At 38.8% G+C, this 288,358-nt stretch overlaps 1 protein-coding gene across 3 annotated transcripts; it reads left to right on the forward strand.

Annotated features, from left to right (window-relative positions):
* Nucleotides 1-58,113: 58,113 nt before the first annotated feature.
* On the forward strand, nt 58,114-191,637 carry ADGRG6 (adhesion G protein-coupled receptor G6). Of its 3 annotated transcripts, XM_040965314.1 has the most exons (24): nt 58,114-58,213; nt 114,734-115,075; nt 117,137-117,760; nt 126,995-127,063; nt 129,706-129,789; nt 138,856-138,941; nt 140,972-141,024; nt 141,919-141,981; nt 153,030-153,172; nt 154,954-155,065; nt 155,995-156,059; nt 156,656-156,866; nt 157,758-157,929; nt 159,316-159,456; nt 161,921-162,040; nt 163,641-163,686; nt 164,795-164,901; nt 168,400-168,527; nt 169,532-169,800; nt 170,976-171,072; nt 173,239-173,522; nt 184,889-184,990; nt 186,431-186,583; nt 189,066-189,079. In XM_040965314.1, the coding sequence occupies exons 1-24, from the start codon at nt 58,114-58,116 to the stop codon at nt 189,077-189,079; spliced, it is 3,585 nt and encodes a 1,194-aa protein (XP_040821248.1). The 3 variants fall into 3 exon arrangements, with proteins under 3 accessions (XP_040821248.1, XP_040821247.1, XP_040821249.1); XM_040965313.1 differs by lacking the exons at nt 129,706-129,789; nt 189,066-189,079 and adding an exon at nt 191,459-191,637; XM_040965315.1 differs by lacking the exon at nt 129,706-129,789.
* Nucleotides 191,638-288,358: the final 96,721 nt, after the last annotated feature.

Below are 288,358 nucleotides of genomic sequence, written 5' to 3' on the forward strand. Positions count from 1 at the left end.
CTTACTTCTCATTTAGATCATTTCTAGAATGTTCTAACTTGTTACAGTGTCTGAAGTCTCACCTTCAACTTCCTCTTCTTTCCTTACATTGGGAACATAAACTTGGGGCAGTACAAGCCTAAGATTCAATTCTGTTTCATCATTTTTTTAGTCTGTGAATTCAACCAAGTCTGTAAGCCTCTGTTTTCTCAACCATATGAGGTTGTTATGAGAATAAAGATGAGAGATGCAGAGTGCTTACCCCGATATTTAACTAAGGCTGAATACTGCCAATCACTGCTATGATTATTGTTATACTCAAAGTTCTAAAATGTTTCAGGAAGTCCATGGATGAAAAACATACTAGAGGCAAAAAAGCTTAGCATTGTGGAAAGGCTAAACCTCACGTGAGGAGACAAAAAGCACAATCCAACCAGGGGCAGTTAGTTGGTCAGGAGCAGACAGTGTCATGAAGACAGCAACGGAAATGTCGACCAGGTAGGTAACTGAACATCAAGGACAATCATGATTTCCAGGCTAGTGACGTGTATTTTATTTTATAGAGATTGAAGTAGTTTTTACATTATACTTTTACAACAAAATCCTGTAAATTTTTAAAATAAAAAAGATAAAAATAGAAGATTTTTTGAAAGAGTGAAAATTAGCGTGATTCTGACTGTTAAGTGTACGTGCACACATTTGATGAAAATTTGCTTCAGAATTTTTACAGATAAATCCTGGCAGATAAATCAAGTCTTATAATCTCTACCTCATTCTGTTTGCAGAGTATATCATCATATTTGCATGTAACGTCTGTTTGCTATCATATATTTTTTAATTTTAGCTTTGTAGTAAGCTCTGTCTGTGTTCAAATGTATTTAATGTGAGAAACAGAGAGAGACTCGAGAGACAAGGAAAAATGACCAACAGACTTGGAAAGTCTGAGAATAAAATCTTGAGGATGAGGATCATAAGAAGAAAAATTACTTAAACACAATGGTAATCAATAACCACATAGGTCAAGAGCAGACATTTGATAACTGCTCCCTGCAATAAATAACCCAGAGGGATGATAGATATAATTAGTTAAGAAATATTGAATTCATTTGTATCAAAAGACTCCATGGGAGCACAGTCATGATGGTAAGAATTCAAGAGTCAGAGCTCATCAGGTGACTCATGGGCAAACTCTTCCAGAAAGAAGCTGTTATCTGTTTTATTTTATTAATTCCTGTTACTCACATGCAATTGGTCTCCAATAAACATCTTGAAATGAACTCAAACGAACACCCGGGGGTTGTAGAACATGAAATTTGGCAGTAGGGTTGGGCTGACTTCTCTTCCGCCTGGGAACAGGTCCTACATTCTCCTTCTGCTAGATTACACCTGGCCTGCAGGACTGCTGAGGTCTCAAGTCCAGCTTCGTTTTTCATGTTGCTGGAGGAAAGTTTTGTGGTTCTTTTTTTTTTCTCTTAATTTGATTTCAATGTAAAGAGAATTTCTCTTTCATAATTTAACCTATGGTCATGTTCCACTCTCTTCTTTCTGACTTGGTTATAAGAAGCTATGTAAAATGGGAAAGTATTTGACCACTGTGTTGTCCCAAAAGGACAATGTATAAGTAGGGTCTGATCATCACAATTTCTCTTCCTAGTAGGTGAATCCAGGAAAACCATCAGATGTTCCGCAGGAAGTTCAGAATCACTAATGATACCTGAAGAAAAAGGTGAAAGGCTAAACATACGAACGTAGGTGGACTAATAAGAAACCAAAACCTAAAATAACATTCAGTACCCTTCGCCCCATGTCTTTGGGGATCTCATTTACCCCTTTCCATGTACAAGAAAAATAAGACCTTAACTCCCAGTGGATGACCATTTCTAAAACCTTTCTAGTGAACTTGGATTACAGCTATTAATAGTGAGATCAAGGAAGAATGAGTAAGAAATTCCTACTCATTAAAGTTCTCCCAACGGATACATTCAAAACTTTATGTTCCTGATGTAGCTGTAATTTTCCACTAATAATGAAGAAATATTTATTCTAAACTTTCTAGGAAATGAGACCTTGAAACAAACTTACTCTAAAAAAGTTCAATTCGTTTGTTACGAGTTTTCTAATATATGTCTTTCTCGTTTCTTCTTTCTTACTGTTTAAATGGAAGAGAAGCATGAATAGAGCCCTTTCCTGTATTTCTAGGTCTTCCAGAAACTTGGGTGAAAGAGTGAAGACTATGTCAAGGATCACAAAAATCTAGAGATATTTAAAAAAATGTATACATTATTACTTCCTTTTTTTTTTTGGTAATTTATCTGATCCTGCTAACTTCTTCATTTGTCACCATTCCATTCCCAGTCCATGGTTTTATCCTACTCAAAACTATCAGTTTATTTCAATGTTTGTTACGTATCACATAAACTAAAAAATTGAATTTAGATGAAAACAGAAATAGATAGGATCAAGATGGCAGAATAGGGTGAGAACCATTTAAGCAGACTGAGAAACATTACTCATGGTGAGGCAGAGAAGGCACATCCCAGGAAATAGGAGAGGACAGGCCAACGGTGGAGGGGCACCTGGAGACTGACGGATACGGGGAAGATTTTTGGTTCATATTAGATTCCTGTCTGACATATAGGTCATAAGGTAGCAACATTTTATTCAAGAACATTCTTGATTTTCATTTCTTCAGTGAAACATTAGACATTCAGTAGCATGTTATTTAACTTCATGGCATTATCAATTTCTATTTTTCTTCCTGTTGCTCATTTTGTTTTTTGTGGCTTTTTATTTAAGGGGATGTATGGTAACTGTATAATGGAGACTATTATGTCCAGATGAGAGGATACAATGCAGTATGCCTCTCTACTTCCAGATCAAAGATAGATTCTCAATGAAGTATGTCTTTTTTTATTTCTTTTTATTATTATCACTTTATGATACAGTTACATAGGCCATGGGATTTCCCTTATCCCCCTCCCCAAATCCCTCCCTCTCACTGAGTTCCCCTATATCATTACTATAGTATAGTTCTTCATACACAAAGATATATACATCATTACAGACACGAACAGTGGCAGAGAATCCAGTATCCTAGTGTCAAGATATAGTAAACAGTTCCACAAATGAGTTCACTCACAGCTCAGTGCATGCCCAGTATTGTCCATAGCCCTTGCTTCCTTAAACAAAATGGCACCTGATACAGCTCTTGGGGGCAGACTGGACTGTGAAATCCACCCTACTCCTGTACTGCTTGTCTGGAATCTCCTGCTCTGTCTCTGCTCCTGTTCAAATCATACAGACCAACAGGCTCCTGGCTCCTGGTATAATTCAAATCACCACTTGCTGAGGGCACTGGGGTATCAGTCACTACAACACCACACCGTTGTATCTGGTGTTTTCTTGTGTGTCAGCCTCTGAGTACCCTTCTGCAGTTGTTCTTTCTTTTCCTATCTCCTGGAATGTTCCCTCTCTGGTTCACACTGGCCAATATTTCTCTATCTGTTTAAATGTGTTCTTATCCTATTCTACCATCTTGAGTCCCTATTAAATATGTCTTAACAGTAGGATGGCGGACTGTCTGCCACTGACCATTCCCACAGTAATGGACGTATGACTGAACTATTGTAATAATATAGGGGAACTCAGTGTTGGAGGAGGGGTTTCGGGGAAGGGGGAAGGGAGATCCCAGAGTCTATGGAACTGCATCATGAAATAATAATAATGATAGCAACAACAATAATTTTTTTATTAAAAAAAATAATAGAGAGGGAAAGTGGGGCCAGGTTTTTGAGAAAATACCAAACACATTTTTGGGCTGTCTCCATTCCCATACAAGTCCTATTAACTGAATCCTTTGTAAACCAAGCTTTCTTTGTAGACCAGTCACATATTTTTACTATTATTCTATTTGTAAACCTGGAATCACTTTTTTTTTCAAAACAATGAAGATTTTCTTTTTTTTTTTAAGCCAAAGACACCATGCTTTTAACTTCGTAATCAGCCTAAATATTTAATTTTAAAAACTCCATTATCTTAAAAGAACCCCAATTTAATTTGTTTTGTTTAGTTTTTCTGCAGGCAGCTGAGATTCGAACAGAGAAAACTATGATGGGAAAGGAGAACTTGGCAGTTTTCTTTTTGTGGGAATTCCTGATTAATTAGGCTGCTTGACGCACAACTGCGAGGAGCCAGAGGTGAGGCTGGACATTGTACTAGTTAAGAGATTCCTACAGGGGAATAGAGGAACAATCAGACAGTAAACCAAACCCACATGTCCTCTATACACTAATCCTTCTGAGTCTTAAACATATATTAAAAGTAAATGAATAGCTCTAAATTCCATCATAAAAGTTGTCCTGTGGGAAAAGGCAATAAATCCATTCAAACAAACCACAACAGGGATTATTGACGGTGGAAAACATTACCAATGACTTGAATGCTGGCAAGAAATTATAACTAAGTGCGTTCTAAGAATAGTAGACTGGAGGAGGGAAACTACCTACAGCACAAGATTTCCAAGGGAAATTCCAGTTATTACAAAAAAGGCCAGCAAAGAGGCGGAGATGACCTTCGTCCCAGCGTGTGGGCCACTGCTTCTCCCCACTGGCTTCAGTTAAGAGGAAAGACTGTTTCTTAACCACCCCATGAAGAGTAATTCCCATGCTACAGTACAAATAAGAAATGTATATGTTTTCCTTACTGCGCGAAAAGGAGCTTCATTCTTTAAGAAGAGGATAGGAATTACATCCTAGCATCACTGTGTCTGGGAGAGTTCTGTATTTCTCTATCTTGAAAATACATTTGCAGAATTTCAGAGGAAAATAACAGGACAATAAGTGTCAGTCCTACACAGGATGTGGGTATGGAGACCACTGTTGTGAATCAGCCTACTAAGCAGTTGCTTGCAAGCTGGCATCCCATACCAGAATGTCAGTTCAAGGACGGGCAACTCTTTCCAACCCCTGATGAAGCATCTCAGAGGGCTGCAATGACATAACAAGCCAGTCTTCTTCCCAAAGCAACAGATTTCCATACTGATGCTAGTTCCTGTACTGGCTGTTCCACCTCCAATCCAGTTCCTTGCTCGTGAGCCGGGAAATCAGCAGAGGATGGCTTAAATCAGGGTCTGGCACCTGTGTGAGAACCTGAACAACTTCCTGGCTCCTGACAGCTCAGCTCCATAGCAGCCATTTGGGAAGAGAGCCAGCAGATGGATTTCTCTCTTTGCTTCTCCCATACTCTCTCAGAAATTCTAAATTTTAAATAAAATAAATAGATCTTTTTTTTTAAGATTTATTTTTATAATTTTTTTATTGGAAAGGCGGATATACAGAGAGGAGAGACAGAGAGGAAGATCTTCTTCCGTCCGATGATTCACTCCCCAAGTGAGCACAACGGCCGATGCTGTGCCAATCCGAAGCCAGGAGCCTCTTCTGGGGACCCAAAGCTTTGGGCCGTCCTCGACTGCTTTCCCGGGCCACAGGCAGGGAGCTGGAAGGGAAGCGGGCTGCCGGGACAGAACTGGCGCCCATATGGGATCCCGGGCGTGCAAGGCGAGGACTTAACTACTTGCGCCACCGCGCCGGGCCCAAATAGATCTTTTTTAAATGTAATTTTTGTTTTGAAATTTCAAAAACGTAGCTATAAAATGAAATGAATAAAAGTTTGCTCAATTCATGAAAATAATAGGAAGAGTTGAAAAAGGACTTTAAAGTAATAACTTTAAAAGATGGGAAGAACAGGGGCCAGCATTGAGGCACAGTGGCTAAGCGGCCGCCTTTTCATCCACCAGCCCATAGCAGAGTTCCAGTTGGAGTCTCTGCTGCTCAGCTTCTGGTCCAGGAGTGATCCACTGGGAAAACTGCAAAAGATGGTCCAAGTACTGGGGCTGCTGCCATCCATGTGGGAGACCCGGATGGAGTTAAAGGCCCCTGGCCTCAGCCTGGGCCAGCCCTGGCCTAGAAGCCATTTGGGAATGACTCAGCAGTTGGAAGGTATTTTTCTGTCTCTCCCTCTCAAGTAAAATGAATCTTAAAAGATGGAAGAAATAAATTGAGTACCTGTCTTCCAAGTAAATATCAATAAACTGCTTTCTGCTATATTTTTTTCATGATTTGTTTTATTTAATTTGAAAGGCAGAGTTACTAAGAGAAGGAGAGACCGAGATCTTCCATTCACTAGTTCACTCCCCAAATAGCCACAATAGCCATAGCTATACTGATCCAAAGCCAGGAGCCGGGAACTTCCTGGGGCTCCCGTCCAGGCGCATTCTCTGCTGCTTTCCCGGACCATAAGCAGAGAACTGGATGGAAAATGGAGTAGCCAGGACATGAACAGGCACCCAGAAGGATGCCAGTGCGTCAGGTGGAAGCTTAGATTGCTATGCAACAAAGCCAGCTCTTCTATTCTTACATTTTGGAACAGACAGGAAAAACTCAGTTGGCCTACATGTAAGGAGTTATTCCAATATCCCAACCTGGACCCGGCGCCATTTCTTCTTCCTCACAGCTCACAAAATTTGTGCCGGTCTAGCCCTCCACCAATCAGATGTAACCTAGCATTCCACCTGAGAACCCCACCCCCAGTCTCCCAGCCCCTTCCCGAACCCCGCCCACTCACCAATCATCCCCAGGCACTAATCCCCTGGGGCCCACCCTCAAACCCTCCCAATTCCCACCTCCACACCTGGCAGACAAAAGGCCCCCAGGTGCAGTTCTCTCTCTCCTTTGCTCTTCTCTCTCTCCTCCTTCCAGCCTCTCCTCCCCACCCACCTTCCCCTTTTCCTGCCCGCTGGAATAAACCTCCTAAGATACCTCGTTGCATCTGGTGTTTTCAGCTCACGGTAAAGAACTAGGTTGTGGGAATTAGCTGCGCATAGAATATCGTAATATCGTATGAACTAGAACTAGAACTAGAATTCAACCACTGTTTTAAATAACTAACACTACAGTTGCTTAGCCTGTGCCTTCCTAGTCACGCTCCTGATTTGGCTTTTCCTAGACCTCACTGGGTCAGATGTAGAACTGTTATTCGGGATTTCTCTGCTCACCTGTCCAAGATTTTTCTACTCTTCAATTGTTAATACATGGCTTGTTAAAGTTATAACTGTGTTGATTACCCTAAAGTGCATGAAACTCTGTAAAATCTTGCTTGAATACTACAAACTGCTAAGTTAAAAAAAAGTTCACTAAGTTACATTCTAAAAAATGACCAGAGCTTACGAAATACTGGATAAGTTTCTTACTAGCAATATGTAGAGATACTGTCAAAAATATCCTTATATGCTTAAAAAATACTTCAAATGCATTTTGAATTAAATAATTCTAGATTTAAGACATTGACTCTAACTCTGAATATGAATACCCAAGAGCCTAGAAATACAAGAAAAAGCACATATGTATTACATAATACCTTTCCCAGATTAACAGTTGATCCCTACAGAGTAAACATAAAATAACAATTTCTCAAGAAAATCTGGAAGTCTTTAAATAACACAGAGAAAACCTTCCTCAGCAATATTGGAAACTCAGGACTATGTAATATTTTCACCATTAAAAACCTTTATATGGAGTCTGGCACAGTAGCCTAGTGGCTAAAGTCCTTGCCTTGCACACGTCAGGATCCCATATGGGTGCTGGTTCTAATCCTGGAGGCCTCACTTCCCATTCATCTCCCTGCTTGTGGCCTGGGAAAGCAGTTGAGGACGGCCCAAAGCCTTGGGACCCTGCACCCACATGAGAGACCTGGAAGCGTCTCGTGGCTCCAGATTGGCTCAGCTCTGACCATCGTGGCCACTTGGGGAGTGAATCAATGGACAGAAGATCTTCCTCTTTGTCTCTCCTCCTCTCTGTGCATCTGACTTTCCAATAAAAATAAAATAAATCTTTAGAAAAAACTTTTATATGACATAAAAATAATGAGCTCATATGGTAATAACAACAAAATATTTTCAGTGTTGATGATAAAGAATATATGTGTACATATACCATGCAAAGAGGTACTAAAAAATGACAAGCAACTCAAAGACTATCAGTTTAGCCTAATTATATATAAATCAAAGTAGAATCCATCTAAATGCGTAAAAACTATTCTAAATAAATTTTATTTTTTAAAAAAAGCACTTATAAAAGCTGAGACATATCCCCTTGTGCCCATCAGAGCCCTAGAATTTCACTGAGCTGTCGCACCTAAAATTGAGAGTGACCGAAAAGATTGCCTTCACACATTTTTAGTAGTGGAAATGTCAGATGATACAGCCTCTTGGGAGGCAATCTGACAAGGTCTGCTAAAATTAAAGCCTAACGTATCCTTGAACTTCATCATCTTTCTCCTGGGACTCTGTGCCAATGAAACCCAGGTACCCACATGCAGCAGATATAAAGCTGTTAGTTGCAACTGTGTTTTAGTGACAAGAAAATCAGTAAAATGTTAAGAGCTAATACTTTCTGGGGGGGGCGGGGATGAAGGAATCATGGAGCATTTTCTTTGCTTAGTGTTCTAACACTTAGCCTTATTCATGTATACTTGTTCATATAGTATTCAGCCATTAAGATCAACTGTTACACCAGTTTATTTACAGTCGTTCCTCTGATGTACTGTTGAACAGAAAGAAATCACATACTCAAGTAATGTCGTAAAGCAACAGTTTTTTAAAAAAAATTTGTCTGTATATTTTTGTTTACCCCATTTTTTTTAAAGGGGAAAGAAAGGCCAGTATCACTTTTTCAGTTCACTCTTCTAGTCTAAATTCCCAGTACAAAATGAGAACATGATGTATTACAGGTCAAAGAAGTTGTCAGTATGTATGACAGGTGAATGAGGAAGCAATGGATGTTTAGTAAATGATTCTGGTTACACTGGGAAGAAAAAGATGAAACCTGTAGTACATAAAAATGCCAAAGAAAATTCTAAGGAAAAAAACCATGATTAAAATTTTCTAAATTAAAAAAAAAATCATTTTCCAGGAATGCAAAAAGTGTATGATTTTATTAGGTCAATGATTCCTTTAGTTTTATTTATTTGGCATTTGAAAAGGCAACATGACAGAGAGAAGGGGAGAGATAAAGATCTTCCATCCTCTGCTTTGCTCCAAAAATACTAGGTCAAGTCAAATCCAGAAGCCTGGAACTCCATCCGGCAGGGACCCAAAGAACGTGGGCCATAATCAGATGCCTTCCATGGAAAATTAGCAGGAAGTTGGATCAGAAGCAGAGAAGATGGGGGAGAAACCAGGCAAATGGTATGGGATGTGAGTGTTCCAAGAAGTAGTTTAACCCATGGAGTCAGAGTCTACTCTGGAAATCTTTTAGTAAAAAGCAAAACAGCAAACTTTTAAAAGAAAAATATTAATAAAATCACTATGCCATCAAGAGGTAATTTGAGGTTAGAAAAAACAGCTACAAGTTGAGAATAGATATTTGAAACTTCACATACCCATCAGATTTTAAAACAAACACCTAAACATTAATTCCAATAGACAATCCACAGGGAAAATATGTAAAGGGTTTTTACTCGATAAGCTAGTGATTCCTATTTCTGTAAAGTGAGAGCACTTAAAATCTACTGTTTTAGCAAATTTCAAGTAATGCACTGGTGTCAGTGTCACTGTGCGGTGTGTTAAGCTGCCACCTGTGAGGTGTCTCTTACAGATTCTGGTTCATGTTTCGGCTGCTCCAGTTCCAGTTCCAGTCCAGCTTCGTACTAATGCATGTCCTGGAAAGGAACAGATGACTGCTGGGAAATGTTAAGGCGAGCATTGTGGCATGGTGGCTGAGGCAGCTACCTGCAACATCAGCAATCCGTGGCTCTGATTCAAGACCCAGCTACTCCAGTTCTGACCCAGCTCTTTGTTAATGGCTTGGGAAAGCATTGAAGGTGGTCTGAGTGCTTGGGCCCCCGACACCCATGTGGTGACTGAGTCAGAGTTCCTGGCTCCCTGCCTCGTCTTGGCCCATGGCCAGGCCTTTGTGGCCATTTGGGGGAGGGAACAAGCTGATAGAAGATTTCTTTTTCTCTCTGCCTATTTCTTCCCCTACCTCTCTACTCCATCTTTCAAATAAATAAATAAATAGTTCCACACAGAAAGAATGCAATTATGATTACTATGCTGTACAGATCTTGAAGTTGTTCCTATCTAACTGTAATTTTGTATCTTTTGACATCTCCCTAACAGACTCTTCTCTCTGCCCTCCCCAACCAGCTCCTGGTAAACACCATTCCACTCTCCTCCTCCTCCATCTTCTTCTGCATCTTCTTCCCATTCTTATCTTTTTTTCTTCTCTTCCTCCTCGTTCATTTGTACAAACGCCAGCCCCATGCAGAAAGTAGCCCACGGTCACATCAGCCCTTTCTCTTTACATTGACAGGCAAAGGCTGTCTCCAAAGAAACTTCCTCAGAGCTGGACATCTTTTGGAGGAAGTAGGGGACAGCAGGTAGGTGTGGGTCTAGGCCCAGGCCTTGATTTGAGATGCGGCATGGACCTTTACCTTGGCCTCCTGCTTTACAGCCTAAGACGTTTGCCAACCCGAGTTCTAGCACCCTGCCAGCCGATTCAGCTTGCAGCTGATACTGTGGAGTAGTGTGTGTAACAGTCCACACTTTATGACAAGGCTCAGCACGTGACTCACAGCTTTGGCGTTTTGGGATTGCATCTTCATCAGGCCCTTCCAGTTGTGCTTCTTTGCAAAATGTATGTTCCTCAGGAATGCTGGAGTCCAGCTCCAGCTGAGTTCAGAAGTCGAGAAGGGTGCATGGATGAGGCATAAAGAGGAAAGAAATGGATCATTACAATTTCATGATCATAATGGACAATGCGGGGAAGCTGTCCGCTTTATTTATACAGAAACAGTCAAACTCTGGCTCAGAGTGGGTCAAGTGGGTGTTTCTAAGGATAATTCTGCCATTTGTTTTACCTAAAAACAATAGACGTTCCTGCTACAATTTTTATTCTACAACTCAATCTTGTATCACAAAGAAAAGGAGAACCTAAAGCTCAAGGAGAGAATGAAGTCCTAAATACAGATCACTTATTAGCATAAGGTCAGTGGGGACAGCCAAGACAGTATGAATAATAAAAGGCCCTTTTACAAGACATTATTATTGACATTAACCTCCAAGCTCACATTGAATAAAAGGCCAACTCCACAGCAACAAACAATGCCTGAATTTCTGTGCCACCTTTGGGGCTAGTTGTGTGTGGTGTGTTTCCTGTCTGCACTGGAACCTGTGGATGCCAGTGACCAGGACAGGAAAAAGAAGAGCTTATTCTTTGTTTCTCAAAGTTCACATGTAAATGAATTTTAAAAATAACTGTCCTTAGGATTGTCTTTCTTATCTCTAACCTCTTTATTTTTACATTTAAAAAAATTATCAAGGATATCTCAAAAATGTAAAAGATATGATGAGAAGATGAAGATATTGAACTTCCCCACAGTCTTAGGATCCTGGGTGATCCTTTTTGCAGCATTCCCATAGCGGTTGTCAAGGCCACCAGCAGTATGTGGAGTCTGAAAAAGCTGGGCTTGCAGAACATGAGTATACTAGTGGTTGCCAAAGAATACGGAGAAGAAAGGAAGAGGAATGAAAATATCAATCACTGGGTTCCAAATTATCCCTAGATACAAGTAAGGTGCTTTGACACTCTGGTTAGAGTAGAGTTACTATACATAATAATATACTTTATATCTTATAAGAAAAGAATGAACTAGAAGAATTTTGAATGTTTTCACCACATAGGAATATTAAACATTTGACGAGATACATTTATCATGATTGATATTGCAAAAACTATGCATATATAAAACATTATATAACAATTCAAAGTGTCTATAACTTGAAAAAATAAATAACTTGGTACTCTGTTAAAAAAAAAAATAACTGTCCTTCAGTGCTGTTTAATTCACTCTGCAGAGTGTCATCCAGGTTTATCTATGTTGTGGCATCTGACAGAATTCTGTTTTAAGACTGAACAAAACTCCATTATGTATACATAAAATATGTTCTCTTTTAAACGTATTTATTCATTCATTTGAAAGGCAGAGTTATAGAGAGAGAAGAAGAGAAAGATAGCTTCTGTCTGCTCATTCATTCCCCAAATGATGACAATGACCGATGCACCTATGTGGGTGCAGGTACCCAAGGACTTGAGCCATCCTCTGCTGCTTTTCCAGCTCATAAGCAGGGAACTAGATCAGAAGTGGAACAGTAGGGACCTGAACCAGTGCTTTTATGAAATACCAGTGCCACGGATGGCGGCTTTACGTGCTATGCCACAATACTGGCCCCACCATATTTTTTATATCCATGTATCCATTGATGAACACTCCTGTTGATCTCATTTCTGGCTATTGTAAATAGTTGCTTAATGAACATAGGGGTGCAGATATCTCTTTAACATACTGATTTCATTTTCATGTATACCCTAATAATAGGATTGATAGATCTGTTTTTTTTTCATGTAATTGTGTTCATTTATTTACTTCTTATTAATATAAAAGAACAGATCTTATGTATTGCATAGATACAGTTTCGAGAAGAGTCGCACTTTTCATGCTCCCCTACCTTCCTCCCTCTTCCCCTCCCTTTGCACAGTAATGATTTTATCCACTCTATAGTCACAGGCCATTAAAAATAATAATGTTAATAATTTTCAAAAAGTAAGAAGATCAAAAAACACATTTCCATTGGAGTATATATATGGGCTAAAAATGACAGTTCTGTCCAAAGTGACCAATCTTAAAGATAAGTCTACCTTTAGTTTACAAGGAAAGAAGCGTCTGTCCTGTTTTCTATAGTGACTGCACTGGTTTACATCTCCACCAGCAGTATATAAGGATTCCTTTTCCTCATGTCCTTCCTAACATTAATATTTTCTACTGTTTTATATTAGCCATAATACATTTTTGTTTGATCATCTTTCATCTACATGTTAACCATTTGAATTTTTTTTTTTTCAGAAATGTCGATTCAGACCCTTTGATTCTTATTAAGTCATGTATTTGATTTTCTTACCATGGATATGTTTGAGTTCCTTATCTATTTGGGATTTAACTCCTAATTGGTGAATGGCTTGCAAATATTTTCTCCCATTTTATAGACTGCCTCTTTAGCCTATTGTTTGTTTGCTTCAATGTTACATATCTTTGTTTTAATTTGATGTAATCTCATGGATCTATTTTTGTTTTTGTTGCCTGTGTTTGAATTCATATCTAAAAAAAGAAAAACGACTCCCAAGACTTAAGTTATAGGGTTTTTCTTCTTTTTTTTTTTCTGAGAATTTTTTATAATTTCAGATCTTACCTGTAAGTTCTAATCAATCTTGAGTAGATTTTCATATATAGTATGATTTTTATGTATTGTTTTTCCTGTCCCCCTTTACTTTCTAGGAACCGAAAGACATACATGGGTTTGGGACATCTCTAGGCTACTATGTTTGTTTTGAGTAGACCTGGAAAGAAAAAAAGACTCACAGTCCACAAAACAACACTAAGGAAGCATTTTGGTTTAATGAATATTTATACTTAGAAATTGGCAAACACTACAAATCAACTTCTCCCCTGGGCATTTTAGTTAATATCACATCCGTGCTCTTAAATATCATTTTTAAAACTTCTCAATCTATTTCTTTCTATTTCTTAACAATTTATTTGTTGCAAATACCTGGTTATCTGGTTATTTGCTGACGATGACAATCTACAGTTTGGTTCAGTTTCTATTTCAAAGAAATAGAGACATAATAAACCTGGCGTTTATGAAGACTGCTCCACCGGCGTTACACTCGTCCATCAGGAAAAGCTCTTCCTTCTCTTTACGATATCAATGGCTGCCGATGCTCAGGACTCAAACCTAGCAATTCCAAGGGGTTAGAATATCAGTTTTTCTTCTTTGCTTAATTGAAACACATCAGTCAAGAGAAATCCTTCTTATCTTGGCTGTACCAAGAGGCAAAAGGCATGTCTGAGTAGGCTGCTGTTTACCAGTTCTTAAAATACTCAGCTCCACAGCGTCCTCTAATGGTAACTGCGAGATTTTTCTGGAATATTACTGGAACTCGGGGCTTTTCATTCCTGTTGTGTTTCCATTCAGTGCAATTATTACCTTTGTGAAGATACCCCATCTTTAGTAAGTGGAAACACTTTGGAACACGATTTTTTTTTACACAGTTCTAGCTTTTGATGGTTCATTGCAATGTATACTACCATAGCATTGCTTGTTATCTTTGCCATGGATTCCAAGTTCAACTTGTGTACTTCTTAATCTAAACCTTGGAATTAACACATCTCTCAGACATAATGATTTTAGTGAGAGCTATTATCTAAAAACCACAATTCATACTCTGGCGGGACTATCATCACAACTTTTCAGCAAATATTTCTCTTTTCTCCAGTACCCAGACCCTGTTTTTCAAGAACACAGGGCATGGGCATATTAAATTTAAATACTACATAATTCCTCATTTGATTTAGTATGCCCAACTAACAAAATAAGACACTGCAATAATTGTTTTATCGTTCCAACAATATAAATCCTAAAATAATTAAACATTTAGTCATTCTTTCGTCTTTGGCAATCCCAATGAAAAACTACATAAATTCCTATGCTTCTAAAAATTGTATTCATTTATTTATTTTGCAGTTTGACAGAAATAGAGATCAGCAGAGAGAGAGAGAGAAAGACTTTTTTTTTCTGCAGATTCACTCCCCAAATACTTGCAATAAACCAGTTGAGCCAGGCTGAAGTTAAAAGCAAGGGTTCATTCCACATCTCTTATGTGGTGGCAAGGGTCATAACAACTTCACCCATCACCTGTTGCACATTAGCAGGCCACCAGAATTGGTAGTAAGGATGAAACACAAACCTTGGCAGTGCAACACGATATTCAGAAATCCCATACAACATCTTACCAGCTAGACCAAACAGTTTCGCTAAATTTCTGTGTTTTGATGTCAGTTAGTAGAGTTGTGCCACCAACTAGTATAATTGTTTTCATATTTTGAATTGTTAAAACATTTTCATTTTGTTTTACAATTATGATAAAAAATAATTTAAAAGCAAATCTACACATAAGAATGTTTAAATGTTTAGCTCTCACACCAATTCCTTTACCCTATTTCTTCTCTCCCTTGATGGTAACCATTAAGAGCATTAAGGTTGATTCATCCATTGTATTTGTAATTAAAAGGTGTGCATATAGTTCCTCTCCCTCTCTTCTTTTTAAACAAATAGTATTCTGTAGGTATTTTGCCTTACAGTTTAGATGTAAGTCTTAGAGTTCATGCCTTAGTAGTACATATAGATCATTCCCACTTATTTTATACATTTGTGTACGATTCCACTTTTGTTCTACACTCAACCAGCTTCATTTGGAAATCTAAAGCATTTAGAGTCTTGTTACAGTGATAGTCTAACAAAAATATTCTAGAACATATTCTTTTGTTTTTGTGGCAGTATGGCTGCTGGATAAATTCTAATTGCATAGGTGATTTCATTAGGCATTGTCAGATTCCCTAGAATATAATTGTATCATTTTTATGCCACCACAAGTATTTGAATTCCTACTTAGTCACAGTCAAAATTTTGTGTCTTTTTCCACTATGATCTGTAATTATATTAAAAGATTTTGCTTCAGGTCACCTGTTACCACAGAGGATATGAGTCTTTTTTTTTTAAATAATAATTGTTTTTGTCAATCTTTACATAGTTAATTTGGGCAAAAAGGGTGAGGATATGAGTCTTTATATAGAGAAGAAATATAATGGCTTGAGTAATGGCTCAATTGGGTAATTCTCCCCTTCCAAGCACCAGGATCCCATATAGATGTGGGCTTGTGTCCCGATATTCCATTTCCAAATCAGTTCCCTGCTTGCAGTCTGGGAAAACAGTGAAGGATGACCCACGTGGGAGGCCTGGAAGAAGCCTATGCCTCCTGATTTTGGATTGGTTCAGCTCGTGCCATTGCGGCCATTTGGAAACTGAACGAACAAAATGAAGATCTTTCTCTGTATCTGCTTCTCTTTGTAAATATGCCTTTCCAATAAGTAAAACTTTAAACATTTTTCAAACTGACTAATGGATATTTAAATTTGATTTATGACCCTAAGATTTTAATGTCAATTACCAAGTGGGGCATAGAGACTTACGTCATGGTGGTTTGTGTGAAACGACTGCCTGAGATACCCACCTCCTGTGGTGGAGAGTCACTTGTGAGTCCTTGCTACTCCACATCCAATCCAACTTCCTGCTAGTGCACACCCTGGGGGTGGTGATGGTGGCCTAAAGAGGTGGGTCCCTGCAGTTATGAGACACTTCATGGAGTTCTGGACTTCTGGTCTCAGCCTGGTCCAGCCTGAACTCTTGCAGGCATTTGGTGAATAAATCAGCAGTCAGAAGACTCTTTTTCTCTCTTCCTTTCTCCCCCCCGCCCCCTTTTTTTTAAAGATTTATTTTTATTTTTACTGCTAAGTCAGATATACAGAATGAGAGACATAGAGGAAGGTCTTTGGCCAAAGATTCACTCCCCAAGTGACCGCAATGGCCAGTACAGTGCCAATCCAAAGCCAGGAGCCAGGAATGTCCTCCAGGTCTCCCATGCAGATACAGGATCCCAAGGCTTTGGGCCATTCTGGACTGCTTTTCCAGGCTACAAGTAGGGAGCTGGATGGGAAGAGGGGCCGCCAGGACTAGAACTGGCAACCATATGGGATTCCGGAGCATTCAAGGCGAGGACTTTAGCCACTAGGCCACCAGGCTGGGCCCTTTCTTCCCCTTTCAAACACACAAATAAATTTTTGTATACTAGTGTAATAAAAAGAGCATTCCTAATTTTCAATGAGGAGATATAAGGTTTAACAAAAATGAAGAGACAAAAATATGATGACTTGGTTAAAATTTTTATTTATTCATTTCTTTTTTTAAAAGAATGTTTGAAGAAAAATCTTCCTTCTGTTGGTTCACTCCCAAATGGCCACAATAGCTGAGCCAATCATAAGCCATGAGACAGAAGATTCTTCCAGGTAGTGCAGGGTCCCAAGGCTTTGGGCCTGCTTTTCCAGGCCATGAGCAGGTAGTTGGATGAAACATCTACATTTTTTTTTGTTTTAGCATGTGAACTTACGATAAAAAAACCCAAACTGATTCTTCTCTGTATTCTTTAATGAATAAAAATAATGTGAATATTTGGCATGATTTGTAAAGTTCATGCTTGGAGCCAGCACCAGTGTCACTGCTGCCAGTGGACCTAGGCAAACTTCCCTAGACCCGTTAACCTTCATCTTTGCTGCAAACATGACTTTTTACTACAGCTCCCCAGCAGAGAGATATGATGGGCAATGCGTGCTCTGACTCCTGTGTTGCTTCCCTTCTGTTACTGGGAAGCAAAGACCCTGTGCACTGGCTAATTTCTGGCGAATTCCAGACAAGCCTTCTGTTGGTCAGAACTATTCTCCCCTGGGTTCTAGCCACTACAGGAGCTGAAGGGATAAGTAGTTCAGGCCCACAGGTAACCCATTGTAGCTGAGAAGAGCAGTCGCGTGCCTGAGTAAAACACATCTGAGAGGGAATGCCATTGCTAAACCCTCTCTTTACTACACCATGGTGGGTATCAGAAAAGAAGTGAAAGTTTCTTTTTTTTTTTCACATTTTATTATTATTGCTATCATTTTACGATACAGTTCCATATTCCATTATCCCCTCCCCAATTCCCTCCCCCCCATTTCCTTTATATCATTATTAACATATAGTTCTTCATATTCAGTCATATGTTCATCATTGCGGGCATAGACAATGGCAGAGAGTCCAGAATCCTATTGTCAAAATATAATATAAACAGTTTCACTGTAAGTCCATCTTTGTCTGGAAACAGAGATGCCGACCACACTGCATCCTAAGAAGTGAAAGTTTCAAACAGTTGCTTGAAAATACAATGCTTCTGAAATTTAAAAACGAATTGAAAAGCAACTCTGCAGTAGATTTTATCTTATGAATTTGGAAACCAACTATTTTAGGTAGGGAAAAAAAGGGGCCTATAAAAGCTGTTTCCTGGCTTGCTTCTCAACCAACTTTACTTAATCGATTATGACCATCCCAGCTGCCACCTGCACGGGGCAAGCATCCACCTCGCTACAACCATGTTAGATAATTATAGAACAAGGAACGTCATCTTTCAAATGTGACTTTCTCACACAATGGGCATAAAATTATCCGCAGTAGTCATCTTTGAAGAAACGTCGTAAAAACAGTCACCTGTTGAATACATTGAGATCATTGGATTTATAGACATTAAAACTTTGTAAATTGTTTGAATTTTTGCCTTTTCAGACAGATGCAAAGTAAAACATGTAGAGTTGTGACTATGAGTGTTTGTGAGCGTGTGTGAGAGCATGTGTGTGGGTGAGAGTGTGTGAGTGTTTGTGAGAGCATGAGTGTGTGTGTGTGCGTGCGTGTGTGTGTGTGTGTGTGTGCGTGTGTGTGTGTGTTGAGAGGAGGGCTGGTAAAGTGAGGGAGTAGTGCAAGGAGAGGGAGAGCAAAGCCCGAGCGGAAGGCTGCAGACGGGAATGTGACTCCCAGGGAGAGAGGAGTAAGCATGTGGTTAGAGGTGGACAGAGATTGTTATTATTGGCATGGAAGCATACCACTTACACATTATTACTTAATTCCAGAAAAATACGCTAAATGCCTACTGTACAAGGAGCTGGGATAAAGCAGTGAACAAAACCAGATTAGCCCCTGCTGTTAATAGTTTATGCTCTTGCAAATTCTTAGCAGCTGCCAAATATAAGTGAACAATCATTCCTTAATGTATTCACTTCCCTATGAATGTGTTGAGCAAAAGGAAAGGCATTCTGTTTTCCCTTTAAGCAATTTTTTATTAATTGAAAGGTAACATTTATTTATGGGGTACAATGTGATGTTTTGATATAAACATTGTGGCACTATTCAGTTAAGCTTAACACTGCACACACTTGTTCTTTGTGTGTGTGTGTTGCGGACATTCTGATGTTTAAAATCTCTGTCAGCAGTTTTCAAATGTGTAAAATGTCATTGCTAACTTGAATTACCATATGTTGTAATCGACTTCTAAACCTTATTCCTCCTGACTGACTGAAACCGTGTCCACTTGCGTCAGCATTTCCCCACTCTCTTCTGTCCACCACAGAAGCCTCTGCTTGCGACCATTTGACTGGCTACTTCCACGAGTCTGGCATTTTAACTTCTGCATGTGACTGAGGTGATGTGGTGTTTGTTGTCGTGTGTTGGGCTTATTTTATAAGCAGAATGTCATCCAGGTTTTTGTAAGGCTGCATGGTATTCTATTGTGTTTTTATATCACGTACTCTTTATTACTTCTACCCTCAATGGACAGGTGGGTGGATTCCACAGCTTGTACATAGTGTTGTAAGGAACTTGAGAATAGAGAAGCCCTTGAGGACAAATTGGTTGTAATTTCTTTCATACAAGTACCTTAAAATTAATGGATATCATAGTTCTATTTTTATTTTATTGAGGAAATTTGTCTCCCTTAATGATTTTACTAATTTTATTCACACTAACAACATAAAAGAATTTCCATTTCTTCTCCTGACCTGTGACCTGTGACCTTTGTTGCCTTTTATTTTCTGACAGCCCTTGTAATAGGTATTTTATTATCTCTCATTGAGATTTAATTTACATTTCCCTGATGATGAGGGAGATGCACCCATTAATAATTTTGACTTCTAATCTTGAGAAATGTAACAGAATATAAGTTTGGGATATATAGTAATTTTAAAAATACATTATGCACTACAAATAAAGTTAAATTAGCAATGTACAAGGGCAAGACAAATTCCCCTACTTACTACTTTTTGGGCTGTTTTACCTTTCCCTGAGGCCTTCCAGTTACTCTTGCGTAAGCCAAACAATAGACTTAGGTGTCCAGTTGGCACAGTGAGGCACTATAGCAGCTGGGAGGGGCGAGAATGTGGAAGCTGCTGAAGGAAGACCAGGAAGCCCCAACAGCTCACTCTTGCCTCTATTTCTTCATCAAAAGGCAAACCACATGGAACAGAGCCATTACTGGTTCAAACATACAGGAAGAAATGTATCACAGGGGAGCAAAGAGTAAAGCAAAGCAGAGTTGAGAAGAGTTGGGCATGTGATGCCCACCCAAATATACTGACTTGCACCATGCTGTGGACTTTACGACTATCTTTCTGCCATGGCAGCCACGGATAAAGTTAAGGCATTTTGCAAATGTTATTGTTTCTGTTCTTGCTACGGTACCAGACTCTGCATATGCCTCTTTCCCACACTCCTGCCATGCTATGGATGCCCTCCCTCAAGACTTAAGGACTACTTTTCCTGTGTCTCATCAGGAAATGACCACTGGGGTCATCATGGGTGCTATCGAGTAGCAGTCCAAGCCCACATCTTCATGTCCAAAAGAAGGAAGGAGGAAGGCATTAAAAAGCCCTGGGTGTCCAAGGACTAGGCTCCTTCTCACCCCTCCCTTTGGATTGTTCCTGTGTCTGTTTTAGCTGCTTTCAATTCAGGACAGAACTGTAGGCTGTTGATTATTTCTAAATAGCAACTACTCAATGCAGACATGTGAAATCATTGACCAAGGACTACATGCTAGATGATGCACTTTTCTCCTTTAATACTAACAATATGGGCCTGGCAGGACGGCTCAATGGCTAAATCCTCACCTTGCATGTGCCGGGATCCCACCTGTGCCCTGGTTCATGTCCCAGCTGCTCCACTTCCCATCCAGCTCCCTGCTTGTTCACTGGGAAAGCAGACCTAAAGCTTCAGTAACCTGCACTCATGTGGGAGACCCAGAAGAAACTCCTGAACCCTGGTTTCCAATCAACTCACTGCAGCCTTGGCAATCACCTGAGGAGTGGACCAGTAGATGGAAGAGCTTTCTCTCCATCTATTTCTCTGCAAATCTGCCTTTCCCAAAAATTATTAGCAACAAAACTTCCTATTATTTCTCTTCTTCTCCCTCCCCCCCCCCCCAGTTTGGAGATTAGGAGAAATTCAGAAAAGTTAAATGAGTGGCACCTTATCACAATTGCTAGCAAATGGTAAAAAATGAATCCAGACTTAAATCTATCCAATTCCAGAGACAGCATCCTTTGTCATTTCCATCTCCCTCAGAGGCTGCTTCTTTCTCTGGTGGATGTGAGCGTGAAGTGCAAGGATGTAATCTTGCTGTTTGGAGTCAAGAAAAAAATCTGTGTTCAGTGACTCTCACTCCCCATTCACATGATTTTTAGTCTACACTTTTCTCATCTGTAAATTTGAGTTAATAACCACATCTACCCATGAAGACACTCTTTTTTTTATAAAGATTTACTTTCTTTTTACTGGAAAGGCAGATATACAGAGAAAAGGAGAGACAGAGAGAAAGATCTTCCATCCAATGGTTCATTCCCCAAGTGGCTGCAACAGCCAGAGCTAAGCTGATCCAAAGCCAGGAGCCAGGGGCTTCTTTCAAGTCTCCTACATGGGTCTGAGGTCCAAAAGATTTGGGTTGTCCTCTACTGCCTTCTCAAGCCACAAGCAGGGAGCTGGATGGGAAGCAGGGCTTCTGGGATTAGAACTGGCGCCGATATGGGATATCGGATCATGCAAGCCTACTCTAGGCTATTGCACCAGACCCCATGAAGAAATTCTTATGATTAATGTAACAATGTACATGCATTGATGGCACAATATATTTTATGGCAGTCACAATGGCTGAGTGAGTCTGCGGGGAGCAGCATATGCCTAGATCAAGGTACCAGCATTTAATTTTCATTGCCAAAAGCACCTATGTGGATTGTTATTATTTTTTTTAGGAAAAAGGTTTTTATGTTTTTCTTTCTATTCAAAAAGTTATAATTTCACTTTAGATGGTTTTCTTCTGGAAAAGATAATATTCTTAGAAATAACAACCTTGCCATGGCTTTGTGCCATTCTAATCTAGCCACATAAAAATGGCACATTTGTAGGCAGTGATGATAGCTTCCTACCTCAACTTTCCATGTGAATTTGTTTTCCTTTTTTCTTCATCCAGGCCACCAAAAGCTTAAAATATTTTAGCCACAGGTGTTGATCTAATGTGTATCAGGTGTCAATAATGTATACTTGTTTAAAATATGCAACTCTGTCCTGAATATGGGAAGAATTCAATTGTTAATCAGGAATATCCCTTGGGTGACATATTCAGCCAACTACATACTTCCTTTTGAAATATTTCTGTGTGAGTGGATTTGTATATGATATAATTAATTAGGAAATTTATCGATTACAAATTTTGAAAATCAGGGACCCGGCATGGTGGCCTAGCGGTTGAAGTCCTCACCTTGGACGCGCCGGGATCCCATGTGGGTGCCAGTTCTAGTCCCTGCTGCCCTGCTTCCCATCCAGCTCCCTGCTTGTGGCCTGAGAAAGCAGTTGAGGACGGCCCAAAGCCTTGGGACCCTGCACACACATGGAAGACCCAGAAGAGCTCCTGGCTCCTGGCTCCAAAGCGGCTTAGCTGCAGCCATTGCGCTCACTTGGGGAGTGAATCATTGGACAGAGGATCTTCCTCTTTGTCTCTCCTCCACTCTGCATATCTGACTTTGCAAATTAATTAGTTAATTAAATTTTGAAAATCAGTCCCAAAGAGGCCTAGCTTGGGTGAAAACTAAGACCAAGATATCTTCAGAGATTCCTAAGAGTGAAAGTGGCTGCCAGATGTCCGGTCAGCTTGGTGTAGGAGGAAAACAGATCAAAAGATTTCCTCAAACTTTTTAAGTTCTGAAAGGCCAGGGGTTCTGTTTCCCATAAGGAGTGTCTGAGCTCTGTGTCTTATTCTCATGAATATGTCCTTCACCTTCTATTTAGGTGAAATGGCCAAGTCCTTTATGTACGTGCTTAAGAGATCTTTTATTTACTGTCCTCGTGTTCTAAGAGGGCAAATAGGCAATCTGGAGACTAGAAACAAAGAAAAGATGATTCATGTGCCCTGCTCTGGATTTACATTTGTGTTGAATTAACATGATATTTCTATGCCAGGCTGTAAGGATCATCTCCTGAGAGCAAACAACAGTTGTTAGCACTTACTGTGAAGCCAAATGCACTTGGAGTCTTGCATGAAAAAGAGTGGTTGTAAGATATGATTCGGAGGTTCATTCAGTATGTTAGAAGTCTGTGTACTCCAAGTCCTAACTTGTCTCTTACTTTCTAGACCGTTAAATTCTATCATTTTATTTATTCTAACCTTTGATTCCCTCATGGCTAAGGCCTAAATAGTTTAAACAGTATTGAACTCTCTTTCAGAAATACGTTACTACGATTCAAAGTTGTGATGATATAGACAAAGGCATCCAAATTGTCTTCAGATATCAGCAAGTGGTATCCAATGGCCCCCTGGGTATTGCCTGAGCCGTTAGTTCTATGGATTTCCATGGGGAAAACTGGACGTGTGTCCGATGTGAAACTGTGCCCATACAACAAGATAGACCAAGGCTCTAACAAAGGTCCGAGAAAAGTCAGCAGTGCTTAGCTTTTTGTGCTTTATTTTCTACTTTATTTGCAGTGTTTAATTTGTAAGGTAGTGGGAAAAGTCAAAAGTCCTCCCAGACCAGATGAACAACTTCTCTATAACCTGAGCCTCCGCTGGCTCTTGCTTCAGTATAAAGATGTCTTTTATGCACACACTCTCACAGTCACATTGTACGGCATGTACAAAATGTGTTTGAAAAACTTTGTTGTTGTATTAACCATGGTCTAGATGCACTAGGGAAACTGGCGAAATCATTAGGAATTTTCAGTGGGAAGCAATATAAACAAGGAAAAGGGAGTTAATTATTATAAGTAGCTGTGTGAATTGATAAAGGGGCAGCACAAGCCTCAGGAAAAGAAAGTGCAGGAAACAGCTAGTTCCAGGGGGTTCTGAGGCAACAAAAACACTGTCGCCTTCCTCAGTAAGCTATCAGAACAGGAAGATTTGAGTTCCGACCATCTTTTTCAACTTAAGGCTCAAGATTCACACTCCTGCAAGAGAAAATAGTTTAGCTTTGGCTACTGGCAAATTAAGGGAAGTCTCCTTGATTTTTGATGCTCCAAAATGGCACACAATAGGAGGAAAGAGGAAATTGGCGATTTAAGTGTCCAGAAGGAAAGAGAACATTGGTGTCGAGTAGTCATCACAGACTATGTTATAGTAAGCTATTGGAAAGAAGTTGAGTCTTTGTTTGGAGAGCGCTCCCACTTAAAATCTTTCTTCCAGGCTAAGTTTCCATTGATATCTAACTTACTTTTGAATTCTCATTATTTTACTATATCTGTGCTTTTTTTCAGGTTGATTTTGGAAATGAGACAAATGTTTTTTGGAATATATACCATGATTACTGTTTGTCATAAGAACTCCTGACCATCAGGTGCTGAGAACAGTCATAGCCATCAAAAAATAAAAGCTTGGTGACACAGAGTAAGTGTTTGGATCTGAATTTCCCATCACCGATGTAACTTTAGACAAATCATTTGACTCTTCTGAGTCTTGAATTCCTAAAATGTAAAAGGACATAATCTGGAAGTAATGGCCAGCGACCAAAATCAGAGAGTGAGTTGGTTTGTGGGATTTCAGTAACTAGTAAGAGAACACCCTACAAAGAAGAAAATTGGGAAATAACTATATTCAAGGAGTCAGAGAACTCGGTACTTTCCTGGGCATTTTCTTTTGTAAAGCAAACCAAACCTGAATGTCTCTCACTGCCTTCAACGGTGTTTATGGGACAGAGATCAGAAGTGTCGTGGCAGTGGCCAGCACTTTTCAGCATAAGTCCTGCTTCAGGGGAGGTGGACTCCTTGAACTCGCAGGATCCCATCCCTGTCAGCTCTGATAAGGAACTATAACTTCAGGGTCTTTGGAAGAATTCAGACCTTTATTTCTTCTTGCGTAGCACTTCAAAGGAAGGAAACTTAGAGCTCAGTGAACACACAGTCAAACCCAGAAAAGCTAAATGGGAATGGGCTGGTGCAAAGGATTTCATGATCTATTCTCAGATTGTTCCTACCTTTAAAAACACACACGTGAGTCTACCTCTATCAGTAATTCACTTGCCAATTTGAAGATTCAACTTGATGATCCGTATGCTTTCCTCTGCCACTTTTGGGTGCTATTGCTTATGTCTGAAGACCAACTACTAGGAAGCTTTTCTATGGCTACATTAAATTTATTTTACTTTTAATGTAGTAGCTCAAAAGGAGTCTTTACCCCATGTTTTTATCCCTGAGTGTACACATATTGTTTTTCACAAGGATGTTTTCAAGTTGTTCTGGTTTCCATTGTGACCCTAACATTGTACTGACCACCCACCAGTTCCTGGTTTTTCATTTGTAATAAATTTAACAACCACATGTTTCAGCCAACATTTCTGGTAGACTCTTACCTCAAGAGGAGGAAATCAGACATTATTTGGAATTATAAATTGGCCATTTGAAAGAGGTGTTTAAATATATGTAGAAAAACAAGTGTTACAATGAAGTCTAGAGCTCAAATAATGAAGTTTCCTGTAAACAAAATAAAAATGAAACAAAGCAATCCTCATCCCCACCGAGAAAGCCTGTATGAGGTTTTGGAGGGCATGTCTTTGTTCGCCTCAAGCGCAGAGGCAGCACAAACATTTCTACAGGAATTCTAGGCACTTATCAAAATATTCTCCTCACTAAACGAAAGGGATATTTCAGGGAAGAATGTAATAATGGCTTGGCAAAGACATTTGGACTGCAGGGCTTCCAACTCAATACTCAGCTTTCCAAATAGTTCAAAAATGAAATGTGCGTGATTTACATTTCTATACACCTCAGAGGACTGCGATATTCCTCTTTGACTAGCATTCCTCAAAGATTTAAGATTCTGTCCTGATATTGTTATGTTGCAAATAAAGTACTGCTCTCTGTTGATCTTTTTAAAAGATGATCAAAAAATGTCATGTTCCAGCTCCCATTCTGATGTTTTTCTGATACACACTAATTAAATGAGGCTGCAGGTGTTGGATCATCCAAAGATCCATTAGAAGAACTGATTTTGGAGATGCTGGCAAGATCCTTCTAAGAATTACCTCTACTGTTCTCAAGTTTGAAAAATTCTTCCAACATATATTTATTGTTTTTTTTTTTTCTTTACATGTTAAACTAGAAATATCTGGCAGAAGATACCTGCAATCTTTCTACTTCTGATTCTTGGGTATAACTATCAAATTTACAGTTGCAAGCACATTTTGATGGTGAGAGTGGAGAGAGAACAGAAAGACAATTACCGAGCCTGAACCTAAGGGGATGAGGCACAGCAAAAGAAAAAAGGTTGGGGTAGGGGTCTTTTAGGAGAAGAGAGACATGCCAGGGTCACAATGTGAACTTATTGTCACTTTTCTGTCTGAAGTATTCCTCGTGTGCCCCAGGCTGAAGCAAGGATGCCCCATCCTTGCCAATGCTAGTTAGATTCCACACCAGTGTACTGAGAAGTGCACACACTGCATTGCATTGTGGTGATTTCATGTTTAATCTCTTATTTGGGGTACCGTTTGTCATTCATAAATCTCTCTCATCTCATCTTGTCCCACCCCCTTAACCGGGGGCAAATCATTTTACACAGTAGTTAATTCTGGAGTGTGGAGGGAAAACAAAGAGTGTCTTCTTTCATGAGAACAAATGCTCCTACTTTCATCTAACGCCTTTGGCTATAGGGGAAAGCAAGCGGTAAAATTACATAGCAACCTGACTTGAGCCAATGACCTATGTGCATAGAGTACATGCTATTTGAATAATAACAGTAATATTCATGTTTTTCATAGGTTAAGTCTTCATCCGGTTTATGGCAATACAATAATTCTGGGATATGTGATGGTTTCAGGTTATTGTTATGTTCTGTCTCTGTCACTCTCACTTTGAGTAGAGATGAGTCAGCTAAATAAGAGAAGCTAAATGACTTCCCTAAAGAAACAGAAGTTTCACTTGGTACTGAGAATGCTTTATTCACAAAGGAAGGAGCTGGATCATTCCACTTGAGTATCATAAATATCTTACAATCTTTTTCTAGAAGAGAATGTCTACAATCTTCTTCCTGTACCATTGTGGATTACATTCATTCTACTCATCCAGATACAAATCCCAGAATCATTTTATCTCCTCCTTCATGTTCAGAAACCAAGTTCCCTCAAGACTATTTTGTCAACATGTAGCACATGCATTTTCACTGAAAACATCTTTGTGCAGATTTCCCTGCCTAGACTATTGCAATGAACACATAAATATTTTGACTACTCAATCAGTTTCTGCATTGTTAACAGTACACTTTTTAGGTAAAGTTTTGAATAGTTTACTACCAGCCCATTGATGGAAATAGAGTGAGATAGACTATGTAGCGTGATGTTTATTGACTATTGTTACTAATCCATTTCCTTATCTCACACATTATCTTTGAAGGAAAGAAAAATCTTAGTTTCTTTCTCCTAAAAAAAAAAAAAAACCTGCCTGTGCTTTTCTAATTCCTTGTTTCTGTTTATTCTGACTGTGTTATTAACATCTAAGACGAATTGCGTTTATTCACTGCTGAGGTTCTACTGTAAGCAACGTGTATCCATCACTTCATTTATTCCTTGTAACGAGAACAAGAGAAGAGCATCCTTGCCATTTTATCACTGGCACACAGATACTTAGCCGTCTTCCAGGGGCATGAAGTAAGTGAAAACAGAATGCGATCCCACATCCCTCTGGCTTCAAGCAGCATTCTTCATTCCTCCTTCTTAGGGTTTGGAAAATTTTCTGACATTCATGTTCCATCTTGAAAGAAAATATTTTCCTTCCCCCTTCTTATATCCTTTATGCCATGCTATATTTAATTTCCTAATAAATTTTTGCAATTATGCTTATGTGGAATATTGCCTGCAGTTTCTTTTCTTCTAATTTCCTTTTCCTTCTCATTTTTGCTTCAGCCTAACAGTGGCCTCATAAAATAAGTTCAGAACTATTTCCTTTGTCTCTATTTTCTGGTAGGATTTTTGCAATGGTTGATGGAATTTAGCAAACAAGCTATCAGAGCCCAAAATTTCTTTTGTAGAAAATATTTTAATTTAAATTCTTTTTTTTTTTTTGAGTTAGCATAGGACTATTCAGTTTTTTTTTTTTTCCTGAGTCAAATTTGGGAAGTTTCTTTTAGAACCTTCTCCATTTAGTAAAAATATTCAATTTATCATCATAAAGTTTAAGATTCCCTTTTCATCCTTTTGATACTTATATGATCCTCTCATTTTAGATATTCATCATTTTTCTTATTGACTAGATCAATAAGAGTTTTATCAATTTTACTTGACTTTTCAGTTAGCTACTTCTTTATTTTTTTCTATTGTTATATTATTGCTATACTGATTTCCTTTTATTTCATTAACCCTATTTGCATAGGCTTTCATTTTATTACTTTTTTAGATTCTTATTACAAATCTATATTATTGATCCTAGATCGTCTCTCTCTTTTAATTTAGACCTCAATCTATGGATTGATTTCAGGGGTTTCTGTTCTTTTCCATTTATCTAAGTTTTTATTTTGTGCTTTTGTTTTTCTTATTACTGCCTTATGTCTTCAAGTCTGGTTTTATGCTTCTGATCCTTATTTGGGGTCTCTTACATTTCCATATTAATTTTAGCATCATCTTTTTAGATCTGAGAAGAATATCATTGGTATTTTAATTGAGACTAGATTGAATTTAAATGAATTTTTGTCTGGGTTCATGATCATTTCTCTTCAGAAAGTCTGATTTCTTCTTTGGCCAATGTATTACTTATGTGTTGTTGAATTTGAAAAAATTGGGGGAAATTTCTAAATATTCCTGTTTCAAGTTCACATGTATTTTTATTGGAGAGTACGCTATGTAAGATTTTGACCATTTTACATTGATTATGAATTGTTCATGGCCTGTGGTGTACACTAGTTGACTCATGTACCTTGAAAGGATTGCATATGGAACCAGCTTTGTACAGCACATTAAGCCATCACTTTCATAGTATGGTGGAATGCAGATTCAAGTCCCAGGTACTCCACTTCTCACTTAACTTCCTGATACTGTGCTAATGTACCTGGGAAGGTATTGAGAGATGGCCCGAGTGCTCGGGTCCTTACCACCTATGTAGACATCTATCCAGGACAGTCTTTGTATCCTTCCTCTGGCTTGGAGCAGATCTGATTGCTACAACCATTTAACAGGAGTTAACTTGTGGGAGTTAACTAGGAGTGAACCACTGGGTGAAGGTCCCTCTGTGTGTCTGTTTCTCTCTCTTTCTGCTACTCTACTTTTCAAATAAATAAATCTTCCAAAAAGGGAGAGAATTATGTATAATGCTGCCTACTGCGTGATGTCTTCTATACAAGTGAATTGGTTTGTTGGTAGTTTTGTTCAAATCCTTTATACTGGTCATGATTTTCTTATAAAAGAATATAAACTTACACTGGATTGGCAAGATGGCATTCTATGGTAAGTATAGGCTTAAACTGATAATTAGCCAGAGTGAAGCAGAGAGGACAGATTTCAGAAAACTGGAGAGGACAAGCCAATGGTAAAGGGGTAATGGAGACCCACAGCTGCGGAAAAGAGGAGAAACAATGGAGTGGTGTTGCAGTGACCAGAGAGCCCAGGGGTGGTCAGCTACTGGAAATCGGTGATCAAAACTCTACCGATGACCACGTGGAGAGGTGAGTAAACTAGGTGAACAGGAGGTCAACCAAGACAATGAATTGCCCTTCCTGTGATTTGTTCGATATGATCATGAGCAGAGACAGAATGGCAGATCCCAAGCAGTAGTGCAGAAACAGGGTTGATTTCATGGCCCAACCCAGTACCATATCGGGTGCCATTTCGTGCACCATAACAGAGGCTAAGGAATCAGAGGGACAACAGTGAGCTGTGCATGACATGAGCAAAATCAATTCTGGTTCAGTGGATTGCATTGGTCCCACAGACAACTATCCACTTGGCCTTCTGTGGGTTCCAGCCAAAATAGGTCCAGGTGTCCCTCAGACCTAAAGACCAACAGGTTTCACCAAGACGAGCACCCAGTGATTTAGAAAAGCTGACGTCTGCCTAATCCCCAGCTTTGCTCCAGCCTGGAGTGGGAGAAAGGCTGTGCAGGCAATGGTGGGGCTACAACATGGAATGACAGGGGCTGGAGAGTGGTAAGCTCTGGAGACCATGGCAGAATTTAGCACAAAAGCCTGGGACTAGAACTCACTGGAGGGCATAGCTCAACTGATTGCAAAAAGCCAGGTACCAAATATGGTCAATAAAATTTACCTGTAGACAAGTGAGCAATATAGCTTAGAAGCCAATCCTAAGCAAGCAATCTACTAACCAGAATAGCAATGACTTAGAGCAAAAGAGGAGACAGAGGCACAATGCATATTACTGATGCGTCCCTGCAAAGGCACAAAGCCTTTGTCAAACTCACAGTTAACTGAGGAAGACACTGAGAAAATGCGGGATAAAGAATTTTAAATACTTGTTATTAAGCTTATCAACCATGAGAAGCACATACAGGGGTACAAGGAATTTAGGAATATGATATACAGGAAATAGCAGTAATGAATCAAATGAAAGCTTATATGTTATAAATTAATAATGCAATAGAGCAAATTAAAAATTCAGGGGAAAATCTCAATAATAGAATGAGTGAAGCAGAAGATATTCAGAATTGGAAGATATTTCTTGCCACAATGGAGAAACAATTAAAAAGCTGGAAATGGATCTGCCTGAAGCTAAAAAATGTATTCAAGAATTATGACACATTATTAAAAGATTAAATATAAAAGTCATGGGAGCTCCAGAAGGTGCAGAAAGAGAATCTGGGTTTAAAGGTATATTTAATGAAATAGTAAATGAAAACTTCCCTAATATGAAGAAAGAATTGGGAAACAGAATACAGGAGGGGCACAGAACTCCAATAAGATAGACCAAAAGTGATCTACACCATGACACATGATAATCAAGCTCTCTTCAGTTGGACATAAGCAAAAGATCCTTAAATGTGCACATGAAAAAAATCAATTAACCTTTAGAGGACCTCTCAGAGGTCTGACAATATTCCAAATTTTAAATATTTCAAATTTTAAAAGAGAAAAATTGTCCACCCAGAATAACTTACTCAAACTTTCTTCTATCTTTGAAAGTGAAATAAAAATCTTCCACAGTAAAAAAAAAAAGAAGCTCAAAGAATTTGCCTCTTTCACACCTGCTCTATAAATATCCTCATGACAGACATAAGCAATAGAACCCACCAAAAACAAAGGCAACCTGGAGAACATTTCCATAAAGGAAAACAGTAGACTTACATCAAACAACAAACAACCCATTGCTAAAATGAGAAGACTAAATTATCACCTATTCATATTAACCCTGAGTGTAAATAGTTTAAACACATCAATCAAATGTCATAGTTTAGTGGACTGGATCAAGAAATAAAACCCATATATCTGTTGCCTACAGAAAACACATCTCACCAAGAAAGATGGGGAGAGCTGTAAGTGAAAAGGTAGAAAAAGATATTACAGGCTAATGGAAAGGAAAACTGAGGTGGCATAGCTAATGCTCTATCAGATAATATAGGCCTTCCCATGAAAAACATTAAAAGAGATGAAGAAGGACAATACATAATGATCAATCTAGCAAGAAGAGACCACCATAATAAATGTATCTGCACCAAATCCCAGGGTACCTAGCTATGTGAAACAAATGTTAATGGATTAAAGGGGAGAAAGAGACTCCAATACAAAATAGTGGGGAACCTTAATACCCAAAAAACATTAATTAACATATTGACAAGACAGAAACTCAGCCAGGAAATGACAGAACTCACCCACACACTAGAGCAAAAGGATCTAATTGATATCTACATTACCTTTCATCCTACACACAGAAAATACACCTTTTTTTTTCATCAGTACATCAAATTTTCTCAAGGATTGACCACAAAACAAGCCTTGTTTTAGTACACAAAACAAGTCTTGGTAAATAAAAAAATTGAAGTTATACCATCTGTTCAGACCATCATGGAGTGAAACTGGAGAGCAATAAGCCAAAATACCCAGGAATACATGCAAATACCTGGAGACTGATTAATATGCTGCTAAATGAACACTAGGTTAGAAAGAAAATTAAAGGGGAAATTTAAAAAATTCTTGAATCAAATGAAGGCATCAACACAACACATCAAAATTTATGGGGCACGATCAAGGCAGTGTTAAGAGGGAAGTTCATCTCAATCAATGCCTATGTTAAGAAATTAGAAAAGCACCAAATGAGCTAACCATATATTTTAAGGAGCTAGAAAATCAGCAGCCAAACAATTGCAAGATTAGCAGGAAAAAAGAAATATCCAAAATAAGGGAGGAAATAAACCAAATGGAGATTAAAAGAACAATACTTAAGATCAATGAATCAAAGAACTGTTTCTTTGAGAAAATCAACAAAATAGATTCCCCACTAGTCCAACTAATCAAACAAAGGAGGGAGACAATACATATCGATAGTATCAGAGATGAGACAGTAGATATAGCAACAGATACCTCAAACATTCATAAAATTATTAGGAACTATTATAAGCAACTAAATACCAACGAGTCATATGAACTATAACAAATACATTTTTGGACACTTACAATCTATCAACATTGAATCATGAAGCAATTAATAATCAAAATAGACCTATAAAATGGACTGAAATCGAACTGGTAATTAAATCCCTCCCAACCAAGAAAATTCCTGGACCACATGGCGTCACTGCAGAATTCTACAAAATGTTTCAAGAAGAATTTACCCCAATTTTCCACACCTATTCCAAAGAATAAAAAGGGAGGAAATCCTTCCAAATGCTTTGTGTGAAGCCATTATCAACTTATTACCAAGCCAGATAGAGGCACAACAGGAAAAGAGAACTACAGAACCATATCCTTGATAACATAGATGCAAAGATCCTCAACAAAATACAAGTCAACAGGATCCACCAGTACATTAGACAGATAATAAATTAGGTGAATTCAAATTGGAACTGAGGAATTAATATTAACCCTGTTTGCAGATGACATGATTCTTTACATATGAGAACCAAAGGATTCGATCAAAAGACTTTTTCAGGGTATCAGCATACAAAATTAATGGACATAAATAGATGGCACTAGTTTACACAAATAACTCCATGGCTGAAAAAGAAAATGTAAGTACAGTTCCCTTTAAAACAGCAGAGAAGAAACTCAAATACCTTGGAATTAACCCAACCAAAGATGTGGAAGATCTCTATAGACAAAATGACAAAACATTAAAAAAAGAAACAGAAGACATTAGAATATGAGGAAAACTACCATATTCTTGGATCAGCGGGATCAATGTCCATATTACCAAAAGTAATATAGATTCAACATGATTCTAATCAAAAATCCTAACAACATTCTTGTATGGAGTTCAGTTGTTAGTTACTGAGGTCCCACAAAGTTACATAGCAGAGGCCAGGTCCCACAGAAAGTTTGAAAGAACTCGAAGATATTGCATCTTTCACAAACATGTTCTTTTATCCTGTGGCCACCCTTCTGATCACGAAAACAAACAAACAAACAAAAAAAAACCAACTTGCTCAAGTTTTATTGATATTTCCAGAAATTATTTCCAGAGATTATCCAATTAGCTCCATTGAAATAGACTAAATGTTGTGTATCCCTCCACCTATGGCTTAACTTCCACTAAGATATAATTTTAGCATATTATTTGGCATAAGGACAAGGAAAATATGAACTATAAATATTTATATGAGATTTATATTACAAAATGAAGGGCAGTCAAACATGAAAATAATATTGTGTGATCATATATAAATGACCTATAATACTTGGCAGAAATAGCAATATTTGATGTGAAGAAAAGAAGCTTCCCATTTAGAGAAAAATCAGATGCATGGAAGTGAATGAGAAATATATGACAACACTGTAGTCATTTATTTTAATGACAGATACTGGTCACTTGTAGATAAAACAATATGAAAAACTGTGATTTTTTTTTAACAATAAGATTGTGGTTATTTGTTTCATACTTACTGTGTGCCCGGCTATATACATTATCCCCTTTGGTTATATCTAAAAAGGGAACTTTAATACATTGTAAAAACCTTTGTTAATACATTTGAATATTGATTGTACACATGACTACACATAGAAAAACTAGTTTTTCATTCAGGGATTGTACTTCCATTTCCCACAGGACATCAGATCATAATTCTTACAGAGCTCTATATTTACGGTTGGGCTCAGTGAATATTGATTTCATAATAATTAAAATGAAATAAACCCACAAGGGTTTATTAATCTAGCTCTGAGCACTATGAAACAAAGAATCACAGCAAATAATTTCACAAACTGCTGGCCTGTTTTTATAATGACTCACTGCAGAGGAAATGTCTCCTTTGAGAGACAGTAGCCAATTCAAGTATGTGTGAATAACTGTAGTCATTAAAGAGTATGGCTTTGTTCTGTGCTAATTGTATTAGAGTGACAGATAAGATTCCTGGCGCAACAATGTCTACCAGGAATGGCACAATAGTTTCTTGAACTGTCTAAGAATTAGTTCTTACCAAAGCACCTTGCCCTGATTGCAAGGGCAAATATTTACTGAGTCCAGCTTAACTGAAAAGCAAGATCATGATTTAGTTTCACCACAAAAAAAGTTCACTTGCTTATAGACATAAGCCTTATTGATTTTGGCAAACATGTTCATTTAAATCAATGATCACCTATAAAAATAGAAGCATCTAATGGAGTAACTCTGTAGGTCATAAGCAGTATTTTGTATTTACATAATAACTACATTAAATTTAACATGTCCTTTGTGGTGTTGATAAGGTGAAAGAAAAAGCAGATGGGTATCATGAATAATGATTTCTTTGTTACCAGCCATAATTTTTACATGTGATTAATGAAAAACTGATTATCAAATACACTAATAGAGTATGGAAAGAATTTTAAAAAAAGATCAGCATGGGTACTGTTTAATAGACTGATAAAAGAGCTTTTTTAATGATTCATTTTCTAAAATATTTTGTTGGTTGGATCAGTTTGGACTCTATATAGTTGCCCATGCCCAAATATACTAGCATTTTCCATGTCAAAATATTTTTTTTCCTGAAACTACCTAACTATTTGCAGCTGTCTGTGTGAGAATAGAGAGAGGATTGTTTCACTGCACTCAAAGATTGATGATACTCTACGGCTTCAAAGGAAGGTTCAATCCTGGCTTTCACGGCAGGCACCTCCTTCTCGTTTCCCTTAATTTTACTGCCACTTTTAAAACAGAATCATTCATTCTGTGGTATATTAAAATAGTCTGCAACGCACAAGTTTTGTTGGAAATCTGATTTTACTTGCTATTAAGTACAAAATTCCACTTTTCTTGCTCTGCTTTACCAGGTATCAATGCAATCATCTCAGTATTTATGTTTGCTTCTGCTCAAATCTTTACTACTGTCTGAGCTATACATATAGGATGTGAGGGGTGTCTGAATTTATTCTATTTTTCTTCAAACTTCATCTATTTTGATCGTCAAAAATCAATTATAGCAGAAATCCAATGATGAAACTAATTATAATGATGGGATCATTATGAGCATCTGCAAGATTCTGACTCTTCTCAGAGCTGAAACTAGTTAGCATGAGAGGTATAAACCTATTTTGGAAATAAGCTAAGCCTTGATCAGGCCTCATCTGATTCATGACCATTCCACTTTACTCTCTTTGAAAGGCTTGGGGTTATTGGTTTCACATTGTATAGGATTCCAGATAGTTTCAAAGGTGTAAGATACAAACTTTTAAAAGTATGTGTAGCATAACCTTAAAAAGAAATGATACAAGCTACAGCAAAGGATGATCCTTGGAGCTATTGCACTACGTGAAATAAACCAGACACAAGAGCACAAATACTGTAGAGGGACCTAGAATAGACAAATGCATGGAGACAAAGTAGAACAGAATTTGCTAAGAGTGAGGGCCAGGCAAATTGGGGAGTTATTACTTAATATGTTTCAGTTTGGCATGACGAAAAAGTTCTGGGCATAATGGTAATGGGTGACAACAATGTGAAGGTACCTCATGCCACTGGATCATAGGCTTAAAAATTGTTAAAATTGCAAATTTATGTCACTTACATTTTGCTATATTAAAAAATTAATAAAGCAACTGATGTATCATTTTAACTGTAACTTGAAAAGGTATTTTGGATTGTTTCAATAAAATATATAAGAATTTCCCCCCAGAATTCTGTTAAGTAACAGAGATGGCAAATGTACAAATGGCACCCTACTGAAGTTCTAGCAGTAAGTGTCATATAATGTTCTCTCAACCCAAAACGGGACTGGTTTGTATAAGTTCAGAAAAGTTAATTTTGATGATGGTACTTCCCAGGAATTTATTATGCTTTCAGGGTTTCTGTTGAGGTGTGCAGAATATCTAGTTTATCTGAATTGTGTGTTTGCACTGCAAATATGGAAACACCCGGCTGTAGAAGCTGGTCCAATCTTTAGTGACCACACTGAATCCTCACCATCCAAGATCTGTGTCCTTAATCCAATGAGGGTCAGCCAAACCATGAAAATCTGAGATGGCAAATCTTTTATACCACAATTCAAGGAATGCTGGTTACAGACTATTTCCAGGATTGGAACTTACAGACATTCTACAGAATCACAGGATCCAACCTGATTTAAATAACAAGTAAGCTATTTATTGTTCATGAATTTTGCTTTATTCCCTGGGGAAAGGTTTTTAAATATAAAAATCTGATCTTATTTTCAGGCTAATATGAATAATCATCACTCATCATTTTAAGCTCCAACTGTGCTAAACATTTTCATAAATATTAACTCTAAATTTAATAACAATTAGCAAAGTTTGTTATGATTTATTCCAACATACAGATATGGAATCCAGTTCCGAGATGTCCACCTTGACCCAAAGGCAACCACTGTGTGACAGTACCTATTTTTGTTTCCATGATTTTGTGTCGCTCGGATTGCGTTTTTCCAATTGGGCTCAACTCTTCTATTCGTTGCTCATTCTAGAGGCTCCCCTAGAATCTCTTGATTTCTTATATTCTAACTCCTCTACTCCAAGCTTAAGCTTCATGTATGTTTATTCTATGTGCATCAGTTCCAACACATTTGACTACTCATTGCTATTTCTAACAGTTCTTCTTTCAGCTCTAATAGGCATATCTTATTTTCATCATGTTTGCTGGCGTGGGCTTTTGCTTTTCTGTTTCCAATTGTTCTGACCCCATCAGACAATTATAACTAACAATTAAATTAGTTCTGTGAGATCAGTGGAGATATTATTAAAATCATTATTAAAAACAAGAAAAAGATGAAACTTGGCACAGAATACCAAATATCAAAGAAAAACAGTGATTCAAGTCGAACTTCAGCATGCATGAATTTCTTAGTCATTGTTGCTGTCCTTTTACTCCTTTAAAGGTTTGTCTCAAGGACTGTCTGAGGTCCCCTCTCCTCTGTTTTGTTTTTGAGTAGTGGCATGACTCATACTCAGAGTGTTAAGTACCACCGATGGACTCAGTGATGGCCCAGTGGCTAAATCCTCACCTTGATGGGAAAATCCCATATGGGTGCCAGTTCCTGTCCTGGCTGCTCCTATCCAGCTCCCTGCTTGCAGCCTGGGAAGGCAGTGAAGGATGGCCCAGAGTGTCAGGACACTGGATCCATGTGGGAGACCTGGAAGAAGCTCTTGGCTCTTGGTTTTGCATTGGCTCAGCTTCGGCTATTGCAGCCACTTGAGGAGTAAACCAGAGGACGGAAAATCTTTTGCTCTGTCTCTCCTTCTTTCTGTAAAACTGTCTTTCCAATGAAAATTAATAAATCTTAAAAAAAATATGCCAATTGTATACTGATTATTCCTAAATCTGTGCTTGAGCTACAGATATATGTGCTAATTTACAATTGCTATTTCTGCTCAGACTTCCAGGGGGCATCTCATATCTAATCTGTTCAATGTCCATCAAAACCACCCTTGTGTAGCATTTAACACTCTGAGAATGAGTCAAGCAACTGCTCAAAGACATATTCAAAGAGAAGGGGCCTCAGACAATACTGGAGGTTTCTTTTTTGTTTGTTTGTTTTTTGATTAAAATTAAGGCCTTAAGGGACTAACATCATGGTATAGGCTAAGCTTTCACCTGTGGTATTGGCATCCCATATGGACAGTGGTTCATGCCCTGGCTCTTCTACTTCTGATCCAGTTTCCTGCTTATGGCCTGGAAAAACAGAGAGGATGGCCCAAGTCTTGGGCACCTATAATCCCAGGAGATATCTGGAAAAACCTTGCTCCTTGGTTCAAATCAGCCACTGAAGCCCTTTGGGGAATGAACCAGTAGATGGGACCTGACCTCCCCTCCTCTCCTCTCCTCTCCCCTCCCCCTCTTCTCTTCTCTTCTCTTCTCTTCTCTTCTCTTCTCTTCTCTTCTCTTCTCTTCTCTTCTCTTCTCTTCTCTTCTCTCTATAGCTCTGACTTTCAAATAAAAGAATAAATACATCCTTTAAAAAGTGAACATTTTTGGTTCTATTAAGGCTTCGACCGACTGGGTAGGACCCACACTCATTATACATAGCAATCTATTTTACTCAAAAAAAAATTTTTTAATGGAGGGCAATGGGATACCCCTAAACACATTTTATTTTATTTATTTATTTTTAAAGATTTATTTATTTATTGGAAAGTCAGATATACAAAGAGGAGGGGAGAGAGAGAGGAAGATCTTCCGTCTGATAATTCACTCCTCAAGTGAGCGCAATGGCCGATGCTATGCCAATCAGAAGCCAGGATCCAGGAACTTCTTCCAGGTCTCCCACATGGGTGCAGGGTCCCAAGGCTTTGGGCCGTCCTCGACTGCTTTCCCAGGCCACTAGCAGGGAACTGGATGGGAAGTGGAGCTGCCAGGATTGGAACCGGCACCCATATGGGATCCCGGGGTGCATTCAATGCAAGGACTTTAGCCTCTAGGCCACTCCGCCAGGCCCCTACTCAACAATTTTTATTAAGCTCACAAATATTAATCTCACTCCCCCCCCCCCAAAAAAAAACATCTTTGCAGAAATATCCAGAATAATGTTAGGTCAAATATCTGAACAATTCTTGATCCAAATAAGCTGACATATAAAACTAACCAACATACCATCCTTTCCTTATTGCTTTCTCTGTCTGCAATTTAACATTCAATTGGCAAGTTCCTGTTGCAATCCCTCAATAACATTCCATAGCACTCAGCAGAGAATTCCATTCAGTACTCAGAATTACAAGACTACATAACCCTACCCTGCTGTATTTCTGCCTTCCTTTCTTAATTCTTTTCTTATACCCGCTAAGCCATAGTTGCCTTCCTTTTCTCCCTAGACAAGTCAAATGTTTTATTGTTTCTGATTTTTATAGTAAATGGAACTCATGCCCTAAGTTTAGGCATGTCCCTTTTGCATCAGATCTTATTTGGAGTGTCACCATCTCAGAGGTGCTTTCTAGAGCCACTCACTCCGAAACAACACATCCCATCTCTGGAATTATTCTTTTATTATGTTAAAGCTGTCCTCTCAGTTCAGCCTGGATAATTGATTCTTTATGAATTCTCATTGCAGTTCCTATTCCAGAAAATCATTGAACTATGTCCCACTAAATATGAAACTTAAACTTGGCTGTTTTTTCATCTTTTACCTTTCTGAGTATATGATTCATAGTTCTAAGTGGAATGGCATGGAGTCCTTTGCACTAAGTACACCTATCCTTTTAACTCAACTGGCCCTTTCAACAGTTGTAGAGAAGTTTTCTTGATAAATTCTGCACCAACAGCCCTCACATACATGATACTTAAATAGGTTTTACAAAGTGTTTGTTTTTACTCCAGTTTCGTCATTCTTTCACACAGTGCTTGCCTTTCCCCTCCATCATACACATATATAAATACACACATACAGAGATGCACACATACTAGTCCCTCTTTCTGCCAAATTCTTGGAAAACTGCTATGATACGTTTTAAAGAAGCAAATTTTGAGAAAAATGCATGGAATTAATGTAGTAAATACATCATAAAAATTCCTTATTGCTCATGCTCTCCTTTGCTCCAGACTTATGAATATCCTTACACTATGGCAATATATCTGGAGTATACATGGCCTGCTACTTCCAAAATATGAGAAACTCGAAGCTTCCTATATAAATAGTTTTAAATTATGTAAATACTTTGGTGATAATATGCTGCATTAATTACTAGCTAGATAAGTGTTGTATGAGCATCAGCTAGATTATGCCTGAATAATGAATAACCCTCAAACCCTAGCAGCTTGTGAAAATAAAAGCTTATCTGTGACTCACACCATGTTGCTCTCACAGGTTTGACGTAGAAGCTGTGCACTATCGTCCCATTGAAATCCATGTTGATGGAGTCTCCACCATTATTCCAAATGTCAGTTATTGTGTCAAGGAAGAAAAAGTGACACATTCCATTACAGTTCATAAAACTTTTGCCATAAAATAATGCATGCTATTTATACTCACATCTTATTTGCCAAAGAGACTCATTAATGCTATGCTTTACATTAAAAGAACACAATTCTACCATGCAAAGAATCAAGTATGATCATACAAATGATCAAGTACTTGACACTATCTGTATGATCCCAGGCAGCAGCAGGATGCTTCAATATTTGGTTGTAGGGCTGAATTACGTAAGAATCAGGCTACCTAAATCTTGACTGCAGTCCCAATATTTCTCATCTCAATTATTGTTGGTCCTAACCATAAACTTCTCTCCTTGAAGACATTTTCTCTGATGCAATGCACTCTGATTGGTTTTTTCACAGCATTGCTTTATTTACGTGGCTTTTTTTTCAAAAAACCAAACAAACAAAAACAAGACACGGTTAATGTTTGATTACTTCTGTGTGTCCTTTAAGATTATGCCAAACTCTTCCCTGGTCTTCCAAGCCTTCCACAAACTACTGTTCATCAATTTTACTGTCCCCCTCAACACCTAAATTGTCCCACTGTAGTCAGAGGATTTGTTAAATTTGTCTCAAATGTTTCTCATTTTTATATCTTTTCTGTTTCATGGTCAATTTAAACTGCTCTTCAGCACTTCATTAAAATTCCGACTTACCATCAAAGCACATTCTGTAGCCAACCATCACGGAAACCTGATGTTGACTTTAATCAAAACCTCAGAATGCAGCGCTTACTTCCTCAACTAATAACTTTTATCAAGCATATCAAGCACGCCATAAGTTCCAGGCACTGTAGTGGCTACATGTGTTAGAACGTCTGATATACAATACAGATTTAATCGGTCCAAAACTGAAGTCTTTAGTCTCTTTCCTCAGTCTGTTTTACCATTACTTTTCTTTAATTTAGTTCTTCATCGATTCCATTCACTAGTTCCTTTGCTCCCATTTCCTTGGAGTCTGTTTTCCTCTACCCTTTTAAGCTGAGTATATGAATTTGTATTTAAGAAATGAACAGTAAATAAAGGCCCTCAGTATTTATGCACATAATGTGCATACATATGGGAATACTCTGATGACCAAGGTGGTAAAAATTTGGTGCTTTCCCCATGTTCATAGCAGCTCAGTTCACATTAGTAAGAAATGGAATCCACCCAGATGCTCATCAGTGGATGCCCAGATCAAGCAAATATGGTATATACACTATAGAATACTACTCAGCAAACAAAACAATAAAACAAAAACCAAAATCTTGCTCTTGCTATTAAGTGGATGCAATTGGAAACTATGATGCTCAGTGAAATAAGCCAGTCCCAAAAGAGAAATGTCACATGCCTTCCCTAATCTTCAGTAACTGATATAAAGAGTACAAAAAAACGTAATCTCTAGGTTTGAGAGTGATGCTCAAAGATTTATTATGTATAGTCTTTGTTTATCCTTCTGAGGAATCACAGATTTTTTTAATTTGGTTATTTTTTTCCTCTTCTTTAATTATTTTCTAATTCCGATTTGTTATCATTACCTAATGGTGTATTATACATGCATGGAAAATAAAAATATAAAACAAAAGTTAAATTTGGGGGGGTTTACATGCAATGGAATTTAGGGACATACGTTGTGGATAATTAACAAGCAAAAGAAAAGGTATTTTGGCTTCTAGGGGAAATCTTGGGAAAATAAATACAGGCTGAGTGGCTATGGAAGATAGTGGTGGTTTCTGTAAGGTTTGCTTGTGCAGGCTCAGCTGTGCTGGCCTTCCTTTCCCAGTGATAATGGCCATTTCCCTCCTCCTGATATGGGAGATGGAGGGGGAAAAACCTTCACAAAAAAGAGAGTTGTGTTCTGCTTTTAGGAAAATAGGAGGAGGACACAAAGCTCTTTCTGTGTTTTCTACTTTCTAACTGCCTTCAGATCAAAATAATCTTTGTGCTAAAGTGGCACATCTTGAGGTGGCATATTCTGATTCCTGTATCTAACTTATCTTACAATAAAATCATAGCCTTGTTCTCTTCCCATGTGACACGTCACTAGGGGATTTGTAGTCTTTCAGACATAATTCCTTTCTCCTTGCTCTTGCATACAGCCCACATCCATGCTACTTCAGGGCATTTGTGATTGCATGTCCTTGTTTCACAGCCCTTTTGCTCGTAATTGCCTGGTCTATCCTCCAGTTAATTTGAATGTCTTCAAGGGAAATTTCTTAGAGAAAGCTCCATGACCACTCTATAGAGCATAGCTCCTGTCATTCTATCTCCTTCTAATCTCCCCTTGCTTTATTTTTCATGGAACATTAAACATTGACAAAAATTACCATCATTTATTGCTTTCTACGCGTAGTGAACTTTATTAAGATAATTTCACTTAATATTTAGCTTTCCATGTTTCCCAAGTAGGATTAAAGAACTTTGTGAAAATTTAATCCTTAAAATTCAAAGCAGTCTATATTCACCACCAGCCCAAAGATTTGGATTTATAATACACACATCAACTTTAAAGTAATCTATAATTTGTTCTATTTTCTCATAGGAAGGGAGACTTTGTGGGAAATAGAATGAAAACAGGAGACAGGTTTCAAATACTTGAAAAAGAATGAGGTGTTATTGAGAACTGGCAAGCATTCATAAGAAAAAGTCATGTTCTCAAACTGGTGTTTTGGGTGAATCACTAAGCATATTTATAACATAAGAACACTATAAAAACCATATGATTTTCTTAATGGAAATCATCTGTTATAATAATTTCGGGCTCTTGTTATGGAAAAACTATGGGATAACAGTAAGGTAATGTAAAATAACAACTGATTGAAAACGGGCGCCCCCTTGGGGCAGGTGTTCTGCATGATGGCTAACATACTCTTGCCATATTGGAGCTCTGTTTGGGATTTCAGCTTCCAACCAGTGCACAGCTGGGAAGCAACAGGTGATGGGTCAAGTACTTGAACCCTTGTTACCCTTTAGGGAGATCTGGATGGACTTCTAGGGTCCTAGCTTCAAACATGGCCCAGCCCTGGCTGTTGCAGGCATTTGGGGATTTAACCTTTCCAGCAGTTGGAAGTTCTCTTTGCCTTTACATGAAAAGAAAACAAATTAAAAAGTTCGGAAGAGGAAATGGTGCCATTCTGATGTTAATTATTGGATCAGTATCACTAGCAGAACTCTTACAGTTCTTCACAGGGTTAATACTGTATTTATGATCCAAATATATGGAACAGCATGATTACATTTGTGTGCAACAAAAAAATTATAAGACTTAACAAAATTAGTGGAGGAATCAAATTTCATTTTGATTCTGATAAATTGGTACACTGGACTCAATGCTACAAAATTAAATATATATGGCTCCGTGACTATGGGTTCAGATACTTTATGTATTAGAGCAGTTTGAGCATTCTGCCTGGGTGACATTTCATGTGAAGACATGGGGCTAATAGTCAGGAAAGGTCACAGAGAAAAGCACAGCACTGGTAATTACTCAGCCCTTAATGTGTGCTCAGGATCCATTGTGTAACTTTGGCTAAGCCACACTGTCATTTGGAACTTCAACTTTCTTTAAATTAAGACATAATTATTTACAGGCATGCTAAATTAGTGAAGGCAGCATATTTAAAAAAAAAAAAAAAACTTTTAGTTTTTCTTTTCCCCTTTCTCCTCTCCATTGTCAAGTCCAAGCTCTGTGTGCTCATAGCTTCTGAGAATGATAAAAGGGGCAGACAGAAGTACTCAGAATATCTGGTTTTTTTTCCACGACTTGAAACACAAGGAAGTGAATGGAGTGTTGAGGTTCATCAATATTAAGGTGCAATGATAAGGAGGAGCTAGCTCACCTTTTTCAGGCTGGAAATGAAGAAAGGTTAAACAAGGAGGGATAGTTTGTAAGATCTCGGGAGAAGGGGTTTCCAGCAGGAACCCTGCATTCTGTGTCTGTTGGAGATCCAGGGAAAGGCAAAGGAGCAGCAAGAGAATGGCTCCTTGGAGGATCTAAGTTCATGAAGCCTGTGACTGTCCATTAAGGGAGTTGTGGAAATAAATGTCTAAGGGCTGGCACTGTGCCACAGCCCTTGGTTAAGCCTACACTGGAGTTGTTGGCATCTGTATTGGTGGCAAACAACTGACTGCTTGGCTTTCAATCTAGCTCCCTGCTAATGCCCCAAGCAGCTGAAGATGACCCAGGGATTTAGACTCTTGGCACCCACATGGAAAACCAAGATAGAGTCACAAGCTTCTGGTTTGGCTCTGGCCACCAATGGCTGTTATGGTCATTTGAGAAATGAATCAACAAATGGAAAGGGGCCCAGCGGTGTGGCTTAGTGGCTAAAGTCTTCACCTTTAACACACTGGGATCCCATATGGGCGCCGGTTCTGATCCCAGCAGTTCCACTTCCCATCCAGCTCCCTGCTTGTGGCCTGGGAAAGCAGTCGGGGCGGCCCAATGCTTTAGGATCCTGCACCCGTGTGGGAGACCTGGAGGAAGTTCCTGGCTCCTGGCTCCGGACTGGCACAGCACTGGCTGTTGCTCTCATTTGGGGAGTGAATCATCAGATGGAAGATCTTTCTCTCTATCTCTCCTCCTCTCTGTAGATCTGACTTTGTAATAAAAACAAATCTTAAAAAAAAAAGACCTCTCTCTCTCATTTTGCCTTTCAAATAAATAAATAAATAAATATTGGGTGGGGACAGGCAGAGAGAGGAGAGAAAGAAGGAGAGAGAGAAAAAGAGAGAGAGAGAGGGGCAAAGGATCTCCTTGACCAGACTGGTATCCATGTGGACCATCCTGAGACTGTACAGCTTGCATGCACTCACATGGTAAGCCAAAGACCTTGTTTCTTCTACCCTCTTTGCTGAAGAAAGTCATCAGCCTGGTTAAAAAAGGAGAGCTGAATGGATTAAAGCAGAAATTTCTAATGGAGTTGAATTATTTGCCAGTTAACCTGATTTGTGGAATAAAATTTATATATCCCCTGGCACGGAAGATCAATTTATTTTGGCTGCTCTAATGCTTCTGTAGATATTTTATGTGGCTGCTCAAAAAGTCAATATTAACTTTTATTTACATAAGCATAATATCCAGTTCAGGAAAGATAAGAATCTGTTATCTTGGGGTGAGGCACGGAATTCACTTTGACCCTTTGGAAAGCGGATTGATGCTGACTCACTTGTGTATAGGAAAAGGCAAATCCCACACAGAAAGGAATCCGTCACTGAATGGTTAAAATAATGAGGGCTGTGAAAACCAAATAAGGGAAGGCTGAGGAGAGAGATGAAAGCTGCCTTGAAATATTTCAAAGGTTTATTGTAGGAGATAGAATGTCCTTGTTCTGAATGGAAGTTGAAGGCATGACTGCTTGATTCAATCATCAGAGAGGAAGTTTCTCATAGTGAGTGTTCATCAATGTTACGGGTTTCAAACAGATGTTCAATATTCATTTTGTGTGGAATGTTGACAGAAGATTCCTGTATTCAGAGGAATGCGGCTCTGGCACTTTTCGTTTTAGCAGGATATGATATGTGGGGCAGGCAGAGGCCACTCACATTATACCAAATTCCAGAAACTATGCTGAGTTCAGCTCACTGAGTCTAACAGTGCCAAACATTGTAAGTAGGGTCACTCTTCATTTTGCAAGCCAATCCTATATAGCTTACACAGTGACCCGGAAGATTGAGTGTTGCTGAGGGCCAGGTTTCTATCCAGGTCTATAACATTTAAAACCTGCATCCTTTCGTTTATATATTCCACTTTCAAAGAAAAGAACAAATTCTTAGGTTGACAGACTATCCAAGCACACAGAGGTCATTAGCATATGGGACCAATGGCAAGCATTCATACATAGCTAAAATGAGCTATGACACATGTATTTATATAAAAAAATCAGTACCTGTGAAGATAATATGTTATGTTAGTACATAGCAGCATGTATAAATACTCTTCTTTGGTTTTGGTTAATGTGATTGTTAATTTTAAGTGCTAACTTGTTCTGATCATGGTGGTGAAATACTGATCAGGTTTCCCAGCCCCCACACTCCTCCCCTCCCCCCAGTGATTACCATTTAAATCAGTGGATTTTGCATCATGTCCTCCAGGTTCATTCTCACTGCAAATGGTAGCATTTCCTTCTTCCATAAGGCCAAACAGAATCCCATTGTATGTGTGTGCCGCATTCTTTATCCACCCATCTGTTGGTGAACAAAAAGAAAATAAACCCACAGTCTCAGTTAAGAGGGGCTCAAAACTTTTCAGAAAAGTCGTATTCTAAAAGCCTTACACATGGATATCAACCTTTTTGGATTCATGAAGTTTTTGAGCCCCCACATATGTGGACTATTAAACCAATTCAAAGAAAATAAAATAGTAATCAATGGGATGCAAGGGGGTAGGGACAGGGAGGTATTGATCAAAAGGAACGAGGTTGCTGAGAAGAGATGTAAGCTTTTGAGATTTGCTGCACAGCATGGTGTTTATGGTCAGTGTACTGTATGTTCCAAAAGAGCTAAGAGCAAATGCCAAGAAAATTTGATCACCAAAAATGTGTTGAATATGATCATTGCATTCATTATTCCACATTGTATACTATAAAAGAATTACATTATACGCATAGATACATACAACTATGAATTGCCAACTAAAGACAGAAAATACACTTAACAAAATATCTTTTAAAAATCAGTGGATTTGGAATGAAACCAATTCTCCTCTATAATGTGGGTGTGACTTGTGGAATCCATTCTAGGCCTTACACATTCTAGGCCATCCCCCAAACAAGCAGGAATTCAGTCATCACACTGCCTCTGGATCTGAACTACACCTGTCCCCTGCAGGCCTTTTCAGACCTGTACCTTCTCAACTGCGTGGGCCCATACCTGCCAAAAAACAAATTATATATACACATTGCTAATTCTGTTTTTTGGGACACACGGGCTAACAGAATTATTCAAGTTTCTTTGTATGCCTTTAGGTGTCCTGGTTTTCTTTTTGTTTGTAAATTCCATGGCTGAAACTACGGCATGCCACAGCCTGGAAGGAGAAATCTTAGTCTAACTTCAGACCTGGCCACAGCTTTCCTCATTTGATCGCAATCTGGTGAGAGACTGAACTCAGCTGCAGGCAGATTCCACACCCACAGACCTGTAAAACAACATAATGTTGCTTCACAGAGAAATACTGCGCATGGAGCTTAAACATTTTATGTGCGAAAATCTGCCGTGATGGTCTGACTTGAGCTGAAAGCGTGGGGACCTTGGGCACTGGTGCCCTGTGCAGCTCAAGCCAGCGTGTACAGCCCTCCCAGGTCTGGGTCTCCTCTCTCTACCCCTGTAACATGAGAACGCTGGGCACAGGAACTTGAGTTTCCTTAAAGGCTACCATTCAATGTCTCCATTAATCCTACTGTTTATTGATCAAAATAAATACTGATAAAAGTCAGAGGTAGGACACGCCCTGCAGTCAGAACTCCCCATTTGGTGGCTGTGGTCCAGCTTCCTTTCATCCCTATCTGTGCTGGTCTTGTTCTGCTTTTTATTATTTATTTATTTTTTCTTTTCTTTCACCCCAACAGTTCTCTATCAGCGGCCTATCAAGGTGAGTCCTGTGTGAATCCTATTTCCCGTAGTCCTGTGTGGAGGCCTGCATCTGTGGATTTACAGGACAGGCTGGGTGGCCAAGGAGGACACAGCACTGGTCCTGGAAAGTTCTGGAAAGGTCGCCTGCAACATTTCGTGTATGTTGGTCAGGACACAGCTGATCAGGAGGAGCCTCCCCCTTTTCCTGGTCTCATCTCCAGGAAGGTGGTGGGAGATGTCCCTTTCTTGTCATCAACATTGCACAGAAGCACACACAGCATGCAGCCCACTTTTCCCAAACTTGCTGAAGGGAATGTTAGGTGACACAGAGGGAAAGAGAGAAGTAAAAAGCAAGCAGCATGGGAACTTAGTGAAGGAGCCCCCAGGAGAGGCCCCGCGACTCAAAGTGACACAGGGTATCCGGTAACTAAGACCAAAGATGCCCCCCTGACGCCTGCATTCCGAGCTTCTCATTCCCTTCACCAAGGGTCTTTCCGGGTTCAGGGCTCACTGCTTCCCGGTGGCCTCCAGGACTACTCCGTGCCCTCCCCGCCTGGGAAGCGCGCCAGGCCCTGCGCCCACCTCTCCCCAAGCCCTGCCGGACCCCACCGCCTCCTCCTCGCTGCCCGCTCCAGGGGCGCCCGTCCCATCCCGCGGGCCACTTTTCCCTTCTTGCCCTCGGCTTGTCGAGCCTGGGTGGGGCAGCAGCGCCTACGGGAAGGGCCCCGCCGCCTGACTTCGCCGTGACCGCGGCCGCCCCAGGGCCGCTCGGAGCCGGGGCAGCCGCACCTGAGCCCCCAGCTGCGGCCCTGCGGCGGCGCCGGAAGCGCGGGCGGCTCGCACGGGCTCCGGGGGTTGGGCAGCCGGAGCCCGAGGTGGTGGGAGGACCAAGAACCTCACCGGGGCTGGCCGGGTCCCGCCTCGGGCCGGACGACCTGCTGCGAGTCGCTTTCTCCAACCCGCCCCGCCATCCTCAGAGCGCTCCCCAAGCCCCGGCGCACAGGCGGACCCAACTTCTTCCTCAGCCTGGAACTCCACTGCAAGTTCTGGGCGAGGAGGAACCTGCCGGCCGGTCGGCCGCCCCCTCGCGCACGGGGTCCGCGCTGGAAGTCGGCGCCGTCCGGGTCCACCTTGCGCGACTCGGAGCGCCGGCGAGCCCCATGAACTCGTCCGAGAGGGCGTGAAGCAGGGGGGCCCGGCCGCCGCGCGCGCCCCGGACACCCGGACACCCGGAGGGGATCCCAGCGCCCGAGCCAAGGAGAGTGGCTGAGCAGGACCGGACGGCCGCTGGGGACGTCTGGCAGGAATGCCAACATGTAAGTGCCACCTCTTGGCTCACACTTCCTTCACACCTTGAGCTGCTCCCCGCATCCCCGGGGCCTCCCGCGTCCCCTCACCGGAAACGCTTTTCCAAGGGACTTCGTACACTGCTTCGAAGGCAGAAACCGGTTTGTCTTCCCTCAGCCCCTCGAGGCACTGGGGAGAGTCTTGCCAAACGCAGCTGGGACCTGTGTACGCCGCTGTCTCTCTTTTCTCTCTGTCTTCCCGTAGCGAGAGGGTGCTGTAACGCGTAGTGTAAAGGGGAAGGTTTCCAAAAATGGGGAAAACGTGTTTCGATTCAAGCTGAGCAGAAGTAGCAGGCACCGCTGCTCCTCCTGAGGCCCCTGGCCCTGCCAGACCAGCGCCTTCCACGACCAACACCTGGGGCTTTCGAAGGTACCGGATTGCTGGGAAAAGTTTCATATTTGCACCTTGCCGCCAGTCTTTGTTGAAGGTGTTCTCGGCCGGTCAGCTGCGGATGACTAGCCTCCCACTCTAAGACGAAAGGCGTGTGCTGATATGGAGGGATTTGAGGAGAATGTTCGGCGGGAGACTGGGGAGGCTGGGAGAGGTAAAGAAATGGCAAGGGTTTTACTCTGTGGATCTGTCAGCAAGAGGTGAGGTGCCTCGGTGAAGCCGCGCAAGGATGGCCGAGCACCGCCTGACCTTCTAGAATGGAAAACATAAGATTGCTCTTGAAAGGGCCAAGCTTATTTTTGTGGTCAGCTGTGCGGTTGCTTTTTCTTGCACTGGGTAATTTTCCTTTGGGTATTTAAACTTGGGCAGATACCCCTTCCGTCGGTTTACCCACTCGCACTAGCTCATGTGCCCGAGCTTGGAGAAATTGATGGTCACCTTTGCTCCCATTACTGCCGGATCTGTTACCCTCCAGTTGAGTTTCCCCTGTCAGTTTAATGTTGGGAGATGTCCTGTTTTGGTCGGTCTGCTCTGCCTTGCACCCTACCCCAACATGTACTTTAAACCTATTAGAAAGAGGTGGCCCTGAGCTCACCCTGTAGTTCTGTGCCTGATAGCGGGCAGTATAGCGGCCCATGAACCATTCGTTTTTATTAAATTGCATGCGAAATAATCCCACACCTGTAAGTCTTAAAGTCACAGTAGTGCCAGTGAAATCAGCCAGGTACGACATGGAAGAATTTGTTTTGGGATCAGGCCAGCAGTCTTCTATAAGACTTGTTCTCTTTCAGGGGCAACATATTTTGAGTGAATGTAAGTTTGTTTTCAACTTCACTTTTCTGAAAATGTAGTGGAGTTTTGACCAGCACGTATTTGTCCAACTTCCTTTGCGCTTTGCTGGGTATTAAGATCTTATGAAAAAGGGGCGTGTTTTCACTTTTACAGGAATGCCAGTTTTTAAGATGTGACAGTGATTAATAGGTAATATAAAATGTCGATTCTGAAACTAAATTATAGTGCATCTGAATTTGATGTACTTTAAAAAATCATGTTAGTATAGGGTAAAAGTGTGAAAATTCAGCTATGCAGTTAACAGTTTAGTAGCTTCCTTTGATTTTTTTCGCTGAGTTATTCTGACAGAAAGTTTAAATTTTTTGTCAGATTGTGAGCATATGTTTTCCACTCGCTTTTTATGGTCACCTGGAATAGTTGAAGCTGTTATGAATCATATGGGATATTAGTACAATAGAAAATATACAGATAACAACCTTCCCCTTAATATTCCTACTTGCTTGAGAGACAATTTAAAGATAGCAATATCTTGAATTTTAATAAATTTATTTACACAAACTAAGTATAAAATATGTTATTCTCATTCTGAAGTTACAGACGTGGCATAAATAAGTTTTGGAATTGTAACTGCATGTTTTTCATATCTTAAAACATTTAATAGATTTTATAAGACTTGGGATAGTTGGTCTCACGTTGGATGAAGCTACTATTGTGTTTATGGCTTATATAAATCACGTGACATTGTGCTTTCCACGTGAATGGTGAAAGGGGCTGTTGTCCCACCCTGTGGGGAGTACCAGATGCTAGCATTTTTGCTGCCTCACTGGACATGTTACTCTGATTTTTCGAAGTAATGATTTGAAAAAGACTGTTTAAAAATAGGCTGACAACTTCTTCCTTAACTTTGTCTCTTTTTCTACTGTCCGTATACCTTGCGGAACTTACATTGTGGATGGGATGATTAAAAGCTGCTATAAACTACCCAGATTTCTATTTAGTTAATAGAAAAAGACTTTGTTCACGTGTGTAGTTTACATGGGCAAAACGGAATATTATCTTTTTCGTATTTTATTTGGATGACCTCATTGCATTATCTACATCAGATGACATTAAGATGCATGCTAGATGATTAGGGGGAGATATTTGAAGGATAAATCAGGCACAACTAGAAATGCCAGCAAAATTTGAGTGTCGTTACCTAAGTATCATTTTACTTTGCTTTATAAGCATTAGTCAGGATAGAATAATTAGAAATGCTTGAAAGAACTTTTTACAACATTTACAGAAAGGATGACAAAGGTATACTAAAAATAGCATCGGGTTCATTTTAAAAATCACAAATCAGTAGGAAAAATATTTATCTTGTGATGGAAAACTGCACTAATTACTTGAACATGCCATTCCACATAAAGGAAATCCCCATGGACACTGCTACTTGTATCAAAGTGGTCATGATTAAATAATAATAATAGTGACAAAGGGTATTATGAAACAGGAATAATAATAATAAGGGCATCATGTAATATACATGTGTGCTAAACTTTTTTAGGAATAATTTTAAAGCCATGTGAAATTTGTGAAAATAAAAATGATACAAAGAAAGCCTTTATTTAAAATCAAAATGTTAACCCCATTTTTAGTTTTCTTTCTTCCATTGGGTCTTTGCCTGCCACTCCTGTTCCCCAATACCCTCCCAATACAGGGCCAACTATTTTTTTGTTTTTCTGAATCATAGGAGCATAAGTTGTACACACCAAGGATTCAGAGTGTACCTTCTCAATGAAAGTTTTTTAGACATTTGTAGATTAAGTTGGAATTGCAAAGCAGCCTGCTCCAAAGTTGATTTAGTCTACAGAGATATTTTTACCTAGTTCTTTCAATGCTAATATTTTGTAAACTATACTACAAAATCAAAACCAGGATTTGATATTATCTTCTTTTATATATATATATATATTTCTCCATTTTTGCACATTTCCTTTTGTGGATTTTTTTAATCTTACCTATGATATAAGCCTATTATGAGGTTGAGATAAACACAACTTAATAAAGGAATTTCAATTGAGTAACTATATGGCTGTTGCTTTTTGTGTATATTGTTTAGGCTCAAGAATATGACCTTTAATCAAACTCAGGAATAGTATTATGAGCAGACTGTAATAAACCAAGCTACCATATTTTTTTTTCCATCCTGGAAGAATTAATGCATTCTTTATGTCACTGCAAAATTTCCTTTTGGAAGAGACTTGCTGTTAAAACGCATTTGAGATATCAGAAACAAAGTTAACTTTGACTTTTGATGGTATTGATAAAATTAGTACCATGTCAGTTTCTTCTCTACTTCTCTTTAGAGTTGTGACTTTTTGGGAAACCACTGAGAGTAGAGAGATGAAAGAGAATAGATTTTAAAGATTATTTTAGTGATACATTTTATTAGAATTAGGTCCACAGGGGTCATTTCCCCATTTAAAACAATTCCTAATAAAAAAATGTTAACATTCTACAGTTTCTCAAAATAGAAATACATATTTAACTCACAGTCATACAAATGTAAGAGAGAAACTCGTTTGCCATAGGTGGCTTGGTTTCTTTCTGAGTTGAGTTGGAAGCCAGATGACACAAATGCCCTTTGACTGAGGTGCCACTGATCACGTGATCTGGGGCAAGTGTTTGGTGCCTTCGTTTTTCCATCTGTGAGACTATAGCTTTTTGTGCACCGCTTTGTCTTTCAGTTTACAGACACATACTGTTCTCTGTCTTACCCTCTTTCTCCTTCTCATTTGCTTAAGATGTTCTTTAATCTCTTTAGTTCTTCAGATGAACTTTGAGATGACTCTCAAAACGGTACAGGGCTGTGCTATTTTTTGTAGTTCCTCTTTAGGCCCTTGGTAACCCTGTTCAAGAGTTTCCATCCTTGTGAGAAAGTTTTTGAAATCCCAGGGATATGTCTTTGCTAAGTGATCCCCTGAGGAGCCACACAGTGCTTGCCTTCCTCTGTTCTATTCTTAATTTATTTGTTTCTGCCCTTCAGTAAACAGTAAAGTGGATGAAAGTTGGCTTGTCATATGGTTTATGTTTGGTTACAAGTGCTTGCCCTCTCCTCAGTTCCTTTTTTGTCCGAAGTGATGGAGTCTTGAGACCTGGAATGCATCAGCCCTGCTCGTCATCTGCAGCCGATTACCTGATAGGACGACAGGAAGGTTTGCTAAGACAACTTTAGGAACGGATATAAGATCCTTAAATATCAGAACCTTTTATAGCAAAGGACAAGTTGCCTGAGCTTGTAAAATAGATGGTGTCGAGTGTAGCTAAGCTAAGGAGCACAACACCCTGTGTGTTGTTGAGCGAGCACATGAACTTGAATAGGAACCCTTCTTCACATATGGAGAAAGGAGAACTGCCTTGTGCCACAGAGTAAGCCCTGGCAATCCCCTAGACAGGATACTTCCTGCTGCTAGCATCTGGAAGGCAGGCGGCCAGGTCGGGTTGATTTGACCCTCTATTACTCTGGACTTTAGTTTCCTCCATGGTGAAATGAGGTTAGATTTCATTTCTGGTTCTTCCAGCTCTGAGAACTCAACATTGAAAGCATAATTGTTCTTTTGATTTAGAAGCAAATTCATTCATTCTCAGTATGAATGGGAAATATGTTATTCATGGAGCATTAAGAAGAAATGCACCTCTTCTTCAAGTGACGTTTGTATGTGATGAACACTTATCACTGACCCAAACGCAGTGACTGTTACCGCTAGTACTTGTGATGGATAATACTCATTTATAGGACAGGAATAAGGATTTGCTCCCAAACCACACAGTTAATGGAAGAACCACCATGTGGCTGTGTGCTACTTCAGAGTTTAAATCCATTTGTATTGTTATTATTACTGAAGTAAACTACTCGGGCTTGGCGCTGCAGCCTAGTAGCTAAAGTTTCTGCCTTGAACACGATAGGATCCCATATGGGCACCAGTTCTAATCCCGGAGGCCTCGCTTCCCATTCAGCTCCCTGCTTGTGGCCTGGAAAAGCAGTTGAGGACTGCCCAAAGCCTTGGGACCCTGCACCCATGTGGGAGACCTGGAAGAAGCTCCTGGCTTCCTGGTTTCAGATTGGCATAGCATCGGCCGTTGTGGCCACTTGGGGAATGAGTCATTGGACAGAAGTTCTTCCTCTCTGTTTCTCCTCCTCTCTGTATATCTGACTTTACAATAAAAATAGATAAATTCTTAAAAAATAATAAAAAACATACTTCTCAGTAGTGGCCATGACTTGTAGACTCAATGCTTTTGAAATAATGTGTTTGAAAACATATCTTCCGGGCCAGCCTAGCAGCTAAAGTCCTTGCCTTGAATGCACCGGGATCCCGTATGGGCGCCGGTTCTAATTCCCAGCAGCTCCACTTCCCATCTAGCTCCCTGCTTGTGGCCTGGGAAAGGAGTCGAGGGTGGCCCAAGGCCTTGGGACCCTGCACCCATGTGGGAGACCTGGAAGAGGTTCCTGGATCCTCACTTCTGATTGGCATAGCATCAGCAGTTGCGCTCACTTGGGGAGTGAATCATCGGATGGAAGATCTTCCTCTCTGTCTCTCCTCCTCTCTGTATATCTGACTTTCCAATAAATAAATAAATTTAAAAAAAAAAGAAAGAAAATATATCTTCCATGCAAAAAAACTTGAATTCATGTCATAGTTTTGTCCTACTTTCCATAGGAGAGCTGCATGTTGTTGGAGCTTGTAATGTGGATACAGACTTGTGGCACGTGTTTCAGGCATGACTTACAATTATTGTATTCATAGCAGACATGAGCAACCATTTTCATTTCTCTTCCCAGGTCTTTCCAGAAATGGCCATGAAGTCAATTGATTAGTGTTGACTTATGAAATGAATTCGATATCCATTCTTAATTCTGTTCATTTGATTCCATTGTGGACACAATTGCCACAGTTAGATTAGAATACCCATCATGATGGGAATGGCAGTGGCTGAGAATCATTGATCTCTTGCTGAGTATCAGGCATGTCTTATTGAACCATTTCACACACACTGTCTTTGAGCTGACAAATTGGCACAAGATGGTTAATTGAATTTCGCATGGATTGAAAAATTCATAAATAGCAATCTCAGGCCTGTCTAACTCCAATTCTGTTCTCTTTGCAGTGAGTTGGTCTCTTGTAAAAAGATTCAAGAAAGCATGCTTAAGGCAAATGTAGCAATCACTTAATGCCTGCTTTGCTCAGCGGGGTTACTTCTGCTGTTTTCCCAGTTTTCAGTTTACTATTAGACATTTTTCTCAAATCTGCAGGATCTCGGGACTGTTTTACTGTGGCTCTAAGCTGTGTTCTGAGTTGTCTTCTCACTAACTCTTAGAGATTTGAAGCTCACCTGGAGGTTTCTTAGTGCTGCTCACCCACCAGAGTACCTCCTAACTCTTCTGCTTGCCAATCCTTCAGTACGGACTGACTTGCTGCTCCCTTCCGGCCTTGTTTTTATTTTTATTTAAATGGAGCTGACCCAATGAGATTACCAAAGTGTTGTTTTAAGCCCAGATAATAGGGACATTCCATTCTAAATCATTGTTAAATATTATTTAAAGATGAGATTCTTATGTGGAACTATTGAGAGTTTTCAAAAACTCTATTTCTTCATCTATTGTCATACTTGATTTTTATTTTCAATTTAGAAACATTGATACTGATTATTATAAAAGAAAGTTAAAATTTTTTAAAAGATTTATTTATTTATTTTTGGAAAGCCACATTTACTGAGTGAAGGAGATACAAAGAGAAAGATCTTCTGTCTGCTGGTTCACTTCCCAAGTGGTGTCGATGGCTGGAGCTAAGTTGATCCAAAATCAGGAGCTTCCTCTAGGTCTCCCACGCGGGTGCAGGGTCCCAAGGCTTTTGGTTGTTCTTGACTGACTTCCCAGTTCACAGGCAGGGAGCTGGATGGGAAAGTGGAGCTGCCGGGACACAAACCAGTGCCTATATAGGATTCTGGCATGTGCAAGGCGAGGGCATTAGTCACTAGGCTACTGCTCTGGGCCTGCTAATACATTTTTGAATGTTAATAATATAAGGCTCCATTTTAGGAGGAATAAGAAAATGTGTGCAATTTGATTTTTATTTTAAGTATTTTCATATGTAAAACTGGATGACAATGGCATTCTTTCCATTTTCTTTATAATCATAAACTCAACGCTCCAGTAAAGAATTTTATAAATAGTAAGTAGAAAAACTGTATGTCATTGTGAAAACTAAAACAAAAAAAAAAAAAAAGAAAAGAGAAAAAGATGTGGGAGAGAGAGAGAGGGATAGAGGGTAAGATAAAAGATACTATTCTCTAAAACTGTTTATGTGAAATACGTGAAAATTGTTTCCTTTATATAAAAATAAAGTGTGAAGAAAAACTAGATATCATTATTAAGTTAAATGTTTATACAAAGCCTAAGTTTCCAAGAAATATAGGGGAGATTGATATGAATATTTTCCTATTGTCCAGATGGGCATATGTCTGATGCAGCTGAGGCTGATGTTTTATTTACTAAGGTAAAGGTAGAGTTGTAGGGAAAAAGAAACAGAGATCCTCTGTGTGTAGGTTCACTGCCCAAATGCCTACAACTGCAAGGGCCAAGCCAGGCTGGAGCCAGGAGTCCAAAACACCATCTGGATCTCCCACATGGGTGGCAGCGACCCAGTTAGCCTGAGCCGTCAGTAGGTGTCTCCAGGGTGCACGTTGGCAGTAAGCTGAACCAGAAGTGGAGTGGGAACTTGAGTCTGTGCACTCCAGTATGGATGTTGAGGATCCCAATCAGCAGTGTAACGGAGGCACCAGATGCCCACACCTGAAACTGCTGGGTTTTTTTGTTTAAACAATAGTTTTTTTCTTTGTCCAAATATATACCCATCTTATGTGGAAATAAGGAGGTACCACTAAGTGGCAAATAAAATTGATGAATCTCTTTTTCTTTTGCTAATTAACATGAAGCAGGTGATGAAGTTTTAAGTTTCTTCTTTGGGAGAAAGGTTGAAGAAGGCTGCTATTTTCCTGAGCCTGGTGTGAACCTGCACTTTTTTTTTAATAAACATCAGTGTTGGGCTGATACCAGCTTTTTTTTTTTTTTTAAGATTTTATTTATTTATTGAAAAGTCAGATATACAGAGAGGAGGGAAGGTAGACATGAAGATCTTCCATCCGATGATTCACTCCCCAAGTGAGCACAACGGCTGGTGCTGTGCCGATCCGAAGCCAGGATCCAGGAACTTCTTCAGGGTATCCAATGCGGGTGCAGAGTCCTAAAGCTTTGGGCCGTCCTTGACTGCTTTCCCAGGCCACAAGCAGGGAGCTGGATGGGAAGTGGAGCTGCTGGGAATTAGAACCGGCGCCCATATGGGATCCCGTTGCGTTCAAGGCAAGGACTTCAGCAGCTGGGCCACCTTGCCAGGCCCAAACTTGCACTTTTATGTTGTTTGTCCCAGAACTTTCCTGAATGCAGAGTGATGTGATGGCAACTTCCTTCCATTGCAGGATGTTTCCCACAGGTCGAATGTGGAGCTGCCATTGGAAGTGGAAGCCGGGTGCCTTTCTGTCCCTAATTGCTGTGTGCATCATATGTACTCCTCATGCAGGTAAGACTTCTCGCTTAAAAATATGTTACAGAATAGTTATTACAAAATCTTTAGGAAAAGTTTAGTAATGATTTCAAAGTTACCTCATTCTTGTCCCCCACCCCCAAAACTCCCAATTTTTACAAGATTCATTCTGTGTATGGCCTCTGTCCTCTATGAGTTGAGTGTGAATACTATTACTTTGATCTTTGTTTTGTTTTCTAATGAGTTTATTCCTTTAATCTCTGCTGTCTCTTAGTTTTATTTATTTATGTAGTACATATTGAGTGATGAGATAACTGCATCATTCACTTTAGGAAAGTGCTAGTTACTTATTACTGAATAAATATACAACAGTTCTTTCAAGTTTTCAAATAGCTATTTATAGCTATTTATAGAAAGAATAAACTGCTATTTTCATTCATCTTCATTTTATAGCTGTGTTGCAGTATGGAATATGATTTTGAAATTAGGCTACACAGTTTATTTCATTTACTTAGTATAAAGGTTAATTTTAATTGTTGTCTTATTTGAGTCACAACATTTTTGTAGTTCCAGTTTTTCATGATCTTTGAAATGAGAGCATCATGGCTATTGAAAATCAAATTTCTGTAAATAGCTAATTATAGCCAATCACAGACTGAAGAATATGGTGTCTGAAAGTAAACTATTCTTTATTTGGTTTTGTTGCTGAGAAAACTTTTATTTCTTATGGACATTCTATTTTACTATTTATTTTCTCCTGTGTTTAGTAAATTTATTGCATTTTCTTTTCAAATAAAATGTCAGTTAAGGAAATCATTATTCTTGAAGTCTTATGCATTGTTCCTTGGGATTCAATCAAGATTTATAAATTGCATATTTATGTCTGGTAGTAAACGTGATATAGCTAAAGAACAATGGAAATAGTTTGTCTGCTAAAATTGCATATGCATGACTCAAAACAATTCTGCTTGTGTTTAATATGCAAATACTTTTTCTAGCTACCAAATGATTTCAGAGTTAAAAAATCTTTTAAAAGTTGGTAATTTCTCTGATAGTTATTGATGGCTTCAAAACAGCTGATCCTCAGTGAGTTTTTGTGTATTTCTTAGAATTTCATAGTGAAGTCACTCTTCCTGGTGCTGTCATTTCCAGAAAGAGGAAACATCCCTGGAAGGAGACCTTTCACTGACTATTCTTTAGGTTTATTGATGTTCAGAGTTGAACTATGTTCTTGACTTTCAGAAGTGATCCTTTAAATATCTCACACAATTTAAATGAGTTGATATTAAAATTAGTTGAGGTCTGCTTACTTTCATTTTTGTTTGCTCAACCATTTTTGGATTTTCATGGCTTTTTCAAACCAAAGTTCCTCAAAATGAGACTTTGATTTTAGAGGTCAATATTTTAATTGCTATATGTGCATTCTAGATCTTTGGTCATTTGTGTCAATGAAATGGAACATATGTTTTGTGGCTTATTAAAAGGAATCCGTTGGATTGGGACCAGTTGAGGCAAGAGAAGCACTGGGTGCCAAGTTTGCAGAGGCATGCTTAGGTTGTGGGAACAAAGTGTCTACATTGGTTATTAATTTGTTCTCTCATTCTCTCACCTGCAAATTTCCTTCATTCTTCTTAAAATTTCCTTGGCTAAGCAGCTCTTTCTGTGCGTCAGGTGATGTTCTGTTTTGATAGTTTTACTATTTGCCCCTGAAGCCAAGATGCCTTGTACCTTTATCTCTCTTAGATATGACTCACTGAAAATGTCACCACCTCATACATTGGTATCCGAACAACAAAAACAGTTCAGAGGTTACTATTGGCATTTCCATATCAAATTTTTGTGTGATAACTCAGCATGGTGTTTCATAGGATGAACTCATGAGACATTTTAACATAATGAGTTTGCATAGATCTAGTTTTTCAAATCTTGCGAAAATCAAAGTAAAGTACTATTGCAGGAGTATTTCTGAAGAATAAGTGTTGTTTAACTCTGCTTGTATAGCATTACGTATACTTTCTTTGATATATTTTTACTGCATGATTGGCCCCTGGAAAAAGTATGGTAACTTGAGGTGGCATCTTGATGCAGATGTTTCCTGATCCTTTATACTGCATTCTGTTCCCTTGCTGGACCCCAGGTCACCATGGGTCTCACCTAGCCTTGGGTGTATAAGAGGTCTCCAATTTCACGTGTGTAGGCAGGACATTGGTTACTACATCTTATCACCAAATGAAGTTCTCAGTTTTTAGAGTTCATCCCCCATCCTAATGTTCTAACTCTATTTGTTAGTCACATGATCCTTTCTAGTCCTTGACCACATCTTCCTGGTACTGTCTTCTGACTGATGGCTGTGTGTTAATCTTCTTCCTAGGAACATGCTAATTGCTTTTAAATCTCTGACCGGTTCATTATTATCACTTATGAAATCTGTCCCTACCTTGCAGAACACAGGAGTCCCACTCTGACTCTTTCATATAATCCTTAGTGGAAATCTGTATATATTTTGGATGTTCCCTTCATTGTTAATGTTTTTGTTTTAATTGATTTGACTGTTAGACCAGGCTGGAGGATTGACAAACCTTTTGTGATTAAGTTTTGCCCTTAGTTCTGATGACTAAAAGTTGGAATCCTGTAGTTCAATTTGGACAAATCCAGAGTTTAATTCATGTAATAGAATTTCAATTTTTTATCTCCAAGTAAGTTAATTTTCAAGATTTAATAATATATAAGATTTGTTACTTTCAGAATTTTTAAGAAAATAGTATAGAAAAGCAACTCATTGTGTGTTGATTAATACAATTTTCAGTAAGAACTACAAAATAATTGAATATTTAAGTTGGTTCAGGTCAAGTGAAATGGCTCAGTGGCTAAATCCTCACCTTGCAAGTGCTGGAATTCCATATGGGTGCTGGTTTGTGTCCTGGCTGCTCCACTTTCCATACAGCTCCCTGCCTGTGGCCTGGGAAAGCAATGGAGGACAGCCCAAAGCTTTGGGAACCTGTACCTATATGGAGACCTAGAAGAAGCTCTTGACTCCTGGCTTCAGATTGAAGCAACTTTGTCCATTGCAACCACCTGGGGAGTGAACCAGTGGATGGAAGATCTTCTCCTCTGTATCTCCTCTCTACAAATCTGCATTTCCAATAAAAATAAGTAAATCTTTTTTTTTTTTTTTAAAGAAAGGATTCTACAGAATTGTAACACAATTTGCTGATAACAATCTAATTGAAGTTGTTGGAGAAAAAGGACATTTTAATATATGGTTGGCTTTGTCTTTAGAAGAATTGGGCAATATGTTTTAAAAGTTAAGAATGCGTATATTGTTTCACGTGTCTCTCCCATATGCAGGCATTTATCCTATACAAATAAAAACACTAATGTAGAGAAAATGTCTGTTAAATGCAGCATTGTAGTAGCACAAAATTAGAAAAGCCTGTTTATTAGCAGGTGAATTGTACATTCCAGATTTTGGTCATTTGTATCAAAGAAATGGAACACATTCTTTTATTAAAAGGAATTACATATTCATACTCTGAAATACCCTTTAGTTCTTCCAAACAATGTGGGAACACTGCATATTATGTTGGGAATATGTTCATAATGATGTTAACCTAAGCAAATTGTCAAACCATTGAAGGTAATTTCAGATTTGCAGTAGGTTATATATACCATGTATACTTGTTTACAAAAGACTATAAATTATATGTATGAATAAAACATGGAATGGTACATGCCTGGTGTTTAAAATGGATTTTCTGCAAGGGCGTTTTGCAGAGTGAGAAGGGGGAAGACAAGGGGACTTTATTCAGCTGTAAATGTTTGCTATAATATCAATAGTATGTGTTATTTTAGTACTTTGAAGAAAGAACCTTAGCCAGTTGTTTGTGTTTTAAAGAAAGGCACATCAAGCATTGGCTGAACAGACTATTCAGATGGATGCTTATATTAATTTTCTGTTAGTTACATAACTGTTACTCTGGTTGTTTCTTTATATGATCAGAATCTCTAAAAGTTGTTTTCATAATAATCTCTTTCTGTGTCAAGACACTCCATTGCTGTAGATGCACCGTGTCTGCAACAGTTACAACTTCATGCAGAGTGGGAAACAAATGGTCCAGAGCCAATGAATTCCCAAGCAACCAGGCGCCTGTTTTCCCACAGATAGCCTTAGTCATGAACATGGAGGGAGGAGCCTCCACTCTATCCTTCTCTCCTGAAAATCAGTGATATCAGCAGATTGTTTCAAACACAGTGTCATTCTGATATCCATGAGCTGTCAACAGCTAAAAAGGCAAATGTTTCCAAAAGTACAGTCTGGTCTGAGTTATGTGCTTTCTAATATGGAGTAGAGCATATTTGAGAAGGCCAGTCATTGGGCAGAAAGCATTTTCTACCTTTTGTTTTGTGTCTGTTGGTTTTTGTCATTATAGACTGAGTAACGATTATTTAGTATCAGTGATATGAAATATGTGTTTAAGTGTTAAGTAGATACTTTGTGCATGTTTTGATATTATATCAAAAGAATTTCAAAAGCCTAGGAAAATAGTTCTTTTATAAATCCTCAAGGCTTTTCCAGCCATTTTAATATTAATGTGTGCTTAAAATGACTAAATAGATCCACAAGGTTAGAAAGGAAACGGAATATTTTACATTTCACAACGAATGTGTGCATATATGTGTATATCTGCCAAACGTTCCATATCCCTTTCTGAAGCTTCCAGCTGAAGGGCTGCTTTCCCTGAAACCCTTCAGATTAAAGGAACCAATGTGATGGAAATAATACAACTTAGAAAGTTGGGTAAAGATGTTTATTGGAGGCATCTTTCCAGATCATTTCCTTTGTGTACCTTTGGGTGATCTAAATTAAATGTGGCAAAAGGTAAATTCTTTCATTAGGAATCTGATACATAAAAATTGACTGGGGGTCTCACCTACAGAGTAAGTAATCATCTTGAGGGACCTGGGGCCATGTGTGAAACTGAAACTTGGTACGAATGTACAGAGCCACATCCTCAGTGGTCAGATAAGACTTGCCTCCACACTTATCTTCATTTAGATAGAATTGATGCAGAGAGAGCATGGGGATGGGTCTTGGACAGTCCCAGGAAGGCTTCAGGGCTGATCCTGTCTACACAATGTTGTGAGAATGTGAGCTGCCTTGGAGTCTTTATTTCTTAGCCTCAGCTCCCACAGCAGTACTTTTCTCACTTTGTTTTGAAAGCTAAAGTCCTGTTGAATGAAAAGTCTGTGATGTAGAGAAATGGCAGATTGATTTTGGGGTGGTGAAATCAATAAGGCACAGTAGGGGTTTTCAGATAGCTGAAGAGAGGTGGTTGATGGTGTTAACAGAACTCTAAGTACCTTCAAGAGTGATCGGTTGCCAAAAAAGAAAAACCAGGTGTCCTTAAGGTTCCTGTTGCTGGAAATTGCACATAACGAGTCAGAGTATTGAGAAGGAGCTTGTACTGGAAACCTTGAAAGATTCACATACCTCAGCTTAATCATGAATTGTAGAGGTATGTTTTGCATAAGAGGAGTTCAAAAAGTTTATGGAAAAATGCAATTAAAAATGATGTGAAATTTTCATGAACATTTTCAAGTATCTTTAGAGTCTATACACATAGTTTTGCTTCACTTTAGTAGTTTCTTCTATGTTTATTTCCTTTCTCTTCTAATGGCCAACTCTTACCCTCATCTAGAACTGAAGGTGATTCTCATACAGCTCTGGACTTTTGATGGGTATACAATGAAGGTTGACTCACTGAGACTCTGACAGTGCCAAATTCCAACTTGTACTAATTTCTAATTCACTAGGAAGTTTTCCTTTCCTGTTAAGTAGGCAGAATTTTTTTGGCACTATTCTTATTAAAATTGCAATATTATACTGTTCAGTACAGAAGTAACGAGGAAATAGCAAAATAGTAAAGAACTGAAAAAGGAAAAAGAGCACAGATGCACTGCAGATTCATTGAGTAAAAAGGTAAATTGTGGATGGCAGAGAGGAAATTATGAAGGGTAGGTGAAAAAATAAAATTCTGGACTGAACATGAAGACATGTAAACATACTTTCTCCTTATTGAACCAAGACTATTAAATACCTGAGAAGAAGAGAAAAGTTTTAACTTGTATGTGAGTGGTAGCTGTCACCAGCTCAGAGAAACTTTTTAAACTATCTCTGAGAAAAAAAAAATAGAGAAGAAAAGCACAGTGGCATCCATGTGGCCCCCACATTTCATGACTCAGAGCTCCGTTGGTGGATTGCTCTGAGTCAACCCGTGTTCAAATCAGACCTTTACTTTTCACTGATGAAGAAAATTATACTGATCATTTTATTGATTTGGATCAAGCTACAGCAATTATCCAATGCTCACAAATTTTGAATAAGTCCCTCCCCCCGCAAACCTTTTATGAGTATTCTTTTCCTGTTCAAAATGTAAAGGATATTATGAAAGCAAGATATGAATCTGGCAGAAGGAAATGCTCTGGGAATTTAATCCCTGCTTTCATACATATCCGTGTTTTCTTTCTTGTGTCCTGCTTTCCTTGATTAGTTTTACGCCTAAACATATGGTCTGAAATATGGCATGGTATACAGTATTTGCCTTTAGAGTGTCAATGGTAGTTTTGATTGCTTTAATGAACAGCAATTTTTAATTTTTTTAAATTTATTTTTAAAAGTAAGTACTACATGGTTGATCAGGGTGGGAAGGATCAAGGTTTAGGGAAAATTTGGTGAATTCGTTGCTTCCTAATTTGCCATTTCTTGTTGTTGTTCCTGAGGGAAGGGAGGAAATAAGGGGGGATACCATTCATAACTTTCCACACATCCCAGTACCCAGGGATAAGGAATGACCACCTCATATCAACCCAGAGTCTCAATGTGTACTTATTCCAAGGGTCCTGCCCAAGTGGATTGGATAGTTCTGAAATGCTGCTGATTCACGGATCCAAAGATGATGTCACCCTCCCAATGTCCACTGGTTCCATTCACCAAAATTATTTGCTGTCTTTGTTTGCTTGGGGTTGCTGTCCAGTTAGTTCTATTCTTCTGTTACAGCCCCTAAAGTGCTGCCTTAATGTCATTTTACATCAGGGCCTGTGTACACTGCTCTACCTTTTTCATTAAACAGGGTATGTTCTCCCAGGCAAGTCCAAGAAGCTGGGCCATGCACATAAGCATCACCAAATCCCCCACCCAGGTGGGTTTCATGAACCTGACACCCACCTATTCTACGGGCCCTGAGACCCAGACCAGGAGACCCAGGCCCCACCAGATTCCCCACCCCCACAAGATTCCCCACCCTGAGGTTCAAGGAACCAGCATCCACCTAGAAGGTGAGTCCCAGGATCTGGGCCAAGTGATCCACACCCCACTAATTTCCCTGCTCCTGGGACTCAGGCACCCATCCCCCACCACACATGTGGGCCCCATGACCTGAGCCAATCTACCCAACCCATATCAGATCCCCTGTCCCTGGGATTCATGTACCTGGCCCCTGTTTTGCCAGGCTGGCATGACTCGCCTCACCTGAGCTTCCACAGCCACCTAGCCTAGCGTAGTGTGCCCCCTGTTTCAGCTACTGCTTTATGTATTTTTATTGGAAAGACAGATTAAATAGAAGGAGAGAGCGAAAGAGAGAGATCTTCTATTTACAGGTTCACCCCCCAAATGGCTGCTTCGTCAGGAGAGGCTCCAATCCAAGACCAGCATCCAGGAGCTACAAATTTATTCTGGGAATCCAACCTGAGAGTAGGGACCCAGGACCCAAGGGGCCATTCCTCAATGCCTTCCCAGGCCGCAAGCAGGAAGCTGGATTGGAAGTGGAGTAGTCTGGACTTGAGTTGCTGCCCACATGGGATGTCCATACTACAGGCAGAGGCTTAGCATGATATACTACTGTGTTGGCATTTATTGAAAAGAATTTTAAGGCAGATAATGAGAATTTCTGGTCATGGTGGTTTCAGTGGCTACATAATGTTGTTGTGGGTGGAAGCAGCTAGATTTCTGGGTAGAATATGCCTCAATGTAGCTTTGCTTTTGTTGTCAGATTTATTTATTTATTTATTTTTAGGCTAATGGATTGCATTTTTTTCTTGTTTTATTTATATAAGGAGAACAAATCGTATGTGTTTCACAAGACAGATATAGCCGTGAAATGATGCATCCCCTCCTGCTTTCCATCTACCAGTCTTCCTATCTGTCTCCTTCTTCCATATTTATTCAAAATTTTTGTAAATTTTTACAGTGATGTACTTTGTTCACTTTGAAATCACTGGCTTAACACTCTGTTAAATTACAAACTCAACAAACAGCAAGTACAAACAAAAAAACCACTGTTGTTCAACTGTATAGAAAAAAGATGGTTTTTATTTTGTGTGCTTTAAATATATATGCAAAGTTTATAGAAATGAGGTATCCACCTCTTGTTGAATTTTCTTAATCAGAATGCACACCAGAGCCTTCTGGTGGCTCAATGGAACCAAGTGTTAGTTTTTTTGCTTGGGCTGCTGACTTTTCTCTTTGGAATGGTAACCTGAAAACCTGTTATTTGTAGGAGGCATAATTTGTTTCAATACTTTAAGGGATAGATTTCAATAAATGGTAAATGTGGTTTTTCTCTGAGCCTTTGTTAAATTGACATGGGACTTTTCACTTCCAGGATGGTAACCTTTAATTGGTATTTTCTTCAGTCTTTCTTCACTTCTCATTGTTGGATTTGCTTACCTATATTATACCCAGGTGTATTAGACGTTTCTGCCTCTTTTATTATCCATTTCAGAAGAGAATTCTTTCTGAATTGTAAGTCATTTCTTATTATTTAAGCTGGTGGCTGCTCACATATGTGACACTATTCATTGATCTTGCCACCAAAAACCGTTGTCAGCAAATGATCAGTGAATGAATTGAATTGCCTTCTAAGCAGTCCTGCTGGGTTCTGGATTTTCTCCAGCAGGGTGCACAGCCTAGCACAGAGGTCTACAATCTAAATCAGCCCTTCTTACATTATGTTAAAATGCACTCAACGTTTGTTTAGGAGAGCATTAAATTATTGAGAGGAGTACAGAGAACATGGTATTAGTATTGCTGCATTTAACCTCATTTAAAAGCCAATGATCGTTTTATAATAGTATAATAGTATATGAGAAATATTTGTCTATTAATGTAATTGAAAACATTTGCGGAAAACATGTATAATGAAAAAACTGTGCTTGGATTCCAGAATTTTTAGTGCCAAAGCAAACTTCTTTTAATTCCAATTTCCAGGGGTTCCCCCCCCCTTTTTTTTTTGTTATTGTTTTATTGTTGTTTCTTAAGTACCCTAACTTGTACATGTGTAGATTAGGCTGCTTTTAAAGGCCTAGATATACAAACATACATTATAACATCAAGGAGTTTTTAGTGCTTTTCTTTTTTTGGATGTACTTATTTATATGAAAGGCACAGTTAGTGTGAGAAAGAGAAAGCAAGGCATAGAAAGAGAGAGGTGGAGAAAGAGAGAGAATCTTGAGATCTTCCTTCTGCTGCAATGCCCAGGGCGAGGCCAATACAAACTAGGAGTTTGGAACTCCATCTAGGTCTCACACACGCATACCAGGTACCCAAGCATTATTTTCTACATCCTTCCTGAGAACATTAGCAGGGAGCTGGTTTAGAAGTGGAGCAGTCAGGAGTTGAATCAGCACCTATAATCCAATGCTTCCAGACTGTCAAGTGTATTTTTAACTATACAGAGAAGTAAATACATCTGTAGAATTTGTCTAAAACACAAATTCTTTTTTATGGTTGCTGTGTTTGCCAGTAGGAAGGCAATATTTGATTTTACTATATTTGTGTTAGTTATGTTGATTCAAATACTTTCAGTCCTTAAATATTGATCATGGCAGAAGATACTTCTGCACACATCAGCTCCATTCATCTCAAGTATAAATTTCATCTTACCTTTTTTTTTTGACTTCTACAGGTACTTGAAAGTTAAGGTTGTTATTTAGGCATTTGTGGGCACCTCTCTTTCTTGGAGAGCATCTCTCCATTTAATGAAATCAAATATAATGATTGAGGTATTATTTTCTATTAAACTTTCGATTCACATATTGGATTCTTTTTTGTTAGCTAGAAGCCTATTGTGATGATCTTTTGGCCTTGTCACCGTTAATGAAAGTAAACACCAAAAAATGGATCAGGAAGTCACTCTGTTGGTAGTCATCATGTGCTTGTTTGTTGTTCTGATTGCTTTGTTTAGTTTAACCAAGAGGTTTACCATTTATTTACTATAATGCAATTTATTTTTCTTTTAAAAATTTATGCTGTTTGTGAAAATTACCACAAATCTCTGTAAATTGGATTGCTGAACAAATATAAAGCATGAATCAGAAAGTAAATTCTAATCAAACACTTGAAAACTCTGACCTGTGATAGAATGAGTATGCGGTGAGAGGCTTCTCAGCGGTTGTTTGTTCTGCTCTGGTTACTGAATAGAGCAGCTATTTGCCTAAGTAGTACATTGAAAGCATCCATCAAGAAGGTCTCATTTTTGAAGACACACCTGCTATGGCTGGACCCCTGCAAAAGGTCACTTTTGCTTTTTCTGACTTACGAAGGCTAGCATGAGAATGGGTCTGTTGATTGAAGCAAAAATACTAGGACCTGTAATCATCAGTTGCTAATATTAAGATTCCAGATGACTCACAGGTTATACAAAAGCGTCTCTTGAAAACAATACTGTTCAGCCCAGTGCCAGGATCCCATATGGGTGCAGGTTCAAATCGCAATGGCTCCATTTCTTATCCAGCTCCCTGCTTGTGGCCTGGAAAAGCGGTTGAGGCCAGGCCAAGGCCTTGGAACCCTGTACCCGTGTGGGAGACCCAGAAGAGGCTCCTGGCTCCTGGCTTTGGATTGGCTCAGCTCCGGCAGTTGCATCTGCTTGGAGAGTGAACCAGCAGACAGATCTTCCTCTCTGTCTTTCCTCCACTCTGTGTATCTGACTGTTCAATAAAAATAAATAAAGCTTAAAAAAAAGGAAAACAATACTGTTTCCTAGTCCATTGGATGAATAATTTGTGGAAGTGCTATTTGGAAGTAAGCCCAAAGGGTGAAAAGTAGAGTAGTCTTGAACTTCCATGAGAATTACCAAAATGTAAGGCTCAATTTTTACGTCTTGTGTAACTTCATTACTGAATTCCATGCACATTTAACACTGAAATGCTGCAGTAAACATCCCAGTATGATGTTAATACATTTAGTATCATTGGCTGTAGCCATTGAACAGGTAAGCATTTGAAATTTGTGTTATGAAGATACCAATGGTATCTTGGAATCAAGTCTAATTGATAATGATGTAGGCAAAATTTTATGGGTCTTTGATTTTGTGCAGCCATGTAATTGCTTCGACAGTACCGCTAAACAGAAAACCAAAGTTAACTACAGTGAGACTCTCATGTCTTTATTTTTTCTAAGGATTGGGTGTTGTATGTGTGTGTGGGGGGGTGTTTGTGTGTGTGTGTTTAACAGATTTGTTAATTTCATTGTTTGAAGATTTATTTGAAAGACATAAAATGACAGAGTGAATAAGTGAGAGAGAACAAGGGAGGGAGAGGATAGAGGGAGAGAGAGAGAGTGAGCGAGTGAGCAAGAGCTGTTCCATCCACTGGATTACTCTTCAGATGGCCAAATAGCCTTGGCTGGGATGGGCTGGGCTGAAATTGAAAAATCTAGTGCTCTATCTAGGTCCCTCACATGGACAACCAGAAACCAAAAACATGTGCTTTCTTACATGCTGCTTTCCCAGGTGCTGTAGCAGGGAGCTGGATCTGAGGTGGAGCAGTTGGAATTTGAACTGGCACTCTGGGGGATGCCAGGATCACAAACTGTGGTTGAACAGAGGCCCCCTGATTTAGGGATCCTTTTCCCGTTCATTTTCCCATAACTGGAAGCATGTTGCTTACTTTTGCAATTGCTCATGATGGAATGGGGAGTACAATACTTGGTCCTTCTCTGTGATGGTAGTCAGGAGCTTGCAAGCTTGTATCTATTTGCCAGTCATTTCATAGAGACAAGCCCTTTTTTTTTTGAAGGTACAGAAGGAGTAAACTTGAGGATAGAAGTATTTATTTTATGTGTCAGTCTTTTTCTCTGACTCTGATACCCCATCAAAGTAGAACCGGAGAAATAAAGTCTTTTCTCAATCACCAGCTTTTCTCTACCTTTCCTTTCAAATTTTGTAACAGTTTCTCTTCATTCTATGTTTTGACAGTATTATGTTGTATAATTACTAAGGTTTGGCCTTTGTCTAATATTAGTTATTAGAGTTTGAAGATGCATGAGTTGTGTGGTTTTATATTTTGGATAAAACAGAGAATACCTATTACAATATGAGTGGATTAAAACACTAATAAAGGAAGACATTTGTTACTAGGGTGACCCATTGACTACACTCACTGAAAGGTGGAGAAGGATGATTTATGATCAGATTAAACAGAGTATAGCCTGTCCTTATTATTATTACTATGTTCAGAGCAGCTTTAATTGTTCTGAGTTCTGTAAATCTGGTTGTTTCTTTTGTCTTTAGGAATTTTTTGTTGGGGTATTCCATCATCCTCAGTCTCATGGGTTATCAGTTTTAGAACCTCCACAGATACCAAACAACTGTAGATGTCACAACTATTAAATAAGACCTCTATCTGTCCTTATGTATCTTTTAAAGAATTTCTGTTACTTATATATAATTTAATGTAAATAGTTATTTTTTATGAAATAATGATAGGAAAAGTTTACATACATTCAGTATCAATGCAGTTTTATTTTCTGAGTATGTTCAGTCCTTGACTGATTGAATCTGTGATTATTAAACTTGCCCGGAAGAAAGGCAAGTGTACCCCAAATTATACTGGACCTCAGAAACCCTTCCTAGGCTCTTTGTAAAATCCCAGTCTGAGAGGCAGTGCATCTGAGAGGCTATGAGATTTGCATTTCCCTGTCTTTTCTTGAGTTGACAGTTCTTGTGGCATTATGTGTGTGTGTGTGTAGCTTTCCACCACTGTCATCCATGAGCCTTCTCTTTTGCTGGGAGGAGAGGGGGAACAGTAGGGTCTCTACCCAACCCCACCTTCATGTTTTTTATGTTTCCCAGGAGGCTCAGTTTCTTGGACTAAGACCTTGGAGTACTAAATGATTTAGGATTTTGGCTGCTCTTAATTTTGCTTTAGCCATGTTATGAGTTGGCCTGAGATTATAACTAAATTGTATAATGCAGTTTCCACGAGAAAAAGAATTCTGACATCCAAATAACCAGCTTCTTTTGAAACTTTTTTTCCTATGGAACATAATGGATTAATGCATTTTTGTGGAATGTAAATTTTGACTTTTTAATGCCTAAATGTTTCTACCTTCCTTATATGCATGTCTTAGTGTTTCAGATAAAAATGAGGCATGTTGGAGTATACTCAACAAATTATTTAGAATGTTTTAGACTTTTCCATATCTCTGTATACTTTCCCTGTAAATAATTGCTTATAGATTAAAAAAATAATCTGTAATTCTTATAATTAGTGAATGTGTTATACTTAAATTGAAGTGTTGATGTTCTGCAAAACGTGCTTGTCTAAGAATGTGTACCTTTTTAATAATAGTTACAGCAAACTTAAAAGAATAAAATATATGTCAAATTTTACATATAAAAGTATTAATTTAATACTGTATCTGGTAGGAAAAGTAAGGCCTACCTGAAATTCTGTATAATACAAAATAATTTTATGAATTACGGCAAAATGACCACAATAACAGCATGGAAATACACAGTTTGGGATAATAAGAGACCACTACTAGATATTAGGTTTTATATGTTTGCAAAATACTCATGTATGTAGATAACTGGAAGGTGGGATGGAAATATTAGAACAGGAAAAAGCAAAGTGGAAATAATGGCTTTATTGTTTTTGTAAAAGTGTATCTTCAAAGCAATCCTGTTTAAATTTAAACAAATTGCTCTTATACATAAAGCAGGTAGATTTAACTCAGTTTACTTCAAGATAAATTCACAGCTATAGGTTTTAACTCTTTGTTTTTTCTCATAACAACAAAAATATTCTCAGTGAAGAATTGCCAGTTATATTTTCTGTTCCCCATCATTGCTGCAAATTACCAATTGTCAGATTTCCCATACACACTCACATACATACAAACCCCAATGAAACACGCCGGAAATGAAAAAGTAACTGGGACTCAGATGACTGGCTTATCTAATGAGGCCTGACTATTTATAATATACATTACAATCCTAAGCTTTCCGGCTTAGCTTTGTTTTCTTGGTCTTGAATGTGATTGAAGGTGAGTGTCACGCTGAATGCTGACTGCCTGCACAGAACTGAGTTGTTTTGTTCTTGTGTACCCCTTGACTGTGCACTGTTCTTTTAAATTAGTGATGCAGGGACAGATTCATTCTAGAAGACTGAGATCATCTGTTATCAAAACTGTTATTAGGTGGAGGCAGAGGCCTCGTGTCTGAAGTGATCACAGAGGCATCTGTAGAAAGAGCCGCACACTCCGTGTGAGGTTAAGGGTGTGTGTGTGTCAGAGGGACAGGGTGAGTGGTCAGTTGGCTGTGAATCATTTTTGGTAGACTTATGGGAATTAATTTCATGTATTTTGCTTTGTATTTAAACGGTTTTTTTTTCACTTTAAAAATCCTTTTAAGTTTAATTGATATAAATCATTCTTTCAGAAACTGATAGCATCCAGGAACTCTTAGCACGTAATTTAATGATTTAGTACCCAATCCTGGTTATTCTGAAAGTAATATTTCTCATCTTGGCCTGATCATGAAAGACTCCGATCCCATCTTGCTCCAGTGCTATGTTTGGGTATTTGTCCTTTGTTGTTTTCAGATGTAGCACAGTCAATAGGATATTTTGACTTTTCCAGAAATATTTGTTTGTAAAGCCTTGTTAAATAAAAGATGGGGCTAATGAACTGTGTTTTCAACTAAAATCAAACCAAGCCAAAGCTAAGCAAAAGAAGAATTTCTTTTACTTTTTTTTTTTTAATTAGCCTTTGAGGATTAGGTGGAACTGGAAGTACCTCAACAGCAACTTTGCGTGTAAACTGGCAGAACTTTTCATTCAAATTTCACACATGGAGTCCACTGTTTAAATTAGGAATGCTGTTTCTAGACTCAGTATGAAAATCAGTGCTAGTCGCAATAGAGAAATAGTTGCAAGACATACATTTAGAGTGGATCCGACCCTTTGTCACTGGCACGTTCGCCCCCTCAGTCAGTGGGAAGTGGTCAAAGAGACCACGGGCACCTAGCCACGGCCCTGAAGGCTCCTGCACTTCTAATTCCATTTACTTTATCTGGGTGACCTGGAGTCAGGGCATGCATCTGTAAATCCAGTTTTAATTCTCTTATTGCACTCAGCAACATTTCTTCCATAATGCTTGCATTTTCAAGTAGTGGCCAGAGTGATATCAATGCTTGCAACCAGCGGTATAAATGCATGTACTTATAACCTGTCCCAGACTCAGTGATTCAGAAACCCTCAGAGCAAGCCAACCGATTGGTTGTGTTTGTGTAAGTCTTCCAGGTGATTCTTGTGCAAACTAAAAACTCTTTCCATTGCTGCAATTGAATTTCAGGTTGGTTGTAGTTTAACTTTTTCTGTCATTCCTAAGGGCCCCACCAACTTGTATCACATTTTTCTAATTTATGAGTGCATCCACAGTGTAATGGTTCAGTAGGTGGGTTCTGAAGATGAATTATGAGCTGCAGTTCTGGTCTCATTATGTGGAAGTTACTTCTGGGAGATAAGCTCTGAAGAATTCCTCCCAGTTATGGCTGTTGTGGCAATTAATAAGACAATCCATACGATGCTTTTCGCACAGTCTGCACAGAAATTACCTACGCAATATCAGCTGTCACTGTGTTTATTCAGCACAGTGATTTACTTAGTCAATGAGTAAAAATTATTTTTGGAAAATGGTTAAGACTTTAAGTTTTAACCTAGGACTTTGAAAATTGACTTTCAGAGAAAAAACTGATTTAGAAGTCTTTCTAGGGATGTATTTTGATCTCCATGATTCATTGGCAGGTATTTTTAAAATCCTTCTGTGTTATTGTTTATAATTTCATCTCCTCAATAGATCGTTTACCAGGATTACAGTAGCATTAAGAGAAAAATTACTTCCTCCAGTTTTTTGAATATGATTTTCTTTTCTCTGATATTACCTCTTTTGAACAGAAAGAAAATCATTTCACCCAGAGTCGCCTTCTCCTCATTACACCCGGAGTTGCCTTCTCCAGCAGTCTTTACAGTTTAACAGTTTTGTTAACCTATGCTTATCACTGTCCTTTTGAAAAAGGAAATTTCTCACAGAGTGAATTTAATAATTAACTTCTTAGCCTTTCCTCCCACCTCCAGTGAATTAGCTTTCAGAAAAAGCTCCTGCCTGGGTCACTGCTTGTTTGGGATCAACCCAAAAGGTAAATGAAAAGCCCTTTAAGTGGTGAAAGGATGTTTTTACACCAAGGGCTCCAATACTTTGGCCATTAAGGCATTCTCAGTTAACTCCTTGAAATGCCTTCCACCTCGCCTCCGTTTACATAAGCACTGTACGTGACAGAGGTCTTGCCTCTTCCATCTGCCATTGGCAGAACAGGGACGTGCAGAGGGCAGAGAGAGGAGCAGCTGTGAGGGCGCTGTTCTCTGTGAGTGCTGCTGCTGAGCTTCATGCTTCACTGCAGCCTGGAGCCAGGAGCTGTTTGCTCCTCTTTATAGGCCCTGCTAGGCTCTGTGAAACACACACACACACACACACACACACACACACACACACTCACGCTCACTGTCCACAAGGAAAAATATTTAAAAATTGCTACTACAATTATTTTAAAAGCAGAAAAGCAGAGTATACGCTAAGAATTAGATAATGAAGAGGTTTTTTTTTTTTTTCAAATGGTATTCTCAGCAAAAGCGGTTTTTGCAAGCCAGAAAGATGTGACAGTAAATATAGTAATGTCATCGATTCATCAGGAAAATCATATTAAGACAAGGTATTCCTCTGGTTCTCAGTGTTGTATGCTAGGTCACCGAATACGTTCTTAGATTCAGAGATTTCTGTTCCCTGTTCAGATCTAAGGAGTGAATGATACATCAGTCTTCATAGTCTACTTTTTCCTTTAGAAAAACAAATGAAATCTTGAGAAGAACACATATTTAATTTTCTGTCCCTTTGATACTGAATGCATATAGTCTATGAAAGGTGAGAATATTCTGTTTTCTTTCTGTAATGAACATTAATTTGGGGTTTGAGGATGAATTCACAACTTTCTTTTTTCAATCCTAAAGTATAAAACACATACTCTTTGTATTTTGAAAAATCAGCTCTCAATTGATTATGCAACACAAGAGCTACAATCCTAGAGTTTTAGAGTTTAGAATTCTTGGGCCTGGCATGATGGCTCAGAGGCTAAATCTTTTTTTTTTTTTAAAGATTTATTTATTTTTTTATTTTTAAAGATTTATTTATTTATTGTAAAGTCAGGTATACAGAGAGAAGGAGAGACAGAGAGGAAGATCTTCCATCTGATGATTCACTCCCCAAGTGAGTGCCACGGCCGATGCTATGCCAGTCCGAAGCCAGGATCTAGGAACTTGTTCCGGGTATCCCACATGGGTGCAGGGTCCCAAGGCTTTGGGCCGTCCTCAACTGCTTTCCTAGGGCACAAGCAGGGAGCTGGATGGGAAGTGGAGCTGCCGGGATTAGAACCGGCGCCCATATGGGATCCCAGTGCATTTAAGGCGAGGCCACTAGGCTACCACACCGGCACCGACGCTAAATCTTAATCTTGCTTGTGCTGGGATCCCAGATGGATGCCAATTCATGTTCTGGTTGCTCCACTTCCCATTTGGCTCCCTGCTTGTGTCCTGGGAGAGCAGTGGAGAATGGCTCAAGGCCTTGAGATCCAGTACTCCTGTGGGAGACCCAGAAGAAGCTCCTGGCTTCAGATCAACTCAGCTCCTACCGTAGTAGCCACTTGGGGAGTGAATCAGTGAATGGAAGATTTTTCTTTCTCTTTCTCTCTGTAAATCTGCCTTTCCAATAAAAATAAATAAATCTCTAAATACCTATGGTAAAAACAGAAGGTCAAAACTGCTTTTCCAAAAAGGCTTTTCAGATAGATCTCCATTTATGTAACTAGCTGGCTGAACACTTGTGTCCTTGGGAACTCCAAAGTGCAACAAGCCTTTCCATTTAATGGAAAAGTGAAATTCAAAGTGTGAGTTTAGAGGCAGGTGTTTGGAGCAGCCACTAAGACACTGCTTGGGACGCAGGATCCCATCCTCAGGGTGCCTGAATTCCAGTCTCCATCCTGAGTGCAGCTTCCTGCTGACATGCACACTGGGAGGCAGCAGTCCATGACTCAAGTGCTTGAGTCTCTGCCACGCAAGTGCGAGATCTGGGATGTGTTCCAGACTTAACTTTGGTGTGGCCTGACCCTGGTTATTGTCATTTAAAGGGTGACCAACCAATGCAAGACATCTCTCTTTTCTTTCAGATGTATTTTTTTAAAATTATGACTATTCAGGCTCAAATATTTTTCATAGAGGATAGAAAAGAAATGTGTATTATAAAACACTGATTGGTGGATTTCCAAGTTTTCCTGTTAAAAAGAACTTGTGCTTTTATTTCTTCAGGGACTTTCTGAAGTGTCCTCATATTCATAAAATGACAATAATATTTTACTCTTTTTTTTTCTCATGGAAAAGAGCTAAAAATTAACTGTCAAAACAAGTGCTTTACAATTGTTCTAGTCTTCGTTATGCTTCCTCACCAACACCTAACCTTTGCTATGCTTGTGGCTCTCTCTGGCTCTGGGAAGATAAACTGCTGCTTCTTTGCCTTGCCTTCTGTCATTCTTTCCTGCCCCCGCCGAGTCTTCTGGCTCCTTTACAGTGTGTAGTTCAAAGAGAAGCCAACGTGAAAGAGGGCTGTGTCTTTTTAGTGAAGCAAGTCTTGCAGCCCATGGGCTTTGTGTGAGGCTTTCTGTGATCTCATCTTGCAGAGTCAGAAATGAAAAGAGATTCCCTGTTCTGTGCTGGCATATCTCATGCTGTGTGACGAAAATGCCGCGGGGATCCAGCCTCTGACATGGCCCTCTGAAAGCGATGCTTAAAAAAAAAAAAAACCTTTTAGAAACATCGATAACTTGGCTTGTAATCCTAGATGAAAATAGTCTCAAAATACAGCAGAATATACAAAATACAGATTTTAGATTGTCGTAGTCTTGAATGTTTCAAGGACAACAGTATTGATGGCTGTTGGCAGAATCATTGGAATCAGGCAGATGGTGAAAACTGTTGCCCTCTCATCCTACTTTTTGTAAATTGCTCTTTTATTTTTAGTATACTTTTGACTAAGTTGGAAAATATGTATCCCTGCTGTCGAGCGCCCTCCCCATTAACTAGTCATCTTAATTCACAGCTTGTAGGATTTGGCATGTTTTCAGTTACTTGAAAAAGCTAATTGCATTTTTATGAATCAGTACTGTATTGTTGTCAGTGGAACAATTTGTTGGAGATCTTTGGGTTTGTAGCGTAAAATCCTGTCAAACCAAAATTGTGTAGCAGCAGTGTGTAAATACTGGTACAGTGCACAGTTCTTTAAGTAGATGGGCCCAAATTTGCTGTCAAATCTGGATGGCTGCCTATTGTTGATGGCTACCTTAGAAATTGTGTCTCTGTAGTTTGTCACACATTTTCATCCTTGTGAATGATTTAAACACAAATTGTAGCAGAGGATGTACTTGCCAACACAGGCACAAGCAGGTGAAATGTTTTGGAATAGTATTGATACCTTTTCTAGGCCAATAGGCAAAACAGTTAAACCCAGGAAAGTTTTAGATGCTAACATTTGGGCATTGATTATGTACAAATTAATAAATGTAAATTAGATGCCAGTGTTTGGGAATTAATTTTATTTTTCATAAATGTAATTTTTAGAGCTATTGGATCAATCATTTTAGGCTCTGTGTTCTCTGCTATACTGGAATGTGTTTAACTAAGATGTTTTTTGTGCCTGTTTTGTGAAGGAAGTCTGGGTTAAGTAGAGTTGACACTCTGCTGGCTTAGATAATGAGCCACCCCATTCCAAGGCAGTTTCTGTAGGAAATGATTTCCTTTCCTTATAAATCTTGCTGTGGGGCTTGGATGGAATATGAATGTAAAACATTATTGTTTACCAAGCCAGGAAAAGATAATTTTGTAAGAGAAAAAGAAGATAAGTTATGCTTATTTTATATATGACAGTTTGCATGTCTTCGAGGTTTTCAGTTAGTCACAGTGTCCTTTTGAGTCTGTTCTCCCAGAAAAACAAGCAGTGGGCCTTAAGGTGGACAGAGGCATCAGGGTGGGGGTAGCAGACTGGCATGCTCTGGCTTTCACACTCAGGATTCAAGCTCTGGACATTTAAAAGTAGTACCTTTCAAAATAGCATTTTCAATGTTAATTTGTTTCTGTTTGTTTGAAAGGCAAAGACAGAGAGATCTTGATTCTGCTGTTTCACTCCCCAAATGCCCAAAATAGCCAGGGCTAGCTAGGCCGAACGGAAATCAACCCAGAAACTGTCCAGGTCTGGCAGTGGGTGGCTATCACCTGCTACTGCCCAGGGTGTGCACGCATCATCAGGAAGCTGGAATGGGAAGCAATGCATGAGCACAGGCACTCTGACCTGGAGTGTGGGCATTCCAAACAGCACATGTCTTAGCCACTCTGCCAGGTGGCTTCCCTGCCGTTCTTTACCTTTTGTGTTCAGATTAGTAATGCCTGTGTCGCACTGTGATGAGGCTAATACAATACAGCAGATGTCTCTAGGACATTTCATTTATTGTTTCTAAGGGTAACAAAGTTGAGGCACAGGAAAGGTAATTAATTTGCCGTGGCCACTTAGGGCGTACGTCCAGGGAGCAGCATCAATTCAGATCTTCCATCTCTGGTTCCTTTGTCTGGTCCACGGGTGGTTGCTTTTAATCCAAGTTGATTTTGGGAAAAAAAATCCTTTCCAAGGGATGGTATGTGGGTAAGGTCATGATATTCACTAAAGCTAGTGTGAATTGCTGCTAATTAGTGATAACACGTTGTTGCCTTTAACTCCATTGAAAGGGTTTGGCAGTCTGTTCGGTGAAAGTTGCAGAAAGCTTCCAAAGTGATTCCCAAGATATGCCAGGTCAGCTGGAAATTCTTCAAGTATACTTACTAGAGAATATACAATATTTCCAGAGAAAATTTGAAAGAAATAATTCAGGGAGGAATCTAGAAAGAAAGAAAGACATTTCATCAAGAGGCAAGGAATCAAAACAGTGAATTTGACTAATGGAATAAAAGTGATAAAGAAAATAAGCATCTAGCCTTCAATATTACCACTTAGACTTTTCATATTTCCCTTCTAATACCTTTTTGTAAAACTCCTTGCCCAGTATTAATGTGTCTGTCAAAAAGCTCATATCATGTCCATGTGTATTTAAAAAAATCTAAAGAAGGCTGGCACAGTGACTCAAAAGACATCCTCTCCCTACAAGCGCCAACATCCCATAAGGGCACCACTTTCAGTCCCATCTGCTGCACTTCCAGCGTCACTCCCTGCTTATGGCCTGGGAACCCAGTGGAGGATGGCTCAAGTTCTTGGGTCTCTGTACCCTTGTGGGAGATCCAGAGGAAACTCCAGGCTCCCAGTTACTGGCTTCAGACTAGCTCAGCTCTGCTTGAGTCCTGGAAGAACTCTCTCTTTGCCTCTTTAAATCTGACTTTCAAATAAAACATAAATTTAAAAAATCTGAAGAAATTAAGTGTTCACCAAAGATCCAACATCCAAAGCTGAATTCTAAGTCTGGCTTCCTCTATGACTTGATATCATTTCTGTTTTTTTTGTTTGTTTGTTTGTTTGTTTTGTTTTGTTTTGCTTTTTGTCAGTACCATCCTACAGTTAGCTATAGTGAAGGAGAATATTTTCATGAGGAACTCTAACATTCCCTTTGCTTTGTTATAATTACTGTTCCTGGTATAATGCTGATAATACCATATAATCCTGAAAATACAACATACAACAGATAACATTTTCTAGATGTGGATATGTCTATTCTCAATCACCGTAGAGTTTTAAATGCGTCTCACATTGTGGTTTTATTCCACTTGGCAATGATGAGGGGGCCTTCAGGAATATCCATCCTAATAGATTTTTGACTTCAAGGATCTTTCTGTGCCTTAGTAGAGGTATAGAATAAAAACCACTATGAAATTACACATTAATCTTTTCATTACAACTGTTGACATATAATGCCAGCTAATCGCCTTATATCATGGAAACTAGAAATTAGGTAATTTTCCCTCTCTCATTCTAGTGGATTGCTCTTTGCCATAATTGGATGCGTACTTCCTTCATAGTGCATTGATGTGCATGTGCCCTGCAGGTGTTGTTGGCCTTGAAAATTCTGCCTCCTGATACACAGACAAGAATGAAATAAAAATAAATTTATTTTATGTAATATTTGAAGCTCATCGAGTGATATGATTTCCTAAACACAGAGCGGGGCATCCTTCACCTTCCTCCCCCATGAAGGTACCAAAGCAGAAAGTTATAACTCTGAATAAGTGAAGTTATTGGAACTTAACAAGTGAGTAACTTTTTAAGCTTAGAGAATTTATTTGAAGTTAAGATTAAGTGTTTCTGTTAGCGTCAAGGTCTCTGAGGAGAGTTTTCATGGTTATGTAAGTAGAGGACTGACCTTCTATATATCCGTTCTGGTTATTGTGGACTTTAGGTATTTGAATATTATGTATATTGTAATGTTTTCATATGTAGAGAAAATTATTGTCTTGTGAAATGCTGGTGTAAGAATTGAATCAAGAAACCATGAGAAAAATATTTTGAAAGAAATTGAAAAGGAGTGTGACTAGCGAGTCAGTTAGCAAGTTCAGTAGCAAGGGGATATTGAGAGTAACAGAAATCTTTTTTTTTTTTTTTTTTTTTAAAGATTTATTTTTATTATTTTGTTATTGGAAAGGCGGATATACAGAGAGGAGAGACAGAGAGGAAGATCTTCCATCTGATGATTCACTCCCCAAGTGAGTGCCACGGCCGATGCTATGCCAATCCGAAGCCAGGAGCCTCTTCCGGGTCTCCCACGCGGGCGCAGGTTCCCAAAGCCTTGGGCCGTCCTCGACTGCTTTCCCAGGCCACAAGCAGGGAGCTGGAAGGGAAGCGGGGCTGCCGGGATTAGAACCGGCGCCCATATGGGATCCCGGGCGTGCAAGGCGAGGACCTTTAACCACTTGCGCCACCGCGCCGGGCCCAGAGTAACAGAAATCTTAGAGGTGGCTAGAGGTGGCTTCTGTATTCCTATGTAATTAATAAAGGTGTTTCTAGCAGATGGGGAGACAGTATATGCAGTGGCCAAGACAGAGGAGCTATTGATTCTGGATTTCGTGAGTTTAATGCTGGCTCTACTACTCTTGCTAATTGTGCATTTTGGCATGACTTGATTCTTTTTAAATGTGAGATGTATTAACTGTTCAGCAATGTTATCTGGTACCTTCTGTTACATTGGGCTGCTTAGAGTATTGCAAGAACTTAATACCTTTTATTCATGAGAAATCAAGATATTTGGTTATTTCTTGCTTGGAAAAAAAAATGCATGGATTTCAAGTTTCTTAGGGCAAGCATGACACTGAGTAACAATTTGACATTGGAAAGTTTGTGCCTCCACTTCCCCTTCCTCCTAAACTATAAAATGAGAAAGTGGAGTGTATATTTTAAAAGAATTATAATGTTATTTTTTTTTAAAGATTTATTTATTTATTGGAAAGTCAGATATAGAGAGGAGGAGAGACAGAGAGGAAAATTCACTCCCCAAGTGAGCGCAATGGCCGGTGCTGTGCCGATCTGAAACCAGGAAGCCAGGAACTTCTTCCAGGTCTCCCACGCAGGTGCAGGGTCCCGAAGCTTTGGGCCATCCTTGACTGCTTTCCCAGGCCACAAGCAGGGAGCTGGATGGGAAGTGGAGTTTCCGGGATTAGAACTGGTGCCCATATAGAATCCCAGTGCATTCAAGGTGAGGACTTTAGCTGCTAGGCCACACTGCCGGGCCCTAACTTTATTTTTTGTCCTCAAAATTTTTATTTACTTCCATTAATTTTCAAAGAGCAAGTAGAAAGAAACAGAGACAGAGTTCTCCCATGTACTGATTCACAACTCAGTGCTTACAAGAACTAGAATTTGTCCAAGCCAAACACAGAAGCAACCCTAGTTTCCCATGTCAGTGGTATCAGTGCAAATCCATGAGCAATCTACCTGCTATCCACCAGTTTTCAGGTATGCAGGCAGCTGAATCCAGTAAGAAACGCTGGAACTTGAACAAGGTACTGAATTCTGGGATGTGACTATCCCAAGCAGTGTTGCAGGAGTTGTGCCCAGTGCTTTCCCTATAAGCTATTTCATTCTATTCCAATTAAAATTGTGTAATTCTGTGAGCATTTAAATAGTACATTTTGATTTTTTAACCTGAACAGCATAATTGATTAGTTCAAATACATCTGAAATTTTTATTTCTGCGAAGCAGAATTTAGAGTCAGTCCCCTTGCCTAGAAAGCTGCATGCTAGGCATTAATCTGGAACAAAATTTTTTTTTTTTTCCTGCAGTCCATTCCTTCAAATAATTCTAGTTCCAGCCTTTGGAATAAACTGAGTGTCCGAACCTGTTACAAAGAGGGGGTGGAATGCAGTAGAAGGCAAGCAGATCAGTTATAGGATTGGAAGAGACGCACTGTTACTAAGGGAAAAAGAAAATTCTGTGGGAGTTGGATATAACTGTTGAAAGGAAAAACAAAGGAAACTAAAATTATCTCTGGGATTTACTCCAAATGAAACTTGAGGAGATCCATTTCCACAGTGATTTTCTAATCCATACTGATGCTACGGCATCATCATGATTATTACTGAAAATGAGAAATTGTGATGCCCCAAGTAGTTAAGGAAATATGAAATGATTTGCATTATTCCTTAAAAACCATTTGATCTTTTCTCAAGATCAGGAGATAACAATCCTTGTGGGTAACTTTGAAGGGATTATTATAAATCTCCTAATTTCTTGATATGATGATGTTTTATCATCTAAATAAAGTATATAGATATTTCTCTTTTAAGAAAAGATTTATTTATGTATTTGAAAGACTGAGCTGATGGGAGGGAGGGAAAGAGGGAGGAAGGGAAGGAGGGAGGAAAGCGAGGGAGACTCATGTGCTGAATCACTCACATGGCAGCACTGACTAGGACCCAGGACCAGGACCAGGACCAGGACCAGGAACTTGAGTATCCCACATGGGTGTAAGGGCCCCAGGATTTGGACCAACCTCCGCTGCTTTTCCAGGCACATTGGCAGGAAACTTGATTGAGATTGGGGCAGCCAGAATTCAATCCAATGCCCATATTGGATGCTGGCATTGCCAGGAAGCAGCTTAATGTACTTTACCATTGCACTGACACCAAGCATATAGATATTTCTATAATTAATGGGTTATTTAGGTTATATTCTACCCAGATTAAAGTTAATAAGCCAGTAGCATATTTTTCTTCTATTGCATCATGTGTTACTGTGTTTCTTTAATTATTACTACAATAAATGTTTAAAAAAAAACCAATCCAGTTATATAACAATGATCAGACACATATAGTTAAAAGTGAATGAAAGCTATTTATTTAAGTGTAGTGTAAATAGTTATCTCTCATTGGTAAATATATGTATAGTTATTGATAAGAAAAATGATGAAACATTTTAATATGTATGTGATTGAGTTTTTTTATGAAAATATAGGGGAAATTTCCACTTCCCATTATTTCTTATACCTGTTATTCTTTCCTTTTTTTTTTTTATTAATTGTATTGCATTATGTGACACAGTGTTATAGGCACTGGGATTCCCCCCACCCTTCCCGTCGGTTATTATTTCTTGTACATGCCTTTCAGCATAACTCTCTGCTACCCATGAATCGATGCTATATATTAAACATGTTAAATATAAGTCTACAAAATATATTCTATGCAAAATGGGATGGATGTGTTTTTTACCAGCATCTAAAATACATTACTCATGTTTCCTGTACTATTAATAAGTTTAATGTCACCTAAATAAATGCCCATGTATTCTTCATGTTCTTGAAGAACATAAGACAATAATTTGCATAGTTGCTGTTAATAAAGGGAACACTTGGAAGAAAGAAAACAATGTAATATATTATTTAAAATTTAGTAACTGAAATAGTAAACCATCTTTAAGCAAATAATTAGCAACCTTTTTATTTACAGTTAATATTCAGAAAAACAAATCTTTTATTTCTTTTAATGCAAATGAATTAGAGTACAAACATTTTTGACCAAAATCCCTTCTCTCCTGTTTAAATTATGCTTTTTTTCTCACGGGATAATAGATAATATTTTAAATAAATTTTCATTATCTGCAAGTTTGGCTTTTTCTTAATATTGTAATGAAATTATGAATAGTTTAGATTATGAGTTTTAAAAAGCAGATTATCAAATGAGAGCATCAGAAGACAGCAATAATATTTTAATTTCCATTGGAACGGAGAGCAGGAGTCAAATTATAAAATACATTTAGCCTCCAAGCATAACAAGATTAAATCATGCGTAACTTTTAGATTAACTGAATCTAAATCCATGAAAATGTGCAGCTTACTTATTTATTTTAGTATGATACTAAAAGCCAGGACTTTTTTCTGTGTCAATTATGAAGCAAATGAAATCAAAATTCAATATGAGGAAGTCCTCAATTTTGATTGTCCTTGTTGAAACCTCAGGATTTGTAACAGCCCATACCACTTAATTAGATAGGTTTCACTACTAGTTGACATTTACAATGCTGAATTCCCTTTTCTAAAGCTTATCTAAACACTAACTCAAATGGATGAAAGATATTTCCAGTGAGCAATAGTTTCAGTTCGTACTGGATTTTCCTTTGGTTGGAAGACTAGAAGAGTCCTCAGGGAGAAACCAGGAAGATCCAGCTCACATGCTAATATATGATTTATTATTCTGGATTTATTACTCTGTAAAATGTGAAAACCCTTCTCTTGATGGTGTCACTGATTGCTTTGTTTCCAAAGTATTAGCGATAAGAAAGCTATTATGTTAGCTCAAATTGTAAAAGAACTAAATATTTGAGAGAGTACTGTTTAGTAATGCAATGGTCAGTATAAATGTTTCCTTGTAGTATACATTTATAATAAAATGACATTTCAAGTGCTTTTAGTACATGACTTTTAGAACATAATACAGAACTCTTCCCAGGTCTTGTCTACTGTGCTTTATATGTACATAATGATACATTGAGCTTTCAGAGAAAAATGTTCTTGATCTTTAATACTGTGAAAGTAACCTGATCTGCTTAAAAACACATGTTACAGGAAATAGTGTGGAAGAGTAAGAATTTCTTATTGCTAAGACCTATGGGGGGGGGGGCAATTTCCAATGCAAGGTTAGTTGAGAATTTTTGACATGTCATACTGCATGCACCTCTTCCAAAAATTTATGTTCAAGTAACTGATGCCTTAAAACTGTGAAAAAAAGGAGAAAAGGTTTCTGCTTCCATTCTGTGATTGGGTTGGTAAGCTTTTATGGAAAGGATACACAGAGGCTGTGCAACTTTAAACATTTTTAACAGTGATATTCAGTGTCAGTCCAGAATCACAGTGGCCAAGTTATGACCACAGGACTTTGGGGCATCTCTTTAGACATTTCAGATACTTTCAAATCCCGGAGGGTAAAACATACAAAGGATAGGATATGGGATTAGGAGAACTGAAATTCTAAACAGTCAAAGATTGGATAATGGTCCATGTAATAATTAGATTATAAGAAAATGTCGATTATGAAATTCAGAGATCTAAGGATCTAACAAAAATCCCTTTGGTTTGTTAAAGCTTTGTGTGATGAAAAGTTTCCTACAGAGTAGCAAATGAGTAAAGAAATATGTGCTGCAGATTCATTGTTGAATTCATAAGATTTTGATATAAAAATGTAATTGTCTTTAATATCTCTTAAGTCTTCAATCACAAAATAGCCTAGAGGCAAATACAAGTAGTTTGAAGAAATGCATTATCATCTTTGGCAGTCATCTACTTCTTATACTTGACTAATCACTGTAAACACAGTTTACATAAAAATATGCTGAAGTTTGGTTTGTAAATATAAAATTAAACACTGTATTAAGTTTCTTGTTTTTCAGTTTAGGATTCCTGGGCACATCATGAACAATATGTTTGAATTTAAAAAAATTGGGGGTTTACAAGAAGTTAAATATGTGAATTGTTAGCTGGTTTTTCTGAGAAGTAGAAGGAAAAGGAATGGAATATCATAAATGTTTGGCTTCCCTCTTTTCTGCAATATGTTCCAAATATACCTTTTGTGATGGCTTATTTCATACTTCATGTAACTTTCTGATCAAATAGTTTGTCTCCCATCCAAGTACTAACCAGGCCCGACGCTGCTTAGCTTCCAAGATCAGATGAGATTGGGCGTGTTCGGGGTGATATGGCCGTAGATGATGAAATAAATTGTCAATTAAAATATATTTTCCAAATTGTAGCATAGTTAATTATATGGGACTGAAATGTTAAAAGAAAAAAAGGCTTGTTGTCTTATGGTTCAAGTTGACTTTGAATAAACATAGGGTTACAAACTAGACTGTAATGTGCAGCACACTTGGTTTGTTATAATACTAAATTAGTTGCTGTGTCTTAGATTTATGTTACTATCATAAATGCATATTCATTCTTAGGAAAAGATCACGCAATGCCTTTGATTTGAAAGATTAGATTGACGGGGTGAACCAGGTCTACTCCTCACACTAATTGTCTCACTGTAAAAAGTATAGGGTGAACATTCCCACTTTGGGATGTTATTAAATATTTACTTGACTAAATGTTATTAAAGTTTTTTAGTATGTGCAGTGTTAACTTGTTTATATCCCCATGACAGATCTCTCTCTGTACTTGGGGAACCAGTTTGTTGAGGTGTAGTATGTCTCAGAGGAACCAGAGTCCAGATGGCTTCTACCTGTGCAGTCAACCAGTGATCTGAACGTGAATTAGAAGATCTTGAAGAATCCATTGTTGAGTCCCAAAAAGCCCAGTGAGCTTCTTGTGTCCCTCTGCCTTGGCCTTATCAGTGGCGTAGAGAAGGTTGATCAGTTGCTGGATTTTTTTTTTTTTTTCATATCTTAGTCTTGGCTATTTTACTGTTGAGCTTTTATTCTATTTTTTTTTAAAAGAGAACAAATTCTTAGTATTTCATATATGCAGTCTTAAGACATGATACTTCTTTTTTTTTCAAAGATTTATTTATTTTTACTGGAAAGGTGCATATACAGAGAGGAGGAGAGACAGGAAGATCTTTCCATCTGATGATTCACTCCCAAGTGAGTGCAACGGGTGGAGCTGAGCCAATCCAAAGCCAGGAGCCAGGTGCCAGGCGCCAGGAGCTCTTCCGGGTCTCCCACGTGGGTGCAGGGTCCTAAAGATTTGGGCCGTCCCCAACTGTTTTCCCAGGCCACAAGCAGGGAGCTGGGTAGGAAGTGGGGCAGCCGGGATTAGAACCAGCATCCATATGGGATCCCAGTGCATGTAATGTGAATTTAGCCACTAAGACATCAAGCCAGGCCCTTTTCTTATTTTTCTTTTAATATTTGCAATGAAATTCTGTGAGAAATTCTTTATTTAGTGGACGGTTGAGCTTTTCTTAGATGTTAGTTTTACTTTAATATGTTTCTCTGCATTTAGTCTGATAGCGGTCATATCTTATTCGGATTCACTTTGCTAAGATGTCCATGTGCGTTGATACCAATGCAAAAGTTAAAATTTAGCGCTTTGAAAAACAATCTGATTCCTGAGGGCCTGGGGGAACTCTTCATTATAGATCCTAAGTACTGACAAGACGTGCTATTTTAATAAAGTAGCTAAACACTTTCCTGGATTCCTATGTTATTTTTTTTTTTTCCCAAATATTCTAGACCAAACTGCCATGTTTTTTCTGGCCAACAGGTTTAAAATCTAAACATAAAGGTTTATTTTCTTAAATATGTTTTGAATTTGACCTTCACAGGGAACATTTTAAGTAGTAATCAATGAGGTTTCAGGTACCTCTTTACAGAGAGCTACTGTGATTATGTTTTTGTGGTTGGATTTTTCTGAACCCATTAGCTACATGGTAATGGAGTGGTGGAATTAAGGTTTTCAGAATCATCACACCACCGGCTTACCAGAAATCCAATAAAAAACAAACATGAGTGATAGGTTTATGATCTAGTGCAGTATATTTTTAAAATGGTGTTTGTTAAGCCCTCCCAAGTATATATCAAAGAAAATGTGAAAATCCAACTTTGATCAACTGAGCCTTCAGTTATGCTGCATCAAATGTTAAATGATCATCTGAAAGGGGCAAAATTTAGATCTAGGCATGAAGTAGGTCATTTTTCTAGGAGAAGTAGTGTATACTCATGTGATTATGGCAGAAATAGGATAACAGGAAAATGCCATTTTCCAATCCTGTACATTATTTAAAACTGCCCTTCCTTTCTTACATCCAAGGTATCTTAAAGGCATTTGTTTTTTTCAGTATGAGCATCAAATATATTAAGAAACTGACTTTTTTCCATGTACTTCAAAAATAACCATGGGTCATGTATAAAACAATATTTAAGTGTGCAGTTTAAAAAAAATATTCAGTTTTATTTAAAAGGTAGATTTATGGAGAGAAGGTGAGAGAGAAAGCAAGAGAGAGCAAGCAGGCACTTTTATCCGCAAGCTCCCAAGTGGCCACATTGGCCAGAGCTGAGCCTATTTGCAGGCAGGAGTCAGATACTTCCTCTCAGTCTCCCACTTGGATGCAGGGATCCAAGAACTCAAGCTATCCTCTGTTGTTTTCACAGGCTGTAAACAGGGGTCTGGATTGGAAATGGAACAGCAGGGATACAAACTTGTGTCCACATGGGATGCTGGTGCTGCAGTTGGAGGACTAGCCCAATATGCTACCAGTTGGCCGGGGACATATTTTCTTTTGAATTATTCATACCTCACAAAAACAAAACAAACAAAAAACCACACCTTATTTCTTAATAATTGCTTCACTTTTAATGGAATGCAGGGGATTTTTTTTCTAAATTACATCGTATTATGTGACACAGTTTCATAGGCTCTGGGATTCCCCCAACCCCTTCCCAAACACTCCCCCCATGGTGGATTCCCTCACCTTGGTGCAGTATTAGAGATCAAATTCAGTATTAGATTCTTTCATTGCAAGCATATACCAAGCAAAGAGTTCAGCGTCTAATTGTCCAGATACATTCAATGGTTTCTTGGGTAGAGCTGACAGAATATCATCCCGATCAATTAAAAGCCCCAACATAGCATCAACAACAATTTACAACGTTATGTTGTTAATTGACATGGTATTGAGTAACCAGTATGTTAAAAATGTAAGTTCGTAACCACATCCTGTGACTACTTCATTGACATTTCGATTTTAGTTTATATACAACCAGCTTCTATGCATATTAATGGCTATAGGGTACTATTCAGCTGTCTCGTGTCTATCCTAACTTTAGTTTTTAGCAGTCTATTGTGTTGAAGCGTAATGCTACTGAACTTGGCAGATTTTAGGATAGTCTAAACTGGCTTATAACTCTAGCAAATCATATGTCAACAGTTGAGGTATAGAACTATTTTAGGAGGGGCGTGCAGAGAAATCTTCCATTCCCCAGTTAGGAGTAATTAATCTCTGTGTCCTACCTAGTAAGGTATATGCAACTCCACGTTGACCATTTCCTGTCTGGTTCTAAGCTTTCCTTGTTGTCCTCTATCTATTCTAATTTTGTTTCTTTGTTTTTTGGGTGGAGGCTCCAGAGCAACCCTGATGGTCATTGCAAGAGAGGATGGGGATCCAAAGTTGGAACTAAGTAAGAACCAGAGAAAGCTCCTCTCCCTAGTCCCAAAGGAAGTTTACTGTTCTGTGTCTACGGATCGCTCAGGGTTCCTGGATGCTGTTCCGATGACCTTGGATCCTGCGAGGAAGGATTTGGGCTTTTTCCATCCCATGTGGTAGATCCAAGCGGGGGGTGGGTGACCTCAGAGTTCTTGGCCTCCCAAGGCACTCCAATTTCCAGTGGTCTCCTTGGTCATTGGGATGTAGTCCTTAGTGCTCGTACTGATGGTCCTTGATTAGGATCCAGGGGTCTCCAGGATTGGGAGGATTGGGATACAAGCCTCCTCTTGCCCTCCTGATCCACTCTGGGGTCCCCCTTGGAATGCAGGAGATTTAAAAAATTTTTTAGGGCCTAGCTCATCTCCGGCTATTGTGGCCAACTGGGGAGTGAATCAACAGATGGAAGATCTTTCTCTTTGTCTCACCTTCCCTCTGTGAATCTGCCTTTCCAATAAAAATAAAGGAATCTTAAAAAGAAATTAGTAAAAAAAATTTTTTTTAGCAATTTCCTTAGTTCCTTAAGATTCAATATATTTATTCTTGGCTAGATTAGTCTAGAAAGCTTTGCATTCCAAATTTGAAAGGAAAACATGACAATCTTTAGTTATCTTTGATCTCTAAATTGATTAGGATTTGATTTAAAAATAAAATTATTTTTTTGGTACAGGTAATTTCTTTTTCTTGACCAGCAGTATTTGGACCAAAATAAGACTACAAAATGAAGGCAACTAATATTGTGTTAAAGTTAGACGGCCATTATATATTTGAGTGTGAGTGAGCAACCTGTTTGCATAACAACCAGAACCAGAACTGACTCTCAGTTCTCCCTTCAGGCATGTTTCCTGAAAGTTGAATAGCGATTTCCTTACAAACCATCTTTGGTGTCTGTAGTTTCCACAAAACTTAAGACAATGAAATGAACATATTTCGGGTCAAGATCCTGTAAATCTAGCCTCTGCGATAGAAATTAGAGTTCTTGAAGTTAATTGGCAATCATCTTGCATCAGCCCTCTGAGGAAAGTGAGGAAAGAATAGGACAGGCTAAGAAGTTACTTGGTAACAGTTAGAACCATGATAACTTTGGAGCTGGGATACACAGAGTGGTGCCCTGTCCTAAGGCGAGGGAGCAGGACCTCAGACTCATTGTGATTAGTCAGAGGGCGCAAGCAGCTACCCTGCAAAGCGAGTATGACTTTGGTTCATTGTCTGTTGACTTCAGTCTCTTGAGGGAGATTGAGTAGCAGGCAGCTAGTAAGTAGCAGTCAGCAGTTGAAAGAATGATCATAATCTTGAAGGAGGCTCTGGCCCTTGTCTTTAACAACCTACTATACAACATTAATGAAGTGATGAATTTTTGTTTTATTTTAAACAGATTCAATGTGGCTTTTAGTTGCAATTGTAAGACTATATTGTTGGTCTCTTCCTCTCTCCATCTCTTCATTTTCTCTCCTTTCTGTCTCTTTTTTACTTTGTGAATGGATATATCTTAAATTTACATTACAGAAAGGCTGAGTACTTCACAAAAATAGATTTTTAGTAAGGAGCAAAAAGACTCTTAGTGGGAATATAGATTGTGGCTACACACAATAGTGAATGGAAATTTTTTCCAATTGATGGAAAAATGTCACACATATGCAGTAAATATATTCTTAAGCATTGTTTTGACAAAGATAAAAGTTCTGTGAAACTGTATTTAATGTAGGTCTGATACACTCAGCTATTTCTTCCTTTCCTTTTTGATTTTCGTTCCCATATACAAGGGAGAATACACAATATTTGTCTTTTACTCAATATAATTTCCTACAGTTGGGGCCTTTTGCCACAAATGACATTTAATTTCTTTTTTATAACTGAACTATTTTCAATTTATATATATACCCCACATTTTCTTTATCCATTCATCTGATATGGACACTGTGGTTACAAATCTTGGCTGTTATGAACAGAGCTGCTATAAAAACGATGGCACTGGTGAATCCAATAGACTGTATTCAAGTCTTTTGGGTCTATACAAAGTAGTGGAATTAATAGATAATATGGAAAGTCTGTTTCTAGTTTCATAAGACATATCTACACTATGCTCACTATAATTGCAGCAATTTACATTCCTCCAACAGTTTATAAATTTTTTCCTTCTCCCACATCCTGGGCAGTACTTGTTCTAACAGGGATGAGGAGGTGTCTCATTGTGGGTTTGAGTTGCATTTTTTTCTGATGGCTAGTGATGTTGAGCATATTTCATTATATCTGTTGATCACTTGTATTTCTTACTTTGAGAAATGTTGCAGTCCTTTGTTCATTTCTCAATTGAATTGGTTGTGTTTTTTGAGTGGTTGTTGTGCCTTTTAAGTTTCTGTTATATTTGGGAAACTAATCCTTTGCTGGACAAGTGGTTCGAAGCCATTTTCTCCCCATCCTGTTGGATATCTCATCACTCTGTCATTTTCTTTGCCATGAAAGACTTGTGAGTTTGATTTGGTCCCATGTGTTTAGTTTTGCTTTTGTTACCTGAGCTTTGGGGATCTCGTCCCTTCCACCAATGTGCACTGTGAATAAGTCACTTTACATGATGTTTCATTAATTCCTAGTTAACTATGAAAAAGGAGATGACATTCCTCCCCCCTTTTTAAAAAGAAACATAGGTTGGATAACTTGCTTCAAGATGATATACAAATGACAAGACAACCTGACTCCAAAGCTTGTGCTCTTTTAGTAAAGCTGTTTCCTACGTTATCTAAACTCTAAACCTATTCACGGTCCTTTGATTTTGAAGGATTTTACGACTGAGATAATTGTCAAATGAATGTAATTTCTCTTACCACCAGTTGAGATGGATGAAGTACTAATGTTAGCAAAACTAAATAGTATGACTCCTGACTTTGAGAAGCTTAGAGACTAGATCACACAAGTGGAGTCATTCATTAGAATGGCAAAAATATCTCAGTTCTCTCATTGATAAAATTGTTTATTAACCTTTATAAGGTGGGTATAAGAACTTATATGGAGAAAGGAAATTATGCGTAGCTTAAGACATCTTAGAAGCTCTAAAATTTACTTTCTGTATATATTAGTAAAATTAGTAAAATTCTGTAAATATTAGCAAAAAGTTTCCTTAGTTAAGTGAACTGGATAGAAGAAATTACTCTCCCTTTTGTCCTGTTGGAAAAGTCCATTTATTTTCCTGAGCTGTATTAACACATCTGTAAAATGGAGGGCATTACTTAGATAAACTGGAGTTTTACCAATAAAAAGATCTTTAAGAATTCTACCATGAACAAATCTTGATTATTTAAATATCTTGTGATATACACATATTTAAGCATATCTTTATAGATGTGAATAATGTATAATTTCTTATGTTAGTGTTAATATTTATTTCGAAGTGAGGACATATATTCATGTGCATGTGTGCCCGCACGTGTCTATGTGTGTATCTGTGTACGAGAGAGAGAGAGAAAAGAAAGAGGCCTTCTATCTGTTAGGTTATTTCCCAAATGGCTAAACTTGCTGGATCTGGACCAGGCTGAAGTCAGAAGCTTAGAATTCCATCTAGGTATCTATATGGGTGGCAGGGGCCCAATAATTGGACCATATTCCTTTGCTTACATCAGTGTATTAACAGGGAGTTGAATCAGAAGTGGAACAATAGGACTTTAACCTGCACTGCAATATGGCATGCCAGCATTATACGCAGTGGCTTAATGTTCTCTACTACAATGTGGTCCCTGTTTCACATAAAGAAGAATTATTTATTTTTATTCGAAAGGCAGATTTATAGACAGAAGGAGAGATAGAGTAGGAAAGATCTTCACTCCCCGGATACATGTAAGAGGCCAGAGATGAGCCAATCTTGAACTGACGGAGCTGGGAGCCAGGGGCTTCTTCTGGGTCTCCCATATGGGTGAAGTGTCCCAGTGCTTTGGGACATCCTCCACCGCTTTCCCTTATCAGAGCAGGGAATAGGAAAGGAAATGGAGCAGCCAAGCCAGCACACATGCTGGCACCTATATGGGATGACAGCACTTGAAGGTGGAGGATTAGCCTATTGAACCATGATGCTGGCCCCTACATATATTTTTGAAAAAACAGTTTATTCTCAGTTTCTGCTTATTTATGTGATACATCTGTGCTGTGTATGATGATGAACAGTGGAGATTTGGAAGTGAGTAAAGTAGTCATGCTACTAGAGCTAGAATTTGTATATATGCACAAAAGACTTTACAGACTTTGTGGAAAACAAGAATTCAAATATAAGTTGATTTGTGTGCCAAAACAAGTTGAAATCCATGCCTAAAATGAAGTCTTCAAAAGCTAATAGGTCGTGGATATGGTGGGGTAGGCTTGTGCTTGGGGTGCCCAATCCTGTATTTGAGCGGCCATTTGAGTTCTGGCTGTTCTGCTTCTGATCCATTGTTCTGCTGATGGGTCGATATTTAGGCCCCTGCTACCTGCATGGGATGATACTCTGGGCTTATGGGTTTGGCCTGGTCCAGCACTGTCTGTTGGTGTTCACTTGGGGGGAATGAACCAACAGGTGGAAACCCTCTCTCTGTTTATCTGTTGCATTGACTTTCAAATAGATGAAAATAGCTATTTTAAAAGTTTATATAAATACATACACATATTTATGCATGTATTTCAAATTGTGTGCATCACAAACTTACTGTTTAGTTCAATTTTCCATGAACTCTTTAAAGCCCTCACATATTTCATGTATTCAAGTATATCCATAAAAATTCACACATATCTTCTGTGCGTGAAAAATGTACTCATTAACCCTTTTTTTTAAGCCTAACACATTTCTATGAATTTCTGATATTTAATCAAGGAAAAAATCTGACAAGGAAAGCAAGCAAATAAATTCAGTGAAGCTTGAGGAAGAAAATAATCTTAATTTTAGTAAGTACACTACAAGATGTCCATCTCTTTAACCTCTGTCCTCCTACCCTTCAGAAAACAATCCCTAGCCTTTCTTTATGTTGAGAATCCATAATTCTGTGTCCTAGCATTAGAGTATCACAGGATGAACTCAAGGTAAGTGGATCATCTTAATGATACAAACTTTGTATTTTTTTTTCTTGCTCCCTCTCTACTTCCATTTTTATTGGATAACAGCCAAAAAATCAGAGAGGAAACAGACAGCAGAAGGTTCTCACCCAAGCTATGAAGCAACTAATATTGTATTCCACCAATTACCAAATAAAGTCAAGTGGAAAATATATTTTACTCTTCCATAATGTCATTCTGATTGCATGTAACAAAATGGTATTCATCTTGCAATGATTTAATTTAATCCTAATTCAGATCAAACATCATTAGCATATTAGTATATGATATTTTCCTCCCAACCTTCCCATAAAGTTCTAGATCAAGTCAATTGAGCCTTGGTGTTTGTGTGTCTGTGTGTGTGTGTAAAACAGAGAGAGAGAGAGCGAGAGAGAGAGAGAGAAAGAGAGGGGCAAATGGACAGAGAGCTGCATCTGCTGCCTTACTTTCCAGATGCCCACAGTGATGAGGACTGGGCCATGACTGGAGTCAGGAGGCAGGAACTCGGCCCACGTCTCCCATTAAGCCATTACCTGATGCTTTCTGGGATCTGAATTGGCAGTAGGCAGGAGCTGAGCCAAGGCACTGTGATGTAGGTTATAGATAACCATTAGGCCAAATTGTGGCCCTTAAAATGTTTCTTTTTTTTCCTAATCCATAAAGGGAAAAATGATCAACAGAACATTCATCTTATTTTGTTATTATGACAAGAGAGTAGAATTGGATGTACTTTGCTAAAATATTAACAATATGAACAGATGTTTCTTTTACATTGCAGATAAGATCTTGGTTATGATGACTGTGTTTGTCCCATGTTGGAGTTCCTGGGTTTGGTTACTGCCTCATCTTTTGATTCTGTGTTCCTACTAATACAAGCCCTAGGAGGCAGTGACGATTGGTCAAGTGATTGGCAGTCATAGGTCAAGAAGTGGTAGTTTGGATTTGTGCCTGTTATATGAGAAACAAGCTCTAAATTCCTGTTTTCTGGACCTGTCTTAGTCCAGGACCCTTGTAAGAATTTGGGGAATGGGGCCCAACGCGTTGGCCTAATGGCTAAAGTCCTTGCCTTGAACATGCTGGGATCCCATGTGGATGCCGGTTCTAATTCCAGCAGCTCCACTTCCCATCCAGCTCCCTGCTTGTGGCCTGGGAAAGCAGTCGAGGACGGCCTAAAGCCTTGGGACCCTGCACCCGCGTGGGAGACCTGCAGGCAGTTTCTGGCTCCTGGCTCCTGGCTCTAGATTGGCACAGCACTGGCTATTGCGGTTACTTGGGGAGTGAACCATTGGACAGAAGATCTTCCACTCTGTCTCTCCTCCTTTCTGTATATCTGGTTTTGTAATAAAAATAAATAAATCTTAAAGAATTTGGGGAATGAACCGTCATGTGAGAGTGCTCACTCGCTTTCTCTGCCTCTCAAATAAATGAAAGAATTAAAAATTTAAGATAATTATTAATGTAAGGAGAACAGACTTTGTGCATTCCATTGGTACAATTCCAGGAAGATGACCATACCTCCTTCTCTGTTGTTTGTCATTACCCTTCCCTCTCCACTGTCTTTATCAGTTTTTGCAAAGACAAAAGTTTAATCTGCTTTATATTCACAGGCTTAATTTGTCACTAGTCCTAATTTTCAAAAGTAAAAAGTCAGAACACCACAGTTCCATTGGAGTATAAACACAGGCAAAAACCAACACTCATATCCCAAGGTGATTATTTCATTTCTGTACATTATTTTGTTTCCTGTGTTACCTGCTACACATCAGAGCTACACTACAAATCTGTAATGATTTTCAGTGGCATCCATTGTGTTTTTAATTGTCAGTCTACTTTATGTGATTTTCTAACTCTAGTCCTTATAGTTTGCATTTCTGAAAAGGGTGTGCCACAGAGTGAACAGTGTATTTTTCCACATGGTTTCCACATTACTAGAATCCTTGTTAAAAAGCAAACTGTGAACTGAAAGTCTGTACCTAAAAATGGCATCAGTGAGGCAGATTGGAGGAACACGATAGGATATAGTACTGCCTTTGTTTTTCACTTCAGCAACCGAAATCTAATTGTTGAATAATGTGCTTTGGAGGACAGTAGCGCCTTTCATTGACTTACTCTGCAAAAAGTTCCAGCCAGGCAGTGTGCTATTTCCAGTCATGGATTCGGAGACTTTGCATGGTGTGAGCAGCTGTAAGGATGCAGGATAGGAGCAAGTTAGAAACCAGCTCAAAGAGAGACTTAGATGTGCATCCAGAATAGGTTATCTGAGTTGTGGTGTTCAATTTTCAACTCTCCTATGAACCGGTATTTAAACATAATACTGAAATGATAATGTAGGCTTTCTTCAAGATTCTTTTCTCATTTTTTCTATGCAGTGTGTCATGTTTGAGTTGTTAATGACCAAACATGATGCTTAATTCGCTCATTACACATCAAGTCTTGTATGCAATTACTTACAAAATTCTTTTTTTGTGTGTTCTGGCCGAAGACTTTGGCCTGAATTTTAAAGTCAGTCTGAAACATATATTTCTTATGTTGATTACAGGAAGCTTTACATACAATGTTTGCTTTTGAATAATGATTTAATTTTATTTAAAAATTACCAAAATATCATTAAATAATACTACAAAAGAGATATATTAGAGAAAAAAAGTAGCTAAAAAGCGATTTTTTTTTTCAGGAAAAAAGCATATTTGTAAGCTAGTAACATTTTTATAATAAAAATTATTTTATTAAGTTTTTTTAAATTATATTTTGGTAATCTTTACATTGTTGATTGGGGTAAAAAGTTACAAAGTTTGAAGGAAAAATTGAGGAGAAGCCCCACCTAATTTCCCACCCACCAATGTCCCAGATGTAGGGCATGCTCTGAGAACCTTGCTCAAGTGGTCCTGTATTTTATTAAGTTTTCAATTAGCTTGATTCTTTGCTCCATTTGACTTAGAAAATTTCGCAGCCCTGTAAACATTGCCTTACCAAAAAAAAACTTTTATTCTGTTCATCTTAAAAACTGCAAGTTAATGGATTGTGAGAATACTCCAAAAATTGTGGAAATTAAATGAAAGCATAAATTTGTTTGGATAGAATACAGTTTTGAAAGCCTGACATAGTTTTTTCATTACACACAATTTCTACCAGCTTTTTGATCATTCCTGCTGTGTCAGAGAAAAAAAAAATAATTCATTTTCTTTGAATAGAAATTCAATTCAAATTGTCCAGGGCAAATAACTTTCATTCATTATTAAAGTATTCTTGGGCCTGGTTCAATCACTAAATCCTCATCTTACACATGCTGGGAGCCCATGTAGGTGCTGGTTCATGTCCTGGCTGTTCTACTTCCCATCTATCTGCTTGCTTATGGCCTGGGAAAACATCAGATGGCCCAAAGCATTAGCACCCTGCACCCACATGAGAGACTCAGAAGCTCCTGGCTCCTGCCTTTGGGTCAGCTCAGGATCAGCTCAGCTCTGGCCATTGCTGACATGTGGGGAGCAAACCAGGAGATGGAAGATCCTTCTCTGTTTCTTCTTTTTATAAATCTCATTTGCCTTACCATTAAAAATAAATCTTAAAAAAAAGTTACAAACCTGTGGTTTTTCATCTTTCCTTGTGTGAGTAGATGACAATGTTGTATATAGATAGTCTCCCAATCAGATCTTGCTTTCTAAGACAATGATCTATCTTTATCTAAGTCCTATGCTCATGCTGAATTACCAAATTACTATTTTTTGATGTTTCCCTTTCAGTTCTGCAGTAAGGTGAGCCTCCTTTTATGTCAGTAAGCACTGGCTTGTCTGCCACATGGAAAAAAGGGGGACTAAGCTGTCTTACGGTCTAACTTGAAACAATATAATATTATGTGTAATTATTATTTTGAAATCATTCCTGGAATGATACCCTACAGAGTTTTCTACTTGATGTTCTGCGATCATGAAAATCTTCCACCTATTAAAATAATGTGGTTTTTTTCCTCTCAAAGATCACTGCAAAGCTGAATATTCACCAGCAGCACTGAAGCAGTTCAGCAGACATTTCTTTTGACTATTGCAATCCCCCGATACAGAGTGGCACAGATGTGCGCAGCTGCACACACCCACACTCCCAGCGGCAGAGATGCTCACTGCAGTCCACACCTCACCAGGGACACTGACAAGCTTCTGTTTTTAGGTTTTACCTCCTGTTGGAAACATGCTGCCGGCACTGTTTGCTCTGTAGATCCCCCAGCCCACCCACTTCTGGTGGTTTTTCCTTCTCCCAAGCTGGCCTGCAGGTGTGACCTCGCTGACCCACCTAGGACAAGTCATTCTCCCCTTTTTCTGAAGTTTTAAAAATATGACTGACTGAAAGAAGGCAGTAAGCAAGGCGATTTTTATACTCTCCTGGAAACTTATAATTAAAGTTTGGTGAACTTCATGAACTTCTTCAAGCATGTTGTTGCTGCAGACTTATGATTGATGTGGAGGATCCCTGGGCACAGGAAAAGCAGTTGAAATGGAGGAAAGTTGAACTGTTTGCCTGCTTGTCTATAGCTTTGCAAAGGCTATGCAAGGTTAGCACCTACATCACCCCTTCCTCAGCCCACTGTGATTTCAGATTAGATAAACATTTTGCAATGGTGTGGCAAAACAGCAACCAGCTTTGCCCCTCAGTGGCATATTAACTTTATGAAAGTAATTGACTATTTTTTTTTTCTGTAAAGTAAGCTGGTAGGCATTAAGAGCACACTGACACAGCTTTATTAAGGAAAAAGAGGCAGTTTTTTCTCCTGCTGTAACCACACTGTAAATCTTCACAATCTGTCACAGCTTGCTCTAGAATTCGAAGCCAGCAATATTCAAAGCACACAATAAGTACTGTTAACAAGACATGGAAATTTTTTTGAACAGGAGGAACCTGCCTCACAAATCAGCATGTGAGCTGACCATTAGCTGTAGTTGTAATCAACCTGTCTTGGCTGTGCTTAAGAGACTCAGACTTTGGACTCACAGGAGCCAACAAATGGCAACAGACCGAGTCTCACGACCTCTCCACAAGACCAGCTTGCCTCCTGTCTCTATACGTCAGGATGCTGTCCTTTGGGGATGCCTCAGATACAACTCTCATGGAATTCTTTGTCTGACGCAGGGAACTTCAAGTTCTGCTGTGTATGAGAACTCAAGCTGTCATTCAACAGAGTTTTGGAACCAAAGGAGATTTTTTTATGATAATGATTTAATTCTTTAAAATTTTTTTTGTTTTATGATACAATTCCATAGGCCCTGAGATTTCCCTTTCCTCCTCCCTTAATTGCCTCCCGCAACTGATTTCCCCCACATTACCACAATAGTATAATCCTCCATAAGCAGTCGTAAGTCCATCAGACTGCTATTCAACTATTCCTGACATTGCCAGTACAGACAATGGATGTTTCATTTCTTCGTCAACACATTGATCATTCTGTAGCATCTTATTTAATTCCATGGTGTTATAGATTTTGTTTTATGGCTTTTCACTGAAGGGAATGTATAGTAACGGCATAATAGAGATTAGCATATCCAGATGTGAGGATGTGATGCAGTATGCATCTCTGCTTCCAAATCAAAGGACTCCAAGCAAGACTGTTGGATGTATCTTGACCATAGGATGATGGACTGTCTGTCAAGACTGTTTGCCATTTTTTTAAAGATATGGAAACCAAGGGCTTAATGGTCTATGCTTATCTAAAGGTCACATGAGTAGTTCATAGAAGAGGGAACACCAGAAGCTACTGGAATGTGACCGAATGGTTGCAGTGGTATGGCCTACTGAAAGTTTCGAAATGAGTTAGTCTTCTTCCATATTACAGAGAGTAATAATTCACTAAGTACTAGTTGCTGAGTTATCTTTACTTTCTTTTCTGAATGTTGGTGTGTTTCTGAGTAGTATGTTCTGTGGGTTTATATGTACTCAAAATTTAACACAAACACCTTAACAGGTATAATTTTAAATCTAGAAAGATCTCAGAAGAACTTCTGGTTCAGCTTCCCACAATGATTACTTTTCCAGAATAATATAAAATCTTTCTTATCAACAAAATCTTGTGATTTGACTTAAAGGGAGTTAGAAGAGACTTTCTAAAGTTCTACCTCAGAGTTTATTGAAAAAAAAAACTTAATTACCTACATCTCTCCACCACTTATCACACACAAACTCCTTTAATATATTATGTTTTAAATGTTCCTATAAATATTTTGAAAACTAATTAATTCTGATTAATTAAGGCTGTGAGATGGACAGCAAATTTACGCAAGCTGTAATTTCTAAGATGGAGAGTTACTGGAAATATACTTCTATGTTAAGTCTATGTTATAGAATTTTTATTTTTATCTTATTACTAAGATGTTTGCATGAAGAAGGTATTCTATAAAGGGGCAAAATGATGTCAGTTGCGTTTATAATTTGCTTAGCTCTAAACCTTGACTATTTAAACTGCTTCTATTTATGTGCACAGATGTGAGAGTTTTTATTTTACTACCCTCTAATTAAAGGCTTACTTGGAAAATTTGAGCAAACATGCACACTTATGTGCTTTTACCATCTTCTTCCCAATATATTCTCTCAACTTATTGGGAATGTTAGCTTACAAACCCCAAATTTTCTGTAGCTATTAATTTTTGGTTCTTCACCTACACCACATAACGTGAAATACACAGGAAGCAATAGCCTTCCCTGACTCAAAGGTTATTTTATTTCCCACCCCTTCTGACCATCCCCTGATAACCAAAGGTAAAATACCCAAAAGGAAACTGAAAATGAATGGCTATGGAGACCCTGACAATGGAACAAATGAATGAGAAAGCCAAGCATGACTGTGTGATTAAGGAACAGCCTGACTGACAGTAATTCTGAAAACTAAGATTTTAGCCTTCTACTTTGAGTAGATATCTACTATGTGGGTATCTCATTAGCTGCATTCATGCATTCCAGAAGTCAGTCAGTAATACACTCCTTAGCATGAACTGACATCACTGTCTTTATGGGCATTACAAATATAGTTAGTTTTTTTTTTTTAAAGATTTATTCATTTTTATTACAAAGTCATATATACAGAGAGGAGGAGAGACAGAGAGGAAAATCTTCCGTCCAATAATTCACTCCCCAAGTGAGCTGCAATGGCTGGTGCTGTGCTGATCTGAAGCAGGGAACCAGGGACTTCTTCCGGGTGTCCCGCATGGGTGCAGGGTCCCAAAGCTTTGGGCCATCCTTGACTGCTTTCCCAGGCCACAAGCAGGGAGCTGGATGGGAAGCGGAGCTGCTGGGATTAGAACCGGCACCCGTATGGGATCCCGGGCGTTCAAGGCAAGGACTTTAGCTGTTAGGCCATGCCGCCGGGCCCAATACAGTTAGTTTTTATGAGACTCAGGATTCGCTATGTAAGATGATTCTACTTTGCAATATTTTCCTGGTCAAATGGCCAGGGTAGTGTGCTGTCTTTTCTCCCCCCCACCCCCCCCCCTTTTTTCCCTTTTTTTTTTGTTTTTTGTTTTTTGTTTTCAGTAAAGTCCTCAGGGTGAGGCTACAGCAATTCTTACAGTTATATTTATTACTAGTGGTTATGTGCTGTTCACATATAAAAATGTGAGTTTTAAAAAGTGTCTGTAATAAACATTTGTGGTTTACTTTCCCCTGTGGAGAAACTTAGTATTTCCCTAGTATTATTTTAGTTTTTAATTTTTCTTGACATAGATTGCAAGCTTTTTCAAGTTGCAGTCTTGCCTTGCCTTTTTGTCCTTGCTGTTTTTCCCTATATCACAAATGATGCTTCAACTAAACTTGCAGGCCTCTGCAGCTACTAACCCTACCCAGAATGCTCTTCTTTTTCTCCAGTATGTTCCTCTGTACTTGGACCACTTCTGTGCTGCATAGTGATGTCTCCGTTGTTTTCCTTATCAGTTAGAAGTGACCCCATCTCTGTGAGGTTTAAGTCTAAGTTACTGCTCTCAGAACAATGGTTACCTTACCTATCTAATTCTGATTTGCATTCTCAATCATCTAAAAATTCCATGAAATCTGGAGTTGTATTTTCTATATGACTATTTCCATAGAGGCTGGTGCTGTGCTACAGATACTGATAACTAAGAAGCATTTAGTAAGTGATTGGATGTAAGATGATAGTAAGGGATGAGTTAGAAAGTGTGAACAAGGCAACTATTGAGTGCTCTGTGTATCCTTATAGTGTTCTTTTGATGCGGTATTCCAAAGAGTTCGAGAAAGTATGCTTTCATACTTGATTTGAAAGTTGACATATTCCTGGCACTGATATGAAGAATGCGATGATGGTTAGCAGTGTGAGGTGGTGGTGAGGACAGCTGAGTAGTTACTGAGTTTTTGTGCAAGAGGTGAAGGATGAGAAATTTAAAACTGTGGCCATAAGAAAGAAAAGGAAAGACTTTGTACTTTATTGCATTTATTCTAATAAATATAATAAATGTTCTGGTCTTGACGAGCTGAAATGATATGAAAGAAATAAGAGCAAAGGGATATTCTGAGTCCTGGCTTGGGTGAGTCTCATGGTACTGACAGTTATGAAAGAGATAAAAACTGAGGAATTGTGTTTGGATTGAGGAATCTATGTAATGGAGATGTTGAGTTGATATTTGCAAGCAAGAATATGGTGCTCACAGGGCAAGCATCATGATGAAACAAATGAAGCCACAGCTGTGACACCTGTATCCTTTTTCTGAGTGCCTAGGTTTCAGAGTCACTTCTGCTGTCATTCATTTTCCTGCTAATGTGCATCCTGGGAGGCAGCAGATGATGGCTGGCTCCCTGCCACCTACGTGGGAATTCTGAGTCGATTTCCAGGCTCTCCAGTTTGGTTCAGCCCTGGCTATTGCAGCTATCCAGAGACGGCGAACCAAAGGATAGAAGTAATCAATTAATATCTCTTTCCCATCCCTTCCTCCTTCACTCCTTCCTCTCTTTGTCCTCCTTTCTTTCCCCTCTCTCACTCTCTCGTTCCATGCACCCCTCCTCACTTTCTCTCTCTCATTGTATTAAAAACAAACATGCACAGAGTGTGCCACTCAGTAACACATGTATATCATGGCTATTTGGTTAAAATGAAGGCCTTTCCATTTGGATTAGATCATCCATAGAGAAGGTGTGGAGAAGAGCTTCATAGAGTCTTGACTTGAGACAATCTTAGTTAGTAAAGAATTCCACTAAAGCTGGACCAAGTAGTGGAGTTGTAGGTATGTTGCTGAAATAATATCTTGCCACAAAATACAAAGATGAACCGCAAAGAACTTATTGCCTGTTAAATATCTGACATTAACATGTCAACTTCTCAAAGATCTTTTTTCTTACCTCTCTGTTGTGTAAATTTTCTTTTTTTTCTATTAGCTTATAACATTTCATTTGTTTGCAAGTTGCTAAGTAGTTTCAGCTTTTGAGTAAAAATTCATTTATAATGATTTTTTTTGATTAATTTATGAGAAAGGGGAAGAGCCTCCTCACCCCCATCTGCTGGTTTACTGCCCAGTTGTCCAAACAGAATCTGGGCTGGAGCTGGACTAGGGCCAAGGCCAATCCAAGTCCCTATGTGAAAGGCAGGGAGTATCAGTGGGAAGCTGGAGTCATGAACTGGAGTTGGGAATCAAACCCAGACACTCCAAAGTGAGATATTAAGTGTATTAACCACTAGCATTCATCATTTTTTTGCTTCATCATTCTCTTGCCCATCATTCTCTGGATAAACTCTCTATGTCTCTAACTTCAAATTTTCAAAGGGGCAGAGAGAATTCAACAAATTCTTAAAGCCCACACTGTGTTTTCCTCAGATTGTAGTTCAAGTATGACAGCAAGATCTCAGAGGGAATAGATACTCTAAGGAGATGTGTACCTAGAGATGCTGAGTAGTACGTTATTATTTAAAAGAACACTTCTAAAAGGTTCATGAGCTCATGAATCATCTGAAAATCTTGTTAGAAATTCAGGGTTTTTATTTTTGGTATTTCTGGATGAATCTGTATGTCCAGTAAGTTCTTATGTGATGCTGGTGCTGCTGGATTGAGAACACACTTCAAATCACAGGACGTGGTAGAGTAAGCATGATGGCAACTGGCCAGATAGGGCTACAAGGGCATGTGGGGCAATGAGAATGGAAGAGTTGTGCTTCGAAGACACTCAGGGGGTAGGGTGTGTTCACTGGCATCAAACAATGTGAAGGGTTAGTGTCTTCAAAATGGAAACATCTTTAGTATTGAATAACCTGCATGATTGTGATTTCCTTTTCTAATGCCACGGATTAGAGAGCAAGAATTTTCACAGCCAGATCAATTCCGAATTCAGAGTTTGCAGGAACTAATGTGGAGGGTACTCTGGATGGGGCTTGAGTGAGTATATTATGCAGATAGTAGTAGACTCCGTGATAGATGATGCAGCTTGGGATATTTCAGGTCATACATTGCCTTTATATTGTTTCCCTAAGAGATGGAAAGGAGTCAACCACTGCTTCAGAGAGAAGGATTTCCCATTGGGGGAAGGGGGTCAGGGGAATGTGTGTGGGGTGTGGATATCTGCATGCGCATGCACTTGTGTGTTTAATCCTCTTGCCAGAGATGCATATTTATACAACAAGCTAACTCTAGAAGGAATTTACAACAGTTCATTTGTTAGGATCTTATGAAAGTATTAGCTTTTACATCTAAATATGGACTGTTTCCTTGCCAGGGTGATTATGGAAAGACATAGTTCAATGTTTAAACATTAGCAGTACTGCAGGGGACAGGGACATGAGAATGTGTTGCATGTGACTATCTCTGGAGACTCAAAAAATTGTCAAATGAAACAGTGCCTCATGAAGGAGCCTTCATTTCACCATCCTGTTAGTTTTCTAGCTGCGTTGAACTTAATTGAACTCATTCAAATGAAATGGTCCCCTTTTGAACTCAAGCTTAAGTCATTGCGGTAGCTTCGGATTCGTGATGCTTCCAGAGAACGTTTTGAGGTTGAACCATCACACAGGAAAATGAAACAATTAACTGGCTAACTCTGGGGAAACCAGTATTTTAGGAGGAATGTAGGAGTGAACTGATATCCTTTACATGGCTGCTGGAAGTTCCAGGAGGAGATTGGCATGATCAGTGTAACTCTGATTCAAGAGCGACCCTCACCAATTTGGAAATGCTGTCTTTGAGTGCAGAGCTGCAGTGCTGAGGGTGGGTACAGATGCTTGCCAGGTCTGTCATATTAACAGAATCACAGATGTCACGGCCAGATTGCCTTCAGATTCTTTGCTATCCTGAAAAATCTGTGCTGTAGACTGAAATCACTTACCCAAAAATAGCTACTTTGATGAACTTGTCCAGGTCTGTATATTACCAGTCATCAAATACAGGCCCAAGTCTGAAGTGTTGTTTATGTTTTTACATGTCAGTGATGTTAAATTTGGCAGTACTTGACTTCTGGAGAAATGCTATGTGGCTATCCTGGTTCTTTAAAGATTTCAGTGTTAGAACTGGTCCTAGAATTCTTGGCTTCTGGCTTTTAGATTTCATCTTTAGAATCTACTGAAGCTACTAAAGAAGTTGAACCTTTTAAAGCAACACATGATGAGCTTTTAACTCTATGGTGCTTAGTGTGTTCACATGGCTAATTCCAGAGATGATTTCAAGCAGATGCAAGCAAACAGATGACTTATACTGAATTTTCTGGGAATAATTTTCACCAGCCAGATTTTCCAATGAATACATTTTATATACTTTCAAGAGAAGGTTTAACTTAAATGTAGCCATTTTGTTCAGCATTAAACACACTGCAGAAAATAAAAAGCACAGTACCACCCACAGAGCTGCCGAAGCTCATATTTCTCTTAGGATTTGAAATTCTTTGTTTTAGAGAGATTTTTAATGATTTGGTATTTGGGTTTTACAAAGATGTACTTGCTGCAGGGGTGAGGTAAACGTCCAAATCTGAGATAAAAAGTACTCTAAGATAATTGTTATTAAGTGTGTGCTTAAATGTTAATTGAGTCAGGCTTTTGCCTGCCTGGGCAGTTTCCCATCTTGATTTTGAGTTTCATTGAAGATTAAATGTCTATGAAAATGTCCACAAGCAAATTATATCTAACTTTTATAAGCATAGGAAAGAGCTGAGGGTGAAATTTGGTTTGTTATTTGTTTGGATTACCTAATAACTTTGCTTTCATAAATTAAGATAGTAAATGTGTTATTATTTCTGCCATCAAGAGCCAGGGCTCTAAGTTACATAGCTCATAGAAAATATTTTAAACCTGCTTTTCCTTATTTAATCTTAGTAGTTTCTCAGTAGCCTTTTTATTTTTAATTTAAAAAATTTTAATTTTTAATTAGTTTTCAATACATTTGAAGTTGTTTGTAGATACAATTCAGAGAACATATGCTACTACCTTCCAACTCTCCTTTTTTACCCTTCTTTTGTAATTTTTAAGATAACATACTCTAAATTTACATTGCAATAAAAGTCTTACTGCCTCACTAAGTAAGAAGTTAAACAAGTAAAAACTAAAAATAATCTAGTTTAGAGTTCAGTCCTTGGGCTTGGGGGCAACTGACGCTCCCTGCAGTGTGGCGACTGTGGGGGGTGCCCCTGCCGGGTCGGACCCAATGCGGGGGACTCACGCCAAAGACACTGCCACAAGGCAGTGAACGAGTCCTCGGCCTCCCCCAGGACCCAAGAGAGCTCTTCCCTCAGGGTAAGTCCGCCATGAGGGAACTTGGGAACTGGGTGGAAATTCCTAGCTCCGCCCAGCTGCTAAGACCATGCGGCTGGGGGAGTTTGGGAGGAGTTCGGTCCTTGGGCTTGGGGGCAACTGACGCTCCCTGCAGTGTGGCGACTGTGGGGGGTGCCCCTGCCGGGTCGGACCCAATGCGGGGGACTCACGCCAAAGACACTGCCACAAGGCAGTGAACGAGTCCTCGGCCTCCCCCAGGGTGGCCAGTGCACCAAGTGGTGCCAGGCTTTGCCTGCTGGCCGCCCGGAAGGGCAAACTCTGGGGTTTTCAAGATATGTAATTGCTGCCTGGGTCACTCATGACTAAGACTAGGTTGAGTGTAGGTGCAAAGTGAATTTTCGGGTATTCTCAGTGACAGTGTCATGAAAGATATAAGCAAGCAAGGGGACCAAGACCTAGTGGTTTGGGGGAAGTGTCCAGAAGATAATTTTAGTAAGACAGATGCAACAGCTCAATTATGAATACAGAGATGGGATATTAGTATAGAATAGTATAGAACATCACTGATCACCACACACTAGCCCACACCGAAGCTATGGATGGGGGCCTCTTTGGCAGTGTTGGGTACCATTGCCCGACTGAGTGTTGGAGTTGTGGAGTGGTCACATTTGGCAGGATCAAGACACTCTCCAGCACACAAGAGAACTTGGGCTGGGGGTAGGCTCTGTGGGGTTGTGTGGGCCCAACCCTTTGGAATACAAATCCCCCGGGTTAGTTCCCAAGCTGGGGTTGCAATGGTCTAAGCTAGGTGTGACCACGCCATCTGCCATCACTCATGGGTAAAGGAATCCACAACAGTCAGGGTAGGTCAAGGCAGCAGCACCCAAATGTGCTTCTTTAAACAGGATGTGGGGTGGGCCGGGCTGCCACTGGAAGGGGACAGAAGGGGCAGGGCTGAACAAACCTTAACTCACAAGTAACAACAGAAATAAGGTTGGAGCACAGCTCATGCCAGGTAGGTCCTTGCACATACTGATCTGTGTGAGGCAGAGGCACTAAGCCACAGCATCCAAGGGGCCACGACAAGTGAGGGGCTCTGCCAAGCGGAGACAGAACAACCACCGGCCTACACCTGCTCTATGGCAGGGCAGAGGCCCGGTTGGGGAAATAACAGGACACCCTAGCTGGGTTGAGTTTCCCACCAAGGAGCGCATGGGCTGGAACTGAGGCTACATTCTGATCAGGATACGATCGTAATCTCACTTGGCACAATTGTGGACTGGGATGGGAAGCACCAAGCCAGGCCAAATTCCAACACCATCTGGTGCTCTGGAGGACCGGGGAGGGTTGTGTGACAGACTAGGTTAGGTCTCAGCCCTGACTGAACCATGTGTGAGCTTGGTAGGGGTATGGAAGAGCCATGGCTGGGTTGAAATATCCAACAACAAGAACCAGCTTGGGTCGGAGGCCAGGCAGGAAAAGCCACTGTTCCTCCTAGGATAGCAGGCGAACTGAGTAGTGCTGGCTCATGGACCCACTGGTATGCGCGAAAACTGGCATTGGGACAGGTTCTGGTGGAGGAGCCCGGGCAACTTCTCTGGCAGGACACAGTCCCATGCAGGTAAGCGCAAGAAGCACAATAGGGAACAACCCAGAACAGGCCATGAAAATTATCCCACTGGCATACACATGGCATGGGTTGGGGGCAGACCAGCCTGAATCTGTTCACATTACCTTCTGGTGAATCCGAGCACCAGAACAGAGTGTGGGTCGAGCCAGGTTCGGTTGCAACACATACCAGTACACAACAAGTAATGCCAAGGTGAGATGAGCCATACCAGATGTGGCTGCAGCACACAAACAGCACATGTGACAATCAGGGAGGAGGCAAAGCCAACAGGGGAATGTGGGCACTCCTGCAGGATAACTACTTCCATTGGAAAGTGTGAATACGGATGGGGGCAGTTCAGACTAGGCAGGGCTATAGCACCTGTGGGCCTCACGGTGAGCTGACTGTTCTGACTGGTGCGAGTTAAAATTAGAGTGGGTTGAGGGGTGTTTGGGCTTAGCCACAGCGTTAGCTGGCAGAGGCTGGTATTAGGAGCTAATTCTGTCAAGCCAAATGCCAAAACCACCTGGAGACTGCATACTCTGGGAGTGGGTGTGGCCTAATAGGGAAATAGTGGGCACCTCCCTCAGGGTTACCACCCTCACTGGACAGCACGAAACCCAGGCTAGGGGCAGGGGTAGCTTGACAGAAAGGCACCTGCCAGTGGGTGTATGGGCTGGATAATAGGTTGGTTGGGTTGAACCAGGCTTCAATGTCCATTGACGTGTGCGAGAGCTAATTGGGATGTGGGACAGACTGGACAAGCCTGCAGTGCATACTGGCAAGCATGGGAACTAGGGTAGGGGGCAGAACTGGTAGGGGTTTTGGGGAGTCGCCTCAACTAGGCTGCAGCTCCAACTGGTTTGCATGAAGACCGAGTATGAAGTGGGTAGAATCGAGCTGGACTACAACACCCATTGGTTCACAAGGAAGACAGGGCTGGAAGCCGAACGGGACCCAGTAATCGCAACGACCAGCATATGCATAAGCTGATTGGTGTGACGCACAGTGTTGGAGTCTGTACTAGCAAACTCACTCAAGAATCAGATCTGGGATCAACTCAGATGAAGTTTCTTTGGATATTTCTCGAACTGAACTGCTGATCTTGGAACCCCAACCATCAAGAGACTGTCAGCCAGTGGACTCTGAATAGGTTTCATTACGGTTGGGACGGAGAGATTGGCAGCAATCCAGAACTGATGAACTATCAAAACTGTATGAGCAGGACCCTTGGAGCGCGCCTCATGTTGGGGATGGGGGATGGGTGGGAGGTAGGGTGGGGCTTTCCCCTTTGTTACTCCCCTAACCCTAGATACAGGGCAAAATGATTATATTAGTGTGGAAACAATGATATTACCCACTTTCACCCTGTAGCCCGTGACCCTTTGTACCCTAATAAACTAAGATTATTTAAAAAAAAATAAATAAATAAAAATAATCTAGTTTAGTGGGAATACAGAAAATACCTGTGTACGGTAATCAAATGCAAAAATGACCATTTCACTTATATAATAAATTTTAAAGTCACAAATTACTAAAACTCTAGCAATAACATTTTTAACCATTGGTTTGGCAAAGATATAAAACAAAGTTTTCCAAAATTAAGTTTTCAGCAATACTGGCACACAGAGATATTTCTTTTTCTGTGGTCTGTAAATATGATGAGCATGATGATACATATTTTATATGACACTTCATGCAGTTAGGATATTTACTTAGCTGCTGTAGCTACTGTAGCTGAATCTTATGGAAGAATAAGGGTTTACTTGTAGTATGTGTTTTTTTTTTTAAAGATTTATTATTATTTTTATTGGGAAGGCGGATATACAGAGAGGAGAGACAGTGAGGAAGATCTTTCGTCCGATGATTCACTCCCCAAGTGAGCGCAACGGCCTATGCTATGCCGATCAGAAGCCAGGATCCAGGAACTTCTTCCGGGTATCCTACATGGGTGCAGGGTCCCAAAGCTTTGTGCTGTCCTTGACTGCTTTCCCAGGCCACAGGCAGGGAGCTGGATGGGAAGCGGGGCTGCCGGGATTAGAACTGGTGCCCATATGGGATCCTGGGGCGTGCAAGGCGAGGACCTTAACCACTGTGCCATCACGCCGGACCCCGTGGTATGTGTTTTAATGCATGTTATGGAAACTTTATTGTATTTTCTCTGACCTAATAAATGCCTAAAGGGAAAAGACATCCTACTCTCAGCAGTGCTGCCCTATCCCTTTTAAATTAATGATGCAAAAATGTTGGTGTTAACGGAATGATTGGTGAGTGCCTACACCTACCTAGCTATTTATAAGCCAGCTGTAGTCTATGGAAGTTATTGATATTCGTTCAGGTGGTCTCCTGAACATCCCTGGGAAGTGGGTGCTTTACTCAGTGTGAAGATGGTAAAACCAGGGCATAGAGATTAACCTGTAAAGACTGGAATATTCAAGGTTATGGACCAGATAATTTTCCACTATTCTTCATTCAGACCTTATGAAAGAATTGGACAAAAATAGTGTATCAGGATAAATAAAGTCATGGACATTACTTGGGTTATGAATTTAGGAAGCATTAGCTCGTTTTGGAACAATGATGCTATCTACATGTTAGAATGACACTGAAGTTGTTTTCTTATTTTTTTCTCTATTTTAAATCTCCAGAGACTATTTTTGAATAATCAGTTATTAATTGATAAACATTATTTTTCTGTCTGAGTCAAATAATAAGAAGACATTTAAGATGTCAGGGAAGCCTCTGTGTTATGAGTGAAATGTTTGCAAGAAACAGCCCTAAGGCTCATGTAGAAAGACAGGTCAGAACCCACACACTGTTCCAGGCTTAGGATTTGTTTGCTGTGGATTCATGTACTACACTCAGTCATGCTTTAATTTAGGGAGGATCTCAATCAAATTTACACTCATTCATGCATCCATTTCTCCATTAATTTAACTATTGAAAATCTTGGCCCAGCAGCATGGCCTAGCGGCTAAAGTCCTCGCCTTGAATGCTCTGGGATCCCACATGGGTGCCGGTTCTAATCCCAGCAGCTCCACTTCCCATCCAGCTCCCTGCCTGTGGCCTGGGAAAGCATTCGAGGACGGCCTAAAGCCTTGGGACCCTGCACCCATGTGGGGGACCCTGAGGAGATTCCTGGATCCTGGCTTCTGATTGGCATAGCATCGGCCTTTGTGCTCACTTGGGGAGTGAATCATCGGTTGGAAGATTTTCCTCTCTGTATATCTGACTTTCCAATAAGTAGATAAATCTTAAAAAAAAAAAAAAAAAGAAATAAAATCTGTATGTTCTAGCAAACATCTGCTATGTTTGAAATAGTAGGGTCAATATGGTCAATATCTATGCTTTACTAATTGAATTTTTGGCTAGTAGGAGAAAGTACAAGTAAACAAATAATTTTACTGAGGGGAGAATGTAACTGCTGTGAATAGTGCCATAATGGAGAGTAATACTCCGGGGATGTGAAAGGGAAAGCATTTTGCAGACATTTGGTGATCACCAATTTGTTTTTGAGTTGTCCATCTTTTTAAAGATTTATTTTTATTATTTTTTATTGGAAAGGCGGATATACAGAGAGGAGAGACAGAGAGGAAGATCTTCCGTCCGATGATTCACTCCCCAAGTGAGCCGCAACGGCCGATACTATGCTGATCCGAAGCCAGGAGCCTCTTCCGGGTCTCCCGCGCGGGCGCAGGGTCCCAAAGCTTTGGGCCGTCCTCAACTGCTTTCCAGGGCCACAGGCAGGGAGCTGGAAGGGAAGCGGGGCTGCCGGGATTAGAACCGGCGCCCATATGGGATCCCGGGCGTGCAAGGCGAGGACTTAACCACTTGCGCCACCGCGCCGGGCCCTGAGTTGTCCATCTTTAGCCCTTCACAAGGTGTCAGCATTCAGGAGGCAGGGACAGAAGGAAGGCAAATTAGGAAAAATGGGTGGAGAGGAGTTGGTAAGGCCAAACAGTGGTACATGGTGACCATAGGGTAAGGACAGAAGGAAAATCCAGCATGAGCCCTTGAACATGTCACTGTATAAGAATAATAATATTTGCAGTAACTGTCATTTTCAGAAAAGGTTACTGCAGTCTCATAATGTCCAATTCAGTAAAAGTGCGAGGAATACACTGAACTTACAGTGACTTCTAAAAATATATTTGAAGCATTGTAGTAGAAATTTCAATGAAGTATTTTATTGTTTGAAAGTAAAGTTTTTATGGTGTTTTTAAATTTAAAATGTTGGATTAACCATAATTCTGTCTTAATGTATATAAATATTTCTTAAATAATCTGGATATTTATTGTGGGAAGATAGTATACCTTACTTTCTGCTTCTAGCTGGCAGTCAGGCCATTGGTAAATAATAATTGGGAATAGTCTGCCTGCTTTAGTGAAAAATGGAATAACTCAATTTCTTTTGTCTGCTACACATATTCATCAAATTAGTATTTGATGTGAATTTACCCTGCGTACTGTGAATAAAGTGATGAGCAAAGAAAATATGACACTTGACCTCATGGCATTTAGAGGTAAAAGCGAAACCAGTCTTCCTTTAGTGTTGGCCTTGATTCTTGCTGTATTGCTGTTCCCTTCCCAGACTCCTTCACTTCTGGTGGATCTCACTATGTCATTATTTCTCTATTCTTTGCTTTGCTTTTTTTCCCATATTTTATTACTTATTATTAGGCTATGTTATGTTAATCTTCAAATCCAAAATAGAAGTGTGCTAATCCTTCACACAAAGACTGTCTTGCTCACTGGTATGGACTATTTGGAACAATACTTAACAGTGAACTGGTACCCAGTGAACATTCAGTGAATTAATAAATGAGAAGATCATAAAGTATATACTTTCCAACTCTGATAAACAGGTGGGGTAAGTGAAAGTGTTGTCAAAACTATGAGTTTATACAATGTGTGTGTCCTTTGTGCATTTGATGGAGAACTCCCACAATTCTCTTCCCATTCTCAGGCCATATGACCTCCCAGGTTTAAGATATATTGCTCTCTCTTTTTTTTAATATTTGGCACATCATTGGTATTTCTTTTTCTCCTTATGATGGCTTCATTTTCCTCTTAATTTTCATCATTGTGTTCTGATATTTTTAAGTATTTACTATTTGGTTGCCCCTGGTGAATGGTATTGTTGGTTTATTAAGCACATCTAATCCCAGCTCTTCTCTGTCTCTCTTGTTTGGCCAACAGCATGGGGATGCGCCAACTGCAGGGTTCTCCTGTCCAGTCCTTCTGGGACCTTCACTTCTCCATGTTACCCTAACGACTACCCTAATAGCCAAGCTTGCTTGTGGACCCTCCGAGCCCCCACTGGCTACATTATTCAGATAACCTTTAATGACTTTGACATCGAAGAAGCTCCCAATTGCATTTACGACTCATTATCCCTTGATAATGGAGAGAGCCAGACTAAATTTTGTGGAGCAACTGCCAAAGGCCTATCATTTAACTCAAGTGCGAATGAGATGCGTGTGTCCTTTTCAAGTGACTTTAGCATCCAGAAGAAAGGTTTCAATGCCAGCTACATCCGAGGTATGTAAACCAAAGGCTGTGCCAACCTTCTGCTTTCATTTACCATGTGCTACAATAAACACAAAGACCAGAAGACAGAGTTATGCTCTTTTATGTGAACATGAATGATTAGGGTTAGGATTCAAGGGCAAGAATCTGTTACTGTTCTCTGAGCATTCTCATTAGCAAACTATAATGACCAGATCCAAAAGCTGGTTACAGTAGAGCTCGAATCTTTTATACTGTTTATACATAGAATCTTTTAAAGCTGCTTGGAAGACACATAGATATTCCATTGCTAATAATTAAAACCTATAATTCTGATTTCTGTCTACTGAAAATTTAAAACCTCTCTATTTAGAAATGACTTCATTTTGAATTTTAAGATGTTGCTTTTTAAAGGAACTATGCCAGGGAACAAGCAAGATTAGTGTGTAAATTTTAAAATAATTATTAATAAGTTAGGCTAAAAGCAGCTTAGTTTGATGAAAACATTGCTGGACTATGGCTGATAGAAATAAATAAATAAAACATACTGTCATTCAGTGTTTCCGTTTCTGGAAGACTGTAACGTCGAATTATTCCATTATCTCTAAAATCAGTCAAGCTTTAGACCTGAATTTAGATAAAACTATGAAAATGACTTGCCTTCCTTATTGTAAATTATGTTTTCTAGTGAATTTTTTTAATGTTTGTGATTGACCTTAGGTAAACATGTGACTAAGTAAAAACATAGATCCTTTAATAATTCTAAATCGCATTTAAAAATTGCACAGATTTGGAAATAAAGAAAGAAATTAGAATTACCTACATGTCTCCCATGTGCAGCCAAAACAACTAACTAGGCTAATGAGCTTATTTCATTCCATGTTTTATCTTTTCACATATATAGGGAACATTGAATTCATGTTTTGTTAGTATCCCTACATATGTAATACACATAAATGCTTCCTTATATTTTAAACATAGGCTAGAATTCATAATTTCCTTCAATTCTACCATGGGTTTTATCAGAATATTTATATTAAAATGATGTCTTAAAATAGAAGTGTTCAGAAAAATGTATTCAAACTGCCATTCATATGATATTAAAAATAATTTTTTTCAGGAGAGGTAGTACTTTATCAAATGAGGTTTACAGTGCCTGTGGTATTAACATAGGGTTCCCCTATTATACTTTTTAGTTATGTCACATAATTATTAGTCTACTGTATTTTAGTTTTTAGTTTCTTGTGTATGTTATAGTGGTAATCCCTTGCTGTTTATTGCTATCATACAAGTACCATTCTGCCTGGTGCAGACTGTACTGAATTCTCGTTACCCATTTGTGTTTGAGTGCCAGTAGGCTTTCTGTTACCCTTGAGGATACCATGGTAGGGAAAGGTGAAGGAACACATCCAAGTTCATGTGACTACTCCCTAGAAAAAGCATTTCTAAATGCTCTTTCCTATTCCTCAAAAATTAGCAAATTTGCCTAGACGTAAAGGAGCAATGCTTAAAAATTTCACTTTTGTTAGGCTTTTCACTAGAGTCATTTGTTCAGTAGAACTCTTTTTTTCCATTTTTTGCCTGAAATACCCAGGAAATGGGAAGAAAATACAATGTCTAAAAGACGAGGGTAGAGTAAGAATAAGTATAAAGAATAAAAGGCAACTGTTTATTAAAAGGGAACTACTTGTTCAGAAGTTATTTGAAAAATTGAAAATCTGTATGTGTACACTCAGCCTTTTGGGAAAAGTTACTGATTTTCTTTTTCAAGTAAACAAATTGTGTGTCTTAATTTTTAATTCTCTAGATCAGAGTTTAAAAAGTAGTTTTCAACTTGGTTATCACTCAAATGTTTCGATGTAATATCCAATCATGGCTGTAGCTAAAATGCGTGAATTTCTTAGTGTTGTTATTGGTACAATATAATTGGATAAGATTTAGTGATTGGGGATAAACAGAAAGAGAAAACTAAAGGAGGAAATAGAGGGGCTAAAAAATCAATTAGTAAGATGAAGCATATGAGATATTTTGCATCTCAGTGGTTAATGTTCTACAGATCATATGTTTCTCTCTGTTTTTGTGTTTTCATCCTAGTTGCTGTGTCCTTAAAGAATCAAAAGGTGATTTTACCCCAGACACTAGATGCCTACCAGGTGTCTGTTGCGAAAAGTATCTCCATTCCGGAGCTCAGTGCCTTCACACTCTGCTTTGAAGCAACCAAAGCTGGAAATGAAGACAGTGACTGGGCAGCTTTCTCCTACTCAGATGCTTCCTTTGCTCAATTACTCAGTTTTGGAAAGACCAAAAGTGACTACTTTCTGACTGTTTCTGGCTCCAAATGCTTACTGAACAGTGCACTACATGTCAAAGAGAAAGAAGATATTTTCACAGAAAGCTTTGAGCAGCTCTGCATCATTTGGAATAATTCATTGGGCTCCATTGGTGTAAATTTCAAAAGAAACTATGACACAGTTCCGTGTGATTCTACCATTAGTAAAGTTATTCCTGGAAATGGGAAGTTGTTACTGGGCTCCAATAGAAATGAAATTGCCTCCCTGAAAGGGGACATTTATAATTTTCGACTTTGGAATTTCAGTATGAATTCCAGAATCCTCTCCAACCTCAGCTGTACTATGAAAGGAAATGTGGTCGACTGGCAAAATGACTTTTGGAATATCCCAACCATGGCTCTGAAAGCTGAAAGTAACCTAAGTTGTGGTAAGTCTGTGGCATGGCAAAGTCACTCTGTTTTTCAGCATTGTTCCTATTAATATATTTGTTAACAGAAATTATGCATAAACACATACATATATATCTGTATATATGTGTATGTGCATACCGAAATTATAACATTCTCGTTGTGCCTGTATTATGTACGGAGGCCTTCTTAGTATACATTTGAATATGAACTATGCTTATTCAAAGTTTTGACTCACCACTTTAAAATTTTATATATGTCATAAAATATCCCAAATGTAGTAGTAATATAGAAACAATGATCATGAACTTATCTTATGAAAATGTCAATCCTTGTTTCAAACAAAAGGAATTAATATATATTATTTGTCTCAATCACAGAAATGATGCATTAACATACAAATTTATCATTGTGGAATGCTGTTTCAATAATATTACCTAAGTAAAAAGCCATCATCTTTGAGAATAATGTTGAACATTACCCCATCTACTTTATGGAAATTTTTTTAAATATTTATTTTTTATTGGAAAGTCAGATATACAGAGAGGAGGAGAGAGAGAGGAAGATCTTCCATCTGCTGATTCATTCTCGAGGTAGCAGTAATGGCCCTAGCTGAGCTCATCTGAAGGCAGGAGCCAGGAGCTTCTTGCGGGTGTAGGGTTTTAAGGCTTTGGGCTGTCCTTGACTGCTTTCTCAGGCCACAAGCAGGGAGCTATAGGGGAAACAGGGCTGCTGCAATTAGAACTGGGGCCCATGTGGGATCACAGCATGTGTAAGGCAAAGATTTCAGCCACTAGATTATTGTGTCAGGCCTTGGAAAATCTTGGTCATTAGGGATTATCAGTTTTCTCTTTGAACTTCTTCCTTTATCTGCTTGAAAATGAGCGTTTATAGTTGTTGCTCTCTCTTCTGCGGTTACTCTTCAAGAAACTTTAAATGTGGTGCTGGCAGAGGTAGCTACATGCAAAACATGTAGGAGATATAATCCTGTGTAAAGAATGATATTGAAATAGACCCACATAGAGAATTCTCTAGGTATAGAATTTTATTCTGTAAGTCCTTATTATAATAAATGATGGATTGAAGCACAAAAATTTTGTGATCATTTCTAGATGTTCTGTGACTAAATCTGAGGCACTGTTAATATATGTTTCAGTTAACAGTGATGACTCTGAGTAAAGGAGGGAAGAAGAGGCCTGGTGGTGAAAAATAACTTGTTTATGACTTGGGAGGAAGTTTTATCAAAGGTAGCAAAGTGGGATTCATTATGTAAACTCACGATCACCTCTTCAAAGTTCCTGGGCTGTTGCCCACAAGCGTACCCCCTTTCCCACATTGGTCCATGCACCCTGTTACGGAAGGAGGCTGTAGAGCATCCTAAGGCGTTCCATGCAGTGCTCTCTCAGTCCAAGCTTAGCTTGAGACTAACCTTCAGGAACAGCTGAGAAGTCCCCCTTAGCAAAGATGCTGAGAAGGTCAGGTGCGTGTGTGTCTGTGCTTGGTGTGGGATAATGCAAAGCAGAGTGAAGACTGGTACCCTTCTTGTACTCAGAGTGATTATCTGTCTTTGGAGGCCTCTTTTTCACCATATGCTTTGACCCTTAGTAGAAAGTTGTAACATGGACTTTATAATATTTATCTTCTTGTGGAATGATATTTGAGGGATGTTTTAACTCACAAATAAAATTTGGTTAGGTATATTAATAATTGATGATACTAAAATTCTAATGCATGCCAATATGTGAGAAAAATACACTTTGCATATATAGATCCGTTTCTTGCTCCCATGAGTCTCATTATGTGGGCGCTGTAATTATTTTCATTTGCCAAAGAAAAATCAAAGGTCCTAAGGAAGTTAAATTTCTTATAGAATATTACTTAGTTTTTGAATTCAGAAAGCTTGGAGTTAGAACTCACCTACCAGTGTAAATTAGGCTGATTTTCAGTAGAAGCAGGTCTAGAAGAAGTGACTTGGACCAAAGAAGAGCAAGGCAAGCTAACTTTTGCCCAGGAAAAAGCACGAAAGTCCATGGTCTCTCAGGCCAGCAGCGTGTTCGTGAGAAAACACCAGCATTATAGAGTGTTAACAGAGCATTTGTTTTAAACAAACTTCATGAGATTTCCTTCCTGCAATGTTTCTTGGACAACTCAGTATGATAAAATGTGAGGGATGTAGTGTTACAGGGATTCCTACGCTTCTCTAGGAAATCCTTTAGACGAAGAGTTGGCAAGCCAGGAAGGCCTATGGCAAGACACGTTTTTGTAAATACATTTTCATTGGAACATAGCCATTCCCATTGGTTTACTGGATGTCAGCAGCTGCCTTTGTGCTACAGTGGCTGACTTGATGTGGTGGTAGGTAAAGTGTGGCCTACCATCCTAGAATATTTACTGCCTAGCTCTTTAGGAAAATAGTTGGAACCCCTTGAAACTCTTCTAGAGAATCAGAAGGACCCAGCTGACTGAAACCCATACTTTGGACGACAGTGGAAAGCTGCAGTTTCTACTGGGCCAGAGAAAGCAAGTCGATAACCGGTAGGATAGTTTAGCTCTTAGCCATGGATGGTAGTGCTAGTCTTTATTTGTTCTTGTTTATTTACATTTGTTTCACACAATGCTTTTAAATGGTATGTTATTAAAAATATTATGAAAGCTCATATTTTATATTAAAACAATTTTTTAGATTTTATTGACAAACAAAAAACGTATGCATTGCTACTGGTTTTCACCTGGCATGTGTCACCGGAGCTAAATGGTGGCCACACTTTGGAAGGGCATTCCATTTCTTCTCAGTCCTTAGCACTCCCTAAATTCCTCCCACTCCTTTACACTGCCTGCTGACCCTTGTGGGCATGTACCTTTAGAGATCCTGATTCAGGCTGCTCTGTTCACTTTAACAGGGTGAAAAGCAAGGCTTAGAAAAAAATAGATTGCTAGGCTGGTTCATGGCTTACACTTGTTTCCCTGTCCAGTGTTTATTATCCAGATGTTCTCATATTTTCCTTTTTAAAAATATTATGAGTTATTCTGAGAATTGACAATTGTTTAATAAAAATTGTATGTCATGCTGCTTTGATATACAAGAGTACTTCAAAAGGTTGTGAAAAATTAAAAAATAACTTCGTTTCAGTGCAAAAATATTTTAAAAATTTATCCATTTTTTCTCATGATATACATCCTGTGAGCTTTTCACAAGTTTGATTTTGTGTTAGAAGCAGGAGAACGGAGAGACAGACACACAGTGTTCCTGTCCACTGGCTCACTCCCAGAATGACTGCAGCACCTACAGCTTGGCTAAGCTGAAGCTGGAAATCAGGAACTTACTCCATGTCTCCCTTCTCAGCAGCAGAACATCACTTGCGCCATGACTGTTGTCTCCCAGGATTGGCTTTAGTTGGGGGCAAAGCTGGAAGTCAGTCTAGATGCTCTTAGGTGGGAAGCAGTATGTTCACTGCCCAGATGACCACAATAGCCAAGGCTTGAATAAGCCAAAGCCAGACACCAGGAGCTCCATCCAGATTTCTCAGGTGGATGGCAGGAACCCGAACACTTAAGTCACCGTCTGCTGCCTTTCCCAGGGCATTAGCAGGGGGCTAGATTGTAAGGGAAATAGCCAGGACACCAATATTCGAATTTATTTATTCTTTTGTTTAATTGAGAGGCTCAAACAAGAGAGAACTCCTGTCTGCATCTATTTACCATGTATTAGTGAGATTATCACGCAGTTTTCCTGTTTTCTTAAACACTGCTTGAGAGTTAAGATTACCAGAATGTATTGAGTTCATTTGCCTAAGACGTTTGTCAGTTTTCAAAATGACGTCATTCATGCAGTAACACAAGTTTGCAAGAGTCTAAATGTTTGCTTCTCCTTAGCTTAGGTGGTTGTCTTCTTGACCTTCCAGGATGATGTCACGAGCCCTCCCCTGGCATGCTGAGATGCCTGGAATGATGCGTCAGCAGTCAGGATAACAGGGAATTCCCGACTGCTTAATCATCAGCGTTGGGAATTGAAGAACCTAAGTCACTTATTAACCAACAGGAAATACCTGTAACAGATTTTATATCTAGGCTACTTAATGAAACAAAACTTCAGTGAGTGTGCTCAATTGATATTTTAAACTTTTTTTTTTTTCTGGAAAACATTGTGTCTTGCTGCTTATTTATGGTTATCATAATTTCTAACAAACTAATTATTAGTTCAAAAACCAGTGTGAAAATGGAATTCATTCCTAACATTCCATTGGACAGGCTGTGTAAGTTAATTGTACCTTCTGGGAGAAATTAGTGATGGAGTATAAATGGCTTTTTTTTAAAGATGCATTGCTAAATCAATTTTCACACAAAAGTAAAATAATAAGACTGACTGCAATTAACATTAAAACATCCTGTCATCTTTTTCACATACAAAATACTCAAATCTCAATAAAATCAATGTAAGTGAACATTGCAGCAGTTTCAGAATTAAAATTTTAATTTCCCCTGCAATTTGTAGGTCTTTAGAAATCATGCTTAGGGAGAAATGGCATATTTAGCTATAATCTTTTTTTTTTTAGGTTTAATACCATCTTTATTTTTTTAGGACAGTTTTATGACCTCCATGGATAGATTGATTTCCTTAGTGGACATTTTAATTATAGGTGCTAGTATTTGCTTGTGTTATGATTCACATTAGGTACTGGCTAACATCCATCAGTTTTCACAAAGAACAGACAGTGCCTTCTCTACTAGTTTTGTTTATTTTACTGATTAATGCTCTTTCCTGAGGAGTGGTACAGTATCACTCAATGAATAGCCCAAGTTCATTTTAGTCACATTTATGTAACAAGCATTTATTGAGCACTTCCATTTGTTAGTCACTGCGAGTATAGAGGTAAGACACAACTTACAAGTATCCAGCTATGATCTTTTCAGGAAATATCTGAATTTGTGCCAGTTTTGGTTTTAATTTCCAAAGTTTTACACCTGGTGTCTACTACTTTACCCAATCTTGGATTCACACTCTCATTTTAATTATTTATGTCCTCTAAGCAAAAAATGAATTGTTTTTTATTCCCTTCCTTCCATCACTAATGAATTACTTGCTATCGGCATTTTTAGATTGAGAGCTCATTTTTAGGAAAAAATAACATTTTTACAAAAGACTTTATGTTTTCAGGATGCTCAATATTTTATGAGTATTATGGCCTCAAATAATTTTTCTGTTAAATATATGTTTATGAATAAGAATTGTAAGCATTAAAAATTTTATTTTTCCCTGTTTTACAACTTATGCAGATTCACTGTATGATTATTATTTGATATATCATTAAGTGAGGTACAAGAAGATTTGATGTCTGTATATCAGTCTTTTTTAGCCCGTTTGTAAGTTTTTAGTGACTTTTCAGTAACGATTTTCACTGAATAATAATATAGAGAAGAAAGTAATCATCTTACAGCTTTCTGTCAAACTGCATGCTTTCAGTGAATTCATTTTTTTTTTCCGGAGAAATTAGGTCTAAATTTATTAATAATATTGAGTGTAAGTACTTTTCTGGTAGTTTGACAAATCAATGCAGAATGGACACAATCTAAGAACAATCAGAACAGCATGGCAGGTCACAGATTCAGCACAGAGGAATGTGTCTTTCTTGTATTGTACTGGTTTGTAAACCCATCAGCCTAGGAAAATTGATCATTAGATTGCCTTTTTATATGCAAGAAATAGAACTGGATCCTCTTAAAACTTTTGTGTACGCTTTTTATATTTCTTATATTTGTTTCTGAAATTTGGTAGATTTTTAAAGGAAGGTCTTTTTAATGTCCTTCTAATAAACTTGCCTCTTGTATTTAAATCATTTTTGCCAAAATAATCTTCAAATGTAAATTCTGTTGTTGCATTAGATCATCATAGAATAAAGTTTGAGTACTCATGAAGCAATGTTAATTTGCTGAAACTAGAAATTCTCCCAAAGGAAAAGTTACTTAAAATATTGAGAAGCAAGTATTACAGTTTCCAGTGCAATGATGCCACACTTTGAAATTCATACTTGTTGCACAATAAAACCGTGAAATGTTCAAGAACATTGTTAAATATCCTATCCTAAATCCTAGTTCTTTTGATTTGCTTTCCTTTTCGCAGCTCTAACATCTTTTTATATACTGTAGTGCAAATTCAGTTGGCCCAAACAGTTCTTTCCCACAAGGCTGTCCTCTTATCTTTGTCTTCTAGAGATACTGTATCTGTGCCAGCAGTGGCCTAAGGAGCCTTTGACTGCCAGCATTGTGTGTGATTTGAGAACCACAGGAACTCCGTCCAAGGGCCTCCTCTGTGAAGTGTTACACTAAGATTACATCAGTCACAATGAGTTTTAAAGACCTGGTAGTTTTCAGAAATCCCTTTCTAAAATATAAGGGCACTGTGGAAGTAGTGGAACCTTAAAATAACTGAGCAGTCATTATCACGGGAGGAATAATGTGCAGAAAGCATTCATGATAAAAGTCCTCTCAGTTCTGTCTCAACATCTGCTTCCTCAATTGCTCTTTTTCCATAGCACACTTTCTTAAGTTTTCAGGCTTCCAAACCCTCTTTTCCTATCTCTGCTTTCTTTCACAGCCAAGCTTCCTCTTTTGGCATTCAATCCTCAAACCCGGGTAGTTTGGATTTCGCTGTTCCCACGCTGCTGAAACTAATTTCTTTGGAGCCACTAACACAATTACAATACAAAGTTAAAGGTCTTCTCAATCTTTATCATTCCTGCTGGTGCACTTGATATTGTCACATCCTCTATTAATCTTATTCACTTCAACTCTGCAAATCCAGCTTCTGAAAGTGTCTTCTGTAAGACTGTCTTTACCTCACACCTGTAGCTCTTTTATTCATATTTGATATTTAAATATAGACATAATTATGGTTATCTCCTATTTGCCCCTCAAACTAACAGTCTGGGTATACTGCCTGTATTCACACCCACAGCTTCTACCGAGTATTTCCTGGCAAGATCTCTTACAAACACACACTCAATTTTCCATATATATAGATGTTACATGGGGTCTGTTTTCATTACTGCATGGAATGTTTCTTCCACTCCTCTTACGATATTCTTCCCCTAGTACTTCCTAAACTCCTTTTATGTAATCATTATGTACCAATTTCTCAAGCTGAAAACTAGTGGAATGTCCTCAGTTCTTCCCTTTTTTCCCCACGTCCTATTTATTAAAAAACCTATATACTCTAGCTTCAAAATTTTTAAAAAGATTTAAAGATGTGTTTAGAATAGCAACACAAAGAGAGAAGGAAGGACTGGGTGAGAAACAGGAGAGAGAAAGAGAGACTTTCCATCCCTGTTTCTGACTGCAGATGATTGCCTTGCCCAGGGCTGGACCAGGTTGAAGATGGTGGTTTCATCCAGCTTCGCATGTAGGTGGCAGGAGCCTAATCATTTGGGTCACTTGCAGGCCACAGGGAGCTGGATAAGAAGAGTAGCAGCAGGGATATGACCCAGCACCCATATGAATGCTGGCACTGCAATGATATTCATTTCCCCCTAATTTCTCTTAAAAATTCAATATTTTACAGTCATTCCTACTGTGTTAATTAATTTTTCAGTTATGTATGAGCACCTACTCACTGATTATGGAATTCACTGATAGAAAAAAAAACCCACAAGGCCCCTTTTCTCATTGGTGTTCATTTTAACAAGCCCTCTACAGGCAACTGATTACCTATTGCTTACAGGTGCCCTACCAAGAAATGCCACATCATTTGGGTCCCAAGACCTCTTCAGCGTCTACTTAGTATGGCATGGTTTAGAAATGGTCTGCCGATAATATCCATCTCTATTCTGCTACCCTAGATCCTATGGCATCACATGCCTCATGAGTCTCCTTCTTTGGAATGGACTTCCTGTTGACTCTTCTCATCTGACTGCTGTCCTGGCCCCCTTTGGACTACAGCAACGTCAAAACTCTTGCCCTGCAGCACTCAGAACTCTAAAGCCAGTTCCCATGCATGGCTGGCTTTCAGCCATGACATTGCTTCAGGCATTATTCTGCACTTTTGCCTCTCACTTTGTAGGGAATGAGTAAATGTTTGCAATGCGAGTTTGTAAATGTTTGTGGTGAGAGATTCTTGCAAATTAATGTCACCCCTCAGACATGGCTATGGGGTTGGGTCTTTTAGCATGTGCCTTTTTTGGTGCCTAAGGGATATTTTGAAAATGTGAGATAATCTCTTCTTACGCACACTCTTTAACTATATAGGCATCTAGGGTTACCTTATATCCTGGTCCTGCCTATACATGATGTTATTCCCATGGGAAAATTTAGAATTAGAATGAAATTACTAGCATGGAAAAATAAAAGCAGGCAAATAATATGTATCATGTATATGTGTGTGTGTTTATGACTTTTGGTAGTATACACATACATATGCAGGAAAACACTTAAATAAATCCATGGAAAATTGAAGTAAAATATGTTTACTTTGGGGCCCAAATGTTTGAAATCCATACATAGTTTTTGTAACGTGCATATTCATGTACTTTTTGAACACCTCATAACTGTATACATACATATATGTATGTATATTTGCATGTATTCTCTTATCTTTATTCATGGTGAATTATACTTTGCCATAGTCAAAGTAGCCCGTCTTCTCCAGGTTCATCTTGTTAGAAGAACTGTTAATTGCCAAAAAAGATTGATTGAATGCAGAAAATCCTGTACTTCCACTGACAAATCAGCTCAAAACTTGTTTCCTACCAAGGATGGTCAGGAAAAATTTTAAATAAAAAGACTCAGTTCCTAACTTGAAGTCACAGACACATGTTCCTAGAATTACAAATACCATGTGTTACTACCTGTGAACCCAAAATATGCATTTTATGAGTGGCTCATAATATCAAATTCATTTTTGAATAATTCTTCTTGTTAATATTACATTTGTATGAATTTCTACCCAGGCTCTATAATTTATTATACAAAAGGCCTTGATCTTTTTACACAAATCCTAAAAGCAGTAGCTCTTCTTTACATTTTATGTGAGTTGCTAATAATTCAGACTTTGAAGGCAGTGTCACTAACATGATTCTTTACTTGGGAAACCTTAAAAGAATTTCTTCCTATTGGAGTATTCCTGTAGGAGTCTTCTAATTCATATTATATCAACTATATGGTTCAAATTATACCAACTATATGGTTCTTGATTTTTTTCTGGATGATATCAATGAATAGAATTAATTAAGTTAAACTAATGTATTCTCTTTGTGTTATCAAAGGTTCTTACTTGGTGCCACTCCCAGCACCAGAACTTGCCGCCTGTGCCGACCTGGGGACTCTCTGTCAAGGTAGGAAACCCACAAAACATTACTCTCTTGAGCTATTCTGATTTGTACTTCTTCCTTGAATAATGACATTGTCATTGCTTTGTTGTTCATCTTAATATTTCACTAGGAAATCAGAAACCAACAAAGCAATAAATTCTGCCCGTGTTTTAGTTGCATTGGTGTGTAGTGCATACAAGAGTGAAGAATGAGTGTGTTCACACACCAGATGAGATCATTTGTATAAGGCTCCGTGATGTTTTCCCCTTCCCTTCCCTTCCCTTCCCTTCCCTTCCCTTCCCTTCCCTTCCCTTCCCTTCCCTTCCCTTCCCTTCCCTTCCCTTCCCTTCCCTTCCCTTCCCTTCCCTTCCCTTCCCTTCCCTTCCCTTCCCTTCCCTTCCCTTCCCTTCCCTTCCCTTCCCTTCCCTTCCCTTCCCTTCCCTTCCCTTCCCTTCCCTCCATCTCTCCATCCCTCCATCCCTCCATCCCTCCATCCCTCCATCCGCTCTCCTTTCTTTTCCTTCCCCAGTTACACAGAGAAATGGGGATGGAAAGAAAGAGAGAAATCTTCCATCTACTGCCTACTCCCCAAATGGCCATAATAGCTTGAAGCCAGGAACAAGGAATGTGCTAGTCTCCTATGTGAACATCAGTGCCCAAGGATTTGGGCCATCCTCTATTACTTTCTCAGGTGCATTAGCAAAAAGCTGGAATTGGTGTGGAGTGGCTGGGACCCAAGCCAGTGCCCGTGTGGGATGCTGGAAATGAAGGCAGTAGTTTAATTCACTACACCATAGCTGTGACCCCAGCATGGAGTTTTGTTTTGTTTTTGTTTTTTTTTCAATTGTAAGTTATTATATGCAATTAAAAAGCATTAATTTTTCTTTTTCATTTCTCTTTTTTCTTCTGAAGAATATTGTAGAGACACAATACAAATATAACCATACATTATTTTGAAGAAATATTTGTATTTATAAAGCAAGGAAGAAGTCAAGTTAAATATTTAGTTAAGACCATGAGTCAATTTATGATGTTATATAACCTAACTCATAAGGGAAAAATGCTTAACTGTGTTGGTGCTTTGTGAATATATTATGTCAGTATTCTAATTATGTATTGTATATTAGGTATACTTGCATGCTAAGTAATACACCAAGTGAGTTTAAAACAATAATATATCTTGATTTAATTTTATCATTGCTCCTTCTAACTACTCCAAATCTGTTTTCATCCATTTGTCCTGTTGGATGCAAGGTAATACATTCTATGTATCACATTAAGAATCACAGCCATACCTTATGTAAAGCCTGCATTTTGTGTGCAAAGGTGAAAGGCTAAGAAGTTAGAGTTAATGAGTGTAAATCCTGTGGTTCCAGTGTGGGATCAGAACAGGCAGGCAAAGGGAGTGTATTTCATTAGTGTACCTTCCCTTTCCCTTTAGGAATGTTATGTCTTTGAAATTATTATCAATCCTGAATGAAAACTACAATCTTAGTTTCTTTCTACGAACTCAGTAGTTTTAAAAGTTATATGAAATGAAAAAGAAAACTAATTTTATTTAGATCAAGATCTGCAGGTATAAAATTGGAAAGTTTTTTTGTTTTTCATTTAATCTGAGATAACTATGGTGTTGATTCTTTGACTCAAAGAATCAGAAACCCAGCTTTCTCAGGTTTTGTTCTTGTATTCTAAATGACCAAAATTCCATTTTCATCGTATAACTGATTGTTCATAATTAAAAAGCCATTCAAAAAGAATTTCTATTTCTTCTTAAAGAATTCTTATTACTAAGTGTTATATACTTTGTAATGGAAAGTTATTTTGGTTTTAAATGGTACTATTTTAAATCAAGAAACTATTTTATTAAGGGCTTTTTGGAAGGTTAATTCTTTTAATGATCATCTTGACATGGCTTATATTTAGGTAATTTTAAAGATACGTATATACATACATATGGGCATTGCTGCGTTTGACTGCCCATGGAACACAAGCGTATCCTCATAAAAGGTAAAATTTTGTGTGATGCTTATTTTATTCCTCAGCTCCTGCAGCATCAAAGTTTTGCATAAAGGTTTAATCTTCTGAGGTTTTAGTAGTGTCAGAGTTATAATGCTCGGAAAATGTCTCTCCTGTGTAAGACTTGCCCCTGGGAAATACATTTTCCTCTAACATTCAGTGATTAGAGCCTGTAATTGATTGATGAAATCTATGTTCTTCATTTTTTTAGTTTTTTTTTTTTTTACTTAAGAGATTTTATTTCTCTAGTTTCAGTTTTGTAACATGCATTCTAAAGGTCTGTAAAGACTACACACGAAAACGTTATCCACTGACAAGTTCAGAAATGGAGATATAGAAAAGTTTACTAACATGTTAGGCAACCATCAACCTGTTAATGACAGATCTAAGCCTCCAATCTGTCATTTCTCGACTTTCATTGCGCAAGTGCAAAATGACACATGACACCAAAGGTCATATGATCTGATTCTTAATGTGCCATGGAACACATTGCTTTGCTTTCATGCATTATAACCTTGCAGTCTGTTGTTACTGTCAAAATGTTTTTATTCTTCCCTTGTGTATTTTCATGCAATAATTATAGCTTAGTCTTCCATATTAACCTTCCTGTACTCCTTGCAAAATTATATCTTTCTTATCTTTATTAGCAGCTACTGTAAACTCTCCTAGTACTACATCACCCATTGCCATCACTAACATGACTGTTACTAATAGAATTGATAGACCAAAGAATGGTAAGAAATTATTACCTTTTATATTTGTGGTGTGTCTGACACAATAATATTATGTTTTAAGGGTGGGAATATATAGTGTTCCAATCAAGTTTCTCTTTGAAATCAAATGATCCATCAGTACATTTGCAGTACAAGTAAAATAACTCCCTGACCGTTTGAGTTTTCTGTGTTAAGTACCAATGGAATGGGTAGATTTCAAGGTCTCCATTTTTGCAGTTTTAGCTAAAGTTTCTTTTGAAGAAATTTTTAAGAGAAAGGCATTTTAATTTTTTAAAAAATAATTTGTGCAATAGTGGACATCTGGTGGGAATAAATGCTACTATTTACATGCTGCTTTCTCAGATAACTCTATTCAGGAAACTAGTTTTGATGGGAATTTGTAATTTCAAAAAGCAAACAATTTTAGTAATTTGATTTTTTAAATTGTAACCAGCTTTGTGTTTATGCATGTGTGACATTTAAATAGGTTTTTATTTTACCTTGTTGAGTTTGCGTGTTGGATACAGTTGGTGAGAATGTGATTATGTCAAAAGTTATAATTACTGTTTTGAATGACAAAATTAGCTTCTAAGTTTTCCACATATACTATTATTTTATTTATTTTTAAGGGCCTATTTCTTTAATTTTTATTATTTTTCCATCATGCCGTTTTGTAAATAAAGGATTCCCCCCTTTCACTCACTCCTCTCCCTCCTCAATTTTCCCTTCCACTAATCATTCCCATATCATTACAGCAGTGTAGGCCTGCAGCAAGAGTTGTAAGTTCAGCATTCTGTTACCTGCATGTACCATGGAATTATAGGTGTAGAGAAAGGGTAAAAATCTAGAATCATATTATCAAGGTCTAAGTAACTTCATCTGGACATAGAAATGCGTTCTGCAAAGTGTCTTCATTTCCAGGTATGCTAGCCTCCATTATAAAGTTCATCTATGAGAAACACACACACACACACATACATCCACATATACTTGTTTACCTAGAGATTTATTTATTTTATATTTTGTATGAATGCTGCATTGCATCAGAGGGAACGTATGATATTTGTCCTATTGGGACTGGCTTATTTCCCCAAACATAATGGTCTGCAGTTGGAACCATTTTGTTGCAAATGGGGGAATTTCCTTCTTTTTAATGGGTAAGTAGTATTCCATGGAGTTGATGTACCAGTTTGTTATGCATTCCTCTTTCAATGGAAATCTGGATTTTTCCCATGTCTTCTGTATTGTGGATTGTGCTTCTATAAATATGGGATTGCAGGTCGTTTTCTCACATGCAAATTTTACTTCCTTTGGATAAATTCTCAAGAGTGGGATAGGTAGGTCATATGGTAGATAAATTTTCAGTTGTCTTACCATTCTCCATACTGTATTTTGTAGTTTCTGCACTAGCTTACACTCCCACCAGCAGTTGAACGGTGTACCTTCTCCCTTACATCTATACCAGCAGATATTATTAGTATATTTCTGAATTAGTATATTTCTACTAGAGTTAGATGGAACCTTAATGTGTTTTTTATTTGTATTTCTCTGATAGCTTGGGAGCTGGAACATTTTTTTTGTACATCTATTAGCCATTTGAATTTGTTCTTTTGAAAAATATCTGTTCATTTCTTTGCCCATTTTGCTGTCATTCAGTGTCTGAAGCTCATTGTAATTCCTGGACATTAGTCCCCTATCTATTGTATAATGTGTGAAGATTTTCTTTAATTCTGTTGGTTTTTTCTTTGCTTGATCATTTCCTTTCTGTACAAAAACGTCTTAGTTTGATGTGGTCTCATTTGTTTGTTTTGGCTTTGACTGCCTGTACTTTTGGTGACTTTCCTAAGAAGTGTTTACCAATTCCTATATCTTGGATAGTGCTTCCCGTTTTTAATTCTACTAGTTTAATGGTTTCTAGGTGAAGATTTAGTTCCTCAACTCATTTAGAGCTAAAATATCTTTCATTTTATATTTTCTTCAATTTGCAAATTTGTGTAACTTTCTTATATAGAATAAGAAAAAAAAGTAGAAAAGCCAAGTAAATTGAGTTATTAATTTACTTAGTACTAATATGGTCTATGTAATTCAGTGTTAGTGATTCCAGTTCTTCTATTAAAGAGAAATTCAATTCAGGTGATCATTTTATGGCCTCAAATACAGTAATATTCTCCAACATGTGATATTGGAAACAAAGGAATTTTGTAAATCCCAATCATTTTGCTTGTTAGGCCAAGACATCTATAATATATCATCAGAGGCTGCAAACTCAATGAAATAAAAAACATAATTCAGTTTTTCTTTTGATTTCAGGGTTACAGCAACTTCCTCTGTAAGGACATTTAAGTCGGAAGTATGGAACATTTTATGTGAAACATAGATGTAAATTTCATTAGGGTTATAAAGACATCAATTCAGAAACATGTTTATAGTTGTTCTGGTAGTTACACCAAGGAGATTTATGGTGGAGCAAAAATTCCAACCACCCCCAAAAAGGCAAGAGCAGCTGAAGTTTCCAGTGCATATTTCACATGGACTCCAGCCAGCAGATGGGAATATTATAATTCCAACTAAGCATTCCACTCTTTGTATGCACATACAAAGAGCCTCTGTGGCATTCTCCCTCCAAAACTGGCACATCCTTTACTGCCCAAGAACATTTATAGTATGTTTCAGAGCCCTTGACTTGGTGGAGTGGAGCCGCATTCATTCAATCATGTCATTTCTGACATTCTTGAAGAAAGCCTTGTTCAGTCTGTCTCTCTCTGCGTCATAACCTTCAATGGAGTTTGAACAAAGGAAGCAAATGCTAGTTAAAATGATTTATCTTAACCTCATTAATGAAAAAACATGATTGAGATGAGTTTTAATCAAAAAGTAATTGAGAATTTTCACATATCCAAAACTCATCACATGGTAGAAATTTCTCAAAATTGTGTATTTGATATTGTGTACAAGCGTAGACAGTTTTACTATATCCGTGACTCACCTATGCCATTGAGATCTTTTACTTATTAACATTTTACTGAAAACATTTGTATTTACATTGCAAAATTAACTCAGTATTGTAAAATGAACACATAGTACTTATTATAAAGTATAAATGTGAAAAACCCAATTCTTATAATATCCTGTTGGCTTTAGAGCCTATGCTTTTATTTTCTCACTTCTTAAAATATCATTTATTTGAAAAGCAGAGAGTAAGAGGAAACCAAGAAGCAAGAAAGAAGAAAGAGGGAAAAGAGAGAGCGAGAAGAAGGGAAGGAGGAAGGAAGGAACAAAGAAATGGAGGGAGAGGGGATAAAAGGGGAAAAGATAACAAAGGTGAGGAGGGAGATAGAGGGAAGGGGAGGGAGGAAGGAAAGAAGAAAGAAAGGGAGGGAGAGCAGAGAGGAGAAAGGGGAACCTGAGAAAGAGAGGGAGGTTAAGAGGGAGAGAGAGGAAGGAAGAAACGGAGTAGAGAAGAGAGAGGGGAAAAGGGCAGAGAGAAGTAAGATAAGGAGAGAGAAAAAGAGAGAGAGGCAACAGGCTTCATGGGGCTGAGTCCAGGGGTCAATAGATCAAGCTGGGTTTCCCACACAGGTGCAGAGATGCAAGTGCTTGAGTCACATCTGCTGCCGCTGGGATACACGTTAGCAGGAAGCTTGAAGAGAAGCAGAAGAGCTATTTTTTTTTATTGGATATAATCAAATTTGATGTCATTGAGAAGTACTTTTTCACCTTGGGAGTAAATGCCGTTTAATGTCTTATCCCAGATTATCTAAAATTATTCATGTTCTGTGAACTGTTCTTATTCTTCAGGAAACTAATACAGTAAACACTCTCAAGGTAATGATCTGATATAAATTCACTTTGTTCACTCACTGTAAAAAATATAGGCACAGCTGTCACATCTGTTATCTGCCTGATCCAATTCCTTACACTCTTTGCTGTCAGAGTTTTATTGATGCTTTGTGCCTTGTCCATTAAATTCCTAGGAATTTATGATTATTTTGATTTAAAATCATGTCTTCTATGCCAGAAATATCTATGCCTCTAGAACTATTAAATAATAAATTTAGATGAGGTTGACATAGATAAGGCTTAAATAACTTATTAAGTAACTTACTTGAGTTAATTAACTCAAATAAGGCTTTAACTTCATTAGTTTTTATTATTGTTCTAGAACCTAGCTTATACAATATAAATTGTGCAGCAGTTTCCTGTCTATCACGTATGATAAGCTTTTCAATTAACAATAACAGAGGATATTGGTATAATCCCAATTATATCTGCAGCTTTACACACCATATACATTGAAGAAATAGGATACAGTAAAAGTCAAATGTAATTAACGTAGCACCTTTTCAAATAATCTCATATCCAAAATAGTGTTGGGTTTACGTTTTAAAATATGGCTTTCAAAATATATTTTCAAACCTATCATTGAGAATTTCACACTATTGAATATATAATCGATAAAACACTCTCATTTCTTTTAAAATATCTATTTCCATTTATTATTATTATTATTATTATTTTATGATACATTTCCATAGGCTCTGGGCCTTCCCTTAACTCCACCCCAAAATCCCTCTCTCCCACACTGATTTTCCCCTATATTGTTAGAATAGTGTAGTTCTTCCTAAACGGTCATAAGTCCATTATTGCATCCATGGAAATGGCAGGGGGTTCAGCATCCTATTGTCAAGATATATTTAACAATTTCCTTAGGGGTCCATTTTTGATCTGCAATTGGATATACATATTGCATTGTATCCATCCATCTGGATATGATATTCTCCATTGCATAGCTACTATACATGCCCTTAAATGAAAAGCCATAAAACAAAATCAACAACTGGAAGAAAAACCCAAATTTACAATGCCATGCAGTTTAGTTACATGCTAATGAATGTCTTTGGAGAAAGGAAAAAGAAAATCAAGAACTTTTTAAAAGAAAATGATGCTACTGTATGACTTAGAGACTCAGTGAAGAATTTTAAAGAAGTGAAAATGAAAATAAAAACATCAAAAGCCATGAGGTATAGTTTCCGCTGATCTTTGTTGGTGAAATGTGTCTCCTATAGACAACAAATAGATGGGTTTTGTTTTTTTCAATCCAGTCTACTAATCTGTGACATTTGATTGATGGGCTTAAGCTATTTGCATTCAGGGTGAATATGAATAGGTGTTAATTTGGTTTTGTCATTTTAGCAATGGGTTATTCATTGTTTGATTTAGCCTTCTGTTATTTCTGACTGAGATGTTCTTCACATTTCCCATTGGTTTTGGTGGGTGCTATTTTCTCTGTCAAGAGAACATCTTTAAGTATCATTTGTAGGGCAGGGCTGGAAGAGGCATACTCTTTGGGCATTTATTTATTCAGGAAGAATTTTGCTTGGTTTTCAAAGACAAAGGAAAGCTTTGTGAGCAAATTATTCTGGGCCAACATTTTTTTTGCTTTTAGAATCTGGAATACGTTGTCCCATTCTCTTTTGACCTGTAGAGTTTCCTGTGAGAGGTCAGCTGTGAGTCTCATTGCCATTCCTTTATATGTCAATTGATTTTTTTTATGTGCACATTTAAGGATCTTTTCTTACGTTTAATTGAAGAGAGCTTGATTATCATATGTTGTGGTGAAGATTGCTTTTGGTCAAGCTTATTCAGAAGTCTGTGCCACTCCTGGATGTTGTTTCATAATTCTTGCTCCATATTAGGGAAGTTTTCCTTTATTTTTTCATTGAGTATACCGGGAACTCCCATAGGTTATATTTGGCCTTTTATTAGTGTCTCTTAATTCTTGCATACTTTTTTTTAGCTTGTCCCAGTTCTGCTTCCAGCTTTTTGATTGTTTCCCCATTGTGATAAAAAGTATCTTCCAATTCTAAGATCCTTTATTTTGCCTCCCTCATTCTATTAATGTGACTTTCCACTGAATTTTTAATTTGCCCTATTTTGTCCTTCATTCTCAATAATTTGGCTTGATTTTGTTTTAATGTTTTTATTTCCTGTGTGACATATTCCTTAAGTTGCTTGAAATGCTGTCTGGCTTCTCATTGTTGATAAGAAGCTTTAAAACGAGTTACCTGAATTCTGTTTCCTGCATTTCCTCAATGTATTCCTAAGCTAACTCTGAGGTTGGCAAGATCTTTTGCTCCTTTGCAGGGGAATCTTCAGCAATATTCATTGTGCCTCTGTCTCTTCTTTTGCTCTTGGTCATTGTACTTCTGGTCAGCAGATTCTTCTTCTTAGAGCAGGTTTCTAAGCTGTGTCACTCACAGATCTACAGTTCAATTTTACTGATTGCAGTTGGTACCTAGTTCTTTGTTTACAGTCACTTGTGCCACTCTCTCCAGTTTCAGGCCTGGACTCTTGTGTTAGACTTCCACCATGGTTTCTGGAACCCCATCTGCTGGCTCACCCCTCTCTACCTCCTGTGGTCCCATGCTGAGGTTGCACTGTTTTCTGTGCAACCTTTCTCCTCCTACTGGTTCAAGGAGTTCCCAGGATTAGGGAGACAGTAGGTGTCCTGAATAACTATGTTGTTGGTGGTGCAGATCTTGCCAGACATGCTGGCTATTAAATCTGTGGGCCACCCAGACCTATTTTGACCTGCAGGACGCCAAAGTCAGTATTGTTTTCCTGTGGGACCAATGCAATGCACTGAGCTGGAAGTGAGTTTGCTCCAAGCTCAGTGCATGCACTATTGTCACTACAATCTCAAAGCCTTTGCCACAGTGTAGAACATGGTGTCTGATATGCCATAGGTGGAATTCTATATCTGCTGGCCATTAGGTCTGGGGGCTACCTGAACCTATTTTGGGTGGAATCTGTAGGATCCCACATTGATGCAATGCACTGAGTCAGAAATAAGATTGTTCCCAGTTTAGTACATGTGCAGTCCTATCCCACATCACCTTCGCCTCCCTACACAAAATAACATCTGATTTTACACTGCTTGAGGATTGGGCTGCAAAATCCACCTTGTTACTGGTCTGCCTCTTTGGGATCTGATGCTGCTCTCTCAGCTACTAGACAAATTAAACAAATCAACAGGATGGGCATTTCTTTGCCTGGGTTCACCTGCTGAGCTCTGGTGAACCCCTGTCCTACCTGGCTGTTGATGGAGCTTGGCCCACCGATAGAGTGCAGACACTGGCCACAGGTGTAGCTCAAATCTTCACTTGCTAATGGCCACTGGGGTATCTGGTCACTGTGACACCATACCATTGTGTCTGCTGCTGTCCCATGTTCGTCAGGCTCCAGGTAACCCCCTGTTGTCGGTCTTGTTCTCTCTTGTTTTCCTGAAATGTGCCCTCTCTGCTTCACTCTAGCTAATGATTCCCTGTTTAAATGTGTCCCTACCTTACTTTGCCATCTTGATTCTTTCTAACACTGCCATTTCTGTATCATGCAATAAACTTAGCAGAGTGTAAAATATTGAAAAAAAAAAGGCTGGGTTGAAGAAAGACGTGCAGAAAGGAATACTGTTTTGTTACTGCATCTATAATGGAAGATAGTAGATTCTACTTTGAGCTCTACATGATTAGAAGGGTGATGAAATAAGAAAATAGATACTAAATGCTTATTTTTTTCTAGAAATATCTCAGATTTATTCATTTGACCTGGATGTCATTATTAGGATAATAGATACATCTTTTGAAGTTTCTGGAATGCTTGACGATTTATAAGTATGTTTAATGTTGAACTGTTTGGGCCTGCATCAACCTGCATCACATTGGCTTAACAGCAGTCCACTGGGGGAAGTTTTTCGATACTTACATAAAATTTCCAGAACCATCAATGATTAAAAATACTGAATTTTAATACTTTCCAATATTTTTTTCTGGAAAGGAAGTGATGCTTACTTATGTCACAAAAGTGTGCTTTAGGTCTCCATCTAGTGGTAGTTTCTTAGATCCTTTACAGATTCCAGGATGTATTTGCAGAATATCCCTAAGGAACCTAATTTAACTCTTGGTCTCCTATAATTTGAATTTAGTCCCATTCAGAAAATCTCTGGTTTGACGTTCCTCTGAATCATTAGAAAATACACATTTTTATTTCCTCTCAATCATTGTGAGCGTTCACAATATGAAGAATATAAAAAAATCATTAAAATTTCTTAAATATTTTAGAAGTTGAAATAAACTAGCTTGCCTAAATAAAACATAGCCCTGGAATTGTAGCAGTTTTTTTTTTTTTTTTTTAAATTTTATGACCCAGTTACGTACATTCTGGGATTTTCCGTCTCCCTCCCAATTCCCCTCCCCATTACTACGGAATGCCCCTTTAGTATTACAATGGATAGGCTTTCATAAACAGTCATTAGTTCATCATCCCTCTGTTGAAGTGTTTCCCGACATTGTAGGAATGGATATGTCAGAGAATCCAGCTTTGTACTGTCAGAATGTATTCAACAGTTTCATTGGGAGTCCATCATTAGTCTGCATATAGAGAGGCATACAGCACTACGTCCCCACATCTGGACCTGTCAGTGTCTGCAACACTTCTATTATTTAAATATTTATTGTGTTACATGGGGCAAAGACGATTATTCTGTTGCTTAGGCATGAAACTACTCCTTCACTGGAATGGCATTCTTTATGTAGTGGGACTGGAATGTACATTTTGTATGGGCATACTTTTGTATCCTCTGTGCTGCTTGTATATGCTTTCATTCAATGTATTCCTCAATATTATTTTAATTCCATATTTCTATATATTCTGGATGTTTTTGTTTAAGACGTAAAACATCATTATCATTCTTTGTGCAAAAAGTGTAATTTCATGTAAGAGATCAAATTATGTGCAAAGTCGCTGCTTTGGAAATAGTGGGTATCAAATATCCATACCAGTGTAGAAATATGAAACATTACAGTTGATAATTTAGGAACAATGCATTTTCTCTACTAGCAACCTAGCTGATAACCATCCCTAAGTTACAAAGGCCGATAACCTTCCCTTAAAAAATAGCTTGGGAATTTTTCTGTGCTTGAGTAGAAGGGATGTCTTATAGTTTGTGTAGCATGATATCATTGTAAATCTAAACCATTTTGAATGAATATCAAATAGAATTAATGGGCTAATCTTATTTCCAATGGGCAGATGGAATAATGTATAGAATATCTGTAGTGATTCAGAACAGCCTTCATCACCCCGAGGCCAAAGTACAGAACAAGGTGGCAGAATGGGTAAGTGAACTTGGGACATTTCTTTTGTATTGTAACTCTTCAACTTCTTAAAATCTAGAAAACATTCTTTGTAAAAAGTATGCAGGTCATCCTAAAACACAAATACTGTTCTTTATAAATATAGGAATAGCTACAAAAGATTTTGTGTGTTTTTGAAAAGAGAGGTGCATTGTAATAAAGAATAATAAACAACCTAATAGAATATCAGTGTCTTGAGTAAAAAAAGTACTATGCAAATGGAATGGTTTTGATAGATATCCTTACTTATCATCAGATCAATACATTATCATCTGTATTTTTAAAAATGAATTTCTTACTCTAATTTATTGGATTGTTTGATGAAAGTCAGAGCATAAAAAACTAATTTCTGTCACCTTATAAATCCCATAGATGGATTTTTTCATCTTCTCTCTATACTCATTTTCAAATTTTCATTTCATATCTCCAGTATGCTGTGAGATTTTGTACTACTTTTCATTCTTCTTTCCATTATAGTTCAAATGGTAATATTTTTATGGAAAAAGCCATTGATGTTTGCATTCTGATTTAGGAAAGGTTACTTTTCTTATGTGTATGTATATATGTAAAAAATAACTGACTGGAAAACATTGTCTTATTTTTAAAGACAGTGTTCAGAAAAAATTTGTAATAAACTCTGCTGCAAAACTGAAGTCAAGATTAAATACAGATTTCAGCATGATGTATTAATAGCAACAATTGATTCAAATACTAGCAGATGTGTTCAGTTGCTTGAGTTTTACAGAGACTATATTCCTGCATCCCGCTTTTCTCTGCTGCATTGTTTTTTTTGTTAAAATCAGGATGATTTCATAATTAGATTTCCTTCAATAGTTCTCTATTTTTGTTTTCGAGTAATACTCTGGTAATGTTATTAATCCTTAAAATTGACATCACTAAATTTGTGCTAGCCAAAAGTGTAATTTCACATTTTTCTCGCACTTCGGATGGGACTTTCACAACGTAATATCATGTTCATCTAAAGCTAAGCTTGACGGGATTCTTTGCATCTTAGATGCAGGGTACTAAAGTAGATATTTATTTTGTCATGGAGAAAATGTAAGTGGTATCCTTGTTTCATTAGCATGAGCATTCAAAAAAATCGGCATGCTTTTTATCATAGTGCTCCTAAAGGTTTTTAAATTTAGAACATTTCAATGATTGGATTTTCAGGTTAGGGGAGCCACATTTTTAGTGTATGCATACAATGCAAAATTTTTAGGGAAAAATTCCTGAAACATTCTGGAAAGGAATATTTACTCTATTTCTACTTGTAATTTAAAATGATCTGATACTTTTTTCGAACATTTCCCGAAATTTACATTGAATTTCAGAAGTGCTTACACAAAAGTGTAAATGCATATACATAATAAGATCTGAAATACTTTTCTGAGGTAATCAAAGATAGCAGGATCTGTTGTGAGTGTGGAAACTCTGACAAATACATGTGAGAAGCTTGCTATTTTTTAATTGAGAGAAGTCCATTGCTTCCTGAAAAGTCTCATGCTGTGACCCAAAGAGGCTGTGAAGAGCCAAATACAAATTGTATTTCCAATAATGTTGAACTTACTCTTCACCCCTTTCTAGAGGTTTGTATTTTTAATTTTTTCCTTATTATTATTAATATTGTTGTCAGACGTTAATTGCTTGAAAATCTATTTCAGGTCAACTTACTGTTTATTAAGTGAAGGACAAGAAGATATTATTCTTGTTAGTCTTATTGTAATAAGATTAGAGAGGAAATGCTGGAACAGTTCTAGTCTACAACCTTCTGTTGCTTGGTTGTATGACCTTGGTGGAGCAACTTCACCTCTCTGTGTATGAAAGAAAGAACATTTGTCATTATTAGCATAAAATTATCCAGTAGTTACTGTATTTGCAATTCACTCATTCAAGATTTCCCCAGGGTTTTATCCAAATAACAACTTACTTGGAGAGGGGTAAAAGTAAAACTTCACTCATTTGTAAAAATGACATTCTAAAAACCTGGGCTTTTCCATTGTGTTTTTCAGCTCAATTCAACTTTCCAGAATTGGAACTACACTGTGTATGTAGTTAATATCAGGTAAATGAAACATTATTTGAGATACTAAAAATAAGTATTTAATGTTAATCTTTCTCCTACTGTACCTACAAACACATTCACACATGTAGCATGTTTATTATCTTAATGAAACAACTCGTTATAATGTTTCTTTGTGCAAAAAGCCTCAATTCTGCAGAAATGATTTTAAGCTTTTCAGAATCATGCATTCCGGTTTTAGCCATCCGTCTGAGAATTATGGTCCAGAAATTTAGAAGCTGACTGGAATATGTAGTGTCACAGATTGGCGCGCATAGATTAAACATTACCTCTGCTCCCAATTCCTGCCTCCTGTTGGTGTGCACTGGGGAACAACTCTGATGGCTCCAGCTGTTGTATTCCTACCGCGGCAGTGACCCATAGGACAACTGCTGATCTGGTTGCAACAGCTTTGCAAAATTAACTTTCTCCATCTTTTACTTCACTCCTCCACTGACACCTCCACAAATTGTTTCATCCACTTACCTGTGTTTAGTCTTTGTTTTCAACATTTTGTTTATCCTTGAGGCAAGGTTTCTAAAATGTATTTTTGCGACCCTTAAACCTATATTCTGTGACCCTGAGAGATGTAATAACACTGAAAAGAAGTCAAAATGGCCACAAGTTTCAGACGTATGTTGTTCCCTGACCACAGCAGGTTGCTTTATCAGAATGCCTCTGGTTCTTCTGTCCCTAGTGGGCAGGGGTACTTCCTCAAAGAGAGCAAGAACACAGGGGTGCCAGCTTTCTGAGAGAAAGAGTCCTTCCGCACGTACCCAGAAAGAGCAGATTGCAGTACCATTCTGCCTCTCTCATTTTTCCAAGTTTTTTGTTGATGATGCAGGAGATAAGGTTGTTAATCAAGATATGTAATGAATAATATGTTTATTTTTGTAGTTTTCACCAGAACATGGGCGAAGACAAGATTAAAGTGAAGAGAAGCAGTGTGAATGATGAAAGGTAACACCGTGGGGTCTTACAGAAAGGGTCTCATTTTGTCTTTGTGTGCTGCCTTTACTGTCTGCTAGATACATGAAAGCAATGGACTAAAACATGCACATTCACATACCACATTTAAATTGTTTCTTTAGAACTGATGTACACGCTGCCCCCGTTGTAGCCAGTAATATTGTAGGTTGAGCGGAAATCTCTAGCTGATGAAATCTAGCTCAAAAGGAGAGCATTTAAAATGTATGAATTATTTTTTCATTGCTAGGTTTTTAGTTTCTTGTGATCTCTTGAAATATCGAAGAGACCCTGATGGAGGGGATCTTTATTGAGCAAAGTGCTTCTATCTAAAAATGTGGATAATAGGCACAAACATGATCTCAGCCTTTCCAGCCATCAGCTAATTTTCTAAAGCATTCATTTTTAAACTTATGACAGAATTATGACTTAACCATTTAGGTAAGTTAGTGAACATGTCTAGCATATACAAATAGCTGGCATAATAAGAACCAGCTGTTCAGAGTGCTATAAAATGAAAAATAATTTAAACTCCTCAATGGAATGAATTGAGTTATATTAGTTGATTGCCTCTCCAAAGAATTTCTTTAAAAAATCAGCTGAGAAGCAAAATCCTTATAAGTCTTGCTGAGTTTCAGTTGACTGAATTGATACTATGCATGTGCAAGCATAATAGTAAAGAACGTTTCTTTTCAAATTACTTACTACAAGAAGATAAAAATACAATTTCAAGCTAGAGCTTTTTTCTTTTTACTTTTTAATCAACATTGGAAAAATCAAAAGTTTTTAAAAGTTGCATTGGAATTTGCTATTTCTGTATGTGTTCAGCTGACTGAATTTAGCCATCTGATTAGGAGAAGTTCTTTGTTATGACGTTACTCCTTTTCCTTTATGTTCTGAAAACAGCAGTATTAGAGTACTTAAAAGATTATAGGAAAAAGTGAATTTAAAAATGTTTGAATGCAGAAAAAGTTTTTGAGAGTCACACCTATGTAGGTTTTCAAAATGTCTGTAGAGAAATGGGTAGTATGAAGAAGTTGGGGCTTGTGGAATGTCATAACAGGTTTATCATCCATCCCTGATGCTGGTATCCCATATGGGTGCTGGATCATGTCCTGGATGCTCTGCTTCCAGTCCAGCTCCCTGCTTGTGGCTTGGGACAAGCAGTCAAGGACGGCCCAAAGCCTTGGGACCCTGCACCGGCGTGGGAGACCTGGAGGAAGTTCCAGGATCTTGGCTTCAGATTGGCTCAGCTCTGGCTGTTGCGGTCACTTGGGGAGTAAATCATCGGACGGAAGATCTTCCTCTCTGTCCTCCTCTCTGGATATCTGCTTTTCCAATAAAAATAAATAAATCTTAAAAAAAAAAAAGAAAGGTATTTGAATTCATGGAATCTCAGGTTGTTCATCTGTCAAACCAACAAGTAATTTTACAGATAATTACAGTGAGAATGAGTTAACTATGTATGTGGAGGAAATGCACACTGTAGTTTTCTTTGGCATGAACTCTTGGCAATATTTTAATATTTATTTACAGTTCCTTTACTCCCCCTCTCTACACTTCTACTCATTGATGAGTCTTCATTAATCTCGCAGCTTTTTCAAACTAGAGTTGATTACTTTTACACACATTCTTTTTCCCAAACTTTTTCTGCCAATTCAAATGTATCTCTGTAGCTTCAGATAATACTATCATACTCTATCGCCTGGACAGACAGGAAACCAAAGCCACTGAGGCTGGTCTATTCAAATAAAGAATGGCTGATGGGGACAACAGATAGAATTTGACTTTGTTGAACCATTAAATAGTTTCAGTTTTCAGGATGGGAGAGGAAAACAACAAAGATAAGACCCATGAGCATGCACAGTTACCCTTGAGTTGCTGGATCTGGGTATTTAGTACCATCAGCTTACATACATTATGTTGATTATGTTCTTTTTTTTTTTTTTTTTTAATTGTTGCTTACACTGTATTATGTAGTACAGTTTTATAGGCGCTGGGGATTCCCCCCACCCCTCCCCCCATGGTGGATTCCTCCACCTTGCTGCATAACCATAGTTCAAGTTCAGTTGAGATTCATTGCTTGCAAATACATGCCTAGCATAAAGTTCAGCGTCTTATTGTCCAGATAAGTCCAGTGGCCTCTTGGGGAGACCTTCTATGGTCTGAAGATAGGTCTAACAGAGTAAAGATCCGGTCAGTTAAAAGCCCCAACAAGGCCTCAGTATCAATATACAACATTATGGAATTAATTGACATTGTATTGGGTAAACAATATGTTAAAAATAATGCAAGTTCCATTCTTCGAAACATCTGGGTTGAGACAGCATCAATGACACGTTCAAAAAATAACAAACAACCAAACAATAAATTACAGGTTAAATCAAGGCAAACATGTGGTATCTAATCTTTTGGGATTCGCTCATTTCCCTTAGCATTATAGTTTCCAGTTGTGCCCATTTAGCCACAAAGAACTGCATTTTGTTTTTTTTAATAGCTGAGTAGTATTCCATGGAGTAGATGAACCAAAGCTTTCTTATCCAATCTTCTATTGATGGGCATTTCGGTTGCTTCCATGTTTTTGCAATTACTGATTGTGCTGCAATGAACATAGGGATGCATGTTGGTTTGTCGTAAAACAGGTGTTTTGGATATATTCCTAGGAGTGCTATTGCTGGGTCATATGGCATGCAGATTCCGAGTTGTTTGAGTGTTCTCCAGACTGATTTCCATAAAGGCTGTACCAATTTGCAGCTCCACCAGCAGTGGAGTAGGGTTCCCTTTTCCCCGCATCCTCGCCAGCAAGCGTCGTTGGTGTTCTTGATTATGTGGGCCAATCTTACTGGTGTTAGGTGGTACCTCATCGATGTTTTAATTTGGATTTCCCTTATTGCTAGGGAGCTGGAACATTTTTTCATATGTTTGTTTGCCATTTGGACTTGTTCCTTTGTGAAATGTTTGCCCATTTCCCTTGCCCATTTCTTGAGTGGCTTGTTTGTTTTGGTTTTTTGGTTGTTTTGAAGTTCTTTGTATATCCTGGAAATTAGCCCCCTATCGCCTATATCGTGTGCAAAGATCTTCTCCCACTCTGTGGGTTGCTTTTTTACTTTGTTGATTGTTTCCCTTGCTGTACAGAAGCTTCTTAGTTTGATGAGGTCCCATTTGTTTATTCTGTTCTCAACTGCTGTTGCTTTTGGTGTCCTTCTTAGAAAGTCGGAACCTACTCCTAGGTCTTGCAGTGTATTTCCTACATTTTCTTGCAAGAGTTTGAAGGTTTCTGGATGTAGGTTTAGGTCTTTTATCCATGTAGATTGGATCTTAGTGTATGGTGATAGATGTGGGTCTATCCTTTTGTTTCTACAGGCTATCAGCCAGTTGTCCCAACAACATTTACTAAAGAGGCCTTCCCACTTGCTTGAGCTATCATTGGTCTTTTTGTCAAAGATTAATTGGCTGTATTTGTGTGGGTTCCCTTTTGGTGCTTCTATTCTATTCCATTGATCTTCCTTTCTGTCTTTGTGCCAGTACCAGGCTGTTTTGATAACCACTGCTCTATAGTATGTCCAGAGGTCCGGGATTGTGATTCCCCCTGCTAACCTCTTATTTTTCAGGATGGTTCTAGCTATTCGTGGTTTTTTGTGTTTCCAGATGAACTTTTGAATCATTGTATCCAGTTCCGTGAAGAATGTTTTGGGCAATTTGATTGGAATTGCGTTGAAAATGTATATTGCTTGTGGTAGTATAGACATTTTAATGATATTGATTTTGCCTATCCAGGAGCACGGGATGTTATTCCATCTTTTGAGGTCTTGTTCAATTTCCTTTTTAAATAGTTTGTAGTTTTCTTCGAATAGGTCTCCTACGCTTTTGGTTAGATTGATTCCCAAATACTTCATACTTCTCTCTGCTATTTTGAATGGTATCCTGTTGGTTAGATCTTCTTCCATCTTGGTGTTATTTGCGTACACTATGGCTGTTGATTTTCGTTCGTTAATTTTGTACCCTGCCACTCTGCCAAACTCTCGTATAAGTTCTAGCAGTTTCTGTATTGAGTCTCCTGGTTTTTCTATGTATAGGATTATGTCATCTGCATATAGTGAAAGCTTGACTTCTTCGTTTCCTATACGTATGCCTTTGATTTCTTTTTCTTGTCTTATGGCCTCTGCAAGTACCTCTAGGACTATGTTGAATAGCAGTGGTGATAGCGGGCACCCTTGTCTTGTTCCAGATCTCAGTGGGAAGGGTTCTAGCTTTTCTCCATTCAGTATGATACTGGCGTTGGGTTTTTCATAAATTGCTTTAATTATGTTGTGGATTTTCCCATCTATGCCTACTTTGGCTAGAGTTTTTAGCATGAAGAGGTGTTGGATTTTGTCGAAAGCTTTTTCTGCATCTATTGAAACTATTATGTGGTTCTTGTTTTGCAGTTTTTGGATATGGTTTATAACATTTATGGATTTCCGAATGTTGAACCATCCCTGCATTCCAGGGATGAATCCTACTTGATCCGGATGAATGATCTGTCTGATGATTTTTTGAATTCTATTGGCTAGGATTTTGTTGAGAATTTTAGCATCAATGTTCATCAGAGAGATAGGTCTGTAGTTTTCCTTCTCTGATGGTTCTCTGTCCGGTTTTGGGATTAAGGTGATGTTGGCTTCATAGAATGAGTTTGGGAGGGTTGCTTCCTCCTCTATTGTTTTGAAGAGCTTGTAGAGGATTGGGGTTAGTTCTGTTCGGAATGTTTTGTAGAATTCTGTAGTGAAGCCGTCTGGGCCTGGGCTTTTTTTCGTTGGGAGATCCTTGATGACTGTTTCAATCTCTACCTCGGTTATGGGTTTATTTAATTCTGCAGTTGCCTCCGGACTGAGTTTTGGTAAGTGGTGGGAGTCCAAGAACTTTTCTATTTCTTGGTGGTCCTCAAATTTGTGGGAGTACAGTTCTTTGTAGTAATTTCTAATTATTTTCTTAATGATTGCAGTGTCTGTTGTTATGTTGCCTTTTTCATCTTTAATGCTATTGATTCTCACTTTCTCTTGTTTTTTTTTGGTCAATCGGGCCAGTGGAGTGTCTATTTTGTTTATTTTCTCAAAAAACCAACTTTTTGATTTGTTGATTTTATGTATAGTTTTTTTGATTTCTATTTGGTTTATCTCCTCCCTTGTTTTGATGATTTCTTGTTTCCTATTGTGCGTGGGACTCTTCTGCTGCTGTTTTTCCAGATCCTGGAGGTGTGTGGTTAGTTCCTGTATTTGGCGTCTTTCTTGGGCCTTGACATGCGCTCCGATTGCAATGAATCTACCTCTTAGCACTGCTTTGGCGGTGTCCCACAAGTTTTGGAATGTTGTATCAGAGTTTTCATTGGTTTCCATGAATTTTTTGATCTCATCTTTAATTTCTTCTCTGACCCATTGTTCGTTTAATAGCATATTGTTCAATTTCCAAGAGTGCCTATACTTCCTGGGGAGTTTTGAGTTGTTGATTTCCAGTTTCATCCCATGGTGGTCTGAGAGGGTACATGGTATGATACTAATGTTTTGGAAGTTGTTTAGATTCGCTTTATGTCCTATCATGTGATCGATTCTGGAGAAGGTGCCATGCACCGCTGAGAAGAATGTATAGTCTGTGGCCTTAGGATAAAAAGTTCTATATATGTCTACTAAGTCTAGTTGTTCTATTGTTTGTGTGAGCTCTGTTGTTTCTTTGTTGAGTTTTTGTTTCGTAGACCGGTCCATTGTTGTTAGAGGTGTGTTGAGATCGCCTACAAGAATTGTGCGGGTGTCTATGTCTTCCTTTAAGTCTGTAAGTAATTGCTTTACGTAACTAGGTGCATTAAGATTCGGTGCATAAACATTAATGATGGTGATTGCTTCTTGATGGATCATTCCTTTCACCAGTATAAAATGGCCTTCCCTGTCTCTTTTGATATTAGTTAGAATGAAATCTATTTCGTCTGAAATTAGGATAGCTACCCCAGCTTTTTTTTCTCGTCTATTGGCGTGAAATATCTTTTTCCATCCCTTCACTTTCAGTTTCTTTGCATCCTTTCTGGTTAGATGCGTTTCTTGTAGGCAACAGATGGTTGGGTCTTGTTTGATGATCCATTCTATTAATCTCTGTCTTTTGATTGGTGAATTTAGACCATTTGTGTTGAGAGTTAAAATTGAGAGTTTGCAATTTTGCCCTGCCATGTGATTGTGTTGTGTGTGTGTTGTTGCCTATGTAGTTGTCTTGTTTGTGCAACTTTTAGTTTGGAGACCTTCTTATTTGCCAGCTTTGTTTGTGATTTGCCTCCTTTTTGTCCGGGACTAGTGCATTTCTAAGGAGACTTTGCAGAGCTGGTTTTGTGTAGACATATTCTTCTAGTTTTTCTTTGCTATTGAAGTATCTGATTTCGTTCTCATATACAAATGAGATCTTTGCTGGGTAGATTATTTTTGGTTGACAGTTGTTTTGTTTCAGGACTTGGAAGATCTTTGTCCATTCTCTCCTTGCTTGTAGGGTCTCTTCGGAGAAGTCAGCAGTGATTCTGATGGGTTTTCCCCTGTATGTGATCTTTTCTCTACTTCGTACTTGTCTCAGGATTCCTTCTTTGTCTTCATTGGAGTAGAACCTGAGCACCGTGTGTCTGGGTGAAGATCTCTTTGGATCATGTCTGTTGGGAGTTCTCTGTCCATCCTGTATGCGGGGTGGATTCGTGTTCCAAGTGTTTTGGAAGTTTTCCTGTATAATTTCATCAAGCACTGCTTGCATCCCAGATTCTCTTTCTACTCCCTCAGGGAGGCCGATGATCCGAATATTCAGTTTTCTAAGGTAATCCTTCATCTCTTGCATCATTTTATTAGTTTTGCTGAGGTTTGTCTCCAGCTGTTTAATTCGCTGGGCACTTTCATTTTGTGTGTCTTCTGTTTCAGAGATCCTTTCCTCTGCCGCATTTATTCTGTTGATGAGGCTTTCAATTTTATTCTCTTGGGCATCCAGTTTGGTTTTGATTTGTTGTATTTCGGTGATTATGCGGTTCTGGTAGTCTTCCAGCTTTGTGTCCACGTCTCTGAGAAATTTTAGCATTATTTTCATCAATTCCTTTGCTGGTAACACGTCCATGTCTTCATCTCGCATCGCCGATATTGATAATGGCTTTTGGCCCATGTTTGGTGGGGTGCTGGCTCTTTCATCTGGAGCACAGCTCTTTCTGGTGGTTTTTCCCATTGCGTTGGTGAATTCTGGTGAGGCAAATGGACCCGTGTGTTGAGGGGCTGTCAGGTGCTTTCCTGTAGAGATTGGAGCCTGCAGGCGTGGTGTTGCCGGGCGTGGTAATTTTCAAGGCACCGTTGGTGCGTTCTCAGGGCCCGGGGCTGTAGAGCACCACCTTGGGGGCCCAGTGGATTCCAGGCACACTCTGGGCACCTCTTCTACAGGTGTGACACCCCAGGGCGTGGAGGGATGGAGGCGCTCTCTGGGTGTGCCCCCTGCACGGGAATCCACAGGACTTAGAAGGTTTTATGTGCTTTCTCCCTGCGTTCTCCGTGTCAGGGACTGCAAGGTTTTTCAGAGCCCACCTGGTGCGTCTCCCACACACGGGACTGTGGGTGAGGCACTTTCCAGGCGTGGCTCTTGTGCAGTGAATCCACCACTCGTGGTGTGTGGGTGTTCAGAGCCCCTGCTCCTGTGTGGCTCCCCCACACAGGCCCTTAGCGGAGGAGTGGCCCAGGCGCCCTGTTATAATTTCACGGCAGGTTCGCACCTTGTCAGTGTGGTGCAGGAGTTTTCAGGGCTCTCCTGGTGGGTCGCCCACGCTCAGAACTGCGGGGTGGGAGGCGAGGGGTGAGCAGTTCACCCTATGGGAGTGGTACCTGCGTGTCGGGGACACACAGCGCTACACTTCCCAAAACTGGGAGCTCTCCTGACACCTGACACCTGCGCTGTGGAGGCGGCTGCTGCAGGCGGGGCCGCCTAGTCCGCTCGGCGCAGCGACCAGGGTCTACCTGATGTTATCGCGCTTCCACCAGGCAGGATGTGGAGGACTCCAGATCCTCGCAAGCAGCCTCTGCGCACTGAGACGCACTGGCCCCCTCAGTGTAGGAACATCCGAGGCGCCTTCCTGGGGCCCCCTCAGCCACCAACACCACTGTGCGTAGTTCCCTAGGCACAAACCCAACAGTTTCAGTCTGTCTGCCCCGCGTTCTCAGAGGCTGGAGCCTCAGTAGGGGTCAAGGAATGCGGAGGCTGCCACGTCAACCCCCCGGCTCACCAAACGTCCGGCCGCTGCAGTCTGCCTCCGCCTCCCGCCGGCGACGATCCGCCCGATCTCCCCGCCTCCGGGCTGTCCGCGACTCCCGTCAGGCTGTTTTCAAAAGTGACTCAGCAGGTCTGGAGTGGGATGTCGGTTTCTCTACCTTTGCCCTGCTCCGTTCTCGCTGTTCTTCCGAGTTGTGTGGATCTTTTTGGCTCCACACTGTCCCAGGGAGCCTCACGGACCTCTCCCTGCGATTCCCTGCTGTTCCTCTTTGCTGCTTCTGTAACTTTCTATCCCTCTTTCACTGGACGCTCCCTCACAGCCTTCCTCCTACGTCGGCCATCATCGTGCATTTCCGATTATGTTCTTAATATTCAAGTGAGGAAATATCAAGACCATAGATAATCCCATCAGAAATTTCTCAGTAACTTCAAGGGCAATGTTTATTTTTCAGCATTCATTTAATCTAGAGACGGTTTTTCATAGACCATTTTTAAATTACTCAGTTATCACATTTCACCCTTATATTCACATCTGCTTGTATCATCTTGCAAAAACAATTTACATATGAACAGACAGTAGTAGATTATTTTTAGGGAATACAGCTTTTCATAATGAATTATGAAAATATAAAACTTTCATTTTTGAGACTAGCACAGATATTGAAAGGCACAAAATAGAACTATTTTGTAATTCCACCTAATGCTGAATAGAAGGTATTTCATTTGTTATTTCTTCTTATTATGATTTTATAATACAATTCCATAGGCTCTAGGATTTTTCCTCCTTCCACCCCTCCCCCAACTGATTTCCTGTATATTATTACTACAGTATAGTCCTTCATGAATAGTTATGAGCCCATCATTCTGCTTTTTAAGTGTATCCTGACATGGTAGGTATGGACAATGGCAGGGAGTCTAGCATCCTATTGTCAAGAAACATTTAGGAGTTTCGTTTGGAGTCCATCTTCGATTTGAAAGTAGAGATGCATACCGTGCTGCATCTTCACATATGCATATTAAACAATTACTGTATATTCCTTTAGATGAAAGCCATAAAACAAAGTTAACAATAGGAAAAAACCCGGAAAATTTATAACATGAAACCAAATAACATGCTACTGAACAACATTTCATAATTGTTTTTATCACCAAAAATATATTCATAGTCTAACTTATTTTCAGATAATTCTATGAATCTGCTTATATCTCTTCACTGAGTACTCTGAGTTTGTAAAACAAACAAATGAGTAATAAATGAACAGATAAGTAATAAATAAAAATGCTGCTGCTTCTTTGGATATAAAAGTAGTTGATCTTTTTTTTTTTTAAAGATTTATTTTTATTATTATTTTTTTTATTGGAAAGGCGGATATACAGAGAGGAGAGACAGAGAGGAAGATCTTCCATCCGATGATTCACTCCCCAAGTGAGCGCAAAGGCCCATGCTATGCCGATCTGAAGCCAGGAGCCTCTTCCGGGTCTCCCACGAGGGTGCAGGGTCCCAAAGCTTTGGGCCGTCCTCGACTGCTTTCCCAGGCCACAGGCAGGGAGCTGGAAGGGAAGCAGGGCTGCTGGGATAGAACCGGCGCCCATATGGGATCCCGGGCGTGCAAGACGAGGACCTTAACCACTGATCCACCGTGCTGGGCCCAGTAGTTGATCTTGAAGCTAAAATGTCTTAGCAGTTGTGTAACATTATTCATTTCTCATCAGAATAAAAAGAACAAGGAAATTTTGCTGCAAACTCGGTGATTTTTCATACAAAGCAGACATTTTTCTTCGGTGTGACAAAATAATGTAATTTAATTTTACTTCAATGTTAAATCGGTAGTTTTGATTTCTCTTATTATAGGTGAGATTTCTGGTAAATGCAAAATTATATGACCTGAAATTGCGAAATCAAAAGTTTTTCCAGGGCTTCTAGGACATGTCTCTTTGCTTTTCAAAGATATATGTATTCTTTAAAGATCTTCAAGGTCAGCCATTCTATCACGTTCTTCAGCATCACACTGACTGATCACAGAATATACTGTAAAAAATGGTTCACAGAAATGGAGAAATCATTTGTCATTTTCCTGAAAGAAATTTTACCACATTTGTGAACGATAGCAGTTTTATAATTTTGGAAGTCAAATGATTCATTGAAATTCTAATCTTTCTTTCTTTTTTTCATGATGCACCTACATAGGCTCAGGGATTTTCCCTTCCACCCTCGCCAGTTCCCTTCCCCTGCTGCCATTGTTTTCTCCTATATTATTACACTGGTAAAGTCCTTTAACAGCAGCCCTAAGTCCTTCATTCTGCAATTTAAGTGTAGATCATGGCTAAGTATTGACAGTAGTGGAAAGTTTAGCATCCTGTTGTCACGATGTATTTAATAGTTTCCTTGGGAGTCCATTTTTCTTTAGAAATTTTGTTTTTGACCATTTAAAAATAATGTAAAGTTTATTATAAGTTTGGCTTTTTCTTGATGTGTAAACTATTATGTTATTGTATGTGATATATTCTCACATTATATAAAGTATTAATAAATAATATAACATTACTGCTAATAAACATTTAAACATTTATGAAAAAAATAGGGTGATGTATTTGTACATTTATTATTCTGCAAAATATATCCTCACTGAATTATTTTTATGTTGTAATTTATGTAGCAGCAGAGAAAGTTCTAGAGCACTCTGACCATCTTTTCAGTCTCAGCACTGCACTACCAACCTTCCAGATCTAAGTGTTCTGTTTCCCAGTAGAGCAACTAGCCAATCCACAGTGTTAACAACAGTTCTATTTGAAATGTTTCCTAGGATGGTGATTTGGGCCCTTCTAGTTTACAATGCTACCAACAATGCCAATTTAGAAGGAAAAACCATTGAGCAGAAGCTCTTAAAAAATAATGAATCCCTGGATGAGGGCTTGAAGCTATATACAGTAAATGTGAGGCAACTGGGTAAGTGATTTTAATTCTTCTAATACATTTTCTATGTCTAGAGTCAGTTTAACTAAACAAGACAAATGGCTTTCCTTTTTCTTACTTATGTGTAATTAACTTTTTCTGATGATTAATTCATCATATTGGTGACAAAAGGATGCTAGAAATAGAGGTCAGTGTTGAGGTGTGGCTGATAAAGAGGCCGCTTACAATGCTGGAGTCCAATATGTATGATCCTTGGTGTCCTGGCTGCTCCCTGCTAATGTCCCAGGAAAAGCTGTGGAAGGTGTTCCAAGTTCCTGACTACCCGTTGTCCATGTGGGAACTTCAGAGGAGCTCCAAGCTCCTGTCTTCAGCCTGGTCTAAATTCCTGGCCGTTGCAGTCATCTGGAGAATGAACCAGCTTATTTTGACTTGTAAAAAAAAATGTGTATGTATATGTTTCCAGCAGCCTTATTAGTCTAAGTAGAGGAATAACCATGTGGCTAGCTAGGAAACAGCATAGCTGAGCCCAGTGCTCTCCTCAGAACAATCTTCTAAGAATGTGCTGCAGTAACCTCCCACTGGGTCCTCAGACACTTTAGTAGGGATCAAACACTGGCTTTATATGTGCTATAAGGCTGAAGTAGGGAAATAAGGCTGAGGCGTCCAGTAACACCGTGGTAACCACTGGTGCAGAAACAGGATTCTTCAAACAGTCTGGCATCTCCTCCCTTGTGACAGGGAACCACCCTTCTCTACTGTGTCAACATATGCAATTACGGGAACTCTAGCGGTAAATGAGTGCAAATAATCGTGGTAATCATGCTAATAACAGTTTCTGAGCCTTTGTGGGAACATATTTGTTTCCCAGTATGTGAAGTTTCTTGGGCAGGGTGAGTGCGCACTATTGTCTTTCTACACATCGGGTGTACACAGAAGTGGAACTGGACAAGTGGTAATTTACCTGGGACCTGGAACCTGGCAGTTCCAACCCCATCTGTGCCAAGAAGCTAGGAGATTCCCAGGACAACCCTGTGTACATATGTCATGATTTAACTTACACCCTGCATTTTATTGTTTTTCTAAAAGTGAGTATGAGGATGATTTTATAGCACTTTGAAAAACTTTAAGACGTAAGTATGGTAATTTTAAACTCTGCTCTATCAAAGGGATAAAACACTGGAATTTTCAGTGACTCTAGAATGAAATTTTAGCTTGTTTCTCAGCATTGAAATATGCAGTGTTGTTGTTGTTGGCATATTGATGTCACCTTCATATTTTATAAAACAGTAAACAGAATTCTTTATGTCAATACTTATACAAATAATTTTCAAGGAAGGAGTGGAATGATTTGAGGAGGAAAATGTGGAGTTCCGTGTGTGGAGATGGCTTACATATGCCTTCTTGATTCTAGGCAGTGAGTGTTATCAGCAGCTGGAAATTTCTCTGTGAAATGTACTCACAATTTAGCAGTAACCCATTGATTCACTATTCTGTAAACTTTTCCCTTTTACAAAGATTAAATTACGTTTTGACTTTTTCAGGTTTGTTTTCATTTTCTGTAGTGTTTATTTCTTCATGCAACTTAGTAATATTATCTGCTCAAGACTTACATCAATAATGTGAGTTTTACATTTACACATCAGGAGTGAATAAATTTAATGGTGTTCTTTTAAGATGTAATCATTTTCTGTCTGAAATGTGTTACCTGTTTAAATTTCCCCAGTGTTTTAGAATTACATGAGATGAGTACCTAAGTGCAAGTATTGTTTTGAGTTTAACATGCACTTCGCCTGTTGGCCCTCATTTCCTCCTAGGTGTGTGTGCTGCCCTGGAGGAGCCCGAAGGCTTTCACTGGCCATCCATTTCACCCTCTGAATACAGCCTCGCCTGTCCAGACAAGCCTGGCTTTTTTGTTTCACGGATGTGGTAATTCTTTTGTTGTCTGTCATTCAAAGCTCCTCTTCATCTGTTTTCTCAGGGTGACAGGTGCTGCATCATAGTTCACATTCATTAAATTGACTGGAAAACAGGGTCAGAATCGCTGCCTAAATTAGATTATTCTGGGGGTTAAAAGTCAGATAGATGGGCTACCCAGATGTGGCATTGTTTTGCCAATTGAGTCCTCCCAAGAAGGAAAAGGAATTTAGAAACCAGAAGGGTGGTGCCAGAGCATATCACCTTATACACAGATGAACTCCTCTAGTTTGCAAACTTGGGACATCTGAAATTCCAGGTTTTTAAAATTATTTGGAGGGAGGAGAATGATAAATAGGAGCTTCTGGGTTGCAGGAGTTTGCTGTTAGTTACTGTCAAGATACAGGTGTTTCACTGTTCTTAGAAGACCATTGCAGAGAGCCACCAAATATCAAGTCAAATCCCGTTGTTCACTATCCATCCTACTCCCTGTTAGATTTTTCAGGGGCCGGGGCGGGATTCAGGAGTGGCACTTACTCAGGTTTAAATATTCTACGCCTACTGTTGTTTGACATCTCTTAAGGAAGGAGTGTTTTCAAGGTTTGTGGGCAAGAGTTTGCAGCATGACCCTGCCTCTTTCTGGCTAAAGACCTTGAAAATTTTGTTGACTTATTTATGTCAATGTCCTCCTCTATAAAATGTAAACTTTGGGAGTTGTATGAAAGAAGAATCAGATATTTCCTGTAGAATACTTAAGCAGAAATTGACCAAAATAAATGCTTAAAGGCAACAGATAATAGAGATAATGCTAGTATTTTGTTTCCATGGTGTATGTTGCTAGTTTTGTTTTTGTGGGTTTTTTTTTTTTTGCAAGAGCTATGGGTTGTAAGTTATAAACTCACTTATGCAAAATATTTGAAATATCTTTGTTTATTTCACAGCTATCCCAACTCTTCCAACACATCTCTGGCTTACTGGGGGCCTCTTGATATCTCCAATTGTTCAAGTAAGCAGTTTTTCTTCAGTTCTCAGTGACATAATGAAATGATCTCATTCTTCATGATTTTTTTTTTCTCTTTAGACATGTTCTTCTGCTGTGTGATACTATTTAATTATAAACCTTGGGGAACTGCTTCTTTCATTTACTTCAGATAGAAGATTGTTTTTCTGAATCTGACTTTCTATCTTACTAATTCTGTGAGAGATTAAAAAGTAGTAATTATGTTCTAGAGAAGAAAATGAGAATCATATGTAAGTTGCTGTAATTAAAACTTATTTTTAAGCAGCAGATACATGCTTATTGAATGATTCTGGGGACATTTCTCTTAGAACGTGTGGGAACGCTGATCTCTCCAAGTTGTATCTCACCAAAGAGTAAACACAATAACATGACTATAAGGAAAAATTGTTTGTCACACGAAGATGGTGATAAGGGAGTAATACACTGAAACTCTGATTTCCCCTGGTAACTACAGCGCGCGCACACAGACACACACACACGCACACACATACACACACACATCATACTGTGTTTTGGATTCTTGCAGGTATTCAAAATCAGAGGCCAAACTTTGTGTACCTTTTTTTTTTTTATCTTTATAGGGGAAGCAAATGAAGTTGCCAGTGAGATTTTAAATTTAACTGCTGATGGGCAGAACTTAACCTCAGCCAATATCACTAGTATTGTGGAACAGGTCAAAAGAATTGTAAACAAAGAAGAAAACATTGATGTAACACTTGGCTCAACTTTAATGAATATATTTTCTAATATCTTAAGCAGTTCAGACAGTGACTTGCTTGAATCCTCCTCTGAGTAAGTACTTTGTTGTTAATTTCTTTCTGGAGATTTTTGGAAAAAATGTGTTATGTAATTTCTCAATGTCTGAATGCTTTGTGCTCAGACTTTACCGTTCACACCTCTGGAGGGTGCATTGATAGTTCCCAAGGTCAAAAACAAATTTCTGTATATAAAATATACATTAGAAAATGCTTAGAGTTCTTATCTGGAAAAATATATAAATAGCCTTTGAAAAACATAGTTGCTATTTAATTTTTCATTCGAAAAATTATAAAAGCTTAGTTAGCCAGGGTTCTGCATACGTTGGTAACAATAAGTCCATTGTCATATGAACTGTGACAGGATGCCACCACCATGTGAATGCTGTTCTTCTGGAACTAAAATGCCTAGGGCAAGTGTTTTATAAATACCAACTATTTTATTTACCGTATTAAGATTTTCCCCGATTTCCTTCCTTTCAATCACATTTTTAAATAAAAATTTATATTGGTTAAAATGTATTCTCTAATGTACTTTATCTACATAATAATAATGATTACAGATATGTTTACTATCTTGAAGTTTAGAAAACACTTTAACACATTATGGTCGTATATATTTAGTAAGTAATGAGGTAGGAAAGGTATTTCCCATGTGAGAAAAAAGATACTGAGATAAATATAAACAGTATTTGTTCAAGATGCTTCAGTTACTGATTTTCCTTAGAGCAGATATTCTCTTGTCAGTACATCCATCTCTGTGGTTTTATGTTTTAACTGGCATAATTATGATTTGTGGTCATTTTTACATAATTAACATCAGAAAATTTTAAGGACAGTTTGATTTGTATTTTACCACATAGCAACACATGGATGTTCAATGTCAAAACTGTTGTATTAGTTACCAGGGGTATTGTTATTTCTTTAGAGCTTTAAAAACAATTGATGAGTTGGCCTTCAAGATAGAACTAAATAGCACACCACATGTGAACATCATGACACGGAATCTGGCTCTTGGAGTATCATCTCTTTCTCCGGGGGCAAATGGAATTTCAAATTTTAGCATTGGGCTTCCAAGCAATAACGAATCCTATTTCCAGGTAATAAACCATTATTCTCTCTCATTTAAACTGGTTAATTGGAAAAACTAAAACTTATTGATCATGTAACAGTAGCTCCTTTAAAGAAATATCGATCTAGATGGCAGTACACTGGTTTAAACATTGATAAAGAATAGCTATAAGTGTAGCCAAGAGGCCTTTTGGAAACCAAGAGGCGTACTCTTAGATGGAGCATTTACGTCCTACAGAAGGTGATGCTGGAGCTCAGTATGAGCATTAAACCAGGAAGAGGGGCTGCCCTGTTGGGAGTGGGGATGAAGATTAATGCAGCTGGAGGAAGGAGCTTAATTTAAGGCACAAAGTTGAGATGGTACATGCACACTGTTTTGGCCAGTGGTTCTCAAACTGAGTAGTAGAATCTCCAAGAGGACTTATTGAGAAAGATTGCTTGGCCTTGCCTCCAGAGTTTATAAATTAATAGGTCCTGAGTTAAAGAGTTGCACTTTAAGCAAGTTTCTAGGTATTGCTGAGCCTGCTGGTCTGAAGCCCATGGTTTCAAAATCCAAGAGTGTTGAGCTCTGGGAATGGTAGAGTGAGTTTTGGCCAGATTAACAGAGACCCTCTGGGCTTCTTAAGGTGCTGTTTAGCATTGGTTTTCAAATCTGTGTGGTACTGCAAGACAGCACTGGCCACAGAAGCACACAAAATGAAGGAAGTGTAGGCTGACCAGGGAGAGAATATGTGTGTAGTCTAATACGTCTTTACCTGAGCTGTAGACAAAACATTATGTTACAGTTCCGGAACGGGGATATGTGGAAGTGTCTTTGAGGTACTCTTTCATGTAGTTGTGTTTTACATTTTAGGAGTGATAACTTTGTCGTCTCAGTTTATTCCAAGCATGTAAGCAAACACAGGCCTGGGCTATGCTTTCAGGAAAAACAGTACTTGAGTGTTCATAGCCTTTCCACAGTGAGAGCTCAATCATGCAGTCAGATTAACTTCTGTGTCTTTCTTTCATTATGTTTTTTTTTTTTTTGTAAAAATGTTACAGTCTGATAATGTTAAAGCTAATATTTTAACTTAAAAGGCAGAACCAAGAAAACAAAACAAACAAACAAACAAACAAAAAAGGCAGAACCAATGTAAGTTTTACTTACCAGTGTAGTGTAAGTTTTCCTGTTGTCCTTAGTCAAAACTTAGTGCATTTTTCTCTTTTGCCACACTTGCAAATATTAAATGAGGTTTCTGGCAATATGTTTAAAGGGATTTGTCCAGGAACTGCAGGAACTACTCTGAGGTCAAGGGGAAAGCCATGGTCCTGGCTAACCTGAAACCAGTAGTTGTTCTCTCTACTTAATATATGAAACAAATTTGTCATTATCAATTTCCTTGATGATTTCATCAACATATCTATGTGTGTGACAGATGGATTTTGAGAGTGGACAAGTGGATCCATTGGCTTCTGTCATTTTGCCTCCAAACTTACTTGACAATTTGAGTCAAGAAGATGCTGTATTAGTTAGAAGAGCACAGTTTACTTTCTTCAACAAAACTGGACTTTTCCAGGTAGGTGTACATTACAATGTTATTTTTCAATTGCAAATGAAATTTCCTTGCACAAAGGTAAGAGTGAAATTTCAATATGCTTTGAATTATATCAGGAGTTACAGAAAACTGACTATTTTCAAAATTTAAAACCTTATGTCTAATTCTTTTAGACATATACTTCAGGCAATAATATACGTTAACTGCTGATATTCACTGAAGTTTTTGAAGTAAGTCAATGATAAGGCTGAAACTTGCATGATACCATCGATATAGACTTAGTGCAAACATCACTGTTATTCCTTCTCTTAATATTTTATGCTGTCCTGTCACGTAGATCTTTGAAGAAGTTGTACTCCGAAAGGAGATTTTTTTTTCAATGTAGCAGGAAGCACTGTTTACATAATGAGCTGCATTCTTGGCTTTAATCAGTTTTCCATTAGTGTTCCAAGTGACCTTGGACCTTCACACATCCGTAGAGCAGAGTGGCATTGTACTGAGCACAGATTATCATTTGTATTGGCATCATTTCTAGATCTTGGAAGCTCTGCTGCCAGCAAACATTGGTGACCTCCAGTTGCCTTTGTGAGCGCAGTTCCATCTAGAAAAGTTTCATTGAGCCCTTTCTTAAAAATAAAAACCATTTCTTGAAGTCCACATATCAGTGTGTGTCAAGCAATAGAGCCTATATAAGACAAGAAAGCAAGATTCAAGGTTGCAAGAATTGCTTCTCAGAGGTTGTCCTTATACATCGGGTTAAGGGAACTGGCTAATAAAGCTATAGGAAAGGAATGGGTGGAATTATTTGGCAGTAATTAATTCCACAGAAAAATAAATCAAAATTTCTCATCAGTAAATGTTTGCAGAGCAAGCAACATAAAAATTATGTACTTTGTATAAAAGCGGTTTATATATAGAAAAGCCATGTAAATTACCCTCTTTTTTTAAACCTATGGATACTCATAACTGTGTTTGTTCAGATTGCTGTGATTCGAGACTTATAACAATGTCACCATTTAAAAAATATGTCAATAGCGTGGTAGGTGTCGTAAGGTGTGAATGGTAGAGAGACGTTTATTTAGACGAGGAGTTTGGCCTGTAGGATGAGTTTGGCAGAATTCTTAAGGATATGCTACTGTTTTATATCGCTCCTTCTCCATGCCATTTTCCATTCTTCTTTGTTATTAGGGAGCATATGTTTGGCTTTTACAGTAAATTTACAGTAGTCAAAAATGTTGCAGGTTTTATGATATCCCCATAAAATAACAAGTAATAGGACAAAGTTAAAAATATTCATTTGTGTATTTGAAGACAGCATTACAGAGAAAGATGGTCCATTCCCATGCTCTTTCTCCACATGTTCTCAACAGCTGGAATTGGTGCAATAGAAAGCAAGAATTCTGGAACTCTTTCCAGGTCGCTCACCTGGTTGGTAGGGGTCCAAGCACTGGTGCCATCCTCTGCTTCTTTTTCAGGGTTTTTGGTGTGGGGCAGGATCCTAAGAGGAACAACCAGGTCTTGAACTGGGGCTCATAAGGGATGCCTGTGTTACAGGTGGTGGTTTAACCTACTGTGCCATAACACTGCCCCTAGGAATACATTTTTAGTAAAAGACTGGTTTATCACCAGCTAATAACTGACTTTAGTGATATTGACTGACACAGAAAGTCAGTAAGACAGACACAAACCAAAACAACAATAAAAACCAGAAAACTGCACTCTAATGCTGAGACTTGCTTGGAGTTGAAACAATCCTGTAATTATTTTCCAACTGATTTATAAGCTATGAAATAGAAAGTCAGGAGATTTGACAAGAAACACAGAAGCAGCAAAAATAGAGATAAGCTTGCTGGCAAGACAGTCCATTGCCCAAATTGTTTTGTAGCACAGATCCACCTAGTTGATTTCCGGATGGCCTTATCATGCAGTGGAATCTGCAGATGCTGGCAAGGGTATGACCTGCAAAGAAGGGACAGCTTCTGGATGGGACATTAATCCAGTAAAACTAGATTTGTGTGTGTTAGTCAACCTGTCGCATGTTGGCATGGATGTGAAAGATGAATGACTTTTTATTTTTCACACACTTATTTCCTTCATGTTTCTGTGAAGGAACAACTTCATCTGTTTTCTAGAGCAGGGAAATGATCTAAGTGTTTCACAGCTTTTTATGAGTTTATATTGTTTATGGCTTTGCATTGTTTCAGATATTACCTAGCTGACATCAGTCACAGCAATCAAGAATGGAGTTTTATGAACATTGCCTGACAATATTGGCTTGTTACGCTCCCTCAACGTATTTATTATAATAAGGGAAATAGCAGAGCTCCTTCAGGAAAGCCAGCAACTTGATGTTATAAACAGGATGTTCTAGAATTGAAGATCTTAAGTGTAAAAGTTGCTGACTGTTTGCTTATTTTGGATTCCCCAAATGAAATGAAAGTGTGTACTTCTAACTAATGCATGCAACTTTTCTGTTCTTTAAAAGGATGTAGGACCTCAAAGAAAAATTTTAGTGAGTTATGTGATGGCATGCAGTATTGGAAACATCACTATAAAGGATTTGAAAGATCCTGTGCAAATTAAGATCAAACATACAAGAACTCAGGTAAGAAAGTGCTACCAATAGCCATTGAAGAGAGGCAGATCATTTCAGACATGATAAAAGTAAGTGTTGTGAGGGTGTTGGCTGCCTTCTTCTGGAAAGGGAGAAAAGCTAACTGGGCACTGCTCTCTAGCTCTGATCTGTGGCAGTGAGTTGGGGAATTATTCTTATTTGGGATCCAATAATGTGAAAGAGAATGCAAGTGAGGAAAAGCACTACAACCCTTAAAGATGGAAATATGCCAGTACTTGTCGATGCAGTGCACCATTCTGCCCCAGGAGGTTTCAGTTGTTTACATTTTTAAAGTCAAAGCTAATTGCGCTTGGAGAATAGGAGAGGGCGGACTTCAAGAGGTTAGCTGTTGGTTAAGATCTTGGCAAATGGGGCCTTGCTTATTGCTTCATTACCCTTGCTATCATCTGTTTATTTGATAAAAGGAGAAGAGGGTTTTGTCCCAGCTGGCCCAGGTACAGGCTCGTCTCACTTTTCCAGAGGCCTGTGCATGATGCTGCCCTTTATTAGGCAGGCAGGAAGGCAGCAGGAAATGAGCACAGTAATCTGGGCAAAGGATTGGAGTTCGGTCATCTAAGAGCTGGCCTTCCCTGGTCGTGGACCTTGAGCCTTCCTTCTGCCCTACGGCCTCTCTGTTTCTCTCTCCTCATCTATAGACCATGATTTCTATTTGTTTGTTTTGTTTGTTTTGTTTGTTGTTTTCTATTTTGGTGAAATATTCTTAAAATTGGTCATTTTATTGCTGTTTTAAGAGTCCAGGTAAGTAGTCATAATCATATTTAAATTATTGGGAATTCATCAGCCTCATCCACCTCCAGAACTTTTGTCTTCCACAGTTGAAACAGTCTTTGTTAAATATTAACTCCCCATTCTTTTCCTTCAAACTGCCCCCTAAAAGCGGTGTTATGGAAGGGGTCTTGTTAAAGTCCAAGGAAAATGTGTATTCTCTTCTGTGTCAAGTTTTTTTCACCATGCTTTTGAAGTTCCTTCCTACTCTCCATCTCTATCCATCGGAATACTCCAATCTCATGTAAATGGCATCTTATGGTATTTGTGCTGTTGGCACTGGCTTATTTCACATAGCGTATGGTTTATTCAGGCTGCAGCATATGTCAGATCCGTTTCTTTTTAGAGTTTGAATAGTATAAGTTTGTAGGTATGTACCCATTTTGGTACTGTGAATAATGCTGCTGTGAGCACCTATGGGGTCCATGTTTTTAATTTGTTTACTATATACTGAGATATTAAAGGATAATTTTGAGTATAGTGTAAAGTTAGAATTTAAAGAGCTTCACTGAATGCTAAGAATGATAAAGAACTTTGTATTTAATTATGGAACATATATCATAACCCACAGTAATAGGATAATAGGATTCCTCATGAAATTATGGTTGATTTTTCACATGGGGCGTTTCTATAAGTAAGAAGAATCCCCTAACTTATGTAATATTTTCAAGCTGTGTTAGAATAGCTAATAAATCCATTTCTATGTGAAACCCTTGTCATTATTATGTATTTGGCATATTTAAATCATACCATTTCTAAGTTATTTAAATCTCGACTTGTCATGCTTATTCTTATGTTAATACAGGAAGTACGTCATCCCATCTGTGCCTTTTGGGATCTGAACAAAAACAGTAAGTTTTAAATTTCTAGTTGTCTTAATATAGATAGCAACTGAATTTTAAATATTGTTAAACACCCTCATTTCCTTTAATTCCTGTCCAAGCGAGAGTGAATCACAATGTGAGTGTAATGTACAAAATGCAGTTTAAGTCACTTGGAAAATCAGTTTTAATTTCTGTAACTTCTCAATCATTGCATGCATCTAAGGTACATTTAACTCTATTTTGTTTTTCTTTTTAAGTGAAGCAATGTTTTTTATTTCAGCTGTTTGTAAGATGCAATGTTTGGTTTTGTTACCACGTTCAGATTGTAGTTTTCACTTGACCCATTCTTTAAGGACATATACAATTTGAAATCCAGTTTTCACACCTCAGATGGGACAGAAGGAGAAACATGCTAAAGGAGCATCCATATAGAAAGAATCGTGAAACACACATATTACTTGAAAGGAATAAGCAGCTTCCAAAATGATGTTTAACATTCAGTAAAGGAAGATGAAATTAAGGATAAAGAAGTCATTAAACCCAAGGTAGAAAAATCTTTTTGAGTAGCAGTACAAGTGAGGGAGCATCCTGTCCCCTAAGGTTCTCCCCCCACCAGGGTCTCTGCTCAGAATTACTGTGGCTGAATCAATTCCAGTATCAATACATGTTGCCCTTCTGACATGTGACTGCCGAATACCTACTAGCACATTCCAAAAAAACAAACTTCCCTGTTCTTGTGTATTTACAAAAATATAGATAAAATAGGGGAAAATCCTAATCCTTAGAGAATGTATGAGTTCAAAGCACATTTGGAAAAGAGTATTCTTTTCATAGAGGTTTATTTAAAGATATGTTAAAATTAAAACAAGCACATGCAGAAACCCTGAGCACCACACCCCCATGGTAAGCACATTGAAGGCTCTGTAAATAGATAGTCCTTCACTGCCCACCGACAGTCGAACTACCTCAGTCCAGGAACTGAAGCAATTCTAAATATTGGTAGCTTTCAGAGTGATGTGTGCTTCACAGATCAAGTCAGTAAGACAAAGCAAATTTCCTAAAAGTAGGTAGCATCCATTACAGAGCAGACACTGACCTGCTGCCATTGTCCGCTGTTTGTCGATTCCCCCTACAGAAAGTTTTGGAGGCTGGAACACATCTGGATGTACTGCACATAGAGATGCAGATGCAAGTGAGACGGTCTGTCTGTGTAACCACTTCACCCACTTTGGAGTTCTGATGGTAAGGAGGGGACGCCTGCGCTCATTTAACAGTCTCTTGCAAGGCATATTCCTTTATAAGTTCAACATTTTAAACTGTTTGGGAAATTGTTCTTTGATCATATTCATCTGGACCCTAAATCTTGATTCTTAGAGAAGAATCTAATTGGCAGAGATTGTAAATCAAAAATCTGGGATACTGATTCTAGAAAGCATTTCTACCAAACCATTGAGTTAAGAGAAGAATGGGGCTAAGGAGACAAAAAGAGAAGCTGAGAGAGGAAGGACCAAAAGTGAAAGTAGTAAAAACATTAGCTGTCGCTGACCTGGACGCCAACTATGAATAGTTTCATCAGAACTTGTCTTATCTCACTACTCAATGTGTTTGAATGGCACTTGGTACTAGGTGCTGTACCAGGTGCTATCCCGTGTGGAGGCTGTATACTGTCCTAACACACCAGTGATTGTACTTAGAATAGAGACATCAGTTGGGCAAAAGATGATGTGTGTGCCTTCCTGCCTTCATGCATTTTCCCTTGCTTTCTTCTGCTTTCCTTTTCCCTCCTGTGCGGTTCTTTTTCTCTCATGAGCCCACCAGGCAAACAGTTTAAACAAAATTTTCATCATATCTGTAATTTTATTATTATTCCACTGAATTTCAGGGGTCATTGCACATGGGATTTACCCACAAACCTAGATCTTTACCATTTTGATCAATTCACTTGCATTTTATGAAGTGCAGGACATGCTTCAGATTGGGATTTAGCCTTTATTTCTGTGTAGCTTCTGTGGAAGCACCAGACCGCATGGTTTTTTTTTTTTCCACTGGAGATGTGAGTAATGTGAGCTGAGGCAATAAAGCTTTTTGAATTAGAATCACAGAAAGCAAGTTGTGTTTATCCCCACTCTTAAATCTCACACCATTCTTCCTGTGGGGACAGGGAGGAAGCAGTGAGGAACTGTGGACTATAGCATTTGGCTGCAGAAGCCACTTCGCCTATGTAAATGGTCATTGTCATGTCACATCTGCAAGCTGTAATTTTCCTGACAGTCTATTACATAAATACTCTAAGACATGAGACCAAGACAATCACAATGATGACAAATCACAGAAAGTAAACTAACTATTTCAAAATATAAATCTAACTATTTCAAAATATAAATCTAAACTAACTATTTCAAAATATAAATCTTTTCACTGTCAGGGCATGAACAATTGTGATATGTTTTCTCTATGTAGTTAATAAAAGGAAGTCTGTGTTCTTCCATTTTCTCTTTTCTCCAAAATTAATCATAACGTTCTTTCAGAAAACACTGATTTTGCATAATTATTTACTCAGATATATGTTTTAGCTTAATTCAAATATTTCAACTGTGTATGTACACATGGGTGATTGTGTTATGTCAATGTGAAATAAGCAACAAAACCCCATTTCTTTCAGTAGCCAGTTCATTCATATATTAGGTACATTTTTGCATTTTTGAGTGCTGTTTTTCCATTTACCACGCTGGCTGCCTTTATAGGACCATAAAGAGCTGGAAGAAAAATCTAAAGAATTTATTCTTTGTGAAGAGACACCCATATCCTTTTAACTATTTCAGACCACCAAAACTTGGTTGAGAGTTTTTTCTTACTTACAAGCGCTTCATTGACTTGCCCAGGGTATCATGGGGTCTAAATTTCCTTTCATCCATAATTATGTCTTTGCTTTTGTGCATTTAGTTGCTTCCTTAAATGAGATATGAGATATGAGCTACCACAGATTCTCTCCTCAGATGCCCCTCGTGTTCAGACCCAGGAGGCAGGAACTCATCCTGGGTCTGCAGCATGGACGGCAGGAGCTCAGTCCTAGGAGCCTTCACTGATGCTTTCCAGGGTCTGTCTTAGCGGGAAGCTAGAGTCAGGAGCCAGACCTGGATGTTAAACCTAGGTGCTCTGAGATAGGGTGCATACATTGTAACCACTAGATCAAAAACCTGCCCCATGGTTGTGTCTTCTAATCTATAAATGCATGAGGAACTTAATGCCCTCCCTAGCTAAATTTGTTTCAGTAAACATGACTTTCTTATTGTTAGCACTAGCAAATTTTTGGTGTCATGTTGGTTTATTCAGCCAAATATTTTCATTGTCTCAAAATAACAACAGAGTGTTCGTGTCTATCAGTGAGTAGCAATATTTAATGATATTTTTACTTTAGATACTGAATTTAACTGCAGCTTACAATCCAGTAGCCTTAACTACATGGGAGCCATGGAATTTTTTTTGAAGCAGTGATATATCTTGGAAATCCTTCAAGTATGTGATGGACTTTTTTGTCCTATGAAATCTAGTAGCGACGGGAATGTTGGTTCATACAGCCTTTGTGTGAGTTAGTGCCACTGACATGAAGCCCGTCCCATGATTCTTGGGAGAAGACTCTGAGGCCCTGATTCTGCTGAATTCCATCATTCTATGCAATTTTTGGTGTCACAAATGTCTTCTATCTGTTCCTTACTTTATCAGTCATACCTGAAATTGACTCCCATGTTTTCATTTTACACCTATGCATTTCTTTTCACACATAAAAATGCCACTTACTAGGGGCCTATTTGTGAATAGCAGTTTTTTTTTTTTAATATTTCGGTAAAAACTGGAAGAATGGTAACAAATAAAAGGAATAGCCTGTAAGACAAGCCATTTTCATGATCGTAGACCTGAAAGTTCCAGACCTTCCTTCTCCAGGAAGGCTCCACTTTTAAACATCTGCATAGTGGAGGTGACTTTCTCCACACATCTGGATTAAACAGTTGGTCTTCCCTCGTGATTCATTCCTATTCCAAACGCTCCTTTAACAAGCAGGATTCTCCTGTGTGGCCCAGACACTTGTGTTCGACACAGCACATTGAAATACATGCTTCCTGTATGAAGAATAGTGTTCACTTCTTTTTACCCCACTATACCCCTAGTACTTGAAATTGTGAAACAGGGATCAAAAACTGGGCCCAAAAACCTTTAGTGGCTTCTAAAAAAAAAGGCCAAAATTATTCATCCATCTTAAATGGCAATGGCTTGGAGTCTAATGCCATCCATTTTTTAAGTAGTTCAAGCAGCAACACCTGCGTCCCTATCAGATAAGGAATCTCTGTGTCTGGGCCCAAGTCCCGCGTGGCCACTGCACTGACTGCATTGGCTACCAGGCACTAGCCCTGCAGACTTCGACATGGATGTGCTACTTTATTTCACGAAACAAGCTACGTGGCTTCCTTTTTGTATTTAGGAGCCCGTAATATTGATCTTCAAGTAATACTACTTTTGGTAAAAGAGAGAAATAATAATACTGAAGTCTTTCTGGCAGGAATGGTGCATTTTTGTTCATCTATTGAGCCACAAGAGTACAGTAAATTCTGTGTTGATTCACACGGTTGTTGTTCAACCCCGAGGTGGAGCAGCTCCAATGTTAGCAGTAAACTTTCTAGTGAGACAATGTTCTGTTCTCATGAGAAAAGGAATTTTTATGGTTGCTTCCCATGTTCTGTGCAGGACCTTCCAAGAAGTGCCTCACAAATCGATGCAAGAAACAATAAAGTCCTCACTTTCATCACCTATATTGGATGTGGAATATCTGCTATTTTCTCAGCAGCAACTCTCTTGACATATGTTGCTTTTGAGTAAGTGTTTTGCTTTCTGCCAAGCCCAGCACGGGCTGTTCCAAATGTAAATAGGAAAATTGCTTTGGCTTTGAAAACTTTATGCACTTTGTGAATCCTGTAGGATGGCTCAATTTCAACGTTCATATTTCTCATAAGATATATCATGCAACATGGCTTTTCCAGCTATAGAATCTTAATTTATAGTTCCTGTGTTTCTTTTTCTAAATGCATACAAATCTGTGTATGATGATTGCCATTGAAGTATATTAAAAATTACATAAAAAGCTTTCTGCATTATAAAAAATGAAAATGTTTGCTTCATAGATCATATAAAATAAGTCCTAAAAGAGAAAATTGAAGAAAGATTATCCATAACTCAGGGAAAAATTTTCCAAAAGAGCCTGGGGAAAATTTTAATTCATTTGTTTATTGAATGGCAGAGAGAGAGAAATCCACTGATTCACTCCCAAAATGCCTGCAACAACTAGGATTAGACCAAGCTGAAACCAGGATCTGAAAATATAGTCTAGGGTCTCTCACACAGGGGGTGGTGATCCCAAGGACTTAAGCTTCACCTTCTAACTCCCCTGAGGCACACGTTAGATTCAAGCTGTGACAGAAAGCAGTGCCAGGGCTTGAACCCATGCTCTCCAGGACGTGATGTGGATGTCCCAAGAAGTCAGTGCTATGCCAAATTCCCACCCCTAGAAATTTGTTTTTAATAAAAATGTCATTCCTAGAACTCTAGAATTTTCCTGGATTAAAAAATAATCTGTTGAAAACCACTGGAGGCTTTGTAAGTGATTGGAAACATTTTGAAGTAAAATTAATGTTTAGAAGATCTTTACAACTTAGCCAAATACTCATAAATATGCTTAGTCCTCCCCATGGTGGAACTGTGTTGAAAAGATAATGTCCCCTAACCTATTACAGGGTTGCATAAGATGTGAATTTACTGTCTGTGCTGAAGTGACTTATTTACCATATCAGTTCTTATATTTCTTTCCTTCCTGTGCCTTTAGGAAATTGCGAAGGGATTACCCCTCAAAAATCTTGATGAACCTGAGTACAGCTCTGCTGTTCCTCAATCTCACCTTCCTCCTGGATGGCTGGATCACTTCCTTTGATGTGGATGGGCTTTGCGTTGCCGTGGCCGCCCTGTTACATTTCTTCCTTCTGGCGACATTTACCTGGATGGGACTAGAAGCCATTCACATGTACATTGCACTGGTGAAAGTGTTTAACACTTACATCCGCCGATATATTTTAAAATTCTGCATCATCGGCTGGGGTGAGCTCTTTTAAATGTAGGGATGTTTATTTCTTTTTCTGATGAGTATTGCCGGGATCTACTATGAAAATCTTTATGTCAACCTATAATGTTGTTCGGAGTAATTTGTACAAGTGTTAACAGTCTACATTGGGAACATTTACTGAATAAACTTTTCTGAAAACTGTCTCACAGTAACTCACTAAATTGAGGAGTAAAGGAATAGCCCTAGCTCCTGAGTCACCAAAAGTTTATTTCCTGAGCCCAGAGCCAGCCCACCCAAGTCCAAAAGAAGCAGCAGCTGGCAGCCAGTGATGTGTTTCCATTAGGCTGGCAAAATAAGAAGGGCGGTTGAGACTCCGTGTTTTACTCATCCCCAGACACTTGACCAGATCTTAAAAAAATGATTTGTATTAAAAATAATGAGTGTTATTTTTGTGTATGCAAAGAGAGGAGTTACAGAGTATTCGCCTTGAGCTATCGAACATGAGTCCTCAGTTAGACAGGGACAGTTGTATTGGCCTGTTTGAAATCTGTTCCTTGAAATCCTTTCATTATGTGGATTTCCTATCAGGGCAGGCAGGCACTGTAGATCTTGCCCACAAATTTTTTTTCAGATGGCAGTGTTGAAGTATGAGATATTTCCAAGATCCTTACCAACACATCAGGAAGTAATAAATTAAAAAAATATGTATTTCAAGGAATTAGGATTTTAGGTTGTAGAGCATCTTCCCACCAAAACAGCCATGGAACCAATTTTTGGCTCTCTTGTTGTGTTTTGCTTATAGTTTTTCTTGAGAAGCTTCCCTTTTTAAAAAATTTATTTATTTATTTATTTATTTTTGTGTAGAAAAAGACAAAACTGGCTGTCTGAACTCTTGCAGTTTGACACGGTGTCATTGATAAAACCACATTTGTTTGTGCTAGATTTAATATAAATCCAGCTCGGGGTCTCTGGTGGATACCACTAAGCAAACAAAATATTTAAATATCTGTCTTCTAAGAGTAAAATTTGACTGTTGCCCATTAGAAATGGGTTTTCTATGCTAAGAAGGATATTTTGTTCTTGTCTTTAAAATGCAGACTTCCATTTCGATGCAGTTTTCATCTTTCTTCTCTGCCCTTGCCCATTGTCAGTCTTGTAAAGCAGTTCCCTTTGCTTCAGAATTTCTCATGTCATGGTTCTTTTAAAACAGGTTTACCTGCCTTAGTGGTGTCAGTTGTTCTAGTGAGCAGAAACCAAAATGAAGTCTATGGAAAAGAAAGTTATGGAAAAGATCAAGGTGATGAATTGTAAGTAGTGAAAGCTTTGTGGAAATTGATCTGCAAAGAATATGTTTCTTAAAAGGTTTAATGTAAAGCGTCTGTACCAATCATGAGGCTGTCATTTTAAAAGGTTGAAGTTCACTTTCATGATATGCCAACACCTGTAATGTACCACAGGTTGAATCAGTTCAAAAATTTGAATGTTTTAGCTGCTTTTTCCCGCTAACCTTGTGCTTTGTCGTTGGAGGCAATCCAGAAGGCCAAGTTACTACCTCTAGTCTCAGGAGACACATTTTGTATGAGGACGTTCCACAAAACTTGTACTTTCTCAAGCCCACACATATTTTTCAGAAAGTTCAATAGTATCTGTGAGTGACTCAGTGCCCTTGTGAGTGCAATGTGGATAAGTAGAGAAATTGTTGCATGCTTGAGCAGTGGAGAAAGTGACTCTCAGTATAGATCAAGGTTAGTCTCTTTGTGCACTTGTCCTGGCTGAATAACTTCTCTATCCAATCAGTTGTCCAGGCTGTAACATCCTCTCTTGGTTTCGCTTTTTCATGTTTCTAGAACAGACTCAAAAGGAGGAGAACAGCATGGATCTAGGTCATGAATTCCCAGACTTTGGCGAATCATCAAGGTGTAAAGAAAAGTTATCTATAGGGACAAATAGCCTTATTTGAGGAACATTTTTTTTTAAAATAGGATTTATTAAAATGTAAGTCAGTGGATTTTCTTAAGGCACTTTTAAATGTATGTTCTTTACTCTTTAGTAAGTCTTTGTGTTACGGACAAGTCTTAATAACTGAGCCAAGAGTCAGGAATTCAGTTAGATAGTAGAATTCCAAGATATGCAGGACAACTATTCTCCTTGTGGAGGTAATGCTCCATTGTGGAATGTTTGAAAATAAGATTCTTTTATTCTAGAATATCTGTAAGTTTTGTTTTTATTTAATTTGAAGGAGTGGGGCTGTGTAGAGAGAGAGAAAGAGAGAGAGAAAGAAATCTTTGATCTTCTGGTTCACTCCCCAAGTGGCCAGGGCTGTGCCAGGAGCTTCCTCTGGGTCTCTCCATAGGTGACAGGGACCCAGGCACTGGGTCATCTTTGCATTCTTTGCCCAGGCTATTCACAGAAAGCGTCATCAGAAGTGTAGCAAATGGGACATGAAGTAGGATTGCCATGGGACATTACTTTCTTTAAATCAGACTCAGTTTTTGAGGAGTCTAACAATTTGTAGTGCATTAATAAGGTAATACAACATCTGAAAATTACAAAAGTGGTTGTCAACTTTGCTTGTAGTGTATTTTCCCAAAGTAAGGTTTCAACTTTTTGACATTTGTTATCTGAATATCATGTATATATTTCTGGCATCTCACAAGCATAATTTTTATTCAGTATATATTTATAATCATTGGTCAGTAGTGTCTATAAGAATTCCATGTTCTCTGTTGTAATATTGATGGCAGTTATTTTGTGTACAGTAATGAACCCAAATTACATTTGGCTTAAATGAGTATCAGTTTGCTTTTTGCCTAGGACACAACGCATGGAAATAGACAACCACTGACATGAATTTTCTGGCTAAAAATGCAAGGACCAACAGCTCTGCAGCTGATGTTGACTTCCTTTGGCTTTGCATTAGATGACTGTTAGAGCTTTGGCACTGTTGTGTTTGAAGCATGCAGCAGGGATAAGGGAGTTTAACAGGTCCATCAACAATAGCTCTCTCCAAAATCTGTTGGGTAGATTTCTGCTTCCATATTATTTTGTAGGACACCGTTTAAATTAAAAGAAAAAAATGTGGCTAAATTTTCCTTTCTAAGAGAAAAGGTGCTCATATATGGTTTGGGGTGAGCAAGAGTAGTTTGACATCAAGTCAGAATTGAAAAAGCCACCTGATTTTCCTTTTGACAATGACCTAGATATTAAATGACATTAATATTAAAACTACAGCTAGATATTAAAATGACAGTCATCTATGAAGAAACGCAAACCAAATACCTCTGAAAAGATGAAAGATGAAATTGAAGGCCAGGGATGCAAAGTAACTTTTCAAAAGGCATTTGAAAGAGAACTCTACAGTGGTACAAACTAAGTGAATGGAAGTCCTAATAGACAGAGTACAGCATGACAATGAATCTTTTGTTTCTTCTTTTTCAAGCTGTAAATCTCTTTCCCATTTCTTCTTTTTCAAGCTGTTGGATTCAGGATCCAGTCATATTTTATGTGACCTGCACTGGGTACTTTGGAATCATGTTTTTTCTGAACGTTGCCATGTTCATTGTGGTCATGGTGCAAATCTGTGGGAGGAACGGCAAGAGGAGCAGCCGGACCCTGAGAGAAGAGGTTTTAAGAAACCTGCGCAGCGTGGTTAGCCTGACGTTCCTGCTGGGCATGACGTGGGGTTTTGCTTTCTTTGCCTGGGGACCCTTAAATATCGCTTTCATGTACCTCTTCTCCATCTTCAATTCATTACAAGGTAAGAGAAATGGTGATTATTTTCCATATTGCAATTTTGTCCTGCTTGTGAACAGCTTCCTTTCCAATAGATGCCATGCCAAGTTTCTGCAAGTGCAGTTCCAGGCACAGGGTGGGTACCTTTCCAAAAGGTCTTCACTCAGAAAATGAAGTAGAATGTCAGCTACATTTGTTTTTCCCCCAGGATGTATTATAAGCACTTACAACAAAGCCAAGCAGGTAGTAGGTGTTGCATAGATTCTTGTGTGTGTGTGTGTATATATGTAACATATATTAAAAAGTATATACATGTACTTTATGTATATATATAAAAGTATACATTCCTGAATGAACATTCTTGTGTGTGTGTGTGTATGTATATGTATGTGTGTGTATGTATGTATAATCTTGTATGAGTGAGTGAGTATGAGGCAGAGTGCCTGGTTGAGAGACCAGTGGGAAATTTTAAAGGATGTGCTGTTATCTTATTTGAAGTATGACTGAGTGTTGATAACCTTCATAGACCCCATCCCCATGTAGGTGTGCCAGTCATGACCAGAAGAATATCTTGACTCTGTACAAGGACAGAAACAATCCACCTTGATCCATTGGCTCTTTGCATTTTAAATTAACATGATGCTGTAGTTAGAAACTCATCTTTTCATGAGACTCAGAGTTTTCTTCAATTTAACAAACACTCTCCAGTGGCCAACTTTGTAGGAAAAGGCTGTGGTTCCTTCAGGGAGCTTACAGCCATACTGCTGATGACTTTCATCCCCCAGTACACTCTGTAATGGATTTAACTGTGAAGCTGAAGTGGGTAAATATTACTTTTTCTGGAAATTTAAAAAACTTTAAGTTATTGGTTCTTCCCTGTGTTCTGTTCAAGCTCTCTGCCGTGAGGAAGCGCCAAGAGGCCAACACTCCAAAAGCAACTGGATAACAACGTTTGGAATAGTTTTTAGCAGAGCAGAACTGTTGGCTTTAGCTGAAGCTGCTGGTGTTTCAATTGAGGTGTGCAGGGATCAAAGAGCTAACTAAAGCTGAGCAAATCTGAACTGGGCTGAGAAACATGTTTGAAGTGCTTAAGTGGGTGTTTTCCACAGTTGTGGTCTGAGAAACGTCTGTGTTTACCTGCCTGGGAGTGCTGGACTAGCTGCTGTCCGTCTGTGTCCTCTCCTGTTGTATGAGCTTGGAAGCCATTTTTCACATAGTAGGAGTTCAGTGATTGGTACATGATTGGATTGTAGATGAAGAGACTTTAGGGATACTCTCAATTCAATCCTAGACCCCTCTAACACTGATATGGATCCATTATTTCTATAATTTTTTTTTAGAGTTAGTTTTCTATAACAGAAGAAATGCATACACTCACTGTCTTTAGTAAATAGAATAACAAGCTTCAGTTGCCCCTCCAGAAGTTGGAAATGGAGTGGAAAGTGTATGAATACATCTTCCCTGGGATCGAGATTTGTAAAGTATTTCTCTGATCTCTTCAATAATATATAACAAATAAGTGCCTAAATCAATATTGACAGAAGTGTCTGTTAACATTAGAAATCCCATGGTTTTTATATTTCAGGATTGTACATGAAAGGCACATTGATCTGCCAGCCCAGCCTTGGTTTTGCTTTTAGAATTTCCTGGCAGCTTCAGTATCCTTCAGCAGCTACAGTTGTCTGTTCAGCTCTGTTTCCATTAATGAGAATTGGGATGTTTTATTCCTCCCAGCTTGGGTCTCCTGTCAGGAGGAAAAAATGTTGTAAACCATCATCAAGTCCGTGTATTCATAAATCACGGGCTTTTAAGACTGATTTTAAATTATATAAATTCAGAACAGACTTTGCACATCCAGTGATATTAAAAAACACCTCTTAAAAAGAAATTTTAAATTAAAAGCAGTGATACAAAGCATATGAGTCCATGAGCTGTTGCTTGCTGGTTGGGCTCATACAAATTGTTCTCAGGACCCCTTAGAAAGCCATATAATGGTTTTTATTACGAAGTTGTTTCCTGCATCTTCTGAGAGAGGCTTAGTTGTTGGAAGTTTATGCTTTATTAAAAGAGGTGTGTAGAATTTATACAGTTTAAAGAACAATTCAATTAATGCAACATTAATGCATATGATTCTTAGGAAAACAACATCTTGTGTGTTTCTGTAGTTTTTTTTTTCTTTGTGACACTCTTCATTTCAGCAAAACAATTTGACATGGTACCGCTACTTAATGGAGTTTATATTCTAGGGGAGGATAATGTTGAAAAAGTACCCAAAAAAGCATGGTGTTGAAACATAGTAAATAAGACACGATGTCTAAGCTGAAAGCGGAAGGCTCAGTAGGTCTAAAGGAGGTGACCAGTAGATACCTGTGGGGGAAAGACATTTCTGGTGTAAGGCAGTGTATACGGTACGGGCATGCAGTCTTTAAAAGGCTGGAGACATGGCTTTCTCAGATGCACATTTTATAAAGATGAGGCTAGGTATAATATGGAGAACAGATGAGAACAGCTCAGTAGTGTTTAGAGAGAACAATAGAAGACTTTGACAGTGAGTTGATTTAAGGTGGTCTAGTACTTTAAACTGTGATGGAAAGGAAGGAGCTAAAAAGAAATACACGAGTCGAAAGAAACTTAGATTATACAGTGCGATAAAGCAATCCTCGGCAGCCTGAACACTGCACTTTTGTCTCTAGAGTTATTAGGGCAAGTGGTCATCCTCTTAATGTGCTAGTACAATTAATCAGTGCTTGTCATTGTGGGACTTACCTATGGGTGAAAATTTAGAATTTAATAGGGTAGTCTGAAAACCAAAGCCGCATTACACTAACTTAGCTCAGCAGGGAAGGGTTTTGAATGCCCCAACTCAGGAGTCAGCAAGGGTTTGAGCTTAGTCTGTGGAAACCAGGGCATACGTGGAGAGGAAGGCATTCTGAAATGCTTATTCTCACTTTCATTCACTTCTGTAAAAATGTAAGTCAAACGTATTTTTAAATCTTCAGCTAATCTTTCAGTGTTCTTAGAAATAACCTGTAGAGCTATGTGTGTATGCAGATGAATGTTTGTGTCATTATTATGTTAATAACTGTATATAGGCTGCAATTTTATATATACTTTATCTTCATATTTTGCCTGTATTTTAAGTTTAGACATGTTTGTTTTATATGCGTTTTATATAAACAGTATAATTTACTCACCAAAATCGTGTTAAATGGATAACAGAAGATGATTATGATCTGGGTGGATATGAGAAAAGTTTTGCTTAAATGAGCAACTGAAATTACAAAGTGATCAAGGCTGAAACAAGGACTGTTGTCCAACTTTCAACATCAAATGGCTTTACTGTTTTTATCAATCTGCTTCTTCTAGTTATATGGTGTATCAGTCATTTCATTAATTTTTCCCTGTGAAATGAAACAAAAAAATATACATTCTTTTTATTATATTTTGACAATCTTTACATTAGGGTAAAAAGGTTCAAGGGCTACAGGAAAGTGGGTGAGACTATTATTTTTCCCATATTGTTTCCTTCATGTTTAAAGGAGGGTATTAAGGGAGAAAGCCCACCCAATTTTCCACCATCCCCAGGCCCCAGATGTAGGGTATGCTCTGAGGTTCTTGCTCAGGTGGTTTGATATTTCAACAGTTATGAATCGCTGCCAATCTTGCCACTCCAAGCACTATGAGGTCTTTGAAAAATCCATCATAGAGTCACTGTTTGCCCCATAAAATATGCATTCTTAAGTTGGTAGACATATATTTCCACCTGCTATTATTATTTTCACTGCTCTCCTAGGATTCAGCTGGCCAATCATGATATTAACTATGTTTATTTGTTTCTGAAGAATACATCCAGGAAAAAATTGGGCACTCTGGACATTGTTATCACATGAAGTATTTTGAAATTTTTAAAAATGCAATGTGAAAGGGAATCTGTGCGTGGGAACATTGGACCTGCTTCTGTAAATGTGCTAGAGTTCATTCTAGAGAAGCAGTTTTGTCTGGTGACGGAGTCTTGCCCTTTCTCCCTTGGTAACACCCTCTGTGGATGTGCAGGCTGGAATTACTGTCCTGAGATGTCCACTTGTTACACAAGAGCAGAACAATGTCAGAATGCCTTCTTTGTTCACTAAGGAAGAAAAGAATTTGACACTATTAATTAGATTAGGCTTCTTCCCCATATAGAAAGACAGTTAACTCTATGCCAGGTTCTTTTTCAAGTTCTTCAGGATGTCTGGTTAACTCCCTTCAAAGAGATGGATGCTTAAATTTACTTTCTAGGAATTGAAAACAGTATCAATTAATAGTTCAGGCATAATCAGCTTGACTAATATACAGATATGTGGCAGTATCACACCAATTTCAAATAAATGATGCAGTGGAAAACACAAATGGGTATTATCATTCTACTAAGAATGTTTGCATTAATAGAGAACCAAGGAAGAACAGGTTAAGCTTATTTGTATGATACATTGTGGTATAAAGAACTTTTGCCCAACATCTGTGATTTTACTTGCATTCTTGCATCAAGTCTGGGAAATAGATATCTAAAAAAGAGGCATTTTGTCTACTTTTAGATCAAGAAATTGCAGTTCAGAAAAATCAGTGGCTTTTCCAAAGTCAACTTCAATCTAAAAAATGTATTATTTGCAAAATAGCATATTTAGTATATTGTTAGGAGGTAAACTATAAAGAAAAAACTCAAATGTACTTTCAGTGTTTTGTTTCAAGCTTTCTGAGATGTGAATATCTATTTCCGCTAGAAATTTAATAAATGACCATTTAAAGAATATATGGGAAGAATCATCTCATATCTTTACTCAGCAAAAAATCATTTATGAAAAACTGTTATTCTGTTGGTAAACTAAGGAATCAAAGTTAGAGGTGAGTTTTTAGCCTGCTAATTAAGACATTGATGAGGAATGCCTTAGCAGAGTGCCTGGCATGGCTTCTGTTCCTGGTTCTAGCCTCTGGCTGACATGGACCCTGGAAAGCCATAATAATGATGGCCAGTAAGTTCTTGCTGCTTGTATAAGGGACTTGTGTTGAATTCCTGGCACCCAGCTTCGGATTGGCTCAGCTCCAGCTTTCAGTGACATTTGGGAAGACGATGAGAGAGCATTTGCCCTGTCTCTTAGAAATAAAATTTAAGAGAGAAGAGTAAGCCAAATTCTCAGGTACAATCTACTCAGTGTCAGTAGTCTCCCTTGCCACTGTCTGTTTGGTTAGGAACCTCATGCAAGCGAGGTGGTTACATAATCCCACACACAATACACACATTCAACTGGTGCCAAGGGAAAGAGCTGAAGCACCTTTCAACCCCTGACCTCTGAAATGATGTCATATTAGCTGAATCATTACACAACGCAAGGAAATCACTTACTCATCCTTGGTGGAGCAGTTTGTGCCATTGAGAAATGATTTTTCTAAAGGGTAGCCTAGTTGTATGAAAGGAAGATTCAAGAAGTTTCCAAGGAGCGCTCTAAGTCTTGAAAGTTCCCCAGTTTAACAGCTAGCTGGCCATTTCCGGTAGCAGTGAAACACAGGAACTGTTTGAAGATTTGAATGCAGGCTTGCTGTGCAGCCCAGAAATAATTTAGACTTTGCTTGTCATAAATCAATTATCTAGAGTTCCTGACCTCCTCTACCCAAATAAAAACTTGATTAAATTCTTGACCAATTTCTTTCCTGTCAAAAATTCCCAAACAGCTTTATCCTCGTGGCCTAATTAAGATATGAGCCATTTATTAACTACGTGCTCTGATTCCATCTTACTTCCCTACATTTATTGATGATTCTCAGCACACTGTCAGTGGTCTTTACTTGTTAATGAACTTAATGAAATGAGGACCCGGTGTTTGTTGTTTTCTCCCCTTGACAGCATTTTCAGAACAGCTAAAGGGCCTCCATATAAGCTCCCTAAAATTCTGTTTGCAGAAGTACATTTCTAAGAGGACTGTTTTTGACAGTTGTTTAGACTTTTGAAAATCAGGCCAAAGATCTGAGAATATCTGTATGACCTACATTTTCTACAGAGGACACACATAATGTTGCCTGAATCAAGCAAAAGGTGTGGATTCCACATAGGAGCCAGCTTTCTAGCCAAAATTTCTACATGTGTTTTTTTTTTTCCCCCACCTTATTAGTAAAATAACTCTTGCAACGACCAAAACTAAACACCATCTCATTTAATCTATAGTAAATGCAGTGTGAATACTTAGGAGATTTTTTCCTAAATGTGTTGCTTAAGCATATAGCACATATCAAAAATAAAATCCACACGTTGATGAGACTTCTCACCATCTTCAGCAAATATTTGCTGAGTGAGCCTGGCTTGTGTCTCCTGTTACAGTGAATGGCCTTACTTTTTCCACCCTAAAATTATCAGTAACTGACTCATTTTGCCACACAAGAGGGTACTTCCAAAAGCCTGTACAAAATAAGTTTAAAAGCTAAGTTTACTTTGGTGCTAACCAATTTTCAGTTGATGCATTGAAGGGAGTAGTCAGAGTTCATGAAAATGCGTGCTATGGGAAAATTATACATGGAGATGAAAATAGTCCTGTACCAAAATTAAGCTTAGCTTTTAATTCAGTTTTCCCGACAATCTTCTTAAAGTACCTTTGTCTTTGCAACACACTTGTTCCAACAAAGTTGGAAATCTTGTGTGTTCTAAATGAAAAGATTGTAATTTTTACTGAGAATTAAGATTAACTTCACCTATCGTAATCGTAAACCTCAAGTTAGTGAAAGGAGGGAATAAAAGGAAGACAGGGGTGAATGTGGGATAAGAGGGCAGGGGACTGGTTTCTGCCTGGTTTCTACCTGTTCATTTAGGGATGGGCATTGTAGCACAGCAAGCTAAATTGCCACTTGGGAAACTTGTATCCCCTGTTGGAGTGCTGATTCATACCTCAGCCATTTGACTTCCAATGAAACTTTCTGCTAATGCATCCTGTGTGGCAACAGATGATGATGAAGTTTTTGAGCCCCTGCCACCCACATGGGAGACCCAGATGAAATTCCAGGCTCCTGGTTCAGCCTCGCCCAGCCCTGGCTCTTCTGGGGCATTTGATATTCTCTCTCTCTCTCCCTCTCTTTCTCTCTCCCTCTTTCTCTCTCCAAGTACAAGACTTCTGTTCATTTAAAGATGATTAAAATGTGGTTTTGCTTACTGTAATATGAACTGGCTTCACATGAGCAGTATGCAAAACCAAGGTAAATCTGAGGCAAAAAGAACTATTATTAAGGCACTCTGGCTTGGATTCATCAAGGTGGTAGTTCTCCAGGCTCAAATTCATGACTTCTCTTCCAGTGTGAGTCTGTCAGTATGCTGTAAAACTTAAAACTCTGAGTTCAGTTTTGGTTCTGGTTAGCTTGTGGCTTCTATGGATAACAGTCCTTATTTCTTAATCCATGAAATAAAGCCTGGTACTAGGAAGAGTAAAGCCTAACTGTATTGGTCCCAAGTCAAAGCTGGAAGCTCTTTCCAGAATAATAGTGGAGCATATTACTCTGTGGTAGGGTAAAGATCCTATTTTAAAGGGAAGAAATTTGGATGCCTAATGTAGAGTCTATTAAAGTGTGGTGATTTTAGTTCTGTTTCTCACACCAAGAACCACAAATACATGGGTGGAGGAGACTTGGCATGGAAGCCGAAATGGTTCTCTGCTCATTTTTGTGTCCGAATGCCTGTGGCTGTCATGTGACCCATGTTCAGTCACTGCTGCCAAAAGTGTTTGGAATGCGGATTTCAATGCCTCCCACCCTTTCCATAACTGAACTCTAGAAGGAGCAGTTTGTCCAGGAAGAAATTTGTTATGTGATAACAGACTAACTTAAGTTCATGTGAAGAGAGCTAGTAACTCCAAAGTATTAAAAAACCCTTTTTTGAGACTCAATTTTATTTCGAAATGGTAATGTATTTTAAGACCAAAGGATTTGCCATATTTACGCTTTTAAACATAATAGCCTATAACTAAATATGCAATCATTTTTAAGAATTCTAATTTCTCACATTTATTATCTTATTGCATCCCAGTGCACAGTGGAAGAGGGCCCATTGACGTGGCTTCTCCAATATCTTAGAATTTTAGAGTATGTGACAGATTTTGAATCTGGTGCAGACCAGTATCCGTTAAGCACATTGGATTTCATGTATCTATGGCCATGTCTGGTTGGTAAAAATTAGGCAGTCTTCTAATATTACATAGTAACAATTTACAACAGTCCCATTTCTTAAGTCAGTTTTATCTTTGGTCTCATCCTCTCTTTGGCAAGCATCTAATTCTTCCAATAGTTGGCAGTTTAGTACCCCAACAAAGCCACAAAAGTGGAACAGTGACCTTGTTTTCTTTTTCCACTGTCCCCAGACACCAGACACAACCCCCGAAGTTTTTGTATCCTGAATGTGTGCCATCTACCAGAACAGCTGAGTGTTACTGAAGAGTAATAGAGTATTATTATTAAGGAAAGCAGTGCCAAGTGATGTTTATCTACCATCTTCAGCTAAAAGAAAAATCATTTCTTTAATGTGAGGACGTGTACTCAGTAGTCAGAATACTTACCTGGAGATGAAAGCCCTTAACTGAATTTTATAATCTCTTCCAGCTCCAATATACAATTCTATTAAGTGATTATTTAAGAATATGTAATACTCTGTATTTTCAGTTGTATAACAAAAATGTTTCCCCAAATGCACTCAGTCCCAGGTAAAGGGACATAGAGTCAATATGAGGCGGTGGGTTTCGTCCTCTGACACTGTGAGTTCCAAACATAAGTTGTCATCTACGGGCTTGCCCCCTCTCTGTACTCCTTGCTCTGGACCTGCCATCACCTCTTCGAATCCTAAAATGACCCATTCACCAATGCAAGTTTTGGGACACTTGGGCTTGTTCACACTGCTGGTGATATAAGGTGGTTTTCCTCATTAAAGTGATTTCCTGTACAAAGCAGACTTGTTAGAGTATTTGGTCATTGTCTGGAGGCCCTGAGTGGCAATCAGATCTAGCCAGGTAGAGTGCTGAAAATGAAGTCAAACCCAGTGGTGGCTACCGACTGTTTCCTGAAAAGGTTAAGCCCCAGAGGCCTGCCTCCAAGAGTTTGTGAGCCTTGAAAGAAATCTTTTCTAACTTGAGAGTTTTATTACACTCTCATAGACCGGTTCAGGGTGCTCACGTGAGTCCTTCCTCCAACTCCAACTCCCCAGCCTGCAGCGTATGAGTCTTTAGGAGGGAGTCTGCGTTTGTTCAGTTTTTAAATTTGATTAATATTTTTGGCTCATCTGTATTGGAGTGTCTTTGTTTATAAATTACATGTAACAAGTAATAGCATTTTAATCAGAAAACTGCATATTTATGTAGCTGCATGTTAAATGATATAATGGCCATGCTGGTACACTGATTACTACGCTGAGTTCATTGTGATAAACGTATTTGAATTTCCCAGGAATTTTTAAATATGCTGATCATACACTTGAAATCAGTGACCAAGATGTAGTCTGTATTTTCATAGTGTTCAAGTCAAAATATGCAATCAATTTTTAATAATCTCAATAGAAATTTCTGCTTGGACCTCACTGATGGCCAAACGAGAAAGTAAATCCCGGAAGTGAATCAACCCATAGACATTTGACTGTGCTAACGGGCCATCCTGCAGACATCCCTCAGGCTCCTCCTCTGATATTTCTGGAATAACGTATGGGTCATTATGGGTCATTTTGAGTGAACACATTGGAAACCTAAAACATGTAGACAAGACCTTAGACACGTTTTACAAACTTAACTACTTACTTAAATGACAGTACAAACAGTGCTTTCCCCAACCTTTTCAATTGGTGAAGCTTCCATATATTTAGTTTTCTTGATGAATACTCTACATTCAAAAGAAACAGGCAAGTTTTAAAAATTGTTTGTGTTTGTACAACAGGAACAGATTTCATGGCGTTTCACCTGTACAGTTTCCTCCCCACTCCTGCCCCCCGCATACATCTCCCTCTTTCACTCTTTCATTCCTGCATTCCTGTTTCATATTTCCTTTTAATTTTTGCAGAGGGTTATTTTGCATTTACTTTATAATCACAAGCTGAAGTATGCATTAAACAAATAATTCTACAAGCAGTTAGTAGAGAGACCACTGTTACTCTGGAGTATAGTTAAGAACTATAAATAATAATCAGATCTCAAGAAGTCCGTTTAATTGACGCTTAAACGTAATGCAATGATTTTTATTTTTATGCCACTCCGTGCCAGAATGAGTTCCTATAACTCCTGAATTTGTGTGCCATTGACTCCTGTGTTTAAATGTTATAGATTAAAATCAGAGGCTTTTTTTTTTTAAAAAAAAAAAAAGTGTTTCTAAGACGTACTTGTTAGATAATGGAACAACCAAATATAGAGGATTAGAGGGAGAAATTGCTGAAACTTTCTGGAGAGGGTGAAATGTTAAATAAATTTCCTGAAAGTTCAGCTGCCAAAGCACAAATAACATGATTGATAGGCACAGGAGTAAGTGCAAATACTAAGACATGTATTTGCTTGTTAAAATACTGATAAACGGAACTAGGCCAGTTGGAGCCACATAATTTTGTTGATTTTATTTGGCCTGATAAGATACCTCTTTTTTATGGCCTAACCTATATGCTATAATTATAGGTGTAATCATGTACATAAGATAGCTAGTATTTGCAGTCCTCTCCTTCCCTCTTAATCTTTTTTTTAAAAAAGATTTATTTATTTATTTATTGGAAAGTCAGATGTACAGAGAGGAGGAGAGACAGAGATGAAGATCTTCTGTCTCATGATTCACTCCCCAAGGGAATGCAACGGCCGATGCTATGCCAATCTGAAGCCAGGATCCAGGAACTTCTTCCAGGTATCCCATATGGGTGCAGGATCCCAAGGCTTTGGGCTGTCCTCGACTGCTTTCCCAGGCCACAAGCAGGGAGCAGGATGGGAAGTGGAGCTGCCGGGATAGAACCAGCGCCCATAAGGGATCCCGGAGCGTTCAAGGCGAGGACTTTAGCTGCTAGGCCATGCTGCCAGGCCCTTCCCTCTTAATCTTATGGATGCTTTTTTTTTTAATGTAGTTTTAAGTCAAATGCAACTAATAGCAAAATATTAAATTCTTCTTAAATATTGCTTCTTTCAGCCTCAAATTTTGGCTAAGTCATATTAATTGCTAAATAGAACAAAGAGAACCTAATTTATGCAGTTATTCTAGTTTTATCTGAATCTTTGTGTCCTATAGGATATAATTGTAGAATACATATTACAAGACTGCTTAAGATCTTTGTTACTTAATGACATAACTGCAAAAGTTTGAAATCTAACTTGCATATTTTGTAAGATTCATCTTGAAAATGAATGTCATTGAGCGTTCGTGTCTTTGTGACAGGTTTGTTTATATTTATCTTCCACTGTGCAATGAAGGAGAATGTTCAGAAGCAATGGAGGCGACATCTGTGCTGTGGTAGATTTCGACTGGCAGATAACTCAGGTAAAGGGGCATGTTGTTCAGTGAAGTTTACACTTGAGGTAGCTGTCATTCATTCTTCCCTGGGAGAGCAACACAGTCCCAGTGGTGGCAAGGGGTAAAGGTGCTACATGTGAAGATGCTGACTTGGAATCTTAGAATGAGAGAGCTGGAAGAGATCTGGACTCTGGACTCAAAATGGCCTAATTCAACAGCTCAGATACTCAGAATCACTGTTACATAGTCTTTTTTTTAACCGTAAGATGTGTTATTAGGCAGAGGGATGTTCCTCAATATAGAAAAAAGCCAAAGGAAGATATTTCCCACTTACTCACATAGAGCACAGATGGCATGTGTTTCACATATACAGTTTTAAGAACATAATGACACTTCCACTTCCCTTTCACCCCTTCTGTCTAACCCTTCTTACTCCTCCCTTTCGTGTGTTTAATTTTAACTTTTACAATGACAGATTTTCAATTTGCTTTATTAGAACAACCTTAATCCTCACTGAATAAACAATTCAACAGGTAGTAAGTAGAAAGACCACCGTTCTTCAGGAATATAGACAAGGTCTATAAACAGTGATCAGATCTCAAGATGCCAATTTCACTCATAAATCACATGTTTTGTATTTGATTTATTAATTACTATAAATCAGAGAACACATGCTACTTATCTTTTGGAGACTAGTCTATTTCACTAAGCATGAAGATCTCCAGTTGCAACTATTGTGAAGGACAGAATTTCATTCTTTTATTTATTTATTTTAAAATCTGTATTTATTTATTACTGTTATCATTTTATGATACAGTTATTGGCTCCTGGGAGTTCCCTTATCCTCTCCCCAATCCCTCCCCGACAACCTAGTTCCTCTATTTTATTACTAAAGTATAGTTCTTCATACACAGTCATATGTCCATCCTTGCAGGCATGGACAATGGTAGAGTCCAGCATCCTATTGTCAAGATAATAGTAAACAGTTTCATTGTAAGTCGATCTTTGTCAGGAATTCGAGATGCATACTACATTGTATCCTCACATCTGGATATGTTAGTCTCCATTTCACAGTTACTGTACACCCCCTTAAATGAAAAGTCACAGTACAAAATCAACAATAAGAAGAAAATTCCATTGTTTGTCTATATCACATTTTCTTTATCTAGTCATCAGTTCATTGACATCTGGATTGATTCAATGTCTTAGTGTCAATTCAGTTACTGGAATTTTTATCATTTATAGTTGTTTCTCATTCATCAGATATTAAAGTACATTTTAAACCTTGTATGCACAAGGTTGAAGTTAGAAATATCCATTGCTGTAGTTTATTGTTGCTTTCATGTCGGTCTAGAAACTACTGCCAGCATATCATAAGATCAGTTGCTCCAGATGAATTTTGTTGATTTTTCAGGCTGAGCATATGTGGTATACAGCAGACTAATAAAGTGATGTCATTTCTTTCAGACTGGAGTAAAACAGCTACCAATATCATCAAGAAAAGCTCTGATAATCTAGGAAAGTCTTTGTCTTCAAGCTCCATTGGTTCCAACTCAACCTATCTTACATCCAAATCTAAATCCAGCTCTACTACCTATTTCAAAAGGAACAGTCATTCTGGTAAGTCATTTGAGGCTGTGATAAAAATGTCCCCATACAGTTCTCATCTGGTACATTTTTACTACCGCAACTGGACGTATCTTGAAGATTAATGGGTCACAGTGCCTCCTGGAGAGCTTATTTTAAATGTTAATGTAAACTAAATGCTTATTTGAAGACGTTAGGCAGAACCTTTTGGAATATGTTGTCATTTTACAAACTTTGTAATGCATCCTATGTCTAAATAACTTGATGACATCCAGGGATTATTGGAAATACAGTCATTTGATTTGAAATTAAGTTTTCTTCTAAAATTATTACAGTTTGAGTTAAAAGTTTTGTCTTAAGTATAAGTTGAATCTTATAAACGGACTCTTTCAGAATAGAATGAAAGCTACTTTCCAAGTTGTCATGGTAACGGGAAGCAGCACTGTCTAGGAGTTAATTCCTTAATCCTTCAAAGTTTTAAGACTGAATTCCTTAATAGAAGTGTTATTGTTTAAATTACTAATTAAGTGTGAAACAGTGTAAAGCATTATATGGAAAGTGATAGAAAGCTGTAACTGTCTTTTCATATTGCATTTTTCGTAATATTCACAATGACCCACATGTTTTAATATCAAGTGTTATGAGCGTAGGACGATCCTGACATTAGGGTAGAGGTAGAGATTATTGTGCCCTCTTTGAAAGTAAATGAGTGGTGTGAAAAGTTATAATTGTTTAATAATTTTGAAAGAAATAAAATCATTACTTTTCAACACTAAAGCCCAGGCAATAAACTATTGACACTCAACACACAGCACAGGATAAATAATTAGGATAAATTACAGAAACATTTAAAAGAAAATGAAAACAACTTTTTAAAGATTTATTTATTTATTTGAAAGAGTTACACAGGGAGAGAGAGGGCTTGTGGAGGGAAAGGAAAGAGAGAGAGAGAAAGAAAGAGAGAGAGAGAGAGATCTTGTGTATGCTGGTTGACTCCTCAGATGGCCACGTGGCTGGGACTGGTACAAACTGAAGCCAGGAATAGGAGCTTCTTCCTGAGTTTCCAACTGGATGCAGGGACCTGAGCCCTTCAGCCATCTTCTGCTTTCCCAGGTTTTTAGTAGGGAGCTGAATCAGAAGTGGACTAACTGGAACTCCAACTGGAACTCTAACAGGAGCCTGTGTGGGATGAAAGCATTCCAGGTGATGGCTTTCCCTGCTATGCTACCATGCTGGCCCTGGAACTAACTGATTTTCAGTTTACTTAGCTATTAAACACTGAACAGAGAAATGGCACAGAAAAGCTGTATATTTGGCTTTTTGTAGATAAACTCTGTGATGTGTCTTTAATTATTTGCATTGAAAACACTTTAACTGCAAGTAGTTTTTATGTGTATTTGACACTGGAGTGGCCATTGTCTGGGATTTGTGATGGTACTGAGGGAACAGTTTGAATATTAGGGAGTTTGTTAATATCAAAATTAGTTAGCTTGCTAAGAATTCAGAACTGCTTAAAACAGCAGCTTTAAAAACTTCTTGGAATCAAGGACTTTCTAAGGAAATAGAATAAAAGAAATTCTCATCCAGCATAAGGAAATACTTTAAAACATATGTGACTCATATGATACTATAGACATGATTATTATTATATATATTTGATTTATATATATTTATATTTGATTTTATATATCACCTGTGATACAGGTGTTTTTTATACCTTTGCCTAAACTTGAAAATCTATACACATCTCTGCTTGAGAATACTTCAGTAAGGAATCTGATAGTAGGTAGGTATATGGTTTGAGATAGATTATTCTGCCTATTTGATAATGCCTTGGCATCAAGTCTTGAATTTATGATGAGTGATTTTTTTCAGTTTTTTAAAAAGTAAATTCCTAATTCTGTGTTCCCTTCTAAATTCCAGTAATGCCTGCTCAATCGATTATGAATGATTAAGAATTAGATCAATTGCATTATTCTGCCTTTAGTATAGGTAAGAATAGCTAACATGGAGAGAGCCACTCTTACAAGATGAGAGAAAGTAACAGAGTAGATCATCTACAATGTGGGAGGCACTGGAAGTCTTACAGAGAGAAAGAACTGTGGGATACTGAGGAAACCTGGCTAGAAAGTAAAGAAGAAATTCAGAAATAGAGGGAATGAAACAGATTTTGTTGTTTCAAAATGCTGTATGGATTTCTTTTAAATTTGCTTTTTAAAGAATATGTTAATGGTTTGTGTTCACTTAACCAAAAACACTTCTGGGGTAAGATAGATTCTTGCAAATTAGCATGATAATGTAGTTACATGTATGTCATTGCTGCTATGATATAATAAATCCTGGTTTCCAATAAGCTGACTTCAAATAGCCGTTAGCTACCAAGCCAGTCTCTAGTGAAGCAGCTTATATACTGGAAATCATGCAGGTTAAGCAAAACGTTGCTGCATATCATCATGAATATCTGGTTGGTTTGTTTCTTGGAATTGATCTAGACATTCGTATGTTTATGGTATAGATAATATCTCCTAAGAGCATTCCTTCAGCAAAAGTGGATCATTCAGGTAAACTTTCATTACTTTTATAAATGCATGAAATTTTTACAAGGTAATAAGAGCATTTGCATGAACTGAGCTAAGAATCTTGCTACACCAGCAGAATGGCTTGTCCTGTGCAGTTCTTTTCAGCTAGCACGGTGCCATTCCTGCACTGGAGTTTCGAATAATGGTTTGCTGTGCTGGCTCTTCTCTGCATGGGGTGCCTGCAAGCTGCTCCTTCTAGAAAATGTACCATGCTCTGGAGTGAGCGGTCCCATGGGATGTAATGATAAAAGAATAACGAAAAGCAGTACATCAGAGTTTTTTCAAAATAGAAGGACATAAAATTATTTCACTTTTCTACCACATTTTGGATTACTGGATAAGTCATGGTACATTCATAGAAGTCATCAAAGATAAAGTGTCAATTCCAAGCCTGCTTTGTGAGGATTTTTGTGTGCTTGACATTTCAGCATAGGTCAGATAATATTTCATTTCCCTAGCCCCTGGTTTTCAAACTTGCAGCTGTGATCAAAATGTATATGTAGCTCAATTTAATACCTAACCAGAAGACTGAGGATAGTATTTATATAATATATACATATATAAAAAATAGCCTTTGACTAAATTTTGACTTATTAAGTTGTAAAGCCCCATCATATTGGATGATATCTGGAATGGAGGTGGTCAACATCTCTAAAATACATATTCCTTGAAATTGTCAAGGAAACATGCATATATCATTGACATTTCGCTGAGAATGTGTGGTGGTTTACATAACAACCAAAATTGTTTAGAAACCTCTCCAGTGGAAAACCAATGGCTAGTGAATATGCAAACTTAAGAAAGCACAGACTCCATCAGCTTGCTGAGAGCCAAATAGGAACAGGAGCTTGGCATTAGGACTCTTTGGATCTGTTCTCATCAGCACTGGGCCATGCTTCCATCCTTCTACCTTCTCATTCTCCCCATTCTCTACATGATCCAGCTTTTCTCCTTCCTGGCCTCCACTAGTGTGACCTGAGAGTGCTATAATCTACTTAGCTTTAACCTTATTTAGTGTCTCGCCCAAAGCAGTGGTTGAGTTATTTGAACCATTCCCCATGACAACAGATATCATGATGATGACTGTTACTAATTATTGATGGGTTTAAGTGTTCCAGCACATATTGGGTGCAACTTACTTGAAGCATGAAAGCTTCATGATCCCTAAAAACAGTTCTTTTAGCATAGCGATTTTTACGTTTTCCATGGTATATAGAGAAAGAATAACTTTCAGAAGCCAACTATCTCAAATTTTATCCTTCATCAGTGTAAGACATCTCTAATTTGGTTAATTTGAGGGTAGAATTTCTCTGTATTGGAAGAGGAGGAAAGGCAGGCAGATACACAGAAGGTATCCATTAGATTCATGCAGATAATTTTATATATATATATGTATATATATATGTTGTATATATATATATGTAGAGAATAGCCCTAAGTAAATTTCAGAGTACCCTCAGAGGTACTTTTAGAAAGCTATGAGTCTAGAGGAATACTGTTTGAATATGTATTATATTAAAAACTCAGGGAAGAAATTGAGCAGCCCTGTATTACTATCAGTTGCTTTGAAGCCATAGCATTGTTAATAAAAACAAAAACTTTTCTACTAAATATTTCAGATAAAATAATAATTCATAAACTATTTCCTCTTATTATGTCCCAGCCATTTCATACAAGCTAAAAAATCCATTTTAGAAAAAAGCCTTCCACATATCCTTTTGATGACCTTCATTCTCTTATTCTTCAAGATTCTTGCAGTGTAACTTTACAAAATTTTCATTTTATAAAGGATGAACCACTTCGTTTGAAAAGGATGAAGCGTGTGTAAGAAGTAGAGGGGAGTGTAACAGATCCTTTTGTGCCCATGAACTCACCACCAACTAAGCATCCCCACCAAATTTCCTTGCCTGTACCAGTTGGCAAATGTGTTAGTTATCAAATCTTTTCTTTCATAATATTTTAGCTTGCTTTAGTTCACTTGTAACATTATTTGTTACATGTTTTGAGGCAGTTGACACCTACATTTGTGAAGTGATTTTTCAGATGCTTGTATTCATTGACGTTTTAAAAAATGACACTTATAAAAAGGTTTCTTGGATCAAATCACATCACAGGTTGTTAAAGGATGAACTAGCCTTCTGTGACTATTAAGAATGCACACTGAAGATGTGCACTGGAATTTTAATGTTGCCTATTGTTTAACCTTTGAAAGAGCACATCTTGCTTTCATTGACATGCTTCCTTAATATGAAAAACAGGGTTTACAGTGCAGTGGCCCTAGGTAAGTCCAGCCAGTCTTGCAGGCTAATTCCTGTATCATTTCTTGCAGATAATGCCTCGAGAGACAAGTCTTTGTCAAAACTGACCCATGCTGATGCAGAACCATCATCAATCATCCCTGTCCATCAGGTCATTGATAAGGTCAAGGGTTATTGCAATGTTCATTCAGATAATTTCTATAAAAACATTATCATGTCAGACTCCTTCAGCCACAGCACCAAGTTTTAATGCGTTTTAACAGGAAAGGATTCAGTGTGCAGAAACATGAAAATCTGCAAGCAATGAGAACTACAAGTACTAGATGTAAATGTGCTGTCACCTAGGTAACTGCATATGTATGAGAAATGCATTTTGTTCAGAAAATTCACATGACATTCAGAATATTTTTGGTGTATTTCTTCTGTGGAGGCACTTCTTTTATTACTACAAATAACTTTAATTCTGAAAGCGGTATGATTTCCTAGTCACACATGATAAAATGTTTCAAATATAGAATTGTATCAGACAAATTATAATTTGGGAAAGACACTGAAATTGAAGGAGGAAAGAAAGGCAGAGCTAAGGAGAAAGCCTAGTTTATAACTCTTTTGTACCCCACTCCATAGATAAGCCCGCATATGCCCTCTATTCTGTGCCATCCTTCTCAACAATAAAAATAAAGCTAGTGTTTGCAACTCTTGTAATGTTCACAAGCCCATCCTCATGCTATTTTGCAAGAATAAACTAGTATTTTCTCTTTTACAATGAAATTTCAAGCACATAGAGAAAAGAATATTTGACCTAGTGATTTAAAGGTGTTTTTTCATGTCTTAAGCATGAGTATGATATCCTTAAGAAAAAAACCAGTTTTTTTCTTATTCAGGATTTTGATCCAGTTAATATGAAGTTAATATTTTTCTGATTCTATTGAAAATGCAAGACTCAGTCATCATTGCTTGTTAGTATTTAGTCCCACCAATTGAATCCTCTGTAGTAGTACCTCATTAATATAGACCTCCCAAAGTTATGCCTGAATCTGCTGCACCTGTCCTTTTCTTCCTGGACTCTACCCTAGTCCAGGAAGAAATTCTACCCAGGGGAAGAATTTGCATTCAACACCTGTGTGCAAGAAGCCATCTTCCTTTCAGGAGACACAGGGATGGAATTCCGCAACCCTGTCCTTGTTCCAGTTGCACAAATGGAAACCTCTAACTTCCCCTTTTGTTAAGGAATACAACCTGAGATACCTGGATGACTTATAAGAATTGAAATCATGTATGTACATGTGAGTCCACACTTGGTAGTCAAAGAACTGCTTATACTGCGTTGTCCAATTGTAGCATATAAGAGCCTGATGAGACTTGGCAATATTACTAGTGTAGTTTTTGTGACAGTCTGCTGCAGTAAGTCAGGCATTCTATGAGGCAGGCCTTATGAACTCACAAACCACCCTGAGTATTGCACACTTGCTTTTCCTTGTTCTGAGGAGTTGAATCTAGTTCCTTAGAATCTGGACACCTGCTGCTCCTTTGCCTTTCCTCTGGGCTATCTGGAGGGTGGCAGTTCTTGGGAAGTAGCAGTGTAAGAGGTAAGAAAAGGAGGCATTTGACAGATCCAGTGTGCTTAGAAGCAGAGGTTTTAGATGGAGGCCTTGCAGGTAGTTCCCGGGAGGAGACATAGGAAGGCCTGGAGGCCAGGCAGCACCCCTGGGCACCTGTTACCTTTCTTTGAGCCTCAGTTCTGAAGCTTTCATCCAGGCTCAAACACAAGAGGAAATAATGTGCTGATGGATTCTTATTACCAGTCATTTGACATGAGCCTGAAGCACATCAGGGAGATAAACATTGTCCAGTGCCCTCCCGCACGGAACAAAGTATTTAGGAGAAAAGAATAGTAAACCTTAAGATCATTCACAGCAATACAGCCAAATCCTATTCCATAGGCTGGTAGTAATAGGCAGCTTACTCTGGCAGAGTTTATATATGGATGAAAATTAAGTCTTAAAACCCACTGAATAGTCACGTATTCCCTCCCTCAAACCATAGATAGTCATGGTGAGTTTTACTTAATCTGCCCGAAGTGCTTTACTAAGTTATATAAAGTAACATAGTTTCAAAAGCAGCTTTGATTTGATTATTCATATTCACATTTTTTTTTTCATTTGACAACAGTGCAGCTTCTCTTTAGAAATTTTGAAAAGCCAGGTGGGGAAAATCAAGAAACAACTGAACTGCAATATTTGAATGAATTTTTAAGACTAAGGCAAATTCTACCATCAGTTGTAAACACGCATGCAGGTTAACCCACCAGTAGGAGTAATATCAACTCAGCCTTGGTTTCTCCCCCCTATTTTATAACCAAAAATTGTATTAGTATCTTACTCTGGGACCTTGAGATGTTTTCCAATCTTCTCACTATTATTTGCATTGTAAAGGTTTTTCTTTATCTATTATTGGCCTAAGCTCTTGTATATATTTATTTATTTGTGTTTATAAATGTCAATTTATTTTATATTAGCTTTATATTGCCTGGCATGTTTGCTGCAATTAATTTTCCATTAGAAAGACTGTATATATTTTTTTCCTAAAAATTTGTGAAATAATGTTCTGTATTGCTATCTTTGAATATTATGTATAGCAGTGACTGTGAGAGCAAATTCAGTTAATGGAAACAAGCCACTCTAGCTGATTTGCCAGTTTACTTAAATGGAATATGTTTTTCAAATAAATACTTATGGTGTTCATATTCCAAATTAGTCAATTTTTTATGAGTGAATGTTTTTATTTCTGACTCTTCAACAGGAAAATATTACTTGATGGCTGGAAAATAACCTGCCACCAATTAGGCTAGTGATACGGGACTGCTTTGCCAAAGTACTAGGAATGAATATATGACAAAGATCCAGTTCGCTGGGGATTCATACATTTTTAAGTTCTTAGAATTTCCCTAGATGATTGATACAAAGCCAAACTCTGCAACAGAATAAAAGTAAAGTAGGTTTCTTTGGGAGGAAACCTTCCGTACTTCAGAAAGGAAACTGAGTCACTAACATGCAGAATTTAGGATTTGGAATATTTTGCTCACAACTGTAGTTGTTATTTTCACTGTGGGGAGTTTAGAAAATGACAAATCTTGGCCAACTTCAATTGCTTAGCCAGAGAAGAACCTCCCGCTTCCTTTTTCTCTAGTTACTTGGGCAGCTCTTCCTGCAGAGAGCCAGGACCCAGTTTGGCTCGCAGCCCTCTGCAACAAAGTCTATGCCCAGTGCTAAATCCTGCAACACTTTGGTGGGTCACTGCCAAACCAGATTTTCTGATCAGGGTTCACAAGTCCTGGCCAAACCATGTTTAAAAAAAAAATCCAGACTAGCAGTTCCTTAAGGCCCATTGATGGTTGTAGATGAGCAGACTCCTTCAGGAAGCATGGGAGTAGGTGAGAAACACTCATTTGATTTGTAAGCTGCCCTGTGGTTTGTAGCGTTTTTCAATTTAAAGAGTCGGGCTTTGTAAGAACAGCATGTTGGAAGCACTTCTGCTTTCAGTTGAATAACATTCCACTTCTCATATAAATTAAATAAAAAAGATCTGTTTCTCTCCCCCACCTTTTGCCTATATCTTCTCTCCTTTTATTCTGCTTCCTACTTTAATTCTCCTGATCCTTTTTATTCTTCCCAACATCCCTCTTCATTTCAAGGAAGAATAATTGGGGTGACAATTTTCTTTATCTGTTTCCTTAGAGAAAAGAATAAATATGAAATTCTCAGTGTTTGAATTTATAATTCAAAAAAGAAACACAATTTTGGAAAATGGCATGATTTGTGACCATGGGCAGCTCCAACCTAAACTGAGTAACTTGAAACCATGGAGGAGGGGAACATAAAGTCCACAAACATGTTTGTGCACCAGATGACTTTTTTTTTAAATCTCAAAAAAAATTTTTTTTTTGAGGAAATGTGTTATTTGAGTTTTCCATTTGGGGAAACTGTGATTAAGGATGGTGAGTGACCATCGAGAAAGTAAGGGCAGGACTCGAGTCTCTATCCATCTGACACTGTTGTGTTGCTGCTTCTTCAGTAGCCCGCTTAGTTGCCACTTTAAAATAATCTACAGCCCATGGAGGAAGGTAAGCCAAGGACAGCGTGAATGCTGGGAGGTTCAGTCAGAGGCCACCAGAGCTTCAGAAAAAACAGTCTCTGGAATGGCAAACTTCAGGGATGACTTGGTCTTTGAAGTTCTGATAGATTCTGATTGGCCTCTCCTGGGATTCAGAAAGTGATTCCAGGCATGGAGATCGAAAGTCAGGGCAGCGAGTGGAAAATAGTTGAGGTTGGCTTGATTGCAGGGTATGGGAAAGGAAGGGGTTGCAGAGGAAGGACAGCTTGAGGCCAGGCAGTCGTGTGAAAGGCTGGAGTGAGACACCTCACCTTCTCAGCATGCTCAGGGAAGCCCAGAGGGTTCTGGGCAGAAAGAACCCCATCCTAGCTGGGTGGTAGGAAGGTGGCGGGAAGTACAGAGAGAGAATGCACAGGGACACTTTGGGCAAAGCAGGAGAACAAGCATTCTTAGAAGCCCTGTGAGTGTCAGAGAAGTGGTGGCACTGTCACAAGGCCTTCAGAGCAGCCCTGAGGGACTTTGATAGAAGTCAGCATAGCTATTCAGAATAGCCCTGAGTAGCCTGGTTATTCCCCAATACCCCCAGGTTGGTAGGACTTAGGAAAAAAAAAAATCAGCCTCTTCATGACACTCAAGTTGTCCATGTGAAGAAATGTGCAGAGGGGAAAAAGTTGGGCTAACTTACGGAGAGTAAGTGGAAGGTGGCTGAGGAAGGTTCCTCTGTGTGCTTAGGGAGGCAAGGCAATGCCTGAAGGCACCGAGCGAGCGCGCCTCTAGTCTGGTCCTACAGGTGACAGGAAGGATGAGAAGGTGAGGTAGAGGGATCAGCCCTGACCACCAGGAGAAACCCAGTTTCCAGATAAGACCAATACACAAGCTATTCAAGGAGGCAGGAAGATGACAGAGAATGATGTTGAGGAATGCTCTGAGTTTTCTTGATTTATGTTATTTCACCTGCTGGTTATTGTAAAGGAAATGGTATCAAAATCAGAATCTGTATTAAAAGTTAAAAGCTTTGAACTGACGCAGTGGTATGTAGGCTAATCTTCTGCCTCTGGCACCAGTATCCCACACAGACACTGGCTCATGTCCCAGCTGCTCCACTTTCCATCCAGCTCCCAGCTTATGGACTGGGAAAGCAATAAAGGATGGATCGAGTCCTTGGCCCCTGCATCCACATGAGAGACCCAAAGGAAGTTCCTGGCTTCTGGCTTTGGGTTGGCTCAGCTCTGGCCATTGTCACCCTTTGGGGAGTGAGCCAGCAGATGGAAGACCTCTCTGTCTCCCCTATCTCTGTAATATTTGCCTATCAAAAAGAAAGGCTTTTAAGTAAAGTTAAAAAAAAAAAACTTTAAATAGCCCTACAGAAAATATACCCTTGGCCTAATTAGGTTAAATAAACGTATGGTATTTGCCCTTAGAGTAGCTTTCATTAGTTCCAAGTCATTTCATGGACATTTTTACTTACTATATTCCAAAAATTAGTTTAAAGTTAATAATCAAATACTAAATACTGTAAAATTTTAAAACTTCTTAGCCAGAGATAGATTTTAGACACTTTAGCATAAATGGATGATTTATAACTTCTAATTTATTTCAAAGTCTTTTGAATCTTTTAAAGTATTCAGTTTGGCTTGGCTTATTATCATTCTGAATCAATTTAAATGGTTTTTAGTAATTCAGTACTTCTAAAATAGTTGATAAATACATTTTAATGTTGATGTTTATAGTATCTGATTTGTGCTCTGTGAGAAAACACTACTGCCAAATTAAGAGTTCAGTGACTCTAGGTGCAAAACAACAACAACAACAACAACAAAAAATAGAACACAGGAATGTTTTCATGTTCGTGATCCTAAGGCTCAATCCATTGAGTGGACTGACTGACCCTTTCTTGGTTCTGGGGGTAGCAAAATGACACACACACACCTTTCCTATAACTAATGTATTCGGTAGTTGAGCTGACCAATTGGACACATTTGAAACTAAATGCAAAGTGCAGTTCGTTTGTGTGCAAAGATCTGAGATGTACTCACCACAGACAAAAAGGACTAATACATTGCCTTCCCGTACCATGTAACAGTCACAAGTATTACAAAGGTGCTAGCAATGCCTAGAATGCTTATACTTAACTCATAATATTGTGTTGTTATAGTTTTATATGCACATGTTTCTACTGAATGTGGTTACACTGAGGCCTTGTGAGGTGGGTTAAGCTGAGTTAAGCAGTGTATCATAATCAAGTATATCATCATAATAACAATCATCATGAAAGATGCTGGGTTACTGAATTAAAGTTGGTAGTTTAATTGGTCCATTTGCATTTTGTATTTTAGAAAGCTATTTCGGATTTTGGTAGTTACAAAAACATTAGAAATACAAAGCAAATGGAAGAAAACTGTGTTAGCATGATCTTCTTCAAGAATCTTTGTCCCAATTTTACATTACTTTATATGCTGCCATTGAGTCGGGTAGGAACAAATGCCTTCAGTTTAACACTAACTGTGAATCATTTTAAATCATATTGGTAAAGGATCTAGATTCAAGTTGAGTCTGAAATGAGACAAGCGTTTTGAGTCATTGCCCAGGAAACTGGTTTACGGCTCAGTATGGCCTCAGTATTAGAGTGGTAGAACATGGAGGGATCTTTAGCCAGGTGTGCACCTGGCTGTGGGGAAAATGAGACCAGAAGGTAATGGCTTTGGTCATCACACAGCTGTTTATTTTGGGGGAATTTTAATTCTTAAGCAAGTTTGTGTTCACAGCAAAATTAAGTGGAAGGTACAGAGATTTCTCATAACCACTTCCTTTGTCAGCATGCCCTATCAGAGTGGAATAGTTAGAATTTATGAACCTACATTGACACATTATAGTTTCAATTGGAGTTCCCTATTGGTGTTGAACATTCTGTAGATTTGAACTATTGAACAACCGCATACATCCACTATTACTGAATTACACAAGGAATTTCCTCCAAACAATCGTGAGAGCCCATCTGTTCATTCCTCCCTCCATCCAACTCCCAGCAACCATTCAATTTTTTACTATCTTGATACTTTTACCTTTTCCAGATTGACATACAATTGTACTTACACAGTATGTAGCATTTTCAGAATGGTTTCTTTCATTCAGAATAATTCATTTAAGTTCCCTCCGTGTCTTTCCATGGCTTGGTAATTGCTGTGGTTGAATGTGTCCGCTAAAGTTCATGTGCTAGAAATTTAATCACCTGAGTAGTGTGGGAGGTGGAGCCTGCTAAGAATTAGGTCATGAGAATTCTGACCCCATGAATGGACTAAGTTGTCATTGTGTGACTGGGTTAGTGTCCATGAGACTGGACTTGTTAGGAGCACCAAGTTCTACCCCATCTTACTTTTTTTGCATACTCTTACTTTTTTGCCTAACATCAGGAAATGAAAAAGGCCCTTCCTCCAAGCATCATTCTCTAGAACCGTGTCAATACATTTCTTTATGAGTTACCCAAGCTGTGACTTTGTTGTGACAACACAGAAGGAAGTAAAACACTAGCCCCTCCATGTTAGTGCTGAATACTATTCTGTTGAACCATAATATAGTTTCCCACTTTTACTGAAGAACATGTTGGTGCTTAAAAATTTGGCACAAAAAAAGAATAAATTTGCTATTATAAACATCTATGTGCATATTATTGAGTTATTGCTTGGGGATGTGATAGTCAAATATGTAGTGTTTTTTAAGAAGCTGCCATACTGTCCTCCAAAAGGTTGATGCCATTGGTTTTCCTCTTTGCCCATTTCTCCTTGTCTTTATCAGACTAGCTTCCTCTGAGTCTTTCAGTTTCCATTTTATCGTAACTACATTATGCATGAACCTTGGAGTTGCTTGCAATTCTCACCTCAAACATAAACATGAACTTATAGCTCTAGCTCTCAATACCATATGACTGTTATTTCAATAACTCATATTTTAAATTCTTGAGAAAGCTCCAAATTGACAGCAGCTTCAATCGGGAATTTATAATCCATAATTGTGAATGAACACAGCTGTCTACACTCACGCATTCAGCAGAGGCTATGGATGTGGAAGGGATATCATTGCTGCTTCAGACAGGGTACTTATGGCGTGTTCAATCACAGCAACTGGGTTATGCAAAAAAAATTACTTAGTAGAGAGTATTAGTTAACTTACTGTTTCGGTTTAGATCATCCAGGGAGTGACTGGCAACATGGATTTAGAAATCTCAGCTTTTGATTGAGTATAACAATTTGTGAAAAAAATAAAGGAATGGGGACACCAGGGGTAAGGAAGAACTTTGGGTCTAACATACATGACAGGAGATCAGAAAGCAGCCAGGGTCCCAACTGCAATATAATTCCAGGAAGTTCTTGTCTAGCCCAATAGCAGGTTCCAGCATGGAGATGTTTCACCTAAGCGGCCCATGTCAAGTGGAAATTAGTTCTGTTTTGCTCAGTTCTTGCCTAGCGGATGCTTGGGAACAGCATATCTTCAGTTCTTGGTGATGCAGGTCCCAGAAACACCATGTCTGGAGGCTGTTGGCTCACTGTACATGTTACATCAAGTTCTTCCCTGAAAGATCCATGTGGCACACCAACCCTCCTCCTGCCCCGCCCCATCTCTGTCTCAAGGCTGCCATACCATACCATGCTCACGGATACCCAGGATGGCCAGGGAGTCAGGCTTGCAGGAGTGTAACCAGGAAAATGACCAAGATTAGCATGGGAAAGGACTTTGTTTATCCTGGAAGTTTCCTACTAGACACTGTCCAAGTGGTTCTGGGCATAGCCATGGAACAACAGTGAGTAATGTATTCAGCTAGAGATCTACAAAGGGCAACTTTTAACATAAAAAGTGAAGCTTGGGTATTAACTGAATTTTAATTTTTGTCCCAATTTAGATATATGTTTTGCTTTCTTTGAATGAATGTTAGATTGTTGAGGGAATAATTATTATTTGCCTAATAAGTTAATATTTGTTAAACTTGCTTTATGTGGCTTTCTATTAAACATAATCTTTGCTCTGATTAATTTGCTTCAATTAGAGAAAAATATGAGATCCTTGCTGACTTTTTGTCTGGGTTCTATTTCTATCTTCAGGTTTTCACATATCAGAAAACCATGTTACAGCCTTCAGTAGGTTAAGTTATAGCATTGTTAATTAGCAAGTATAAGAACTAATCTTACAATATTACAGTGACTTACAATATTACAGTTTGGAAATGTGAATTGATCCAATTTTGTTGAAGTCAGCAATTCTTTCCCTGTAAAGGAATAATAATGTGGAAGAAAAGTCACAGGTTTAATTTTTAAGAAATACTTAATTCTATTTAGAGTGCCCTGTGTTATGTGACTACCATGTCTGCGTTTCTCTTAAGGTGTCCTTTAGCTTATTTAAATATAAAAATGTTAGTAATTCCCAGTTAAGCTTAAATTCCAAAAATCTAAAAGTATGAATTTTTTCAAAAGGATATATGTGACCTGGTGCAGTAGTCTGCTGGGATCTCATATGGGCACCGGGAATCTCCTGGCTCCTGGCTTTAGATCGGCTCAGCCTCTGCTGTTGTGGCCACATTAGGGAGTGTCTCTCTCTTTTTCTCTGTAAATCTGACTTACCAATAAAAATGAATAAATCTTTTTTCTTTGAAGAAAAGAGTATATGTATATTCTGTATCTCTTGCTTTCCATACATGTCGCTTACTATTTTCAGGGCTCCGCTGAAATCTTCTAGGAACACATTTTGTAGATTCACTCTGTGGTACAGAAGAGGATGGGCTCACTGGGCATGAAGTTCTCAATGGGAAAATCAGATGAAACTGCAGTCTACTTTTCGCAGCTCTAAATTTAACAATGCCTAGGTGGAAGTGGCACCGCACCCAGTTCCTTGGGCGCCTCTGGAGGGGCAAAGGGTGATGCAAGATCAAATAGACTCTCTGTAGCGCAGAGAGAGCTCAGTTGCAAGCACACGGCCCGCCGTTGGCTGTGTGTCCAAGCGGTGTAAGCTTAGGATGCCGGGTGGCTGGGGGCGCTTGGGGCAAGTGCTTGGTGAGACAGCAGTGCCCTCGCTCAGGTAACCCAGAGACAGGAGGATGGAGGATGACGGACTCGCACAGAGCGATGCTCAGGAGCTCCATGTGGCAGGTAAATGAGGGGACGGGAGTCTCTGAGGTGGAATGGGGTGGGTTGCGGCCCGACTCTAGGATTAAGCAATGGATGAGGGGCATGCTGGCCCCACTAGTCCCAGGGAGTTTCCTCCTCCCCGTAAATGTGGCTAGTCCAGATGGGGGCATGCTGCTCAAGATGAAGGAAAAATAAATAAAGAAAGTAGTCCAATTCACTATTAATGGTGGTTAGATGTTGCAATATAATATTTTGCTTATATAGCATCAAATAAAAGATATTAGGGAAAAAATGAATGATCGCTCCTACATCTGACACACACACATATACTCCCAGTATGGGTGCAAAAATCCCATTTCTCCTTCCCCTCTCTGCTACAACACAGAGAAAGCCCACAGGGCAAAGGATCAAAACAATCAACAGCAAAGTCAGAGGCCAAAAGCAAAACAGAATTGAGAAACGCCAAGGAGTGTCCTCAGATGTACAACAGAGGATCTCATGCTGGGTGAGCGAGAAAGGCCGGACCAATGTCTCCATGTAGGAAACTTGTACAAATATGCCTCCAGAAAGAGGCTTGCCTTTACTTTACCTCAGACACCCACGCCAGGTCTCTAATTAAATGAGAGGAAGCCATGTGCATGTGTCACGGGACATTTCTTAGCACAGAACTCCCACCATAAGTGTAAGAAACACTTTAAAGACAAATTGTTCCATGGGATGGCCCTTTAAGGGTCCTGAGAACCACCTCATGTGTTGTTCCGAACATGAATTAACAGCCATCATGACCATAGCACATCATGCATGACAAAGAAGATATACAGTGTTAAGGAAAGGATGCTTGACCAGCTTGGAAGGCAGGACCACTACTAAGTTGTTTGCTGTCCAGCAGCGATGGACTTGGTACACTGAGCCTGAGATTAACACAATAATAACACGGGTAGACTACCGACTGATAATCAATGGCCAAAGTTTATTAGTGGCATCAGACTTTTATAGACAAGGGTCACATAGGATAAGGGAGGAGGTATTGAGCTTACCTACAGAACTTATCAATTGTTTCCATACCCTTGTTTGGAACTCTTGTATATCCCGTCAAGTGTTCTCATCCACATGCCATTCACTCAGTTGTTCTCATACAAATGATATCCAATCAGTCACACAAATGGCATCCATTCAGTTGTTCTCACACAAGTGTTATCCTATCAGTTGTAATCCTGTGCTCCTTGACTTGGAGTCACCATGTCCTTCTAACTAGATGAATAATTTAATATTTCTTAAAAGGATGTGTACTTCATGGGAAGAACTGCCACTGCCTTGGTTGACCCACTCTTTTTAAAAATATAATTGTCTTATTTTTTATAATGATTACATGGTTGATCAGGGTGGAAAGGATCAAGGTTTAGGGAAAAGTGGGTGAACTCATTGTTTCCAAATTTACTATTTCTTCCTGTTTCTGGGGGAAGGGGAGAAACAAAGGGAGAAGCCACACCCAACTTTCCAAATGTTTGTCCGGTTGGTCCACTCTTAATAATTTATTCTGGGAATAATCACGATGGACATCTGCAGCTCTTTGGTAGAATATATACATATGTATACATGAGGGAGTCTTCAGAGTGTTTTTGAGAAGTGCCAGTGTATGGTACAGTGGGTTAAGCTACCACCTTTGTTGCTGGCACCCACAGAACTCATTTGAATCCTGGTTGTTCTACATCTTTTTCAAAAAATTTATTCATTTTTATTGGAAAGGCATATTTGTAGAGAGAAGGAGACACAGATCTTTCATTTGTTGTTTCACACATTAAATACCTGCAACGGCTAAAGTTGCACCCATCTGAAGCCAGGTGTTTCTTCTGGGTCTCCTATGTGGGTGCAGGGTTCCAAGGCTTTGGGCCATTCTCTGCTGCCCTCTCAGGCCACGAAGAGGAAGCTGAGTGAGAAGTGAAGCAGCTGGGGCACAAATGGACACCCAAATGGGATTTTGGTGCTTGCAGGGGCAGAGTTAGCCAATTGAGCCATTGTGCCGGTCCCCTGGCTGCTCCACTTTTGATTCAGTTCCCTGCCAATGTGTCTAGGAGAGCAGAAGAAGTTGATCCAGTTGCTTGGACCCTTGTCAATCACATGGGACACAGGATGAGGTTTCAGACTCCTGGCTCATCCCAGGCCACTGCAGTAATTTTGACCGAACCAGAAATTGGAAGATTTTCTTTCTCTGTTTTATCTCTCTCTCTCTCCCCCTCTCTTTTATCTCTCTCTCTCTCTCCCTCTCTTTCTCTCTCTCTGCCTTTCAAGTAAATTAAATAGATCTTTAAAAAAATGTTTATGGGAGGCCAGTGTGATGGCATTGCACATAAGGCTGCGACTTGCAATGCTGGCATCCCATCTGGGCATGAGTTTGAGAACTGAATACTCTGATTCTGATACAGCCCCCTTCTGGTGTGCCTGGGAAAAGCAGGGGAAGGTGGTCCAAAACCTTGGGCCGGTGGCAAGCACATTAGGGATGTGGATGGGGTTCCAGATTCCTGGCTTCAGCCTGCTCCGACCCTGGCCATTGCAGCCACCTAGGGAGTTTGACAGTAGGAGTAGGATTCTGACCTCTCTCCCTTTCACTCTCTCTATAAATCTAAGTTTGAAATAAATAGATATTTTTAAATAAAAATGTTTATGGAAGTTTTGTGCATTATGAAAAAAAATCATGAATTCTTTAGCACAAAAATAAGCTTATCTTTTAATTGTGATTTTCCAGAAACATTTCGATGTACAGTTATTTGTGTGTATATACATACACAGCAAGAGACTTTTAAAATCAAGTGTACACAATTGTATGAAGGACATTAAATTCTCAGGATTCATTCCAAGTAAGTGCTCCAAACAAATGTTAGAAAATGTTTTACAAGGCTTTTGCCACAGTAACAGGAAAATAAGTTTGCTGTTATAAAGTTTCTTTTTTCTTTTCTTATCCACAAAAGCTATAAGGGATTGCTCACATAGTTGTGGCTTTCAATTTTCCAAATAATTCCCTTATTCACTTGGACTTTTTTTTTTTCCTTCGGAAGATCTTTTTTTCTAACATTTCCTCTGCTATTTGGTATAGTTAGTATTTATTCAACAAAAGCCCTGGGAGACCAAAAAGCATCCATTTGTGTAGTTAGGTTTTCCCCCATGTCTGCTTTGGCGTGCATTTGGGAGGAAAGTGGCCATGGTGAGTGTGAAGTCACAGGTGGTGTTTTGTGGCCTCTCTTTGTTTTCAGTCTTCTCTTTCACGTGTACCAATCTGATCCATGTCAGAGTGACTCCCTGTCCCTCTGGCCACTTCCTGAAAAAAAAAAGATGATAGCCAAATGCTGCTTTTTTCATGATCACCATGAGATAGCAGCACAAGTCCATTACACTACAATCCCTCTTTTATGTGAAATTCTCGTTAGCACACACTAGTATGCATTTGGTGCGTAGGAAGTGGGCAGGCAGTAATCCAGAGTTAAATACCTCCTGCAGAATAAATGTGTTATTTCCTAAAAGTCATGAAAATGAGCCGATAGGCTTCATGAAGCATCCCTTCTCTTAAACTGCAGCAAACTGTTCAAATGAACAGGAATGATCTGCAAAGTTGAGAGGACAAAGTCCCCAGGTGCTTCCTGTCCATAGAAAGCAACCCGGAAGTCCAGCTGGGACAACTGCCCTCCTTCTTGAGTCTTGAGCTTTAAGCCTACAGGCAACAAGGCTCTGTGGCTGGCAGTTTCTGGAAGCTATCATGGGTTGGGTTGTCCACTTGGTCAGTAGACTGATTTGGGTGGGGCAGGATTCTCCTTCATTTCACCAGCTATGTGTGTGTGTGTGTGTGTGTGTGTGTGTGTGTGTGTGGCATGTGTAACCTTGTTGAATTAGGATTCTCCAAAGTGAGGAGTAGATGAAACAGGATAAGTGTTCATAAGAAGATACTTATTTTATAGAATTGGTTTGTGTGATTGTGGAGATTTGGGAAATTTTAAAATGTGCCAAAAAGCAAAATGTAAACCAGGGAAGAGTTGCAGCTCAAGTTCAAGGGCCACTTCCTGGAAGAATCTTCTGTTGCTGTAGGAATTTCAGTCTTTTGTCCCACTCAGGTCTTCAGCTGATTGGAAGAGACCCTTCATCATGAAAACATTCTGGTTTAATGAAAGAGAATAGGTTTAAATGTTAATCTCATCCAAAAAACACCCTCACAGAAACATTCATAATAATGTTTGCCCATGATGGGCACCATGACGCAGCTCTGTTCACACAGATAAACCATTACAGCTATGCTCATATATCCTGTTAGCAGGGACTGTGTGTGTGTGTGTGTGTGTGTGTGTGTGTGTGTGTGTGTGTGATCCTTTTCTCATCATACAATAATACTAACCACTTCATCTTTCTTTCCATTCTTGACTCATACAGGACAGTTTAAGAGACAAATATGTTAGTAATCACTGGGTCATTAAGGAGGCTGTATTAGCTTATGTCATTGAAAAACTGTCTCTAAAAAAAGACTAGCAACATGAGAAAGGAAATAGGTCATACAACCCTATTTCCAGCTCCCCAACTTCTCTGGATTTGTTTTCTTCCTAATCTGTCTCCAAAAGTTCAGGGAAATTATGGCAAAAATGCCATTAAACTAAAATAAGCCATTAATAATATTGGTGGTGTTTTTCATCTTTTAGTGCTGTTTTCTTATTTCATGTGATAATATTATGATGTTTCAGAAACAGCAACGGATTTGATCATAAGAAACAGTTAACCAAAAATACCTATAACTTTAAAAATCTCAGTTTTTTTTTTAATCTATAAGATGGGAATGATAATGTTGACAGCTAACACATTTGGCTGCAAAGATTTACAAAGTCGAAGCATTTTATGTTTTAACAATCTTGATTATCATTACTGTTTTCTATTAAACTCAATTATTTCATTGATAGTATGCTGGGCCCACTTAGCACCTTAGTTTTCTTACATTATGGTTATTAATGTAGATATCTATGAGGATACTTCAAAAAGTTTATAGAAAGACAAAATTAATTAAATGATACCTATTTTGTAGCAAAACAGTTGAAATCCTTGTGTACTTTTTCTATAATACACGTTTTTGTCAACTTTTGGGGGAACCCTAATATGCATTTACATTTTGTTTGCACTACAATAAACCTTATCTTAACAGAAAAAGATTTATTGATTTTTATTGGAATGACAGGTCAGACTTATGGAGAGAAGGGGAGATGGAGGGAAAGATCTTCTGTCTGCTGTTTCACTTCCCAAATAGCCATAAGGGTTGGACATGAGCCAATCAAAAGCCAAGAGCTTCTTCTGAGTGTCCCACACAGGTGCAAGGTCCCAAAACTTTGGAAAGTCCTCTACTGCTTTCCCAGGCCACAAGCAGGGAGTTGGGTGCGAAGTGGAACAGCCAGGATACAAACCGGCGCCTCTGTGGGATCTCAGTGCAAGGAGAGGATTTAGCCATTTAAGCATCGCACCAGGCCCACAGCCCTATCTTACTCCTCATATCATTTGGTGTGCCAGTTACCCTTGAGATAGCAATACTTTTCTACATTTGTGGCATTGTTCTGCTTCCATCTCTTCCCTGTGTGTAATTCCTTCATTAGTGCCTTTACAGTTGTGAGGTTCGCTCACATAGTCGATTAAATATGTTTGTTCCAAATTCAGGAAGATGTTCCTTGTCGTAGCCCAGACTGAGTGCACTTTTTAGTATACGTAATGCTTTTTCTAGATAGTCTGCTAGGGTGTTTCTTACTCTGGGAAAATATTGTTTTTTTACAATTTTTCTCTTAAAATGTTTGCTGACAGTGAAGTTATGTATATTCATAATTTCTTATTCTGCTCCCTTCAAATTGCCAACAACCTTTACTACTGTTTCAAATCAACATAATAGATTTTCAAATATTACATCGTGTTCTTGAATTATTCTAATTTCTGATCTCATTAAAATAATGAGCTTGAAAAATGTGTTTGTGACTCTTACCTTTTTCAAGTTGTTGGGTCCTGGAATCCAGCCACATCGCTGTTTGTAGTGCTAACTTCTCAATATTCAGTGATGAGTATAGATTTCCTCTGATCCTTGATGGTTCCATTTAGGAACTGATTTTATTTGATGCAAGTATGTGATATTCATTTGGTGGAAATCATATTTTGAATTTTGATTTTGATTCCCCCCTCACCCGGGTTAAAACATATTCAGTTCCTGGCTGCGGCCCCCAGTAAGCCCCAAAGCAGGAAAGCAACTGAACCCTACAGTGTGTTGTGTTGCTCAGCCATGATATTCAGTCAATAAAGTGAAATATTGAATGCATTTTCAACTTACCATATTTTCGACTTGTAATGAGTGTATCAGGTACACTCATTAGTGAGCAAAACCAGTATAGATGAAGAATATTCTACACAGTTAAAATCCTTGCAGTGTTTTGATTAGAGGAACTGGAAGTCAACACGCAGAGGAGACTCCAGGGGAGAATCCATTTCGTTGTCTTTTCTGGAGATGGAATCATCACCATCCATGGCTCATGAAACTGCACTTCATGTCTAAAGCCATTTGGCTCTCCTGAAATCTCTCTAGGTTTTAGTCACATCATCTCTCTGTTCAGATATTTCCCTCGACTTTTTCCCCTCTCTCCTTAATTGAGGCTTAGTATTTATTTGAAAGGTAGAACTACAAAGTTAAAAACAGAGCTTCTACCTTCTGATTCACTCCTCAAACGGTCACAATGGCCAGCGTTGGGTCAGACCAAAGTCAGGAGCCCAAGACTCCATCCATATCTCCCACGTGGTTGCAGGAACCCAAGGTGTTGGACCATTTTCCCCTGCCTTTCCCATCATTTCAGTCTATGAATTTGACTCTAGATAGTTCAGAGAAGTGGAAACCTGTAGTATTTTTCTTCCTATAATCAGTTTATTTAATTTGTTGTAATGTGAAAAAAAAAAGTTCATTTATGTTGCCTTTTATTTTGGAATCTACTTTTAAAAGCATTCCATTTTATGCATATGTCATATTTTCTTTATCCATTTTTCTTTTGATGGACATTTATGTTGCTAGCATGTTAGCATTGTGAATAACACTACAGTAAATATTATTGAAAAGTGAATATACCTACAAGATCCCAATTCCAATTCTTCTACACAAGTATATGGATTTATCACTGGATTGTGCAGTAATTTTTGAGGAACCTCTGTGCTATTTTCCATAGAGGTTGCACCATTAGTTTAAAAAATTTATTTACTATGGGGTGTAATAATATCATATTATAGCTTGTTTTTGCCTGATGATAAGAGACACTCAGAATTTGTAAGCCTTCTTCACCGAAATATCTGCGTCAGTCTTCCTCTTCACTATTGAGTGCCTTTCATAGATGAGAGATTAACTCCCTGGCAGGTATATGGTTTGCAAATATTTTCTCTCATCTATTAGGCTGTCTTTCTATTCTGTTGTTTGTTTGCTTTGCTGTGCAAAGGCATTTGTTCGTATGCTTTTGGTGTTGCGGTAATGAAGTCATTGCCAAGGTCAATCAAGGTAAATGGGAAGGGAAAAAAAATGACCCAAATTTGAAATGAAAAAGTAAAATTGTCCTACTTTGCAGATGACATGATTTTACATATGGAAAACGTTGAAGACTCCATTAAAATATGCTAAATTAACAAATGAAATCAGTAAACTTCAGAATACAAAACCAATATACAAAAACTGACTTGGCTTCTATTTACAAGTGCCATGATTTGAAAAATACATGTCCACAAGAGGTTCATGTGTTGAAGGCTTGGGTCCTTAAAATCTTAGATTAATGATTGGAGACTTGATGCAATTGTGTTGTTTGGGATGTGGTCCGTAATTCACTGGGGCTGTGTTCTCAGTAGTCAGGTCTAGTGAAAGATTTCTGTAAAAGGTGGGTTGTGCCTCTCTCTGATTCTCGGTTCTTTAAGGACTCTTGTTCTGCATGTGCCCCACCATCCAGCACCCTCATTAGACCCCAGATCAATGTGGGCACCAGATCTTGGACTGTGTGCTTAAAAATCATAAACCAAAATAAATCACCCTTCATATAAGTAGCTACTCTTAGGTCTTTGTTACAGTGCTGAAAGATGACTATTGGGACTCTAACCAGACTATCTGAGAAGGAAATTATGTCTAACAGTACTAAGAAGAATAAAAACCTAGCTATTAATTAAGAAGGAGAAATATTTGTATCTTAAAGAAGCAAAATGGTAAGGAAAGAAATTAAACTAGACACAAGTAAATGAATTCATGGGTTTGAAAAGGTAATATTGTTAAAATGTGCATACTCCTCAGGCCTGGGGCAACAGTTTAGTGGCTAAATCCTTACCTTACATGCCCCAGAGTCCTATATGGGGTCTGGTTCCTATCCCGGCTGCTCCACTTCCCATCCAGCTTCCTGCTTGCTGCCTGAGAAAGCAATTGAGGATGGCCCCCAAAGCTTTTGGACCTTGCACCCATTTGTGAGCCCTGGAGGAAGCTCCTGGCTCCTGGATATAGATAGGCTCAGCTCTGATCGTGACTGCAAGCTGGGGAGTGAACCAGTGGGCGGAAGATCTTTCTCTGTCATGTCTTCCTTTCTAATAAAAAAAATGATTCTTTTAAAAATGCGCATACTACTCAAAGCAATTGGTATCAAAATTCCAATGGTATAAAAAGCATAATTCCAAGGGGTCATCGTGGTGGCTCACAGGCTGTCTATTCTGCCCTGTGGCACTGGCTTCCCATCTGTGTGCCAGTTCATGTTTCAGCTGTCCACTTCTGATCCAGCACCTTGCTTATGACTTTGGAGGTACCAAACATGGCCCACGTCCTTGGAACTCTGCGCCCATGTGGGAGAGCCAGAGCAAGCTCCTGGCACCTAGGGTCAGATCAGCTCAGCTCTGGCCCTTATGGCCATTTGGTGAGTGAGCTATTGGGGAAAAGACCTCTCTCTGTCTCCCCTCTTTCTGTAACATCTGAATTTCAAATAAAAATACATAAATCTTTAAGAAACCATAATTCCAATACACATGTGAAGCAGTAAAAACACAAATGACCAAATCAATCTTGAGAAAGCACAAACCTAAATTATAACATTTTCTGATTTCAAAAGATTTAAAAATTATAACAACCAAAACACAATTGTACTAACATAGAGGCAAGCAAGAAATATCAATAACGTGAACAGATAAACCAGAGACCAATCCACGCACATATGATCAACCCATCACTGTGAGAGGACCAAAGACATCCGCTGTGGAGAGTAGAGCCACTAATGGTTCTGGGAGTATGATATCCGCTTGCAAGAGACTGAACCTGGACATTACCATTCACTGCATGTAAAAACCAACTCAAAGTGGATTAAATACTCACAATGTAAGGCCAGAAACTCCAAAATGTCTAAAAGAAAGTTTAGGGGCCACATTCCTAATTTTTGTTAGTTGGTGACATCTACACTTGGATAGTTGTAATGGTGATGCTGTATTTTCAGAAGTTCATATCAAAGCTATCAATGATGTCATTCCTTTCTATGTAGCATGCTTTTTAAAGCATGTATGACATGGTATGGCTTGAATATCGTAAGGTGCTCACTGCTAAACTGAGTCCAGCTCTCACTTTACCTTATGTTCTAGGGGAGAAAGCTGGTGTGTTGAGAACGTAATGAAAACATGACTACATAAATGAAATCAAGGGAAGCTGAAGAGTGGAGCTGATAATATTATTAAAGTAGTAATTTTGTGAAGTGCAAACACAATGGTGTGGTGATCACGTTAAATATCTTTACTAATTGCAATATGTGGTACATACATTTCTTACGCTGCTCTAACAAATGACCACATGTAGTGAATTAAAACAACACCAGGTTATTCCCTTAACATTCTGGAAATCCAAATATGATTTTGGGAGCTAAAAATTAAGCTGTCAGCGCAGTGGCTCTTTCTGGAGTTTCCAGGGCAGAATTCAGCCTTGGCCTCTTCCAGCTTCTAGAACTTGCCAGTTTTCCTCGGCTAGTGGCCGCATCGTTGCATTCTCTGTTCCCAGCATCACAGAGCTGTCTCTGAAACAGGCTTGCGTACTCCCTTATTTTAGCATCTCTCAGACCGCCCAGTCCCTGCCTGCTTAACAAGCCACCACCACTGATCTCCACTTGCCTCATGCAAATCCACTGGTAAAGCCAAAGTAATTGCAGATGTAATGGCTTCCCGAGCTGTCCCCATGGTAGAGTTTATCCTGAGCCATCCATATCTTATAAGACAAAATTGCAACCCAGAAAAATTGACGCTTCACAACAACCTATCCTGTCCACCTTAAAAACAAGCAATTCCAGGGTTCATTTTAATACACAGTGGAATAAATAAGACATTGGAAGAAAGTAAGCAGGCTGAATATGTTGCTTCTAAAAATCCAGGGCGGGGAGCTAGTGAGTCTCAATTTTTCTAGGGAGTCAGAAATCTTATAATGTGTTTAAAATTCTCTAAGAAAGAAGATATCTCATCAACGGAGCCCGTTTGATCACTGAATTCTGGTTAGAGCTTTGCACGACCACAAGGTGGCACTGTTATTCAGGTCCTTCTTTGTACATCTTAGTTTCCAGCTTCTCTCCCTCTTTTGCTTGGTTTTCTCAGTTGGGGAAGCCTGTTTTCTCAAAAAGGAAGAGGTTTTCTGGACTACAGATCGCTTTTATTTTATTATAAAACACTAGATATTCACATTGCCTCCCTCTATTGCTAAAGGATTGTGCTCAGTTTTTTAATGCTTTCCTAGTCATGGCCTCAACTGTAATTATTAATATTACCAGCAGATGGCATAAGAATCCTTTAGAACAAAGTGTGTCGCTCAACTCCATTGGAAAGTAAACAATGCCTATGAATCTACCAAGTGCAGACTCTTACAGTCTGGGTTGCACAATTTGTGCTCTGTGAGAATACTCCTTCTAAAGTAACATATCCAAGAAGTGAGATTTGTCCCGAACTTGTGTTCTGCATTCTCAGCTTTCCGTGTTTCACTCATTGCAAATACTGCAGTGGAAGAAGAAAAGCGATACAACTGAATTTCTTTTGCAAGAAGAGTGGCATGCTTTTCTCAGGTACACAATTACTGAAAAAGCATCAGATGCGAGTCACATGACCTAACCTTTTCCCATCCGAGGCTCCACTGTGACTCCTAAAAACACAGTCGCGGTGGGAAAGAGCGCTGTCCTTTTCCTCTCACTGACTGAGGGTTCTTCAGCAAATCATTTTCTCTCTCTAGGTAACTGAAGACTTAGCATGGAATGGTACTAGGTAAACTCAGAAATCCAATCGCTAAATAAAGGAATGTGCGGAGTGGGAGGAACTCGTCTCTTGTGATCTTCCTTCTCCGCCACCACCTTCAGCCACCGCATAGCCCTACTCGAAGACTGCCAGCCGGGCAGCCTTGTACACACCTGCTGGCTCTGACAGCCTATGATTCCTCCACTGCAGTGAGTGAACTATCAGATAGTAACAATCTTTAAATGATTTACTCCTTGGGAGAAACAACAAAATCCTGCAGATTATGACAAATTGGTGTAGTCAGTAAGAATACAGAAAAACTGACACCTAACGTGGGCTGTGGCTTTCAGTACAATGCTGTTGAACAATGGCATTATCTGCAGGCTTCGTAATGTCCTTTGGCACACACAGCCCGGTTCATCGGCAAACATCCTGCGGCACCTGCTCTCAGAGACAAGGAGGTTGACTGTGGCTCCCCTGCCTTGTTGCACTAAACATAGGCATCTGGCCGTACTTGGTGCCAAAAGCCCGATGTGGTGCAGCTCACTGTGGAACCACTGGTATTGGACCAAAGAGATCTGACAACTATTCAACTACACAGCTGTAGATAGGGCGAGCTGGCTAACAAAGTTCAAATGACTGTGGGAAGGTAGCAAAGACAGAAAACCTCTTCAGGGGCAGCTCCATCACCTTAAGCAAGCTCTTTGGGTTCCTAAATTTTAGTTTTCGATGACATTAGTAATTACTTCATATGAATGACAACATCTCATAGGACAACAACAAAAAAATAGTATTGTACAGACACCAGGGGTGAATGCTTAGCTTAGTAGCTAAAGTGCTAGTTAAACACTAGGTCTTACATTGAGTTCCTGAGTTGTAGACTTCACTCTAGCTCCTGATTCCAGATTTCTGCTAATGCAGATCCTGGGAGTCAGTGGGGTTAGTTCAAGTGACTGAAACCCTGCCATCAACATGGGGGACCCGGATTGAGTTCTTGGTTCCAGCTGTTGGTCCAGCCCAATTCTAGCCATTACACGCACTTGGAAGGTGAATCAGCACAAACGAGTGCCAACTCTCTTTGTCTCTCTGATGTTTGACTCAACAAATGAAAGAACAATGTACGGTGCTGTCGTCTTTCACAGAATTCTTGCATATGTGCCCTTGCCAGATTCCTCACTCTCCCCCTCGCATGACTTTTGTAGTGCATGCCAGATTGCATCATTGTACTGCAAAACCCTTTTATGATTCTCCTTTGTGCTTGAAGGGAAATCCACACTCCTCACACAGGCCTGCATGCATAACCTTCCTCATCAACTCTCTAAGTCATAACTTGTTCGCCGATCACACCGCAGCCAACGCTGGCTCTGATCGGGTCCCAGAACTTGCCAAGGCTTCTCCAGTCTCAAGTTTTCAGGTGTTTTCTTTTCCTTTCTCAGAACAGCTGGAATATCTCTAAGAGGTCCACACTGACCTCCCTATGTAAGGTAGCAAGAATAAAGTATGCTTTCCTCTCTCATAGATGGATCAAAAAATATTAACCCATTTACCAAACTGATCCACTGCGGCTTTCATTGAAATGAAACCAAAAGTGTGCATTTTCATATTGTTGCTGATGGCTTTGGCGTTCACATAGTTAAGCAGATCCCAGATAATTTGTTGATATACTAATCTAGTATATTATACTTCTCTGATTTGTGGCTCTAGTAATATGAGGAGAGTTACCTATTGGCTTACTTGCTCACTGTTTCCTCTATTCCTTTCCATGGAAGTTGACTATTTTTGTCCTCTTCTGCCATTTTCTCAGTTCTGAGTGTAGTGCCTAGAACAACCCACAGGCCTGTTGATAGTATGAATTACATTGCTTAAAGGGAATAATGCAATCCAAATAATTGTCTGGGAAATAATCCATAGACACCAGGACAACAAAATATATTCTTAACAGAAAAAAATACATGCTGTTTATATCAGCTTTTTAGCCTATCAACATGACACAAAGAGAAAAACATATTTTATGATGCACATGTGCTTCAAGTTACGGCTCTAAATGGCTGATGAATCAATGAGTCAAATGCAACTGGAAGGAAAGTGGAAACTGAGAAAGTAGCATGACCACAAAGTGATGATGTAATATCCTGCCTCTGTTTCAAAAACAGCTTCAAACTCGGTGTCTCATGAAAACAGTGAAATTTGTGATTAAGACTGCATCGCAAACTTGGCCAGCACCTCTAGTTTCAATGTAAATCATTCGCTTTTACTGCGTCTGTTCCAACCCGCCTGTTGAGATACACATGCGGACAGGCTTCGAGGGCGTCTTCTTGGCTCGTTTATTAAGGGTTTTATCATGCTCTTAAGCGTTTATGCTGCCCCACTGAACATTTCTGGCTTTCCCACATGCTCCCCAGGCTGGGTTTCACTTTTCTCAGTTTAAAAGCTGGAGTCAAGATTTGTTTTGTTATATTCTTCATATCCTGTCCTTCAACCAAACACACCAATTAGAGTCTATCCACTGCTGTTCATTTTCTAGAATATTCGGGTCTTGAGCGTCATCTATCCAGCAGGCCTGAGACCACCGAGGGGTGAGGTGAGATTGCTCTTCTGCAGCACAAACACTGGAGACAATCGGGTGGTGAGGGATGTCTGTTTATTTAAAAGAATTACAGGCTTATATAAGGTAGAAAAAGGGGGCAGGCAGAGGGGCGGTCCCTACAGTACTTCCAGCCAACAAACGACATTGTGACAGGCTAGTAGGTATGTCCATCTCTCTGAACCCTCCAATGAGCGTAAAGGTGAGGAAGCACAGGAAGCTGTGTCTCAGGGCAAACTTGTTACCTGCTGTAATATGACTTCTGAGAGTTGTTTACCAGGGACGTTCTAGCACAGTTCATCAAAGAGGCAGACAGGAGAGACTGGGTGCAGCCATCATTCTTGCCGCATGTCCAGTGAACAGGCCATGTTGGGGTCTCAGTTAGCTGAGACTCCTGGCAGAGGTTCCCTGGGGACTCCGTGTGCTATGTGCCTAAGACCTGCCATGTGGGCTAAACAGGCAGAGATCTAAGGTCGATTGCCTGCATGCAGATAGCCAGTTTTCTGTGTTATATCTGACCTTCATAGTTGTTATCTTTGTGGCAAGTTATCTTGCAGAGTCTTATTCCACAATACCCAGAGGCTGAATAGCTATTTCACAAATTCTGTAACATCTGTAAGTCTTATTCTATAGATGATTCTTCTCTTGACATTGGGATGCTATTTGTTTTATATTTAGCATAATTTATACCATGTCTAACATCATGTGTAGAAAAACTGATTAAAGCTGGAATTTTAATCGTGTGTACCTGGTAATGGGCCTCCTCTTGTGTCTGGGCAATGAGAGGTTGCAGGAGTCAACACTGTCAGTAGTTTCACTGGATCTGATGTGTTACCATTTCCAATAAGCTTCAGTGTACCACACTCTTCAAAATCCTCAATAATATCTTTCTAGGGCCTTGGGTCTTAGAAAGCAGGAAGATCTGCTTGCAGGATCTCACCAGGATAGGATTTTGGGTTATTCTAAGTCAATGTGTCAGTTCATCATAACTTTTGGTAAGTTATCAAATTTCTATGCCAACTCTCTTCCTCTCATGTTCTGTCCAAGTGTCCCATTTTTCCTCCTCAGAGAGTGTTGCCACCTCTCCCTTGGTTTTGTTTTCTGTGTTTTGTTTGTTCTGCATATGTTTTAGAAGGGGTAGTGGCTACAACTTAAGTCCCCTTGGGCCAGGCGCAATAGCGTAGTGGTTAAAGTCCTCGCCTTGAACGTGCTGGGATCCCATATGGGCACTGGTTCTAATCCCAGCGGCCCTGATTCCCATCCATCTCCCTGCCTGTGGCCTGGGAAAGCAGTTGAAGACGGCCCAAAGCCTGGGGACCCTGCACCTGTGTGGGAGAACTGCAAAAGCTCCTGGCTCTTGGCTTCGGATTGACTCGGCTCTAGCCATTGAGGCCACTTGGGGAGTGACTCATTGGATGGAAGATCTTCCCCTCTGTTTCCTCCTATCTGTATATTTGCCTTTCCAGCTCTTAAAAAAGAAAAAAAAAAACCTTCAGTTCCCCGATAGACTAGGGCAAATTATGATTTCAATAGATCATCTAGCTTTTTCTCATTGTAAGGATGAGAGTGAATTTCTTGTGCAATTTCTATATCCAAAATTAAAGCAAACCTCAAAAATACACATTCCAAAAATGTCCTTTTCAGCTCTACTGTCAAATGAATATAGGTGTTAAAAAAAATAGTGTTGGCGATCTTTTAAAAAAGGGTAGCAAAGCATTTTAACACATAGCTGTTGGTCTAAACTGAATGTACCCCAAATTTTCTGTGTGGAAACCAGCTCCCCAGGGTAGAGGGATGTGGAGGCAGAGCCTTTGGAAGATGCTTAGGTTGTGAAAATGGAGCTCGACTGAACAGAACTGGCTTCCTTGTGAAAGAGGCTCCGGGAGCTGCTGCCTCACATTTGTCAAGTCAGGATGGATCCCACGCACAGGAAGCAGGAAGCATCAGCCTTTATCCGGATCTTCGACCTCCCAATGTCTGAAAGTGTGAGAAACAAGTTCCTGTTATGTATAAAATACCTCATTTATAGCACTTTGTGCAACAGCATGATCATAGTAAGACAGGTAATAAACTTGTATAGCCACTAAAATCCTGCTCCCGATAACCCAATCATGAGACAAATCATACACAAAAATGTGCCTCACACTTGTTATTTAGAAAAATAAAGAATGTAGACAATTGAAGGTAACCAGCAGTGAGTATTTCCAGTAAAGGCCGATCCATTCATATGAGGAACTACCTTGCAAATATTAAAATCCTATTCTCAAAGTATATTGGTTGGGAAAATGATGATAATACTACAATAATAAAAATAAGACTGCATACATTGTATAATTCTAATTTTCGTATATACTTGGATGTACTGCGAGAAACTCAATTACAACGTTAATCAAGTGTTCAGAATAATAACTTTATTGTAAAGAAAGCTGGAAGACTCTGTCCTAACAAGCAGAGATGGGATGAACAGTTGTCATGTGCTTCCATTGATTGCGAACTCTACAGTTCTTTGTGGAATTCCTACCAAAAACATCAAAACATGAATCTAATTATGAGGGAGCCAGACTAACTTAAGGACATTTTACAAATGAAATGGCCTGTACTCTTCAAAACTGTCATGGCCAAAATGTAAGACTGAGAATCCTGCTCTTTTAAAGGAGAATAAAGAAGCATGCCAGTAGAATGCCAAGTGCACTCCTGGACTGGATTAAAAACAGAAATATGAAATACATGGGCACATGTTACCATTGCGTGCAGCAGCATGAATAGGGTTGGATGGGGAGGCATCATGCAATTGAGAAAAATCAGAAAATGAGACAGCAGATGAAGACTACTAAAGTGGGTGGCCAGAAGGAAGCTCCCTATTCTGAGGAAGGAATTCAGTCTAGATGTCTTGCTAACTCAATCGTATGAAACTGCTTGTGGAGTCAAATCACAGCATTAGAAGCGGTGCACACTTTAATAGCTGTGTCCCATATTGATGTTAATCACCCAGTGCTTGATGATCAAGGAGCAATAAGTTAGCCCAAGCACAGATGTCAGTAAGTGACTTCTCAAGGATATCTTTAAGCACAGTTCTGAGGCCTTGCACCACTGCCAGCTGTGGGCCTTCACTATAGGACTCAACCTTGGTCTCAGCCTTTCGCCCACTTGCAGAGCATTATCCATGGAATTTGACCTCAATTCTCAGCACTGTCAGTCTGTGAACTCAAGGTTTCTGGCACAATCTTCCCTACTCTCTTTTATCAAGTTACACTGCTGTTTTTTACACACTGCCCGTGGCATAGGCAGACAACCACACTGCAAAGAGCAAACATTTATCTTCTTACATTGTTATAAAGGGTGTTAGTGGAGCAGTTGAATTACTTGAATATGGTCTACAGATTTGATCTTATTTCTGTGTTAATGTTAATTTCCCGATTTTGGTTGTTATATTATAGTTATATATTTGATTGCATATTGTGGTGCCTTTGAGTTTAGTAAATATACGTTGAAGCACTCATCAATACTGTGATGTCTGAAGTTACAACACTCTCTCAAGTGGCTTAGAGGAAAAATGTATATAAAATTGTAACCATATAGATACAACATATAAATCTATTTTAAAATATACATTTGGTCACTGTCCCCATTCTTAGCCCAGAGCTCCTAAAATCTTTGGAACTTCCTGAATGATAGTAGCATGTTTTGTTGTAATATTTTATTTTAGTGCTTGTTCCCTGAGACAAGAGCTTCCAAGACTCCTAAAACCTCTGGAACAATGAGTGTCTTTCTGTGGTGTGAAAGGACCAGTGGTTGAAAGGTTCTAGGTAGTTTCAGGTTAGCGGCTGGTTGCCAGAGGAATCAACCATGCAATTACAGGATTAGACATTCAAGCCCACGTTTAATTCCCAGCTTCTTGGAAAGGGGAACAGGGCCAGGAGCTGAGTTTATTCACTACCAGGCAATGATTTGTTTCACAAAGTCCTAGATGAGAAAATGTCATGGTTGGTGAACATACAGAGGTGTTGGTGAGTGATATTGCCTGAAAAGTCCTAGGTGTGTGTTTCTTTCCACTTTGCCTATGTGCCTCTTTATCTGGCTATTGATTTGTCCCCTTTTCGATAAAATGATAGGGAATTTACTTCCCTTGATTCTGTTTGTTATTACAGAAATTTACTAGACCAGAGCAAGGGGTCCTGGAACCTCTGATGTATACCCAGTGGATCAGAAGTGCAGGTGGAAATCTGGGGATTATACCATCGACATCTTCAGCAGCAGCCATTTTGTGAGACAGATGTTCATATAACAGGCGGGGATCAGACAGTAACTTCAGGAAGACAGTATCAGAATGGAAGTAAATTGTACCATTTGGAATCCTCAGGAAAAAAAAATTGCTTGATGTGGAAAATACATTTAATTTAAAAAATTTCTTCTATATACACTTAAGCATATAGAAGAAAACAAGCTTCTCCCTTTTTAAAATCTACCAATATCTATCAGCATATCTATCAATCTGCCAATCATCTGCAGTGGAGTAAGTAATAAATAGGAGTGTTAGGGCCAATGTGGTTCTGTGCTGACACCTGGAATGTCTATAAAAGTAAAAGCATCACATCATGCTAAGTCATGAAGAATATAGGCTTGGAATATCCAGTGGGAAGTCATATAATTCTGGGCTAGTGTTTCAACATGATTTCATAGTACAGAATACTTATCTTCACAGGATGAAAAACTTAGCACTGTGGAAGCACAATGGCATAGTATGCGAGTCCTCCTTCAGTTCTGGTGCTCCATTCGGGGGCTGATTCATGTCCTCACGGCTCCATATCTGATCCAGCTTTCTGCTTATGTTCTGGGAAAGCAACAGAGGATGGCCCAAGTCCTTGGCACCCTGAACCCACATGGGAGACCCAGGGGAAGTTTCTGCCTCTTGACTGCAGATGGATTCAGCTGCAGCCATTCCACCATTTGCAGAGTGAACCAACAGATGGAAGATCTTCTCTTGCTCTTGCTCTCTTTGTAATTATGCCTTTCAAAGAAAAATAAATAAATGTTTTTGAAAAGGCTTAATATTTTTGGATCTCACCATCCCACACAAAGTTAACAACCAAGGTCAACAGCTCTATAGAAAAGTATTAGCAGAATTTATCTGATGTCATTCATTTTCCTTTTAAATTTTTCTATGTGTCTCAAATGAATGCTCTTTGGATTTTTTATTTTCATGTACTTGAAACATAGAATGAAAGAGAGACAGAGAGAGGGGGGGGAGGAGAGAGAGAGAGAGAGAGAGAGAGAGAGAGAAACATACCCACTCTACCCTGCTGGTTCACTAGTCAAATGCATCAACAGCCGTTGCTGGGCCACACTGAAGCCAGGAGCCAAGTGTTGCACTCAGGTCTGCTATTTGTTTTTTTTTTTTTTAAGATTTATTTATTTTTATTGCAAAGTCAGATACACAGAGATGAGGAGAGGCAGAGAGGAAGATTTTCCATCCGGTGATTCACGCAACGGCCGGTGCTGCACCAATCCGAAGCTGGGAACCAGGAACCTCTTCCAGGTCTCCCACGCAGGTGCAGGGTCCCAAGGCTCTGGGCCATCCTTGACTGCTTTTCCAGGCCACAGGCAGGGAGCTGGATGGGAAGTGGAGCTGCCGGGATTAGAACCAGTGCCCATATGGGATCCCAGCCTGTTCAAGGCGAGGACTTTAGCTGCTAGGCCACGCCGCCGGGCCCCAGGTCTGCTATTTGAGTGCTAGGGATTGAAGTCGTGAGACCCTTATCTGCTTCCTCCCATAGCAGACATTAACAGGAATCTAGACAGGAAGTAGGGGTAGAATTCAATTTCAAGCCATGTAAGAGCAAGTTGTTCCAAGCTGCAGCTTTACCTGCCACACCATGACACCTGTCCCTACTTACTGTCTTATGGAATCTCTGTTTTTTTTTTTTTTCCCAAAGTCCCAGAAAAGGAAGGGAAAGGAGAAATATAGGAAGACACACACACACAAAATGGTCGGAGGGAGGAAGGGAGGGAGAAATAATGTGGAGGAAGGACTGAAGGATTTGGGGGAGGGAGTGGAGAGACGTGAAGGGAGGGAGGGAGTGAAGTGGAAGGGAGGACTGGATTGGCGAGGGAGAGAAGAAGGCAAAGGAAATGGAAAGTGCAGACGGGAAAGTTCTTGAGGTGGCATGGTATCAGCTCATACTTACAAACCGTCAGCTCAGAGTCTGCCATGGTATCATGACCTAGCTGTCCCAAAAGGAACGTGGATGTTCCGTGTGATATACTGGGAGTCATTGGGTTGTATCTAGTCTTGCAGCTAAGCTGGGGTTTTATTCATATCACAAAAAGAAGACATCAGGGTTTTTTTTTTAATGAAGATTTATTTATTTTTATTGGGAAGGCAGATTTCCAGAGAGAAGGAAAGAGAAAAATCTTCCATCTGCTTGTTTACCTTCCCCCCCAGAAGGCCACATGGCTGGAGTTGAGCCCGTCTGCAGCCAGGAGCCAGGACCAGGTCATCCATGCAGGTGCAGGGTTCCAAGGCTTTGGGCCATCCTCTGCTGCTTTCCCAGGTCATACAGTTCATAAGCAGTGAGCTGGATGGAAAGTGGAGCAGCCTGAACATGAATCAGCGCCCATATTGGATCTCAATGTGACGCAAGGATTTAGCCATTGAGCCATCACACCAGGCCCAAGACCATTATTTCTTTATACACAAACGAGTCACTGACACCTACAATACAACATGGCAGAATGAAATATGTGTGATTAGCTATTACTGCCACAATGCTGGACAAGCAACAAATAAACTTGTGCATGCCCCTGTAAGTATTCAGAGCATTAGTACCTGCCCAGAGTTAAGGCTCTCTAGAAGTGTACCAAGTTTCACAAAATTCACAATTTTCTTTTCTGAAGACATTTTGTATATTGAGCAGCACCAATGACCAGCTAAAACAAAACGTTTTATTCCTTTTTCCTGAGTTACTCAAAGGCATAGCAATTTCTTCTTCAGGCCTTGTCTCTAACTCCAGTGGGTAGGTTTACACCCCACACCTGGAACTACTGAACACATTACAGTGCTTTGTGTTTCCATTAACAAAACCATGTGTGAAGGTGGGTCACAAGGCCTAACTACTCAATAGTGGGGAATATTTCAAAGTACTCTGGTCTGAAGGGTACCACATGTACAGTGGTAGGGTGGCTGGACTTGTTTCAGCAGCTGAGCTCTCCCAGTCTTGGCATTCTGTGGCACACGTGTCCTGGAGATATTTTACAGTGTGGATGCATGGGGGCTGGAGGAGGAAGAACATTACAGAATCACTCAGAAGCCGTATCACTTTCTGTTTCCACTTTCCTTTCTGCTGATTTGACTTGTTCTGTCACCGGCCATTGAAGTCATCAATTCAGGAACATACACACGTTAAAATGTGCTTGTCTCATTGGTCACAGAGTCAGAAAGAAGTCATTGAGTGACACTGCTTTACATATAATTAGATCAGATGCTTTTGGGGGAATAACAATGTGCTCTTGGGTTAAATAGGCCTATCAATGAACACTCCATTTCAAACACCACATTTACACCAACCTGAGAATCTACGGGGATTTAAACACGGGCTACCTGATGCTTAGGAGGCGATAACACATGTGCCTACCTGCTCACCTCACTCCCAATCCCAGCTGTAACACAAAGTTACTCATGATCTAGAGCAAGTTCCTCACTTCTGAGACTCTCACTCCCATACTCGGTGAGGTGGAATTGAAGCTATCAACTAATTGTTGGAGTGCCTTTAATTGGGTTAAAGTTCCCATGGAATATCTTACACAGATGGAGAACTTAACAAGGGTAATTGTAATTAATCATGTAGTAGAATGATTCACACAGCCTCCTTTGAAACACCTCACATCTAATCTAAAACCTGTCTTATTACAGGAGATAGGGAGTGTTTAGGCCATTTTCTGCTGCTAAAATGAAATAATAGAGATTGGGTCATATTTTGAGGAGCGGAATGTATCTCATTTTCTGTGGAGATTGGAAAGCCCAAGACTGCAGTGCAGGTGTCTGGTGAGGGCCCTCTTGCTGCATCGTCGTATAGTGAGAATGGTAGCGTGGCCAGACAAAGCAAGCACCCTGGGGAGAACTCACTTTGATAACAAAATTTCCCCAAATAACTGTGTGACCCATTAATTCATTACTTACTGAATGTATTAATCATTAATCCTTGATTGAGGCAGAAGCCTCATGCCTGATAAGCTTTAAGCACCATCAACACATAAATCTTGGGAGTAGATTTGCACATATAAAATTTGAGAAATAGGTTCAAACCACAGCAGACAGAAATCAAAGCTTTTTGGCTGACAGCACCTCCTCATCCTTCCTGTCTAGGTCTTCTCCACCCAATTACTCATGGCAGGTGGAACTGACTCTCATTTGAGAAAGTAAAGATGATGCTTGCTCTGGTGGGTTCTTTTTCAGTCAGACTACCTGTCGATTCCTCTGAATTTGAAGACTTTGTAGAGCTAGGCAGAATAAAAATTTCATCTAATTGACCAATAGCAGCATCATCAGTCACTTTTAAGTTCTGAAAAGGTCAAGGTGCCCAGCTGTATCTGGTGCAATTTTCAGTGTTATCACCAGGTGGGAGTGATTCAGACTCTTCTGCCTGGGATCCACCTGCTTCTGACTGCTTCCAGGCCCGTGTGCCCATAGACTGCATGAACTGCATCAACAAGAGTCTTTCCTGGCACTTGATCCCAATAACCTGACATGTTCATGTGACCATAACTTAGTTAGACCAGTTTGGCCACAAAGTGCTTCCAGATGTTACAATCATCTCACGTTTATCTCCATCCAGTTCAGTTCCAGCTACATCAGTCAAGCCATGTTAAGACTCTCTAGGATCAGATGGTCCCTTCTGTCCCTGGGAAGACTGAGAGGGAAACTCTTGGGGAAATTTGCTGGCAGCAGACCCTGAAACCACTGAGGCAACGGTGTTCCCAGGTCGCAAGAACCACTGGAGACAAATTGGTAAGGAATGTCCATTTATTGAAAAGCGAACACAAGCTTATATAGACTGGGAAAAGGGAGAGCAGGAGGGTGTCTCCTGACAGTCCTCCCACCCAACAATGACACTGTAATTGGCTAGAAGGCACATCTATTCCTTTAGACACTCCAGACATGTCACAGGTCACATTCCACGTGAGCATCAGGTCATGGACAGGTAAGCTGTGAGTCATGCCCATCGGACAGCAGGCAGATATCCAAGGGTGATCTCCCATAGGAAACCTCAGTAATTTTCCAATATAAATAATAATAATAATAATAACAAATTGCACATACTGCAAGAATAACATTTATTAGGTTCTTTTAGTATGACAGCAGGATGACTCTAGGATGTTTCATATTCTTTCAGTGGTATTACTGACAAAAAACATTCCCAGAAAGTTTACTTTGCTGTCCAGCATATACAAATGAGTACATAACACGGGTGAGAACTGAATTCTAGCCTGACTTTGGTACTTAAATTCAAACCACTTCACATGTGTGTCTCTCAGGGACCTGAAAAATGTTCTATTTCAATCTGAAAAACTGGGTCAGGTTAACAAATCAATCTCCATAGAAATATTTCATCTAAGTTTCAAAGAGAAAATGTATGAAAGTTACCTGAATCAGAGGGATTTATTCATTAAGATATTTTATTTTCTCATAGAGAAGAAAAATGCTTGAATAATTAACTTGCCTTTGTGGCTTCAAGAATTATGAAATGAAGAACTTAGAAAGAAAATGGTCTTGCTCAAGGTGTCATGTCCTCTTTCAATATTTCCAGAGTCAGAACCCAGGGCAACTTGTTCACATCAATTTCTATCCATTCAGAATTCAAATCTATTCTGCTTGAAACATCTTTTGACTACCTAAAGCAAGCATTATGGTTCAGACTGTTAAACCTCAAAGACTCATTCAAGTGATCTGAACAGTAGAAAATGCATTTTCTGTTTCCAATGGCTCTGTACCATGACAACTGTGGAACTTTTGATGTAAAAATATTTTGCTAGAAATGAAGACTTGAGCAGATGCCTAATCTTTCTTCATATTACTGTAATTTAAAGAGAATCTGTATTGTAGTTGACATGAGAAATCAATAACCCAAAGTTGGGCTGCCTGGGTTTTGTCAATGGGTGTTTATCACCTTAAAGACAATGTTTTTAACTCTGGTCTGGTGTACTTCCATCCTTCCACCTTCTCCTCTCCCTCTCTTCATCCTTCCTCAGTACTCTTGGTCTCTCTCTCTAACTCCTTCGCTACCCCCCAATCTGTTCCTCTTCCTTTCCTTCTTTCTCCTGTTTTTCATAGCACATACCTAGTGCAGTCTACCTAGTTTTTGTTGTGATGGTAAAAATTTAAAACAATGATAACATTTCACTCCAAAGCACCAAGCAATAGCAACCACAGTAAACTGTGTGACCTTGCTGGCAAGGGGGAGACAAAGTAACTCCACTAGGAGCTGACATACATGTTAGAAAACCTGATTATGCCACAAATCCACATAAAACTTCAGCCGAGGGCCCGGCGCGGTGGCGCAAGCGGTTAGGTCCTCGCCTAGCACGCCCGGGATCCCATATGGGCGCCGGTTCTAATCCCGGCAGCCCCGCTTCCCTTCCAGCTCCCTGCCTGTGGCCTGGGAAAGCAGTCAAGGACGGCCCAAAGCCTTGGGACCCTGCACCCGCGTGGGAGACCCGGAAGAGGCTCCTGGCTTCGGATCGGCATAGTATCGACCCGTTGCGGCTCACGTGGGGAGTGAATCATCGGACGGAAGATCTTCCTCTCTGTCTCTCCTCTCTGTATATCCGCCTTTCCAATAAAAAATAATAAAAATAAATCTTTAAAAAAAAAAAAAACTTCAGCCGAGTCTCTTGGATATGTTTTTGAAGTACCCCAGACAAAATCCAGGAATACTACTTTTCTGTCCTACAATTGAAGCATATTGTAGAAATCAGGTGGGTATATGACATGTTAGAAATCTAGTTTCTAAAGGAGAAAGTCTGTAAACTTGTCTGATTTACTTCCTATTGCTTTATTGCTTTAATTCCATAAACTTCTTCCTTGAAGTAATAACCGTATCACATTTGCTGCCTTACTAGAAAATGGGGATGTATCAGCTATAGTAAAAATTAAGTTATACAATGTATTCTGCAAGGAAGCTATAATCATAGAGTTAGCTATGTCCATCCTTTATATACAAATTTATATTCCATGAGAGACCCAGAGGGGGCATTGAATCATGTTCCAACCTTTCTGCCCTCCATATATATTTTTAAATCTTATCAAAGGGCCAGTGTGTGGCATATAAGGCCAGTCCTCTGTGTGTGGCACTGGCATCTCATGCAGGTGCAGCTCATGTCCTGGCTCTTCAATTTCTGATCCAGCTCCCTGATTATGGATAGAAAGGTAGTGGAGGATGGCCCAGCTCCTTGGTCCCTGTACCCACATGGGAGATGTGGAAGCTCCTGGTTCTGGGCTTCAGATTGGCTCAGGTACTACTATTGTGGCTATTCTGGGAGCGAACCAGCAGATGGAGGATCTTTCTCTGTATGGCTATATTTCAAGTAAAAAATAAGATAAATCTCTAAAAATTTAGAAAAAAGAAAAACCATTATGGTTACTTTTATTTTCATTGTAATTTTTAGTTTTTTGTTTAAAAATATTTCAAAGAATACAGAAAAGTATGGAGAAGCATTCAATGAGCACAGAGAGATTTAAAAATTTTAACATTTTGTCATATCCACTTTATTTGCAAATATTACAGATTTATATAAATATGCATACTACAGTTTAAAGTAGAGATGGATATATTAAGAATGTATTGTAGGTTTTGAGTACCAGAATGTTTTGATTACCATTGCTCTACAGTATATCTTGAGGTCTGGAATTGTGATTCTTCCAGTTTAATTTTTATTCTTTAGGATAGCTTTGCTATTTATGGTTTCTTGTGTTTCCAGATGAAATTTTGTGTCATCTTTTGTATTTCTGAGAAGAATGCTGTTGAAATTTTGATTGTGAATGCATTGAATCCATTTCATAATTTCAGTAGCATGAACATTGTGATGCTATTAATCCTGTCAAACCAGGAGCACAGTAAATTTATCCATATTTTAATGTCCTCTTCTATTTCTTTTTAAAATGTTTTTGTAATTTTCATCATACAGCTCTTGTACTTCTTTGGTTACATTTACTCTAACATATTTGAGATTCATCACCATTTTGAGGGGCACTGTACTTATGAGTTCTTTCTCAAACATGGAATTATTTATGGCTAGAGCTATTGATCTTAGCAGAAAAGCTTCCAGTTTTTCCCCATTTAGCTTGATGCTGGCATTATCCTTTTCATATATTGCTTTGATTGTGTTGTAGACTGTTCCTTCCATACCTGTCTTGCTTAAGTTTTTTTTTTTTTTAGTATAAAAGGGTGTTGAATTTTATCAAATGCTTTTTCTGCATCTATAGAGATGATCATACTGTTTTTATTCTTTGATTTGTTGATGTGGTGTATCACATTTATTGATTTGCGTATGTTAAACCACCCCTGCAGGGGTACAGCTTTGTGCAGGTGGAATGATCTTTCTGATGTATTGTTGGATTCTGTTAGTGTCCTGTGGAATGTTTTTTTTTGTGTGAATGTTTTTTTTTTTGTGTCGATGGTCATCAGCAGTATCAGTTGGTAGTGCTCTTTCTCTGTTGTGTCTCTATGGGGATTAAGCTGATATTGGTTTCATAAAAAGTGTTTTGAAGGATTTTTTTCCCTTGCTGTTGTTTTGAATTACACAATTGTAGATGTTTGGTAGAATTCAACAATGAAGCCATCTGGTCCAGAGGGCTTTTCTACCACTGCTGAGGTTTCTCTTCACTGCAGGTTTACTCTGCCATCTCTGCTGCTTCTGTGTGTCCGTTGATATCCAGGTGTTCTTGTGCTATTTCCTGGGATCTTGCCCTCTCTGCTTCATCTCAGCTAACACTTTTCTGCTTGTTTAAACCTGTTGTCACCCTATTCTGCCATCATGAAACTTCGGTATTTGTTTTGTTTCCTGAAATTTTTCTGCATTCACTTAGCAGATCTAAAAGTTTCTTGGTGTCATGTTTTGGTTCCCTATATATAGAATTGTGTCATATGCAAATAAGGATAACTTCCTCTTTTCCTATTTCTTTTTTTTTTTTTTTTTTCTTTTTTGGTCTCTGAACAAATGGCTCTGTGGGTAATTTTGATGAGTCTGTTCTCTGCTGACTGCTTTCTTGCCTTTACATTTGGCTGCTCCGGCCAGCAGAGCCAGTAATGTGGACATGGAGGGAGTCTGGGGATGAAGCACCAAGAGGAGACCAGTGATGGTAGAAGTCTCTGCGAAGTCTCTCTTTATTGCTCCTTCATTTCTCCTTATATACTCTCCCCACTGCCCCCAACATCCTCATTTAGCAGGATATTGGATACAGATGAGTCCAATTAGTCTAGGTGTTTTTAGCCACAGGCCCAGTTCCTGTTCCAGCCCAGGCCAACAAGCACTAATCAACTCCTTAGCCCACAACATTTGGCCACCTGGACAAAAACAACCCATATGGTGCCTGTGAAGGGCAATGACAGTCCTCTCCAAAATTTGCTAGATTTTCATCATAGACAACCAGAATGAAGGTTTGTTTTGCCTACTCTGTTTTCTTCTTAGGATTGGCATTTGCATCAGAACCAAATTTTGATCCTTAAAACTAGCTATAACCACTCATAACTCTGGAAACAGAACACTTCCCCATAAAAAAAGATGTTAGAGCCATCAAAGAGGCAATTGTATGGCTTGGCAGGTAAAAGAAAAAACATAACTTGGGGGTCCCACATGGTAGTCTAATGACTAAAGTCCTCTCCTTGTATGCGCCGGGATCCCATGTGGACCCCAATTCTAATCCCAGTGACCCCTCTTTCCATTCAGCTCCCTGCTTGTGGCCTGGGAAAGCAGTGGAGGATGGCCCAAAGCCTTGGGACCCTGTACCTGCTTGGGAAACCAGGAGGAGATTCCTGGCTCCTGGTTTCAGATCAACTCAGTTCTGGCTCCTGGAGCCACCTGGGCACCTGGGCAGCAGATCAGCAGATGGAAGATCTCCACCTTTGTCTCTCCTCATTTCTGTATATCTGACTTTTCAATAAAAATAAATAAATATTTTTTTTAAAAAACCATTTGGGATCACTACCCCGTGTAAACAGTTCATGGGCTTGAGCTCCATCCCTGTTCCTCATTCCTGCTTCCTGCTAATTCAGAGGAATGGAGACAGCAGGTGATGGTTCAAGATTTTTGCTGCCTGCTGTTCACAGGGAGCTCAATGTTGATTTCTCTGTTTCTGGCTAGCATGGCCTAATCTTAGCTGTGGCAATAACTTTGGGAGCAAAGGAGCAAATTGAACGTCTCTCTGTATCTCCACCTTTCAAAAGGAAGTTAAAAAAACACCAAAAAACTCCACAATTCTACAAGATAGAAATCATTTTTAATATCATTCTGGTATGGAACACTAACGCAGAGTTGACAGATCAAATATTCCAGGTTGTGACATTCACAGTGTGATGGATTTTTTTGGTTCCTCTGAACTTCATATTATACTGTTTCAGTCTCTCATATATTGTAACACTACAACATAAGAGCTTATGAAGAAAACCACTCAATATATTATTGATCTTTCCTTCAAAAAATTTAAAAAATTACATCAACTAGATATGTTCTGTAGCAAGCATAACACACAGAGATAGACATACACACACATACATGCTTATCAAGTCCTAAGGATTTTATGTAAAATTTAAGACTGTTTATCCAATATGAATTTGTTCATGATTTCTCTTGGGTTGGGTTGAAAATTGATTGACAAAATGAAGACAAGTGAAAAAAATAAGGATTTTAATCTCTAATATAATCAAAGTGCAAATGTTCAAGCTGATGTTGCACAGAATAATTTCTTCAAGCCAAACACATCAAACAACTCTCTGCCCTTGACAGAATCAGCATTTGAATCATGAAGGAATAAACATTATGAGTCCCAACTGACTAATTAGTATAATGCACAATACAACTATTGAACAGACAGAGATCAAATAGAGCATCTGGCTTTCTGCCGGTGGGAGGATACACCATCAAATGCAACGGGAAATTATTCAGGAACTGGAGACATTATCAAGCTTCGCTGTTCTTTTCTAAGGAATTATTATTCAAGGTCATATTGTCATGAAAAAAAAAAACCACAATGGAATCTGACCATTCTGTCTTCCTAGTATGAATTTCAATGCTATCCAACTTTTAAAATATTTATTAGCCCCTCATATATGTTAAACATGTTGACTGGCATTGTGATAAGCAGTACAGACTTTGGTGTCAGAGGGTTGGAAAACCAGCTCCGTCATTTCTTAATTTTCTTTTCACTTGTTCTTAATACAGATAATTTCATCTCTCATTCTATCTTTCTCATTCTCTGCTTCTTCCCATCCCTTTTCTTTGCTTTCTATCTACTTTCTTTTAAATTGAGGTATAACTCCTTTATTATAAGGTGTCTAATGCTAAATGCAATCCCAATTAATTTTTACCTATGTTATGCTAGGCCAATGTTTGGAGTATATGCATAATCTCAGAAACTTCCACATGTTCTACCCCATCAATGCTTTCCAGTTCCACTTCTGAGAGAAGACAATACTGTTCTCCTTTCTGTGTATACAAGCTGATTTTGCCTGTTCCTGAGCTATATCAAGAGAGTTCTTTGTGGCCGACTTATTCCACCTTACATACTTTCTGAAATTAACATTTGCTGTCAGGTATGAGCTGTGTTTTCTTGTGTTGCTACTTTGCAGAATTTTATTGCATCAATATACCATGTTTTCTTCATTCAGCCTCATGTTGAGAAATCCTGCACAATTTCCAGGTTAGGATACTAGTAAAAAAGAGTTTTGTCAATATAGACACTCAATTTCTCTTTGGTACATACCTAAAACAAGAAAGTCTAGAACTTAATGGCTGGCCTGTATTTACATTTACCAGAAAATGGCTCACAAATTTCCAAGTTATTATACAATTTTATCCTTTAGCAAGATGTCAGAGTATGGTTGCCCATATTCTTGTCAGCTCTAAAAATCTTATTCCTCTTTGATTTTGACATTCTGCAAAATATGTAGTAGTACCCAATTGAAGTTTTCATTTGATTTCCCTTTTTTTTTGGACACGAGTGTGTTTTGTGGGAGTAGTTATTGAAGCCTTTTATCTCACAGGTTAGTTTTGTTCTCTAAGATTCCTCTATATGATAGTTAGTAAAAATACCTTCTTGAGATGTTCCAAGATGAAGCAGTATTGACAATAGCCACAGAAAGGTAACAGAATTAATAACAAGGGAATGGCCACAAGTTCATGGGACTAACTAACAAAGTTTCAGCAGAGAAATGAAAAAAAAAAAAGCAACAGCAAATCTATGGGGCAGCTCGAAAATGGGACAAACGTGCCAATCTGGTCAGCTATACCGAAATTCAGCCCTGCATCTATGTAGTAGGGTGGCCACTGTGAAATGCCATCATTCCTAGACAGGATAGAAAGAAGCTGCTGTGAACCACACAGCAGCAACTCTAATGGAGAGAGAATCCCACCTCCTCACTAACTTCAAGTCAACCCAGAAGTGCTGACTGGGGTCTGAGTAGCTACTTTGCTTTGAAAAATGAAACTTCATTGCTTCCCTTTCCTCATGTACCCTTACCTGACTCGATTGGAAGTGACAGAGTCTTACTTGGCTTGTGCTAGGACTCAATAGGCAGCATGCAATCCTTCTGTGGTTGGAACAGAGTCGGGGCTGTTCACAGGGGGGACAGTAGATTCGCAGCATCCTGCCACTACGTGAGTCTGGGCATAAGCTTCAGAACTGTGTTCACCTATGCTGCATCATCCAAGGGGACTTCTCTCAGCTTCTTGGGATTTGTGCTAGCAGTCCAGAAAACACAAACACACACACACACACACACACACACACACACACACACACACACACACAGAGCAGACTGGTCTGAGAGAGTTCCCCTGGCATTTTTTAAGGTTATAGTGCCAGGGGCCTTGAGCAAAAACCCCAGCATTACTCTTATATCCTGGAGCTTTTCCATCTCTGCCTTACAGAATCAGGACTTTTGCTGTTAGTATTATAACTTTAGAGTAACTCTCATTCACACACAGTGCTTTTTTCTTGTATTGTTCTGTTTTGAGCGGATGGATACACCAACCCCAAAACCAGTCTCCCATACTTGAAGATCACAGTAATGACCTCTCTGCATCCTATAAAAGCAGGAATAATAATCAGCGTTAATTTGTTCAAGCTCTCTGAAATCTGCCAAATGCAACTACAGAAAAACCTTGTAATATTCCATATCTCTGGAACCACAACCATGAGTGTAAAATATCCTCTAAATCTTATAGTCACGCTATAGGATTGGGGAGGAGTTAGTTCACATTCCTTAGTACTTTAACCAGGATTTCTCATATTTTAAGTTTAAGTACATATTGAACTTCCCCAGCAAGAGCTGGAAGAACTCCTGTTCATATCACACAGTCCCAAAATCATAACTTTCAGTGCCATAAGCCCCAGCATCACTCAGGCTTGCCAGCATAATAGGAGATCCCAATTTGTATTCATGACTGCAAAGAAAAAAGATTCACAGATCACAATTCCTAGTTTAACTGAGAACACCATAGGGACTGAAGTCTCTGGGACTGAAGACACACACTCTAGGAAGCCACACTCACCTTTAAAGTCACACTTCCAACCCTTGACAGCAGCATTGCTTATTTACATAGCTGACACTGATAGAAGTTCAGAAGTTACAGCTCTCGGCTCACCTAAAAGCAAAGCCAAAACATCACGCCACATGGTACTTTGAATTCCATTTAAACAATCTAAAACTTCTCAAATAAAACTTATCCAATTAAGAAAAGACTATATCTGATACACAGATGTTAGTGTGAGGAGACAGGAAACATGAAGAAACAACATAGCGTGACTCTTCCAAAGGAACAATTGGTTTCCAGAAACATACGCTGATTTAAAGGAAAACTATGAAATGCTAGAATGAGTTAAAAAGAGTTATTGTAAGCAAACTCAATAAGCTGCAAGAGAGTATGGATAGAAAGCATAGAGAAATAAGGACAGCAATAGGCGATTTGAATTAAATTTCCTCTAAGGAGATGGACATCATCAAGAAGAATCAAACAGAGTTTGAAGAAGAAATTTTCAATGAAATAAAAAGTATTTTTAAGAACTTCAACAGAAAACTAGAACAAAAGGAGAAATGCATTTACGATGTAGAGAACACAGCTTTTAAAATAATTCAATCATACAGAAATAAAGAGAAAAATTTAAGAGAATGAAGAAATTCTGCATGATATATGAGATCCAGTTAAGTGATCTAGTATTCATGTAGTGATAATTCTCTGAAGGAGAAGAGAAGGAAAGTGTCACTGGGAGCTTACTCAGTGAGATTGTAGCTGAAAACAATAATCAAAATCCATACGATAGAATTTCTGTTGATCTTCGTTGGTGAAATGTGTCTCCGGTAGGCAAGAAATAGGTGGGTTTTATTTTTTAATCCATTCTACTAATCTATGATGTTTGAGTTTAAGCCATTTACATGCAGAGTTAATATGTATGGGCGGTAGTTATGGTGTCCAAAGTTAAATAGAGAATTCTAAAGATAGTAAGAGAGAAGAATCAGGTTGTAGTTAAAGGAAGCCCAATTAAGCTCACCTCAGATTTTTGAGCAGAAAATGTACAATCAAAAGTAAGCAGGATGATAAGTTCAAGATGTTAAGTGAAGAATGCTCAAAAAATGTCCAATCAAATATGTAACATATCCCCCAGATAAACAAAAATGGAATTCACCATCAGCAGAGACTTAACCAGAGATTCTGAAGGGAGACCTATGCCAGAATTAAACATCATGAAAACCCGTGACACAACCAATTCCAGTAACAAAACAGGATCAATCAGCAATCAATACCGAAATGACAGAAGTTAATTTTTAGCCATCAATATTAACATTTAATGTAAATGCATTAAATTCATTAGCCATGAAACTCAAATTGGCTGAAAGGCTAAAAATAACTGAGACAGAATTATGTCCTTTCTGCAAGAAACTTTTTCACAAATAAATATAAACATATACTGAAAATAAAAGGCTTGAAAAATATATAGCAAGCAAAAGGAAACCAAAAACAACCAAAACTGGCTATATTTATCAGTTAAAACAGACTTTAAATCAAAACTATAAAAAAATGCCCAACTCATCAGGAAGATATAATAACTATAAATATATATTAAATGTACCAACAGAAGAACATATGTATATTTTAAAATAGTATAAAAATACTAGTAGACCTAAATTGGGATACAGACTCCAATACAATCTCTGTGGAAAAGTCAATGTCCAACTAACTTCGAAGAGCAGATCATCAAGACAGAAAATCAGTAAAAACACTTTATAGCAGAACCATATTATTGAGCAAATGGACCAAGTAAACACTCAACCTAACAGCTGCAAAGCACACATTCTTCTCTTAAGCACATGTTACATTCTCTATCACACAGCACCCAGTAGTCCACAAATTAAATGCCAGCAAATTTTAGGAGATTGAAATAATACCATTTGTATTCTTAGACCACAGAAGAATGAAACTAGAAAGTGACAGTGAAATATTTACAAATTAAGCAACATGTCGCTGAACAACCAATAGGTCATTGAAGAACCTAAAAAGAAAAAAAAATTTAAAAAGCTTCTTAAATGAGCATGAAACTACATCATATCAAAATCTGTATGATAGAACAGACACAGTGTTAAAAAAAGACATTTAGGGCCCAGCTTGGCAGCTTAGCAGCTAATGTCCTCACCTTGAATGCACCGGGATCCCATAAGGGCGCTGGTTCTAATCCCAGCAGCCCTGCTTCACTTCCCTTCCAGCTCCCTGCTTGTGGCATGGGAAAGCAGTTGAGGGTGGCCCAAAGCATTGGGACCCTGCACCTGCGTGGGAGACCTGGAAGAGGCTCCTCTCTCTTGGTTTCAGATTGGCACAGCTCTGAATGTTGAGGCCACTTGGGGAATGAAATATCAGATGGAAAGATCTTCCTCTCTGTCTCTCCTCTCTGTATATCTGACTTTATAATAAAAAAAATCCAAAAGATGGAGACATTTATAGCAATAAATGTTTGCATAAAAAATAGAAAGGTCTAAAATTATTAGATCAAATATTTAATCTAATAATGCATTTTAAGCACTCAAACAAGAACAAGCTAAACCTGAATAAGCAGGAGGCAGGAAATAATGAACATAAATAAATAAAATTGAAACTAAAAATCACAGAGGATGAACAGAATAAAAAAAATTTTAGAAGATAAATAAAATAACAAAAACCCTTGACATACTAAAAAAAAAAAAAAAAGAAGAAGAAGAAGAAGAAAGACTCAAGGAAAAGCAGTGATGAGAATAGAAACATCACAACAGACGCAACCAAAATCACAAGGTTCTAAAAAATACTATGAGAGCCAAATACCAAGAAGTTGGAAAATCTCAACTAAATTCCCAGACTCATATTGATCAAGAAGGTATAGAAAAATCTATACAGACCCCTGACAATCAAGCAGCTTGACACAGTAATTAAAAGCTTCACCCATGGAAATGTCCAGGATCCCATGACTTTACTGATGAATTCCATAAAGCAGAGGAATGAACTACAATACTTTTTGAAATATTCCAAAATATTGAATAGGATTCAAACTGTGTCATGCTGTTTTTGCAAGGCCAGTATGCATCTAATAGCAAAAAAAATCAAACAACAAAAGAGCTTTGTCTCAGAAATAAAAGAGTGGTTCAACATCCATAAAGCATGTCAATAAAATGAAGAATAAAAAACATGATTGGGCCAGCATGTGACATATTGGGTTTAGCCATCACTTGCAACACCAGCATTGCATATTTGTGATGCTTTGAGTTCCATTTGCTCCACTTCCAATCCTACTCCCTGCTAATGCAGCTGGGAAAGCAGTGGAAGATGACACAAGGACCTGAGCTCCAGCACCCACACTGGAAACCTAGATGGTGGTCTAGCATCCTGATTTCAGCCTGGTTTAGCCCAAGCCAGTATAACTTACAGATGGAAAATCTCTCCCCATTGTCCACCAACTCTGCCTTCCAAAGATAAAATAAATCTTGGAAAACATATATTCATCAGAGTGGATGCAGAGAAAACATTTGGTATGATGCAACATGCTTTCATGATAAAAAACCTCCACAAATTAGGCATAGAATAAGCTTATATCAATATTATAAAGGTTATACATGACAAACTAACAGGAAATATCATAAAAATTGGGAAGAGCTGAAAACATTTCCACTCAGATCTGAAACCACACAAAGATGCCCACTTTTACCATCCTTATTCTGTAGGTTATGTGAAGTATTCTTAAGTACAATTAAAAAGGAGAAAGAAAAACATGGCATCAAAATTGGAAAGGAAAAAGAAAAAAACTCATACTTGCAGGTGACATGAGGTTGTATATGGAAAACCTAAGCATTACACACTCACACACACACACACACACACACACACACACACACACACACACACACACAATGTTAGAAATAACCAATTGAGGGCCCGGCGCGGTGGCGCAAGTGGTTAAGGTCCTCACCTTGCACGCCCGGGGTCCCATATGGGCGCCAGTTCTACCCCGGCAGCCCCGCTTCCCTTCCAGCTTCCTGCCTGTGGCCCGGGAGAGCAGCCGAGGATGCCCCAAAGCTTTGGGACCCTGCACCTGCGTGGGATACCCGGAAGAGTCTCCTGTCTTTGGATCAGCATAGCATCGACTGTTGCACTCACTTGGGGAGTGAATCATCGGACGGAAGATCTTCCTCTCTGTCTCTCCTCTCTGTTTATCTGCCTTTCCAATTAAAAAAAAAATAGAAATAACCAATTGGTTAAGTAGTTTCAGGTTACAAAATAAACATATCCAAACCAGGAACATTTTATGTGCTAACAATGAACTTGCTGAAATATAAATTCTGTTCACAATAGCCCCCCAATAATAGGAACAAACTTAACCAATGAAGTGAAAGTTCTCTAAAGTGGAAATTATAAAACATTGGACAACAGCTCAACTGGACAATCCTCTGTCTACAAGTACTGACCTTAGATACTGACACCAGTTCTAGTCCAGCTGCTACACTTCCCATCTAGCTCCCTTGTTATGAATTCAGAAAACAGCAGAGGGTGGTCCAAAATCTTGGAACTCTGTGCCTGGATTGGAGACCTGGAAGAGACTCCTGGATCCTGGCTTCAGATCAGATCTGCTCAAATCTCAGGCTCTTCTGGTCATTAGCCCTCAGACCTGACAGCCAGCAGATCAAGAACTCTAGGAGTGGCACATCAGGCACCATTTTGTACAGTGTGGCAAAGAATTTATGACTGAAGGGACAACAGTGAGTTGTGCATGCACTGAGCTTGGTGAGAAGTAACTGAGCTCAGGGTATTTCATTAGTCCCACAGCAAAGTAATACTGACTATGGCACTGCATGGGTCAAAATAACTCCATGTGGCTTTTAGATCTAATAGCCTACAGGTTCTGGCAAGATCAGCACCAGCAACAAGGGGGCTATATGACACCTGGTGTCTCCCTAATCCTGGGACCTGCTCCAACTATAAGTGGAAGAAAGCTTCTATTGACAACGGGCAGCCTCGGTGTAGGAGATGGAGATGGGTGAGCCAGGATCTGGGCCTATGCAGACCACGGTGGAGATCTAACATAAGAACCCAGACCTGGAACTCACTGGAGGGAATGGTACAAGTGATTGCAAACAAACAGCCATGTACCAACTGCAGTAAGTAAAATTGAACTGTAGACCTGTGGGTGACAGAGCTTAGAAACCTGCCCTAAGGAGGGGAACCTGATAACCAGAAGTAAAATGACCAAGAGTAAAAGAAGAGACAGAGGCACAATGAATATTACTGAAGACTCCCCTGCAAAGGAACAAAGCCCTTTGTCAACCTCAGAGTTAACCGAGGAAGACATAGAGAAAATGGGAAATACAGATTTCAAAACACTTGTTATAAAATGTCTTGTCAACAACAATTAGCACACAAAGCAAGCGTTCAAGCAATCCAAGGAATAAGTCACACTGGAAATGAATCAAACAAAAGCTGATATATCAGAAGTGAAGAATACAGTGGAATAAATGAAAAGTACAGTGGAGAGTCTCCTAAATAGAATGAAGTGGGCAGAAGAAAGAATCTCAGAATTGGAAGGTATTTCCTGTCACCAGGGAGAAACAAACAAAAGCTGGAAGCAGAGCTGAATCAGGCCAAAAAAAGTATTCAAGAATTGAAAGACACAATTAAAAGGACAAATATAAGAGTTATGGGAGTCCAAGAAGGTGCAAAAGGAGAAGCTGGATTTACAAACGTATTTAATGAAATAGTAAGGGAAAATTTCCCTAATCTGGAGAAAGAATTTGGAAACAAGATCCAGGAGGGGCACAGAACTCCCAACAGGCTTGATCAAAAGTGATCTTCACCAGAACACTTGATCATCAGGCTCTCTTCAGTTGAACACCAGGAAAAGATCCTTAAATGTGCATTTGAAAAAAAACCAATTAACATATAAAGGAATGCCAATTAAACTCACAGGAGATCTCTCACAGAAAACTTTACAGGCAAGAAGAGAATGCAGTGACATATTCCAGATTCTAAAAACAAAAAATTGTTGGCCTAGGATAACATACCCAGCAGAGCTTTCTTTTGTCTTTGAAAATGAAATAAACTTTTCCACAGTAAAGAAAAGCTAAAAGAATTTGCCTCTTCCAAACTTGTCCTACAAATGATACTTCAACATGTTCTCTTGACAGAGAAGAGGAATAGCACCCAATAAAACCAAAGGCAAATGCAAACAACATTCCAGTGAAATAATAAATCAATGAACAACCCATTGCTAAAATGGCAGGACCACATTAGCACCCATACATATTAATCCTGAATGTAAATGTCGTGAAGTCATCAATCAAATGTTATAGATTAGTAGACTGGATTAAAAAACAAAACTCATCTATCTGTTCCCTGCAGGAGACACATTTCACCAACAAAGATCAGCGAAAACTATATCTGAAGGATTTTGATTATTTTTTTTTGTTAGTATCATCTCTTCAAAACACTTTCTTCTGATTAAATTCTTCATTGACTCATAGATCACACACTAGCATCATTTTCTTCAAGAAGCTTCTTGATTTTCTTTTTTGTTTCTTTCAGTGTCACATTAGTCTTTCAATAGCACATTATTTAACTTCATGATGTTGTTAATTTCTTTTTTTTCTTCCCATTGTTGTTGATTTTGTGTTGTGGCTTTTCATTTAAGAGGTGTATAGTAACTGTGTAAAGGAGACTATCATATCTAACAACATGTTATTTAACTTCATGGCATTGTAAATTTCTATTTTTCTTCCTGTTGTTGGTTTTGTATTGTGGCTTTTCATTTAAGGGGGTGTATAGTAGCTATGCAATGGAGACTATCATATCCAGAGGTGAGGATACAATGCAGCATGCATCTCTACTTTAGACAAAGATGGACTCCCAATGAAATTGTTTACTATATATTAACAATAGGATGTTGGGCTTTCTGCCATTGTCCATACCTGTAATGATGGACATATGACTGTGTGTGAAGAACTATACTATACTAATGATATAGGGGAACTCGGTGGATGGGGAGAGGGAATTGGGGAGGGGATAAGGGAAATCTCAGGGTCTATGAAACTGTATCATAAAATGATAATAATAAAAAGAAATAGCATTTTTAAAATAATGATTTATTTTCATAGATCTAATTATCTGCGATTATTTTAAGATTACTGCATATGAGTAAAATTGTTTTTTTTTCACTTGGTTATTATTTCTGCTTTCTTGCTGAGCCATTTCTTATATCTTATTTGTTGAACTCTATTTCATAAAGCACTAAAGCCTTTGCCTATTATGTAAATCTAAAAATAAACTAATTCAAAAATTAAAGGAAAGAAAGAAAGCGAGGATAAAAGAATGAATAGGGATGGAAATATCATTAAATTCTTAGAATTGTGTCTAGGAACTACATTAAATCTGTTCTTTACATTAATATCACAGTAAAGTATGTTACTTTTCAATTATTGTGAAAATTGAATAATATATATAAAAATCTTAGCCCAGTGCCTGAAAATGTAATGTTCAATAAATATCTTTCATTATGTTTGTCAATATTACTATATTGCATCACTGTGTGACAGAATAGCAATAGGCAAATACAAAATAAGACGGGTTTGATTTCCTGTGTGGTGTGGTATTTCTATTCACCTATTTGTTAACATTAACATCCGGCATTGCAATGCAAGCTAGCATAAGAGTGAGTACAAATACCACACCATTTAGGAAATAAAACTCTTGTTTCCTTGATATTTGGCAAATGGTTAAATTTTGATATTGATGCTGAGGAGATTTGACACTATTTTTGCTTCTACCTTATGGATGATTAAACGTGACCCATGCAGGAAGAGGTTGATATTGTACTGAAAAGGGTCTTTGGACCACAGGTCTTGAAATGAGAATTCACGTAAGAGTAGATAACACTTAACATGACTTCATATCACTTGACCGAACTTGGCGCTTAACATAGTTGTGAAAAAAAAAAAGTAACAACAAATTTCAGCAGAAATCAGTGGTGAACAAGCAATAAGCTTTTAGCAATATGTGGGAGTGTGTGAAAAATTAGCCTAAATACCATTGACTATGATTAGACTGTGGAGGTGTTTACCGGTATAAAAATGCCTTAGAAGGTTAAAAAAACACCTTGCTGGGAACTAGTGGGAAGACCAACTCTTTTTGAAAGTTAAGAATACAGTTATTTTTATTTATTAATTTTTAAGAATAAAAAAAATGCATAAAACGAAATTTTCAACTATCATTTAAAAAATGTTAACAACTATAAAATGCCTCTAACAAGCACATAGAGTTTATAATTTGAGATCTAACTAGTATATTTACAATACATAATTTTGGGGAAGGGCGATTTTATGACACTATAGGTAAAGCCACTACTTGGAATAACTGTATCCCATACTGAAGTGCTATTTTGAGCCCCAGTACTACATTTCTAATCCACTTTCTCATTCTTGCATCCAGGGAGACAAACGATGATGGCTCAAGTGCTGGGTATCTGCTGCTCACATGGGAGACCTGGATGGCGTTCCTGGGTTTGACCTAACCCAGCCCTGGCTGTTGTGGATATTTGGGGAGTGAACCAGTGGATGCAATCTCTCTCTCTCTCTCTCTCTCTCTCTCTCTCTTTCTCTCTCTCTCTCTCTCTCTCTCTCACACACACACACACACACACACAGTGTGTCACCCTCTGTATCACTCTGCCTTAAAGAACATAAGAATAGATGTTCCTTTCTTTTTAACTGTCACTTTTGATGATTATGTGGTTGACCAGTGCGGGAAGGATTGATGGTTAAGGAAAAGCGGGTGAAATCATTGTTTCCAACTTCTCTATTTCTTGTCTCTGGGGGAAGGGGAGAAATAAAAGGGGAAGCCATACCGAGCCTCCCAAATGTCCCAGTACCCAGGAATGGGGAATCACCATCCAATATCAACCCAGAGCCCTGATATAGTGTATGTTCTGACGGTTCTGACCAAGTAGTTTGCATAGTTCTGAAATGCTGTCAATTTCACTGATCCAAGGGTGAGGCAACCCTCCCAATATCCATTGGATGACCTAGTTAACCTCAACTCTCCATTCATCCAGATTTTTGCTTTCCTTGTTTGCTGGGGTAGTTGTCCAATTTGCTTTGTTCACCTGCCTTTGTGTTAGTACCATGTATATCAGGGTCTGTGTCCACTGCTCTGTCATTTTATCTCACAAGCAGGGGAAAGAACCAAGGCCAGGAAACCCAAGGCCAACCATATTCCTTACTCCCAGGGCTCACAAACCCAGCCACCACTTTGTAGGTGGGCTGCAGGACCCGGGTTGGAGTTGTGAGTCCTGAAGTTCTGTGATCACAGTTGCCGGGTTAGTTCTGTCTCTAGCATCATCTCTTACACGAGCCAAACAAAACCCACCCTGGACAACCCCAGGTTCTGGCCTTAATATGTACTGGCTGCTGTTGTGGTCCAACCTCACTTGTCCCACACTCTGTCCTGGTGTTATGAACTGGCCCAGCCTGGTCCACACCCAAGTTTTTTTTTTTTTAATTTTTTTAAATTTTGACAGTCTTTACATAGTTAATTAGGGTAAAAAGGGTCAAGGGCTACAGGAAAGTGGGTAAGACTATTATTTTTTACATATTGTTTCCTTCATGTTTAAAGGGGGGTATTAAGGGAGAAGGCCCACCCGATTTCCCACCCTCCCCAGGTCCCGGATATAGGGTATGCTCTGAGGTTCTTGCTCAAGTGGATTTGATATTTCAACAGTTATGAATCACTGCCAATCTTGCCACTTCAAACACTATGAGGTCCTTGAAGAATCTACTGATTGACATAGTCCATCATATAGGTGAGATGGTTGATTGATCTGTTCTGTCTTCTCTCTTTTCTTGGTTAGGGTTCTGAGTCCAGCATTTTGATTGGGAGATCTCCAACCACACCCAAGTTTTGACAAGAAGTATCAGAGCAAGTGAAGACTCTAAGGTGAACTATGTCAGTCAATGGACCTTGAAAGGATTTCCTCAGCCTTGGCAGATACCTCAGAACTACAGAAACCACTTGGGCAGTGCCCTCAGAGCAGCCTCACACTGGGATCCCTAGGATGATACTAAATGGCCATCCACATCCCCAGGTACTGATGCACTTAAACTGCTGGGAGCTGTCCTCTCCTCTTTACTTCTCCCTTCCTTCAGATACAGGAAAAAATGGAAACAATTCTCTCATCCACTTTTTCCCATTCCTCAGTCCTACCTACCTTAATCGGTGGTCCACATAGGTGTCCATGCTCAGTTATGTAAACATTATCAAAATATATTAAAAAAACCTACAGGAAATAATAAGAACAACAATGAGGAACAGTCATTATTTCTAGAGCTAAAACACAGCATCATGGAATAATCTGATTCCAGTGCTAGGATTCATATCTTGTTGGAGAAGGCATGTTCAACATTTATTATGTGGTAGAGAAATGATTGCTGGTGCTGCAACAATAGAACTCTCTGGGATGATCACTTTTTGGTCCTCAGGAAAGCTGTTAAGTAGTCTTGCTGGAGGCACTGGTTCCAGGGCAACGGCCCATCAGGCTCTGCTGGAGTTGACTGCTGGAGCAACTGGCAGGTTGCAGTTGTCTGGGGTTGGAAGATGAGCTTGTTTTCCGTTGCTGAAGGGAGATGCTTTGGAGGTCTGTGCTGAATCTTGCTCAATGACGAGATTTCCAATCTGGCCAGTGGGATTGGGCACTATTCCCTGCTCTGCACTAGAACACTGTGTTAATCCCTCTGTTCCTTTGGCAGAATTACCCTGCCTTCTGGTAACTTCTTCAGAAGTGTTTGCTGATTAGTATTTTCTTTTCTTCTTCTTCTTATTATTTTTATTAATTACATTGCATTATGTGACACAGTTTTATAGGTACTGGGATTTTCCCTCACCCCTCCCAAAACCCTCCCCCTATGGTGGATTCCTGCACCTTGTTGCATTACCCAAGTTCAAGTTCACATGAGATTCTTTCATTGCAAGCATATACCAAGCATGGAGTCCAGCATCTTATTGTCCAGACAAATTCAACTGCTTGTTGGGGAGATCATCTCTGGTCTGAAGGTAGAGCCGGCAGAGTATCATCCCATCAATTAAAAGCCCAATCAATTAAAAGCCCTGACATAACATCAGCAACAATTTATAATGCTATGGAATTAATTGACATAGTATTGAGTAACCGACATGTTAAAAAAAGTGCAAGTTCTTTACCACATACTGTGACTCCTTCATTGACATTTCAATTTTAGTTTATACACAACCAGGTTCTATACAACTTTAAATGGCTATAGATTACTATTCAGCTGTCTCATGTCTATTTTCATTATAGTATTTAGCATTATATAGCGTTGAAGCATAATTTTGCTGAACTTGGCTTTTTTTTTTTTCGGGTAGTCCAGACTGGCTTATAACTCTAACAAGACATATGTCAACAGTTTAGGTGCAGAACAGTTTTAGGAGGGGTGTGCAGAGAAATCCTCAATACCCTAGTGAGGAATAACCAATCTTTGTGTCCCACCTAGTAAGGTATAAGCGAATCCACGCTGACCGTTTCCTGTCTGATTCCAAGCTTTCCTTGTTGTTCTCTATCTATTCTAGAGTTTTGTTTGTTTGTTTGTTTTAAGGGGTTTCTAAAGTGATCCTGATGGTCATTGCATGAGAAGGTGGGGACCCAAGGTTGGAACCAAGCAAGGACCAGAGAAAGCTCCTCTCCTGAGTCCCCAAGGAAGTTTACTGTTCTTCTGTTTCTGCGTATTTCTCAGGGCTCCTGGCTGTTGTTCTGACGCCCTTGGATCCTGCAAGGAAGGATTTGGACTTCTTTCATTCCATGTGGTGGATCCAAGCAGGAGTCGATGACCTCAGAGTTTTTGGCCTCCGAAGGCACTCCAACTCCCTGTGGTCTCCTTGACAGTTGGATGTTGTCCTTGGTGCTCGTCCTTGGTGAGGATCCATGAGTCTTCAGGGTTGGGATACAAACCTCCTCCTTTCCTCCTGCTCCATTCTAGGGTCCTCCCCCTGCTCTGTGCATATGACCTCTTGTTAAGAGGTTGTCAGGATCACTCTTAATTCCGCTTATATGTCTTTGTAGTTTAATTATTGTCTAATGCTGATTTGAGTCTGTTGTCTATGAGTTACCAGTTATGATCCTGGTAGGTTATATTTCACGTCATCCTTACACATTCTAGGGAGATGGAAGATTTCTCTGCTCTCCCTCCCCACTATGGGATAACATAGGGTATTAAATGTTTGCCTTAATTTAAGATGATATGATGTCAATATGAAAAATAGTGCCAGTAAAATGTAATTTTTACTCAACCTCAGACTATCTCACATACAATAACATATTGTGAAGTAACCAATGAGCCAACAATCAGTGTAAGTCAGACTGCTTATGATCTACATCAAAGATTAGTATTTTCTTTGTCTACATACTGCGAATCTCCCGGCTTCTCTCTTTGTGCTATAGTCCCCAAGCTGGTCCTTCATCCTGTGAAGTCTAGCTCCTTTGCATCTTAAGACCGAGATTTTTCTCTTCATCTCAGTGAGTTTGCTTCACCTGCTGTGTTAAAGTCTAGAAATCCTTTGTACATGTAGGCTGCTAGGACAAAATATCATATAGCTTGGTCAATTTATGAAGAACAGAAGTCTAGGGCCTGGTATGGTAGCCTAGTGGCTAAAGTTCTTGCCTTGAAAGTGCAGTGATCACAAGTGGTTGCTGGTTCATGCCCAGGAAATCCCGCTTCCCATCCAGCTCCCTGCTTGTAGCCTGGGAAAGCAGTAGAGGACAGCCCAAAGCTTTGGGACCTTGAACCCACATTGGAGACCCAGAAGAAGCTCCAGGCTCCTGGCTTTGGATCAGCTCAGCTCCAGCTGTTGCAGCCATCTGGGGAGTGAATTATTGGATGGAAGATCTTTCTCTCTGTCTCTTCTCCTCTCTGTATATCTGCCTTTCCAAGAAAAATAAATATTAAAAAAAAAGAATAGAAATCCATTGATCCGTTTCTCACAGTTATGAAAACTGGGAAGCCCAAGATCAGGTGCCAGGAACTTTGGTGCCTGGGGAACAGGCTGCCTTCTACAAAGGTGCAGACATGAGCTGGTTTTGTCTTCACATGGCTGGAATGGCAAAGTATTCCTTCAGGCCTCTCTTATATGACATTATGTCATGAGAGTGGAACCTCGAAACATCAGCACTTCCCAGAATCCTCACATCTCTTTACAACCACTTTAGAATTAGCTTTCAACGTATAAATCTGGGGGACACAAATATTCAGATGATAGGCTCCATCAAGCAAGCCAGGCTGCGCATTTGTTAGGTGACCTCGCTCATTTCCTGTCTCTCAGGAACCTGAATTGCCTAATGTCAAAGTTCTCAAAAACAATTGCTTCTGGTACTTTTTTTTTCTGGAGTCAACCTCCTTCTATAAACAGTGTGCACAGGGATCTTTTGAATACTAGAGTGACATAAAATATTTGAAACAAAATTTGGCATTTCAATGTCTTGTTACGAAATCGACATTTGTTTCTTATTCATGCAACGTTCCAATACTTTTTCCTCCGGCTTCTGGTGGTTCGCACCTACCTGCTATTTCAGGAACCCAAGCTCCTGACTAAGGTAATGCTGCCCAAGGAGTACTTTCCTTCTAGCCAGGGGCAACAGCAGTGAAAGCATTTCTTGAGGCATGCATGCCTTTCACAGGTGTTTCCTACTGGGGAAACACCATGGACTTGGGGCTATTTAAAAGTAACTTTGGTGCTTGGCTGTCTTTTGCAAAGGTGCAGACAAGAATTGGCTTTGTCTTCACATGGCCGGAATGGCAAAAGGGGGCTTGTTAGTTTCTTTGGAGGCAAAATTTCTTCCACTATTAGTAGCTTTGTATCAGTTTGTTTCTGTCCATTCCTCGGTCAAATATCCTAGGAACATTTTGCAATGTTGGCTTATGTCTTTGCTTTCTTGCCATTTGCATTTCTCACTGAATTTAAAAGCAGTTTTCTAGAGTCCACTGGAATAGTTGTCTTTGTTAGGAAGGACATGCCTTTAATTGGAATGTAGAGAAAGGGCAACTGTAACAAGAACTCACTCTTTAATGACAATATCTTAAAGGCCTTTTTCTTTTACTAGTGAGGTTCAGGGACAATCAACTTATGATGTTTCAGTCTCTGCAAATTGTCTTTTGCCTTTGATGTTGATGCTGAGTCAGTCTATTCTTCCCTGTGTGTGTCCCTTTTAAGCTTTGATCATATAGAGCAAAAAAGCAAAAGCACATTTTCTAATATGGGTTCAGAAGTTCATGATCACTCTGTGATTCCCACCATTGAAGCTTTACCAACAAGAGGGGCAGGTCTGTGTTTGCAACCTTCAAAATCAGATTTTTCTCTCTTCCCATCATTTGCACATTTACTACATGACATTTTAGGGTGTTTTAAACATCATACTTCAAAGGATCAGTTTTATATTGAGTGAAAGAACACTAGTTGCTGTGGCAAATAAGATCTCAAAGTTCAGTAGTTCAGGAGTACAGATGTACTACAGTATCGTATGTTTATTTCAGGACTTATGGGGAGGCAGATGGTTGTCCTTAAAATGGTGACTTATGGCCCAGTACTCCTTCAAATTTACAACTTGGCCACACATAGAACCTTTGAGTTGCAGATGAAAGTGACACTAGGAAAGCACAGTCATTTCTATAGCGCCTGAATGTTTCAAACCTGTGTATTTCCACCCATATTCTACTCACGACAGTTCCTTTTGTGGACACATTGGGCAGCGAAAGGAGATTGGGTATGGAGACTCCTGCCTGACATCCAAGCAACAACTCCATTTTGAAGAATGAAGACAAATTCATGGGTTCTAAAGATTTTAGATTTTAACAAAAGTCATTTTTTTTTTCTTAAAATTTGTTTATCTGAGAATCAGAGAGATCCCTTACCAATTAATTCACACCTCCCATCCCCCTGCCAGTACTCTAATTCAACTCCTGTTTTCCACATGGATGGCCAAACACAACTGCCTGAGCCATCAGCTATTGCCTCTCAAGCTGCGGGAGCCACAATTTGAAGCCAGGCACTTTGATAAAAGATGCAGGCGATCCTGATAACCAACTTAATGTTTAGGCCAAGCACTTGCCCTAAACAAAAATCTAGACATACTCTACTCCTTAAGGAATCCTTATGAGCTATTGGAAAATAGCCATAGGCTTAATCTTTCTTTGCATTACAATATATCCTTATCACCTTATTTCTCAACTACTTTCTAAAACAAGAACTTTTGTACTTAGCCAGACTCATTAGCACATTGCTCTAAAATTCTGCTTGACTACTTTTAACTTTTACCTGTGTTCTTCATGTTTTTTTTCCATGAACCTTTTCATAATGTCCAGCTTAATCATTCTGTATTTTTATTGAGATATTTTTCAACTCTGTAAAGATGAAAACAGTATCAGATAGAGATTTCTAATCTTCCCTCTACCAGATTATATGCAACATAAATAAAAGGCATTGTATTTAATTTCTTAGTATCCATCTGTGCACTCTGTCACTTCCCACGTATGTATGTTTAGGTAAGCGTTGCCAGTTTTTTATTTCTTCTATTGGACTAATCTTAAAAATGATGGTTGTGACAATGAACTGAGATCCTTTTTGTGAAAATATGTTGTTAATTGAAAAATGTAAAATTGAATGTTACCACTTTTGAAATTGAGGATGATCAGCTACTGAAAGTAAAAGATTGCATTAAGAATTTAGAGGGCTAAGCTCTTGACATAAATGTGATTAATATTAGGCAGAGATTGCAGTAAAGTCGAAGTATTTGAAGCCTGCTGGTTAATGCTTTATTCCCTTGAAAACAGTAAGCCATTGCATTACAGGCAGGCAGCTGCTGTCTAACTCTAGAACTTCAGTGGACACAGATCAATTAGGACTATTTAACCATAACTGTATCTATCTGACCTGGCTGTTCCCTAATATTTTTTCATGCTCTCCATTTCCCCTCCATAATGAGAATGGTTTGCACTATTTAAAACATCACACTCCGTGACATTAAGATAGTGAGAAAGCACAAGCAGGTCCCGGGTGTGTGTCACTCCATCTCTCCAGTAGAAGTTTAAAAAGTAATGACCCAAGGGCCCGGCATGGCCTAGCGGCTAAAGTCCTCGCCTTGAACGCACTAGGATCCCATATGGGTGCCGGTTCTAATCCTGGCAGCTCCACTTCCCTGCACCCATGTGGGAGACCTGGAAGAAGTTCCTGGATCCTAGCTTCGGATCAGCATAACATCGGCCGTTGCACTCACTTGGGGAGTGAATCATTCTCTCTGTCTCTCCTCCTCTCTGTATATCTGACTTTCCAATAAATAAATAAGCCTTTAAAAAAAAAAAGTAATGACCCAAGTCAGTGCAACATGGTGGCATTAGCAGGACTACAAAAGGGAAAGTTGGCCACAAATTAGAAGTGTGCATGTGTCTGTCAAATCTTAGGATTCTCACATTTCAATAAAAATAAAATACACTGAGAGAAAGACTAAGAGGACAAAGGATCAGATCTTTTTCGCTTACAGACAATGGATTTCTAGACACATCATTGTGCCACATCTGGATACTGTTGACCTTGTTCTGCAATGTGGAGTGCTCATTTTTAACTATCACGCAGTTATGTGCATTCCTGTCAGGGAACCACTGAGAGGTAGATTTTTCCATTTGTTCATTCAGTAATTAGATCCAAGTCACATAGCTGTCATGCACTTAGGCTATGGTGTTTGAGCCCAGATATGTTCAAGTCCAATGACACACTCCTATGTATAAAAACAAAAATGGGACAAATGTTCAAAAATTGATATAAATATCCTGCCTAAATAATCTGTTCACTTTTCCCAGTGAGATTGAAGTTACATTGTACTTCTAAAAATATTGTCATGTTAAAATTTCTACTTCTTTGTTCATACCTCATGACCCAATCTCAAAATTTGTAATAGAAGCAATGAAACAGGAACTCCTTCAACTTCCCACCTTTAATCTCTAGGACTAGTGTGTATTGAGGCACAGGAAGGTAAGCCACTGTTTGAAATGATAACATTCCATCATGAAGTGCTGGTTGAGTCCCAGATACTGTATTTTAATCTAGCAACTTGCTAAAGCATCCTAGCAGAATGTAGATTATGCAGAATAAATCCACCCCAGGCTTTTGTGGGAATTTTAAAACATTTATTTATATTCATGAATTTATTAATTTATTTTAAACTCAGAAGTACACACACACACATACAGAGAGAGGAAGAGAGAGAGAGAGAATCTTCCATCTGTTGATTCAGTCTCCAGTTGGCTACAACAGCCAAAGCTCACAGAGTCTCATTTGGGTCTCCCACATGTTTGGCATAGACCCAAGCACTTGAATAATCTTCCACTGCTTTTCCCAGGCCATTAACAGATGACTGGATTAGAAGAGAACACTTGATTGATTAACTGGAGCCCTGAAAGGGTGCTGGCATCATAGGCATTGCATTTACCCACTATGCCACAACACTGGCCCCTTAAAAAAAGATTTATTTGCATTTATTTGAAAGGCAGAGATATAGGAACACACAGAGCTGTCTTGCAATTAATGGTTTACTCCCTACATGTATACAACGATCATGGCTGGACCAGGATTGATAAGAAGACGGGAACTCTATCCAGGTTTCCCATATGAATGGCAAGGGCTCATATACTTGGGACCATCATCTACTATTTTCCAGCCACATTATCAGAGAGATGGATTGGAATGGAGCAGCCAGAACTCGAACCAGCGTTTGTGTGGGATTCCTTAACGGGATTGTATAAAAGCAACTGCTATTTAACATCACATGTCTGTAGTATAGTGGGCATAAAGTAGAAAAATCTCTCTTTTGTTTTCCTGGAAAAGTGTCCAGCTACTATGGTACAAAAGATTGTAGAGTATAAAACTGTGCCACTTCCTCACAAACTCTATTTTGATGTGGATGTGCATTAAATTTTTAAATCTAAAGCAATTTGCTAGCCTTTTATATATTATATATTTACATATTATATTGTATTTTTTATATATTATATAGACTTAGATATTATAACATAGCTAGCTTTTTAGATATTATAAAATAATATCTAAATTATTAATTATACTTTTTGGGCGGTTTGTATTTAAATTTTCTTTCTTTATGATTAGACTTAGGTGGTATATCACTAGCTGTAAAGTCATATTACTATATTGGAAAAAATGATCCAAAGGTTCATCTGGAAACACACACACACAAACCATGAATAGCCAGAACTATCCTGAAGAATAAGAACATAGCAGGAGGGATCACAGTCTCAGATCTCCAGACATATCATAGGGTAGTGGCGATCAAAACTGCCAGGTACTGGTACAGAAACAGGGAGGTAGATCAATGTAGTAAAATAGAAAATCCAGACGGGAACCCACACATGCACAACTACCTAATCTTTGACAAGAAAACAGAAGAAAATCTGGGGGAAAAAGGAAGGTCTCTTCAACACATGCTACTGGGATAACTGGCTAATGACATGTAGAAACAAGAAGCAAGACCCATACCTTTCAGCATACACAAAGATCAAATCTAAATGGATTAAAGTTCTAAAGCTACACCCAGAGACCATCAAACTTTTGGAAGAAAAATTTGGACATACTCTGCAAGATGTAGGAGTGGGCAAAAACTTCTTTAAAAAAAAATACCAAAAGCAAAAGAAGTCAAGACCAAAATAAACAAATAGGACTACATTAAGCTAAGAAGTCTCTGCACAGCAAAGGAAACAATCAACAAAATAAATAAGAAACCAGCAGAATGGGAGAAGATTTTTGCACACTACACAGAAGACAAAGGGCTAATTTCCAGAATATACAGAGAGCTCCAGAACAACAATAACATCAAAACAAACAAACAAACCGGCCAAGAAATGGGCACAGGAATTGGACAGACGCTTTACAAAGGAGTAAATTCAAATGGCTAACAAACACATGAAAAAATGCTCAAGCTCTCTGGCAATAAGGGAAATTCAAATAAAAACAACACTGAGGCTTCACCTAATGCCTGAAAGAATTGCCCATGTACAGAAAACTACCACAACACCTGCTGGCAAGGCTGTGGAGAGAAGAGAACCCTACTCCACTGTTGGAGGGAATGCAAGTAAGTGCAGCCACTATGGAAGTCAGTATGGAGTACACTTATGCAATTAAACACTCACCTACCATACGACCCAGCAATACCACTTCTAGAAATATATCCAAAAGACTTGCTATATGACAAAGCAACATGCACCCCAATGTTTATTGCAGCACAATCAACAATCGCAAGAACTTGGAAGCAACCTAAATGCCCATCAACAGAGGACTGGAAAAAGAAACTGTGTTTTGAACCTGTCATTGATACTGTCTCAACCTATGTGTTTTGAAGAATTGAACTTGCATTATTTTTAACATATTGTTTACTCAATACTATGTCAATTAATTCCATAAAATTGTATATTGTTGCTGATGTTTAGTTGGGGATTTTAACTGAACGAAACTTTACTCTGTTAGCTCTACCTTTAGACCAGAGAAGGTCTCCCCAAGAAGCCACTGAACTTATCTGGACAATAAGATGCTGGACTTTATGTTAGGTATATGCTTGCAGTGAAGGAATCTCAACTGAACTTGAACTATGGTTATGCAGCAAGGTGGAGGGTAGTGGGAGGGCTGGGGGGAATCCCAGTGCCTATAAAACTGTATCACATAATACAATGTTAACAACAATTAAAAAAAGTAATAAAAAAATCAAGGGGTGAAAAAAAAAAGAAAAAGAAACTGTGGTTCATCTACACTATGGAATACTAGTTGGCGATTAAAAAAAAAAAGAAATGCATTACTTTATGGTCAAATGGGCCAAACTGGAGACCATAATGCTAAGGGAAATGAGCTAATCCCAAAAGGTTAGATATCATATGTGTGCTCTAATATAATATAATATAATATGATGTCAAATCTAGAGATATCATATGTGAATCTTACTCTGTTTTAATCAATGATACTTCATACTTACTTGTACCTAATGTAACAAGAACATGTGATGTGATTTATTAATTAACCTCCACAAGAGGAGGATTGTTTATCATCACCTGTGATTGTCAATGCCTAATCCTCACTGTACATATATTAGGTCCCCAGGATACAAGAATTAATCTACAATGAAAAATTATTCTTCTACATGGTTGGGAGATACTCCAGTGGAAGCATGACAGACTTGGGAAAATTCACGATGGACACACATTATGATTGTAGAGAGGAGAACAGAGGGGAGGAGAGAGAATTTGGGCGAGGGGGAGGGGAGCACCCACCACCAACTAAATTGAATCAAAACAGTAAAAATTACAAGAAGAGTAATATTACTGTGAACACGTATGTGCCACACGTTAGCTGATGTATCTTCCTCACATGATGTCTTGTTTCTGCACCAATCTCACCAGTTCCTTCACATTCCAGGGTGTTCCTTTTGGGGGCAGTTTCCCCGGGGTCTCATTTAGAATATTTTGTCAAAGCAGTGTACAGTGACCATAACTTGAAGACAGAATCCATCCTCCCTTCCACTGCCAGGCCCATAAGTTGTTTCCCCTCAGAACAATCAATTTCCTTCATGCCATTTCTCATGCTTGAAACGATGCTGTTTCTTCATCTATTTATTTCTTAATTCCTGGCTTCTCCAGATAATACATTTCCTGGGACAAGGACTCTAGTGTTCCATTTATTTCTGAGTTCCCAGCTTCTAGGATCCAGAAAAACAATTGTTGTGATGTCATGGACAACGTATTTTTGAAGTGGGTTAATTTATATTTATGTACCTTTTATTCAAAACATTAGGCAAGAGAGTGGAGTTGTCAAACTTGTATTTTTATAAAATTTTTGCCTTTAAAGTTCCTGAGGAAGTGGTGCAGGCTCACTGTCCACTCTTGTGCCAAAGTAAGTGGACACTTGCCAGGAAAAGAAGAGGGCTGCTTTATTGCTTGGTGTCCACTCCCCTGCAGACATGTAACGTTATATAACAGTTACTTTTTTACAGCCCCATTAATTACGTTAACCATTCAATTTGGAAAAGTAAAAGAAAAACAAAAAGGGAAATCCTTTAGCAATGATTAGTACAAAGACGAAAATTAAATTTGGGGACCAGAATATTTTGCATTTTTTAGTATTAAATCATGCCTTCAAATTACTTCCTAGACCAGAAAATCCTTGATTGTATCTTCAAACACTTAGGGATAGAGAGTGAAATAACCACTTGAGCATGATCTTACATTTACATAAAATCATTCTAGAACAGGTGCTCAGTGTGAGTACGTCATTTCCAGATGACAGGAAATGTAACATTTGTAAACCTCCTGAAAGTATGCTCTGAGTCCAGTCATTATGACGCTTTTCTGTACCACACTCGGCCATTGCTGGACTGAATGCCTGACTCTAGCTCCAGTTCCAGGTTCCTAGCAGTGAATACTTTGAGAGAAAGCAGATAATGGCTCAAGTAAATGAGCCCTGCCACCTACCTACAAGTACTGGTTAGTGTTACCAGGTTCTAGTAGTGGCCTAAGCCCAGTAAAATAATCCCAAATACTTGCAGAAGAAGCCAGTACATGGAAGTGCACCCTCCCCCCACCTCCCCTCTTTATGTCTCTTTGTATGTAGAAATACAAATTAACGGGATAACCAACACATTTTAGAACATCTTATAAATTCACAAAATGTATAGAGGGGTGGACATTTGGCAAAGCAGTTTAAGTGACCGAGTGGAACTGGAGTGCCTACTGTCAGCTCCTGCTATTCTGTTTCCAGTGCAGCTTGTACTAACATGTATCCTGAAAGGCAGTATTCCTTGGGTCCATGCTGTCCACCTGGAACTTTCAGATTGAGTACTGGACCTAGATTTGGTCCAGCTTAACCTTGGTTGTTGTAGACATTTGGAGAATGAATCAGTCATTGTGTGTGTGTCATCAGTGTGTGTGTGTGTGTGTGTGTGTGTCTCCCTCTGTGTATGTGTTCTCTTTCTGTCTTCCTCAAATAAAATGGAAACAAATAAATAATAAAAAAAGCATTGAAATATCCTAAAGGCTGCAAGTAATTGTTCATTTAAATATAGAGAAACTAGTGTAAGAACTACTTATAATATCTGTTCTACCCGCCCCTCCCCAAAAAAGACATACTTAAGTTAAAATTGTTTTTTACTCATTCACTTAGGGTTGCTTTCATCCATTTATATGCAAAATCACCACATAGCTTCACCAGCACTCTAGACTGATTAAGGCTGAGACATAGTACAGTTAGAACTTTGAGCCTGAAATGTTGTTCCTTAGTGTATGTGGGTGATTGGTCCCAGCATTATTTTAGATACAAAAATCTATGGAATTTTTTAATATAAAATGATGCTATATTTGTGTATAACCTATGTATATCTTCATTTTAAATATCTAAATCTCCTCTAGATATTTTAATACCTAGTAACACAGTAAGTGCCATGGGAATAGTGATTATATGCTAATGACATAAACAAATGGTCTGGACATGTTCAGTACAGATACAATTTTCAAACATTATTTATTTTTATTGGAAAGATAGATACACAGACAGAAGGAGATGCAGAGAGGTTCATCCTGTGATTCACTCCCCAAATGGCCACAATGGCCAGAGCTGAGCCGATCCGAAGCCAGGAACTAGGAAGGAGCTTTTCCCAGGTCTCTCATGCAGGCACAGGGTCCCAAAGCTTTAGGTCATCCCAAGGTATTCCCAGGCCACAGTCAGGGAGCTGTATAGAAAGTGGAGCACCTAGGATTAGGACTGTTGCCCATATGGGATCCAGGCGCATTCAAGGCAAGAACTGTGGGGAGCTGTGCAGTTGGGTCGGATGGCATGGGGGTGTGATGAGCGCCACTCTTTGGTTAGCAAGGCTACGAGGAGTTTCTGACTGCATGGCAAGACCTGGCAGAATGTCTCCAGTCACCTTATTGCTGCCTCACCCCATTGTATGGACATTCAATCACCTCTCTGATGTGTCATAGAATTCTCCTGAGGGTGTTGTTGTTGTTTTTCTGCTAATGTGAAGTGATTCCTGTAACTGGTGTGACACCTCAAATTGATCAATCATGTTATGATAAAAACACCTTTAGTAACATAAGGCTATGACACACAGTTAAAAGTATACAATAGTACAATTGAGCCCACAACGTTTCCAAACATCTTGTTATGTGCCCACTTTTGTCCTGAAGTTTGCCCTAGTATAATTAATGTTTTCCTTAAGAAATGGCTTGATAATATCTTAGAACAGATGGCAATCATGGAGGTACAAAGAGTTTGTTTACCATGTGCCTCAAACTGTTACAACACATGATATGATGCATTTCAGTTTCTTACCAGAGAAAGCAAAAGTATATGGGGCATCTTTTATAAGGAAATAGATGTAAATCCCCTCAAAATGTTTTAAAATCTTTATCTTATATTGGCACCTATATTTAGGGAAAGAAAACAGTTTATAGGATAAAAGGAAGTTTCTTGTAAAAGCCCTCTGTTTATAGATTGCCTGAATTGCCTTGATCCTTTTCACTGCTCTTTAACAAAAGAACAAAAAACAATTGAATCAGCACTAGGTGAAGGTGACGGTAATTAATGCATGATTTGATTATGAGATTTAGCAAAGAATCTATGTTATATGCTTTTATAAAATCTTTTCATTTATGATCTTTTAATTCTGTACTTTTAATATTTTAAGCAATATTAGTTTGTTTCTGTTTAGTAAAAAACTGATTTTGAGTATAAGTAAACCACTTGTCACTATGTAACTGCATGCGCTGCCACCCGTGGAGTTCCTGGCTTCAGCTGGGTGACTACAGGTTTCAATGAGTAATGGTTAGTTGAAAATGTTTTCCTTAGGATTGTTTTTTGTATTCTCTTAACCATGAAGTAAAAATGAAACAATTGGATATTGTGTAAAAGCTTGTGATGATTTGTGTATAAATAAAGAGGGCCACTTTTCTGAGTTGTCCATTATGAGCATCAAGCCATAGTGATCCGTCTCTTATCTCTTCTTCTTAGCATCTCACCGATCCACGCATCCTTTGCAAGCTCTCAGTTAGCTGGAGCTGGTCTCCAGCAAAGAACCTTAGCCACCATGCTACCACGCTACCATGCCAGCTCCAGATGCAATTTTAAAAACTATATCATATGATTTAATGGTAAGAATTAGTCTTTTACTTTAAATTGAAAAGAAAACAAGTATGGTATATACGATATATACATGGCAGTTTCTGTTTGTTATTTATTGAATTGGAACACAGAGCTGATATTCGCATCTCAAATACCCAATATATAGGTATATCTTTTGTTGATAAAAAGCCAAAAACCAAAAGCCAAAAACAGAATTTTTACTAGAAAGGCAGATTTACAGACAGCATCCAGGATCCAAAGCCAGATCCAAAGCCAGGATTGAGCAGCTTCTTCCATTTCTCCCATCCAACAATAGGATCCCAAGGGTTTATCCCATCCTCCACTGTTTTCTCAGGCCATAAGCATGGAGCTTGATTAGAAGTGGAGCACCTGGGACATGAACCTTCACCATATGCAATGTTGGGACTTGCAGATAGCAAATTAGCCAGTTGAGAAATTGTGCTGGCTCCTGGATAACAGCATTTTCACATTCACATTTCCATTCCCTTTAACTGGAAGTAACCTAAACTCCTGTAACATTTTATCTGCATTTCGTTTCTAGCTCAGGACACTTTCTCACTTTTATCAGTATACATTTATTGATGGAAGGCTGCTTGGCATGAGCGATGCTCTGGGAGGCAATGTGTATATATTGATTTTGTAGGCTCCATCATATCTAACAGAAATTAAAAAAATAAGTCTCAACATATTTTGTATCATTACATAAGCTCTTTGCATATTATCAAGCGTCTGAGAAAATCAAGTTGATGGCCTCAAACATGATGCTTGATTTTAGGTTCCAGGTTGGACTCCACCGGCTTGTTCTTACCACAAACTAGTAACACTAACCAGGTAAGGTGAGCTCTTCAGTCCAGCACCTGCCACTCTTCATCACTGCTATGCCTGAATTATTGCTAATTCATATTTATTACAGTCATTTGTATGGTTGAAGAAGCTAGTGTTTATAAAACTTAAACAATGTGATCAAAGTTATAGAGGAAGTAGGCAAAGCCAGTCTTCCTGATTTACCTTGACACCAGAGCCACGACTCACTGTTTTCTGTCTGCCCTCTAATATTGACTCTTGTCTATCCTCCACTCTGGTCTCTGCCTTCTTCTTGAACTTTGATGACAAAAACAAACCAGACTTGCATATATTTATGTTGAGGATATTTAACATCAAATCAGGATGCTTGGTAAGGCAATCGATTATCAATCATTTGCACATTGGATTGGTTTTCTTACATAAAAGTTTAAGAAACTTGGCTTAGTTAAATATCGAGAGACACTAAGTTCATATCCCAAAGTCAGAGTAACCAAATATTTCCAGGGAAGCTTGCTTTTAAAGGTTCAAACGTTTTCTGAAGTAATTGCAAATACTCTTTGTTGAGTATCAGTTCAATGCCATGCATTGTATTATTCACTCTCAAAGTTGAAACTACAAAGATATATTGGATGACTTGCCTGTTCTAATCAAGAAGAATCAAAATACAGTGGGGAAGGGGTGACAAGTTAAAACAATGATAACAATTTTTTTCCATCCAACACCTTCTCCAGTCCACAATTATATTTCCTCCCACATTTGTTCTCTACTGCTTTCAACCTAACATTCTCCTTTGAAGCATGGAAAAATGTGTCCTATCTGGGCATTTCTTTTTCAAGAGGCATGGCAACCCCACTGTGCTCTGTTCCTAATTTTCTGTGTTGAAGGTGTTGTATAAATCTTCAGTTTTTAGCTATTTCCTTCTGACTAGGGCCACTGTTTTCTGAATCAGCGGTGCCTCAAACACTTGCATTAGTCTAATAACCTTGTTCTATTCCACCTTTTACTCCCTGACACATACTTCCAAACATTTATAATCCTGTACTCCCCCAATGAAAGTTCAGGTCTTCCTCATTCCTTTTGCTCTATTTTCAAAGCATAGTTCCTGCTGGTTCTTGCTTGATGTGTAGCCTTACTTAACAAAGATTGGCAGTTTCCTCAGCACCAATATTTGTATCAATGAATACACAGAGCAGGAGAGGACCTGGCAGTCTCCTTCTTGTCACCTGTTCTATAGAGAAGTCTACACAGCTCAAACAGAATCCATTTTAGGGCTGAAGGAATATGGGCCATCCAAAATATTAAGAGTTTACGTTCTTTCCACCTACACATCTAGAGTGAGCTGGTATTTTTCAGAGGACATTCAAAGTATGCTTAATGTGCTACACATGGGAAAGAATTACTGAATTTTCTCCTCTCTGTGATCAAGTAATGGTGGTGGGGGTGGGGAAGCCTTACTGTTTTAGAACTGGTGGAGCCTATATTTGGAGAGGAAGTTAGTGTTCTGCTAAGGCTAATTTTGGAGAAAGTTACAGTGGAAATTAAGGACAACTAAGATAGAGGACATAAGTATATAAAATAAAAAATGTCACTTTTACCTACTTCTAGCCAAATTGCGAAACACTAATGCCTGCTTTGTAATTCAGTACTGGCCATTTGAAGATGCTATATAATTTTGCATTAAAGACATAATAAAATGACCAGTTTAAATCTTTCCATCTCTCAGTGGAAAAGCTGAAGCTTGCATTTTAAACATCATACCTTCATTGGAGAAAATGAGGTATCCTGAGATGATGGATGAGCAATAATTTGCCACCTGAAGAAACAGCTGCACTGCCATCGAGCTTTTTTCAGGATAGGCACGGCAACCATTGATCATGAATATTTACTCCTGACATGCCCAGCTCACCTGTAAATTTCCTGCTCTGGAATGGAAACTAAAATATGTTCACCACACCAGTACACTTCTCCCAGATGAATGCTAACACCATATGAATAGCCTCTTTTCACTGCAGACTTTCCCCTGGGATTAACTGCTTTTGCATGTAAGAAGTGGAAGAAAACATTCTTTATTGAGGATGTTAGTTGTGGAGAACTATGGGCTGTGTACACAAGATGTGGACTGTGGTAGTCTCGGGAACACACAGCACTCTTCTTTCTAAGTTAAGAATAACATTTTAAAAAATCCAAACCAGTGCCTTTCAATTGCATAAAACGAAAGCATATAGATAAGCAAGACAGGACAAGAAAAAATAAGTTATCCAGAATTCAAACATGTGGAGAAAATCGCAAGGAACTTTGACTATGTGTTTGTTGGCATTTTTTCAAAGAATAGATCTGCATTTTTTAAAAGATTTATTTATTTTCATTACAAAGTCAGATATACAAAGAGGAGGAGAGACAGAGAGGAAAATCTTGTGTCCGATGATTCACTCCCCAAGTGAGCACAATGGCTGGTGCTGTGCTGATCCAAAGCCAGGAGCAAGGAAATTCTTCTAGGTCTCCCAAGCGGGTGCAGGGTCCCAAAGCCTTGGGCTGTCCTCGACTGCTTTCCCAGGCCACAGGCAGGGAGCTGGATGGGAAGTGGAGCTGCCGGGATTAGAACCGGCGTCCATATGGGATCCCGACGTGTTCAAGGTGAGGACTTTAGCTGCTAGGCCACGCCGCCGGACTCAATCTGCTTTTTTTTTTTTTTCAAAAATTTATTCAAGGCATGACTGGGAAAGAACTTATTTAACTGAAATATATATCATAACGGGTCTTCATCTAATTAAATATACATTTTAGTCATTAATTTTAATAGAGATTCAAGATTTAACTAACTTAATTTAATTTCTGCTATGCTTTTTTGCCCCTGCTTATTAGTACTCTTAACAGAGCTACGGTGAACAATCAACTGCAAATTTCTTTTTTCTTTTATTTTTATTATTATTTTTCATAGTACAGTTTTGTAGGTAGGAATTCCTTTCTCCCCATTTTCCCCTCCTGCCATATGCCCCCATTTTATCACAGTAGCATGGTCTTTTAGTAACAGCTACAAATTTAATATTCTGCTAAGTAAGTGTATCATGGCATTTAAAAAATGTAAATGTACATTTTAGAAATGTAATTGTGCCTTTCTAAGGAAAGGTAGAAAATCTAATATCATATTGTCAAAGTGTATTTTACTATTTCATTGGGAGGCCTCCTTTTAATTGGGAGTAGAGATGCATACTACAAATTATCTTCATTTTCCCATATGCTGCTATCCATAATATAATTCATCAATGAGAATATATTATGTACTCATTTGCCTATATATCTGCTTATTTTGTATTTTGCATGATGGATATCTTATATTAGAGAGAATAGGTAGCATTTGTTCTTTTGGGTTTTCTTATTTCACTGAGCATAATGGTTGTTTCCTTGCACTGTAATGCTATAATGACACAGTTGCAGGTTACCTGCTTGTATGCAGTTTTCATTTGTTTGGATATAGTGCACTATTTCACAACAAATATTCAAAACATGAAAAGTATAGGGCTTCTCTGTATAACCTGAAATTATTTGCTCAAAGAGGAGAATTCTATAAACAACATTTTTAATGCAGCAATTGTTGCAGAATTGTTTCTGTTTAACACAATTCCCTCAAATTATTTACAGTAAGGAGATGTAAAAATTGTTCTCTTTTTTCCTTACTTTTGTGATATACAGTAATTTCATTAAAATGTATTCACATCACAAATGAAAGTATATATATTTAAAGAATTAATACTATGCTTCCAAAAATGTAATCTTTGTTAAATACAAAGTCAAGACAAGAGAAGCAATGCATTAACTCACAAAATTTCCCATTACTTTGGTGATTAAAAACACTTAAAATTTGTTCTCTTAGCAATTTCCAAATGTCAAATATGCCATAGTTAACTATAATTGATTTCTTGAACTCATTCCTACTAAACTAAAACTATGCATCCTTTCTGTTCCTTTACTCTAATCCTCTCTGTTCCATTACTCCAGCCCCTGTTAACTCTGACTCCACTCTCTCATTCCATGAGCTCATCTTTCTCTATTCCAAAAGTTAGGAATTTATCTGTGGATTTTATCTGTGGATTTATCTGAGGATTTTATCTGTGTATTTGGCTTATTTCATTTAACATGGTGTGTTCTTTAGTTTCATCCGTTTTGTTGCAAATGACAAAATAAGGGTGAATAATATGCAGTTGTGTGTATATACTATATTTTCTTTATTCATCCATTGATAAATGCCTAAGAAGATGCCATATTTTAGCTATCAAGAACAATATTACACTAAGCATAGGAGCACATACATCATTTGATAGACTGATTTCATTAATTTTGCTTACATAATCAGTACTGGGATTGCTGGACCATAATGAGTTGTATTTTTAAAAAAAGTTGTAGTATTTATTAAATAGGTGAGAGCATTGCAGATCTATATGGGCTTTTGTTTAGCAAAGATTAGAATTGGGGATGTGCAAGTTGGATGAGAAAGATGTTGCAGTTTTCCCTCCTGAATCCACTGGAGTTTGGCAGAAGAAGGAAGGAGAAGCATGCTGCTGCTTGCTGTCACACTACTTCAGTACCAGGGGAGTTAATTCACTTTGAGTGATTTCTGTGTATGGTACGAGATGAAGATCTAATTACATTCTTCTGAGGGTGGACATCCAGTGTTTCCAAGATCATTTTTTTGAAGAGATAGTCTTTTCTCTATTATATTTTATTGGTGACTCTGCTCAAAGAGGAGAGTCACAAATGCATTGATTTATTTCTTGGTTCTCTATTTTATTTCATTGGTACATTTCTGCCTTTTAAAAGTTTTATTTCTCCATTGGAGAGATAAAGAGAGAGCGAGAACAGGCTCCTGTTCACTAGATTAATCCCCAAATATCCACAATGACCTGGGCTGGGCTGACCCACCCTAGAGTCACCGATTTGATCCAGGTCTCCCATTCGAGAAGCAGAAGCCTGGTTACCTGGACCATCAACACTACATCCCAAGGACTCAGAAGGAGCTGGAGCCAGGCGCCAGTGCTACTTATCAAACCCAGCATCCAATGTTTTTTGTGAGGACTTAACTATTCTCTTAAAGACTTGCCACGTGTGTCTGTTTATTAAGCTAAATTATGTTTTGATTATTATAGTTTTGATATTTTAAATTAATAATTTAAAGAAATTAATATTTTAAATCAGGTACTGGGATGTCTCCAGTTTTTTCTTTTTGTTGGCTAAACTCAGAGCGAAATTTAGCAATAATTTAATCATGGTGATAAAATATTGTACATGAAAACTATTTAATAATGATTAACAAAAGAAGGTACAAATACATGGAATTCTATCTGTCATTACTTTGGAAGAATTAATGTTAAAATGCCCACAATACCTACCAGAGTGCTCTACAAATTCAGTAAAATACCTAACAAAAGTCTAATGATAGATTCCACAAATACAGAAAAAAATAGTGAATAGGCAATCTTGATCATACAAGTAGAATTTAAATTATGAGCACATGTGTTTCAAAGGACACCTTGAAATTCAATTATTTTTTCTCTTGGATTTGCACATGGTCTTGCAATCCCTAGGCCATACATCCCACTTCATTTAACAGATACTTTTTGGAGAGCTTTCTACTGAAAGAAGTATGGCTAACATGCTCTACCTTTAGTGGGAAACTAATAACGAAGATTTCCAGAAAGATGCTTACTAGAGAGAAAGTCCGAACATAAGGTCACTGTAGATGAGTATATTCTCCACCATGACTATACTCCAAACCCTGGCCAGTTCCTCATTTCTATTAGTGTGCAAACACTTTTATATGTTTATTCATGGTTTCATGGTTTCAGCTATCCACAGTCCACTGTATTCTGAAAAAGTGAAATGAAAATTTTCTGAAATAAACAATTTATAAATTTTAAATTATGCACTATTCCAAGATATGTGATAAAATTACATGCCATTGCATCATATCCTACCCAAGATGTGATTTTCCCATCACCTGGTGTATCTACACTGTATATGCTACCTGCCATTAGGCTTCTTAGTAACACCCCAATGAACAAAGCAACTATAATGGTATCACACTGCATGTGTTTAGGTGACCCTCATTTTACCTAATAATGATCTCAAAGTGAGACTACTGATATTGACAAGATATGCCAAAGACATACTGTAAGTGCTTCCTCTAAGTGAAAAAATAAAAGCTGTCAAACACATGAAGAAGAAAAATCACATGCTGAAGTTGCTAAAATCTACTTTACAAGGTTTCTTAAAAGAGACTAATGTAATTTTTGATGATTTACTTGCTTTCATTTACTTAAAAGAGTTTTAGAGAGAGAAAGAGAGAGAGAAAATACTTATCTGCTGGTTCACCTTCCAAATGGCTGCAACTCCTAGGGTTTGGGCCAGGCTGAAGCCAGGCATCAGGAACTCCATCCTCATTTCCTGTGTTGGTAGGAGCCCAATCATCTGGGCCATTCTGGTCCTTTCCTGTCTCATTAGCAAGAAGCTGGATTGAAAGTGAATTTAAAATTTATCTTGGGTATGTATGCACAGGAAAGGCATAGTATAAAATGTCTGATACTTTCCAAGATTTTAGTCATCCAGTGAGGGCCGTGGAACATATCCCCAAGAAAGAAAAGTCTCACTCGGATTGCAATTTTTTACATCAATATAAAGTTATCTTTTTAATTCCTTGAACATTTATAAGTCCCTTGATTATGAGTCTCAATTGCCTAATGTAATGTTTGAAAATTGTACATTTCTGATAAAAGTTGATGAATAAATTGAGTATTGAGAGATGAGCATGAATTCCCCAAGAGCCACATGGAATGAGTTCTGGGCACAAGAGCTTGGAAGCCAGAAAAAAAAAGTAACAGACTGATTTAATACACATCACTTAGACTGATAATAATGATAATAATAAATGGTGAGTATGTAAGAGTAGAGGAAAATAAAGCAAAATTTACTCCTGGCTATTTATGATTTTATGTGAAATGTCAAAGAGTTTGAATGGTTTTCTATTTAGACAAAAAGAGTCTCAAAAGAAAGAGTAAATGGATAGTAATTGATCAATCTGTCATAATAGTGCAAGATAATAATTAATAATGCTATCCTTTATTTCACATATAGAGACACTAACATACACAAAAACACTTTTACTTAGGTTCCCATAGTACATAATCAATAGTAGTAGATTATACATTCAAAATCAAGATCTTCCTTGGAGCAAGAGACATTAAAGTGTAGTACTGAATCCTGAAATGTCACTTGGATACAATGTGGTGGGTTGAAGGAATATATCATTTACCAGGTTGTTGAAGTTGGCAGAAGAGAAAATAACCAAAGTGAAAATCAAGCTAAGTGCTTTGTGAGCATAACCACATCTTGTGAACAACCATCTGGGGTGATACGACTAAAAAAGTGCCAGTGTTTAATAAATCCTTTCTGGGTGAATTAAAAAATGAATTACAGGAAAACAAAATTTCGGATAATTTAAGAAGTATATTTGTCATATGGGAAGTAGGGTTAGTGAAGAGAAGCTGAAGAAGACTGGTTCATAATAAAGCCTATGAAGTGAATCATGATACACAAGAAGAGTAGCAGGTTTAGACAGTGAGGCAGTTAAGGTGATGCAGAGGATGAGTTTTGTTTTGAGTTGTATTTGTGTAAAGCTTGAGTGGAGATATTTTGTGCATAACTGGAAACCGAGATCTGAAGCTCAAAAAGAGAAGTCTACAATAGATACAATCATCAACACATTGGTAAATGAACAGAATTTGTGGATGTGAGTTCATAAGCAAAACACACAACAAGAGAAGTTTGCAAGGATCAATTCTGAACTACCCCCTGATTTGGGGGGATATGCAAAAGGTGCAGACCTGAAGAGGGCACTGGGGAGAAACAAGAAAACTCAGAAGCCCTATGGAAGTGGGCCAAATATGAAGGGGTGTTTCAGAATAAGATTCTCTAAGATCACTCCCATGAATGGTGAAGGAAACAACATAGGTGCTGGTTCAGGCAAACCAGCAGTCCAGAACTCAATTCCAATCTCCCACATGGGTAGCAGAACCCAAGTACTTAAGCCATCCTCTACTACACTTATCAAGGTGCATTTATCTAGAAGTTGTAATCAGATCCAACCCAGGCTTTCTGCTATTGGATTCAGACATCCTGAGTGGCAGACCAAGTGGTCTTTCTGGCAAATGCGGAAGCAAACCCATGGTTGTTTCTTCACCTTGAAATCCAGGCTGATGGTAACTCCACTCTCTGGGATGTCTTAACTTCACCATGGGAAAGGGAAGGGAAAAGGAACAGAAAGCTTCCTAAAACTTCTGTCTGGAAGTGGCATGTCACTTCCCATCATTTTATTGAACCAAACAAGACAAATGGTGACACGCCAGCCTATCCTGACTCAGTAGAAGGGGAAGTTCAGGCGTAATGAGCAGATCACAGGCAATTGTTTAAGTTACCAGGTTCCACTTTCTACATTTTTAAAATTTTATTTTTATTGCAAAACCAGATATGCAGAGAGGAAGTGAGACAGAGAGGAAGATCTCCCGTCCAATGACTCACTCCCCAGGTGACTGCAATGGTTGGAACTGCACAGATCTGAAGCCAGAATCCAGGAAATTCTTCCAAGTCTCCCATGTAGGTTCAGGGTCCCAAGGCTTTGAGTCGTCCTCGACTGCTTTCCCAGGCCACAAGCAGGGAGCTGGATCACTTTCCACACTTGTCATACTTCTACTGTTTTTATTTCTTAGGATGTCTGAGGATTAAATTAACATACAAGATGCTCTAATAGTGATTGATCAGTAGGAAACTCTAAATAAATGTTTAAGCTTCATTTTGTTTTTCCATTCCTTTTAGTTAACTCTGCTCACCTCTGGTGCCTTGTTTTCTTCCCTGTACTTGCTCTGTCTGGCCAGTATATCATTCTGGTCAGCCAGCACATTTCACTGTCCAGGTGAGAAGATTGCACAAATCCACCACCAGAAATAGAACAACAACTCCCTCTTCTTCTTGGTCTAAACCAATCCAGTTTCCTTAAAAGGTGACAACCCAGAAAGACTCTGAAATTTTACCCAGTAATCTGGCCTTTATCTGCTACTTCCTATCATCAGTCGTAATGGCTTTGCTGCAACTTTCACTAAAACTACTAGGAGCAAATGGATTCCTTGGTTCTGTTACCAACTTCCACAGGTTTAAATTCTAATCAATCCCCACTGCTTGAAACTACAAATCCCTCCTACTGCTTTTTTTTATGGGATGTTGTGGAATTAATCCAGCAATGAATAAGCCAGAATACTCTACCAAAAGATTTTGTATGTGAGATCTGGCTCCAGCATGCTGACTCATGGCATCAAATGCCCCAAAGTAGTAGGCCAATAGGGCTGAGTATCCCAATGCATTAAGCATCTTCTATACACAAACATGTCCTAAACATGAAGTTGTGGAACAGACATGATGCTGACATTACTTTGATTTGCCCTCAAGAAATTTATTTTTAAATTTTCATGAGAAATAATTCAGAGCGTAAAAAAAGGTACAATTACCATAATAGAAATATTATTATTTTGTATTAATTTACTTTTATTTTTTATTTTAATGACATTGTATATACTTCATTTTGTTATTATAAGCCACGAACATCTTCAACTTTGTTAGAAATTACCAAATAGCTCTCCCTTGATGATAAAATATATCCAAAATTAGAGATGGTGAAATGAGAAAATGCCCATTTCATATTCTAGTTTATGTGATACTCTGCAAACCAATTCTCCTTTAAATGGAATTGCAATGTTTTTACTTTTTTTGTTTTATTGACATGCATTTTATTTTGTAGAAGTACCTAATTTTAATATATAAAATATTTTCTTACAATTACTGACCTTCTAAGATATCCCTATTTGATACTATAAAGACTACCACTTGCATGTTTTTTTCTGAAAAGACTTCAGTCTTGATTTTTAAAATTTAAACATTTAATTCACCCATCATTTTATTGTAGGGTAAGGTACAGATTATGGGCATAATCAATTAGCAAAAATACTTTTAAACAATTCTTGAAGTCTCACATATCAAATACCCAAATATATGTGTTTGTTTTAGCAATTCCTTGTCTCCCCCCACTTAATCTCTTTATTTATCCTTGCATCAAACCCATAGTATTTTTATATTTAAAGTAATATTTATGTGACAATATATTGAAATTTGTCTCCAGTCTTCTGTGTCCCTAATGTGGTATTCTGCACATTTTTACTTTTTTTTATGTTTGTGCTGTTTTCCAAGTACTTGTGCCAGATTAATTTTTCAATGCACTGATTTCTTTCTTTAGCTCTGTCTAATCTATTGCTTAAGCAACTTTTGTATGTTAACTTTAAAAACCATGTTTTATTTCTGGAATATTTTCTATTTTCTAAATTTGTATTATTTACACATTTCATTTTATTTCTCACTTCTTTTTTAAAGTTTTAAATGCACCACTGACTATTGTAAGGTGATTTTCAAAACCTCAAACTCCTGGGAATTTTTATTATTTCAACTTCATCTTTTTTATGGTTGATCTTGCTAATTTCTTCTCACACTAGATTATTTGCTTGGATTTATAGATATAAATGTATGTTTACTGTAAACTTATCTTTAGGGGTATGTGCATATGCTTTATTAGAATCCCATGTGCCCTAATTGAAAAAATATTTTTCTTTTGAAGTATTTTGTATTGGTCTCATGTGGAACTTTAGGTACTGTACTACTGTGGACCAAATTTACATTCATACCTTTGTGTTCAATTCCATCCTCTAAAACAATAGGCCTTGTCCATAGTGTTATGAATCTGAGCTTTTTTTTTTTTTTTTTTTTGAAATAGAGTCTCTGAAGATGTAATCAATTTAAGACAAAGTGAGATTAGATTAGGATGGCTCCTAATCCTGATGGTCAGAGAGAGGGAGGAATGAGGGAAAAGATACAGGGAAGGAGGCCCTGTGACATGGGAGAAAGGTGTCGTCTTGCTAGAATCTCAAGTGAAACAACACCACCAGAAGCTAAGGAGCTGCAGGTGGAGCAGACAATCCTCCAGGGCCTCCAGAAGGAGCTGGTGCTGCCAACGCTTTGATTGTAGACTTCTGACCTCCAGAGCTGTGCCAGATTACATTCCTGTTGTTGTGAGCTACCTGGTATGTGTTGTTTATGATGACACCTTGGGACATGCCTTGAGCCCTCACTGGGATTTCCTGTAAAGACATTAAATTTAAAACTTCTGTCTGGATCAGAGTCCCCTTGGCACTTGGACCCTCAGTGCTTTGTCTTTATTTAACATTTTGCTTCTGGCATCTTTATTTAATACTTTATTTCTGGCACTTAAAGCTGTTCTTGTATCCTAAGGCTGACTTTTTATATTATTGTGATCTTAATTTATCCAGCAGAAACATGCACATCCAAAGGAAGGATATCTCTGTGTTAGTTCCATCTACTTTATCTATGAATCTGGAGATATCATTCTTTTGTAGAGGCATCGAAAGGAAGTCACAATGACCTGAAAATTGCAAGAGTAAAATTTCAACTGGACAGGAAAGGGGTTGTGGAATGCGGAATTGATGGAAGCCACATATATCTTTCCAAACACTTCTATGCCTCCAGTTGTTTTCTTTTGCTTCTTTTGAAAATTAAGTGCACATTTACAATTTTTCCTTTGTTTATCTGAGTGACTCACAGAGAGAAGATCTTAACTGATTCCTACCCTCTGGTTCACTACTTAAAAGCCAAAATTGGGCAAGATTTCAGTCCAGGTCCCCCATGTGAATAGCAGGAATCTAATTAATTGAGCTAACACCTGCTGTCTTCCAAAGGTTCCTGTCAGCGGGAAGATGAGCTAAGGAGAGGAGCTGGAACTCAATTCCAGCCTCTCAGATTTGGGGGGTAAGCATTCCAAGCAATGTCTTAATGGCTGTGCCAGATGCCTTGCCATTCCTCAGTTATTTTCATCTTAGAGCTATCCTAAGAGTCTTAAAACCTGTAGGAACTGGCATGTCTATCTCAGCCTATCTCCTACTCTCCCCCAACTCTGTGACCCCACGACCAAGGCCCAGGAACATGTTGCATTTCCTAAAATACTCTATCTTTCCTTTGACTTCTGTGCCTCACATTTGAATTCCTCCTTTCCAGACCATTTTTACTTTATTTCTGAGTTCCAAGTATCACATGCCCTTTAAGCCTTTTCTGGAAGAAAAAAGATCTTCCAGCTATTAAATAAACAATGGAAGAGAAAAAGTTAACACTAAAAGTAATAGACTGGTAAAGACATAATATGGTCTAAAGTAAGATTTATGGATAGAAAGAGGTGTACAATTGTTCCTTGACTTATAATGGGGTTATATCTCAATGAATCCATCCTGAAATAAAAATATCCCTAAGTGGATATTTCTTAATTGGGTGAACAACATAGCTTAGCACCACAGCACTCTAGATTATCTGCCGTTTACCTGTGTAGTTGTGACGCAGGAGAATCAGACCTCATATCACAAGTCCCTTAGCCAAAAGGGTTATGTTGTTAACAGATATATTGCATTTATTTCTGTCTTTATTTTCCTTATTTGATCAGAAGTTCTTCAAGGTTAACCATATTGGAAACACATTTTTATCCCGCACAGACCCTGTCCAAGGATTTTTGCAACAATGAGGTGAATAGTAATTGTGGGAATAAGAAATAAATAAATAAGTATCTTCTCTATGATCAAATACATTGGGTCTGACCTTCAATTAGTGGGTCTCCATGCACATGTTGTTTTTTCACTTGTTGAGACCTGGTATTTTGTGTTGTTTTGAGAACTGTTGGTGAGATTCATTCTCTAATTCAGTAGTTCTGTTTTCAACTTTAATTTTTCTTCCCCTCTTATGTCTTGATGTGAGTCCTTAGAGAAAGGGTCTATTAGCTCTGTGTACCATGACAGGCTTAGCCTATTTTTGGCACTCATTAAATGTTAACACCAACATGGTCATCATGAAGAATGATTCCACAAGAGGGAAGTAGACAGAAAAGCAAGTGCTGGCAAGTGTCAAATGGAGACTCCTACTTCTTTCCCCTAACTCAAATTATAGAAGGTGTTTATTTTCTGAGCATTTTTAACTCTTTCATTTCTGGATATAAATATGGAAGCTAAACAGACTACAAAATTAATTTTTATTTCACAGAATCAATCATGAATTTCAGTGCAGCAGCTTTTCCAAAAGTCATAAAACAAGGTTCATTCTTTTGAAACTTCCAAGGTCAGCAGGATCCATATTGGCAGAAATAGTACACACAGTTTCAGCTTTCCCTTTTCCCCAGCAGTGAAAGGACTCCAGTGTGAGAGAATGCTCTAGTGCCAGGGACCTGTGCCTCTTCGTTCCCATCTATAGCAAAACCAGGGAAATATGTTTTAAAAGCAAGATCCAACTGCCAAACACCTTGTCTTCATCAACAGTTCTGGTTGCATCAGCTGTTTTCTGATTTTAATGAAATCTTAAAAAAAAATTTCCTATATCAGCAGAAGCAAGAGAAATAAAGGAAACATTTTTACTTGGCAACAGCAAAATTTTTTCTTGGCCAAAAAAAAAAATATGTGAAGGAAGTAAGATTTAAAGAGCTCATGGTTTCTTCATCAATATGAGGCTAATAAGTTAAAATTGCAAATATTTTCTGACATCCTCACAATATACCATCAGTTACTCGTTAGCTTCATCTCCCTCCCTCCCACCTGGAATCCAATAAGGGAAGACAGCCGACAAGCTCTTGGGACTTAGTTCAAATAAGACATATTATTAGCTAAGAAATGGGGCTCTTGCTAGAAGATGTTTGAAGTGCTACCTTCAGGTTCACTTTTTAAATTTGCAAAAGGAAGGGGATTGTTTGGAAGGGAGACAGAAACCTTTGGAATTTTCAAAGTTGATGTTTGTTGGCATCACAACTAAGCATTAGCACAAAAACCCTGAAGACATGGAAATGAGAGGAATGGATTGAATATTATCTCACATCTATATTCTTCAGTTTGAATGGCACATAACACCACTCAAGCATAACAGAAGGTATCCTCTGAGGAAAAAATCAAAAACCTTTTACAATTTGCCTCCAGTTAAAAATCTCTTATTCTCCAGATGGTTTTTCTTTTCTTTTTTTTTTTTTTTGGTCTTCAATATTAACAACTCACCTGAGTTAAGCGTAAATATAATATAACCTGAAGTCTTGACTATCTTCATTGAAATTTTTTTTTAAAGAGAATAGAAAATGAAAAGGATTTAGCCTTTAAATCTTTTGGACATGAAGTACCAGGATGTTTAAATCAAAGCTGACATTGTGAATGGCTGAACAATAAGAAGTGACACTGACCTCCACCGCCAAGTGGTACCAGAAAAGCAAAGGAAGGACCACATTACCGTTGGCTGGTTGTGAGGAATTTGCAGTGGAGAAGTGACAGAACAGGCTCTATGGGAAAGTGAGGAGAGAAGGCACTTGTTGACTCTCTGCCAGCTACTCCTGCAAGTATGCTACTGGCTCTCAAATGTGAACACCATCTTGCCAAGAGAAAGTAGAATAATGATGTTGCAGCTTCTGCCACGTGTCGCTTTAACCAATGAATAATTCCACAGTCCCATTTTCCTCACATTCGCCTGAGGAGCTAGTGACAGGGGTCTGAGTGGATACTTTTGCTCAGTCCTCTCCCTACACCAAATTACCAGACTAAGTTTGCTGTGGTTAAGTCACTACAGGATTTAATGGACAGAAAACGGTCCCGTCACGGCCAGAGGACAGTTGAACTAAAAAGGCATCTTATAGAGCAGGGAGCAGAACCCCGTGGCTGCAGGTGTCCTGAGCAAAAAAGTCCTAGAGCTCAGAAACTTGCGGGCTATAGCTGGGTTCTTGGGCAAACACCGAAACTGATGGTAGAGACTCAGCATTTCTTGCACACTGGGGATGGATTTCACAGTGGGGTCAAGGGACATACTCCAGAGTGAATTTGTATTTTGGACAGTACACATGCCTGAGTGACTGAACTACACGGGTGTGGTTTAACCATTTTAGGCTGAGGAATCTAGTTCACTCAGACACAGAGAAGTAGTGAGATTTGGGCACACCATTCACTCCAATATCACCTAATCCCACCAGCCAGATTTCCTACTGGGCACTTGGCTTTGCCCACAAATGTAGATTTCCCTCAGCCTGCCTAGCATGTACCTGGCATTCAAGTTTCAAACAATCCACTGAGCCCCAGAGACGAATTTGCAGAAATAAAGCCTTCAGACCAAAGGAACAAAGGCTTCCATGAGGAACAGGGAAAGATTCCTGAGAGGCACAAAAGTTAGCATAGAATCACACACACACACACACACACACACAGAAGCAAGAAGCCAGTAAGGCTATCAAAAGGAACATGTTTACATATTAACATTGTCCAGTGCAGGGAGGATTTAGCCATTGAGCTCTCATGTCAGACCCCAAATTTAAAAAAAAAAAAATTAACGGCCAAATCATAGAACTCAGAACATGCTGTTTTTAAAGGAAAGGCCTAGGCTAAGAGCTACTCATTGAGAGATGTATGGATCTTAAATAAATAACGCAAAGCCAGTACAAATCATTGAAAAATGATGAGGACCATGGCAAAGAGCACAGCTCCTATCTCAAAGGGATCATTTTTAAGTTGCCAATTATGCAAAGACATCTTACTTGCTTATTCCAGAAAGACTCATCTGAACACTCTGGCAACCTTTGTGCATAAGGAAAGGTCACACCATTTCTGGTTACTTTCAGATTTGTTTTCAGAAAGGCCTAACTCCCGCTAGATTTGATGAGGTATTTTAATGTAGGTCTGGATTTTTGATGTTTGTGTTTTTTTAAAAGTTCAGTTTGTTTATTTTAAGTTTATTTAGTTTAATGCAGGGCCCACACCAGGGTCTTAGAGTCACATCTATTTATTTTTACAGCTTTTATATTCTGATGGTATTGTACCCCCTAAATAAGAGATATCTTTTCTTGTTGGAATAAAAGCTCATAGCATGGATACCTTCATAAGAAGCCAAGAATTGTTTGCTGTACTATGGGAAAAAAGTCCTACTGATAAGGCAGGATCAATAGCCCAGAGATTTCAATTGAGTTCTGCAAACAACATTCCATGGACCAAGGATTTTCCTATGGTGTTCAGATGTTAATCAGAGGTGCATCACTGAAGAATTAATGGCTTATGGTTGATGAAAAGAACAATGCTGTGGGTAAGATAAATGCAATTTCAAATCCTGGTTGTGCTTACTATCTGATAAGAATTATACTTTGTCTATCTGAACTTCAATTTCCTCTTTCACAAAGTGGAGAAAGTAGTGTATTAGTTTGCTAGGATTGCCACAGCAGGGTACTACAAGCTGGCTGGATTCCACAGAAATTTGCTGTTGTGCCGTTCTTTTCAAAATCAAGATGTTGGCAAGGTGAGTTCCTGCTCTACAGTCTTGTGATGGTTTCCTGGCAATTTCTGCCACTTATTAGTTCCTGCTACATTGCTTTGATCTCTGCTCTGATCTTCATATTGTGTCCTGCTAGTGGCTATTTCTTGAGTCCAAAATCTCCCTTTTTGGTAAGAAACTAATTATATAGGATTATGGTCCTACTCTATCCCACTCTAACCTCAACATAACTAATGATCCTATTTTCAAGTGAGTTTTCGTGTAGTAGTACTGCAAGCACTTTGGAGTGACAGTTCAACCCATAATAGTAATACATCTATCTAAAGGTTTCTGTCCGAGATAAATGAGGAAATATCCATTAAAGTCTGAAACACAGTAGATAATCAAAGAAGTCACAGTTGTATGATGTTCAATTCCGAATAGTTCCCTGATTTGATCTTAAATAAGAAGTATAGTGACAGCTTTTTGTTCCAGCCCATTACACTTCACATAGTGAGTTTCTTACATAGAAATTTGATTATGTTATTCTCCTGCTTGTGCTTCTTCAGTGGTGATCATTCCCCCAGAGACAATTCAACCTCCTCATTCTTGCCTTCATGGTCTTTACCTTGTGTAAGTCATCTCTCTCTCTCTTTCGCTCACTCTCTTGCTCTCTCTCTCTTTTTTAGAACCTCACTTGGTCTTTGCCTTGTGAAAGTCATCTCTCTCTCTCTCTCTCTCTCTTTTAGAACCTCATTTGAGCCAAGCTTAGCCATTTGCTGCTTATTATTTCCTGCTCTGTAGCTGGATATTTTTCTTTACCTTCCTTTCTTTGTTTGGAGTGCACTTTCCTCTACGTGTATCTGTAATACCATCTCTTATGACTCAACTCAAAAATACTTTTAATGAAATCATTCCTGACACTAAATTGTCAAAAAGGCTGCCCTTTCCTTTGTGTGCTTATGGTGCTTTACTCGCAGAGCAAACCTAAGGCCTGGTTCTTCTTGGAGACTCTTGTTTCATGTTATTGTTGAAATACTCTGTACAAGTCAGCTAAAATTAACTCCCTTTTTCATTCATAAAGGTGTTTTCATTTGGATGCTTTTTTTTTAGCATTTGGACTATTTGAAGGTCCTTTTACAGGTCATCATAATCTAAGTGGTTAAATTCTTTCAGTCACAAGGGTTCTATTTCTCTCTTTACACTCATTACCCAGTACCATCACAACTTAATAAAGGGTAGCCCGAGCCATAGTAATGTTTCACAGATATGTTTTTTTTTTTAAATTAAGAAGTGCTTGTATAAATCTACAACAAGACACAGAGATCTGAGAGCAGCTCTTCCAGGAAACCCATTGGGCTCATTTCCCAGGGAAAGCTGTTAAGAAGAAAGGTATTAGGTAAAGACTAAGATTGTCTGACCTCAAGGTTACAATGTTATCTATCATCTCCCCTCTTTGCATCCCATATTCCCTTCTGCCTTGTTAGCACTTGTGCCGGTCTAGTTAGTGGATGACCTAGATTCTCACTTCTGAGATGTGTAATCCCTGCACCTCCATATCTTCATCAGGCTTTGGTTGTTGGATTGTTCCTTTTCTCATAAAAAACTGAAGATATTCTAAGGGATGCCTAAGCATATTCCTGTCTACACACGTGGCATTTTATATGCTTCCAAAGACCAGTGCTGACTAATGCTCACAAGGTCACATTCTCTCTTCTTTTTCCTACTTGTCTTGTGACACGAGGAGTCTGAAGTTTCCAGGTGAAGTTTACAGCCCTAGTCCAATATTCCATTGGTGCCATGCTTGTTCCTTAGTGGAAGACCATCTCCTTTAGGCACAAGAATTTCATAATTCACAAAGCCTCAGCATAAATTCTCCAAGTGGGTCAAGATTCTTGATGGTAAATGGGGCTGTTACTGCCTCTATCGCTTGGGCATAGTGCTATACAGTGGCTGCTTATTTAGTGTGATTATTAATACTGGAAGTGTTATCTAATACTTTCTTATTTTATTTTATTTTTGATGATGTTTACATAGTTCATCAGGGTGGGAAGCGTCAAGGATCAGGGGAAAGTAGGCAAGATCATCATTTACACATTTTCTTTTTGTTCTTCCAGTCTCTGGGAGAGCAGGGAGACACAAGGAGGGAAACCACATGTAGCCTCCCAATCACCTCAGTACCCAGGGATGGGGAAGAGCCACCTGGTATCATCCCAGGGTCTCCATTGTGGAGCATTTCCTGAGGATTCTGATCAGGTGGTTTTGATAGTTCTGAGATGCTGTTGATATTGCTGCTCCAAGGATGAGGAAATCCTTTCAAGGTAATTTGGCTGACATAGTCCACCTCTGAGTTTCCATTGACCCAGATATTTGCTGCCAAACTTCACTAGCGCAGTTGATCAATTTGTTCTGTCCTCCTGTCCTCCTTATTCTGCAAACTAGTGAGTGCTGCAGCCCAACCCTGGCCACCACATGCTCAGCCCACACATACAGCAGGGTGAGCTGAAGTCTAGTCAGAGCAACAAGTAATAACCCCCGTTGGACTAGCACCCAGCTCTGGTTCTTATGCCTGCCAGCATGTGCTGGGGACCAGATTTTATGTACAATATTGAGCATTGAACCTAACTCAACCAAATGGACTCCACCCTCCAGCCTAGACTCATGCCAGTTGGTGCTACCACATACCAGCCAGGTCTGCCACAAGTCCTGGTCCTTTTGCTCACCAATGGTTGCCCATTAGAGAGGTCCCCACAGCCTCCCTACTGGAGCCACTCCTTGCCCAAGATGCTGGACTTTCCAGGTGATTCTGCAGTCTAACTAGACAGGACTTGCCTCCAGTCCTAGAACTCGCCTGCTACTGCTGCAGCAAAGCCCGATCTGCCTACCCTTACAAGGGTTCATGCATGCACCAGTTGATACAATCAGTTAGCCCTGCAAGGCTCTTCTCCTAACCCAGTTTACATGTAGTCCAACAGGTATTATAGCCCTGCTCAGCCTGATCTGCCCCTAGTCCCAGCTCTGACGCACACCAGCAGGAGCAGTGACCCAGCAAGGAAGTCTCTACTACTAGCTTGTCGGGCTCACATACACCTTTTCTCCCAATCCTTCCCGGTCTTGCATTTGCTGGTGGGGTGCTGTGGTCCAGTCTAGGTCATAGGTCCAGCTATGACCTGTCTCACCTTGGCATTTGATGGCAGGTGCTGTAGCCTTGCCTGGCTTAATTTGCCCCCATTCCAGCTCGCAGTGGCAGGTGCTGCTGCCCAATCTAGCGCAGTCAGTCCCCTGTCCCAACTCTAATATGAACTGGCTGGTGCTGCAGCCTGATCCAGCCTGTCCTGCACCTCAGCCTGGCTCTCAGATCTGCCAGTGGATGTTATGAATTGGCCCAGCCTGGTCTGCCCTGGCTTGAACCACACGTATGCTTATGGGATACCCAATACTTTCAAGACAACATCACCACACTAGCCCTTTGGCTTTGGCTTCAGTAGGCTTTTCCATAACTCTAGTAGTCCGGGTGATGCAGAATATGATGGAATCAGTGAAGCTAATGGCCACCACTTTCTGTTACATTAGAAGCCGGGCTGTTTGGTTAGTCACTGGAATAGTGTTTAGACAGTCTTAGGAAAGTTAGAAAAGCCAACAAAACCTGAAATATTAATCCATTCTACCAAAATGAATTAATATGTTTTCTAGGGCAGAAATATCCAGTGTAACCATGCTTTACCAACTGGCTTAATGGTATTAAGCTTTAGTGCCATACCTGAGTAGGGATGGAGGAACATTGATCTCTTTTGAGAACAGATTGGATATTTGCAAGTACCAACAACCAGATTTTGTTGATGAGCAGCAATGCACATTGTTGAATTAATGCATATGTTCTTTTCTGCTCGAGGGCTATGCCATTCATGCACCACTGTTTGAATCCTGCTGTCTAACAACAGAGGAAGGTGTCAAGAGTTGGGGACTCCTTTGTAGTGGATGGTCTTTCTTACAGAAGTGATCATTTGGAAGTAGTATAGGGAATCTTCACCTTTCCTTTCCAATCCTATAAGCCCATCCAAAACTTTGTAACCCAGACCTCCTTAATCCTGATTTCACAATGTTTTTTGAACACCTAGTTAAACTAGTGTTTGCTCATGAATCTGTACATATCCTTAACTATACCCAAAAAAAGGAGACAAAGAAGAAAATTGGCAGTGAGAAAATGAAAAAAAGGGGGAGATTGAAATATTAGTAATTTCATGAGAACAACTGAGCAATCAAAATGCAGTGACAGATAAGAACTGCATATTACCGTATCTCCTACTGAAGCCTCTGAGGGTTGTAAAGAAAATACATTTTACTTTGCACTTGAAATTTTTAACAGAACAAGTAATGTTGAGATTTGTTACTTCAAACATGAATTATTTGACACATCCATAAATCATCTGTTCTAAGATTTCAAGCAAATTAAAGACAGATAAGAAACAGCTTTGAAAATTCTGTAAATAATTTCCAATATGTTTACATGAACTGAAGAAAAGTATGATGCTTCTTGCTTTACAGAAGGCCAACGATGGGAAGAGAAGGACGTGAGACAAATGTCCATCAAATGTGCAGGACATCCACTCATGTTGGGCACAGTTTTGGCCTCCCTCCTTAGTTCTAATTTTAACAGAAGAAGGGAATAGAGTTTGTAATCCTTACCTAACACTTGGAGCAATGTAAAGTTTTTCTACAGTGGTTCCCTTTGCATTGTCACCCTTCTTCCTCAATGCAAATCATAGCTTCACCTTTTAAAACCATGTTGAAAAAAACTAGCATGCTGAGAATATAACTTTAAATTTCATTCAATGGTTTTTACTTCTTATTCTAAATAGTTTTGTGTTGCATGCTTCAATAAATACTGTGCTATGGGCATTGAGGATAGCACAATAATGTGTCTGAACCCAAATACAATAGCAAATTATAGTTATCATGAGAAGGAAAAGGACTTAAGAAGGCAGGTACCAGACTGATCAAGTCAGGTGGGAGTGCAGGGGTGAAGTCATAGACTTGACCTACCAGCTGTGACCTGAAGGGTAATTAGGAGTAAGACTAGTTGGAAATGATAGCAATCATTGATGCAAGGCAGAGAGGAAAGTTTTGAAGGGGCAACACAGGCTTAGAGAGACAAGAATGGTACACAAAGGACTATATTCTGTTTCAAAGAGACTGGAAGGCCACTAGAGGGATCTAGCAATCTTTCTCGCCTCCCTCCTGCTATTCCCTCTCTTCCCCTCTTCAACTTTCTTTGCATTTTTGAAAGATAATGCTGATGGCTCAATGGAAAATGGAACACATGGACAGATTGAGAGTTTATTCTGATGGAAGATTTTAAGGACAGAGCCTAAGACACAGAGTTAAGAAATAGAAAAGAAAAAGTTCTTATATTCCTAGTCTTTCCATCTACTTATGAGTCTTACTAAGTTTGAAAATAGAGGAAGTGGAAAAGATTTCCTCCCCGTTCCCATATTGCAAACACAGATACACCCTTCATGTGGGGAACTCAAATAAGAACTCATATTTTTCATTTTATCCTTAGAATTTAATGTCTTATTTCATTTATAAATTTTAATTGTCTTGGAATATTTGGATATTAATATTTTGTGTGTCAACTTGGCTACACTAAATGACATTCAGATAGGTGCTAAAACATTATTTCTGGTTACACCAAATAGTTATTTCCAGAACAGAATAACATTTGAGTCATCAGAATGAATAGAAGAGCCAACCTCTATGACATTTGCTGGGAAGTGGGCATCATCTAGTCCTTGAGTAGACAAAAAAGAAGACGAGAAAATGCCCAATCAGTGCACTTGAATTGAGACATCTATCTTTTCTTACTTGAGGACATCAGCAGGAATTCTGGAAAATGTGCACATAGTGACTTATGCCAACAGCGTCTTCTGCTTATACTCCTATCCAGAATCCAACGGAACCATACCATTGGACTCTCTGGTTCTGAGCTTTTGAACATCAATGTAATCATACCAGCAGCTTTTCAAGTTCTCCAGTTTGCAAATGCCACATCATGGGCGTCTCAGCTTCCATAATCACATTAAGCAGTTCCCACATAAATAAATATGTAAATAAGCATCTACACCTCCATATATCCTACTGACTCTATTTCTAAGGTGAGTCATGACTAACACAAACCCTAAATTCCAGAAGATTAAGCTGAATAATCACTTTTCATGCAAACCTATTTCTATTTCCTGTTTAATACAAGGGTATCACTGCCAAAAAAAAAAAAAAAAAAAAGAAAGAAAAAGGACCTAAAAAGCAAATAAACACGGATGAATCCAAATAATACCTGCAAAATTTTACGTTGTCCTTTAATTTTAAAGTGCTCCAGGATTCAACTTCGACCTTCCCTGCATTACATAAACTCATAATCTATGAGCAACCCCACAACTTTAGGTGCAACCTGTGACTTGACAGCTTCAAAATTTAAGCCTCTAACCCAAAGATGCTGAGCTGCAGACTCGTATATTCAACATCTACATCAATATCCCCACCTTGGCATTTAAAGGACACATGTACGAAAGTGAATTACCTATCTTCCCGCAGTAATCCCACTCTACCTGATGTTTCCTCCATGTTTAACCCAAAGTTTTAGGACAGAGACTTTCATATCTTATACTCAAGTTTTGGGGCAGAAATCACTAGTTTCCAAATCACAAAAGTCAGAACATTTGAATATTTTTAAAGGAAAGACCTAGATCAAGTGTCATATATTCAGACGCAGAACTGAATGGGAAATACAAGATATACTATAATATAATGGGGAGTAATGAGCTCAGTTTCCAACTCAAAACTTGTTGGTTCCACTGACAGGAAATATTCAGATTCTGAATGCCCTGCCCTACCCCCAGTGCTGTCAATCTAGAGAGAATTACCATCATATCTCACCTGGACTCAGGACGTAACTTTCTTATGTGTGTCCTGGTCTTCACCCCGCACTTCAACTTCCTTTAGAAGACAAAGCATGTGAGTCACATAACTCTTCCGTTCAAAACTCATCAGTGAATCCATATCTTACTCAAGATAGAAAGCCAAGAGGCCCCATCTGATTGCATATGTAATGCAACTTCCTGACTTAAATCAAGCCTTGGCTCAAACTTAACTTTCTCAGTGAGTATTCATTTGTTAATGATTATATTCCAAATTACAACTTCTCTTCCTCAAATACAAACAAATACAAGGTATCATTCTTTCAGCTCAATTTTGTACTATTTCATTTTCCCAGACATACATTCCCTCGGCAAGAATCACTTGAAGTCAATAAGCTCAGCTCTAAGGAGATTAGCAGGATCTGGATAGCAGGAGCCTTACAACAATTGCTGCTAGTTGTGGAGAATCTGATTTAATCATCTAATGACTGCTGCAAATATTTCACATTTTAATACTTCAAAGTGAAAGATAAAATCAGAAATTATGAAGTACAGGTAGAGTATGATAAGGAATTAAGGGATAAGTTGTTAGATGAGCAATAGGAACATCAAATCATCTATGCATAATGTGGTCATAGGTTAAGTATTACAAGTTCAAAGTCATAAAAACTTTGATTTTTTAAAAGATTTATTTTATTTTTATTGGAAAGGTGGATATACAGAGAGCAGAGACAGAGAGGAAAATCTTCCGTCCGATGATTCACTCCCCAGGTGGCTGCAACAGCTGATGCTATGCCGGTCCGAAGCCAGGAGACTCTTCCGGGTCTCCCACATGGGTGCAAGGTCCCAAAGCTTTGAGCCATCCTTGTCTGCTTTCCCAGGCCACAGGCAGGGAGCTGGATGGGAAGTGGAGCTGCCGGATTAGAACTGGCACCCACATGGGATCCTGGGTGTGCAAGGCGAGGACCTTAACCACTGTGCCGTCGCGCTGGGCCCATTACTTTGATTTTTTTTTTCAGAATCATTGCTTGTTTCTTTAACCTAAAACTCTTAATGAGAGTATGCAACAGGGATTCTAACAAGAAAATATTACAGAAATTTAACTGCTTTCATCTACACATAGAGAAGAAATTTTTAATGCTCTAAGGTAGAGTCATTGTGAAGAAATGGCCTACTTAGATGTCTTTAGCGCAGTTGGCAGTAGTTCCCTGACATTTCTGCCTTCTGCGACTAGATGTACATTTACTACGCCATCCAGTAGTTAGGTAAAAGCCACGATCCTTCTACTTGCAGTTAGATGACCATTTTCTTCTTCCCTTCATTCCCGTTTGTCTTTAGTACCACCACTCTAAATGTCTAGAAAATGGCTGTGACTAGACACATTGGAGCAATTGTGAGGAAGAGGAAGAGAATGAGCATTCACATTGGTTTTTTCTCCAACTCCTCCCGAACCTAAGAATCCCAATAGGCACTGATCCCTTTGGAAGAAAAGCAAACCCCAGACAATCATATGTTACCATCACATTAGTCTGACCAAGCATCTGTAATTGTTGAGGGAGGGTGAGAAACAAAATCCACAGAGCAATCCTCAAATAGGCACAATCCCAAATCATTTCCTACCACTGATCCAACATCTATGAAATATGATTGGATAATCAGAAATGTCACCAGGATTTGAAGAGTTTGTAGCATGTATTTCTGCCTCAAGGCTAAACCACAGGTCTGGGAAAAGTTATAGATGATTTAGATATTCATAACATATGTAAGAAGTTAAGTAAAAGACACACCTATCTTTTCATGTTATATATTATGGTTCTCAGTGACTGTGATTTCTGAGAAGTACACATCTTCCCTAAAATAAGGTCAAATTGGGACAGGAAGGGTGTTATGATACATCACTTTTTCTCACCTTAATGCTGGCTACAAAATAAGATCGCAGCACCAGGAGATCAGCACATTGAGACAGCCCTGGACCTCTGTTCTGGCATCTGAGAGAGCACGTGTTGGGGGCTTGGAGAAGACAGTAACATGTTTACCTCTGTCGTAAACCAAATCTCATAGAGGGGGCCCAGTGGTAGCCTAATGGTTAAAATCCTTGCCTTGCACAAGCAGAGATCCCATATAGACATAGACTTGTGTCTTGGTGACCCTATTTCCCACCCAGCTGCCGGCTTGTGGTCTGGGAAAACAGTCAAGGATGGCCCAAGGCCTTGGGACCCTGCACCTGTGTGGGAGACCCAGAAGACGCTCTTTGCTCCTGGCTTCAGATCGGCTCATCTCCGGCCATTACAGCCACTTGTGGAGTGAATCAGTGAATGGAAGATCTTCCTCTCTGTCTCTCCTCCTCTTTGTATATCTGAATTTCAATAAAAAAATAAGTAAATCATTTCTAAAACATCACTAGGGGACAAGGATTAGCCACACATGTATGGGTTTCGTATTTGGGAGAACATAAGCGCTCCATCCAGATAAATGGGGAGACTTCAAAAAGCATCATGAAAAAAATGAAAGTAAAAGGCAAATTTATTTTAAGGCAAAAAATCTTAAATACATACATTGCTTATTCACATAATGCAGTTTCATGAACTTTTTGAATATCTTTCTGTTTTTTCCCTTTTTAATTTTCATTTTATTATATGATACAGTTCCATAGGCTCTGGGATTTCCTCTTCCCTCCCCCCCACACTGATTTCTTCCATGTTGCCACATCAGTATAGTCCTTTAATAAGCAGTCATAAATTTATCATTCTGCTATTTCAGTGTATCCTGACTTTGTAGGTATGGACAATGGCAGAGAATCCAGCAGCCTATTGTCAAGATTCACCCAACAGTTTCATTGGGAGTCCATCTTTGATTCGATTGTAGGGATGGGCACTGCACTGTTATCTTCAGATCTGTCTCTATTACAGAGTTACTGTACACCCACTTAAATGAAAAACCATAAAACAAAATCAGCAACACAAAGAAAAATAGAAAATTTATGATGCCACGATGTTAAATAAAATGATGCTGAATGACAAGTATGTTGCTGAGCTATTAGGCTATATATATATATATATATATATATATATATTAACATATATATATATGTTAAAGGAATTCAATTGGAAATAAGGAGTTCAAATTATCCCTGTTTGCAGATGACATGGTTCTCTACATAGGAGAACCAAAAGACTCAATCAAGAGACTATTGGAACTCATAAGAGTAGTAAAATGCAAAATTGATGAACATAAAGTGATGGCATTAACAAATTCCTCCAAGGCTGAGAAAGTGCAGCCCCTTTAAAATAGCACAGGGGAATCTTAAATACTTTAGAATTAACCTAACCAAAGATGTGGAAGACCTCTATGATGAAAATTATAAAACATTACAACAAATACAGGAAAACATCTAAAGATGGAGAAATTTACCATGTTCCTGGATTAGCCGGATCAACATTATCAAAATGCTCATATTATCAGAAGTAATACACAGATTCAATGCAATCCAATCAAAATCCCCACAATATACTTCTCAGAAGCAGAAAATATACAATAGTTCATCTGGAAGCACAAGAGACCATGAATAGCCAAAGCTATTCCAAAGAATAAAAATCAAGCTGGAAGTATCACAATTCCAGACCTCAAGACAGGGCAGTAGTCATCAAAACAGTCTGATACTGTTACAGAAACAGAGTATTAATGGAACAGAATAGAAACCCCAGAAGGGAGCCCACACATGGACAGTCAACCAATCTTTGACAAGAAAAATGAATACCTCTCATATATACACACAGCCCAGAGAAAAGCAAATTCTTGTGCTTTTAAGCATAAATCTGCCTGGGATTGAGTTTATAAAGCAGCCCTATTCTAGAGCTCCTTTCGTATTCAGCCAACTGCATATCCAACTTGAGAGCCATGTGAAGAGATCTTCCTTTATCCCTTTTCTTGCGTTCATTTCCAACCTACAGACATACACAAGTAGCTAGCAGTGAATTTCTTGGCTCCCAAATATACCAATCTACTTGAGTAAATAGGTTCTTTCAAAATAGAAATATTCAAGTGTCATGTATTAGAGCTATGTGCTTGATTGAAATTACCTGTGCTTTGTAGGGCTCTGTGCTTATACTCTCAGCCCATTAGGACCAAGCCTCTCTGACATCCTAGTCCTGGAGGAATCTGTCACATTGGACCTATCCAAGCATCATCCTTGGGAGAGGGAGCAGAGAGGAAAGCTGCACACACACACACACACACACACGGTGATTTAAGCATAATGCACACCGTTAGTTTATAATCCCACTTTGAAATTCAGAGCATATGGTTAAATTCTTATTTTTTTTTTAAGTGGCCAATTTGTATGCTTATTGCACACAAAACTGGTTTGACTTAATTTGACTTTCCCAGGTTGAAAACTTTTCTCAGTTTCTGCCATCAATGGAAAACAGATTAAGGGGCAAATTTCAAACGAACACTTGACACCTCTCTTGAAAGGAGGAAAACAGAAGGGGGCTGCTTCACTGGGACTGGTTTCTGCAAGGCCTCTGTCAGCAGCACAGCCCTTCCTCTTGTGGGTTCATTTAACCAGTGCTAAAAATGTGCTTGGTGGTGAAAATGTGATCAAACTCAACCCACGAAAATTTCAGGGTCACATCATTTACTGGAATACAATTACATCTTTTTCACATAAATTACCTACATGTCTTTAGATTAAATACACCTTTCTTCCCCAAATCCACATCATTATTGAATTGCAATTTCATACACTTAGCTTGAAATTTCCATTCTGTCAGAATCACTCATGTTACCCACAGTTTCAAAAGACTAAAATCATTTTACTGTAACTACATTTTTTTCATTACTAGGCCAAGGATAAATGTGGTTACATTGATTCCTCACAAACGAACCTTAAACCCTTGATTTGAAATGAGAAAACCACTGTTTGCAATCATTTTCAATCAGAGGTATGCTTAATTGGCTTTAAAGAAAGGTTGCCAGATCATTTGTTTCCAATACCTAGGAGGAGCTTGAATGTGGAAGGACCTCTTTCTAGGTTGGTTTTGTTTATTTCTCCTCCTGGGTGTTTCTCTAGGAAAGTGAAAGCCGCCTACCTCCTGTTGGTCTCCCTCCCAAGTGTCCTCCAGGACTGGCTCAGGTTGCTAATGTGTAAGCCATGCAGAGAAAGGTCCCAGCCCAGTGCCAGGGCTCAAGGCAGTGTTTGCTGTTCAGATTTTGAGGATTTTATTAACAGCAGATAGCTGTTCCCAAAAGTCTTCGGTGTAGGGAACAATTTCCAAATATTTTTCAATCATTTATAATCAATATTGGTGCACAAAAATATTCCTTTAACTCACTCCATGATCATTGTCTTATCTGGGCACTTTATTTGCTTCTCAGATCTACAGGCTTTACCTGGCCTTGGCAATCCTGAGAGTTATTTTTGCATCCAAGGCTTCCTCATCATCTGGCTTCTAAAAGGCAGGCAGTGGCAGTAAGGGCAGTAAGCTCAGCCACGATGGTCTGGCTCTCTCACTGATGGCTCATCATCAGGGGTTCTGTGCTCCAGCTTGACAATTCTCATGCGCTTTGTTCAGGGTCTGTTAACTTTTCCCTCCCTTTGCCCCTTTGCTTCCTTTTTGTTTTTCTCTTAATCCTTCCAATTTCTTCCCAAAAGTCATTTTCCCAGAATCTTTACTTGAAGCTCAGTCTCCAACAGAGCCAACCCCTGGTGCATTAGCACAATTGAAGATCTGTTCTTCTGCCCAGAACTTTCTGAGAGCATAGGAGAAAGTCCACAGAAACTGGCAGGCATCTGTTCAGGTGTAAGAAAAGGATGAGGGGCAACAGGTGACATTTCAATCACGTCAGTTAACTCGCCTGAGGCCCTGCAGTCCTAGTGGTCTTCTTGCCATAGGCATTGACAGTAACACGTATTTGTCTGCCTGTACCTTTTATAAGACTAAAATATCAACAACTGATTTAAGAAAGTGCACTTCATTGAATCTGAAGTTAAAAACTCGAGCAAGTATAGCTCTTCTGGGTGACATTCACATCTGTATGAAGGGAGTATTAAACATGTCAAGATTCTGCTTTGAAAGATAATGGGAACAATAAGATAATTCAGACACAGATGGTTTCAATGTGATCTATTGATGGAAGCAAAATGGAAAAGAGGAACAAAAATTACTATTGGTATTTCAGATTCAGAAAATCTGGACTACGTTACTCTGCCATTAGGTGCACTACTTAGAACTAATTCATTTTACAATAAGAAGTTTAGGAGGTGAATTTCTGTGATTCAATGCTGCTGTTCTATATTCTAAGCAGAATTTGTTTTCCTTCATTGGAGATTTGCTTCTGAATCATTGCATTCCTTACTTTGCATCCTCACTACTAAAATGTATGTTTTGATCCTCATAATGTAAAATGTAAAAATAAATAATAATCTTTTACTTATTTTTCTCTGCAATGGATAAAGTAAGCTTCAACCTTTAAGTTGGTTCTTCAGTGGGGGCTAGTACTGGTGCACAATGGACGAGGCCTCCATTTATGGCGACAGCATCCTGTATGGGCAGTAGTCCAGGTCTTGGCTGCTCCACTTCCACTCCAGCTCCCTGATAACGTACCTGGGAAGGAAGCAGACCATGGCTCAAGTGTGAGACCAGAAACTCCCAGCTTCACACATGTCCAGTTCCAACTGTTTTGGCCATTTGGAGAGTGAACTAGAGATGCAAGATTCTGTCTCCCTTTCTCTACAACTGCCCTTCAAATGCATAAATAAAGTTTTCATAAATTATTTCTTTAATGGGTGGTGGGTGAACCTGCAGATGGAAGATCTCTCTGTTCCTTCCTCAATATTCCTTC

The sequence above is a fragment of the Ochotona curzoniae genome, unplaced genomic scaffold (assembly GCF_017591425.1).
Source record: "Ochotona curzoniae isolate NIBS_2020 unplaced genomic scaffold, NIBS_Ocur_1.0 scaffold_3890, whole genome shotgun sequence".
Classification (NCBI taxonomy): Eukaryota; Metazoa; Chordata; class Mammalia; order Lagomorpha; family Ochotonidae; genus Ochotona; species Ochotona curzoniae.

Bases quoted from the DNA above. Each gene is read 5' to 3' on its own strand.
- ADGRG6 (XM_040965313.1), top strand. From the start codon at position 58,114: ATGTTTCCCACAGGTCGAATGTGGAGCTGCCATTGGAAGTGGAAGCCG. The intron at 117,761-126,994 runs GTAAGTCTGTGG...GTGTTATCAAAG, and splicing joins TGAAAGTAACCTAAGTTGTG to GTTCTTACTTGGTGCCACTC. The intron at 141,025-141,918 runs GTAAATGAAACA...TTATTTTTGTAG, and splicing joins GTGTATGTAGTTAATATCAG to TTTTCACCAGAACATGGGCG.